At 40.0% G+C, this 277,507-nt stretch overlaps 10 protein-coding genes, 1 long non-coding RNA gene and 1 other non-coding gene across 15 annotated transcripts; 8 read left to right on the plus strand and 4 right to left on the minus strand.

The window, feature by feature from the left end:
• Positions 1-704: 704 nt before the first annotated feature.
• LOC141912936 (uncharacterized) lies at positions 705-13,546 on the plus strand. Its single transcript, XM_074804370.1, has 19 exons — positions 705-863; positions 1,365-1,490; positions 1,804-1,995; positions 2,085-2,251; positions 2,831-3,086; positions 3,412-3,651; positions 3,802-3,826; positions 3,911-4,019; positions 4,443-4,666; positions 5,236-5,463; positions 5,543-5,710; positions 6,029-6,147; positions 6,227-9,388; positions 9,494-9,640; positions 10,203-10,346; positions 10,432-10,580; positions 10,663-10,842; positions 11,496-11,690; positions 11,776-13,546. The coding sequence occupies exons 1-19, from the start codon at positions 705-707 to the stop codon at positions 12,053-12,055; spliced, it is 6,270 nt and encodes a 2,089-aa protein (XP_074660471.1). The 3' UTR covers positions 12,056-13,546.
• A 1,060-nt stretch (positions 13,547-14,606) lies between these two features.
• LOC141913220 (signal peptide peptidase-like 2B) lies at positions 14,607-25,768 on the minus strand. Its single transcript, XM_074804694.1, has 16 exons — positions 25,750-25,768; positions 20,399-20,511; positions 20,063-20,176; positions 19,783-19,965; positions 19,244-19,333; positions 19,025-19,164; positions 18,364-18,542; positions 18,164-18,260; positions 17,970-18,083; positions 17,309-17,390; positions 17,154-17,228; positions 16,796-16,855; positions 16,604-16,703; positions 16,123-16,200; positions 15,884-16,038; positions 14,607-15,262 (listed from the first exon to the last, which is right to left on the minus strand). The coding sequence occupies exons 2-16, from the start codon at positions 20,471-20,473 to the stop codon at positions 15,065-15,067; spliced, it is 1,740 nt and encodes a 579-aa protein (XP_074660795.1). The 5' UTR covers positions 20,474-20,511; positions 25,750-25,768; the 3' UTR covers positions 14,607-15,064.
• On the plus strand, positions 20,833-106,816 carry LOC141913221 (liprin-alpha-1-like). The gene is made up of 28 exons (XM_074804695.1): positions 20,833-21,193; positions 21,739-22,286; positions 65,016-65,117; positions 67,298-67,462; positions 77,736-77,810; positions 79,016-79,141; positions 79,517-79,738; positions 80,217-80,363; positions 81,036-81,170; positions 82,035-82,118; positions 82,207-82,401; positions 82,833-82,906; positions 83,467-83,581; positions 86,261-86,478; positions 87,000-87,240; positions 88,023-88,052; positions 89,627-89,716; positions 90,773-90,912; positions 94,014-94,106; positions 96,655-96,854; positions 97,949-98,030; positions 98,115-98,196; positions 98,469-98,669; positions 98,902-99,077; positions 99,167-99,264; positions 99,667-99,842; positions 100,309-100,377; positions 103,677-106,816. The coding sequence occupies exons 2-28, from the start codon at positions 22,047-22,049 to the stop codon at positions 103,851-103,853; spliced, it is 3,753 nt and encodes a 1,250-aa protein (XP_074660796.1). The 5' UTR covers positions 20,833-21,193; positions 21,739-22,046; the 3' UTR covers positions 103,854-106,816.
• Positions 106,817-111,830: 5,014 nt separating this feature from the next.
• On the plus strand, positions 111,831-131,320 carry LOC141912473 (low-density lipoprotein receptor-related protein 6-like). Its single transcript, XM_074803690.1, has 15 exons — positions 111,831-112,162; positions 113,253-113,474; positions 113,925-114,096; positions 114,575-114,981; positions 115,177-115,308; positions 115,980-116,180; positions 119,460-119,655; positions 120,125-120,375; positions 120,930-121,070; positions 121,382-121,677; positions 122,062-122,479; positions 124,145-124,489; positions 125,603-125,802; positions 126,695-126,894; positions 127,688-131,320. Exons 1-15 carry the CDS (start codon positions 112,108-112,110, stop codon positions 129,459-129,461), a joined length of 5,010 nt encoding a protein of 1,669 aa, XP_074659791.1. The 5' UTR covers positions 111,831-112,107; the 3' UTR covers positions 129,462-131,320.
• A 2,135-nt stretch (positions 131,321-133,455) lies between these two features.
• LOC141912684 (BBSome complex member BBS2-like) lies at positions 133,456-140,318 on the minus strand. The gene is made up of 18 exons (XM_074804015.1): positions 140,216-140,318; positions 139,903-140,129; positions 139,598-139,819; positions 138,758-138,946; positions 138,533-138,610; positions 138,250-138,441; positions 137,579-137,714; positions 136,959-137,056; positions 136,546-136,653; positions 136,411-136,467; positions 135,795-135,892; positions 135,604-135,711; positions 135,236-135,362; positions 135,019-135,147; positions 134,539-134,676; positions 133,991-134,103; positions 133,743-133,891; positions 133,456-133,665 (listed from the first exon to the last, which is right to left on the minus strand). Exons 2-18 carry the CDS (start codon positions 140,020-140,022, stop codon positions 133,565-133,567), a joined length of 2,163 nt encoding a protein of 720 aa, XP_074660116.1. The 5' UTR covers positions 140,023-140,129; positions 140,216-140,318; the 3' UTR covers positions 133,456-133,564.
• A 9,037-nt stretch (positions 140,319-149,355) lies between these two features.
• Positions 149,356-154,547, plus strand: LOC141912637 (peptide chain release factor 1-like, mitochondrial). Its single transcript, XM_074803950.1, has 6 exons — positions 149,356-150,378; positions 150,906-150,997; positions 151,473-151,656; positions 152,022-152,185; positions 152,258-152,375; positions 152,896-154,547. Exons 1-6 carry the CDS (start codon positions 149,907-149,909, stop codon positions 153,252-153,254), a joined length of 1,389 nt encoding a protein of 462 aa, XP_074660051.1. The 5' UTR covers positions 149,356-149,906; the 3' UTR covers positions 153,255-154,547.
• A 152-nt stretch (positions 154,548-154,699) lies between these two features.
• On the plus strand, positions 154,700-168,255 carry LOC141913143 (solute carrier organic anion transporter family member 5A1-like). Of its 2 annotated transcripts, none has more exons than XM_074804603.1 (9): positions 154,700-154,850; positions 159,368-160,243; positions 160,598-160,906; positions 163,068-163,232; positions 163,615-163,819; positions 164,097-164,247; positions 165,126-165,286; positions 165,376-165,440; positions 166,223-168,255. In XM_074804603.1, the coding sequence occupies exons 1-9, from the start codon at positions 154,757-154,759 to the stop codon at positions 166,744-166,746; spliced, it is 2,550 nt and encodes an 849-aa protein (XP_074660704.1). In that variant the 5' UTR covers positions 154,700-154,756; the 3' UTR covers positions 166,747-168,255. The 2 variants fall into 2 exon arrangements, with proteins under 2 accessions (XP_074660704.1, XP_074660705.1); XM_074804604.1 differs by lacking the exon at positions 154,700-154,850 and adding an exon at positions 156,442-156,571.
• Positions 168,256-178,161: 9,906 nt separating this feature from the next.
• On the plus strand, positions 178,162-182,571 carry LOC141912940 (aqualysin-1-like). The gene is made up of 10 exons (XM_074804374.1): positions 178,162-178,210; positions 178,374-178,454; positions 178,629-178,731; positions 179,204-179,300; positions 179,382-179,442; positions 179,954-179,990; positions 180,197-180,257; positions 180,410-180,470; positions 181,524-181,701; positions 182,400-182,571. Exons 1-10 carry the CDS (start codon positions 178,162-178,164, stop codon positions 182,569-182,571), a joined length of 900 nt encoding a protein of 299 aa, XP_074660475.1.
• A 64-nt stretch (positions 182,572-182,635) lies between these two features.
• LOC141912797 (uncharacterized) lies at positions 182,636-183,029 on the plus strand. Its single transcript, XR_012620198.1, has 3 exons — positions 182,636-182,657; positions 182,763-182,842; positions 182,933-183,029. It is a non-coding gene; the product is annotated as an uncharacterized LOC141912797 (long non-coding RNA).
• A 1,706-nt stretch (positions 183,030-184,735) lies between these two features.
• On the minus strand, positions 184,736-197,778 carry LOC141912796 (deubiquitinating protein VCPIP1-like). Of its 3 annotated transcripts, none has more exons than XM_074804192.1 (17): positions 197,671-197,778; positions 195,123-195,993; positions 194,312-194,440; positions 194,010-194,140; positions 193,710-193,821; positions 193,379-193,588; positions 193,199-193,286; positions 192,687-192,830; positions 192,359-192,492; positions 191,521-191,681; positions 189,148-189,294; positions 188,622-188,723; positions 187,940-188,192; positions 187,640-187,771; positions 186,962-187,155; positions 186,264-186,887; positions 184,736-185,774 (listed from the first exon to the last, which is right to left on the minus strand). In XM_074804192.1, exons 2-17 carry the CDS (start codon positions 195,967-195,969, stop codon positions 185,517-185,519), a joined length of 3,666 nt encoding a protein of 1,221 aa, XP_074660293.1. In that variant the 5' UTR covers positions 195,970-195,993; positions 197,671-197,778; the 3' UTR covers positions 184,736-185,516. The 3 variants fall into 3 exon arrangements, with proteins under 3 accessions (XP_074660293.1, XP_074660296.1, XP_074660294.1); XM_074804195.1 differs by having other exon boundaries at positions 195,123-195,988; positions 197,671-197,763; XM_074804193.1 differs by lacking the exon at positions 197,671-197,778 and adding an exon at positions 196,247-196,276.
• Positions 197,779-198,054: 276 nt separating this feature from the next.
• Positions 198,055-198,127, plus strand: Trnar-acg (transfer RNA arginine (anticodon ACG)). Its single transcript has one exon. It is a non-coding gene; the product is annotated as a tRNA-Arg (tRNA).
• A 179-nt stretch (positions 198,128-198,306) lies between these two features.
• Positions 198,307-236,045, minus strand: LOC141912498 (low-density lipoprotein receptor-related protein 4-like). The gene is made up of 26 exons (XM_074803733.1): positions 235,864-236,045; positions 226,376-226,531; positions 219,204-219,320; positions 218,636-218,749; positions 215,767-215,886; positions 215,146-215,271; positions 214,704-214,823; positions 214,276-214,392; positions 213,697-213,834; positions 213,231-213,356; positions 213,001-213,126; positions 211,964-212,351; positions 211,228-211,445; positions 210,480-210,779; positions 209,872-210,080; positions 209,141-209,328; positions 208,204-208,595; positions 207,806-207,937; positions 207,590-207,727; positions 206,755-207,176; positions 205,886-206,471; positions 205,208-205,474; positions 204,222-204,629; positions 203,411-203,549; positions 201,035-201,368; positions 198,307-200,726 (listed from the first exon to the last, which is right to left on the minus strand). The coding sequence occupies exons 1-26, from the start codon at positions 235,922-235,924 to the stop codon at positions 200,511-200,513; spliced, it is 5,658 nt and encodes a 1,885-aa protein (XP_074659834.1). The 5' UTR covers positions 235,925-236,045; the 3' UTR covers positions 198,307-200,510.
• Between the last annotated feature and the right edge of the window lie 41,462 nt (positions 236,046-277,507).

Below are 277,507 nucleotides of genomic sequence, written 5' to 3' on the forward strand. Positions count from 1 at the left end.
TCTGTCGCTGATGGTAAATTTAGCCGTCGATTTTTCTTTTGATGTTTCGGTTTTTAGCCGCTTTATATTTTCGCGAAAACTTCTTTCGTAACTGAATTTTTATGTGTGACCGCACTAAGATGCACTCGCGGTGTTTTTACTGTGGGAATTCGTAAATTCGCTATTTTGTGGTTTTTCGACGACAACCCTTCGGTTAATTGGACAATACGTATGCGCAAAGGTATTAAATTATCAAAACGTTTTAAGTAGGCCCGGTATGTGGGAACTAGATAGTGTTCGTGGTCAACAGTTCTGGCAGTGTTTCTTATTAAAATGACTTCAAGCTAGCGACTTATATATGTCCAGTGTATTTGCATTAGAAGTCTTTAAGTGAGATTGAGAAGAAGAGATAGGATTAGTCTTGGCCGATTCTATACCCCTTAGTAGGTTATATGAATTGGAAAAAACTGTGAAAAGGCATTTGTATCTCCTTTGCTGCGTTTTTCTGAATTCTAGCCAGAGATATCGAACGTCCAATATTTCGAATCTAATTCAGTTTTTTCTTATGTTTGTTTTTCGGCAGGTTTTTGACCGGGAGTTGATTAGTTAGATACACAAGCCCGCAAACAGCGTCGACAACGATGAACGATAATGAAAACCGTTCGAATGAAGAAAAAATAGTCGACGATTAACGTAGAAAAGGAAACTATCGAAAAGAAACGACGATGCCTGAAAACACCGAAACCAATAAACAATCGTCGTCGAGTCCCGATCGGTTGTCACGACGACCGAGCGTTCTTACGGCCTATCACGACATCGCCGCAGCCGTTTTTAGTCTCGGCCGCACGATGGATGTCGACGAGTTATTTCTCTCAGCTGCCAGAGTAAGTTTCCGTCACCTGGGTTTCACTTGCGTGTTGAATCTACTTAGTGAGAAATTGCGGCTATTTAACGTCAATCGTGTATAATTGACATTGCTAAACAGTACAGCCATCACCTTGAACTTTAGGTTTACTAGTTGGCCTAGTAGTAATATTTCAGTCTCAGTCTCACCATGTACATTGGCGAGTCTTTCCCATCAACTGCCAGAGTAAGTCTCTGTAGATTTACATTGGGGAGTCTTTACCCTTAACTGGCAGAATAAGTTTCCTCAGATGTACATTGGATGAGTCTTTCCCCTCAACTGCCAGAGTAAGTTTCTATCAGTATCGCGGTTTAGATTTGAATCTATAGGACAAGTTGTTTTGGTTCTTAGATTTGAAGTTACCAGTAGTTGGTTAGTTATTCGAGCCAGGACTGATGGAATTCATGTTTCCCCTAGAAGACGTCCGTGTTCAATTCTAGAATTAATCGTTGTGAGTTTGTTTGTTCATTTGTTTTTGCAGGATGGAGAGTTGGAGAAAATGCAGAATTTTCTGCAAAGAAGAGACACGATTGTTAACGTCGATATCAAAGATAAGCGTACAGGAAATACTCCATTAATATGGGCTGCGAAGAGAGGACATCCAAAAGTAAGTCTTCAGATACAAAATGTTTGCACTATATATCCTACCTCACTGCGGGGATCTGACCCTGATGGCATCATGAGACTCTCTGTCATGTTCCTCCCTTGCAGGGATTTGAACCTGATGGCATCATGAGACTCTGCCATGTTCCTTCCTCACAGGGATTTGCCCCTGATGGCATCGTGAGACTCTGCCACGTTCCTTCGGGATTCCAACCTGATCGCCTCATGAAACTCTGCCACATTCCTTCCTCACAGGGATTTGAACCTGAGGGCCTCATAAAACTCTTTGTGAAGTAATCAGAATTTTTATGTTTCAGATTGTGCATTTACTGCTGAAACACGGTGCTGACCCGACGTTACGTAATTACGATCTAAAAACAGCTATCCAGGTGGCGTCACCGGTAATCAAATCGATACTGTTGAATTCGGTGGAGAACCCCGGATCGTCCCATCGTCATTTACTACAAGCCGCGTGGCAAGGAAACGCAGATATCGTTCGCAAAATTCTGGTATGGTCAAATTTCATGAAAACCCGCTTCACTTTCTTTTTCGATCGTAATATTTCACATAATTTCACAATATCCGTGTGATATTACAGAAAGAAGGTCGCATGTTGGATATAAACTGCAAGAATGCGGACGGATTGACGCCGTTGCTGTTGGTTACTCGAGACGCCGACATGTTCGAGCGACTGTCTCATCAACAGAAGGGACGCTCTGAATACAACCCGGTCAGCGTCGTGCTCGAACTTATCAAATGTCGCGGGTAAGAATATTTCTGCACATATTTCAACGTAAATGTTTATGTTCACATGCTCTAAAGTACTACGGTTAATAAGATCAAAATACACTGTATACAAAGGTTGGAAATGGAATTTATTAATCGAGTATCGAAATCATACGTTAAAAGACGTAATATCATCGCGAGTCCAAAACTCCAGAAGGTTATCCGCTGCGCCACTTAAATCAAAATCAATCCTAAATACTGAACTGTGAATGAATCATATTTTCAAATCACTCAATTTCCAAATTGATCTTAATGATCTTATTGATGATAATGATGAAATAATATTAAAAGTAATGAAAATAAAATTTGTCTTGTATAGCGCTAAATCAACGCTCAGGAGTCATTTATCACGCCAGGTACCCATTTACTCTGGGGTGGAGAGAGGCAATGAGGATAAGTGTCTTGCCCGGGGAGACTACGGTAATGAAAGGGGTTCGAACCCACGACCTGGCTTCCCACAGTTGAACGCTCTAATCACCTGGCCACACCGCTCCGATTGATGTACATCGGGAAAGATTTGTGTCTGTTTTTTCGAAGATTACCGATAATTCGTTACAGCGACATCGACTCGACGGACAACGAAGGAAAGACGCCGCTGCATTACGCCTCCAGTTCTAAATCGGCCGTATCGAGTCAACTAGTGAAAATACTGCTGCAGGAAAAAGCGAAAACGGAAGCGCGCGATAAACGCTGTTTCACTCCGATTCACTGCGCGTCGGAAACGGGTAATATCGACATCGTTCAGGTTCTCATCGACGGAGGATCGGATGTGAACGCTCGCGGGTTCGCCGGCGCTACACCTCTACACATATCGGTACGTCGTTTATCGATTCATTCGTGCGGTAGACTCCGTATTATCGTACGCCCTGTGCAAATAAGTAAATGTTCGAGATATCTCTACCTTCATTCGTGTCACCGATGACCCCCTCGATGCTCCCTAGAAATTCGGATTATCTCGAGGATAGATGTTAGAGATTTTCCTACCCCGATTTATAATGATAACAACGTATCATCGATCTGACTGCCCCGGAAAAATTTATTGGTCCCATAAAATCCGAAGCAAGCTCGAAGTCTACTGTAATTTGATCGGGTCAGATTATAGAATTTCTTTTACACCAATATTGATTGTACGATTCCAGGCGTATAAAGGACACGATCGCGTGGCGTCGGTGTTGTTATCGAACGGAGCCGATGTAACCGTCGTCAACGACAGCGGCCTGACCGCCGTCGACGTCGCCAAATCGAAGAAAATCAAAACGACGCTGAGAGAAGCGTGGGTCGACGCGACGCAGAATAAAGTCGAGAAGGCTCTGCTGAATCCAGTGCGACCGCCGACTAGAGAAGGATCGAAACTGTCTATCGATGACATACGACTCGAGGTGAGAAATGATTTGAATAATAACGTTCCTTTGCTAATTACACTTTCTAGAAAACCTGTCTCTAATCAGACACCAAAAATCCAGAAATAATTCTATTTATTGAAAACCACCATTTCTAAACAATCGCTCTGTTTCATATCTCTATTACAGGGTAGCACTCCTCGCACTCCTAAAAGTAAGTGGAATTCTTAAAGATTTGTGCGCCGTTTTTATGTACGTAGCTAAATTTATCTAATGATAGCGTCGTGTATTCGTTTAGGGCCGTTTTCGCGTCAGTTAACAAACGCGGAGAAAGCCATGTTGGCCGAAGAGAATATGATGAAAGATTTAGAATCGGGACGATACGCTACGCCTACCCCTACACCACTGTAAGTAACCGATCAATTCGGTTACTGGAGCCAGTTTTATAGATTAGTACTTTAACACGGGGGCTCACTCAATTCATTTTCAACTAGATAAGCCCCAGGGTTATAGGCAATACCAGTCTATAAAACGAGCCCCAGGGCCCAGTTGCACAGTCGTGACTTAAGTCCAAAAGTGGTCTTTAGTCTTAAGACTTGTCTTTAGTTGTTTGATTGGCTATAGAATCAAGTTGGTCTAAGGCTAGTCTTAAATCTAATTCATGACTGTGCAACAGACCCCAGGGGAATTACTCGATTGAAAATGAATCAAGTTGGCCGCCCCCGCCCCCCCCCCCCCCCGGTTAAAGATAATGCGAGTCTATGAAGCCAACTCCTGCACTCAGTCATTCATTTCAATCAGATGTATTTAATCTCTCGTCTGTTTCGTAGGGACAGTAGTCGTCGAATCGGTGCGTCCGGACCGTTACGTACGTTCCCTGCCGCCCGCAACGATCGTACGCCGAGAATCGACGTGTCCGGAAATCCGGTGAAAACGCCCGAACAACTGCTACGACGAACGCAGAGTCAACGCGCGACGGGTAGCGCGAGAAAAAACTCCGACCCCGGAGTGAGCGGCAGGCGTCCTACCCTACCTGATATCAATTTACGATCTTGTAAGTTTTTAATAATGAATATAGTGTAAATCCGTCGGCCTACTGTCACATCCTTCGTTGCAGTGGTTTTATTAAGCTGCAGTTTGTTTGAATAGGCCCTAGCTCTATCAGAAAGTAGACCCATGCTCCCTCGACAGGGATTCACACTTGTTGCATCACATTTACATGAAACAGTACATATTGTAATGATATAAATTATGATAAAATATGTTATGCTATCAAATCCTCGCAGTGATTTGAATAAGACTCAGCAGTAGTATGAACCAGTAGAAAAATTCTCTTCGACGTTTTGAAACTGATAGGATTGTGAGAATCCAAGCCCTTGTTCTAACAGAAAGTAGACCGATCCTCCCTCAACAGGGATTTACACTTGTAAAACTACATAAAACTATTGGAATAAAACAAAACTTCATGTTAACTTGATATTATCAGACTATGAAAAAAAATGATATTTTCATTGAAATCCATGATATTTTCAATGAAATCCATGATATTTCCAATGAAATCTATGATATTCTCTGGTAACTGAGAACTGGTCTTTATTGATTGTTTTGTATCTGTTGTTGTAGCTATAACTAGTATGACTGATGAAGAATCATCACCGGCCTATAACACTAAAGTTCCACCAGCCGTCGTCATCAGTTTAGACAATGACGACGTCGTCGAGGATCTGATGTCGTCGAGTGGCGCCACCAGCAGTCAGACAGCTTTTCAAAAACGTCGCCGCCATTCGGACGAGCTTCGATCTCCGAGTCTCAACGATTTGGCCTCGTCTTGCGATGACTTCATATTCAAAGGTACGATAATTTACAACGCGTATCTCAAACCCTGCGGGTAAATTCAGGTACCTTTACTGAGACTATTGACTATTTACAGGTCGTTCGTCTACGAAAACGTATCTAGAAGACATCGAGGATGTTTTCAGTCCGCCGCCTCGGTTGACGCCGATTCGAACGCCGGTTCCGTCTGCTAATGATCGCTCGCGATTACGCAATCTTGACACGATCAATGAAACCACAAGTGAATCTCTGAAACTAGATCTGAGTAGGTTTATCAATATTATTCAATATTATATCCATTTCCAACACAGGCTTAAGTCCCATTCAATTGAAACTAATCGCAGTTTATCAAGTGTATACAGAAAACCCATGATTTAACGATTAAATTCTGTTAACCAGTCCTGACATTTTGGAAAGATTTCTTCTTTCCATCTTCAGAGATTTAAAGAAATTAAGAATCTTTCTTTTGTGGGTTTTTGATATACACCTCATTCAAAATTTTACCAATTTTCAAAACATAGCAGGTCCAATAGTGGTCATAATACAGTAAACTGAGTGTTAGTAAATTCATTTCATTTTACAGGCGCTCTACAGACGTCAATAGATGAAGGTGTGACGTTCGATCAACTCAAAAATCTGCCACAACCGACACAAACATTTATTACACAATTAGGTCTTTCTGAAGTCACTTCTGCTAATAAGGTGTGTATGACTAACAGACGAGAACTGTCTGTCAGAATCGTGGTTAAAGCGTGATAACTTAAGATTTATTTTCTTACAGGAAAATCAGCCCAAATCAGGACCGGACGCCGTTAAACTAGCGTGCGATAACGTGATCGAATTGGTGCGCGGAAAATCGATTCTCAAATCGGAGTTCAACATCGAGGAATCTCGCGGCAAAAAAGCGAAAAAACCCGACGAAAACTCACCGCAGAGCAGTAATAACTATTCGTCGTGCGTGAGTACGTTGTCGACGCCGTCGCCCCCGCCTGGACGGGACGATCGCGTCGTCGACCCGGCGATCAGGATTAACACGACCGCGAAATTACCGGGTAAAATCGTGAACAACAACTACCAGACTACGGCGGTGAAAAATCCGACCGTTCGAGACGACAGCGATAAACGATCGTCGGGCAGTTCGTCGGTCGCGAGTAGTTCGACTTTGACTCAACACAGCAGCCGTCCGGGTAGCGAGATACGCGTCGAAATCGGCGGTAAGGATAGTCCGAAAAGTAGTAAAGACAGTCCGAAAGTTAAGAAGCCGTCGGCGAGCGCGTCTCCGAAAGAGAATTTGGCAGCCGAAGCATCCGCGAAGCTTCGCGCCGCCGCAAAGGATAACGCTATCAGTCGAAAACCGGATGAAAGTAATTCAGTTACTAATCGCGGCGCGCCGGAGATGGATAATAAAATTCGATCTCCGGTCACGATGCAACAAATACCGGAAGTTTCGCAAATAGAGGAAATATCTCCGGCTGTCGAGAATAAAACGTCTGCGCCGGTGAAGGGTGTTATTTTCGATAAAAATGGCATTAAAACGGTGCCTACGTATTCCATAGAGAACACGACGAATCAGCAGAAGTCCGAGATGGGAGCGATTACAGGGCAGCTTAAAACTAAAAGTGTTTTACCTCGGCAAGAGTCGGGATCTAATGAACCGGCGTCGAAAAATAACAAAGCACCACCACCGAGTAGAACGGAATCTTCAGTCGTACCGAATTCTGTAGTCAAGAAACCTGCACCCGCGAGTGCCTCGAATAGCGCATCGGCGAAATCAGTTACCGCTGCACCATCTGGTGACCAAAACAAGAACAATTCGCCTTCCGCTGCCGCTGCTGCTGCTGCTGCTAAACCGGTTTCAAATTCTTCTCAAGTGCCAAAAACTGTTAATGAAAAAGTCGCGACGAGTTCGCAATCCGTTCGTACAAGTGTTACGCTGATCAGTTACCGCGATGATAAAACTAAACAAAATCCAATTGCATCCGCTAAATCTGGAAGCGTTTTGGCGAAGTCGTCAGTGCCCGCGACTGGAGCCCCTGCAGCTTCTAATAAAACAGGAGGAACGATTACAGTATCTTCATCATCAAATAAGATACCTGTATCAACAACAAGTTCATCTGCTACATCAAATTCTGCAAATGAAATAAAAATGGCACCTGCGGACAATGAAAAACCAGCTGGCAGCCGATTACAACAGTTAAAATCAGTGGCTAGTCGTAATATGGGTAAAACAGAAGAAACATCGAACGCAGCAGCAGCGACAGCTGCGATGAAGACAGCCAGTAAAACGGTAGCTCAAAGCCTCGAAAAAGCCATAGCTCAAACGGCTAAATCGAGTCCAAAGCTCGTAAAGAAATCACCGCTGCTCAGCGAGGAGAAAGTCACCGATCATATCAAACTCGGATTCTCCGGTTTGAAAGCTTTGTTCAATGACCGTCCGAAGAAAGAGCTGTCGACGAAGGAACCGGCGAAAGTTGAGAGAGATATGCCGCAACAAACGCCACTCGTTTCGGAGATGTTTACGGATATAAAAACGAACGAGCAGAAAGAAGCAGCAGGCGGCGGCCAGTTGACGGTTAAACGCACGAATACGTCAATGTCGAAGACGAATAAAAGCGCCGTCGGACAACGTAACGCTCCAAGTTCCGCGAAACCTAAAACAGCGTCGCAAAAAACGAATAACACGACGTCGAATTCCACGGGGAATATCGGTAAAAAGAATTCTGGCGCCGTGACGACGACGACGAAGAAAAAAGTAACGGCAGACGTGAAAGTGTTCGTAACCACGCAATCGAGAGCGCCGGCGCCGAAATCGAGTAAAACATCAGCGAAAACGAAAAAAGGCTCGAGCGGCTCGAAACGAAAGGGAAAGAAAAACTCGTCGAATAAAGACGCCACGCGTATGAGCTACGGAGGACGCGATCCGTCGAAAACGGCGTTCGTCTCCGGGATCGGTTGGCACGTCGCGACCGATTGTAATGAGAACGTCGACGTCGCCGCCGTCAAAATATTACCCGATTCGTCGGACGAAGAATCGGGCGACGACGACGACGAGATTCCGGAGGTGATTGAAGCGGAGCCGGTGGCGCCGCCTTTGCTTAACATCCGCGGTTCATTCTCGCAGTTCCCGTGCACGGGCGAGGATCGTCCGGAGGTGATCATCGTGTTACCGGAGGAACGATCTCGGGCTACGGTCGCTGTGCGCGTCGCGTCGCCGTACGAAGCGCTCGAAGAACTCGCCGAACGAGTTCACGACAAAATCCATTTCCGTACGCCGTCCCCGCAGCCGCCCGTCGTCCTACCGCAAACCGTGAAAACGATTCGCGAGTTCTCCGACACGGCGTCGGCGACTTCCTCGACGAAAACGTCTGAGTATATCAAACCGATTAAGATGTCGAACGAGGCTCGGGGCGATTCGGCGGAAAAAGCCGTCGGAAATAAAAACGAAGAAATAAACGACGAGAACATCGACGAGATAATCGACGAAATATTGACGATCAAATCGGACGCGGCGACTTTGAACGACTCGATGACGAACGCGATGAGACGCAACATCGATTTACAGAAACAGATCAGCGACAATTCCGAGGACGGCAGCTCGATTCTGACGCCGTCGAATTCGTATCAAACGCTGCCGGAAGCGATGGCCGTTTTGCACGCCGATAATTTCGATCAGATGCGAATGAAAATCCGAACGGCGACGAGGCCGGAGCTTTCGATAAAAGAAGAGGCCGGCGGGAAACCCGACGCCGAATCGGTGGACGGGAAACTCGACGCCGAATCGGCAGACCGTGCTGCGGCTTCCGGAGAAGATAACGTCGCCGTAAAGCCGCCGACCGGACGGCCGAAATCGGCGGCTGGAAAGGGTCACGCGACGAAAGGAAAAACGCCACGCAGCGTCGGGCTGTATAAAGAAATCAAATCATCGCAGCAAGAATTCCCAGAGGTAAAAATATTGATCCTTTATATCCGATTACATGTACCTTTATATGTACGATTACCAGCTTTATAAGCTGAATATTAGGTTTCACATTTCGACTTAAAATTTCAGGACGGCGGAAATCTTTCTCGTTCGGACTTCGGCTCAGACAGGTTAAGCTTAGCGAGCGACAGCGTCGGAGATTTAGCGCAATCTCCAATAGACGGCGTTCCGATCGATGAAGTTACGAAGGAGATTCTCAATTCAACCGACAACAGAGTAAGTAAACTACAGTTCGTTAGATACAAATAATGAGTTTCGTAATTTGCCAACCGGGAGAGTGTTCGAGACACCTGCTTAACTACTTCAGTGGGCGGTACCTTGCTTATAAGATTCTCAGAAGGATCCTGCTTGGTGGAAGCTGGTTTCGACTTGATAATTGATTGATTTTATCGAATGGAGATAATTTGAAAATAAAAAAAATTTCCCCCATTTTGTTGTATAACGGGCATACCGCTCTAGTGCGTCTACACTGCGGTGCGGTGTATCGTTAGTCACTAATATTTCACTTTCCTTGACAGATGCCGCTATCTTTCAATATATATGAAACTAATTACGTGGATACACCTTGATGCGGTGTAATAGCGCAGTCCATCACCGATTTATACACCACAATGCGGTGTAGACGCACTGAAAGGGTTAAAGAAAACTCTTCAGACTCCATCTTTCTCATTTTATTCGTGTGGGACCCTCTGTATATCATCGCACAACACGACCATAGTGTTTCATCAACGGTTATCGATGAACTCGTATTCAATGTTGCTATTGTTTGGTTTTTCAGACGTATATGAGTCGCATCGGGCGTCGCAGTCGTCAGTCGACGCGTCCTTCGAGCGCGATGAGTGATTTAAGCAGCGTTGGCGATAAAGAAGAACTCATCGGCTGGAAGAAAGGAACCAGGATCGGTCGCGGAGCTTACGGAACCGTAAGTAATCGACACTGTTTCATCTCTTTCTCTGAATGGGCTCTGAATGGGCAATGAATTTATAACTATTATTCATATTCGCCAGGTTTGGCTCGGTTTGACGGACAGCGGAAATCTGATCGCCGTCAAGCAAATCGAACTCAATACGCAAGACAACAAAGCTAAACGCGAATACGAGAAAATTGAAGACGAACTGGAATTATTGAAAACATTGAAACATAGGAATATCGTCGAGTGAGTAATTTGCGTTTAATCGAGGTCTGTGGTTAGAATTGAAACGTTGAAGTCATTGTTGTCCGCTGCGTCGTGATTTCAGATTTTACGGCACGAGTCTCGAGGACGGCGTCGTCAGTATTTTTATGGAGTACATTCCCGGCGGTTCTATCGCTGATTTACTCGCGCGATTCGGAGCGTTGGAAGAAGCCGTTTTCTCTATCTACACCAAACAGATTTTAGAAGGTCTCGAACACATACACAGTAAAGGCGTAATTCATCGGTAAGTTTAAGTTTTAACAGTGAACAACCGAATAAATTACGATGAATTAATCTAAATGACATTACCTCTCAGACTAGCATCATACAATGTCTACAGTTGAGCGAGCGGTGTCGGCGAGTCTTAAGAGCGTTTGACTGTGGGAAGCCAGGTCGTGGGTTTTAACCCCAACGTTACCGTAGTGTTCCCACTTATCCTCATAACATCTCTTCACCCAGGAGTATATGGGTACCTGCCCTGATAGATAACTCCTGAGTGCCTAGTTGTTGCTCGGATGTTACTTCTCCCCAGGAGGAGGTGACTGATACATGAATAACATAATAAATATGAGTTATAGGCTAGGGGTAATAATACCGAATTTGGAGCACATTTGAACTGACAGTAGTGTCTTACACCTTGACTAATTTGCCTGAAAAAGCTACAACTTGCGACCGCTTGTAGTTATGATGAAATCTAGTTAACCTTCAAAGTACTGAAAACAATCTGTTTTCACAATTCCTGTCATACACCTGACCAATAAATTCAAATTTTGATATGAATTCTCGAAAAAATGTTCGGTTTTCTTAGTTTATGATTCAGTATATCATACGTAAACTTGATTTTGTTATCGAATTCTCTCCAATTCATTGAAACTTTCATTTGTCTTTTTAATATAGAGATATAAAGGGTGGAAATGTGATGTTAACTCAAGATGGAGTGATTAAACTCATCGATTTCGGTTGCGCCAAACGACTCAGTTTGAATCATAGCGCCAGTAATAAACAGATGCTTAAATCGATGCACGGAACGCCGTATTGGATGGCACCGGAGGTCGTCATGGAGACTGGACACGGACAGAAGTCCGATATCTGGTAAGTTGATATTTTGATTTAAGTCTCGACGATCAAACGCCGTTGTACCTAAACGAGAATCTTTCATCTATCTTTCATATTTCAGGAGCGTCGGTTGTACGGTGTTCGAGATGGCCACGCGACGACCGCCGTGGGCCGAAATGACTCCGATGGCGGCCATCTTCGCTATCGGATCCGATAAACCGATTCCGCAACTTCCCGACAAGTTTTCGGCGGAGGCGCGATCGTTCGTCGAGAACTGTTTGACTCGCGATCAAGACAAACGCGCGACGGCCACGCAGCTGCTCAGACACGCATTTATTTGCCGTCACGTGCGACAAAAGCACAAACGATCGAACAGTTTCGCTCAACTAACGAATACTTGAACAAACTTCACGATTGTTACGGATACTGAGAGTCGTTTCATGAATATGTGATAGATAATTGTGCTCTTAACTTATCACTTCAGGACATTGCGAAGCGTGTTCGAGGATTCATTTACCTGTTGATCGGGGAGAGGAACGACCAAGTCCGTGGAATCTATGATTCTAACCTGTCAATTTCGGATTGACAAGACAAGTATGTGCAAGACCGATGGCTTGCACTGTTTCCTCAGTTCTGGTCATCTCAAAAAGATTACACATTATATACTATGCTAATTAGACATTATATACTATGCTAATTAGACGTTATATACTATGCTAATGTCGATATATTTTGCTGTTCTATAAAGTTAACTCCGTCCTCGTTTACAAACTTATCTAAATGATATGTATTTTAATATCTTTTTACGTATGGAATTTCATGCAAGAATCATCCGTCCAATGCTGTAGAAAATGTCGGTCCAGTTCCGCAGTTCTCGTCTGACAATTTACCTCACGACTGAGGAGCTCGGTCTCGTCTATAAACGCAGTTAATGTAAGATTTTTAATGCAGTTGAACTGAGAGCTGAATTGTTTCGAATACAACTCCGTGAGATGTTTCGTTTTTGTTTTTGTATTCATTTTACAAAGAGATTTTTTTTTACTTCAAACTTGTATGTATTTTTCATCGCAGTAAACGTGTACACAAATCTAGAATGTAGAAAATGAATATAATGTTTTATACCGAAGTAGTTAAACATGTATCGACAGTGATTTATTATTAAACGTTATTCTATGATGCCAAAAGCTGAAGTATAAGCGACGATGCTAATGTATTTATGTATGTCAGACTATGGTCAGTACAACAGTATGTACCGTCCTGTAGATTTTATTTTATATGTAGTTTACATTAGAATGAATAGAGAGTTATTCATATATGAACATAGATGCAATGTTAGACCGTTGAAATACTTCAAAAGATCAACCCTCCAGTTACCAATTTGCGAATCATTATTTTTAGCCTCGATCACACAAGCGTTTTTAGCTCTAGACAACTGTTCACACGTGTGCCAAATAGGCCCGAGCCTGTTTGGCCCGACCAAAAACGTCAAACCAGGCCCGAGACGAATGATTGCGTTTGAATTGCAACTGGTACCGGAAATGATCCCACTTCCCTTTGTTTGAGCATTGTTTAGTATCGGGTGAGTGGTTTGCATGTGAGCGCACTCTTTAATTAGGCACAGGCCAAATTTTGCTGGAGCCTGATCCGTGGCAATTTTGCCCGGGCCAAATCGTCTCCGTGTGATCGCGGCTTAATTTTACTTGTTCGTTTTCCAGATCTGCATCATAAACCTGAATTGTTTAATCTATTCTATAGATTGTTTTGATAGTCTATTGGTAATATTGAATGGTATTATTTTGTTATAACACTAATGATGGTCTAGTCTGCTCTGCTACTAACAAAATGTCTTCCAGTAGAATGAAGAAAATGGATAATAAACATAGTGTAGATGATTCTCCTCTTTTACTTTTTTCTGCCTCTCCCAAGAAACCCATTGAGTAAAGTGAGGATTGCTATGGTTTAATGATGAAGGCATCTTGAGACTCGGCCATAACCAGGAATTCTTAAGGGCAGTTCTTTTGTCCAGAAGTTTTTCCAAGGGATATTCTAGACAAAATGACCCATAAAGAACCCTAGTTCTCCCACGACATGAACCTGGGTCTCCCAAGATTCAAGTCCCATGCGCTAACAACTGCATCACTTACTTGTATAATCAGACAAAGTTTGGAAGTTTTTGTTGAATGAGACCAGTGGCTGCTGTGGTAGTGACCAGTCGGGTGTGGTTACCTGTCACGCTTGTGATTGGCTGAGATAGCAGTTCATGGTCAAGACCTCTGTGGCTATGGGTTTATAGATTTAGGCAGTCTAGATCTTCATGTAGCTATGGCAGTGATAGAACAAACTTGTGGTTTATTGATGAAGGCAGTCTGGATCTCTAGAGGGCTTTGGCAAAGATTAGAAGAAACTTTCTAGATGGTCATGGTTTATTTAGTGAAGGTAGTTGAAGATTGGAATGCTCTATGTGGCTGTGGCAAAAAAACACTGATTCTCTAGAACAGACTCATTGTTTATAGGTGAAGGCAACTGAAGATGAGATTGCTTAATGACTGTAGTAAGAGGGCAGTCACTAGAACAGAATTGTATTGGATCGTATCACATGCAATTCAAAGAAGGCTTATTGAAACCTATAGCTCAGTTGTCTCAGTATGCGTTTTACTTTAAGGGAAAACGGTGTAAACCTTTGTAGTTCACATGGACTTGGTAACTCTAACTCATATTGTTTAATCACCCTATGTTTGTTGAGACACTACTTGAACTGGTTTATGCCTGTTGCAGATTGTCTATTGACGATGGTTGTGGTTTATCGAAGGCTGGATCATAGGATGGTACAAACAGGGTAAGACATCATTTCTTCTGAATCGCATGATGGTTCATACCTGGATGGATACGCTTTCCACAAACAAAAAATACCACATGAACTGAATTCATTAATGTCGCTTTTTACAAAGCATTTATTAATTCAAAACATTCCATTACGTTCGATAAGATACATTCATTCAATTTATATACATTCAATTCAGACAATAAATACATTTTGTATATATTTCACTTACACATTTTGATCCTTTGTGAGCACTGACACATTAGAGTATAAATAACATTCCTACAAGGTTTTACAACAAGCACAGAACGAATTTGAGTCCATATTCATTTTATTCCCTAAAATCATCATTATTATATTTCCAAAATACCCCAAGGTCGGTTTAAGTACGATATGTAAACTTCAAGTTAATAAACCCTTCTGGACTGCACTGTTTCATTCCCGAAATTCCCTGCTGAATGAACTGTGATTTTACTATCAACTACTTATAGGTTTGTATTATCTATAAAACATGCATTTCAAACATTACAATCAAGATGCAGCCCGTTAAATATCCATCACTGATGACAACCGCTTATTTACAATTTCTTCATTTATTTGTGATCAAGCATTCGTTTTCGCTGTCAACTTCTCGATTTCCGTTGCGACGGTTGTTTATCGACGCTGTGTTTCCGTTCGCGCTTATAACGCCGACTGCGCCATCGTTGGCAGGTGGCACCACCTGTGTCGGCATGTTTCCGGATGCTGTCGTGTCTTCGTCGCTCGTCGACCCCTTCACATCTGATTTCTACGAATATTTGAAGCAGACACGAAAATATATCAAATATTTCTCACAGAGGATATCACAAAATCGTTTTAACACTGTCGCTTAACACCTCTACTACTGCTGCGATAATAAGGTGCTGCCCCTAATTACCACTACAAATATACTCGTAGGTTGGCACTGAAGCTAGCTGCTATATTGTCAGCCTTTATTTGAAATTGACCAACGAGCATTGAGAATGAAGCTGAGTTCGTTCACATTGCCAGACAAACAGGATCTGTGTCCCAGCGCAAATATCAAACAGTGAATAAGAAGAATCAGCTACGAATTTATTTGTAGCCGGCACAGGGCCCAGTTTCACGAAAAAGTCTAAGCCTAAAACGGTTAAGTTTGAATTGTTATCCTCATCGAAAACATGAAGAAAACCAATAGCAATTACACCAAAAATTAGAGTTTAACTTTTTTGTGAAACTGAGCCCTGGTGACAGAACCGGGAGTACGAGTATAATCGTAGTGGCACCGATGACAGACCCGAAAGTACAATTACAGTCATCAAAGTACGGCTTCACAACAATATCTTTCACTAACTTATGATTTTGAGACAATTTCACTCGTAGCGTAAAAGGAGATGTCTTGTATACATACCTTATCCCCGGACCACAATAGAGGCAATTCCCGTCTTAAAGCACCGATAGCCAGAGTCGTCAGGAGGGTGCATGGTACGAGATAGAGTAACGCGGGCTGTCCCGTTTCCATCATTGCTAGGGCGATAAATGTTATCAACAATCCGATTCCATACCCTGTAATTATCAAAATTCTTCAGCGTCACATCTGATCTTAGTAATGAAATCTAATCGAATATTTCTATGATTTCGCTCACGTACCTAACGAACAGCCTATGAAGTATATCTTTTTACTCTGAACTCGAAGGTCTATACCGTGACAATACGCGACCAGTAAACCTTGAAGAGAAAATACGTTTTAATCACAACCAAAGAGTATGTAGATCGAAGGATTGGCCAGGGCAGCCACTTTCATTTGGATTGCTTTTTCCCTGACTATTCCCTGACATGCACATTGTTTTCACTGACTTGATCTGCTAAGAATCCAATCAATTATCAAAGTCAAATATAGAAGACATATAGACAGAAACTGTTTTATTTTACCCGCGTTCTAGCAACTTCAAAACAAATTTCCTCGACTTTTCCCTCATTTTTAGCTCTTATCACAAAATTCCCTGACTTCGTTTAAAGAAAAGAAAATTCCCAGACTTTTCCCCGATTTCCAGGTATGCGGCCACCCGGTTTGTCCTTCATAAAATATTTTGTGGACATTCCACACACAACTTGACGCATGCTGCCTTACCGGGGACAATTATATCTCCAAATCCTAGCAACGAATAAGGCAAACTGCATATCGACAATGATGATACCGCCAATCGAGGCACTTTCAATACCAGCGGTAGCTGTTAATGAAAAATAGATCGCATTAAAAACACTGGGTCTTCCGAAAAATTACCGAATAGCGCAACTAACGACACGCTCTGCAGTGTTTTACCTCTTCTCCAGAATGGCTGCTTCCACCGGTTACTACATCAACCATTACGCTATCATGATTCTACACAACAATGGCAGAAAGTATTATTAATATTATCAGGGTCCGATCTAAGGAATGAAAGCCTCTTGCCCGGGGTTGAGCATATCTGAAATTAAATTTCGCTAGCCCCCCTCAATCTACTAGCCCTACACTGGCAGTCATCCATTTTATCGCTTTGAGACATAAAATACACGCCCTTATGAGAATATAATTGTCCCCGGAAATCGGACACAAGTGCTTAGATCAGACCCTCCTTATTCATATATAACATTCATTTGAGGGGAAAGCATTGAAAATCCAGTGATTCATTATAAATTACCTTAGTGAAAAGTGGAGTGATGAATACAAAAAATATATCATAGAAGAACAATAACACCAGTAGTATAGCGCAAGCCTACAATTAATACATTCCATTAGAATATTTCTACATTCGAGTATGTTATGATAAAAAGGTTTAGTTGTAGTTTAACTTACTTTTAGACTCGGTAAACGAAGAGTCTTCAACAAATGAACGCAAAATACGACTCCTAAGAAATCTTGCAGCACCCACGCGTAACTGTAAGGAAAATGTACACAATGAAGTTACGAGTCATCTAAATACCTTCGAATCAAACTCTAATGACTATTTCAACTTGACTTGAGACGACATTGGGTGTTCCTAGCTCAAGTCAGTTTTATTGGAACATACCTGATAAAAGTCATAATGGCACCAGAATGGAGTGGCAGTTAAACGAAAACACCATTTTTTTAATCCATTCAACGCTGTATTGAAAGGATTAGAAAAAAGTCTTCATTGAAAGGGGTTGAATTGAGAAAAGTGACTCCATGATTTGAATGTTTAACAATGCGTTTCCATGCCTATATGCCATAATTTTTCATAATTTGAAAAAAACTTCAGTTGGTGGGCATGGAGACATATCGGTAAACTTTATTTAGACAAGAAAATGTTGTCTCTTCTATCATGCAACCCCCGTCAATGAAGACTGGTTTGCTATCCTTCAATACAATGTTTTAGTCCTATAAAGACTTTTATCAGGTATGTTCTAACAAAACTGGCTGAGCTAGGCCCACCTGATGTCCTTTCAAGAAAAGCTGAAATAGCCGTTAGCAATATCAAAGTTATCTCTATGCTGACCTCGCGTGACGTTCTATAGCCCACCATATAACTATAGCACCTGCAACTATGAGCAGAGCTATACTTCTGTATTCCGGACGCTGAGATAACAGTGGAATCGGATTAGCCGGTATCCTACAATACAAAATAGTATAATTACACTCTTAATCCTATAATCCTCTTTAATCCGTTAATTCTTCTTGAATAGTTTTCACCTCTGAGCACCGCACGGTAGTCTATCAACTAGCGGTTTAAACGACGCATGCAAAGACGCCCACGTGCCGATACAAAACAGACCAATCACAACATACACTGAAATACAGAAATCAGATCAAGGAAATAGTCAATATTACTCAGTTATTTGTAACAGATATAGATAGATAATTGGGAGGGGGGATTGGGGGGCAGCACATACCTAAATAGTCGTAGAAGAAATAAAGCGAAACAAGCATCGCTATCATCATGATCACTAATACAATCACTATTTTCGGCCCGATGTCCAACGTGTTTTCGGGCTCTTCATCGGAGCCACGAGATATCGGAGCCGTTTCTGAACCCGGCCGATGCTGTCGCGCTAACTGCTTACGAACATACCTGAAAGATTAAGTCATTCGTTCAAAGATCAAACAGAGTTCAAGTTCTAAGTCATGAATAAAGCGGAGGAGATAATAAGCTGCAATCCTTTGGAAAGTAGATTGTACTGAGACGTAAACTAAACTTGTTTTGACGCCTATCATAGGGTAGTTAAAGACCAACTTTATAAACTTTGGCCCATCTCATCCAGGACCCAGTTCTACGGTTGTTATATAGGCCTATGATTCTAGAGTCCAAATGTTGGAAATTAACTCATGTCAAGAGTAAAACTAAATAGTAACAATTTATCATTCTTAGGTGCTTTACATTTAAACAATCTCTAAGCTCTTTACAAAATATGATTTTTTTCCTAATCATAAAATTCTTTGAATCAACTTCGTAACTGAGAACAGTAAAATTTTGATGAAAGACCAAACAACACTCTTAGAAGGGATCAAAGTGTTTTCTAGTAACTAGACAGATTCAGGGTTCGCTGTACGTACTGTTTGTGTTTAACGTGTCCAGACCAGTATCCACCGACGACCACAGTACCCACCGCCAGCAACCAGATCAGTAACAGATTATAATCAACCCGAGGCGTCTCCGGTGCGAACATGCGTACGATGACATCGTTACCAAATGACTACATTAAAAAACACCAGTTAAACAGAATCGTAAAATAATGAACAGAGGCTATTATCAAATACCGGGGTCAGCGTTACCTGTATAGTGGTGTAATCAGTGTACGCGATTAAACCTACAGTTATGTTGACATCCGCGTAATGTGACGATGTATTAGCGCGTGGTTCACCCTTAAAATACACAAAAATGTATTTCATTAATTTGAAACACATTTAATGAGGATACAGATTTCTGTTTTGTTGACTGAGGAATCTAATAAAAGACTGTTATCACTAAGAGAACAGCCACAGGCCCACAAATTCCAGGTTCAGTTGCCCAGTTATGATTTAAGCCGAAAAGTGGTCTGAAATCTTATGAAGATTGGCTATAGAACTAAGACGATCTTGGACTGGTCTTAAATCCAAGGCATGCAACTAGTCTGGGGCCGGTTCCATGGTCAAGACTCATAAGATAGGTCTTAAGTTGTTAAATTAGCTTCAGAACTCAGGTGGTCTTAGACTGGTCTTAAGTCTAAGCCCTGACGTTGGAACTGGCCCCTGTAGACTAAGATTGATAGGACCTGTAACTTATCAGTGCAAAACATTATGGATTTAGGGATTTGGCATTTCAGAAACCTTACCATATCTGTTTTACTGACGATCAGCACACCGGCGCCCCCTGCTGTCTGTATCACATCGGCTTTCTCCGAAAACGTGCAGTTTCCTCGGGCGACGAACACAACATTGTTGCGTATTTTTTTCGAATCCGGAGGGTCATCGTTGCAGGCGTACCCCGGGTAGATACTCCTCGTGCTGTAGTTCACCTGTTTGAATTAAGGCAATAAATTAATTCAACGATGAAATCTGATTATTTTTCTAAAATTGGATTAGACCTTTTTTAGCCTAAAAAAGTAGGCCTACCGCTGCAGATTGCGATGATGGCAAATCCTTGAATTTTGCATTGTACAGAATACAGAATTGACCCTGTTTAGATGGATTGGCTTTACTCCATGCATTCAGAACTCCAAACTCAGCCTACAATTAAACGACGAAAGCCAATTACAACTGACCAAACGATGAAAAGTTCGAAAATGAAATTGAAAACAAAAAAGTTGATAGTGGCAGCAGGCCGATGATGATGAGAATGCGGTTTCTTTTTGGGGTGACGGTGGAAATGATCGGGGATTAATGGGTCGCATTCAAAATGGATCAGACGAATTAACTCAATGTTTAGTTTTGAATTGTAGAATAATTTACCTCAGAAAGCGTCATGAATGACGCCAAAAAGACGATTATCACACCGTAGTAAACATGTTTACAGCTAGCTGTCATTTTGTAGTAAATAAACTAGCGCCGTCTTGTGCTGCCACCTAGAAATTAGTCAATTATCATTTGCATGGTAAGACATCACATAATTGCAAAATAATATTAGCAATATGAGGAAAGCTATGAAAACGTGTCATAACCAACAAAGCTGTTCAAATTGCTTTGACTTGAGATATCTCATTATTTGTACAATAAATTTAAATTGATTTCGGAGCATTCCTCACCGAAAGTCGCAAGATTGTGTCGCGTAAAAATCTGAATTACGGAATCGACTAATAAACTATATCAGCGTATCTAAAATATTAGATTGGAAACTACAAAACCTAAATAAAATGTATGGAAATATTCTTTAGATAACTATTATTGATAATTATTGTTTTTTATAGATCGAATTAAGGATTAATCGATTTATCCTATCGTAGGCTGATTTCTGCGCGACAGGATCGCGATGCTCTGACCTAATTCGGGGCGGAGAAAATGGCTTCCTGAAGAAGAACAGCAAAAACTGCGGTCGAAATGACGTCCAAATCGTCGCGTTAAACGAATACCGACAACTCCAACCGATATCCGAACTGACCGAGGATAAGCCAGGTTATTTGTGTAAATGAAAATGTCGATTCTATGACGGCAGCTGATCGAATTTAGAGCCGTTTTCCAGGCGAAATATAAGAGACAATTTTGAACTGTCAAATTTTGTGGCCCGACAGTCCAGTGAGTTTTTGGGAGGTATATTTACACAAAGTCCAGGCTTTTATCATATGAGGTTAATAATCAGTTTATAACCTTCATCTCATGCGTCCATTCGTTATATAGATTGCACTGATTTTAATATTTTCAGGGTTTAGTCTGAGGAGGTAGGGTTGGTTGGGTTGGTTTGGTTAAGGGTTTTGAATTTGATTTTAGGATACACAACAGTTATTTTACTGGTTGGGGAGGATAAAAGTGCGTCTAAGGGAAGGTTATGGGTGTGAGTTTGAAGATAAATAGAGAGGGTTTGGGATACATTAAGCATTTATATGTAAGCATTAGGGGTAAGTCTCAAAAAAAGGGTTCAGATTATGGGTTTAAAAGGTAGGGGGAAGGGCATAGATATCCAGGTTTAAGATAAGTAAGGCATACTAAGGGTAGGGGTAAGATAAGACTAGTATAGGGCAAGGAGCATAGGTATCCGGGTTAAAGAGGGGTTACTAAGGGTAGCGGTAAGACTAGTTTAGGATAAGGGTGGTAAAGTTAAGATTTAGATTATACGCGTTTGTATTTTATGATTTTAGCGCGCAGAGGAAAATTGACCGAACAACGTTGTGTATCGAAAACAGTCGATCCGTCTGGTGGAGACCTCTAGAGGCGGCGAGTGAAATGAGGCCCGGTCGTCGATACGTGGATCAATTTTAAAATCGAACGACTGTTTGAGTTTTGTTTTTTTTCGGATATCGGCGCAATCGGATGCGGAAATTAAAACGCTCGCGTGTGGATTAAAAAACGAATTGGATATTATTCGCGTTTCCTATTTTTGGAAACTTACGCGTTTCGAGTGCGAAAATTATACAGAAATCGCGGTTTTTAAGTCTCCGGCCCGAAAATGATGTGCGACGTGATGCCGACGATCTCAGAGGACGGATCGAACGATCGCGACTCGACGCTCTCCGGCGACGACGCCAACTTCGAACAGCTGATGGTGAACATGCTCGACGAACGAGACAAACTGATGGAGACGTTACGCGAGACGCAGGAACAGCTGGCGTATCAGACGACGCGCGCCGACGACGCCGAGAAAGAACGTGACGCCGTACAGAATCAATTACGCGCGACGACGCCACAGGTGAGAATAAGTGACTAGTCTACGATGAGAATCTGTTAAACAGGGTTCTTACTGGGTCTAGTTTCACGACAAAGTTTAACTCAAGTTTTTGGTGTAATTGCCATTGGTTTCTTCATGTTTTCAATGAGGACAACAATTCAGATTTAACCGATTTAAGCTTTAACTTTTTCATGAAACTGAACCCAGATCAGGGAATTATGACTCGTCTCCAAAATTCGGGAATGAATTTGCATTTTCTTGGTCTTGTTGTTCACGCTTGTGACGAGTGGCGAAAGGAACCTTTTGGTAATTAACATTTCCCGCTGAGGATAACTTGTGATTTAATCAGGGGAATTTGAGTCGAGGGTCTGCTCGGAAATTGTTTGGAACCCTGGTTACAGGTTTGTATTGTTTGGATAGACTTTCGCCATTAGTCTCATAAAAATTGTTGACACCTTGTCAAAAATTAGTAGAAATCCTGATAATACTAACCTGCATCGCGGAAATTAATAGTATATGATAATGATAAACACAAATTTCAGCTTTAATATTTTGCATAAAGAATTTGAATTTTGTGTGTCTAGTTGTTCTTGCTGGTGACGAGTGGCATAAGGAACCTCTTGTTCAGAAAGAATCCCATTTGAGGATATCTTGTGATTTAATCAAGGAATTTTTTGTCGAGGGAATAGTTTGGATCCCTGGTTATAGGTTCGTAATGGTTAGTGTAGGACTTTCGCGTTTAGTCTCATAAACAATTAATGATAGTCGACAGCGTAGAAATCCTGATAATACATACCTGTATCCTGGTAATGAATAATGATAATGATAAATACGAATTTGGGCTTTAATATTTTATATAAAGACCTGAACCTGTGCAAGTGTCCGATCTTTTCTTGTTCAAACGCGTTTTATTTCCTTTCATCTGTTCGTTTGAATCTTTAACAAGTCCTCGATGTATAAAATACCTTTGAAAATATCAAACGAATCAGTGGTTTTAAAGACGTTTTAAAAACTCGGCTTTCCTTTAAAATCTTGTTAAAAACGATCCGTACGATGTGCACACGTAGTCTAGTCTAGTCTAAACGTGGATGTACAGTTTTTGAAGACTTTTAAATTCTGTTCTAGATTGATGATGTCTTCATCTGATCTTCTTTTTGTCGCATTATAGAAAATTCCAACGATGTGTAAAACCGTCATTTCTGGTTCATTGATTCTGGATTTCTGGCCATTTTTTGTATAAAGAACTTTGTTTAAGTGCAATATTGTTATCGATATTGGTAATGGCCCCGCTCCTACGACACTAGAGGTGTATCGGTTTACGGATTTGAGTTTTTAAAATGCGGACAATTATTTGTTAGAAGACGCTCGAATTTGTGTGACTCAAATTTTCGTGCGTTGTGCTAGTATCGGGTTCGAGGTCAAGTGAACTTCATTCTTTTTTTCGAGTCTTTTCATTGGTCGATTTAAAGTGCGTTTAGTACAAGTCGCTAAAGAGCTGTTGCTGATTTTGAGTGCTAGTCGAACTAAAAAATGGTCACTGGTTTGAATTTGAATAATTGTTAAACATTTAGTGATGCCGCTCTATCTTTTCATGCTTTATATAAGTTTATGGGGTCCAATTTCTTGAAATTAATTCAGTCTCTCGCATGGAGGGGTAGAATTCAGCCTCTTGCTCGCAAGGAGGGGTAGAATTCAGCCTCTCGCGTGGAGCGGTAGAATTCAGCCTCTCGCGTGGAGCAGTAGAATTCAGTCTCTCACGGAGGGGTAGAATTCATCCTCTCGCACGGAGGGGTAGAATTCATCCTCTCGCACGGAGGGGTAGAATTCAGCCTCTCGCACGGAGCGGTAGAATTCAGCCTCTGGCACGGAGGGGTAGAATTCAGCCTCTCGCAAGGAGGGGTAGAATTCAGCCTCTCGCGTGGAGCGGTAGAATTCAGCCTCTCGCGTGGAGCGGTAGAATTCAGTCTCTCACGGAGGGGTAGAATTCATCCTCTCGCACGGAGGGGTAGAATTCAGCCTCTCGCACGGAGGGGTAGAATTCAGCCTCTCGCACGGAGGGGTAGAATTCATCCTTTCGCACGGAGGGGTAGAATTCAGCCTCTCGCACGGAGGGGTAGAATTCATCCTTTCGCACGGAGGGGTAGAATTCAGCCTCTCGCAAGGAGGGGTAGAATTCAGCCTCTCGCACGGAGGGGTAGAATTCATCCTTTCGCACGGAGGGGTAGAATTCAGCCTCTCGCACGGAGGGGTAGAATTCTGTCGCGTGGAGCGGTAAAATTCAGCCTCTCGCACGGAGGGGTAGAATTCAGCCTCTCGCGTGGAGCGGTAAAATTCAGCTTCTCGCATGGAGTGGTAGAATTCATCTTATGTTGAATGAATTGATGTTATTAAGGTTATGATAACTAAGAGAGATCAGACGATCTTAACTCTTTCATATAGAGTTCAACAAAAACTGGGCTATTGGTGTTTATTCGATAATATAGGCCTACCGGTTGTTAGAGGTTGCTGTAAGATTTGCTTCAAATCAAACCGACTTTTTAGTTCCCGGTAGGAGCGATGGGTTTGTAAGGGACACTAAATCAAAACGAATCAAACCAAATCTACCTATCAAATGAATAGCAGGGTCAATCCCTATTTTAAGATAAGAAAAAAAAATATTTGCCTGATCAGGCATGTGTTTAACTGCCAGTGAGGTTATGTGCACCTCTTTCAGGGAGGTCGATATACACAGTTGTTGGTCAAACTGTCTCTACCGTTGAAATAGAGAGTTTCAACATGTGACATTCACTCATTAGAATATATTCCAAATATACCTTTTCGTTATTGCTCCATGTACCCTCCAATGTTTTGAATCAGAGCTGTCAACTGTTCAGAGTATTTGTTACTATTTTGTAACGACAAAATACTGATTTGATTTGTTTGAGGCATACAGAAATATTAAAGATGTTACTGAGGATCTTACCCCCTTGATTACTGATTAATTTCAACAGAAATATGAAAGATGTTACTGAGGGCCTTACCCCCTTGATTACTGATTAATTTGAACAGAAATATGAAAGATGTTACTGAGGGCCTTACCTCCTTGATTACTGATTAATTTGAACAGAAATATGAAAGATGTTACTGAGGGCCTTACCTCCTTGATTACTGATTAATTTGAACAGAAATATGAAAGATGTTACTGAGGGCCTTACCTTCTTGATTACTTAGTAATTTGTACAGAAATATGAAAGATGTTACTGAGGATCTTACCCCCTTGATTACTGATTAATTTCAACAGAAATATGAAAGATGTTACTGAGGATCTTACCCCCTTGATTACTGATTAATTTCAACAGAAATATGAAAGATGTTACTGAGGATCTTACCCCCTTGATTACTGATTAATTTCAACAGAAATATGAAAGGTGTTACTGAGGGTCTTACCCCCTTGATTACTTAGTAATTTGTACAGAAATATGAAAGGTGTTTCTGAGGCTCTTACTGTTGAATACTGATTAATTTAACATTTTCCTTCATATATTTCAATGAATTGTTACAGAAAACAATTCTCATCTGTTACTGACAGCACTTTTCAGAGATTGGCAGCCCTGTACGTCGAATATTGGCACTCAATGAATCGCGATTCACCCGCCCGCGCACCTGAACATTGATTCATCTATCATACTAGTCGACTTTTACCTTTTTAAACGTAAGGGGAGACATTATATTCATTCTATACGTTTTTACTCCCACTCAGTTCAATAAATACGACTTCCAGGAACCGTACGTACGTTTATCCCTCCAGTGATCCGTCCGTCCGTCCACGTGCGCAGCGCCGTTGTGCGAGGAATAGTCTATTAAACCGGTTTATATTTAGGTGCGTTTCGTATCGTCGATTCCTCGTATCAATAACGCTATTAACTTTTCTCTGATGAATAATAGAAAACAGCGAGAAATCTGACCTTTTTCTCGACTAGTTTTAGAAACTTGTTTTTCGAAATCGGAATTTTTGAATCGTCGAAATACAAGGGGCGAAACGCGAAATGAGGGCGGTATTTTATTTTAGGTGTCACTCCTTTCCGGGAACGCGTGAAATGAAAAGCAGCCAGAAAATGAAAAGTGGGAGGATGTGTCGTTCGTACGTTTATTATTAGTTAAAAGGATTGAAAGAGAATGTCAAACGGATAGGTCGTTACTGAAAAAGACGATGCTAAGATATTTGATTTGATAGTCGCTCGTACACCCCCGTTCCTTGTGACCACGTGTCGTTACGGTGATGAAATCGAACGGAAACGTCAAGGATATCGCGATTAGTTTAAGGTGTTTGGGCGGGTGGGTCGAGGAAGCGTAGGAACGGTAAAAATGACCGAACGATAAGGATAAGATGAAATAATAACGAATCCTAGTCGGGACTCGGTCGGTTATTGATTAAGGATACGGAGAGACACTATAAGCATCGATCACACGTATATTTCAGTACCGTGCGTGGATCATCAATGACTAAACTGTTCTACGAATACGAGAGCGCGGACTAATTTCGTGCTCCTCTCTCTCTCTCTCTAACCCCACTCACTCGCTCACCGTACTTCTTACTCAATCGTGACACATGCAATCATTTTATAGATTGAACTGTGTATTATAGTATGATAGGCTCCTATCATTAAACACCGTGGGTTAGGTATTATGATGCATTCTTATTAAAAACCCTAGGCTAGGAACTGATATATCGATTTCCAGTTCCGTGTTAAACTAAAGTCATGATTCGCCGGGTCTTTTAACCCGATTGGTTGATGACTTAACTCAACTCCATTTTGCTCTATAGCCGACGGTTCAATAATTTTGGGGTTAAGGCCCAACACAACAGTGCCCCAGATATCTGTGTACCTTTACTACGTTAAGACTTTGTGAAGACTGTGGGAGCTCGGAGGAGATGGGGGAGCAAGCTATAGTCGTGTTGGGTCAGCTGTGCCCTCCCAGTGTCACTGTCTTCAATGTGTCCTGTCTTATTCACACTGATTCATCATACTGTCTCTCTTCTCTCTCTCACTGCTCTCACTGAGTACAGAGCAGCAGCGTATGCTGTCATGGCTGGAGAGATTTAAGTGTGTTGTCTGCAGCTTGTGATTCATCATTCTACGCTTAATAGTTGCAGGGTACGAAAACAGTATCCAGAGCTCGAGCTGCCTCTCCCCACTCCCTCCTCTCCACACCCTGTCCTCCACTACCCTATCCTCCAATCCCTCTCATCCACTCCCTCTTTTCCACTCGCTTTACTCTTCCCCACTCCCTCTTCTCTCCCTCTCCACTCTCTATCCTCTCCTTGACCCCCTCTTCCCCACTCCCTCATCCCCGCTCCCTTTCAACTGCTCCACCGCTTCCTCTTCTCCACTCCTCCTCTCCCTCTCCTCTTCTCCCTTGCCTCCCTCTTGTCTTCTCAGTTCCCCACATCCCTCTAAGAACCCTCTCATTCCCTCAGTTTTCGAGTCAAACGAGACTAATCCTAGTTAAATTGAAATTCAGTCCATTGGGACCGACCCGATAGTTGAAACAGAAAGCGATATTACCGTGAGCTATGAAGACTATTTTCGTTTTACAGTCGGAAGATTTAGCTTTTACAATCGCTGATTTTAGATATTTCATTCACATGTGAATATTTGGTTTTGTCACCCTGTACTGTGTACGACACTACAATATAGAAACACTGGTCAGACGGATGAATTATATTGTTAATTGTAGTTTACTCTCTCTAGGGACGATTAATTGAATTAAGATATATCTAAATAGCAAAGGCAACGTGAACGCACCAATCAGCGGTTTAACATCCGATCAGCGCTGAAAACTGTGTCATCTATTTCAACTAGAGCTGCAGGCCCTGAATGCTACTGCAGGCCCTTGTGCCCTGAATGCTATTGCAGGCCCACGTGCCTGACTGCTACTGTAGGCCCACATGCCCTGACTCGTACTACGGGCATATGTGCCCCTACTCTATATGAATGCCCACATGCCTGGATTCTTATCTGCAAGAACCTTAAGTTCTATGAGTGTAACTGCAGACCTACGTGCCCTAACTCTTAACTGCAGGCCCTCGAGCCCCAGTCACAAACACTGCCCAGTTTTAGTTCGCTAGAAAACTGAACATTCTACAGGCCGGCGGCGCAAACAGGCTGCCGGCAAACTGAGCGGCATTCATACCGACAGTGATCTTGTATCGGAAAGATGTAACTGTTCACACAAATCATGCATGCAACCATCCTGCAATCAGGTTAACCCTTTGAAGTCAGACCGATACAGTTTTAACTTCTATTCAGGTATAGGTGGCCTTCAGCGTACCACAGTATCTGCTGTGCAATGTAAATTAACAGATTTGGGTACGTGTATTTCCACGCTAAAGGCTTAGACAAGACAGTTGCTCAGTACTGGATTAGAGACGCTGGTTGCTCAGGAAAGGATTAAGACTAATTATGCCCTCAATTCTTTCTATATAGTTGTTTAAAGGCTTAATATAAGTATCTGCTGCCATTGGGTTTAATTTGATAATATTACTGATATTTCTATTATCTGCTTTAGCTCTTTGATATTTTCTAATTGTCTGAATTTTGTATTGTATTATTAAGTATCAAAGAACAATGTTTTTAAAGCGGTTTGCGCAAGACAAGACAGTGATTCGGTTTAATTTTATTATATCACTGATATTCATATTTCTATTAGGCTACCTACAAAAACTCTTGAATACTTTCATGTATTTTCCAATTGTCTGAATTCTGTATTGTATGAGCTAACCCACTAAGCATCATGAGGCGTTGGCCAAGCAGCTTAAGCCGCCTGTCACCCGTCTCGTCAATCCAGGGTTTATGCGTTTGAACCCTGGTGGCGACAGAGTTCCTCGGTTGAAGGTTCTTCTCCGGTCTCTCCCCCATTGGGAATTTTAAAGAAACATTGAACCCGCCTGGCGCTCAACGGGTTGACGGAATTTAAAAGAATGAAAAAAAAAACAATAATTCATTGGATAATTCATTATATGTACATAACACGAAGGCAGTATATTATATACTGCCTGGCAAAATACTGAACCCCGCAGACGGTTGTTTTCAAAATGGCATCGTCGTCTTCATCGATTCTTGACCGCGACGAAGACAAACAAACATCCTCCTCCTTTTGTCTTTTATCATCCGAGTTTAAAAACGACTCTCGCGCGAAACACATGTCGTTTTCTCTCAGAACGGCTCGTCGTAGTATACCGTGCTGCCATCTGCGTTCGACTCGTCGAACTATCGAAAATGAACTCTACAAACTGAACTGAATGAATCGTTAGTTAGCGATAACGCCGATAGATGGCGAACCGCGTACGACTATCACTTCGGAATAACTGAACGACGCGTATAGAACTCTTACGCGCAATTAGTCGTATGTACAACAGCGCGGCGATACTCGACTCATAAAACCGGGCAGTTTTTAAAAAGTATTTCCTCGCCGGCAATTAAAGGGTTAAAACGTAATGTAATTATCGAGTCAATATTATTATCGCTTGTCATATATTACCATTATGCGCGTAGAACGTAGCAATTATCACGGTCGTGCCGGAGTCACAGAGCCGGGCGGTCGTCGGGTCTGCATTTTTAACGAATATCGCGATGATGATGATGATGATGACGACGATGTAATTTTCGAGTATATAATAATACCGCAGCCGTCATCATCTCAATCATCGTATTGTGAAGGCTAGGTCATATATGAGTGAATGTGTGTACATACACGGCGTTAATGATAGCGGGATTGTTGCGTTTCCGCTACAACAGTACCGAATGAATGTGACCACGTCCTCTCTACGAGATTTAAAACTTCGCTCCGAGAAAAACCCCAGTTAATTTATGTGTCAAATATTGTTTCGTAATTTTCGTTACACCGACCCGGACCTGTTTGTTTTATTCTGTCGGTAGATAATTGTTGTTTGAAGCGAATAACGATATAAAAAAAAAAGCTTTTTACTAAGTGCTGGAATGTTTAACGATGTCCAGCGGGCCGGCGGCGGTTAAATGGATTAGCGATAAGCGAGGATAAGCGCGCTGTCAAGGTTTATCAGTGTAACTAGTGACAGTACGATGGATTATCCTATACGCATTTGCAACATCGCATACATGTAAATACTTATCAACGCTTAATCGAATGGATTATCATATACACCTAATGGATTATCATATATATATCTAATGGATTATCGTATTTATCTCGTGGATTATCAAGTATAGTTTAACAATGTTATGATGATGCTTCAGGTAAAATGATGTTTAATGATTTTGTGTTTTTTTCTTGGCTGGTTAATTTTACTTGTAAGAGGGATACATTGTGTAGTACTGTCCCATACAGTGCATTGGTTGCTGTATCATATAGTGCGACATGCAGTCCCATACAGTGCATTGGTTGCTGTCCCATACAGTGTTATATGCTGTCCCATACAGTGCATTGGTTGCTGTCCCATACAGTGTTATATGCTGTCCCATACAGTGCATTGGTTGCTGTCCCATATAGTGTGATATGCTGTCCCATACAGTGCGTTGGTTGCTGTCCCATACAGTGCGTCGGTTGCTGTCCCATACAGTGCATTTGTGCTGTTCCATCGTCATGCTGTCCCCTACAGTGCGTTGTGCTGTCCTGCAAAGCGCTGTCCGATGTCGCTGGAAAAACTCGGCCGTTTCCACAATTTGTGATCGCTGAAAAATCATTCAGCGTCGAATAATGACTCGTCAGACTGCGTTATTACGCGCTAAACAAATACCACATTTGCATGCAGCCTTCGTCAGTCTGTCAGTCGGTCGGTCGGGGTGGTGTGGTTGTCGTGCAGAAATACAGGACAGCCTGTTTCCTGCGTTCTTACAAACATCAATTAGCACACGTAAGCATTTATCGATGAGAAGGGGGCACACGATGCGTGCGCACGACGGTGTGCTACGGTGTGACTATAGTCACCATCGTCGATGTTAAGTGCTGTCAAACATTTCGATGGTTCGTTCGTTTGAATTAATTGAATTTCCGATGGTAATCGACTGTTTATTCCACGCCGACCGTTTTATAGTTTATAGCCCGGCGACGATGTATGTTTAAATAATCGTCTCTAAGCGTCTGTGTTTGTCTTTTTCTCACCGGTCGCAGCCGCTGTGATCGCAAGATGCAGCTGTATTAGGATGCAGCGGCGCTCGGACTCGACCGGGATTCAGTGATTTCATTTGAAAAATTTTATGTCACATGAAAAATCACATGGAAAACTTTTTTTCAGTTTTCAAGTGATTTTGGTCAGTTAGATACAACCGGCGGCCAGTGGATATGTGATGCTTGTCAGTTTACCCGTTTCGCTCAAGAACTCACTATAGAAGATTAAAAATTATTCCACTTTTCAAGTGATTACTCAACTGACTTTTCAGCTGATTCCAATCGGTCAGTCTAGAGCCGCGATAACACAGGCCCAATTTGACTCGGGCCAAATCATCTCCGTGTCATCATCTCCGCTTACATCTTGACTTAATCGGTTGCTTAACAGGTGAAGGCTAGATGACCGAAACCAACTGGTCAAGTTATGCACATCATCGAGGTCGACTGGTCAGTTTGTGCGTACATCCTGTTAGATTGATTGGTCAGTGTGTAAGGTAGATCGATCGCCACGCAGTTTGTGCTGAGGTGACACTTTTAACAAATAAGTTACTCATAAACCACTGTCTACAAGAACGCGATAACTGCTATTGTAACGAAGGCTATTATTAAGGCTTTATGTTGAATTACGGAGTGCAGGACGACAGCAGGCGGAAGGAGTTGTGCGGTGATGGATCGCGGTACAAGCCAGGAGGGGGTGAATGGATGGATCCCGGTACGAGCCGGGGGAGGGGCAGAAGCGGGACTGAACGGATGATAGTTCCGTCTGGCGAAAATAAATGACAGTTGCGTTACTACGGAGACACGCGATATTTACACCTGTACAGTGACGTGATACATTCTCACAACTGACGTCATATCTGTTGATCTTAATGTCGCGGCCACGCAGTACAGTTCATATCCGTCAGGATTTTCTTAAGATTTCAGACAGGGAAGACGTACACCTTCCTCGTTGCATCACCTATTTTACTGTAACGTATTTTTTTCAATCCGTTTATGAACTTGTCATTTGTTTGTTCTGATCTGATCAGAATTAAGTTCATAAGCCGTGGTCACATGGGGACGATTTGGCTATGGATCAGACTCGAGCCAAATTTGGCGCGTGCCTAATTAGAGAGCGTGTTCACACGTAAACCACTAACTCAACACTAAACATTGCATAAACAAAGCGAAGCAAGTCATTTCCGGAACCAGTTGCGATTCTAACGCGAGCATTTGTGCCGTGCTAGAATTTAGCTCGGACTTGTCCGAGGTTATCGTTGGGCCAAGTTTGGCCAAACAGGTTTGGGTCCTGTTGGCACCGGTGTGAACGGTTGTTCCAGGCCAAATTTGTCTTAATCCTTGATGTTTGTCGTTAATTATTAGATTGGTTGTTAAAACAGTTTTATGAAAATAGTCGAGTCTTGACAGTGTAAACGGCCGCACAGTTCTGAATTACATTTGAAATTAGGTTCAAAGTTACGACTGTCGAAGTGGAACTAGGTCTATAGGGCTCGGTTTAATGAAGTAGGCTTTTTTACTAAATCTTATTATTCCGATTTGGAGAAGACATTTAAAAGAATCGCGCAAGGTTAATTACGTCGATCGAATGTCGCGAAGACATTAAACAATATTACCGGTACTAGATTGAATAGACGTCGAACTCTGCTCGATGCTGGGTGTAAATTTTCATTAAGCCGCCCGACGTAAAAGTACAAAATGACAATTATTATCAGTCGCCTCGTGCGACGATGAGGCCGTCGTTTCTCGTTCGGTCGTGACGCGACGGCGCAGGTGAATTCGACGCCGATTTATTGCGACGTCGTTTCGAACGTCGTCGCCGAAGAAAAATCGTAAATCACGCTCGATAGTTCGCCGCGTCGTCACGACGATCATTCGCTTATCGCGTTATAGTCTTTTAAGGTTTTGTTTTTATTTTTTTCAAGATTTTTTTCGTATTTGCGAAAAATTTATTTCTTCGTAATCTGCGAGTGAAATTGTAATCGAATCGAATACAGCTCCCCGTGACCTCCTCCCTGAAAAATGATATGTAGGAATAAGATGCCTTGCTCCGTCTGACTGGTAGGCCTACCGTATCAGATATACATGCGTATAGGCATAGGCCTACTAGGTTAAGCTATGTTCCCTGTAAATATGGGTGCTGTTAACCCTTTGATCGCTATGTGCGATGAAAACTTCACAGAGAACATGTTTTGCCACAAAACAAAACCTTACAAATTTAAGGTTTATCTAGTTGCGCCGTCAAACGAGTCATTGTCGTAGGAGAAAATATTGTTCGCGCTAGATGGAAAAAACATCCACATTTGAATACGGAGAACCTTGTTGAAATGTTTTTTGGTTTCCAATAACAGACGAGTGGGTGTCTATCTTCACAGACTGGAAACCCACGTTCGAATACCGTAAAAGCGGCTTCGACTCTTTTTATAGAGAAAACTATGAAAGTTATTTCAACGATTCAATTCAATAGCTATCAGACGTTTTCAAAGCCCAATGTATCGTAACAACAATAGTCGATCGTTTAAGGTAATGTCTGGTTATTCACTTCTCGTTGGAAATAGTTTTTTAAAGTTTTATTGTTTTATATTTGCCGAAAACATGCAGCCACCATTTACAACTTTGAATAGAACCTCTAAATGAAAGCAGCCTCTCCCCACTACCCCGGGAAAAACAAATGGTGCTTAGATGTTTTTCAGGGTTCTTCAGATTAAGTTCTGCGCGGAATAAGTGAATGTTTATGGCGGTTATTAACGATTTTCATCTCGGCGACCGACCGACGACCGGCGGCGAGCGGTAGAGAGAGAGAGAGAGAAATCAATCGATCGAACTGAAAACAAGTGTCCATATTCTATCTGTACGTATAGTTCAGTGACTAGGAGAAGGAGAATGATGAGGAGGATGAGGAATTATCCGACCAGAAATCCGATTCGTATCATCGGTCTGATCTACGAACGTCGATCGTTTCCGCTGCTTATGATGTCAGATTTGGAATTATAGTCGCGGACTAAATCCGTTTGTGAATAGTTTCTATAAATCTCCCCCCTCTCTTATCCGCTCCCTATCTCTCATCTCCCCCTCTCTCCCACTCCGCTACTTCCCCGTCTCTTTTTATACACCAGCGCTCTCTATCTCTCCCTGTCTATCTATTCCTTTCTCTGCTCTCACCTCTCCACCCTTTCCCTAGTTCTTCTCTGGTTCTCTCCACTCTCCCCTCCTCTCCTCTCCTTCCTCCCCTCTCTCCCCCACGAAGACGATTTTTGCTTAATTTTCCAATTTCATTTGCTTGAGTTGCAATGATATGAAATATCACACCCCGCTACCCCCTAGCTGCACACGTCCCCCTACCCCCACTTACCCCCTACTGCTCTATCCCTCACCCTAGCCTCTTTGTAGTGTCTATTCCACTTTCCCTTCTCTGCTCTCACCTCTACCCTATCACTGTTTTTCTCCGTAGCTCTCTTGTCTTCTCTCTTCTCTCACCCTTTCGTCTGACCCTCTCCCCGTATTTCTTCCCCCTCACCCGTTCTTCTCTCCCCTCCGCCTCCTCCCCTCTCTCCGCTCTCTTCTCTTTCGAAGACGATCGAGCTAAATTTTCCGATTTCATTCGCTCGAGTTTCACCGATGCGACGCATCATAACCGGCGACCCCCTAGCTGTAACCCTCCCCTGACCACACCCCCCCTCCAGCGTCATTACAGAATTTGAGGATATGTTTGTATTGGAATGATAATTTATGAATGAATTACACGATTGTTCGATGTACCGCGCGTTCATCCATCGATGCAGAATTATCGAACAGTTTGCGAATAAATATGTACACGACGATAAGACGATTTATATGGTTCGTTTCGACGTGGCTAGTCGTATAGCGGCCGTATTGAATTATGCATTTAAACGGCCGCTTCATTCCGGCTTCATTCGAAACGAAGGTGCGAAATTTATTAACGCCGGTGCGCCGCCGAGTGATTTACACGTCGTTTCAGTTGTAAAGCGGCCGCGTTGAATTATAAATGGAGACACGCGGACACTTCGTTACAATTAGTCTCGTGAAGATCGGTGTTATTAATGCGCGATAGTTAGCTGTATTAATGAACGCGGATCTGATATCATCCGCTCTCAATCCCTCCTCTCTCTCTACTGCCTCTCAATCGCATCCCCTGTCGCTGTACCTTTTGATCCCCTATGTCTACCCACTCCCGCCTGCCTACTTTCACGATCCGCTGTTCATTTAGTCCTTCCTACAAAATTGTCTATGTTATGTTTCATTATGATTCAAATGTTTGATCTCTCGTGCGGATATTTTTTTTTCAAATCTTGCGCGCGAGGAGAGACTGGTACAGACAGACTGTAGAGCCCAGGTATATTCCGATAATAGCTACAGAGTTCAATGCGTGATTTATGTGATTCTAATTACCTTCAATTACTCGCATGAGTCAAGTTATAAAAACCATGAGAGGGAGAGAGAGAGAGAGGGAGCAGAGATGGGGAGAGAGAGCAGAGAGAAGGAGGGAGAGAGAAGAGCCATGTAGGGTATGTACACCTGGATGGTTTTTCATCCTCAACAGTTCTTAGTTTGATATATAACTAGTTAACTGCATCGTCATCATCATCGTCATCACTGCTGCAGCATCATCATCGTCACTGCCGCAGCAGCAGCAGCAGCATCATCTTTCCTCGACACCACCGACGATCATAGACGGCAACAACAACTACCTCTCGTCGTCGACGGCAACGGTGTGTGTGCGTGTGGAAGCGATTCATTCATTCATCGGTTAACCGTTGGTTCGTTAGCACCGGCGGAGTACCGACCGGAGTAGCGCCGGAGCAGAGAGTGGTTCTCCTGGAAAAAAGAGACGACATTTCTAATTGATCGGCGTGTTTTAATTGACATGCGTTGATTAATCATCGCGTCGATTTTAACGAACGAAATTGAATTTTTGGCGCTTATTCCCGTGTTGAGTGGAAAACTCGTCATTAAAAGTTCACCGAAATATATCGAGGATCGAAAATCAGGTTTTTCGCGGATCGGAACGAACGAAATTCAACTCAGTTTTGTTCACTTTTTCCGCTGCTAGTGGTTTTAATCATGTGTTTTTAGTGAATATTTATACGACGAACTGCGTGGTCATAAACGCGCGATCGTTTCAGCGGTTTCGAGCGTCTGCTATATACAATAAATGCCCGTACTCGTATCGGGGTCCGACGCGAAAAATAGCGCGAACAATTTTCCGAACAATCGTTGGATATATCGCTGAAGAAATCGTCGCGACCGAATAAGAAATATAAAGAATTATCGGCGTTCTCTCTCGAAGAAGCTGAAGATAAACGGCGGGTGGTCTCTATAAGTCTCGGCAAGAGATAATCATCGTAAAATATGAACAAATCTAATTTCAGGAGCAGAATTCTACCGTCGATTCTGCGTTCGTATCTTTACTACGGGATAACCTGATATATAGTCGATGATTTACCGACTCGAGACTCGCGCGCGCGAAGAAACAAATAGTTGTCATTTTGTTCGTTGCGAATTTCTTGCATGCGCGTTTTTTTTTTTTAGCCCGACCGTATTTCTTGGAATCGAGAAATTATTGAATAAGGTATCGTTGAAATACGGAGTCAATGTTATTGAATCCGCGCTGTTGAAATAACGAGTCATCCATCGTTTGACGGACATTTTATCTGGGATGCCACGAGACGTACCGGGTTGTCTGTGACAGAACTAAAATCCATCGTCTCGGTTTTGTCGTTGAATTCCGTCCAATCGTAACGCGAGTCGTCGTCGTTTGTCGCATCAATTAACGCCGACGTTTTATCGTAATTAGATTAAAATCGTCTGCCGTCGATGAATTTAAACGGTTTTGAACTCGCGTAAAACGGCGTTTCTAGCGTTTGCAAACTTGTCGGCTTAATTAACTTTAGTGGAGTGCGAAGAACTGATTTTTACCGGGAGATCAATTTGTCGGAATGTTTTTGTATAGTCGGGAAATATTTTCACTGGAATAAACGTACGAGCGACAAAACTGAATAAAACGTCGCGTCGGCGTCAACAGAAAATTGGTCCGTTTACCGGAAGTTTTTTACAGCGAGAATCAGAATCGCTAATTTGGAATTACGTCTGATGGGAAACTAGACGGCATATCGTCGTAACTAGTCAGTCGTAGTCTTTATTCGTAAGGTCGTATATGAAAATCGGCGGCGATCGTTGATTCGTTTTTTGCGTTCGTCAAAAGCGACGGTTAAAATGCCGGCGTCGTCGGTCAGGATGACCGGCTCTTCGAATCGAATGTCGTCGAAAAACGGCTTCAATTTGGATTTACATTTACGCGACGTCGAAACGGTGAAGTCGTTCGTACGGAATCACAGCGATGAGTATATTAAACGTTTTCTCTATGTACGTATTTTACTACTTAGACTCTTGTATTAGACTTTAATAGACTTAAGTATATAGAAAATTTACTACATCTCCTATTTGAGGAATTTAGGGCACATTCAGACTCGTGCGAGATTCTAAATTGTACCTATTTCACTCTTGATACTCATGTTCTATAGTGTAGACCTAAGTGCATAGACCATTACTATACGTTCCTTGTTTGATGATTTGAGGAATTTAGGGCACATTCAAATTCGCAAGATTCAAATTGTAACTCTTCACTGTGGAGACATGAGCCGCGATCACACGGAGACGATTTTTGACCCGCGCCGGATAAGGCAAATTTGGCCCATATTTAATTAGCGTGTTCATGTACGTAAACCACTCACTAGATACTAAACAATGCTTAAACGAAGTGAGTCATTTCTGGAACCAGTTGCAATTCAAACGCAATTATTTGTCTTATGGTAAAATTTGGTTTGGTACAGTTCGACGTTTTTGGTCGGGCCGAATTTGGCTCGTGCAATCGCGGCTACGGTGCGGGGCTTCAACCTACGGATCGGCTCGGATAAACCCTGTTGATGCGCACCTGCGATCAGTTCGGCCTGTGTTTAAACCGGGCTGTGCGTTGAGGTGCCTTTAGGTTTTTCGGGGGGTTTGAGTTTAAACTAGTGTAAATTAATCTATGAAAAAATCCCCATTTAGGAAGTATAACTAGTAGAAGAGCTGCTTATATGCTATGGGGCGTTTTCAAAATTCAAAATGTTTGGAAAATGGCTCATAACAATCGTTCATTAGTCTAAAGAACTCGCCTCAGTTCGAGTCGCCCGCCGTGCAAAAGTTGAAACTGAAATAACGAAGAAAGAGGCTTTGCCTAGAATGGCAGATGGGCGTTCATGCCATCTGAATGTTATCGAACAGAAATTAGAATATAATCAGTTGAAATATCAGCGGCGATGGTGGTACTGACTGACTGTGTGTAAGTTGTTGCGGTGGTGGTATGTATCTTGTGTTATGATCGCTGCCGCAACAACCTCAACAACCTCAACGATGAGATCGGAATTTTGAAAAGCTTTATCGCGTTGTCATTCTAGACACCGCTGCCGCCTCCGCCGACGATGAAGATTCATGCCGCTGATATCGTCGCCAGTTTCGTGGTGGTTATAAATATTTGTCTTGAATTAAACGATTACGATATTGTTTTTCGTTCGGTGACTTCGAGGTGCCGTAGAGAAAGCCGGTCTGAGGAGCAGGGCTGCGTAGATCTCGATCTGGACCAGTAATTCGAGCGTCGGGTTAAACATGAGTCGCAGGGTAGGTCGACCTGTGACAACACGATCGCTTGCAACTGGTCGCTAATGTAGGTCGACCGCTATGTCAGTGATGTTGTGCGACTAGTCTCAGGAGCAGCGTATATTGATAGTGACCGGAGAGCCGGTTGTGTTATGTTTGTTTGAATGTTTTGGCTTTACGTCGCTTGGATCTCGGTTTCCCGAGACTAACCCTATTGGATTATGTTGGAACAAAGTGCGACTTGTGCGACCGGTATTGCTAGACGTTGCAGCCAGGGCCACCTTCGGTTATCGGAGTTAGTCGACTATAGTCGAACTAAATGAAACCGAATCTCCGTTAGTCGGATCTATAGTCCGGAAATGGTCGACCACGCAATTGAGCATGGTCGCTATAGTTCGGACCTAGGTTCAAGATGTGAAATACGTTACGACCGAAGTATATTGTGTTCGGTTATTAGTTCCGACCACTAGTCAACTAGCTACGAAAACCGAAGTTGGCCCTGTGCGTAGGTTGACGGGTTGCAACACGTCACTGGCTGCGCCTAGCTTTACTCTAACTGTCACTAATATGCTTTGTTTCTACGGTATTTTTTTCTCGTGTCTGGATGAAATGTTCGTAGTTATTCGCACAAATCTCAACCAGTCCGGCGCTCATGTGTTCTCGGGGTTAGTTAATTAGTTGACGCTTCTGATGATAATAATAGGACTGTGGAACTCGGAAACGGTCGCTAGATCAGACGGAATTCTGATTAGGCGTTAATTACTCTCTGACATCGACAACAACGATGGTAGCTGTTAGAAAGTAGACGCTAGTCGACACCGGTCAACTCCGGTCGACGCCGGTCAACCGGTGCGTGTCAATATAACTTCAATTAACTTCGGCTAATCGTTGTCAATACTTCATTAAAATTGCTCACTTCACCGGAGCACCGTTTGGCCGCGACAGCCTCGTCGATTGCGGACGCAACTCGGATTTGTCATGTCATCCGTGCTGCAGATCAGCGCTCGTACTCCGATCTATCAATTCTGAAATCAATCAAACCAGGACGTTTAAAAGATGGCCACTTCCTAAATCCTCCTTTGACGTCATCAAGTCGTCTGCCAACGATTTCATCATCTGATCCTCCACTAAGCATCAAATCGTTAAACAATTCACTTTGATGAAGTAGTAAGGGGATGTATATAGTGGAACCTCGTTACAATGAACTTCACGGGACCAGAAAATCTGTTCGTTATAACCGATAGTTCGTTATATCCAGTATGAAAATAATTAGATTTTTATTTCATCCGATGAATCATTGTATCTGCGAGTTCGTTGCGACGTGATTCCACTGTATTGGGTTTTACTGTATCACATATTCTTTCCTTGTTGTAAAGCTCGACTGAAATTTCAGTAATCAGTATTATCCGGATGTTGAATCTATGAGAGAAGCTATTTTCAAATTGCGTGTGCGTGTGATTTTTTTTGCTTACAATAGAGAACGTTTGAATCGATTGTGCACCGCCAGGTTCCTGATTGCGCGTTGGGTTCCCCCTTTAGTGAAGTTTCCTGTTTTAACAATAGTTTTATTATATCACGGCTAAATCTATATTTTCAACTCTCTCTGTTGCTGCTGCTGCTGGTTTCATGCATTACAGGAATTGATATCCGGTGTTTTATAATTTTTAAAGTTCGCCTACATCGCATAGATCGTGAGATGAAAGTTCATTCGGGGAAATATCACCGTTTTCGAAAAGGTTTCCGTAGAGAAAGGAAGAGAGGCCTGAAAAGTGGAAAATATTTCGTTGCTTTTGAAGATCGGTTGACGTTTCCACGAAAGACGGATTCGTAGTGTTTCAGGTCCCTTAAAAATAGAGTATATTTGCAAATTGTTAGAACTTCAAACAAACTTTGCATGAAGGGAAAAGTTGGGAAAAGGGAGCCCAATTCGGTAGGGGGGCTAGAAAGAGTGAAGTCTAGAATTGTAGTATTCAATATAAATGCAGGATTTCTAGAACTTCAGACTTAAAAAAGAATCGAAAAAAAAATATTGGGCGTTGGAAAATTTGAATTTCAGACTCTTTGAAAGAGCTAGAACGTTTATATTAGAATTTTCCGATTTTATGCTATTGGTTTATTGGCAACGACATGAAAAACGATGATACGCAAATTTCTATATATATATGTGTTTTGAGGTTTGGAAATAAGTTCAGACATTTCGACTATTATCGGTTTTGTCGCGAAACTAATTTCGAAAAAAGTGACGAAAATATAGCGCGGCGTATCGGGGAGTATTCAGATGTATCGGGGCGTATTGGGACGCCGCCCGTTATTGTCAGGCGTCGGGCGTTTTAAATATTCATACGTTTTCGAAATGAAACGTCATTAAAACGCGTCGTATTCGACGACGACGACGAAATATCATCCATTAATATTTACACTCGGTCGCGAGTGGCATCGATAACTAATTAGCCCGAATGCTGGCGTCGTTTCGATCGGGTATTTTTGTGCGCGGTGTTTTTCGTATTTTTGTCGAAAGTATCGGAATTTTTTGAAATGCAATCCGGCTCCCCTTTCCCCGGCCTCGGCTCGTGCGGGTGATTTGATGGTTATGCTTTTTTTTATGCGTTATTTATAGAATTTTTTGCTCGTCTATTTCAGAATCAGTCGGATGAGAAGAAATGGCCGACATACGAGGTAAGTTTCTCCAAACTCACTCCTATTCCCTGTTAGATTATTCTATAGAGTTATAAGTAGATGTTATAACTTGAATATGGAACCGAGTCTGGGCTTACTGTATCTTAGTTTCCAAACTTGGTACTCATTTGTTTTGCCTCGGAGAAATACTGATTTGACTTGTACGGATGGAAGGTGTAAGGATCAGAGGATTTGCGCCCATTGGCCGCGATCACACGGAGACGATTTGGCCCGGGTCAAATTAGCACGGATCAGACCCGAGCCAAATTTGGCTAATTAGAGAGCGCGGCTCGCAAACCGCTCATTCGATACTAAACAATGCTCAAACAAAGCGAAGTGAATCATTACGGAACCAGTTGCAATTCAAATTGAATCATTTGTCCTGTGTTAAAAATTGGACTCGGTCTTTGTCCGACGTTTTTGGTCGGGCTAAACAGGCACGGGTCAATTCGGCATCCATATGAACAGTTGTTCCTGGCCAAATTTGGCACGGGCCTAAAACGCTTGTGTGATCGCGGCTTTAGTTTCCATGTATGGTACACTTTGCGTTTCGCCCCAGAGAAATACTGATACGACCCGCACAAATGGAACGTGTTGGGACCAAAGGTTTTGTACACATCAATAATTAATGCGCATGTTTTCGTTCATTGTTAACATTTAGGCTTGTATGTAATCCCTCTTGATATCTACGTTCATTTTCAAGAGCGAAAAAAAAAGAAGTCAGGAATGAATGATTGCAATGAGTAATCGTGTGGATTTTAATCATTGAAACGACTGAAGTGTTTCCACTTGACCTTTCTGCACTCGTACAGTATTTATGTATTGTTTCCTGGGTCTATCGATAAACTGAATACTTCGCCGGAGCGGAGATCGATTCGATTTTGGATTTTTTTTAATATGAAAGTTCAAATTTTTCAAAGTCGAGTGAACAAGAATGTAATGGGACATGTGTATTCACGCCCCCGTATTTCAAAACAACTGCGGGTGAATTGGCATTTTAAATCGATAAATGCACACCGAATGATATCATACGAAACTCTGAAGAATAAAAATGCGATGCCTTTCGGCGTAAATTTCACCCCCAATTTCGACGAATTATTTTGACGATCAAACATTGTTTTAGTACGCCGGTGTAGGAAACATTTTTTCGCAAAAACGAAATGGATAACCCGACACGAAATCAATAGGCATCGTGTGTGTTCAGTTCAATAGTAATATCTAGTACTCTTTTGTTCGGGGTTATTGCGGACCTATAAAACCAGCTCCCGGGGGTTTACTGATTTTGTGTTTTGTATCATCTATGAATTGAATAATAATTCGAACAGTTCATTCGACAAGTTTGACTGGGATATCTAATTCCATGAGTTACGATTTCGAACCCTCGAGCGCAAGCAGTGTTAAGTGAAGTATAAAGTCACAGTTCATCGCCGGATGCTAAGACGCGCTGTGATATCAGCGATGTATCCACTAATCACCACAATTTACAATGAATTTTTTGGGCTTGTGGAACAATACGCTCGCCTTCGACTCTTGGAAGCCAGGTTGTGTCGGTTCGAACCCGTACATTCCCGTAGTGTTCCCCGACAAGACACTTATCTATCCTCATCGCCTCTCTTCACCTGGGAGTAAATAGGTACCTGCTCTGATAGATGACTCCTGAGCGCCTCTAGCAGCTGCTCGGATGTTACTTCTCCCCAGGAAGAGGTGACTGATACATGGTTAGAGTTATAGGCTGAGGGTAATAATACCAGTTCAATGGAAAGCGCCGTTGAACATTGTATCACCGTGAAAAGGGGGTTTTGAAATTAAATTACCATTACTATTACTATTACTATTACATATTCGAGCCCTAAACCTTTATTGTCAGAAAACAAACCAAAAAAAAACACTGCTGTTAAAAATGTTCAGTAAACATTTGAATGATTAAATCTCGGGTGGTATTTTTGCAGCTGCGTGTTGAAGTTAAGCAACGTGTTGTGGATAAACAACATCGAATTATTATTAAAATATCATTGAACTAGTAATGCATGTATCAGGTTTTAAAATTTAGCTGGAAAGAAACCTAATTTCATTGAGTGGAATTGCCGCCCGCCGCCGCCGCTGCTGGCCAGATTCAGTTTCAACGTAGATCAGCTATTTATATAGAAAACTATCTGATATAATTTTCACCTGATGACGACTATTAGAAATGTATGGAATATATCAATTTCAATAATTTGACGTTTTAGACTTGACTTAAAAATTTCAGTTTTATATCACCAGACTTGCAGTGCAGACACATATCCTAGTTTCAACGAGTAACACTTCGAAACACCAGCGTCGAGTATGCTGTTTTTCAAGTTTTGCCGATTCTAGGTTTTACTGAGAGCCTTAAACATGTAACGCCTTGAAAAACAGGATGTATTCAAAATTCGTGTTTTCGTTGAGAGTTTTTAACAAGTAACACCTTGAAAAACAGGATGTATTCCGAGAGTTTTCATTGAGAGTTTTTAACAAGTAACACTTCGAAAAACTGGTGTAAAGTAGGTCATTTTACCGATTCTAGTTTACAGCAAGAGATTTTAACGAGTAACACCTCGAAAAACAGGATGTATTCGCAATTCTAATTTTCGGGAGTTTAATTTTTGAGAGTTTTCGAAAAACGGCGTTAAGTACGACGATCATTTTACCGATTTTTCAGTTGTCACCTGGATAAGACCGACAACGATTAACGTAGCTTCGTAACGCGTCGTCGGGTTCGGCAGCGACTTCATCAACGTCACCAGTTGTTATTATTATATGATTGTATATTGAAACTGTTGAGATATTATGAATATTAACGACGTATTAATGATATTCGCAGTGATTTATAATACTATAGACCATCGAGAGAGGTTTAATAGCTGCTGCTGCTGCTCGACTCGAGTCGTATTAATATCTATTATCCAGTTATTTGATCATCTTGAACGGGAATCGGGAGGTTTCGCCCATTATTGAAATCCGAAATGATTCGTATTTCGAGACCGAAGTTTTATTCGGGAAGCAAATGAAGATGGCCATTGATAAAACGAGCTATATCCGCGTCGCGACGATAATATGTAGGGAATCCCACAAAGATAACGAAAAAAGAAATAATATAACTTTTGAAATGTTTCCACGAGCTAGTAGTCTATTTTACGCTTCGACTATATTCAATCATCTTCAGGAATAGTTAATTCAGGAATATACTGTTTTCCTGAAGATGACTTTTAAAATAAAGTTGATACGTTGACTATACCACTAGCTCTCGGAAACTTTTCAGACTAATATTATATTTTCGTTATTATTGTAGGATTCTCCTTATTAACAAAATTCATAAAGACTCTATTAAAGACTATAGTCTTTATGAATTTTTGATATTAACCGATGAAGATTTTTTTTCATCCCCATTTATCGCACAGAAACATTTTCGCCTGGCGATTTTTCTGTCATTCGTCATAGAAAACTTTTTCGATTTACAAAAAGATTTTTCCCCAATAAATCCCAGAAATTAGTTGGAAAACCTGCCCGTGATACGAGCGAACGTACGACGAGTTGATGATAACAGCCGGCGTTATACGGATGAGATTAATGAACGGACATCAATTACTAATTAAATTATAGTGCGGAACGGATGTCACGAGCGAGTAGACATCGTTTATAAAACCCGGTCGATATATCACACCGCTCTCGTTGTAGAAAGACGACCTGACTATCGAATGATACTCATTACATCTCGAAATCCATTTGTTTGTTTTATTAATGTCGGAACCGACGACGAACGGCGCCGATTGTTGTTCATTTGAAGAAAAAAAAAGCGATTATGGAAAATCCAGTTGTTGCACGAAGCGGTATTTCATCTTCATATGGTTTTTGGGAAATCGGGAATTTTGGAATATTTGGGAATTTGATAGATTTTCCTCTAATTTGGAAAATTGTTTGAGATCGATTGTACACTTCAAGTATAGCATTTGCCGAGGGCAACTCTTTTTGAGCGATTCCTCTTGGAAACGGCACGTTTATCGAAAAGTCACCTCTGAAATATCCCGGTATCACGATCTGTCTGAAGTAAAATCCAACATTGTGAAGAAAAACGAAACGAGAATTGTACGTTTCGACCCAATTCTTGTAGGCCATTTTCAAAAACAGTTTTTGTAAATGGCCGACAAGAATTGGGTCGAAAGGTAGAAATCTTATTTGAATTCATGTAACTGTGGAAACGATCCGGGTCTTTGATTGATAACTAAAACTTTATGTCAGTTAAATCTCAGATATTCAACAGATTGCGAGCACTCGATGTATTTTATATATATATATATATATATATATATATATATATATACACACACACACACACACACACACACACACACATACACACACATACACACACATACACACACATACACACACATACACACACATACACACACACACACACACACATACACACACATACACACACATACACACATACACACACATACACACACATACACACACATACACACACATACACACACATACACACATACACACACATACACACACATACACACACATACACACACATACACACACACATACACACACACATACACACACATACACACACATACACACACATACACACACATACACACACATACACACACATACATATAGGTAATTGCTGTATCCATTTTTTCTGACACCGTTGCTAACAACAACAAAACAACCAATTACAAAGATATTTTTTTTAGTTTTATGGATGATGATGATGGCAGTGGTTGCACGAGATGCTAATCGACAGTATTTTCAAAGCCGTTCTGAACGGCGGTGGTCGCGGGGAAAATGTTTATTCGCCGGCCTTATTAATTTGAATCTATTTATAATATCAGAGGTTTGCAGCCCTTCGGGTCCGACGTCTGATGATACATTTTAAGGATATCAATTGAAATAAAAATCGTCGCGGTGGAGAGCTATTTTTCGAAATGGCTACCGGGATAAACGAAAATAGATATGAAAATATTGCCCTCTCCTAATTAGACGTTTTCAAAGGTTGTATGCTCCTGATCTGATAGTTAGAGTTAGAGGAGGCTGAAATTCGATGAATTCTAACGAAAAATTATTTGATGCAGACTTTTCGAATACTAGTTTTGATCTAGCCTACCAATTTACGAAATTTGGTGCCTTATTTAGAATCCTAGACGCTGGCTTCTGTACGGAGCTTCATATATTGATAGAAATTGAATGCAAGGTTAATGATCAATCCAAACTTAAATTACGCCATCATCTCGAATGAGAAGATAAGTTTCAAGCGCTGTTCCTACGAAATGATTTGGCGGGAAATGTTCTCGAAAGTTTTCAACCACCAAGTCGATGATCAATGATCTATGATCTATGCTCTATACAACATCTATGTATCGCCTAGGTACGACCGGAAAAACGTTGAAATCTGTCTCAAATCTGGAAACCGAAATCACGAAGTTTTTCTCCATCGGAAACTTTTTTAAAAGTTAAAGAAGCGCGAAAATAGCGATAACGAGAGTGTAGAGAGGTGTAATATCAGCGGTATCGGTCTGTCGGGTTTTCAGCGTTGACTGATGAATCGCGGTTCGACGATGTTACCGCAGTAACAACACGCTGACGGCCGCAGCCGCGGGAATTGTCGTACATTACTTTCCGCTAAATCGAGTAAATGGTCGTCGGAGATAACGCGCGTCGTGTAACGGTCGTTCGGTCGAACTGCCGTCCGTTCTATCTATCAGAAATCACGACGTCGCTCGTGTATCGGCGACTTCTACGAATCGACCGAGTTTCAAAATTACGCCCGACGCCGGACACGTATTGCCGCGCGGCGATCCGTAGAAATTTTTTTATCATGTAGCCTAGTCTAGGTCGATCGATAAGTCGTCATTATCGGATTTATCTCGTCCTCCCTCGGCAGGGATTCAAACCTGATGGCGTCGCTACACTCAGCCACACTCGGAAACCCCGCTGCATTGGACCGAGTGCGCGGGTACACGTGGAGCTTTGTCGCACGAAAACTTGCGGTACCGATCAGATCGCTCGTTGTACAATCGCCGAGGTTAATTTCAAGAGAACTATAAGTGGGAAAACCCGGGCTAAATAAAACTGGATATCTGGTTGGCTAATAATGACATCAGCTAACCTGCGCACTCTGTTTAGTGTGGCAAGGTTTCATACCGTGGCAATCAACCTATAGAATGAGTTTAGATGGTGTTTAGAATACTAGCGCGCCCAAGAGGGAATGACAATAAAAACGTTTTAATTTCGATATTTCTCTAGGGTAGAAACAGGAAGTAGAGCCTGTGCTAATGCGGAGATAATTTGGGTAATTTTTGTGGTTTGATATGTTACGCGTATATACATGACAACCAGAATTGAAGACTGCGGCAAGTTTTAGCTCGAAGGTTGAATATTATTTATTCGAAAATGATAATGAAAAGATGAATCTGCCTACTTGACTTACTGGCACCTTTTTTGATGCCACCATATCTGACGTGGGCATAAAAGCCACTCCTTTCAAGAAGTTTCGTGTATCAGATCCTTGTCGGTTGTCGTAGATTTGGAGAACTACTGCTCGATGTTGCTGTTTTCAAATTGTCAAAATTGTATGTAATCTTGTAGATAATCTCGTCATCTGTCATCAGGACCTTAGATTTTTCAATTGATCTTGTCTTGCTTCTCGTTTCTGGGTTGAGTAAACTCCTCCGTCTAATGTCCATTAGGCTGCAGATAATTTAATGTTTAATTCTTTCTTTTTGTACCGGGGCAATTTTACAAATACCGGTAATTGTCATACTTCACTGGACTTTCGTGTAAGTGAATTGCTTAGCATTGGTTCCACTCGATGGAAACTTCTCAAAATGGTCATAGCTCTTTGACTTTAAAACTGTGTTATCTGTGCTATCTTGATAATTATAGTTTAACCATTTCATGCATTAACTGTGGAATTTATATACAAAACTCCCAATATAAAAACAAATTTATTTTCACTGAAATGCCCACTTCTAATTAATTCTTGTATCATGAGGGATTTTGAGCAATGTTACGAACAGTTTTTTGGGTGAAATTTTACAAACAGATTTATTGAAGCGACGTGAAAATGAACAAACAGATAGAATTGTGATTTGATGAAATATTAATTTTTGTTGAAAATTTTTTTTAATTTCTTGTGGATTTCCATCCAAGTGTGTTATCGAATTTAGAAAATAGTTGCCAGCATTCGATTTGTCGATGTTTATTCATATAAATTTGGATGCAATGTTTCAGTAGAAAAGTGCTCTAGCAGAATTCTAATAGTTGTGTAAAATACCATGAGAGTTTAGTTCACGCGACGGCCCCGCCGCGCTCAAAACTGATGACTATTCAAGTCAATAACAGATATGTTTCGCGAGATGATAAGAGAGGATGAAGACTGCAAGAGCGCGTGCGCACATTGGAGTCGACTGTCAGGGGAGTCTTCACTAAAACAAACATACCTTATATCCGTTAACAAAGTCTTATTTCCCAATAGTCTGATTGTAACTGGTTATTCATGCGCGACGTTCAGTTTCATCTCTTTAAATATGGCTTCAAGACTCGGAGAAATATTTGAATTCGGAATATTGTTCTTTATTGCGGTTTTGTTTCGGAGTCTTTGAATTTAAGCTTTTAAACGTGTTCGCATTTTTCGCCCTTTATTGAGAGTTGATTCGAAGTCCTCGAATGAATTTAGAAGATGTTTTAGTCAAATATGGACGTGTAAACACGCTTTCTAATTAGCCACGGGCCACATTTGATCTATGCCAATTTGGCCCGGGCCGAATTGTCTCCGCGTGATCGCGGCTTATTACAGCGCTGAGGGACCCGACTGAATAGCACGGGTTCACCAGTTTTAAACCCGCTATCTTCTGGTTGAGTCGAACACCAGGTTTGAACCCACTACCTGCTGGTTGAGTCGAACACCGGGTTCACCAGGTTTTAACCCTCTACCTGCAGGTTGAGTCGAACACCGGGTTCACCAGGTTTGAACCCTCTACCTGCAGGTTGAGTCGAACACCGGGTTCACCAGGTTTGAACCCTCTACCTGCAGGTTGAGTCGAACACCGGGTTCACCAGGTCGGGTCGAACACCCACCAAGACATAAAAGTGCTAAATATAAAAGTTGCTGCGTTTTCTAGTCGACTCGTCGTACGCCGAAGCAAGATCCAGGCCTCGGAGGAAACTCGGCGGCGAGTGCGTTGTACGAGTTGTCAATATCACCTGTGTCTAGTGACACGAACCCAATCACTAAACGCAGAAATTCAACACCCCTGAAGCCTCGTGCTGGTATTCTCCGGTCTGTCGCCTCTAGGGTTTTTTTTATTCGAGATTTCATTCAACGTCTGCGACAGATATTCGTCGAAATATCACAAACCAATCATTAGTCGATTTTTGCGTCGGTCCATTTTACATTTATTCGCATCGACGTGTATTTAATTGAAAACTAGAATCGATAGCGGTGGAGTTCAAATTCGCTGATTTAAGTAACGAACAGACAAATTTAGACCGACCGAGACGACTGATCCGGGTTCAGGGACAATTTGCTCGCACAATTTGCTAGGTTGTGAATAGAAATTTTGCTATGATCGTCAATCATTGCATTGCATCTCGCTGGACCAGTGAAAACAGCTGATTTAAAAATGTTTTGGACGCACAGTTTCGATTTGGTCCGTTCTTGAACTGTTCCATTCGCATGGGCCAAATTAGAATGGACTATCCATTGATGGTATGAATGTGGTTTTAATTGTGGAAGATGAGCAAAACATTGCGATAAACAATGTAGTCAAGTTATCTGGTGTTTTTACAGTGTGTGCGTTAGGACAGATTTTTTGTTTAAGTCATCACATTTTTCCAATAGAAATCGCCATCTACTTCTTTTCGCCTCTGATATTCCGTTCGCTGTTGGCGGACAGACGGCTACATGTAATCAATAAGTTTGTTCGATAAATCTGATGATCTACGCGCGTCGGGGATTAGCTTTTCATTTGAAAAAAACGGGAGTCATCCGCCGGTGGTGGTCGTCCGTCTGCCCGAGAAATCATTATTTGATGATGAGATGCTCACCTCTTCTTTAACGCGACGACAATGTCGATATATCAGATTTCACCTGCTACATGCAGTAGATAGATCAGTCAACAGCGGTACTGGATCCACAGTCAAACGAAACCCACACAACTGTGGAACTGGATCCATATTCAAATGAAAACCCTCACAACTGTGGAACTGGATCCAGTCAAATTAAATCAACAATACTGTGGAACTGGATCCACAGTCAAATTAAACCCACACAACTGTGGAACTGGCTTCAGAGTCACATTATACCCATACAACTGTGGGACTGGATCCACAGTCAAATTAGGCAACTGTGTCATTGGCTTCATAGTCAAAATGAACTCACACAACTGTGGATCCACAGTCATGTTAGGCAAGTGTGAGATGAAATTGAATCCACAACTGGATTAAGGGGCTAATCAGGCAACTTTAGAAGTGGATCCCCAGTCAAACTCCCACCTCCCAGGTCAAATTAACCACATACAGTAAAAACGAAGTGTGAAACCCTCATTATTATTGTGCTTCTCGGTTCATATCAGATTCAAAAAGTCAAATAGTTGTAGTAGTCGTATAGAGATGTACATTCCAGCCATCGGGTGGACTGGTGTAGTGCCCGGACACTGTGTCATGTGTCCAGACACTCTCAGCGTGTGTCTACTCGGTCAACCATACACGGTTGTTATTTTATCGACTCTATTCCACGCATCATTTCACTGATATCGTATGGAACTGCGTGTGCCGCGCTGCGCTGTCCGATGATGAGAATATCTCGGTATAGTTCAGTTGTCATTGTCTTCGTATTCAGCATACGCTGCAATATTGGCATTTCATTCTAGCGTTTCTCCGCGCAGAATCCGCTCGGCTATACGTCGTCTATGTACTTTACCATTCTGAAAACTTTCGAAGCAACTTTTTCATCGGCTATTTTCCGGATGTCAAATTGCTTTTACCCACAGACCCCAGGTTGGAACGTTAGTGGTGACCAGTTACTTCACCTTAATCATTCTCGAATCATTCTCAAAAATCTTTTCTTTTTCGATTCCGAATTTCCCTGTATAATACTTAACGCTTATTATCTCGATTTCCTCTTACCTTTACGACTTTTTGACGAGCTTAATTTCTAAATGTTCGCAATCGATCCCGGTTTATCGACTGTTAAAATCAGTTCAATAAGTGACGAGCGACCCGGTCAGTTTTATGTTGAACGTCATTTGTCGAAGCGATTATTTTTCGAGTTTGCGGCGCATTCGTTTCGCTAATGAAAAATACAAAACGCAGATCGTTATCATCTATCGTTATCTCTCTTACCTTTTGTGGCCGGTTCGTATTTCCGCGTAGCGAGAATACCGACGACGGCTCAACTGAATTCGTAAAAAAAAAAACCGCTCGGCGTCCCAGGGGCCGATGCTATAACCATGGTAACTGTAACCAACAATACCCCTGGTGTGTATGCGCGAGGTATGCTTATCCAATGATAAGCTAAGGATTATGTTTCTTATCCTTATCTTATTCAATCAAGGGAATGTTTGATATGACGATTCTGCGCGTGGACGTACAAACATACAGACGGATGGATGTAAGGTGTAAACGAATGATTATCGATGATATTTAGTTTATCATGAAATTCATGAATTCAGCTGCGACCAAATGACGGTGACATATTATATGATAAAACTGTCTAATCTGGTCATTCAGGTAAGGGCAAAGCTTATCAGTTTCTATAGCCACCTATGAGACATCTTATCAGGTGGATAGCTGCAACATTTCAGCTGCTCCTTTCATCGGGTGGATGGTCTAGACGTCCAGCTACACTTTTCATGGGATGGATGACGCTAACGTTCAGCTACCCCTCACATCGAGTGGATGATCTCGGTGTTTCAGCTACACCTCACATGGGATGGATGACTATAACATTCAGCTACACCTTTCATGGGGTGGATGACTCTAACGTTTCAGCTACCCCACACATGGAGTGGATGATCTAAATGTTACAGCTACCCCTTACATGGGATGGATGACTGTAACATACAGCTACCCCTCACATGGGGTGGATGATCTAAATGTTTCAGCTACCCTTTACGTGGAGTGGATGATCTCAATGTTTCAGCTACCCCACACATGGAGTGGATGATCTAAATGTTACAGCTACCCCTTACATGGGGTGGATGACTGTAACATACAGCTACCCCTCACATGGGGTGGATGATCTAAATGTTTCAGCTACCCTTTACGTGGAGTGGATGATCTCAATGTTTCAGCTACCCCTCACATGGGGTGGATGATCTAAATGTTTCAGCTACCCTTTACGTGGAGTGGATGATCTCAATGTTTCAGCTACCCCTCACATGGAGTGGATGATCTAAATGTTACAGTTACCCCTTACATGGGATGGATGACTGTAACATTCAGCTACACCTTTCATGGGGTGGATGACTGTAACATTCAGCTACCCCACACATGGAGTGGATGATCTAAATGTTACAGTTACCCCTTACATGGGGTGGATGACTGTAACATACAGCTACCCCTCACATGGGGTGGATGATCTAAATGTTTCAGCTACCCTTTACGAGGAGTGGATGATCTAAATGTTTCAGCTACCCTTTACGAGGAGTGGATGATCTCAATGTTTCAGCTACCCTTTACGAGGAGTGGATGATCTCAATGTTTCAGCTACCCCTCACATGGAGTGGATGATCTAAATGTTACAGTTACCCCTTACATGGGGTGGATGACTGTAACATACAGCTACCCCTCACATGGGGTGGATGATCTAAATGTTTCAGCTACCCTTTACGAGGAGTGGATGATCTAAATGTTTCAGCTACCCTTTACGAGGAGTGGATGATCTCAATGTTTCAGCTACCCCTCACATCGAGTGGATGATCTCAATGTTTCAGCTACACCTCACATGGGCTGGATGATCTCAATGTTCAAGCTACCCTGTACATGGAGTGGATGATCCTAACGTTTCAGCTACCCCTCACATGGAGTAGATGATCTCAATATTTAACACTCCTCCCTCTCCGCCCCATGTCTGTTTGTCAACTCGTCAACATTGCAAAGTCTACGGCGATGAGCTTGTCGGTATAATTATAAACTCGTTAGGAATTGATTAGAACGTGTTCGCACGTTCGCACGTAAAACAAATATCAGTACAAGCGATTTCATGAAATATGCATCGCGAATTTCATTTCTTCATATTTGAAGTCAGCGTCAGTGTTTTATCAAACCCGCCTTAATACTATATGCCGTAACAGCATGTGAACATAGCCGTATACAGGACTGAGAAACAAAAGATTATTTAGTTACCATTTGGTAGATGTCCTGGTAATGACTTAGAAAATGCAATGGTAGATGGAAAGCTGATATATATTAAAGTCCGAATAAAAATGTTTCCGAAAATGCTTCCTCGAACTAGTAGTTTATTCCTAGTGTTCCTGAAGATGACTATAAGAATACCGTAGAAATGTCGAATGAACTACACTAGGTCAAGGGAAAATTTTCAGACTTCATGATATTTTTCGTTATGATTGTGGGATTCTCCATAGATTATTGTCGCAACGCGGATATAGCGTTTTATCAATGGTTAACGAAATAATAGTGTGACAGTAGAATCGTGAAAGTGGATTGGGAGGTGGGGGTGTCATGTTTAAAGATGTGTTGATTATGTAGAATGACCTAATGTATAATCAAAAATATCTAAATTGCCGATGAAAACGGCGAGATTTTAGATTCGATAATCGAGATTTCAGGGCGAGAAAGTCGACTTATTCGGTAGTAAGGAATTATTGTCGCGTTCGTTTAATTCGCCAGCTATCAGCATTCTACAAGAGCCATTTCTAGCGAGCACTTCATCAATTATTTATCGGCCTGAGCCGATATTTCTGCCGACTAATTGAACACTTGCGGTAGATATCCATCTGTACAGCAACCTGTCTCTCTAATATCTCTCTCTCTCTGTCTCTCTCTCTTTAATTTTCTATCATTGAAATGTTCATGTCGCTCTATGCTTCTTCGCTTTGCTTCCCTTGATACATAGACATGTACTGTGCTCACTTGTGTTTAGCTATGGTAATCAAGGGGTTAAAGTAGATCTCCGTTTGTGGCTAACCCCGAATAGAATATGTACATCATGAGTTTCATTTAGATACAGTATATTCAAACCAGTTCCGCAGTTAGCGGGCTAATTCGACCGAATGCATTAAAACTATTATTTGATTTTCAATGTGTTAACTGTAGACACTATTGTGGATCTGTCAGTGGCGTTTAATTAAAGTTATTCCGCTCGCATCAGTTCGACTCGATTGTTTCATTCAGCCTCAGTCAGTCGTCCGTTTTATCTTCGAACCGAAACTCCGGCCGGTTTCCCGTGAAGGAAATTAGAATTTCTTTTTTACGGTTGACTTTGCGACGTCGCGTTCTCCGTGACAGGTATATCACAGGCCGTACGGCACGGCTTGACACTTGAGCATGATATATGTCCTTTTAGCGTTTAAAAATCGATACCACCCGAGAGATGGTTTTTGAAACGGAATGAAACGGCTCTCAGCGAGGGTAACACCTTACGTACACACAGACACTAAGTATCTGCGTAATGATGATTTCGATGAACCTGCTTGGATTTGAGTCTAAAACGGTCTTAAAGTTCTATACCAGCAAGTAGAAGTAAATGCTCTCGGACTGGTCTGGTCTTAAGTTGTTGGATTGGCTATGGAACTAAAATGATATAAAACTGTTCTTAAGTTGTTAGATAGGCTAAAGAAGTGAAATGCTCTTAACTGGTCATAAGTTGTTAGATTCGCTAAAAAAAAGTGAAATGGTCTGAGACTGGTCTTGTTGTTAGATTGGTTATAGAACTCAAATGATCTAAGACTGGTCTAAGATGTAGAATTGGCTGTAGAACCAAAATGCACTTAGACTGGTCTCAATTTGTTAGAGCAGCTAACTGTACACTCTAAATGCCCTTACACTAATCTTACACATTGAGTATTGAGCGTAGAATTGGCCATCAAGTGTTGAAGTTTATGTTGAGTTGCTGATGGTGTGTTTACGAGGGTTATCAAGTGTTTGTTTAATGCCATTCAATTTAGCCGATGTAATAAACTCTCAAGGTCGTTTCAACAACGTTTTTTCGCCTCCCCCTCTGTGGCTATCAACTCGAAATAGAAAAACTATGTTCCGCTATATTTAGGAATACGGCACGATCCGGGGTTTAGCTTTATTACCATTTGTCAGCTGCGTTTACGCTTATGACACCCTAAACTGCGTATAACGGCACAAATGACGGCAAACTCTCGACGGGAGAAGATTCATTTTCTATCGAAACCCCATTCGTACAAATTAGGTTAATGAGTCACTCGGGTAGATGGCGTGGAACGTAATGTTTTAGCTACATGACACATTTTGTCATTCCACCATATGGTGATCACTTTCCAGGCATTTTATTCAATAAATGGCTAAAATTTCATTAGCTTAAAACATTGTGAATCACTTTCGTCTTTCAGAATAGATTTGAGTGTTATGTTTACAGTGTTCTGTAATACGTGGACCAATCATAATTGCAGATCTGTTCTGTTAACCAATCGTCATTCTCCAAGTGACAACCATTCATATATCGATCAATCATCTTCGTCCTAGCCATATGGTGGTTATCACAGATCTGTTCTGTCAACCAATCATCATTCTCCTAGAAATGGCCATTCATGTGTCAACCAATCATCTCTGTCCTAGCCATACAGTGGTTATCACAGATCTGTTCTGTTATCCAATTTTCACTGTCCTAGAGTCAAACGATCCAAGTGTTGTTTCAACCAATCATAACTGGTTTAGCCGTACAGTAACCGATCAATCGGAATCACTGATCTGTTCCGTTAACCAATCATCACTGTCTTAGAACTAGAATATTCTTATCTTCCATATTCATGTTTAAGTAAGTGTAGCATATCTATTGTTATAGAAAGTGAACAAAACATACGTTCGATTATCCCACGAGAAATTGACTTAAATAAATGAATATCTTCTATGCATTTTTGACCCTCGAGTGCTAATTTTACTGCATCGTTTTTCGTCTGAAACTTCACGTTGGTCAGGTTACGAGTTGTCGTCTTCGCCGCCGTTTGAGACGAGACGTAATGATTTTGTCACTGGTTCTCGGTGTGATCGGTGTAATCAGTAGATCAGTGATTGGTGGCACTCACAATCGCTGGCTATTTGTCTCAATAAGCGTCAGTGAGGAACCGGGCCTGAATCAGTCCCAGTAAATCTCGTCGATGTCACATTCGATATCGTTTAGCACCAATCATTTCACCAGTCGTCAGGAAACGTAAAATCGTGCCGTGTATATCTCAATTCTACCTCGTTTGGAAATTGCTTTTGGTCTCACTCAGTCTCATTGTGCTCAAAAGCTGTTTTCGACCATGCTGTACTGGTTGATCATACCATAGCCGAGTCTCATGATGCCATCAGGTTCTAATCTATGCATGGGAGGAACATGGCAGAGTCTCATAATGCCATTTGGTTCACATCCCTGTGAGGAAGGAATGTGGCAGAGTCCCGCAATGCGATCAGGTTCAAATCCCTGTGCCAGAGGAATGTGGCAGTCGCGTGATGCCATCAGGTTCGAATCCTTGTGAGGGAGGAATGTAACACAATGCCATCAGGATTCCCCTGTGGTGGAGCAACATGGCAGAGTCTCACGATGCCATTATGTTCAAATCCCTTTGAGGGAGGAACATAGCCGAGTCTCATGATGCCATAAGGTTCAAATCCCAGTCTCGCAATCTGAGATTTGTGGATCTACAACATACAGGTCGTTTAGTATACCATAAAGTTCAGATCCCAGCTAAGGATGCTATGAATCTTAGCTAGGCGTCGAGTGGCTTTGTACTGTTTATTTGAATTGAAGCAGACTTGTAATTGCTTGATTCATGAAGCAGCACTACATGAGCCTTTTTACGTTCCCTTAGACAAAAAGACGGAAAGAAAGCTGAAAGGTTGGTGGTTCAAATCATTAGTGTCATTAGTGCAATAGTTTTGCATTCGCTGTGCAAACAGTGAGCAGACATGAGGATGATGGGTTTACAGTTGACTGGATGAATACAATAGTGTCATCTCGAGAGGATCTTCAGCAGAGGAAGAGAACGGCAGAAGTTGTTACGGTAGAAAGTGGGGCTTCACTCTGATAGACATTACGGTACAGTTGATTATGCTTTTATTCTGCGCATTGAGCCCGAGATGTTGTCTTTTCTTTCAGTAAAATTTCAGCCTGACTTTCCCCGTGATTCTATGTCCCGCGGCAGTCGTATTTGTATGAGTTTTTTTAAGAACGGAAAACGAAGCCTATACAAGTCATGTTCAGTTTATCAAACGCGATTCGAATTTCCGAATCGGCTTAAAACATATCGCAGATAATGAAAATCCCAATTGGGAATTTTACGCCGAAGTTTATTTTAGTTCACAGATGCTACAATCTTATGGCCACCATCAGATGAAGTGTTAACTTTTTTCAGCTGATAAGTATTTCTTTATTCTCGACTGTACAAATAAACTCTGACCCTGAAACGGAAACATCGGTAATTCGATGGTATATTCAGTCGAATAGCGGCTAGTTTTGCCCGTAAATCCTTCTCGTTATCTTCACTACTCTGTACAACGTCGTTTTTACAGTTTAGTGCTCGTAACCAACCTTTACGGCGCTTATATATCCCCTGTATATCCTGATCGCTTACGGTAACGATAAAACACTGATAAATCCAAGGTTATTGAATGTTATTATATTTACATAACGAGCCGATTTAAAATTACACCTTGAGACGACAGTATTAATTGTCGGGTATCTGGGCGTTCGTCGTTGCGGGCGTTAATTAATCAGTAGCATTTTTCAACCACGTTCTTCAATGCCGCGCTAGTTTCCGGGGTGTTTCTGATACGGTATTTCCCGTATCGGAAAACGTGTGTTCGAGAATATTGAAGTGCCCTATATGTCTACCATACTGAGAAAACCATTACGTAGTATATTGAAGACAGCTCGACCTAACAAATTTTTTTCCAAATACTACTTGAAAAGCCCCGAATACTTTTAGTTGCTTTGTGACAGAGATGTTTTGAAACGGATTTCCGGTTTTCTAATTTACTGACATAGGCGAGTTTTCCAATTGATGCAATCAAAAGAAGCACTCTCGCTCCGGTGCGAGCAGCCATCAGCCTTCGTTTCTTTGGGGCCTCGCCATTTTCAGGTTATTTTGGGTTTTGCCACTTACATCTCTGTTGCGAGCTCATAATTTGGCTGCGCTATATATGGTTATCCTATTAACCTGATAGATGCCCCTGCTGTTTAGTCGCAATGTCAATCTCTTCAACGTCATGTCCTTGATGCCCCTCTCTTCTCAAGTGGCTCTACCAACTGGGACAGCCATCCGCAGTAATCCAGCCTAAAATTTGTTTATGAGGTTGGATGAATTCTTTTTAGTAAATCACAGTATTTCTTGTGGATTTTAATGAGGGCTTGACCGTGTGTGACTGCGTTCAATATCAATTAACCCAATTAACCGGGTTCAGTAAATAAGGAAGGCATTACCGAGTTGGTTGTTGTTAACAAGAAAAGTTGTGTTGGGTAAGTGTTACGGTTACGCTTTTCGAATGGAGGTATCCGATGAAACAGGTGAATAGTGTACAGGGGGTTAGTTCTAATGAGTGGTTACTCACTCTGTTGTTGTAAGAATACACCTGGATAATTGAATCTCTTCAGTAGTGTGATCAAGGCACCTGCGCTATATGAATCATCAGTGAGAATCGAACTATTTGAAGCGAACTGAGTTTTTTCAACTTCAAAAGTATAAATGGAATCATTAGGAAGCCTCCGGGAGGCTTTCCACAGTACACGGAACTATGCAAATTATCTGCCCGAGTCTTTTTAAAGCAAGCACTAGTCGCCCCTCTGCCTTGTGGTCTGCCTGTGCAGAGCTCATGAAAAGACCCATGCCTCGTTACTATGACTGGAAGCAATTGGCTAAACTACCTAGAGAGTCATGTTTCTTCTAGTCCGAGTCATTTTGCACGGGCAGTTTGTCTTACGGCGAGCCTTGGGAAGATACATAGATGATCAAAGAATCATGTCTACAGTACGGTTACTGTATGGTTCTGTAATCAGTAGTTTGAATCTATAATTCATCAATGATGTCTCCTCTCCTCACTCCGTACAAGTCTTTCTGTATGTGTTCTAATGAACAAAGCTCATGTTTTTTTACACTACATCTGAATACATAATCATCCCTAACTAACTAACTAACTAGCTCTTCTCAGCAGTAGAGGTTGAGATGTTGAATTCACTACAAAGACCATAGAAGTATCTGTTCATTTATGATATGATATAAAAGGCGACTCGTTTCACATTGATAAGTAGTTTTATATGGTTAGTAGTTTAACCGGTCTCGATTGACTGCGTTTATGATATGCGTTACTTATATTTCGCATTAATTAGTTAACGATGATAGCGCGCACGCTTGATATCGCCGTGGCATTAATATGGTTGAATATATCGAATCAATTATGCATGCAGCGCTACGGACATGACAACAACGATGATGACTAGTCACTTGTGGCGATTGTGTTAATTATTATACAAGCATCGCTAATAAGATTATACACTTGTACCGACTATATTATATCAATGACTCTCTCCTCTCATATATACACTCCCTCCCTCTTCCGCTCCACTCCATCCTACCCTCTCCAATCTCCCACCTGCATTCTGCTTACCCACTCCTACTGCCCCTCTCTCCTCTCTACTCTCCTATGCTCTACCATTCCCTTCATCCATCCTCTACATCTAATCCCATTTTATCGCCATTCTCCTCTTCTCTCTCTCCTTCCCTTTCCTCCTTGAATATTCATTGATTGTACTTATATCTATTAGACGGTATGTTAACTATGTATGGCGGCTTTGTTTGAACAATGGACTTGTCGTTTGGTGATTTTCTGCTGTTCAGGTTTCATACAGGTCACATTAATACATGGATCAGTGAACTATTCTGTGTTAGTTATAAAAGACTTAAGGGTTTTATTGTGATTACATCAGCAGTGGCGATACAGCCTGTCAACATAGCGGTGAGGCTGACTAGGATTTCTCTGTCTAATCCATGCTCACCTGAAGAGATTCCCAGGAATGGGCATTGTGCTTCTGTCCTACATCATGGCATGAAGTAGTTTTACCGTGGCATGAAGTAGTTTTACTGTGGCATGAAGTAGTTTTTCCATGGCATAAAGCAGTGTTTCCATGGCATAAAGTAGTTTTACTATGGCATAAAGTAGTTCTACCATGGCATCAAGAAGTTTGACTATAGCATCAAGTAGTTTTACCATGGCAACATGTATTTTGGCCTTAGCCAAGCCATTTTACCGTGGCATCGAGTAGTTATACCAAGGCATCACGAAGTTTTACCAAAGCATCAAGTATTTTTACCATGGCATCAAGTAGTTTTACGGTGGCATCAAATCATTTTACCATGGCATCAAGTAGTTTTACCATGGCATCAAATAGCTTTACTGTGTCTTCAAATATTTTTACCGTAGCATCAAGTATTTTTCCATGGTATTAAGTAGCTTTGCCGTAGCATCAAGTATTGTCATCGTGGTATCAAGTATTTTTACCATAGCATCAAGTATATTCACCATGGCATCAAGTAGTTTTGCCGTGGCATCAAATAGTTTTACTGTGTCATCAGATAGTTTACCCGTGGCATCAAGTATTTTTACGGTGGCATCAAGTAGTTTTGCCATGGCATCAAGAATTTTGACCGTAACATCAAGTATTTTTCCATGGCATTAAGTAGCTTTGCCGTAGCATCAAGTATTGTTATCATGGCATCAAGTATTTATACCATAGCATTAATATTTTGATTGTGGTGTAAGTATTTTTGCTGTGATATCGATATATTGCTGACTATTTTGTAATAATGCAATGATTAACGCTTGCGTAGTTTTTCACAGCATCTCTGCTGTATTTCTGCGGCAGACTCTTTAAGTAAGGGTGGGGCTGCGTGGATGTTTGATTGTTCAATTGCAAAATATTCGCGAAAGTAAACATAAAAAACGCGTGCGCAGCGTTATAGTTGGGCGTCGATCGTGTGTTAAAGGTCATATACATCATCGGCGTTTAACGGTCTTAACGAACGAACAACGTTTTCAAAAGCGACGATTCAGAGTTACTACCGGTAACCCCTGCTGACCAAATTAATAAACGTGTCAATTGTTGTCCTGGATATTAATGATTATGGCAGCCGTTACCACGGTAACATCGATCAGTCCCAGGTGATAACAGTAGTTCCTGTTGACTTATCGATGGAACTTTTTTACGGCGTCGGAACGAAGGGGTGGAAAAAATAAGCCGAAGTTAACGGTAACGTCACTGGACGTCTGGTCGCAGCGGTCGATGGCAACATCTGACCTGAATTGACATTCGGCACCCAGTTCGATAGTTCTTCTTTATAACGGTTACAGTTAACAGTCATATTCAGTTCACTTGTGTTTACGTTTCTACAGCTCTTCATCGAGTTTGATTCAATAGAGATGAAATATATTTATTTCCAATGTTTCAAGTCTGGAGTTGAATATAACCTAAGAAGTGTAAAACATTGGCTCCTAGATTGTGCCTTCGTCCCGTCGTTCCTACCGGGAAAGTTTTCCCAAATGCTTCAAAAAGTTGCCGCATGGTTCTGAGAAGATTGTCTAAAGATCCATTTCCAAAGTTTTCCTTATTGAACTTGTCTCTGCGGTAAAGACATTGGAACAAGTTCTATAGAGTCAAAAACTGTGAAAGAGAGTCCTGTGTCTTTAGATGCCCTGAGAAGTTGCTTTGCTTTCCGAAAAATTTATATTCATATTGTCAGTTCCGCTTGGCGCCACGAAGCCTCGATAGGCGTTCATAGAATTAATAGAATTCGTATTTTTTTCTTTCGCTTCATTACAAAACAAAAGAATATTATATTTATACCCGCACCTTGTTTCGTGACAACATCACTCGAGAGGATTAACTTCGTACGTTGTTACTATGACGATTCTAATAATAACAACTTTGTCGACATTTACGCTGGTTTTAAATTGAATATTCCTCCCATTTGTAATTGAAGCACTTGCCGTTTACTTCTGTCATCCACTGTCTGATGTTAAAAAAAAAATCAGATTTAATTGTAAACACGAAATAGAAGCCAAATTTAGAAGCTAAATTTAAAACCCTTCTCTTTTGTTTTCGTTGTCTGCTTGTATTTTAGCATTTAATTATTGTTTTTGTGTTGAATTTCCCTGAAGATGCGTCTTATGGAAGTGAAGACTTGAAATGTCACGTCTGCATAAACAATTCATAACGTAATTAAGTGTTTTATCAATATAGGAAAGCTAGACTCGCGAAGAGTCCTCCTTTTTAGCGCTTTAGTTAGGAAGGGGGTGTTCTTGTGATTTACTACTAGAACCATATCGGCCTGTTGGAGGACACTTGAAACGTTTTACCTAAGAATTTAAAAACACAACTGTTTTCTAGCTTCAACTGCTCTTTCTTCTTCCAAAATTGGCAAAAATGTGATAGATTTCACATACACGCATTTTCCATTTTGGGAGGTGATGATTGGATTTCGATATATGTGTAACAATCGTCTGTTCTCGTTCTGTTGGATGTTGTACTCGCTCATATGCGACTGCCATCGCGGCCACCGATTATTGCTCATAATTCAAGCGCAGATACGATAAGAAGTGATAAAACGTAACACTTATAGAATAATGATTAAGAGAGAGTGAGCGAGGAACGGTAGCGGTTAGTCAGTCAGTCAGCCGAAGTCGTATCGGATCAGATCAGGAATCTGTATATAGATGTTCATATCGGCGCAATAGCAATAGCTGGCTCGCTCGGCCCGCGCTCATTTATCATCGCGGAATTTGACGTGAAGTATTCATCTTTTGTAACTATTTTTTTCCTAATAAATCCTTCTTTACGAAGCGTAGAGAATGTCGCTTTGTGTAAACGTCATATATCACGAGGTCGCGCGCGTCGGGTCGGTTACGATTCTCGCGCCTCCCGGATTAACGCGCAACACCGCCCAACTATTGTCATAGATTAATGAAGAATTTTCATTTCGCGTCGGCGACGTCAGGAAAAAAATGACGATGGGGGTCAAGTAGCAAGGTTTTCATCATGTATGTACATGAGAGAAATTTGATTAGTTCTAGACCCTACTGAATAGAATGTACTTATTTTATATTCCTCCATAGCTTTAAGCATAATGAATAGCCCCCTCCAGGCCCTCCGCTGTGGGGTATGCAATAACTGCACTTTTACTGATGAATCGATATTCAGTTTTTGATAATGTTGTTTTTGTTGGATGATGTGTGTCGGGTGCGGTTGCGCAAGTCTGTAATGATCATGTCAGTACATATACAAGTTCACCTGAGTACACGACGAGCTAAAACTCGTTTTATATGTAACCATTTCATTATCAAAGTACTTATGCTCGTTAATGTGTTAAAGAGTTACGGTTACCTGGTCGCTAATTGGATCCCGGGTACGGGTAACCTGCGAATAGTGTTACGTGCGTCCGTTCAACGTTTTACTTTCTCTATAACAGATTCATATGTCAAGTGTCTCTGCGACTCCGATCTTCGTCTCTTAAAACATGTATGAGTAAAAAACAGTTCCAATGAGTACGATTTCAACCCACATCTGTTGAACTAACTACGTATGTCCCCATTCAACTTAAACCCGAGCACAGTTTTGAGAACGTTGCATTAGAAATCCTATTTTACCATCATAGATTTGTCCAAAGGTCGGGTGGCCAGGACCCGGTTCTAGTGTTGTGAGTTACAGTTAACTCTGAGTTAAAGTTAGTTCATTTTCGATGCTTCTACTCTGAGTCAAATATTAACTCAGAACTGTGGGACTGGATCCAGTTGCTCAAACGTTGGTTAGCGTTAACTAGTGGATAGTTGTCGATTAGACGTTCATTGTTACTATGGTATTTATCCGCTGGTTATCTTTTACCAACTTTTGAGCAACTACTGGACTGTAGAACTGGTTCCAAAACTGAAGCACTGGATCCAGTAACTGTGAAACTGGATCCCTGTTAGTTATGAAATTTATATCATATGCATTGTTGTATTACACGTTTTCAACAAGAAAGATGTCAATAAGTTTCACACTGGAGAATTAAAAATCTATTATTTGTATTTCAGGAATTTGCGTCGATTACGAAAGAGTTGAATCAGTGTCGAGATTCGTTACTAGAACGAGAGGAAGAGATTTCTGAACTGAAAGCAGAACGCAATAATACACGGGTAAGTGACTGTTCACTGTGATACCCAAACCCTATTGAAACATCGGGCAATGTGAGAGACATTCTTATTCTTATTCTTAAACTTAGGTCCAGTGTATGACCCACCCTGCAGAACCCTTATACTGAAACACGGTTTAGTGTGACACCCTTAGTGTGACACCCATCCTACAAAACCCTTATTCTGAAACATGAGTTAGTGTGTGACGCATGCTACAAAACCCTTATACTGAAATATGAGTAAAGGGCAAGACCGACCCTAAGATCCTTACTTTGACATGCCATCGAACAAAGCTTACCGGAATTTTGTCCCTTCCCCATGCTAAAAAAATAAGAAAACTCAAAAAGGATTGAAATGGGAATTTGATTGGAATTTGCTACTAATGTTAAGAATCTTTGTCAGTTAGTACCGAGTTCCGAAAGTCCACAGTCGAAATCTAAAACAAACTGCTTTTTAACTCGTTTTCAAGCTCGTCAATCAATAAATGATACCGAATTAGAGAATCAATTCGTGAAGCCATAACCCGCACCACGGAAATAATCGAGATATGATTTGAAGATGCAGCGTTTTCGGTTGAATTAATGATAGAAGCTTTTATCCGTCTGAATGTGGAGTAATTGAAACTGTAGCTTTTTCGATCAGGCTTCATATAAACTCGCATTATCTCATCATCGTCATCATCATCATCGTTGTCTCGGCTACTTCCGATTATATATCAACCACCCGGACGGTTGATTCCTCTTCGACATCCGTGGCGCGCGAGCGCGTCAATGCCGATTCACGATTCCGTCGATTCGTAATTACAACGATCGTGTGTTTACCTGCGACGAATCTCGACGAATTCTCCGCCGATTCAAGAGTCCGTCTGCCGGCACCGTCGTCGTCGTCGCGGCGATCGATCTCCCGCGGTGACGGATTCGTTCGTTGTTTGATGTGAAGTTATAAAATGGGATTTCGTTGTTTGAATAACGTCGATGTTCCCCGAAGACGCGCGGCTCCGCCCGCGGCTTAGCGCGCACAAGATGATATACGCGTAATATATTTAACCCTTTCGAGCCGACGAAAAAAAAGAGAAGAAAATTGAACACCGCGAAATGCGCAGCAGCGAAAATGATCCGACGCGTTCCCTCTAGGTTTCGACGGATTCAGTCGTCACGCGATCGAAAATAGTTTTCGGTCGATCGTCGAAAGTTTTCCGGAGTTGGTACTGATTAGCCAAAAACTGCGGCCCCCGAAGATCCGTGCGGACGACGACGACTTTTTCATCGCGAACACCTGACTGAAACGCCCGCGGCGGTTTCTATTCGCGATGATGATTTTCCGCGTTATCATTTTTTTTTTTGTTTTGTTCATCGATCGATCATCAGTTTCGGTGAATTGCGCAACGCTTCGTTTGAAATGAAACAAATCTCGGCACGTCGGGCGGCTCGGGTTTTTTTTTTTTTACGGATTCCGATCGATACAGATTCATGCTAGCGGCGTTTTAATAGCCGCGTCGCTGATTGATTTTAATACGTTAACGGCAGCTTATCGTCACCTGTTTCTTGTTTCCGGCTCAACAATTATTGCCATAGAAACCTTGAATCTTAAAGCGTCGCGCTGTATTATTATATAGTTTGCGCTGAAGGATTATGCGTATGTATGTCACAAAGAGTATGTATGCACGCCTGATCGATTGTGTATTGTCGTATATAAAAAGACAAAATTTTCTCGCGATATTTCACGCGAATATCTCGAATCCTATCAACACCAATTATACCGAATATCGTGTTTTAGTTTATATCAGTTTATACAAAAAAGCCAAGTTTGCAGAGTTTCCAGCAGCAGGGTCATGTCTACTTTGTTTGTATCACCTATCAAACAACTAAATAAAGGATAATGAATAAACTTTCATTTTCCGTTTTAGACATGGAAGAGCTCCCAGGTCCCCATGCCCCTGCTGTCCGTCACCCCAGTTTGATCCGATTCCCACTTATGTGTTAAACATTGCTGTGATACATTTGAAGTTATGATTTATTGTATTTTGCATATATATTGTATTTTGTATATTGCTGGAACATTTGGAATGTGAAGAGCTCCCAGGTCCCCATGTCTTGTCCCTTAACCCAGTTTGTTCCAAGTCCCACGTATGTGTCACACATTGCTATGATGCATGTGAAGTTATAATTTATTGTATTTTGCAGTTATTGCTGGAACATTTGGAATGTTTAGTGTCTCGTCACGAGCGTTCGTTACGAATGACCGTTGTAAAGAGGCAAGCGTCGTCACCGGCCGGCGTGTCCAGTGAGGTCGAAGTGTTGAAGGCTCTCAAATCACTGTTCGAGCATCATAAAGCGTTAGACGAGAAGGTAAGAACGATTACATCAGTTTCTCCGTCGACTCTCCGTCTTAATCCGGCCATGTCTCACCATCTCTCCATTACGTTCACTCCCTACAGGGACAACATTTTCCCTGAAATATGGAGGAATCGGGGAAATTTCTTCACTTTATGAAAGGGAATGAGGAATTTTGTAAAAAAGAGATGAAAATCCGAGAAGAGTTAGGGAAATATGTTGACATACCTAGATCATGCGTAAAATCAAACAGTTTGCATTTATGTCTCAGGTAGTTGACCATGTTAATTGATTGGATTATTTTCAGATCAAGTCAGGGAAATAAACGTGCTTGTCAAGGAATAGTCAGGCAAAAGTCAGGGGAAAAGCAAGTCGAATAAAAGTGGCCACCCTGTCCTATTGCCCTTGACCTCTTCCCTTGCTCCCTCCCGGTCTGCCTTTCAAGACTGCTTCAGGTATTCAACCCCAACATCCAGCAGGACGTTTTCAAGACCTCCTGAGGTGTTCGACCCCCACATCCACTAGGACGTGGTCAACAATACCCAACTACCTTATTGAGACGAATCGTTGCAGTTGTTGCGCAGTGAAGGTATATCCCAGTCAGTTGCGTAGACAGGTTGTACGTGTTTAAGGTCATTGGTCGACTACACCGCGTGCTGCCTTAATAGCTTCATCGAATTACGGTTGGATTACGGTAATCCTATTGGTAATCCTATCAGCACCAGGGAGTTCGTGTATGCGATGAAATTGCACTAAGTGGTCTTAATCCCGTGTGTTCGTCGTGAAGATGTTTTTACCTTGATCAAGATTGAGAAGCTACTGAACTCGGACGAACAACCTATTTGCGGTTCAACTTCATTGTCAAGTCGTTAAGGAGAACTGGTTGGCTCCTCTACACAGTTGAAAATGTGGCTGTTAAAGAATTAGGAAAAATTGGAAATGGCCTAGGCCTAATCACGATTGATAAAACACTATATCCGTGTTGAAGCGATGTAGAGAGAATCCCACATTAATAACGAAAAGTCCGAATATGTAACTGAAGCTAGTAGCTTATTCAACGCTTCGACTATATCCTAATAGTCATCTTCAGGAATAATTCTTGAATAATGTAGTATTCCTGAAGATGACTATTAGGATATAGTCGAAACGTTGAATAAACTGCTAGCTTCAGTTACATTTTCGGATTTTTCGTTATTATTGTGGGATTCTCTCTACATGACCTAGGCCTAATAGACTACACCCTCTAGTCAAATTTAACCCCATTGAGACTGATGAGCTGTTAAGTCTAGTCTATCCATTAGTGTTCTTTCAATTTGCCACGTTTGATCCGTCTTCTAAACAAAGCTGAAGTCTTTGTAAAACAAATATGTTGTCGTTTTTCGAAAGTAATTAGACACCTTATCGGAACTAATGGTTGATTTGGGTTCATCGAATGGACAACGGTAGACTGAACATCTATTCTTTACTATGAAGAACGTAAAGTCGACGTCACTGGAGTTAGAAAGAGTTACATCAAACGACTCAGAGATTGACGTCTGCTGACACGACAACGAGATCGCTCGTGCGAGAAGATTTCCTCGTCGCGGTGTTAACTAAAATACCGGTTTCATATTGACATCACTGACATTAAAGTCGTGATTGTCAGAGAGCTCTCTCTCTTTCTCTCTCTCTCGCGCGCTCTTGCTCTATAATATCCATCAGGTAGAGAATCAAAGTGATGCATAAACGTTAAAAAAAAGAATTGTTTTCGCGTTGTGTCACGTCGAGTTTGTTGTGGTTCATAGAGACTATTAGTGGTTAACATTTGTGCCATTTTTTTGTTTTGATTCGCTGGCTACAATTACAGAGTGAACAGACTCCAGCGTGATTCAAAAACTGTCCGTCTTGGCATGTTTCGAACCAGATGACACCGTGTGACTGTGACAACTAGTAAACAGTGATTTGAACCTGATGGCTTTGTGAGAAACTGACAGTACAAACTCGCGTCCTGATAGACCTTCTTGCTCGCAGTAATTTGAACCCGGTGGCCGTGTGTCAACTCGGTAACAGGATGCTGCTCTTGTTCACCCATCCTCCCTCTCAGGGATTCGAACTTGATGGTATTGTGTTACCCTCTCACGTTACCTTTCTCTACTAGGCTGGGTCCACGATGGCAGGATTTGCTTATGTGGCTCAGTCCCGCAATTCCGCCGGGTTCAAATCCCCGCAAAAGAGAATGGGTCTATATACTATGGCATGCAGGGACACATTTTAACATAAATATATATATATATATATATATATATATATATATATATATATATATATACATTAATATTTCTTGATATATTCGCCATTCTGCAGAAATCTCGATACATCAAGTATTAAAAAAACTAGACATTGAGTTGCTTAGTTTTGAGGCAATTTCGAGTATCTGGTCTGATAGTGCAGTGGTTTATTTGTTTGTAATGATTAATCGCAACAGTTTGATGCTGATCGACTGTTATTGTGAAAAAATGGAATTACGCGACAAAATATGAAAATCGTTTTCGTTTAAACGATGACAATTCATATATTTTTTTTCTGAAATCAACACTAACCGAAGCTGGTTTGATCCATTAGAAATATTTCCCTCGGGTGTCTGCGCCGGGGAAACATGTACTCTAAATTATAATTATGAAAGCAGATATATTAGAATTTTTAATGCAATCAGGCCCGAGTTAATTATCTATTGAGGCAAATGTAAATTTTCATCGTAAAGTATCAAAAGTCCAGGGGCTGAAGGGAGGGGTACCAGGTTGAAATGTCTGTTTAAAAAAATGTGATTCTTTTTAACCCGAGTACACTTACTCAAATGAAACAAAATAGCAAACTCCGGCCTCCCTCCAGCCTCGCTATAGCCTTACTGATGAATTTATTCAAGTTTAGCATTCGCAGAGATTAACAAATATAGATGACTCTGACGCCACCTATCCACTACAGACGGAATTACGCTCTTCATCGTTAATTGATTTATTTCCGTGTGTAGAGTGAATCTACCCTGAATTCATTCATTCAGAGACAAATAATAAAACATTTAGGGGATTTGTCAGTGGCCCTGTTGTTTATGTATGTATATTCGTGTTTACCTGGTCGTGTTAGAATGTCTCTTATCGCAGGGTCTTAGATACAAGTGTTTGAACCTAAACGCACTTATACTGGTCTTAGATATATACGTAAGAACCCACATGCACTTAGTCTGATCTTGGATTCACGTGTTAGAACCAAAATGCACTTAGACTGATCTTAGATATATGCATTAGAACCAAAATGCACTTAAACTGGCTTAAACCTCAATTCTTGTCCAAAAGAGTAGTAAATATTTATGGTTCGTATCCATTGATTAGTCATTAATGATATGCCCACTGACTACTAGCTCCTAACATTGAATATGTAATGTTGTTCTGTTGTCGGTGTCTCGGTCAAGTGTCAACGTTTACCATGAATGGTTAATTATTTTCATCAAGGGAGTGCCACTTCTACTGTGTATGTGTATTGATTACACGCTATCTTACTATTCCTTACCTCTCACTTCCTCTTCCCACCCTCTCTCCAAATCTCCCTTACCTCATCATCCCTTCTATGTCTATTACTCCATTCTCTTTCATTTCCATTCTCTATCCACCCTCTCACAATCTCACGTACTTCCATCCCATCTATGTCTATTGCTCCATTTTCTTTCCTAGCTCTCAGCTCCTCTTTCCACCCACTCTCCCCAAATAACCCTTACCTCATCAACCCTTCTATGTCTATTACTCCATTCTCTTCCATTTCCTCCCTTTCCCTCTATCCGCCCTCTCTCCCAATCTCCAACCTCCATCCTGCTTATGTCCATTACCCCATTTTCTTCCCTACCTCTCACTTCCTCTTTGCACCATCTCTTTCCAAATCTCTCTCATCTTCACATCCCTTCTATATCTATTACCCCATTCTCTTCCATTTCCTCCCTCTATCCAACCTCTCCCAATGTCTTACTTTCATCCCTTCTATGCCTATTACTCAATTCTCTTCTTGTTCTCACTTTCTCTCCCTACCCCTTCCTTTTGCTTTCTCTCCCTATTGCCCACTTGCTCGTTACCATGTTACGTATAGTCTGACGTTTAATTCCACTAATCCACGTCTAATAGATAACCTCGTAGCCGATGACGACGCAAATGGACAATTCTGAGCAGACGTTGTTCATTGTTACAAATGCGTCTAATTCGAAAACGTTTTACTGCATCTTCGCGCAAATGCACACATAAATATAACATCGAGCAGCAGCAGCAGCGACCGGCGACTGCCGCTACGATGGGATGACGTTAATTTGATTATCAGACTGATGAGTGCTGCCTCTCCGAGAGACTGTCATCTATCTATTGAAAAACTCGTCCGTCTGGTGCAATCTCTCGATGTTCTTAATCAAACTGTCCGATCGCGATTAATCATCATAAATAACGATACGACAATTGAAACATACAACGACCGCCGAAGTACGATTTTTGTCATCATCTGCGCAATAGTTAGCGTCTGACTGAATCAATGTGCCTCGCACTGCACCAGTCACCATCAGCCCATACCAGTGCCTCAGTCTTCATCAGCCCATATCAGTGACTCAGTCTTCATCAGCCCATATCAGTGCCTCAGTCTGCATCAGCCCATATCAGTGCCTCAGTCTGCATCAGCCCATATCGGTGCCTCAGTCTTCATCAGCCCATATCGGTGCCTCAGTCTTCATCAGCCCATATCAGTGACTCGGTCTTCATCAGCCCATATCAGTGCATCAGTCTGTATCCTTAGGCATCAGCCCATACCAGTGCCTCGGTCTGCATCAGCCCATATCAGTGCCTCAGTCTGTATCCTTAGTAGTATGCCTCAGACTGCATCAGCCCACATCAGTGTGTGTGGTGTCTTGTAGATAAATTAGCATTATCACAAACACATATATGAATCAATGACCTTGCAATAAGTAGATCTCAATCGGGTATGGAATGTTTCAGCAGCCTCAGCTGCGTACTGGCATTTCGTTGCATTGTTTAAGAATCAGTCTCCGAAACCAATCTTAGGGTACACAAGATTATTACCTCATAAAAAAGGCTTGTATACCAACATTTGGTCCAAATATCCAAAGAGTGAAATTTTTGAATTTGACGTTTAGGATTTAATCTATCTCAATTATATCTATAGAACTCTATCTTACAGTTAAACAGTATACGTTGATTCTCTGTGTCTCTATGCGAAGTGAAGCCAAAATTTCATTTAAAAATCACCATGAGAAATATATATCCTCGGTATCTGTATAGATTATAGATTAAAATCTACTGTTGAGTGAAATTCTCAACTAAAAGCTGAAACTTGTAAATAATAGATATTTAAGTCATTGATAATGAAGTTAGCGTGCGCGTCTGCCAGCCCCGGTTGAGTTATACCCTCATGCGTTATCACGATACTGAATACATCTCATTAATACTTATACCATATTTGAGTCAGCTGGAAGTAAGAAAATGTATCGAAAAATTATCGCGATAGTGATCGGGACCCATGATTTGACCCTGTCAAAACGATGATTGGATCATCGGTGGTGATTGTCGAGTTTGTTGGGTTCGCCGGCCTCTCAACCAGATGTTGAGAACCCTCGAACCATTTTGAGGGCTACTTACTGATGCTTCTTCTCGGTGACCGGGTAGAAATGCCATATCTGTTATGACCTTTTGAATAAGTCGTCACTCTAGGGAGCTCGTGGTTGGGCGGTAAAGATGCGATGTTTTGATAGATGGCAATGCAGTGAATTCATTATTACGGAGACTGTATCGCTGTGTCGTTCAGCGCTGCTGTACTGCCGTCAGTCGACTAGACACCGGATTAGACCGTTCAAACTGATGATCAGTTCGTCTTATCCATGCGAAGCAGGGAAAAAAAACACCGACAAAACAATCACGCACGCCGTTACTGAAGGAACTGAACGCTCGATCGACCGATAGGAGATTCGAGCCTACGACTTTAAGAATCGTCTCAAAATCTCGCTCGTCTCTTCGTTTTCGGCGATTCGCGCGCCCAAATTTCCGACCCACTCACGAATCGATCGGATCGCAGCTCACTGGAAACCGGGTTTTATAGATACCGATTCCGCTTTGTCGTCACTTGACCGCGAAATGGCGCGTGTAGAAGGTTCGTTTCTGGTTTGGAGATCGAATGTGTCGCCGATTACTGCGTGTTCGCGTGCATAAAGGTGTGTCGAATTTATCTGTGCGCGTTTCGCAAAAACGAAAAACCGCAACGATATTGATAAAGCAATCTGGTGCATCAACGGCAGCAGCAGCAGCAGAGTCATGCGACTATCCATCACTCGGCTCAACTACCCGTAGAAAATGCCGGGCGAATGATAATAATAATAATAATAATAATAAAAACGATGATAAAAATGACGATATGACAACGGTTGATGATACTGAATAATTTACACGCATCAGATATGTTCGTCGCTCGTCAGCACGTGGAGAGACATCGGTATCGCGTTATACAGTACGAGGGATAGATACTGGCAGATCAACCCGACGAAACGCGTGATTAATATCAGGAATTATCTCTACGGTTATATCACGGCGACGATGACGATGATGATAAAATATTATCGGCTGGAAGTATTCGAACGTGCCTCGGAATCTGAAACGAATTAATTTTTCTCGCGTTTGCAAGAAACGCAAGAAGTTTCTATCGTCGTCGTACTTGTTTTCGCGTCTGGTCTTACGGGAAATTCCGGGAAATACCGACTCGACCAATCGAACGACGTCTTTTACGAGCGAAATCGTCCGTCGTCGCCGTAGCTAAGTAACGCGCGCGATCACGACGATGGCTGCGTTGTTGACAGTCGTCGCTACGGAGTTGAGATTTTAACGGATTAACGAGGGAACCGACGCCGACGATACGCGAGATCACGTGTGTATCCGGTATTTTAAACGACGATGCTGATATGTCTGTACTGTTTGGTTGGTTGGGAATCGTATTCGGGGGTAATAAGGTTAGTGAGGATGAGGTTAGTATAGATGAACCGCCAACCAGGTAGGCCCGATTCTTCTGTTTAACGCAAGAACGAGTAAACCAACCGTACGCTTTCGTTTAGGCCGGCCCGCATTTCATGATGAAACGCACGAACATCAAATACGTTTTTCAGTCAGTCAATCGTTCGTTGTTCCCCGGATTTCGGCACTGTCCAGATTCTTACAGAACAACTGCTGGCCATTCTTCGAGCTATAGCAGTTGAGGAATTCATATTGTTATATCGAACTTAATGCTATAATTATAGACATTGAAATGCCACCGTAAGACTATACATGAAAAAGAAGGTTAAAGAATCGTTCGTTCACTCCCCCGAAACCAGAACCACACCCATTCATGACGCCTTCGATGATATCTGTGAATGTTTTATTCTGTGATGCGGTAGAACCGGTTGTTTAATTGTTGCGTCGGCTTACATCGCGATCGCTCATTTGGGAAAACGAGGGGATTGGCGTGACGCTTAACTATCCCAGTTTCCAATGGCAACAGTACATTGTTAATATGTTCTTGTTGGCAAGTTAATCTGGTAAACATATTTACTTGTATATTCATTGTTATGAATGTTTGCAGTTCATTTCGATTGGCAAACTTTTCATATATTTCTGAAAACCTGCGCTGTTAGGTCTGTACATTTGGAACTCTTTTTTTCTTCGCGATGACCATGAATTTGGCAACAAGTTGATATTATAAATAGTGATCATTCACAGTCCAAAATCAACAAAAGAAAAAGCAACGCTTAAATTTTCCAGGGGCAAATCCAGGGGTACTTGTGAAACTTATTTTTAAGTGCTCTTTTTCATTTTGTCAATGTGACAAGTTCTTCAAAACTGGCCCCTCAGTGCGGGAGTATGGAGGAGTACACCTAATATTGCCTTTGTGGACATTAGAGTGCACATTTGGGTTGTGATAAGTTCTTCAAAACTGGCCCCTCAGAGCAGGAGTATGGAGGAGTAGTGTACACCTTTTTGGATATCAAAGTGCACTTTTGGGATGCGACAAGTCCTTCAAAACTTGCCTGTGGATCTGCACCTGTTGTCTCTCTTCCTTTACATCCTTAGTGTATAACAGTTGTATATCGCGGTATAATGATTTGACGAGGGAAAGAACAATCTCCCTCCCTTTGCTCTCTCTCAGCCCTGCTTAATTCATCGTTTGCATAATAAAACATATAAGCGTATGGTAGTGAACGGGTACAGAGATGTGGCAGCAGACCGGTCTCATGAGGCGAATTTAACCGCTGTGAAGTGTGCAGCTTGCTTGGCCGATGGTTAATATTATCCATGCCCGCCGTGCGAGTATATATATACATATATATATATGTATAATATATGTATATGTATTGCGATATTCCCATACACGTCTATCCGAGGTCTGTTTCTAACTCAACCGCACGACGCACGGTCAAATCTGACACATCTCTCGTCCTTATCTCGTCACCGTCTTAATCGAATATAGACATAAAACAACATCAGTTGGAAATTGTTAATATCTCGAGAGTCGAGTAATCTTGGCCTGTAGAGAGTATTATGACTCTTTAAGTCCCAGGGCTACCCTGAAGCCACCCCGGAGGCACCCTGGGTTGAGTTGTTGACAAAAAAGTATTGTTCATTATTCATGATCTGGGACTAGATGCACTGTAGGTCCTCTTCTATGGGCAAGTCGCCTGGTCATCTTCCACCTTTTCTAGATTCAGTGGTAAAGTCTCTTATAAAGTAGCCTGAACTGTGAGGGTTTGTTATATAAACTGGAATATAGCGATTCCCGTGTTTTATTAAGGGTAGAATATACGGTATGCTCACAGTACCAGGGGTAAGTGGTCTGTAAACAGATTTTATGAGTGTGCTGCCGTCGTCAGAGACCGAATGCGTTCACAGAGGATCGGTTATTAATGGCAAAGCGCAAGTTTACTTCGAAAAAAAATGTCCACAGGTACCATCCGTATACGCAGGTACTGTACATGTGTCCGCATGTACTGTACATGTGTTTACAAAGGTACCATAAGTATGTACATGTAGGCCCTGTATGTATGTACATGTGTCTGCAGGTACTTTACATAGATGTTTTCACAGGTACCATATGTACATACATGTATCTGCAGGTACTGTACATATGTACATGTGTCTGTGGGTACTGTGCATATGTGTTTACACAGGTAGCATATGTATGTACATGTGTCTGTAGGTACTGTACATATGTGTTTACACAGATACCATAAGTACTTACATGTGTCTGAAGGCACTGTATATATGTTCATGTGTCTGTAGGTATTGTACATATATGTTTTCACAGGTTCCATATGTACGTACATGTATCTGCAGGCACTGTATATATGTACGTGTGTCTGCAGGTACTCTGCATATGTACATTTATATGTATGCTGGTACTGTGTATATGTATGTGTTAACAGGTACCATATATTCGCTCATATGTTAACAAGTACCATATGTACGTATATTTATTTGCAGGTACTGCATACATGTACATACATACATACATACGCAGCTACCGTATATGAGTATTTGTATCAACAGGTACCGTATATACATATATGTGTCTGCAGGTACTGTATATATGTAGGTGCAGGTGCTGTGTGTGCTGGTGCTTCAAATTTGCAGTAAAAATCGTACATTTCGGAAATATGACACCCGAGTCTCCATTAGTCATGAGTTGCATTTCGAGAGTCATTCGCGCAAATGTCGTCGTTTCCGAGAGCTATTTCAGCGTTTTTCGTTTAGTTGGTCAAAAGGTTTTTTTGTCGATGTAATAAAAGCACTCGACGTAGGTAGAATACCTGCGCCGTGGAGTGAGTTTAGATATCAACAAATCGAGCCCCTGTCGGTGTCAACGTCCTCCATTTTATTGTCACTATAAAATATATAATGCAATAATCTCACAATTTTTTAATTGCCGCCATTAGTCTGGAGAAGTGTGCTTCATTGGCTATGATGATGAGATTTAGATGCGAAATCCTGAAAACCTGTTAAGAAATAAACAAGAGATTTCATTCTAATTGGGATTCTTATTTTATCATCTGCAAACTAAGCGTCAGTCTATCGGTGATAACGTATTTAACATCTTTACCAAATTGAGATTCATTAACTGAAATTTCAATGGTATATTTTATTACAGACATACCTGCCCAACATGTTTTCAACTATTTTTCATTTTCTTAAAGGGTTAGCGTGTATGATTATGTGGCCATGTTGATTAGTTTCTTCAATATTGTATCTTACAGGTACGAGAACGATTACGGGTAGCATTAGAACGGGTCGCACAACTCGAAGAGGAGCTTCAAAATGCAAACCAAGAGGTGAGTAAACCAACAAATCAGTAATGTCCGATAAAAGATTCGAGCCCAGTTTAGTAGTTCGTTGTTGATATTTCACTGGTTAAAATAACTGAAGTGAACTACCTAATTGGGTAGCTGTGGAATTGGGTCTTCCGGAAAAAATGGCCACAAAGATCATGTCAAAGAGGAGTAGAAAAATGACTAAACCATCATATGAAAAATCCCACACTCAGAAAAAACAAGGTTTCACTAAGTTAATGCTTTATTTTCGACATTCTGACTATACCCTAATAGTCATCTTACCGCAATACTAAGGTTACTGACTAAAAGGATATAGTGGATATTTGAAAGATTAAGCATTAACTTGAGGAAACCTTTTATAACTCGGTATATTATCACTGCAATATGGACTGAGTGTTTCATCGATGGTTAACTGATAAACCATGTTTGAGATTATGCATGGATCAGGTTCTCACCTATAAACAGATCAATTGTACTTCGCGTCTGAAATGAACAGTTGTTGAACGCGCGCAGTGGCGAATTAAGGTTGTCAAATGGCAGAGTTAGAAGCGCGGCGGGGTGAGAAGCGCGCGAGTCGGTTACGTTTGATAGATGAGTCCTGAGAGACGTCCTGCTTCGTTCAACGCACGCCGTCTGCTCCATTCTATTACAATATTAAACAAAACGTCAGACGTTCAAAAATCATTATTTATTCTGTATAAATAATACGTCTGTCTTGTTTGTCATAGAGAGTCACGTTGACTGATTGTAGCGCTAGAATTATCACATTCGAATAGAAAACCAACTGCTGGTATACGTTGAGGGGGTATAGAGTAATGAAGCATAACATTAATCAGGGTCGTTTTACACACACGTATCAACTTGAAACCGGTTGTTAACTCAATTGAAAATGAATTGAGTTAGCTAAAGATGATACCTGTCTATAAAACCGGTCCTTATAAAACCGGTTGCATAATCAGGGTTAAGACCAGTCTAAGTTCTATAGCCAATTAAACATCTTACCAGTCTTTAGATTTAAGACCACTTTTGGACTTAAGTCATGACTGTGCAACTACTATCTACTATTTGGTTACTGGCTATATGCGCAGCGTAACACTGTCATCGTGATCCTCAGGGTTCCTCGAGAAATCCCTCCTTTCATTTTTGCTTCGACTGAACTCGAAGCTGCGTTAATGCTATGAATTTATTCTCTCTCTTGATTTTAGTTATTTACACTTCGTGAACAGCAGACGAAATCTCGACATTCCAGCGGCGAAGACGGCAAACTGGCAAAAGTGACAGAATCATCTACGCAAGAAAACTCCGATAACAAAGATCAGTCGTATCCGAAGGTGAGGATCGTCGTTCGAATTATAATCCAAGAAGAACAACATTTAATTTTGAAAATTTGAATTAGTCGAATATGAACGGTGTTACTGAGAGTCATATCCCCCCTTGATTACTGATTTATTTGGACAGAAATGTGAAATCTGTTACTGAGGGTCTTACCCCCTTGATTACTGATTTATCTTAAGGGAAATATGAAGGGGGGTCATATCTCCCCTTGATTACTGACTCAGTTGAACAGGGTGTTACTGATTAATTTGTACAGCGGTATGTAAGGTGTTACTGAGGCTCTTATCTGATTAATTTTAGGCATACGTATACATGTATTTGTTATATATTTCAATGAAACGTCTCTTAAAACAGAGTTTTTCACTTTTCAGAGATTATCGAATGGTTCGATCGACCCCGACTCGGAGGTAAATCGCGTTATCGAGTATCAGGAAACAATCGAAAAACAGAACGCCGAGTTGACAAACTGTCGAAAACAAATCAACGAAATTACGTCAAAATTCAAAGAGACGGAAGAATCGTTGGCTCAAGCTCAAAAAGATCTGGTCAAATCGCAAGAGCAAATCGTTAAATTACAGCGAGATCTTCGCGAGGTAATGTCTCATTGACTTGATACTCGAATTAGGCTTCCTCAGGGTCCTTACAACTCCTTGACTCCTTAAAAACATCTTGTAATCCATAAATACTATTAAAGGTGCTTGAAATACCTTTAATTGGAGTAAAATGCCCAGAACCCTCTTCAATTTTGAGAAATTGGCTGTTAAGAAATGTTAGTAGTTGTACAGTAGACTATGCCTAAATTGTTAAAGTTTGCACCTCGATTGTTTTTACCCTAAATAGGCGGTTACAGAATTATAAACCGAGTTTAGTAGTGTATAGGATAAAAGTTTGCCACTGAATAACTGTATTAGCGAGATACCCAGTACCGATTTAGGAGGAGTAATTGGCATATGGACGCAATACAGACATTTCCTTGGAAACTCCTTTAATCCAGGAATGACTGCTACGAAGGGATCGTGTTCGTTCTCTGGTTGTTACTATTTTTCTGATTGTTCTCGTTCATCGTTTCAGTCGAATGCGCAAAAAGAAGATCAAGAAGAACGAATAGCGACTTTAGAAAAACGATATCTGAACGCTCAACGTGAATCGACGTCACTACACGACCTCAACGATAAACTAGAGTCAGATCTAGCGATGAAGGAAGCTAATCTGAAAACAGTACGTAACTATTCCTCCCCTTCGCAGGCATCGTGACGATCGTGAGACTCTGCGACGTTGCTTCCACGCAGGGTTTCAAACTCGATGGCATCGTGAGACTGTCACGTTCTTCCCTGGCAGAGAATTGAACCTGATGGCATTGTAAGAGGAGCTTCCTTCACAAATTTAATCCTGATCGCATTGTGAGACTCTGCCATGTTCCTCCTCATAGGGATTTGAACTTGATGGCATTGTGAGACTCTGCCATGTTCCTCCTCGCAGGGATTTGAACCTGATGGCATTGTGAGACTCGGCCATGATCTTCCCTCACAGGGTTTTTTAAACCTGATGGCATCATGAGACTCTGCCACATTGCTTCCTCGCGGGGTTTCAAACCTAATGGCATTGTAAGACTCTGCCACGTTCCTTCCTATTAGGGATGTAAACCTGGTGAGACTGCAATGATCCTTCCTTACAGGGTTTGAAACTGATGGCATCATGCGACTCTGCCACATTCCTTCCTTAGAAGAATTCAAACCTGATCGCATTGTCAGTCATGTTTCTCCCAGGCTGATGTTGCAGCCCAAAGGCCCCTAATCAATACCATCATATTGGATGCCATTAAACCTGACAAAATGGCAACTTTTAAAAGACCATTCATTTAAAAACTGTTGTTGTTAACATTCGTTATAGACTGAAGAAAAAATGAGAAGCACGCAAGAAAAACTTGAAATTGCCGAGCAAAAAGTGCAACAATTCGTCCGAAAGGCGGAAGCTCTTCCGACGGTGGAAGCAGAACTAGCTCAGCGAGTGGAAGCATTATCGCAGGTCAGTAGCTTCACACCACGGAATCCACTGTATTCTAAACAGCAGCAGCGGTTTACTCCTCGTTTTCAAAAACGCGTGGCACGATTAGTTCATCCATGCAGCTTCGGCGCTCGCTCTCACACTTAACACACACGTCATGTGTTTTCTGTTATCATTAACGTCGCGTTGTGTTTTTTATTAACAGTGTTCTTACCAAGGCGCCAAGGTATCGTTCATTCGTTCGCTGTGCATGATCGATATAACATTGTTTTTTTAATTGTTCTGTTATTCGTATGTTCTCCTCGTACTGTATTTCTTTCGTTTTCTTCGGGGGAATATCTTTGGATCGAGAATTGATTATAGAAAGACAAATACCGTTGATAATAATTCCATGATAATGCGAATTTTGTGATTTTGTAGATTCGTTAAAATGAAAACAATGAGCCTTATGTTGTAATTATAGATGTGGATATCATTTAGTGTATGTTTAAATGTCTTATTGCGGCTTAGAATATTCATACTCTTGTTAGATCTGTCATCTCGATAAATGCAACTTTCTGGCTTAAGGATAAATCCTTCCTGGTAGAGGGATTCGAACCTGATGATATCGTGAGACTCTGCCACCTTCCTCCCCTGCAGGGATTCGAACCTGATGACATCCGGAGACTATGCCACATTCCCTTGCAAGGATTTGAACCTGATGCTAGACTACTACATTCCCCCGCGACAGACGGATTCGAACCTGATGACATCGCGAAACTCTGCCACATTCCCCTTGCAGGGATTTGAACCTGATGGCATCCTGAGTTGCAGCCACGTTCCAAGTTTCTTCCAACTGTTATTGACATAAGACTGTTATTGAGTGCTATGTATGGATATTTTCAGGCTCAAGAGCGAAGTGGCTCGGCTGAAGAGAAAATACAAGAATTAGAAACTTCTTTAGAGGATAAACAAGCTGAATTAACTAGGGTAAGTTGTTATGTTTGAGTTGATGTTAATGTTGCTAACCTCGCAGTGCTAACTACATCCAAAAAAAACTCGAACAACTTCATTTCAGGCTCGACAACGAGAAAAAATGAACGAAGAACACAATACGCGCTTGTCGGCGACAGTGGATAAACTGCTATCAGAGTCTAACGAACGATTACAACTTCACCTTAAAGAACGGATGCAAGCTCTCGACGAGAAGAATCAACTAACTCAGGAACTCGATCGTATACGCAAATTATTAGACGATACGCAAAATGAAAAGGTATGTTACGTAGCAGGGATAATATCTCAGACTGTGTTCATTGCTTGCATGCGCCGGAAAATGAGAAATCCATTTAGGCCTGAATCTGAATGTAGTACGCCGCCAGGAACCGATTCTGGCATGAAGTTGGCACGTGACTGACTGTACAAGGTTGGTAAATGTGGAGCCTTGCTTGGAAGGCTTCCACTGAAGGTGCTGCGACCCAAAGTTTTCAAGTTATTCCCAACACTACTTGCAATAGCATTGGAACTTGTGAAATCAGCGTGTTTCTAAGGCTTAATTTGTCCTCGTTTGGTGATAGGTATTCTGACCTGTCTATGTCTGGTGTCGATAGGTCTTCATTATGCCGATGTATTAACTGGATATTTGTTGTCTGGTTCATTGAATGAATTATACTTATGTTAACATTTCGGTGGTCTTCTTCGTTGTAGGAACAACTTTTAGAAGAATTAGAAATAACCAGACAACATCTACTGCAACTAGAGGAACAATTAGATCAACTTAGGTAAATAGCAAAACTTTTGCCCATTCCTCTCGCAAATTCCTAATTTATGTACAGTACCGTACCACGAACTGTGGAACTGTGTATTCTGATGACCTTCCTGAGGTCTAGAGCTGGAACTGTACATATTGATTGATGAAGCCGCAACAAAATCACAACAGTAACAAATTTCATCATTGAAAATAGTATATTTCAACATGTTCAATTTTGCTGAGTCACGTCAGCCTTATCAGGTAGAATATATGAAATAAACTATGTACAGAAGGGCGTATAAGCCTACAGCAGATATAAACAACTATTTAGGATATGAATACAAGATTTACACATTCTAAATGGTTGTTTATTTCTTCTGTGGGCTTATACGTCCTTCTGTACATAGTTTATTTCGTTTATTTCATATCATACCTGATGAGAAATAAGTGACTCACGGAAATTGATCTTGTTAGGAATTGATCATGAATTTTGTTGAGATTTTGTTGTGGCTTTTATCGATCATTCGACTCGGAAGGTCTACCATCGGTTGGTTTGATAATAACCGACCATTTGTTTACTATTTTATCTAGGACATTAGCATTATCTAATAATAATCCAGGACGTCTGCTGGAGAACAGCGACACCGGTGAATTGTTACGATTACAACGCGGTCGCGAATTAGCTCTAATGGAAGATCCAACGAAGGTAAGGTTTCCAGTAAACGAACGACGCCACGTCCTCTCGATCGTAAGATACCGTGGAAAACAGTCGTCTGAAATTTCCCGCCGGAGTCGGCTGTCATTCTCTGTACTTTCTTCCGTTTCAAGGTTTTGTCTGGGAACGAGTATTATGATGATGAAGAACAGGTGAAGTTTCTATCAAATCTGACTACCAGGGGGCGCCACTTTCACTACTAACCAAACGTATACGGACGCGTTTAATTCGACTCCAGATTCGTAATCAGTACCGTGACTGTTTTTCGAACTGAGCCTGTGCTGTCGCCCAGTCGTACAGTCACCTCTTGAATCTTAAGACAATCTTCAGAAATTTTTCGTCGCACAGAAAGTGGTCGCCCTCTCCTGAGATGATGCCATATTTTAACTTTTTAACAATCTTTTTACTGTCCTAAAATATACATGACCGATAGAGTGTGCGTGTGTGTGATTCCTTATATATATATATAGACCGGCTAAGGATGAACAAAATGGCAGCCAGTATTTCTAAAAATCTTCTGGTTTCGGCTCATCAACGCTTTGAATACTTTTTTTCGCATCCGGCAGCCATTTCTATCGATTCCAATCGTCTACTTTCAAGCATGCGTAAATTTTACATGTGACGTCTGCCGAGAATGATTGGATGCATTTTACACGTTTTCTTTTTTTTTAATCGTTTTTTACTTTCGTATCGTAGAAAAACAGATGAACTTTCATGGACAACCTCCAATCCACGACATTAATACTTTTGACTTAATATTTGTTTATTACGGGAAGAGAACGAATTAAATTTTTGGAAATGTTTTGAGATGTTTCATAGCATCATGACAGACCGTGTTTTTAGTTTGTTTCGATGGCTATAGATGTCACTGTTAGCCACATGTTTTGCGTGTGTTTTCCTTTTTGAAAAATATCATATATATTAATATATTTATACATATATATATATATTAATAATCGTATCTTATTAATGTGTAATGTTTTGGCTGTTTAAACCCGACACAGCATCTTCAGTTCTTACAACAAAATTCCTTCAGGTTCCCCTCCAATCTTTTTGAACATGTTGAACCTGATGGCATCGTGAGACTCTGCCACATTCCTCCCTCGCAGCAAATCGAACCTGCTGGCACCGAGACTCTACATCGTGTCTCACTTCCAGACAGAGTTTTGAACTCGATGGATCCCCTCATCATGGAATCCTCGCATAGTGGACAAATTTTGCCATATACTGTTCTTTTCTGTTTCATCATATTTCTTCGAGGGAATGCGGTCTGATGTTCTATAACTTCAGTGTATTTTTTTCAGTGTACACCTACAAATGAATCTACAACTACCTCTCAATTTTCTATTCCTTACTTTACCAACTCCTTTCTCCGTATAAGTAACACCATTGCTCAACACTTCGACGTCGACATTTTAAAAATGCATGAATCAACGAATCATCGATATTTACCATTATTCCTTATTGTGAAATGTGTGCGATTTGGATCGTTTGTTGTGTTTTCATAGTTTACTCTATATATTCGGATTTTCACTCCTACGCTCTGTAGATGAGTTATTCCCCCCCACTGCAATGTTACCGGTACTTATAGAATTAGTGTCTGTGAGTAGATGTATCAATAGATCAGTACTCAAAACAGTATACCTCACATGAAAGAGAAATTACAAATAGATTTCAGGCATCCAAACTACACATTACTTGCCATCTTTGGTATCAGAAATGTGGTTTCAACTATGGAAAAAAAACAAAATTCTTCTAGTCGCGCAACTTCTTCATTTTTAACATCAATACAAGAAAAAATTAGTGGTCTCAAAAGAAAGCGTTTACAAACTTCTAATTCTAATCTTTGTAGTTTTACGATTGAAATGTTGACACAGATTTGTTCTTTTGTTTCTTTCTATTTCGCAAGCATATCCTAAATGATGAATGAAACATCCCCATCAGTTGACTATTCAAAGCATGGTCTCATGATTGAAACGTTGGCTTCATCTACGTGTGCATGAATCTTTTTTGTGTGCAAGATAAAACTCGGGACATCTAAAAAGACGAACGAACCTTAAACTGTTCTATTGGCTCGATCAAGATGAGGGACCATTCTCGTACGGTTAACTCACCGTTTAGAATGTGTCTCTCATATTGTATGAATTCATTAACTCTGACACCGCTTTGCTTTGTAACAGAATCACATGGGAGCTGAAATAACGCCTAAATTTACACTGGGGCTGAAATAACGCCTAATTTTACACTGGAGCTGAAGTAACGCCTAAATTTACACTGGAGCTGAAGTAATGCCTAACGTAACACATGGGAACATAATAATGCCTAAATTTGCTCTGAAGCTGAAATAACACCTAAATTTACACAAGGGGCTGAAATAACGCCTAAATATACACTAGGGCTGAAATAAGGCTTAAAATTACTTTTAGAAAAAATATCATACTTTAGTAGACACTGGTAGAATTTTAAACATCATACCTCGCCATCAAAGATAATGATTTCAGAAACTTGACCAAATTATTCTGTACAAGTAGCTACCTTTTCTAGAACGGTCTATATCAAATGTTTATTCAGACAGTTATGAAATATAAACTCATCAAATCCGTCACTGGTAGGAGACTGGGCTGTCAATCATTACGCAATAATTAACTCCAGCTCCGCCTTGTTTTACAGATAAACACGTTGAACGAACAGGAATGGGAGAAACTTCAACAAGCTCACGTTTTGGCGAACGTCCAGCAAGCGTTTGACGTGAGCGACACTGAAGTGAATGAAGATCACGAGAGCATATTCGGCGCTGTTGATTTACTGTCGCCCACCGGGCACACGGACGCACAGACGCTAGCGTTGATGTTACAGGAACAACTAGATGCAATTAATAACGAAATTAGGTCAGTATCGTTTCGTGACGAAATCAGCCGATCAGTACCTATGAGCCTGTTATGTTTCAGCCATTATTTTAAGTGAAATCGAAGAGAGTTTGAAAGTCGTCATTCGTTCCCAGTTTGTATCGATGTGAATATTCTTCGGACCTGAGTTCATCATAGATGGTTAAAATAAGTTGTGTTTGAAGTTCTAAGTTGCAGAATATCATTGATTTAATTGTCAGTTCAAAATCAATCCTAGCGTAAAAAGGCATGCTTGAAGTGAAATTAAAGAGTGTTTGGAAGTTTTCACTTTTTTGTCGCAGTTTGTATCGATGTGAATATTATATAGACCCGAGTTCATCGTAGAGGGTTAAAATCAGTTGTGTTTGGTAAACAAAAAAGTTTTGCAGTATCATCAGTTCAAAATCAGTCGTTTCGTGAAGACGTCATGTTTTGGTTTAAACTGCTGCGAGTGGAATTGGTTTTTTGCCTCTTCTGGTTTCACTTGGTCGTGCGGAATTATAAATTTTGGCGCTATTTTTCAGGTTAATACAAGAAGAAAAGGAGACGACGGAACAAAGAGCCGAAGAATTAGAAAGTCGCGTTAGCAGTAGCAATATCGACCTAGTCGGGCAACAACAACAGCAACAGCAACAACAACAAAGATGGCGCCAGGGTACAAACAATAATAACGCGTACGATAGAGGATCGCCTCCCGTGAGCGGTCGGTCGACTCCGACTCCGAGATCGCAGAGCAGTCGAGAATTATTACAAAAATACCACACGGTACGTATTTACGACTTAGACAATAGAGGGCGTTATTTCTTACTCCCTCCCCTTCTCTCTCTCTCTCTCATTCTCGGTTGTGAGCGAATGATACTTTTACGATCTCGATATTGTTGCTTGTGAAATTTTGCGTCGAGTCTCGCGCTGGAAATGCATACATGGTTACATTTCGTATCTAGATTCGTAAACCATAGATCGATATACTAGCCAATACTAGGCAGTTTGCACAGCAAGGCTTCAATAACCAATCTAACAACTGGTCTAAGCTCATTATGGATCTATAAGTAATCTAATAACAAAAGACCAGTCTAAGCTCATTTTGGTTTGATAGCCAATCTAACAACTTCAGTCAAAGCTCATCTTGGTTCTACAGCAAGTCTAACAACTTCAGTCAAAGCTCATCTTGGTTCTATAGCCAATCTAACAACTTAAGATCAGTCTAAGCTCATTTTGGTTCTACAGCAAATCTAACAACTTGAGACCAGTTCAAGCCTATCTTGATTCTATAAGTGATTTGACAACTGAATCTAATTTCGAGACGACTTATGAATGGAGTCTGAACCCGGTTGTGCAATCATGACTTAAGGTCTTATGAGTGTGCCACTGGTCGTTGAGATTAACGAGTCATCCTATTGGACTGTTAGTTATCTATCGTGGGACTCGATGGCAGCGTTTATTATTTTCATTGACGCAGCGGTTGTGTTTTCTGTATATATATGTATATTTCTTTGAAATTTATCTGATTCTACGTTTTGCGATTGTTTTTCCGCCGCATGCTACAGCTACAGGAATGCAATAGACTGAATACTACGGTAACTGCTTAAAAAACAATCTGTCTTCAAAAATGATAAGACACTTCGCTCTCTTTCTCTCTATTTGTCTGTTGTACATATGTACCGACACCAACATTCACTTATTTATAAGCTACACTGCCATTCAAACCAAAGATTGGCATTTTAGAACACAGCACATTTGACAGCGGAATTCCGCTCGTCCTATCAGCCATTTTATTTTGCAAATTTTTAATTGGTCTAAGTTCAATATGTAGCACTCTGCAACCAAGAATTGTTAAACCTAAAACAGGTCTTTAAAACTCGGCTTCTTTTACATAAGTCTTATATCAATCTTACAATTTCATGTTACGATACATGTTACACTCGGCTCAGTTCTCCGCAAATATTTCTTGCAAAAATATTAATCTTAATTGCAGAACACCGTATTATACCAATTTCTGAATGAAATTAGAGTATTTGTCACGAAGGACACGCTATCGTCCTGTTGCACTGCGATATGAATAATTCCGGTTTTCACCTCGTTTGCTCTCAATTGAGAGACCTCCTCGCACCTAACGGAACTGTTATGCACATTGCTTACTTCACTCTCTTGAATGTGGCGGATGAAAATCTCGAGCTTTTCAACCTTAGAGCACCTCGCATACTTAAACGCATTGGCAAAAAGCTTTTTTAGAATAGCGGCATCACAGGCATACATGTATTCACATTCATTTCTACCAACTCACCAGTCTCACGAAGCGACGCTTTTTTCGGCGCAAGATTTTGTAATGTACACACATTCAGATCGTTGTGATCTCCGACAGTCAGTGAGATATTTCAGTAAATTGTGATATTTATTGTAAGCCGTGGTCACATTACGCTCAGGATGAACGTAAAACCAGTTCCGTCATCGAAGAGTTAGAATTTGGCACTCCATTCCTTAACTCGCAACTGCAGAAATAGCTTCCTGGTCCTGGCTTCCTGTGTTGGATTTCGAGTATGGTATCGAGTATGACTGGTTCCAGTGTAATTCGGTATCGAGTATGACTGGTTCCAGTGTAATTCGGTATCGAGTATGACTGGTTCCAGTGTAATTCGGTATCGAGTATGACTGGTTCCAGTGTAATTCGGTATCGAGTATGACTGGTTCCAGTGTAATTCGGTATCGAGTATGACTGGTTCCAGTGTAATTAGGTATAGAGAGTATGACTGGTTCTATAGTGTAATTCGGTATCGAGTATGACTGGTTCCAGTGTGATTCGGTATCGAGTATGACTGGTTCCAGTGTGATTCGGTATCGAGTATGACTGGTTCCAGTGTGATTGGGTATCGAGTAATGTGACTGCGGCACTAGTTTGTATCGTTTTGTTATCTTGTTCATAGAGAGATAGAGTTTATATCAATTATAAAGAATGGTCGAAGATATTAAACAAAATAAATCTATGGAAAAACCAACCAGTTACACGCATATTGAATGATCTGTTGTTAGGAGGCGTAGATTTGATATTTCTCTATCTATTGTTATTAACATTGCTGCTAGTGGTATCTCTTTCTAGTAACGATATAGTGGTGGCTTTCTTTAGATGTTAGAATTAAATGCTTTTCATCTTCAGGCTCCGGCTGGTATGTCTGCGCAATCAATGTATGCATACTCAACGTCCAGTCCTCATTTGGCCCTTACATCACCCGAGCTTGACCCACAGGTAAGAGAGACAAAATCGATTTATTCGTTCGGTCAAACTGACCGCCCTAGCAGACTATCTTCTCCCGGCAGGGATTTGAACCTGATCACCAGACTCTGCCACGCCACAAAACCCCGCCTCACCGGACTGAGTGTGCAGGTTTAGCGCACGAAAACTTGCGGTACCAATCAGATTGCTCGTATAATCGCTGAGGGGAATTTCACTGATATAGAGTTAATGGAAAAACCCGGGCTAAAGTAAAACAGGATATCTGATTGGCTAATAATGACATCATCAAAGCTGCGCACTCGGTCAAGCGTGGCAGGGTTCTGTACCGTGGCGAGTCTCGATGCCATCAGGTTCGAATCCCTGCCGGGGAGGAGGTAACTGACACGCTCTGGTAGATATCTCGTGCGTGTGATGTCACGGAGTACAGTATTTGTGGCATCACGTGCAACTCATCGATACTAAAACTGAAATTCTGACCCGGTCTTTGCCTCGACGCAACAACAACAACCATTTTACTTCATCTGCTGCTGTCTTTAGTAAACGTTGTAATCGCAGTTTCATGGTTGTGTCTGGGATCACTATCATTACCACTATTTCTCTACGGTGTATATCATTATCGAAAGGCATTTTTTCTCATCTTGTAAAACGATCGCATGTAGAATCTTTCGTAGATGTGCATGTTCTGCATCCGTGGAGTGCGGGCCAGTAGAAATAGAGTCTAATTCAGATTATGTTTTATGTAATTCGGAATGCCTTGTTTTATCAGTCTCTTACGATATCCTATAGTTTGAGCCGTAATGCGGCATTAATCAGTAAAAAAGACCTTTTTTCTTGATAATTTTCTTATCTTCGGTTGACTTCATCTTCTCGCAAGTCAAAATCACTATTCTTCATTGCTAGGCATAGATTGATTTCTTGAGGTAACGGATAAGTTCTGAACTGTTAAAGGTCATCGATTGCAACCATTTTTATGAATGAATCTCGACTCGCTGAAGCTTTTTCAGAAGCGAAAAAAAGAATCGACCGAATATAAAATGAGCTCGCTCGAATATTTGCGTTCTGTTGTAGATTCAAGCGCGATGCATCGACGAATCGAAAGACGACGGTCGATCACATATCAAATGCGAGTCTAGTCCACCGACGCCGCGATCGTTACGCCTCGAGCGAATGGCGCAGGCGTTGGCGCAAAGTACCGAAGAATTACGCAGGTAAGCACGACAAAGCACCACCGGCGCCACCTGTCTCATATAAAACGTGTATTAACAACGAGCATCACGATGATTCATGTGCGCGATTCACAGCCTGCGATTCATTGATGAATATGACGACGGTTAGGTTGCGGTTTACTCTGAATCTGTTTACGGACACAAAATGAAAGATTGTAGTTTAGATTATTCTGAATTTAACGGTTACAGTACGTCCGCTATGATTTCCCGCCTCTTCCAGAATTTTCATGGACACGAAATGTAACTTTTCAGGTTTGAATTTGGACGATCATGTAATCATCATAAACACATGCTTCCGTACTGTAACTACATAATTGGACACTGGCATTAATGTCTGATTCAAAGCTGTAACCTTTTCAAATATGAGCAATTTGAAAAAAAATCTGCCCTGTTTGTCTGGTTTACATGTTATTATCGGTCATAATCAATGCAGATATGAAGAATATACAGATTCAGTGTATGTAACCACAGCCTTACCTCTAATCATGTCATTTAGGAGAATGATTCATTATATTAACATGAGCTTCTCTTGTTTTACTAATATTCATCGCTCATCAATCTCGCTCAGAGCCTTCATTAGAGTCTTGCGTCATCATCATTATCATCATCATCATTCGTTCGCTGAAGAGGTTTTTGGAAAATTTCGCATGAATGAAGGCTCGCGAGATGAGATCGCGGTAAAAGGGTCATCGATTCACGTGTATTAAACCGTCGTGCCTCCCGTCGTAGGGATTTCAACCTGATTTCCTCACTAGACGCTACCTACAGTAGTAAACCAGGATGTGTGCATTGATGGTTTCAAAATATTCCAACCAAGATGGAAATTTTTGTTCATTGACAGCGCTGACCAATTTAAAATCAATGATAAAACGGGGCTAGTTGGTCAAAAGTTGGTTAGAGTTAACCAGTGGATAGTTGACATAGTGACATTTAAAACTTCATTGTTACTATGGTATTCATCCGCCAGTTATCTTTAACCAACTTTTGAGCAACCGGGGCCCCTGGTTGTTTTGCGAGTCTTTCGAAGAGGAATTGCTTTGGTCATAGATGGAAAGGAAATTACTCAAATCATCGTCATTCGCATTAACTTCACATTACTTAGTTACTCGGAAATATGCACCTGGTTTATAATGGTCGAGTTGGCTGAATTTAAGTGGTCGGGCTCGAATCCCTACTGGCGACGAGGCGGCTGTGTCATTCATTGTCGCATCTAACATCACATATTTTACAGTTTTCATACGGGACTCATCTCAATCATCGAAACCTGATCATCCTTAATCCATCCGGTCGTACGAACGAATGAACGAACGCCCATCCGAGACAACGCGCGCAAATCTCATCTAATTTTGCGGATATTTTTTTTTTTTTGCTTTGTAGCCAGCCCTCCGCACTACAGATCCGGCCGTGCCGGCATGGCTATTCAGGATCTAGTTTATGTCCGATGTGCTGTGCTTCTGCGTGTTCCAGGTAAAAACGAAAACAACAGCAATCCTATCAGCATCCATTTTCGAGAATTCGGAAACTCCAGATGCTCGCTATCGGCCAAAATCAATCGAAATTCTCCGGCGTATTGTTTTCATATATCCGCTATGTTTTATCGGCGTGATGATTATGAATATTCGAATATTTATGGCTCATTAGTTGGATAAACTGACAACAACTCTGAATCAAAATTCTTCTGCTAATCGTTCGCACTTCTGCTGTGTCTTCGTAGTGCGACGATACTGACTATCTGAATATCAGTGGCTTAAAAGTCGGATGAAGTTGAAATGACAAATAACATAGTGACGATTAAATCTGTGATTCGTCCTAGTTTTGAGCAACTTGAGAGTGATTTTGGTCGGTAGTATTGCGCGTTTGGTTTGAGAGAATTCATTCTACACTTGCCTTTAGTAAAGCGCGTGATTTGTAAAGCACGGATCTATAGTGTCGATGTGTCTGGTTCTTCATTACAAACACCTCCGACATCATCTTTCATCCATCTTTATTATAATACACCTATAGAGGGCGCTGATAGTATGATCAGGTTGACGAACTCGACGGACAGATGACGTATTGATCTAAAAATGCGTTTAAACGGCTGCTTTCGCACTTAGCATAAAAAGGTGTTACTAATTATGTAGTTTTAAAACTTGTCCGCTTGGCTGTATTTAGGAAACCTATAAGTTCAAGGTCAGAGCAAATGTCTGATCATAGCTACGCGGTACCCTTTCAAGGCGGCCATTCATTCATTCATTCAGTCATTTGCTTCATACATTATTTCACAGCTCGAGACAATTTTAAAATCGATACGGAAAATGTCAGTGAATGGACACCTTGTTTTTTGATTATTGTAGTAAACATGTTGTCGCCAGTTTCGATCTCCGACGTTCACCGATTGATAGTCTCCGCACTAGGGGGCGATGGTGTGCATGTGTTAATTGTCCAGTGACGCGCGCACCATGTATCGTACTTATATATATATATATATATACGTAGTCAATTGATTTGTCGATGAGTTTGAATTAGGTTTAAGCATGGAGGAAGATAGTTTTATATAATGTTGTCGTCGTCATGTCCACCCGACCCCGTCACATTTCTGTCTTCGATATCGTCGTCATTCTACATTTCGTCATTTTATTCATTTCATCGCTAATGTCAAGGCCACCACAGCCAGTATTCTGTATATTATTAAAACGTGTAAATATTTGAGTTTCAGATATTTCGAGCCGACGCCCGTCTGCCCGCTCGCCTGTCTGCCTGCCTGCCTGCTTCCTCTTATATTTTCATTTTATCCGCTTTATTTTTCAGCAGTGCCGTTTTACTTTTTACAATACGTAATAGAACAATGCCGCTATCTTTACGTTTTACGAAGCAATAATTTGCTGTCTGTTGATTTCGTCTTTTCAAAACTTCTTGCGTATATTTTTTTGATGCCGAGGAATTTTTTCTTCAGAACACCGAAGCCGAGCGCTCTGATGTCCGTTGATTCTGACCTTTCTTCTTTCTTATGTGTATATTCGATGTCATTATTTTGCCTTACATTTTTGAATGAATGCTTGATGAACATCTATTATAAACGAGACCCTTATGTGTATTTTCAGTAAGAGCAACATAGACACTCGTAGTCTGAGTAACCCGGGTTTGAGTAGCTTGGTTAACCGCGAGTTACCTACCCCTATTCCGCGATATATACGGTATATACAAAATACTGCTCTGTTTTTATTTCATCATTATTTTTATATGACGCTATACATTATTGATTTTGAATGAGGATTATGAATTATGTCCTTTGATGAAGAGACATTCGGAGCTGTTCCTCAAATTACGCAGAGCAATCACGGCCATTCCCCATTGTTCTTCCACGACTGTGTGCTAAGGTATGGTTTTGATAGGTTAAGCCAATGGTGAAACATGGTGAGTGAGCCATGGCATAACTTGCGTCTGAACCATTAGTTAACCGCATCAGAACCAATGGCGAGCCATTGATGAGACATGGCTGATGAATGGCTGATTTCTTGATCCCCTCATGATTGGGCTGATGACTGTATAGCAATGGCAAAACCATGGCAAAACCCATCTTCAAATAAGGCTAATGAGCACGTGAACCATGGCATAAAACTGACTGGACCACGTCCAAATGCATCAGCCATGGTCGAACCGATAAGTCATCTATCCTAATATCAGAAAACATTAAGCATCGATATTCAGGCTAATTGATGATTCTCATTTGATGATAATTTATCGTTATATAATAAATATTAATCAATAATGGGACGTTTGTTTCTAAGTAATGAATATTTAGTCATCAGTGTGTTTAGTCGATTATTGCGAGTATTATTTATTTATCATATCGTATCAATAATTACTTCCCTTCCTCTATTTTTGTATATTTCATATCTGTATAGTTTTTCCCCCTTTCATGGCGTTCAGCGATTCCTGGCATTGATTTTCGAACAAAACGTTATTTCCTGGGGGGAAAAGCCATATTGTATATATTATTTCTACTGTAATTAATTTCCAACTCCAGATGTTAAATTAGTGTTTTCTATTTAACAGCACCACCTATTTTCGATATCAGTTTAGGGCGTTTTTTTCAACAAGGATTATGTTCATTATTAGTCCTCCCTATTTCTATGTCGCATGCCACACAGGTCACTTCTCATTCAGACTCAAGAGAAATTAACCTATATTATCCTTGAGATTGAAATAATTTCATATTCGTCTTAACTTTTCTCTATGTTCTTCTTATGCATATTACAACATTTATTATATATGTCTATATAACTTAAATTTGATTTTATGATATGTGTTTAGAGTTAAGCGTTACAATTGACTAAGACCCCCTATTGGTCCGCTTTAGCCTTTTCAGGTATTTTCAATACGGTATTTTTCCAATGAAACATTTCACCGACCCTAGCCTCTAAGAAGTTTTCTCAGTTGAAATGTGTTGCTAAGGCATTGCAATTAATAGATAATTCATTGTGCGGTGCATAGAAATATGTTCCTTGACAATAGTCTGCCAGGAAGTGGTGGCAATTCCAGAAAAGTTTGCAAAGCCAAAACTGCCTTCCAACACTAAACTAAGCAAGCTTTCATGAATTCGTCCCTTGTTGACGATAAGCGTTGAAGATTCTCTTAGCATGTGTGTATAGCATGTACGATCGATGTTTTCATTTTTAATGTGATATCATTTCATTTTTCCTCCGCAATCCGTCAGTATTTTCCACGAGTTGCAAATGTGTTTGTCTCGTGTGAGTAAAAAAAAAACAATGGTTAATCATCGGTCTTAGTATGAAAGAGTTCGTTGTGACGTGTCGGTTCTTATTTCATCAATCGGGATCCGCTGCGAGGTGTCCTCATTTCACCGGATCAAATCACGAACGACCGCCTAGGGGATGCTCGATGCTCAATCGATACAGCAGTATCGCCAGGTCCAGATTCTATATGATACATTCTTTATATAAAGTCCCATGATTTTCCATGTTATTTTTTACTTTGTGTACCTTGTACAACTCGGACCCGATGTAACATAATGTCTTACTCGCTTGATCGGTCGTTCGTCAACAAAATGAATGAATTTCCGGAAATGAAACTCGTTGCACGCGATACAAGTCTATATGAAGTGTTGATAATTCGTTTGCTGGATTACTAGGGCTTAGTGTTCTTAGGAACTGGACAAATTGACTTGTACTGGATGAACTGATATGAAGATTGCCGTTTGACCATCTTGCGACATCTTGTTCCATCTCGTTCAAGTTGTCTATCATTTGAAGTTGTTGTCGAATTAAGTGTTGCTTGAATTTGTGTCTCCTTTTCACTATCGTATTTACATGTAACATTAACATTCTTCAGTCATATCCAACAATGTTCATTTTCATTATGATTATGATTATGATTATTCTTATCATTATTAGTATTATTATTAATAGTATACATGTACCTGTTTATTCGTTTAACCAGAACTATATTAGTGATAATGTTAAGCAACTTATGAATTGAGCATCTTGACTTCCTGATGATCTACTACCAACTGTTGGAACGAAGAGCAATCCAAAAAGAAATTTGGAAATAAATGCTTCTTAATTTTCTGCATGGGTTAACCTCTTGATTTCGTACATCATTTTTGGTAGAATTTTGCTGGTACTTCATGAAATCTGGCCGGAACGATTTTTACCTCGATGTTCAAGATTTTGTTTTTTGTGATGTTTTTCAACTTCCAACACCGGATTTGGTTCGTTTCAGAAGTTCGGGTGAAAGTCACAGTACACCTAGTCCTCTGAGCAGTACGAGTAACAGTCAAGATTCGTTGCATAAACAAACGAAAAAGAAGGGCATTAAATCGTCGCTGGGTCGGTTCTTCAGTAAAAAAGACAAAGTGAAAGTCGGCTTGAAAGACCACGGTTCACCTCGTGATATGATGCTTATGCAGGCAGTTGCTAGTAGTAAGTTGAGAAATCTGATGATATAACATAACTATTGCTATATTATACAGCTAATAGCAAATATATCTATTTTAGCATACACTGCATCCACTGTACTTTAGGCTATATCCACAGTACTCTAGGCTAAATAGGCTATATCCACAGTACTCTAGGCTAAATTGGCTATATCCACAGTACTCTAGGTTATATCTACAGTACTCTAGGCTATATAGCCTATATCCACAGTACTCTATGCTATATCCACAGTACTCTAGGCTATATAGCCTATATCCACAGTACTCTAGGCAATATCCACAGTACTCTAGGTTATATCTACAGTACTCTAGGCTATATAGCCTATATCCACAGTACTCTAGGCAATATCCACAGTACTCTAGGTTATATCTACAGTACTCTAGGCTATATAGCCTATATCCACAGTACTCTATGCTATATCCACAGTACTCTATGCTATATCCACAGTACTCTAGGCTATATCCACAGTACTCTAGGCAATATCCACAGTACTCTAGGTTATAGGTTATATCCACAATATAGCATGCGCGCGTGTGTCCATGGTTATAGTATAACCTGTAGTGTTGTGGATCCATACAGTGAAATATATTTTTACAATATTCTGTAACTGGTGGTCACACTGTGGGTCCACGTATGATGCCCTAGTCTCAGCAGTGACTTCTCAGTTTTAACATATTTTACATTATTCTGTTGATCAATTAGAGGTCCGCATTCGATGTCCTAGACACAGCAGTAACTTTGCTGTTTTAACATATTTTACATTATTCTGTTACTGGTGGTCAAATGTGTAGGTCCTCATTCGATGTCCTACACGCAGCAGTGACTTGGCAGTTTAACATATTTTATATTATTCTGCAACTGGTCCCACTGCATGATGCCCTAATAATATAAGTCTTGTGGCAGTGACGTGGTATTTTTGATATATTTTAAACTTATTTTTACGTTATTCTGTAAATGGTCACGTAAAATGGGTCCATATTTGAAGCCATGCTTTCGGAATTCTAGTCTCAGCGAAGACTTCGTTCTATGTTCGATGAAATTATCGTTGCGTTTTTCAGGTTCTAATTATGTTGATTTAGATATCAGCGCGTCGGGTGATACGATGTTACTTAGCGGAACTTTAGGAAAACAATCGGAATTCGATCGACGGAAAAAGAAAAAGTAAGTCGCACTTCGGGCGATTAGCCGCTCTATTTTGTCTATTGCATTTGATTTTACCGATTCGGTTTGATGATTCTTTTCAAGAAGTGAATTACTGGAGGAAGCCATGAAAGCGGGTACACCTTTCGCATTATGGAATGGTCCAACGGTAGTCGCCTGGTTAGAGGTAAGTCCAACTGTGAGGTTTAGCAGTACAGTAATAGTCCTTGATAATGCCACTATTGGGACCGATGAAAAACACGGCGTTAAAACGAATTTAGCGTTATATACAGCAGGGTATTTTCATGAATTTACGTTAGATTGTGCAAATTTGTACACTGATTAATGTTGGCGTTTTGTGAGCAGTGGCATAAAAATAACTTTGACTATACAGCTGATAGAGTATGCTGCTGCGATACCCGTATAGAGTAAATGTGTTGAATATTCTTACAATTGTAGTTATGGGTAGGAATGCCGGCGTGGTACGTGGCGGCGTGTAGAGCCAACGTGAAAAGCGGTGCTATAATGTCCGCGTTGTCCGACCAGGAAATTCAACGCGAGATCGGTATTAGCAATCCTCTACATAGATTAAAACTACGCCTAGCTATACAAGAAATGGTCAGCCTTACGAGTCCTTCTGCACCAAAAACTTCCAGAACTGTAAGTAACTTGTGTGAAATGCGATTAGAGCTTAGTCGCGTCATGAGACTTGGCCATGCTTTTATGATTTGAAACCGATTGCGAAATGTTCGTACTGATTCTTTGCGAGGTAGGGACAGAGTGTTGTTAAATTCCCGTGAGGGAGGAATGTGGCAGAGTGTCATGACGCCCTTCAGTTTCAAATCCCAGCTTGCGTTCTTTAAACTATTCGCTATTGTTCATTCATTTGTAGACTTTAGCATTTGGTGAAATGAATCACGAATGGATCGGTAACGATTGGTTACCGAGTCTCGGTCTACCTCAGTATCGTAGCACGTTCATGGAATGTCTGGTCGACGCGCGCATGCTCGATCATTTAACGAAGAAAGATCTACGCGGACAACTTAAAATGGTGGATAGTTTTCACAGGTTCGTATTCATTCTCGACTGAAGGGTGAGATTAGTTAAGAGTCGCGCCACTGGAGTCGTTACATCGATTTTGATATGTGTATTTTCAGGACTAGTTTACAGTATGGTATTAATTGTCTAAAGAGATTGAATTATGATAGGAAAGAATTAGAATGTAGACGAGAGGACAGTAGTAATGAAATGAAAGGTAGGTTCATCGCATCTGTTGATAGCTTTTGATTTTATAAAGCTGAACGATCCTATATTTCCTGTATTGTGCAGGCCCGTGCCGAGCTTTTTCGAGGTGCAGTTGTATTTCAAGAAAAAGGGCTCATTTTACTGTGAAAAAGGGACACATCTAAAATACGAAGCAATCCATTCTCAAATGATTTGTTCAGGTACCCAGAACAAATCATTTGAGAATGGATTGCTATTCATTTTCCAAAAAAAAAACATGAAGATTGTAACCAAATTTTGCAAAATCTTGATCAATATCTTTTGACACTGACTGTGAAGGGCACTCTTTGAAAATTTTCATTCCCTACCCCTGAACCCCGACGGGTCTTGCGATTGAGCCTGGTATATGAACAATGTTATTCTGTTTTCGTAGATGTTCTTGTGTGGACGAACGAACGCGTGATAAAATGGGTGCATAACGTAGGGCTGAAAGAGTTCGCGAATAATCTAGTTGAATCCGGTGTACACGGTGCGCTAATAGCCCTCGACGAGAGCTTCGATCATAACAGTATGGCATTAGCTTTACAAATACCTACGCAGAATACTCAGGTACGTGAAACACTCAGACTTCTAGACTGCATGGATTCCAGTTCTGGTTACAATTTCACATAGTTAAAACTTTCATTTATCAATTGTTACTTCGTGTTTTCAATAAGTCCCAACGATTCAAACTTAACCGATTGAAGTTTGAATTTCTATTTGAAACAACGCAGATGAGCCAGTTTCATAGTTCCCCAAACTTTTAATCTACTAAAGCTTGAGCTCATTTCAGTTAAGTGACCGCGGAGTAAAATTTGAAACCCACACTTTCGAACTAGGTCTCGGGGCCAAGTTCCATGAAAAATTAATTCTGATTTATCGAAAACATGAAGTACCCAACTATATTTTATGAATAAAAAATTTGAAAATGTGTGAAACTGAATCCACTCCTGTGATTTTCAAAGCATTATTTCATCCTATTGAAATTTCTTATCCAGTGTGTAGACGACTAATTGTATTTTCTATTGTTTATCAGGCTCGACAGGCATTAGATCGCGAATTTAACAATTTGTTAGCGATGGGTACAGATCGTCGTTTAGACGAGGTGGGTACGTTTATCATTTCAACTAATCAGCACGCAACTATTTATCAATGTTCTGTTTATAATTTCTGGTAACATTGTTGATTTATTTTCTGATTCAACAATCTGATTTTGATCAAAATCGGAAGTTTTCTCAGCGTAGCGTAATTTGCCCGTGAACTAGATACCCAATGGGTGGTCTCATAGTCAACTAAACTCACAATTAACTTGACTAAAATGAAATTAACTATTAATTCAAAAATTACACTATGCGAAAGCTGGTATTGAGATTCTCCGACCCTTGTGGACGTCCGGGGGGTAAATCTGCAAGGTTTACAAGAAATCATCCCCCGTAATAATTACTGATCATCCTCAATCATATTCAATGTAATGAAATCTATACAGGTTACCTCATCGAACACCTGTATGTGGGCCTCGCCTCAAAAACGCCGCCGGCATAAGTTCAGATTTCGCTGTAAAAAGTTGCCGAATTGTAAGTGAACTTAAGTTCCGCGCTGGTGACGCGCGAACCTGTGATTCGTTCTCCGTTTCGTCGGAGTACTTTCATTCTGCGCTAGTGACCTGTCATCCGGTTAGTTGGAGCACTTTCATTCTGCGCTGGTGATGTGTAACCCTCTGATATCTCTCCGGTTCGTTGGAGTACTTTCATTCCGCTGGTGACCTGTCATCCGGTTAGTTGGAGTAATCAGCCTCAATTATTCCCCCCACCCTCCCGATCTTGGATTTGGGTTTTACTGTCAGTAGAGAGGAATATATCCAATCTAGAATATGCATGATTATAGATATTTCTATATATAAAACTGCTGAATGATATCAATAGAAAAAGGTTGTTTTCGCTACGTATCAAACTGTTGTTTTGTGTTATTTTACAAATACAGTAGACTCTTCCTTTTTCAGTAACTTTAGGACCAAATCTTTCATTTGGCCACATATTGATAACGGAATCAGTTCTTTATTGGAAAAAAAACTGTTTCTCTGGCTGAGTTGTTTGTCCAGTTTGCGCAGTGCTGTGTGAGAGGTGGAGTCTACTGTTAATATCAATTGTTTATCTTGTTGTTTTTGATGGATTCTGATGTGAAAATCTAAATCTCACATGATTGATTGCATAGAAATAATAATGTCTACTTAACAGTTGCTTTTCATAGATAAACCTGAAAAGTTCTCCGGATGCGCTAACATTTTACTGCATAATGAGTGAAAAATTTCACGAAATGAATTTCAACTTTTTGAATAGTAACTCCATTAATAGCTGATCAATTGCATTTTCTGCTTATCTTAGGTGAACTTACGTCAATAGTAATCTTTGCTGGTTCCAGGTTTCATGAAAAAAAGTTCCAGTTACTTGGAAAAATGGATGAACCGTTAGCGGAAATGTTGAATTAAAATTTTTCATGAAATTTGGGACCTGATCTGTTTTTATCCGCTAACATTGCTCGGTTTTCAGCTCCAAAACTGCATTCGACCGAATCCAAAATCAATCAAACTAGAAAAAAAAATTAGAAAAACCATCAAACAATTGTTTAAAACCCTTTCAGTGCTGACTAATTAATTCCCGAAAGGGCTGGGTATAATTTTCAAATTTTTGTAAAATTCTACCCAGTATGTTGAATAACAGGCATACGCCTTAGTTCATCTACTCTGTAGTGCGGTGTATCATTAGTTACTATAATTTCACTGTTTGACAGGTACTGCCATAATAGAGATAAAAGCTGATAACTAATAACATCAATACACCAAGATGTGGTGTACTAGCAAATTTATATTCGCTGATTTATACACTGCACTGCAGTGTGAATGCACTGAAAGGGTTAATAATAACATAACTTTCGATGAAATGGCATGGCTACAGTTGTTTGGAATTCCGCTCTTGAGTTCGGTCAAACGGTTAACATATCTTCCATTCACTACCACCAGGTGGCGGGACATCCTCACCGAGACTACTATACTCACGGCCAAATGCAACATATGACATAGGAATAGAGCCACCTGACTTCTGTGAGTGGCGTTAATAAAAAAAAACTATCTGGATGTCCTGTATTACTGTATGTTGTGAATATGTGCACGTGAAATATAGTACTAATTAATAGCACCTTCCTGTTTGATCTATTCGTTTGTTACGATAGTTTTTAGCTCCTTCGAAATAAATTCCTGAAGCTGCCTGTTTTCAAAGCATGCGTTTAGCATTTATCCCAATGATCTTCAAAGCATGCGTTTAGCATTTATCCCAATGATCTCACCTAGAATTTACAAATAACAGCATTTATTCATTCTAAGATACTTTCCCGGTATTTCATGTACATTATATATTTGCTTTGAAAAATGCTGCACTCCTAAAGAACCTACCGGTATAGAATTTTCTTGTTTCTGTACATGTACTACACTTTTTTGACTTTCGAATGTTACTCACTTTTTGTCGATATAGCGAAATGTAATGTTGTGCATCATCTGTAAAGCATGTGAAATACGTCTGTGATAAAATTCTGAATATCAGTTGATTATATGGTTTTGAATTTCCACGCATGTTCATTAGTCATTCGCGAATGCACGCGTATTTCAGGCAGGTTTCGATTGGACTCTCAAATGATTCTTAGATGATCGTCAGTGACTCGAATCGAAAAGTGGTCTTAATAAGACCAGTCTTAAGTTGATGATCGGCTGTAGAATCAAGTTGGTCTGAAGTTGCTAGATTGGTTATAGAATGAAAATGAGTTTAGACTTGTCTTGAGTTGTTAGATTGCCTACAGAATCAAGGTGGTCTTAGACTGGTCTTAAATCTAAGCCATGACTGTGCAACTGGCCCCTGATGCGTTCGTTTGCACCAGGGCCTGGTTTTATAGACCGGTATTACCTTTAACCCGGGGGCTAACTCAATTCACTATCAATTGAGTTAGCCCCCGGGTTAAAGGTAATACCGGTCTATAAAACCGGGCCCTGAATACTTCCTACACATTCTGTAAAGGCGTTTTCTATGAATTCTATCCGTAAGCTAAGATAGCCCATGGACTCTTTGTTTCACCTTGGAGTAATTCAGTCTGATTACTCCAAGGTTTCGTGTACCTTCGTTTTAGAGTCCATGGATAGCCCTAATTGTGTTCATACTGATCCATATTGATAAACAATAACTTTACCAGGCCAGTAGAGTACACTCGTAATTCAGATTTCTCAAACCAGATTATGCTGTTCCTTCGAAACCTGCTTTGGTGTTTTATCGAACATACATACATATGTATATCTGTTCTTTCTTTTTTCTGTGCTCGGCAACATGAATATAATCGGTTAACTTCTTCAATTTTTTTCCGCAGGGTGAAGGCAGCAAACTATCTCGAACGCCCTCGTGGAGAAAGAAATTAAAACGTAACGATTCTCATCGCGAACCGAACAACGTGAATCTGACGGGACCAGGTGATAGTCTACAACGAAAACATTCCCCGCATCCCATCACCAAGATCGGTGTCAACAATACGTCGCCGTCGTCGTAGCGACAACTACCACAATGATGACATCTACGGGCGTCGTCGTCATATCGAATCGAAAAAATGAAAATAAACGCTCTCTCGCGACGATATTCGATTTTCTCGGTAGTTCGTCCGTAGCGACTACACGTATTGTTATCATTGACACCGGATGACGATTATTGTAGCATTTAATAAGCGCCACCTATGGAGGGCATTGGCTGGCCGGCATAAATAAGCGGTGATCATTCTCTATTATCGTAGCTATGCTATCGCTGGTAGCCACTGCACCTAGTCTATCAGTGATGTATAGAAGAAATACTTGTTGTCTATCATTCAATCACTCAAAACATTCACCACACGTTCATCATATTGTTGTAAAAATCATCACAATCCATTTGTCCGTGTTCGTTCTATCGATATCTATCTCTCTATCTCTCTCTCTCTCTCGCTCTATCTAAACATGCTACACATACCGGCGCCATCTGACTGAACCCTCGGGAATTAAACTCTCATGTTTATTACGACAATTAAAAAATACATGCACGTGATATATAAATATCTTCATATAAATTTATATATTATATATAATATATATGTCCAGTGGTTGCCTTAGATAAAAGTTTGACCGTTTCGATTTCGTATGCTACTGTGGCTAGGTCGATGAGCGCGGGCCGCAGTTCAACAGTTGTCAGTTCGAATGGACTCGATAGCTCGGGCCCATGTCCACTTTTCTATGGGTAACATCTTAAACAATTTGAATGATTTAGACTTGTGAATTGAACCGTGGAACCGGTGGCAGAGTCGACCATCGACTGCCGAACTTGGTCCAGACGTTTCAGACGTTATTTCGAGTATAGCCCGTTCAACATCTGCTGATAGTTTCTTACAAAACAGGACCGTGACCGTGACGGTAGCGTACGGAATTGAAAGGGTTAAACGTAAAACGAGATATAACTGGTATCCGACGAGGCCAAACAATTTCTCTTCTCTCGAAACTAATTACGTAGTTCATGTTTGTACGCATACCTTATTACACTATACACTGATAATACATGATAACGATTAAAACGATGATGATACGAAATTGAAGTTGTTTTCGTGTTTTTTCATACGATGTTTAAAAATTAAACGGCGGTGTGGGTTTGGTTTGAATGCGATAGTAGTATATACGTGTTTATAGTTTTTACTCGAGAGGTCGTGTTGTTGATGCCTCGATTACTGAAAAAATGTTTATATCATAGATTAATATTTATCATAGACTGTGAACGTACGTACGGCCCGCTTTTGGTTTACCCCTCTAATTCCTTTTTGAAAACCGGAAGTTTTGAACAAGATTGAAGTTTGAACAGAAGTTGTGAAAAGCGTGGCTGTATCATCGCATTCCTGTCCTTTGGGCGGTTTGTACATAGAATTCTCTGTTGAATGTGATTTATCTTTTCATTGTTTATAAAACGCACCCTGCAGTTATGATAGATAAGTCTCCTCTGTAGAATCACTGCCCATCCCAACCAAATTTGTCAACGGTATTTGTAATCCCTTCATTCCGTTTACTGTACCAATAGCTTTATATTGGTTGCTTTAGTCTTCATCCTGTGAAGGGATCATTCATTTATTATGTATGCATAAAATTTGAATTTTTTAAAAATCAGCCATTTTTTCATATGCATTAAGCATTACTGTATCCAATTGCACTGACCCCTCCCCTAATGCGTACGTAATAAATGAATGACCCCAAAGTTTGTGTGGGCTTAAAATAAACCCCAAAACACTTAAAAATTCACTTTGAATGAAGGGCTAATAACAACCAAGTTGACGTATTTGTTACTTTGTCACAGATGTAAATATCTATCAGATCAGTCGATAGGATCAACGCTCTAGGCTGGTATCAACTCTCTAGGCTGCAGTCTTCGTGGACGAATATCATTAGCGGTTAGGCCGTGGTAGCATCAACATGGACTAAAATATCAATGGATTGAAATGTATTATCAATGAGTGTACCGTACAACATAGGGCTGTGTTTTTCCTTTAACTATAGAAAAGGTATATTTCTTTTTGTATAGTCTGAATTCTACAAATCGCTGTTAGACGCTTCTATTTCCCCCGACTTAAGAATTTATGAACACAATTAATTTCAGGTCTGCCATTCAATTTGATCATTCTGAAATTATTCTTGTTCGCCAAATTTGACATTTTTTTGCTGATCAGGCCGTATTATCGTGGATTTTCTAGGTATTTCAACATGCGTATGCATCACTGGTATAAGCGCTAACATTGCTTTGAACAAAGCAGATTTTTGCATGAAAATATTCGCACGTTTTGCGGGGGTTTTTTTCCACAGATATCATCGTCACAATGATGAAACAACTCTGATCTGAGGTCTGTGTAATGTTTTTATGTATTATATATACACTTTATATTTATCGTCGGTTTACGTTTGACTTCGGAGAAGCTGTTTCTTAAAATGACACGGAACGCCACCTATGAATACCGATAACTTGCGTCTTCGTCTAATCTTTTCTAAGTTCGAAAATGGGGGGGGGATAGATTTAAGATTCGAGATTTTCATCGTGGGCCCATTTCCTGTTAGATTAGACTCACAGAATCGAAATCAGATTATTTTCGATTCATTTTAAGCGTGTATCTCGTATGAGCTCCGCGTAGATACGTTATTTTAGCGAGATTTTCCGAGCAGAAAAAGCGAAGACATAACGCGAATACTCATCGGCCGACGTCTAGTCCTAACTGTTGCTTTGTTACGGCTTCTCAGACGCAAACGGAACCACGAAAAAATGGAAATTAGCTGAAAATGTAGATTACTATTGATAATGATTAGCTGTGTAATTAATGACTGTTTAGCGACTCGATAGATGAGTGTTTAGAGACATGTATTATGAATAAGATATCCTCTATATCTCTCTCTCTTTTCTCTCTCCAACTCCGGTGTTTGCATGTCCGAAACGCGGGGAAAAAAGATGGCCGTTTTTATTACCGTAATAATATATTATTATTATTACCATTATTATTATTATTATTATTATTATCGCAAAACAAACCTTGTATATTACTATGTATTATTTATTATTGACAGAGATCCCGAAATTAAGGGGCCATGGTGCCTGCATTGTTGAAGTATTAGATATTGGCATGAATGTTTAATCAATATAGAGGAGTGCGTGCGTGTGCGTGTATGTATATGTGTGTATCATGTTTCACAGGTGTGCCATGACGTGTTGTTGTTTATTGACACTAGGGGGAGCTTCCATATCTGTAATGGTCATCCTACTGTCGCGCGGGAACACTTAACGGATCATGAACTGATTTTTGACTGCGAGCTCCCAGTTCTGCGGTTACGGGTTAGATTTTCGACTTTGAAAATTGTTTCTTTAAAATACTTGGCATACATTTCACGGGGACAATCGTTAGTTCAAAGACTCCGATGTTGATTTAAAAATGGGATCCGGCAGCCGTGGAAGCTCCCAATTATAGTCAGGTGTGTACGTGTGAGTTAACACTAAATTCACCACCCACAAGTCAAACATACTTATATTCTCACTGAACGCATTCAAAGATAGTTTATTGTAGAAAGTTGATATGAAAATGATGATGTGGTTTTTACCGATTAAATGAAAATACGATATAATGAAATAATGAAAATAACGTTTGACACGCGAGAGTGTTTTTTTTTTGGTTTGTGTACGATGTAGATATAATTGCGGATATTATAGAAATCGACGGTTTGTACTGATTTCAAATGATAATAATGACAAGAATTAATGGAATGGAATCGTGAAATGTTATCGGAAAGAAAAAACAATCATTGTGGATAATTCTTATTGTAATGAAATCATGATAATTTATTCTTGCTGTGTGTAATTATTTCCGATCGATGATCAGTTCGTACGTCGTGCTCGCTACATCTCCCCTGTGATTTACCCCTACTAGTAACGATGTTGAATTATTTAGACGCGGTGACTGCTTGGTTCTGTAAGATCAAATTCAGATGCTTGTTACCAGCGAGTGCTCACTAAATTCAACGTAACTGAAGCCGAGAATGATCTGGGGCCGGTTGCTCCAAAGTTGGTTATAGTTTACCAATGGATGGTTGACAAGTGACAATTAAAAGTTCAACGTTACTATGGTATCTATCCGCCAGTTATCTTAAACCAGCCTTTGAGCAACTGGCACCTGGCTTTTATTCTCGTTTTCCTAGTTCTAATTCTTTAGAAACGTGCGGGTTTTTAGATTTTAGAGGTGGATGTAGCCGGCACCACGTCGGAAAAACTTCATCGGTTTTATTTTTTGTGTGTATAGTTGTGCGTGACCCACCGAACATCAGTATATTTCATTTCAAACTAGAAATAAGTACCAGTTCAGTCAATTCAATTGTTCTATTCTTGTGATTGGTCGATCAGCTGATATACATTGTATTTCAACCAATCACAGATCGTTTAACTTACACGACACAAACTATAGTCGCTACTTTCTAGCTAAAATCGATGTTATGATTTCTTGAATTGCGTTGATTTGAATTTTTAATTAACGATTTAATTGCTAATTGGTGAAAAAAAACAAATGATTTTATAAATGAGTTTTGTGTTATGATTTGGTGCATGTTTATTTTATAAAAAAAAGGGTACTACTTACAAAAAACGGGTGCCTCATTCCGGCACTTCTTATGTCAACTTATATATGTTTTCCACATTGTTGAAATAGTGAAGACACAGGAAATATAAATAGTTAACTGAATCTAGTCCAATGCTGTTTTGTACCCTAAAAGAATCTCAGTCCTTTAATCGAGTCTAAAAGATTATTCCAGTCTAAAAGAGTTCCATTATTTCTATCAGGCATCCCCTTTTCGAGCAAAAAATTGATATACCGTATGTAAACAAACTATAAATCGGTTTAACCCTTTCAGTGCTGACTAATTAATACCCTATAGTGCTGGAGATAATTGGAATATTTTAAAAAATTCCACCCTAGTGTGTTGAATAATGGGAATACCACTATAGTGCGTTGACACCGCGATGCAGTGTATCGTTAGTTACTAGTATTTCACTATGTTTGACAGGAGCTGCCATTTTTCAAGAGAGATAATTACTAATTACATCAATACACCAAAGTGCGGTGTACTGGCAAAATCCATCACTGATTTATACACCGCACTGTGGTGTAGACGCACTGAAAGGGTTAATGAGAACAGATGTTCTGGTTCCCTTAAGTTTTTCGCAACCAAGTTTTAACTTATCGGTACCAGATATAACGAAGTAGATCTTCTGTAGTTGGCTGTAATGAAGTTGCACTCCGGTTTCGTTAGCGCGACTATAGGGATGCTTGATGTTAATGTCGAAGGACATCGTTCGAAAATTGGTCTACCTCCATTCTTAAATATAGCGGTCAACTTTGGAAGAATTGTACAACACATTTTACCATTTAGCATAATAGTTTATAATACGACACTAACTCTGGTATATTGTGTATATAGTTAGAAACATAAGTTTTTTATGTGCAATTTATTGATTATTTTGATTAAATCTGCGATTCCATTTTTCCTTTCCGGAATATTCTGTACTTAATTCATAAATGGCTACCTAGGACTCGTCATTTCATCATCGGACGTTCATTCAGTAATAAAAACAAACAAACAGACAAATCGTGTAAAAAGTTAAGATATTATTATTATTATTATTATTATTATTATTATTATTATTATTATTATTATTATTATTACGTTTATTGTGTACATTGATTGTAAAGTTCGTAGTTGATTGGTGGTATTTCATCACCTGACCTATCGTCATCGCCGCGCCAACCGACTCGGCTCGGGATGATGACGTCACGGCGATAGAACAGCAGCGGGCCTACGACACGGTGTTGACGTAATATGCAATGTCGGCCTCTCATTCGTATATAATAAATAATAGTATATCCATGGAAATTCTGTGTATAGCAAAATAAACAAAGGAAGAGATGAAATATTTGTAAATACGTAGTATAAATCAGTTTAGCTTCCTGGATACATCGTCATACACATCAAAAAAGCAAAATGTGTTCAATAAATGATAATTGATTTTATTCAATGACAATATATTCCGATGTTCATGTTACTTTATTTGTCGGATTTCGGTGACTTTCGTGAAAGGGTGCTAGTGTCGAGGATTTGTTTTTTTTTAAATACTTTCTGCGAAAAGTTCCACTCCAACCATAGTTAGTTACGTAAATAGTTGGGTATAAGCATTTGTGAAAAATGATTCTGAAACTAAACCACAGACAGGTTACTGACTAGGTCCCACCCATGATTATTGATTAGTTATTGATAAAGTAGATTATATAAACTGGACTATTTACTTCATAGTCAAAAAGTAGTCGTCTCTATATACACTGCTACCATCTATCCATCTCTACCTGAACTAAAAGAAAATGAGTTCATTTCGAATGGATCGCCTTTTTTCGACTTTAATGCACAACACAGTTGCCATCTATTCATACGTAGTGTAACTAAAAAGAACGAGCCAGATAAAACCCCGTTACTGATTCTTCTAAAAAATGTCCCAGAAACAATTGTCGAATAAGACATAAAAACGATGTTATTAGAAAAGTCCCGTAAATGGATTTGTTCTAAGAATTTGCATAAAACATTATACTTTTTAAATGTTTAGAAAGTGTTTCTTTGCCTTAAAAAAAAGAAAGCTGAGATCAATCCTGTGTTTGATGAACCACTTGTAAGAATGTGTACCCGGAGGTGTAATCAGATGTAAACTCGCCTTCGTTTCACTGTTTCTGCATCATTATAAATCAGAAGAAAATTCCGACAAGAACCTGCATATACATCACGCTGCTACGCGCCGCTTACCCTTTCATCTTTGATCTTAACTTGTACCAGAAGAACTTCGATGTATAGATAATTATATTTTACAAAATTTGATACGCAGAAAAAAACACCTCCGACTCAATACATCTAGTCAAGTTTATAGTGAATGGTTCAAGTGGGATGCGAATTTGGATATTTTGTATTTTGTGTAAACTCCCATGAATTTATAATTTATATGTAACAAGTGACATTTAATGTATTTGCATTTATGGTTTCTCAAAGTATATTATGCACCCGTTGACTGCACATAACCTACACAAATTCTAAATGTTTAAGGTAGGAATTGTCTGCATTTATGATATTTCAAAAACAAATGGAATAGACGCGTAAAACTTTTCGGGATAAATACAAGACTTTATAAAACCCGAGACGTATTCTTTAAAAAACAACATTTAAGGGACCAAAGCGTCAGTACTCATCACGGCGTTATCAGAACTTACTGATTGGTGAGTGAAACTTTAATCCATTTCATTAATACATAATCGTGTTTTGTTAATTTCTCGGCCTTATCATAAACCGTTAATCCCTATATTCTTTCAAGTTTCGTTTTAATTGCGATTAATGGTTGTTGTTGTTGTAAGGATTAAGATTACCGGATCTAGTGGATCCTCAGATATCCGATATAACGGTATTGATAGTGAACGTTTTGAATAAGGAAGTTTAACAGTGGTCAGGTGTCCCAGTCATCTGTGATTTATGTAATGCTCTGAATTAATTAATTAAGAAATTCGAGAATTCCTGATCAATCAGACTGGTCGGTTTTAATTGATTATCTTCAGTCAGTCATTATAAAAACTCCGGGGGGAAATTCCGCAGTGTTTAATATTCAAAGCTGTGCTCTAGATAATCCTAATCGGGTATCGTTCGCTAATCCCTTATTGACCTATCTATTATTTAAAAGCGGATTAGTACGGTTATAGTTAACTCATTGTTGATTGTCGATTCAGTATCAGAGTTTCTGCATTGACTTTCTATGTAAGCTACAGTACCGTGTGCAATAAGTCCAAACGTTCTAGAACGCGAATCAGTACTTCGTTAAGCCTACACTACTAAAGCATTCGGACACCTGGTGCACGGAGAGCCGATTCTTTTACGTCGATCTTTTAATTTTTTTCAGATAAACTTTTAAGCTTTCTCACGCATTTTAAATCTCGGATATATCAGAAATGATAGTGTGGAGTTGGATTTTTGCTAATAATCTGCCATCGAATTGGGGGACTTTATTTGACCGAACTACTGTCAGCAGTCATAGCGCGTACTGATACGTACAAAATGGCGGCTTCCGTGTGAAGAAAAATAAAGATGAACAACTTTTCTCGGCGGAAATTTCATGGATTTAAAGGCTTTTCGAAGTCGTATGCGTCGTTTAAATGTGTGAAAATTTGATCGGCAACTGTTGGAATAAGAAGGATGCGCTATTGCGGTCGGATAGTTTGCTTGTTAGCGATTTTACACGCAGTTTTAGGTAAGAACTGGAAAAGCAGGAAACGCGAAAAAGTCGATTCGTGAAGTCAGTCGTGAGAAGTTTTTTTGGGTTTCGTTCTTTATCTTATTCAGCAAAAACATTCATTTAAATTTATACATAATCAGTCGATTATGGTGCGTTCATGCTACTGCTAAGGAACTCGAATCCTACTCAGAGTTTAGTTGGGATACTATGCATCTCGGCCAGGAACTGTGGTCTTAAAAAAGAGCCAGTCCAGGGGTTTTTTTTAGGTTTCAGCTTGAACATTTTTTTTAAGTGACCTGATATGATAATGTGTTCGAATTGCCTAAAAATGAAAGATGACGGTGGGAAAAATTTTACAGAATCAAAATTGGTCAAACCAATGGTTTATAAGTTATAAGCAATTAGGCCTACTAGCAGCACTCGCTCTATCGGGGTCTGGGTGGGTTTGACCGCTATACTTTTTTGATAATGATCTTGAGTAAGGGTAAGGGTATCTATCAGATTGGCTCCGCTGGCCGGTTCTGCCATACTTGGAATAAACAGGGTCATTCATTTATGGAAGTGGTTATTTTGGCAGATCCGGTTACGAAGGATATTTTGCCGGATATCGTCTCTTATTGGCTGATTTACTCCGAGCATGCGCAGAGGACGCAACTTAGAAAATTCGAAGGAAGTGTGGAGAACAGAGTTTGAGAAAATAGAACGGATAGAGCGAGACTCGAACCCGGGCCAGTAAATTACTAGCGTAGCGTCATACCACTAGACCACCAAGCTTGCTGAAAACCAATCAAATGTTTTAACTACATATAGCCTCACCTTACCCTTACCCTATCCCTAATTGTGAAACGGAACCCTCTGGACCCTCTTGACACTAACCCTATTGAAACCCTAACCCTAAACCCAATAAAATGATTTTATCGTTATATGATATATGGATCTGGCAAAATATCTTTTATAAGTCGCTAACCAAATCCAGCAAAATAACCACGTCCCTCATTTAATATCGAAAAAAATTCATAAAGTCTGAATTTTATTGTAGATTATAACGATTTCCATTTTAACGATGATTTTCACTTAGACACGGAGTGCCATCTTTGTTTTTTAGGGTCGCCACTGTTGCTGTTCGCCAATCGTAAAGATGTACGTTTGGTCGACGCGACGAATCCTCGCAATAATTCAACGATCGTCATGGATGAACTGGAGGATGCTGCGGCAGTCGACTTCTGTTATAAACAGCACTCGGTGTTTCTGACAGACGTTAGCACTGAAGTGATCAAACGCATTTATTTGAATGGATCAACTGTCAGTCAAGATGTGATCACTACAGGTTAGTAGCGTAAGCTGTTAGTTAAAAGGAAAACTGTAGGCCTGTAAATTCTTATTTTATTAGGCCTATTGTTGAAAAGGTGTCAAAAGGCTTCGACCATGTTCTAATCAGTTCGAACGAAAGCATGAAATTATTTTTTATCTTACCTCCGCCCTATTTATTTCAGTAAAAAGGTGAATAATATTGAATTTTTTTAAATTCACTTCTTGGATGACTTTCTTAGTAACAGCTTGAATTTTTTTCTGCCTACCCAGCTAGTTGAAGTCCATCAAATCTGTAATCCTACTTAAAAAATGGCCTTAGGCAGAACTTCTAGTGTAAATTGTACCAGTTCAGTCTAATCTTTATTTTGAAAAATTTCCCCAAAGCATTAAAATGAGCTCAGGCAGTTCAAAACTTATTTTGGCCACAAATTGGAAACGAGCGTTGATGGTTTGATGTATATTTCAGGTTTAGTGTCACCGGACGGTCTCGCCTGTGACTGGATCGGTAATAAACTATACTGGACCGATTCGGAGACCAATCGAATTGAAGTGAGTAATTTCGACGGCTCGTATCGTAAAGTGCTTTATTGGCAGAATCTCGATCAGCCGAGGGCGATCGCTCTCGATCCACGACACGGGTAAGTCTTTACATCTTCAGATTTTAAACTGCCACGAAGTTTGTTTATCTGCCTTATCGGTTGCATGTCCGGGGTCCCTACGAGTCCTTTATTTCGTAAAAATGTTTTTAAAGGTGCTTGAAAGGTGCACTTTCAATTTGAACAAAATGCCCAAAATTACTTTAGTAATCCTTCAATTTTGAAAAATAGGCGATTAGAATTAATGTCTAGTTGCTGTACGGCAGACTACCCCTAGATTGGTACATTGTGGACCAGGACTTTTACAGCGTAATTAGGCAGTTACCAAATTAGAATCCAAGTTTAGGTAGTTAAGGATTTGAATTTGCTTACAAAACCACTGAATTAACAGTTTACCAAGAAAGTATCGATTTAGGAGGTCAGGAGTCCACTTTACTGGGGATATGAAATTGATGCAAGTTTGACTGATCTGTAGGGACCATGATAGAGAATTAACTAAATTTTTGTCTCATCACATCAGGTATATATATTGGACGGACTGGGGCGAGGTGCCGAAGATCGAACGCGCCGCGATGGACGGAGACAATACTCACCGAGCCGTCATCGTCAACGAGAACATCCACTGGCCGAATGGATTAACCCTCGATTACGCGGAATCGCGCATTTACTGGGCCGACGCGAAACTGTTCTACATTCATAGCGTGAAATTCGACGGCACCGGCCGCAAGGCGATCGTCGAGGGAAAAGTGGCGCTGCCGCACCCGTACGCGTTGTCGTTACACGCCGATACGTTGTATTGGACGGATTGGCAGACGCGTTCGATACACTCGTGTAATAAAGCGACCGGCGAAGATCGGAAGGATATTCACACTAATATCTACTCGCCGATGGATATACATGTTTACTCGGCCGATAGACAAATACAACGTGAGTTCACTTCCGATTTTATTTCGACGATCTTAGGTCCTTTTTAAAAATTGAAAATTTTCATCGAACGTATTCCCTTTTAGGAAAAGCAATTCCGGATGACCGACTCGGTCGTTTCTGACCAAAAGAAACCTACCGACCTCTCTACCATGAAATGATGTGTACATGAAATTTATTGTTTGATGTTTTATGTAGGAACGAATCCTTGTGGCAGTAATAATGGAGGATGTTCTCATCTATGTCTGATGGCTCCTGTACCCCCTTATTACTCGTGTGCCTGTCCTACTGGTGTAAGATTACTGAAAGACAAGAAAAAATGCGCTGATGGTAAGTAATATTTAAAAGAAAAGAAACTCTTTTTCCACAGATAATTTTTAGCCAAATGAATGGAATTTCTTATATAAGGTCTAGGCTAATTGTATGTAAAAAGGCAGTTTGCATAAGAAAATAAGAAATTTGTAAATTTTACCGAACTTTGATGTATCATGTTTACAGTATAGTACTGCTTGCCATGAAGCCAGTTGTCTCATAATGTCTCATTTTCTACTAGATAAAAGAAATTAGCCATTTCTACTACATTTTTAAATGCAGCCGATCCATCAACCCTCTTGGGCCAGTTGCTGAAAATTTGGTTAGATAACCATCAGATAAATACCATAGTAACAACGAACCTTTAATTGTCTCTATGTCAACTATCCAACTCCAACGGTTCGCTATAACCAACTTTTGAGCAATCGACCCCAGGGCCCAGTTTCACGAAAAAGTTTTCGGTTCAATCGCTGTTGGCAACTTCACGTTTTCAATGAGGACAACAATTAAAACTTAACTGATTTAAGCTTCAACTATTTCATGAAATTGAACCCCGGACTGCCTCGGACTACTGATCGGTCTCGCGATACACGAGGCAAGAAGAGTCTGCCGGAAGTCTAAAAGATTAGTCGAACTGAAAGTTTAATTCATTAATTGATTAGTAATGTATTGTGTTTTGTTTGTTCTAGGCGCTGAACAGTTATTATTATTAGCTCGTCGCACGGATCTCAGACGGATATCACTGGATACGTCGGATTTCACCGACGTCGTGCTACAGTTGAACGATATTAAACACGCGATCGCCATCGACTACGACGCGATCGATCGGATGGTTTACTGGACCGACGACGAGGTGCAGCTGATCCGTCGCGCCAAACTAGACGGCTCAGGTCAGTTCTCATTTTAATATACCGGTAACGAGTCGCGATCGAACTCGGCGGTTACTGTATCTTCGTATACCGATGATTTGAAAGAACCGAAACTTTCGGCGCCGATCAGATTGCTTATTGAGTAATCGCTGAGGAAAATTATAGAACTATAAATGGGAGAACAGGGACTAAGGTAAAACAGGATTTGAAAGAACCGCGCGCTGATTTTGTGTACACCGATATTTTCTAGCTATCTGCGTGAACTGGTCAAGTCGAACCCTGTTAGTTGAAAATAATTACGTGGCCGTCTCCCCTGGAAAACATATTTCAGGCATCTGCGGCAATAGTGATTTCTGGGATGAATCAAATGGTTTGAAATCCTCAGATAAAAAAAAACATTCCTGGGGTGTTTGACTAGTTTCTGCGCATAGTTAGGGATTGATTTGAATCCGACTTGCGCTTTAGTAGTCTACTCTGTCGTTAACCCTTAACACGAGTAGCGCCTGTCTCTCTGAAACCATCTTTTCGAGTTTGGTTAAGATTTTTAAATGATCGTTCCGATTGGAATATTATTCTGGCTCGATTATTAATACAAGTCGGGATCTCTGTTAATCGTCCGGGTTGAAATAATTCTAATAATTTCATACCTATTTGCTGCGCAATAGTGTACAGGACCTGATCGAACCCTGGGCGTTTTGCATAGCGTCTCAACCAGGGTCTGTCCAGAACGCGAAACCACCCTGGTTTCTACTATTATGCGCTCGATCGAATTGTTTTCATTCGTTCGTTTTCAAATTTCGTAAACAAAATAGTTTCTGGTCGAGCTTTGAATTATTATCTAAAGAGTAATAAATCTTATAAAGATGACATTGTTTACTCGCTGGTCGTTATAGGGGTTAATACGCTATACAGACCGCCTACCTGCCTGATTTTATTGCGCGCGTTCAATTAGGGTCAGCGTGTTAAAGTTATTGACAGTTGAATCGTTTTCTTTGAATTCTTCATCCGTAAATGTCCATCCGGTTGGAAATAAAGGAATTCGAAGTTTTTCGGGGGGGGGGGGGTGGAGGCGATGAGGGGTTTCTACCTTCCGTGCGCGTTTGAGTATTTCGCGGAACGAAACGAATGAAAGCATCAGGTGAAAGAAAGTAGTACCTATACCTTTTACGGTCATCTTTTATATACGAGTATTGTGATTCATTTACCGATTGTATTCAAGATCCTTCAGATTTATGGGGTTTCGTGTCCTCTTTGCGAACCAAGAATTCTTCGAGAAATTGTAAAATCTCTCTGAGAAATTTGTTCATTGCTGTTATTTCCTATCATCCCATCAATCTATGAGACGTAAACTGGTCCCTTTCACTGACGAATTTGTTTGTAAGTTTGAATAGTGGTAGAGTTTAAATTTTTTGGCTTCTGCTCAATGAAGAAAGTGTCTCCTGCTCTAAACTCTATCATCCAGGAGAGGCGCCGTAAATGTTGGAATAGTCTTCGCTCAATTCGAATATTTTGGCACCGTAGAAGTGTGTCCAACTCGAGTGATATCCAAGTTGGATATTTTATTTCATATATAGTTTCACAAAAAATGTTTCAAAAAACATCCGAGTTGAGAACGGTTATCCAACTCGAGCAGAGTCTACTGTATCCAATCTTTGAGATGTTAACTGGTCCCTTTCACCTAGGAATTGATTTGTATAGTTGTAGTTTCTCTGCTCAATAATAAGCCGATTGTCCCTTTCGATTAACTGTACGGATAATGCCAAAGAATTCTTGAAATATTAATTTGTTCAACCTCAGAGAGAAAAAAAATGTTAAAAGAACTTATATTGTTAATAATTCCGACAAAATTATCGGCCTCTGCATTCAGGAATAAACCTGTATTTTGAATACGGGTAAAATGATTTTTTATCTGTTCAGTAAGAGATATTGGAGAGGATGGAAAATTCAGATCTTCACCGGTTTCCTGTATAGCGCTGGTAAAAGAGTTGTGTATGTACAGTAGTACACACTAGCAACATCTTCACCACGAATTCCACTAACTACATTAAACCCCCCAACATTTTATAATTTATACGTCTTTTTGATGTGCGCCTACATCAAAGGCTTCTCGGGCGAAGGTCGGCACCGTTTAGCCTTTCAAACGGGTTCAGCCGATCTCAAGAATTCACTTTATTTTACTTTCAACCGAGCGTAGATAAAGTCAGTACACACGCCGAACAAAAAAACAATTTGAAGACATTAAAATTTAGTAGCGCGCCGTAAATACATAAAATCGTTATCTGTACGTTATTGTAATAATGATAACACAAGTGTACCGCCCTAAAATTAAACCCGTACTGACCTAGTTATCTTCCGTATATCGGAAGTTTTCTTCGATAGGCCTATAATCTGTAGTGTACTCGTTTTACTGGACTATTTATTCGTGAACTTAATTGTGATACCAGACAAATGAATAAGAGAATAATGTTTCTGATGGTCGTTTTCTGTGCTAACGGGACCCTGTTTCTGTGCTAACGGGACTCTGTGTCATAATCATAGACTGGGTAACGTAGTTACACCTAAGGGCAATGCCTCTGCCTGGGAGATAAGCATCATAGTGATAATAAGAAACCATGGTTATATCTGGCAAATTTCAAATTGTGTCCTGGGAGTATTTTGCCCCCCCCCCCTCCGATGAAAAAAGGAAAAGTGTGAAGGGGAGAAAGGATCAGAGGTCCCCTTAGACTATCCCCTTCGATGAGGAGAGAATCCCACAATGATAATAAAAAGTCCGAAAATGAAACTTCGAGATAGTAGTTTATTCAACGTTTCGACTATATCCTAATAGTCATCTTCAGGAATAATGGAATAAGGAATCATTATTCCTGAAGATGACTATTAGGATATAGTCGAAACGTTGAATAAACTACTATCTCGAAGTTTCATTTTCGGACTTTTTATTATCATTGTGGGATTCTCTCCTCATCGCGTCAACACGGATATTGTGTTTTACCTATCGTGACTATCCCCTTCATTTTATTGATAGCTAATTAATGTAATGAATGAAAATTTAGAATTTTCAAGTTTGATTTAATCATTCATCAACAGATACAAACTGATCTCTTGTATGCTGTAGATATAGAAAAAAAAAACAAAGATTATTCCATCTCGCATAAATACCCCACTTCTATCTACGCCGATGATCTCTGTCTGTTCGGTTCAAATCAGTAAATTATATTTGTCTGACGCGTGAAACGAGGTTAGCACAGTTCGATCGGATATAACCGCTTACGGATAATGTAATAACGTTGCATTTTACAGATCAAGAGGTGATCGTAAGCACGGAAGTCGAACATCCCGACGGAATCGCCGTCGATTGGATCGCTCGTAATCTCTACTGGACAGACACGGGCACCGATCGTATCGAAGTCGCTCGTTTGAACGGAACGTCGCGTAAAGTCCTGATTTCCGACGATTTGAAAGAGCCGCGCGCGATCACGTTAGATCCGGTTGCAGGGTACGTATTTTAGTGAAACCCGTCAGTTCCGGTAACCGCACGATTAGTTACACGCCCGAGGCTTAGGACCAGTTTAAACCCCCTATTTCATCCTCTAACTAATCTAAAATTTAGGACCAGTCCGGTGAATGTTTTTTCGGTCAATGACCCGGTTCTTAGGTTGTCAGCTAAGTTTGACCTCACAGTTGAAAACGTTTTATTCCCAATGTTTCGACCCGGAGTCAAATTCTGCCTGAGAATTGTGAAACTGGATACAATTGTTTTCAGGGCTTTTTCCCTATCAATTCGGAAAGAGAAAATTCTATTTTACTTTGAGTGGCCGGGTGTTGTGTACTCACTGGGTTAAGAGATTAGAAAATACCCAGTACAGCACTGTCTAAAAGTAAAAAATCTAATACATGAAGCGTTGAGAAGCTTAGAAAGTAATTTGAATCCGTTTTGAACATTTTTTGTTGGTATCATTTTGTAGATTGATGTATTGGACCGATTGGGGCGATGCGCCGAAAATCGAACGCGCGAATCTCGACGGCTCGAATCGACAGATGTTGGTGAACACGTCACTCGGCTGGCCGAACGGTCTCGCTATCGATTTCGACTTGCGACGTATTTACTGGGGCGACGCGAAAGAGGACAAAATCGAAATGTCGAACATGGACGGCACCGGTAGAAACGTACTCGTCAATAAGCAGCTACCTCATATATTTGGCTTTAGTTTACTCGGTATGTCGGACAGAAATTTACAGACCTTTAAAATGTTTTGCTTGACTAGAGGCATCTATCTGTTCAATTGCGTGTTAAGGGTGAAACAGAGTTTGAAAATTGTCACTCGGTCACAGTTTGTATCAACAATGCGAACATTCTTCAGACCGAGCATCCTCCTTCGGCTGGCATTCCAACCTGATGGTATCGCTACACTCAGCCACGGCACGAACCCCTGCCACACTAGACCGGGTGCGCAGCTACATGCGCAGGTTGGCCGCACGAAAACTCACGCCATCAAACAGATTGCTCGTTGTATAATCGCTGAGGTACATTTCATGGAAAAACAATGAATGGGAAAACCGGGCTAGAAAAAACGGAATATCTGATTGGCTGATAATGACATCAGCTAAGCTGCACACTCGGTCTAATGTGGCAGGGTTTTTTACAGTGGCGGGTATCGATGACATCAGGTTTGAATCAGTTATGTTTAAACGAGAAAGTTAAACGCAGTATATTTTGAGAATGGCTCTTTCAAACGAAATGATTAATGATTCACCGCCGTTGTATTTCAGGTAATTATATCTACTGGACCGACTGGCAGCGCCGCTCTATTGAGCGCGTGAATAAACTAACCGGCGTAGGTCGCGAGGTGATTATCGACCAGCTGCCCGATCTGATGGGTCTGAAAGCAGTCACCGTCAATAAGGCTGTAGGTGAGTAGGATTACGTCTGAATAGTTAGTTATTGAATTTAGGTGCGTTAATTCTCGCACTCATAGATTTGAGTAAAATTTTGCATAATTTGTTTATTACTGTTGAGAGTTTAAGGTAAAATATGACTAAAGTTCAGACATTTACAATAACTAATTTTTACTGTCGACAAGCTTTTTATCCTGGCCTTACCACTGGAAATCCCTGGTAGAAGCGCATTTGATCTGTGCTCACAGTGAATATTGTCAGACCGACTACTGCGGAGTCGGGATGTATTGAAACACATTCTAATCCGTTTGTATTCTAAATTACAGGAACGAACAAATGCGCGTCTGAAAACGGAGGCTGCAGTCACCTGTGTTTGAACCGCGCCGATCCGAGCGGCCCGGTCTGCGCGTGTCCGATGGGTCTCGAGTTGTTAGCCAATCAGAAGACGTGCATCGTGCCGGAGGCGTTTTTGTTGTTCTCTCAACGGTCGGACATTCGTCGAATCTCGTTAGAAACGAATCACAACGACGTCGTCATTCCGCTCGCTCGCGTTAAAGACGCGATGGCGCTCGATTTCGATATCGACGATAATCGAATTTACTGGACGGATTTACAGTTGAAGGTTCGTTTTGAATTTTAAAACGTCGCAACGAATGCGATCATCGACTATAACCCCTAATGTTTACAGTAAAAAAAAGTATAACTTATTTCTCCTTATTTCTCCGAATTATTCCAAAATTTCGAAATAATGATAACAATAGGCACTTATAGACTGCACTACACTACGTTTCAGTGCGGTTTACGATAAAAATTTCGCTTTAAAACACATTTAAACTACTAGTAAAAGTTTTCTTTAAAACGAAAATAATTTTAAGATGTAATTTAACATCATCAATGTCATTACAGTTCCGAAGTTTAAGGGGTAGATTATTCCATAAAATTGGTGCTGCATGTGAAAAAGATCTGCCATATCATTTCCAAGTTTATTTTGTCGTGTATTTTGTAGAGTATCAGTCGAGCATTTATAAATGGCAGCGCCTTGGAGACGGTGATACAGTTCGGTTTGGAGTTTCCGGAGGGAATGGCCGTTGACTGGGTCGCGCACAACCTCTACTGGGCCGACATGAGCACCAAACGCATCGAAGTCGCGCGACTTGACGGTTCGTCGCGTCGCGTGATCATCTGGCGCGATCTCGAGGATCCGCGCTCGCTCGCGTTGGATCCGCCGCAGGGTCACATGTACTGGACGGATTGGTGCGACGATAAATCGAAGATCGAACGCGCCGCGCTGGACGGGTCGCATCGCGTCGTACTCATCGAGATCATCGGCGGTAAAGCGATCGGTTTGACGATCGATTACTCGGAGCGAAGGATTTACTGGGCCGACCTCGACGCTAAAGTCATCGAATCTTCAGATATGAACGGTAGGTTCACCGTTTACTGTCGATCGGTCGGAGATAATTCAATATGAATGAATTAAAAAAAGGCCATCGGTACAAATTTTCTGAGCTAACAACAATAGTAGCGTCTCGGTATACCGGGCTTGAATTCCTATGAGGGAGAATTCTATCAGGGTAAAGGGAGTGAGGATTCTATTAGGCACGGATGAAAATCTATGAGATCATTCTTGAGATCGATGTGGATTCGTTGAGAAAATGATAGGGGAGGGGGGGTTAGGGTCTTAGGGAAAAGTTGATGTTAGATCTTAGCGTACAAAGAACAGACCGTTATAAAGCGTCTCATAAAGCCGGTGCTACGATCTCTGAAATCATTTTTTACAACATCATTGCGAAACACCACTGTTATCTAGAACCACTGTGTAGGTCAATAATATATATACATGCAATAGCGCTGCGCTGGAAATCTATATTTAGAATCAGCGGTCGCGCACTTCAATTCATCCAACATAGCCTACGTGCTCAATAAAAGTAGTCATTGTTTTAATTCAGGCGCAATACCCTTGGCTTGAGTGATAGATTGGAAAGTTATAGATAGGGGCTCCTCTTGCGACTCATATTTATTAACAAGTTCATTTAAGTATTATGAACAGTGATTTGGATATCGTCGGAGCCATGCTTTTCATGTAGGCCTACTCAAGACATGAACAACGAACGCGTAGCAGCAGTCTTATTTTGTCATTAGAAAATGGGCCTCAGATGTGCCAAAAACTCCTTGAAATTTCAAAATTTTAGACCCCCCATTAGGGGCTTCGCCTCTAGTACTTAATTTCAAATTTTCCGCGTTTTTCAAACGCCACTGTTTTCATCCCTGATTAGGGAAAGGGTGATGCATCCCACTTCTCCGGAATTCCGGATTTAAAAAAAATCCAATTTCATTTCCGGATTTTCGGGAGAAGTCAAAAACCACAAAAGAAAACATAAAAAATAATAAAATCAATTCGGGATTCGACCCTTAACATCAAAACGTGACGGCTCCGTAGAGGGTTCGAAAAAGCCGTATTGTGCTGCCATGTAGTGGCAACAACCCTGCAGTACACGATTAAACCAAGATGACGCAACGATCGAAATCGACTGACGTTTCGTTTGTTTTTGGCTCTGGTTTATATATGAGGTGTATTTGACGGAACCAATCGCTATTTGAAAAAATGATCTATAGTCGGTAATGAAAGTGAGGCCTATAACGCGTATTGTGCCAGAACGCATCTCCTGGCGTTCTTATTTCAAAAATTTTCCCAGACCCCCGACTTATTTTCCGGATTTTTAGCTTCACATAAGTGGCAACTCTGGCATCCACCTTTGAATCTTTGTGAGGGAGGGACATGGCTGAGTCTCACGATGCCGTCGGGTTCAAATCCCTGATGAGGGAGGAATGTGGCAGAGTCCCACGAGTTCGAATCCCTGTTGAAGGAGGATATGAAATCAATTGGTAATTGTGGGACTCGTACATTTTGGAACTACATTAAGAGATATACTGATGATGGCTTACAGTTGTTAGCCGAAACGTCGCTCCTCCAATACAATCAGATATAGAATTTTTCAATTTTGGCTTCGTTATTGTGGGATTTCTCTCGTCATCATCATACACGGATATCGTGTATCTTCTCGTCTAATTAAGAATCGATATTTCAGGTGGCGATCGTAAACGCGTGATACCCGGCGAACTGTTATCACCGCGCGGTCTCACGCAATACGACGATTACATATTCTGGACGGATTGGGAGTCGAAAACGATCGAACGAGCGAACAAAACGACCGGTTTGAACCGGACGACGATACAAACCGGCGTGGAATACGTGATGGATATACTAGTGTTTCACGCGTCTCGTCAATATGGCTGGAACACGTGCGTCATTAATAACGGAGGATGTTCTCATTTGTGCGTCGCGCATTCCGTCGATTATAACTCTACTTACACGCACCACTGCACCTGTCCTACGCATTATAAACTACATCCTGATAATCGCACCTGCATCGGTAAGTTATCATTGTATTCCTTACTCGGTGGAACTTTGTTCGAACAATTTGCAAACAAACTTAGAATTTCATCCGCAATTGCACAATTTTAAAGATTTTACACTGGATATATCAAACGATTGTTTATAACAAACAGATTTTCTAGTTCCCTGAAGTTTGTTGTTACAAGGTTCCACTGTATCAGTTATAAAGAAAAGATTTTCTGATCTCCTGAAGTTCGTTGTAAAGAGGTTCTGCTGTATCAGTTATAACGAACAGATTTTCTGATCTGCTGAAGTTCGTTGTAACTAGGTTTCATTGTATCACTTATAACAATGAGGTTTTCTGGTCTCCTGAAGTTCATTGTTACAAGGTTTCGCTGTATCAGTTATAACGAACAGATTTTTAGGTCTCCTGAAGTTCGTGGTAACGTGGTTCCAATGTATCAGTCATAACGAACAGATTTTCGGGTCTCCTGAAGTTCATAATAATGAGGTTCCACTGTGTCAGTTATAACAGCAGATGTTCTGGTTAGGGCATGTTATACCATGTGACCAGCTCTGACCTATCAGAAGCTAGGGTTAGGGTTAAACATGTGGTCGATCTGGGTACCGGGTGACTAGGTCAGACCTATCAGAAGCTAGAGATAGGGTTAAGCATGTGGTTTGTTTATTTACATTTAGGAACCTCTTGTTAACATTTGTGAGGTTCATTTAGAATATGAGGATCACTGATTCTTTGATTAACTAGAGAAACAGCTCTATTATAATCTAATCAGGGAATATTTGGTCAAAGAATAGTGAATTGGGATTTTTGGTGTTTATCTGTTGTTCTTGCTGGGGTGGCTAAGATATCTATGATTTAACAGGGAAATCTTGGTCGAGGTCAGGGAAATATCAGGACCCAGTTCATCAGTTCTGAGTTACAGTTAACTTTGAGTCAAAATTAGTTCATCTTTGATTAGTTAACTCCGAACCAAATCTTAATCCACAACTGTGGAACCGGGATCCGGGGAATTACAGATTCCTGATCTGATTTGTAAGAACTCAGTTGTTGTTCTTTACGACAAGTATCCAGCACTGTTGAGCTTACGATGTTGGAATTTAACGTCGCTGTATTATATTGTATTTCCAGCTCCCGGATCGTTTCTATTGTTCAGCCAGAAGAATATGATTAACAGAATGTTACAGGACAACGATTCGCCGGATATCGTCCTGCCGATTCAGAGTCTACGAAATATCAAAGCTATCGACTTCGATCCGTCGGAGCGGTTCGTTTACTGGGTCGACGGCCGTACGAAAACAATCAAACGAGCTAAAGACGACGGCTCCGAGGTGAGAGATTCAAACGCTTCACGGGCCAATTTATTTATAAATTCTGTGGTCGAGTTGCGATAGTCTGTTAAACTGCCTCTTAGAGTTCAGTATGATAAGCATGAAGGTATTAACAGACCCGACTACGATTATTATAGGCCTATGCGAGTAGTTTAGAATTGTTTGCCAACATTCCCATGTGGGAACCAAGTCAAGTTCAGAGTTCATTGAAAATGAACCAATTTTCATTGCGTATATCTGAGCGTATTGTTACGCCATCTGGTGTGCACGGGTACCCCTAATTACCGGGTAAACTACTATTTTTGAAGTCAAATTGCTCTCTCAATTTTGGTGCAAACTACTATAGTTAAAATGGTCCGCACACTAGCAACAAAGCTGCCGCAACAACTGCCCCGTGGCAATTTATCGGCGACTTTGACGCCAAAAAATTTTTCGCGCACAGTAGCAATAATGACGCAGCTTCAAGTGCTGCATCCGTCACTATTGTAGGTCAAGTGGTCAATCTATTATAAGTATGATCTCGATGCATGCGCGTTGAAACTAAATCCGGCTAAATCCTGCGGCACAGACTCAGAATTAGGCGCACACTCAGGCGTACTTGCTGCGCTGTGTGAAATATATCAAACATGTTTAGATATCGGCGTCAAAGCTGCAAGCTGCAAAAATGCCTGAAAATTGCCCACGCACACTAGGTAATTTTGACGAGCAGCGTACTTGTTGCGCAGCTTTGACGCTAGTGCGTGGCCCGCTTAAAGATGAAAGGTCTGAAAAAAGAAATACTATCAGAAACATAAAGAACAAATTTTCAGGTTAAATTTGTAGAGACGTTTATTTTTTAACACTGTAACACTGTATGTTAACACTGTATGAAATTTTCTTGTGATATTTCCAGGCGTCTACGGTAGTTCCGAATCCGTCTGACATGCATCAGCCGTACGATATCGCGGTCGATCCGTATTCTAAACATATATTCTGGTCGTGCAGTCAAAACGACGCTATAAACGTGACGCGGTTCGATATGACCGGCGTCGGGGTGATCATGGCCGGAACGCATCAGAAACCTCGTTCCATCGTGTTACACACGCAGAAAGGGTAAGTCTGAATATACTAAAAATATCATTTTCAAGTTTTGCATGTATTGATTTGACACTTATACTGCATGGGGCCAGATCAGTTTTATAGACCAGTTTTGACTCACTAAGGTTATTTTAATTAGTTTGGCTTTCAATCAGCGTTGAAGTCAAAACCTTGGATTCAAAACCTGTTTTGACCATACTAATAATTAAAGCTATAGAACATGGGCAACTGGCTGGAACTGGAGATAGATGGACGCTAACCAGTCGTAAGCTAGCTCACATTGACACGTTCGAACAACTGATTGTATCCAGCCAGTTGTTCTCATACGCCGAAAACTGCCCGGCAACTAGTTGTCTCCAATCGTAGTGTCGATGTAGGCTAGGCCTTAGACATTCAGACATGACTGTTACATTGATCTCAGTATTTCATCATTGATAAGCAAAACTTAAGTCATCAGCGAAACGAAGACGAATGGGTTTCTTTTTATTCTTTCATTTCTCTGATGAAGTTTGGTCAAAACTTAGGAACTGTCAGAATAAATAGTTAAACCATCAACAGCGGGTTTTGCTCATTGATTCAGAAATGTAATTAGTAGGCCTAATGCAGTACCTGTCTATAAAACTGGCCTCGGGACTCATTTGTTTGAATTCTTAAATGCCCGAATAGGGTTTCTAAATATTGAATGAGTTGATTTTATTTGCAATTGGATTAATTTTTCGCACAATGTTGAGAGGGCCCGAGTACAGTAAAGTAGAGGTGATAATTGGTTAAACATCCAATGAACGTTTTCTGCTTGTTTCTATTGAAGGTGGATTTATTGGACGAATCTGATGATTCCTCCGACGATCGAACGCGCGAATCTCGACGGCTCGAATCACCTGACCATAATCAAAGGAGACCTCGGCGAGCCATCCGCGCTGGCCGTCGATACGGAGACCGGCCGATTGTACTGGGCTGATAAACAATCACGACGCATCGAATTCTCGGGACTCGACGGCGAAAATCGCGGGGACTTCGTCGCGCAGGTCTCGAATCCGACCAGTTTAACCGTCTACGGCGAGTACCTTTACTGGATCGACCGCGATAAACACCTGATCGAACGCGCGAACAAACGAACGTCTCGCGATCGTCTGATCGTTCAGAGTCGTCTGTCGCATCTGAGCGACGTTCACGCGGTGAACGGCGGCGCCGACGCGTTCATGAAAGAACACCCGTGCACATACGAGAACGGACGCTGTTCGCACATCTGCCTGGCGACGCCGACGAAAACCGGGCCGGTCGTCGAGTGCGCGTGTCCCGTCAATTTAGTTCTGTCGACGGACGGCCGCACGTGCACGGAGCCGCCGACCTGCGCGCCCGATAATTTCCGTTGTTTGAGCGGTTCGATCGATTGTATCCCGTCCGTTTGGCGTTGCGACGGTTTACCGGAGTGCGAGGACATGTCCGACGAGAGTAACTGCCCGAAGTGCTCGGCTCAGCAGTTCAGCTGTAAAACCGGTCAATGCATCGACCGGCAGCAACACTGCGACGGTATCAAAGACTGCGTCGACGGTTCCGACGAGGACAACTGCTGCGCGCCGAATCAGTATCAATGTCTGAACTATCAGTGTATCTCGATACATCGATACTGCGACGGTCGTTACGATTGTAAAGATCGCTCGGACGAGAACAGCTGCTGTAAAAGCGACCAGTTTCGCTGCAAGAACTTTCAGTGCATCCCGAAGCTGGCGCATTGCGACGGATTTCAAAACTGTCTGGACGGCTCGGACGAGATGATGTGTTCGGCGATCGAGGCCGGCGCCAACACGTACCACACGAGTCGCACGGGCTCGGCGCCGTACACCGTCGCCATCGTCGTCGTCATAGTCGTCGTATTGTTGGTCGTCGCGATATTTTTGTTCAACTATCGTCGCAAAGGAAGTTCGTACGAAGAAACGCAGGATATAATCATGACGAAGCCGTTAAATCCGCTCTCGCAGACGACGCAATCGGGCGCCAAATCGGCGGCGCCGCCGCCGCATACGCTGACGGTATCGATGACGTCGCGCGGCAAATCGCAAACGACTCGTTTATCGGTGAGCACCGGGTCGTACGATCGTAACCACGTGACGGGCGCGTCGTCGAGCAGCTCGAGCGCCACGCACTACCCGAAAGAGACGCTGAACCCGCCGCCGAGTCCGGTCACCGATCGGTCGCAGTGCAACGGCGATTTATACTGTTCGTCGAACTGCGTCGCGTCGACGATTCGTTCGTCGGCGTACCCGCCGCCGCCGCTCGGCCGGCATTATAAACGAGCGATCGCGCCGCCGCCCACTACGCCGTGCAGCACGGACGCGTGCGACGACTCGGAGCCGTACCATCGCGCGCTGCCGCCGTCGTCGCATCATCACAGACACTCGAAACAACGCCATTATCGATTAGTGGTCGATTACTCCGACTCGGATCCGTACCCTCCACCTCCGACTCCGCGTAGTCACTATCTCTCCGACGAGATGAGCTGTCCGCCCTCGCCTTCCACTGAACGCAGCTTTTTTAATCCGTACCCTCCACCCCCGTCGCCAGTAGGCTTGTCCGACTGTTAATAGGTAGCGCTCCACATTATTTACGCGCCCGAGCTCGAACTCGGGTCTTTTTGAGATTGTTGATGCCAGTGGCATGATGATGATGACGCAATAAGTAGTGAGTTCAAGCGACTGGTATTTTTTCGTTCTATCCGCATTTATTATTATTTTGAAGTGTTCTTTTTTTATTCGTACGAATAAAATCTTTTTCTTTCATCGTTGCTTCGCGTAAACTGAGTTTGTAACGCAAAAGTGCCGCGGCTTTCCTGAATATTGCTTGCTGTGTCATAGATATTTTTATAGTGAGCTTGTGTAATTGCTGATGGGAGTCAGTTGTGCAGTCTAGGCTTTAATTCAAGGCCAGTTCAAGTCTATTTATTGTCAGCTAATCTAACATTTCAAATTTTCAAATTCAGTCTAAACTGCTGTCGCCGGGCTCAGTCACTCAAGGCCAGTCACAGTCTCGAGTTTTGTTCACAAATTTAAAACCAAATTTAAGAGCTACCGAACCAATGTCACAAGGTTGCAACTCGGTCCAGCATCTGATTTGACTTTGAAATCAAAATAAGTTTTTATCTAGTTATTATTAGAACCCCCTCGCCCGACTGTGGTGTTCTAAAACCCATCGAAGCAGGGAGTTTCAATGACAGTTGAATTGATAGAAAAGGTAGCAATTTTGTACTACGTATGATATTAGGTCAGTGTCTTATTAAACTCGTCCAGTTCGATTAAAAGTAGTTTCTCAGATGGATGAAACTGTTTCACTTCGTAGCCAGTACTGTTAGTATGTTATGAAGCAATATAGGTTCATGTTTAAGAGAATTAATGATGTATGATAATTTGCGTCCCGTGTCCAAATAGATTGTTAATCGAGAGATGGCTTAGGAGAAAAATAAAATAAAACTCGGAACTGGTTTCGAATCGGGTTTGAGTAGAAGATTTGATTGTTATATTTGTTTTACGAAACACCGGGCGGCGTTTTTGATTTACGCCTTAAATTGTATATATTTACAGATTCTATAAACAACCAGTTCTTGTAATGAATGTATTGTTATGTTATGTATTAGTTATACTTGCCAGATTCGTGCAGGTAAATCACTCTGCAGCTGGAACCTGCTGCTGTGCCCCTTCGGACAGATAACACTGTAGTGTGAAGTGCAGATGATCATGGTCCGATTATATATAGCGTCTTATGTATAATGTTTGTGGTTCATTTTCGAATAGAAATGTCTCGGATGAATTTCAGAATATGTGGACAATCAGTTTTTGAAAGTGTGCTGATAAAATATGTAATGTCCGTTTAAGTAGTTCATTTTCAATTAGAAATGTCTCGGCTGAAGTTCTAACACGCGTGAAATGTAGGTGATCAATTTTTGAAAGTGTGCTGTTGAAATATCTAATGTCTGGTGTTTGTAGTTCATTTTTCGAGTAAAAATGAACACAATCAAAGATCAAAGATGTGTGATCAAGTGCGGAAACAGTTGAGATGGTTCTGGCTGCAGATTGATGACGTCAACTTGTTACTATTAGACAATACTTTAGTACTATTAACGCAGTGATGTTTAAATTGAATGGTCACAACTCGATTTATTTCCCAGTACAATAAAATGGACATCAACGATTATGTTTAAAACCCGAATAGGAAAGACGTGCTTTGAATTTTTACCACCAATTGAAATTTTAAATGAAAAATTGACGGATTTTTACATGAATATCTTTAGATGAATATATGGTGTATGAAATGTGGATAATAGAATAGCATTGATTTTAGAAAGTTTTCATGAATTGATGTTATTAATGTATTAATAATTATACGACAATGTTAAAAGGTGCTGATATATTTTTGTGCTGTAGATAATTCTGTAGTTTTATACGAGACTCTGTGTGTATAATAGATTATTATTATTATTATTATTATTATGGATTGTATTGATATTATCGATATTAATATTTTACGTTAATCGTGTAGAAGATTTATATACAACAATCGACTGTAATTCGAATGAGATTGTTTTTTAACACCAGGGAGGGAGGGGTGGGGGGACGTTGTTTGCGTTATTGATGAAATTGTCAGTATCCTTGATTTGAAAATAACGGAATTGCTATTGGCAAACTGTTGAATTTGTTTGTTCTGAAATATTGAAATTGTTGTACTTAACCAAGATCTTATCACGATAATCGATACCAATAGTGTCTTGCAGTCTTGGCCTATTATTGTGAAGTTACACTTACTAATGACAGTGCTATAGGCCTGCTATTGAATTGGATTGTTAATGGTTTAAACACAATAATAATCCTAGATTTGGTACTATCCCCATTGGTATATAAGTTCATGACAGACCTGGACCAACCGGGTATTCTTGGTTTGATAATTCACTGATTATTTCTAGCATCTCCCAAATTTGGTTTTTGGGGCGGCTGTGTTGTCATTTTTCCCGGAAGCTTGGCCAGGCCGTTTTATATCAGATTTCTTGAGTAATATGAATATCGAGCTGTTTTAGAAAACGTTGCGGCCCTAGTTATCATTTTATTTCATCAGAATTCTCTTGTTTCAGATGCTACAGTGTCGTTCGTACGTAGGTTATCAAAACATTGGTAGTTTCTCAAAGGCATTAGAAAAAAACACTCCGCGATTTAAGTTCTGTAACTCCTCGGTCTATTGGACAGTCGATCGGTTGTGAGATATTCCTTCGATCAACTACGTCGCGTTCAATTATGGCATAATAACGAAACAATCGGTTCAAATGAGCGAAAATAATGACAAATATATAAATATATATATATATATATATACATATATTATATACCCGACTACCTCACTGTCAAAACGCTATCATTAAAGCACGCAGTACTTAGCGTTTTGCTATTTAAAAAAAGAATTTGAAAATAATGTTATCGGTTTTTACGCACATGGCAATAAAAGAATAGATAATCACGTATCTCAAAGCAATACTCTATACGCGAAATATGTTTTCTGTTTTTTTTTTTTATGTGGGGTTGAATCGCGTATTATTGTAATTAAAAACAAAACTACGAGATTATTATTATTATTATTACGGAAGTAATATCGACGCTTAGATGCAAAAACGAAAAAAACTTGCTTCATCGAAAAAATAGTTGAAATAAATAATTGAATAAATAGTGGAATTTTGTGTTTGTCTTATTGATGTCTTCTTGGATGCAAATTCGCGTCCTAGCATAGTTTTAAGTTTTCAGCTTGGAGATGACTACCACCTCCCTGAGATAACTAACCTACAGGGTGGAAGTCGCACGATTTCAGAAAAACGTTTTAAGTTTAATTCTCAATTTTATGTTTGCATTAAGATTCTTGTATTTGATGTTTTTAAATGCTTCCGAAGGTTTTCAACTATACATTTAAATCGTAGATGCCTACATCACACGACTGACTTGCAGATAGTTGTTATAAGTAGAATTCATTTTATGCTTATCACGGGCAACCTGACATTTTTTGAGTTATCAATATCTCAGCGTAGACTGATGCCAAGAATTGTCATGGTTTGTAGTTGTAAGGCTTAAGCATAAGTAAGCACTTTTAGTACGGAAAAAGTGGTGTCACCCTTGATAGGCATTGTAACATTTTTATGGAAAGTAGGCACAAATAACGGCCTTAACCAATTATTCCCAAAAAGTAGCATTTAGTTGACTTGTCATGATGGACGAGTGTTAGAGCGTTCAAGTCTCTCAACTGCACAGGTTTCATGATTTCAAATAGGGTTTCATTTACTCTCTTGAGAATCCCTGAATAATACAACCCTGTAAGTATCGACAGCAATCTGTGATTGGTATCTGTCCTCGGCTGCTAATTTCCGACCGGTCTGATCTTCGGTATCCTTCAACACGTTCTGTTGTGTCTTCATCTCCTCTAGCCTCTTGAGGCAAGTGAGTCAAATTAGCCGAGACATCCTTTTTAGATTAAGCCCAAAATTCAAAACAAAAAACAGTACAGAATGTATATTTAACATATTGATAATATTTATTACACAAAAATGGACGGAATCCACGACAAAACGAGCGGAACAGCAAAATCTATAAATATCAATGACTGACATGATGTGCACAATATAAATGTTTTATTTGAGATAAACGCGCGGGTGTAATTTCACTCATGACGTCCCAGTTTTGATGATTTTGAACAAAGCGGCGATGTTGCTAGATTTGATGGCCGTCCGACACGCGTTGATCACTTGCGTTTTGTATTTACCGACTGAAACAAAAACAGCCGTCAGATTTAAAATTGCACAAATACTGTCGTCGATAGAAAGGCGAAGTTTTGATTGATACCTCTGAGACGTCCGGCCTTTTGAATCATTTGATTGACTTGTTTTAAACAGCTGAGCAGTTCCGTGTGATTATTCGATCGTATCTTATATCCGTTGATCAAATCGCGATTCAAATCGTACAACTCCATGTAACCTTTCTTCATGTTCTTCCTGAAAAATGGAAAGAAATCGCGGACAATATTCAAATTTGTTCGTACCGAATTTTTCAAACCCTTTTTGCAATTCGCTGTTCAGTGATATACTACATACATGTCATCCATAAGTCTGGCGTCTTCCGCGCGTACGACTAACGACCTGATGAGATTCGAATGGTCGGCCATTTCAGCTGTTAATTTCTGACGCACCGCGTGGTATTCATCGACCTGTCGCAACGAAAATAACGCTTACATGAAGTTTACACAAATCATTGTTGAAGTATTCAGCCCAGGGGATGCAGTTGATCATCAGGACACAGTTCCGAGTTAACTCATCGAAAATGAACTAATCTTAATTCGGAGTTTAATCTAACTCACAACTGGGGAACTGGATCCTGAGTGCAGAGTTAACTCTAACTCACAACTGTTGAACCGGGTCCTGTTGATTAGAGTTAACCAGTCGTAGTTGACATGGTGATGATTGAAAGTTTTATCTAACGTTAATCTTTAACCAACTGGCTCCAGAACCATTCTTTGCTTCAACTATCGATATATCACTGCATTTACTCTAATACAATGTCTTTCCCTGAAGTCGCTTAAAGCCTTTTTACAGATTCAGACTATAATCCTGTCATTGAGGCCGAGGAATTATGATTCATTCACCTTGACTAGAATTTCACGTAATTTCTCCATCTCAGTCGGGAATTCGGCAGTCACTTGTAATTCGTCGATGTGCAGAAAAACGCATAAAGCCTGCACGACGTCGCCGGCTAAATCCATATCATCGGTCATTATTATCACCTAGAAATAATATATCTCTTTTCCTCTGAACAGTTTAAAATACAGACAACCCCCGATATACCGCCCACATCGGTGCAGAACGATTTTTGGGGCATAGAGAGTATGGCGGTATATCGGAAGTGTTTTTCTATGTATTTGTATAGAGGTGTACATTGAGAAAACCTGGCGGTAAATGGGAGGGTAGTATATCGGGGCTTGACTGTAAATCGAATGTTGTAATTCGGGCAGAAGCCTTTGCATCGATTAATACATCTCCATTTTAGTATTTTTGTGAGAAGGATCTGCTACTGTTGCCATTTTTGGATTTTCATCGATTAACTTAAATAAGTATGCTAGTCTTACCTGTCCGTTAGTTTCCATTTTGATTACCAGAGGGCCGCTGCCGCGTAGAGACATGAACGATGCATTAAGCGAACCTTCGCATGTTAGGTCCTCTTGCAGCAAGAAATTCTGATTGATCCACATCAGAACCTGACACAAAGATAATACGATTAAAACACCCGAGGTTTGACATGATAATTTCAGCGTCGAGGTCCATTTCTATTTTCAAAATACGTACGCGATTTATGCGTTCGTTAATTTGAAACGTCACGTGACTGCTCGGCTCGGCGACTGGCTGCGTACATAGCGCGTACATCGAAAACCTCTGCAACTGACGCATCAACTCGAACACGTGGAACTGAGTACTGAAATAACATCATAACATCGACAACTTGAAATTCAATGATTTCAAACAATTTTCATCACATAATTCTCAACTGGTACTTCATTCAAACAGCTTCTCGAATTCAAAATAGACCAATCTTATATTGACGAATCTAACGACTCGAGACCAATCTTATATTGCGAGATAACTAGGCCGCGCGATCCTGGGTTAAAATTCAAGCCTCACTAAACGATAAGTTCGACTGCGACGATCGTAGATACCTGTTTCTCGAACCGACGAAAGCTTTAATGTGTAAATCGACGGGTACATCTTTAGGAGGTACGATCGGCACGACTACATTACTGGAGAGATTCGCCGAGCTCGGGTGCCTGAAAAACGACAACGTCAACCGTAAAATATGTAGAAAAACACCAATTCTTGAAATTCGAACGCGATCGAACGATGTATTTACACGACGTGGCTCTCGCCCTCGAATATCCCTTCAGCGAAAATCAACACGGCTCGAATTATCGTTTCATTCGTCGTCGAAACGACCAGTTCAACGTGAGGCTGAAAAATATCATCATCGTCATCATCATCATTTTATTCCTATTTCAAGCAGGATTTCACAGCTGCCAACTGTTCCTGATTTTCAGTATTTGTTACTATCTTATAATGAGAAATACTGATTTGATTCGTTCAATGCATACAGAAATATGAAAGCTGTTACTGAGGCTCTTACTGTTGAGTACTGATTAATTTGACTATTCTAGCACCCTGGGATTCTTCTGTGATCAAATCGAATACCAGGGTTTGTAGTGTCCATGACCAATCTCATTTAATGACTTTTTTGACCCAGATTTCAGGACTTATATATAACTGTCATGCTTAAGCCAGCTCTAATAATCAGTTTTAAGAGCAATAACAGTTAACTTGTATCTAAGATCTGCAGCCTAATGACAACATATAACTGATACCATTCAACCATCTAAGAATTTTATGATACTTAAGGCCTTGAATTGACCCATTCCAATTCATAACTTTTTAGGACCTTCAAGGACTGCTATGAGCCCTGATAGAATACTAACTCTAGTTGTGTCTGAACCGGTATTCACTCTTAAAGTCGTCTGCAATTGAGTGTTCGCCTGAAATGACAACAAAGACAACATAAATTGACGACATCACTGATTTTCACACGAGTATCGTTGATGTTTTACACTCACGGGTATGATTCCCATTTGTACAGAATCGAGATCACCGAGTCCGGACGGACGTTCTGAACTCGACACCCGCGCATTCTCTTCATAGTTGTGTAATTCGAGCAGCAAATTCTAAAAACACGGACAAAACATTGTTATGCAACTCGGCCTGTAAATAACTCTGTCAATTCAGACTCTGATCTGAAGATGATGATGATTTCACTGATCAGTTTTGGAGAATTTTCAACATTTTATCCAATTGACTCAGGAAAACTTCTCTCAGTTCTCTCAGTCAAGACATTCAACTTCCCTTCATTCATTCTCAATCTGTGTGAAATATAACACACTATCCTGTACTGGACGGACAGTGTTTACCATTTCATTTTATTATCAGTTTTCTGAACAGTTTTTTGTCAATCTGTAATTTAGTTAGGTACCTGTTTACGTTGACTCAATTCTCTAATTGTATCTTGTTCGATGTTTGTATCCATGAGGTTACCGCGTAATTCAGCAGGAGCTTGTTGGAATCCACGCACTTTATGAGATAAAATAAGATTTGAACGGTTTACGCTACCAGTACCCCTAATGAAATCCTTCGAACATATTCACGGAACCCCTCGCAGTCATATCCAAGGTCGCTATGACTCCTCAATTCCTTAAAATCCCCTGGCGAACGAAAAATGATCTTAAAGGTGCTTGAAACTCCTTTAATGCGAGCAAAATAACTGAAAATCCTTTCAAACTCCTTCAATTTCGAGAAAAAGGCTATTAGAAAATTGTGTCTAGTTTTGAAGTTGTACAGTAAACTATACTTGAATCAGTACAATTGGAATTCTTTAACCCAGGAGGTTATCGCATTAGAAAGCATTAGTTTATGTAAAATTAAGGAAGAAAATCACTGAATTAACAGTTTAGCAAAATAAACAGTACCAATTTAGGAGGAGTCTACAGTTATTGTGACATGAAAGTGACGCAGACACTTCCCCAAAATTTTCTCCTCGAAAACTGCTTATATCCAGGAATGACTGATCTGTGAGTACCCCGATATCGTTCATACCTTCTCCGTCAACGGAACAGCAGATCAACTGTGATTGTCCGTCCATACGATAATCACCGACTACAATACCGGCAACAGCTGAACTGAAGTGATCTTTGAATATAACTTCACCGGTTCGGTCGTTACGAGCGTCAATCTACAGAAAACAAAATAAAAAATACATCGACCTAATCTCCTTAGTTTCCATGAAAAGTTACTGTCAATCCTCCATTTCAACGGTTCAATGAGTTTGTTCTCATAATTAATGCATTAGCAATCGTTAGGAGTCAAATTTATGAAAGCCTATCATTTTTAAATGTAGTAGATTCATACATTTTACATATTTCAAAAATACAAGTAATGATAATGATAAATGGAATTTATATAGTGCAAATATCCATGCAAGCAAAGTTCAAATGCACTTCTCCAGGGTATCGAACTACATAGTAAGCAGGGGACAGTTTTGTTTTAATGAACACTTTGAATTAAGGCAATGTCGTTAAGAGTGTAGTTTTCCAGAGAGTCGATGTACTGATTCCAAAGTCTGGGAGTTATTCGCTAAAAAGCTCTACTGCTGAAATTAGAAAGGCTAATATCTTCGATATTTCACACATTGCTTTTCTCTCTTAAGAGCCAGTGGTCCCATACTAGAAAATTCACCACAAAACGATGTCTGATAATTGAGTGACAACCTTTCCATTGCTCCAGCCGGTGATCAGTTCGGGAACTCCGTCTGAATCCAGGTCGAAGCTCTGTATCGAGACGGCTTGATTTTTCGATTTGATTCTCCAGTATCTGGCTGTGCGGTCGTACACTCCCACTGTTCCGTTCGCAAGTGCGTAACCAAACCGACTATTCTGCATCGCGCATAGAGCCGTTATACTCTGAATTCATTAAAATACACAGATTGTTTCAACATTTAAGGTAAGATTTTGACGATTAATTCACTTATACTTTCAAAACCACGCGTCATACCTCCGTCTCTGACATTTCAGCCATGATTTCGTCCTCTTTGAAAACACGTATATCAAAATCTTCCGAACCAACGATCAACTTGAAAACATGAAAATAAAACAGATAGTACCCTGGGGCTTCATGAGACGACTAAATTTTGAGTTAAATCCTGAGAACTTGTAGCAGATTCAGTGACAATTTGGAGAAAAATTTTTTCAAAACAGTTCAACTGGTTTTAGGGCCTACCTCGTTTTGTCCGTTCCCGTTGAAGTCTAAAAGTGCAAGGGAACAAACGTTGTCACCGGTTACCGTCCAGAATGAGTCGTTACCGCTATAATCGAAACCTAGCAACGAACAGTTACCGCCGACGATCGCGAGCGGAGACTCGATCTCGCCGAGCCGACCGATCGCGATGGCATTCGCGCCATCTGGTGTCTGGAAAATTTAAAAGTTTCGATACAACGATGAAAATGATTCGTCTAATTCCAAAAGCGCATCTCTAAGGATAATCGCTGCACTTAGCAATAATTACAATCAAGGCATTGTTCATGATAAAATATCTAAAATACAAGATACGAGATTGCAATTACTTACAAGTTTAGGGTAAAATCTTCGATAAGCGATCAAGTATATGTAGCACTAGTCAGTTACCTAATCGTAGGTGGTAAGCTTTTATAATCGGATGGAGAAAATATCCGATCGTGAAACTAAACCACAGACAGGTTATTGACTAATGTATCAACAATAAGATTCCCAAAGTTGGATCACAAACATCTGATTCCTTTTCTGAATATCTGGGGCTGGTTGGTTAGGCCTAATAGTTAACCAGCGGATAGTTGACATAGTGACAATTAAAGGAGTTTCAAGCACCTTTAAAAGCATTTTCCGCGGAAAAGGTTTTTAAGGAATTGAGGAGTCATAGGGACCCTGTGGATATGAGAAGACTGACAGGGATTCCATGAATAATGTAATCAATGACCTGTCTGTAGTTAAGTTTCACAATCGGATATTTTCATGTCGGAATAAGCCCATCCAATTATGAAAGTGATAAGGTAAATAATTAGCTGGTGCCGGTACTTTACTTACATCTCTGTAAAACAGATCGGTATTATTAGCGACGTCGTAGGCCAGTAAATTCGTCTGCGTTCCGACCATCAGGATATCGTTATCGGATTTCGGATCGAGCGGGCCGGCGTTTATAGCGCTGACCGCCTGATTGATATTCAACAGACTGATGTCATTATCGCTGTTTGATTCGATTCGACCTCCCGATGACTGATTACGCGTGTGCGGGTTGTGAATGAAAACCTGAGAAAGTAGAAAACGAATTTATAGAAAACCGTACGATTCATTTTGAAGATGAAACTGAGCTTTTATTGGATGTTAAATACCTTTCCAGCAGTCGTAGCACAGGTTAGACACGGGTGGACTCCATCATACTTTCCTATTGTGACCATACGTTGATTTATTTTATGATTGAGTTTTAACGTGAAGATCGGAACCAGCGGCATGGTGATCAAAATAGGTGATGAGGGACGCCGATTGCCCTAGCGAGCAAATAAGTAGGACCGACGTGAGACAGACAGGGGATGGATTTGTTCTGTTACTTTTTTGGCTCCTGGCGACAAATGAAACTTTCGATCATTAATCATTTCGGTTTGAATTTAAAGATCAAATAAAACTGCATCTTCTGATTATACCTACCGACTATTTCTATCCTTGATTCGATCAAAATTCGACGAAATAAACAACTTTTCTGTTTCAGAGGAATTTGCAATTTGAACTGTCAAATGTCGACCGTCCAGTGCTGCCCCTATATAGATCGTTAGCGGTAAAAGTTTGAACTAACATGTTCGTTTCCGGGCCACACAGAATTGCTACTGTGGCATGCGAGCAATGGTTCGCGCTGTCATTAATGATAATTGTATCATTCAATATAAAGATAAAATTAAGGGCATTTTCTAAATAATATTTGTCAGCTATTTCTACCGTCAAAGTAGAGGAATTTCCCATCTAAATCTTATATATCATAACCCGTTAAGTGCTGCCACTTTACAGATCGTTAGCGGTGAAAGTGTGAACTATTCTGTACCTGAAAGAACATACTGTGGCATGCGAGTAATAGATTAGTTCAGACTTTTGCCGCCATCGATTTATAAAGGGGCAGCACTTGACGGTGAAGACCCTCGCTTATCAGGGTTTGATTGCCCCCCTTGGGGCGTGGTGATGATTTAGAAATTACGACGACAAAATCTATTTGAAATAGCCCACAATTCTAAGAAGTCATTTTCGGCCAAACGTCTCGAGGATCTTTTAATAAGTCAACCAAAATGCTGGGTCTCTTACCCGACTTTACTCGCGACGGCTCCCACGTGCTTCAAACTTCCCGCCCCGTAAACTAAAGCCCTTCCTGTTGCCCTTCCCTCGACAGAACCGAAACCATTGACCAATGATATGGCCAGTGTATAGTAATACCTTTAGAAATCATTGGAGCTTATTTTGTTATTGGTGATGCAGCCAATCATCGAGTATAGAATTTAAGAGGTCATTTAAAAACTGGTGGGCGCTCGTATAAGCCATCATTACACTTGAAAACCCTACAAGGTGCTGAACTCTGTCGCCGGATAAACACAGATAGGACACGTTTTAAAAGAAGCGATTTTTATCGAATTTTTGGCCCAAAACGCAACGAACTGATGATACAACTCGACTTTTAACTCAGGATACGGAATTTGAAGACTTCAATAATCAACTCTTATAAGAATTAATTGAATAAACTTTTCAATCTGGTTCATCGCGATACAAGGTTGCTGTAAGGTAGGTGGAACATTTATTCAATAGCGGCAGAAATTTATGTTTGGCTTATATTTAGGAAATATAGTTTGGTACGTTTAGGTCAGGTCAGGTCAGGTTAGGTCAAGTTACATTAGGTTAAGTCAGCTCAATCAGGTCCCTGAGGAATGAGTTAGGAGAGGTTATTTCAAAAAGTTTGTGGGTTAGGTCATGGACTATTCGGTTTATAGTCCATGGTTAGGTGTAACATTGACTTTGACGTTGTGACTTAGACTTGGACTCAACTTCTTGCAAAATACAAGCTTCACTATGGCGAGTAGAGCTAGTTTCGGACTTAAGACCCAACATCAAATAGCGCGGGCCAGATGACACCTCAAAAACATCTCGACATACTTTACAGATACAACAGATAGCGACAGAAACAAAACAATGTACAACACTGTTACACGTTGAAATTATTAAACTCCGTTTTTCACAGGTCACAGCTAGAATAACACCACTTATCTATAAACTAACAACACTAATCTAAACGCGTCAAATATCGCGCAAATTATTCTAAATATCAAGCCATTTTTAGGTTGAAGTCATCTCACGCTGTTTTATCTTTAGGTGGTCTCGCACCGTTTTTTTTTAGAAGTCATCTCGCGCCGTTTTATTTTGAAGTCATTTCGTGCCGTTTCATTATGAATTCATCTCACGCAGTTTTTTTTAGAAGTCATCTCGCGCTCGCGCTGTTTTATTTTGAAGTCATTTCGCGCTGTTTTACTTTGACGTCTGACGTTTGACGGGTTAATCTCGGTGAAATTGTTCAAAATTCTAACTTGTTTTTCAATTTCAGGATGATCAAACAAGCAATGATTCTAAATATCGAGCCATTTAATTTGAAGTCATATCGCGCCGTTTTATGTTGAAGTCATCTCGTACCGTTTTATGTTGAGGTCGTCTCGCGCTGTTTTATTTTGAAGTCATCTCGCGCTGTTTTATTTTGAAGTCATCTCGCGCTGTTTTATTTTGAAGTCATCTCGCGGTGTTTTATTTTGAAGTCATCTCGCGCTGTTTTATTTTGACGTCATCTCGCGCTGTTTTATTTTGAAGTCATCTCGCGCTGTTTTATTTTGAAGTCATCTCGCGCTGTTTTATTTTGAAGTCATCTCGCGGTGTTTTATTTTGAAGTCATCTCGCGCTGTTTTATTTTGACGTCATCTCGCGCTGTTTTATTTTGAGGTCATCTTGCGCTGTTTTATTTTGAAGTCATCTCGCGGGGTTTTTTTTGGAGCTAATCTCGGTGAAAATTGTTACGAATTCTAACTCGCTCGATTCGAGCGATTTGTTTTTCAATTTCAGGATGGACTTTTAACACATTACCCGAACTGACCTACCAGAACTGACTACCGACCTTAACTGAGACTTCACCTAGAAGTTAATGATTGGTAAGTTCAATTCGGGTCCAGTTGCGCAGGTAAGAATTAGCATTGGGACTGTTTGGGAGTTTAATCATTGAACACGATAACATACATGGGAACAAAAACTTAACTAATTATCATAAAGAATTGTTGCTAAATGCTCATCTTCACTTCAGCATTTTAAGAGACATCACAGATGACTGCAACGTCACTCCAGCATCTTAGATTACTGCGTCTTCACTCCAACTCCCAGACACAACACAGTTGATCGCATCAGTCACAGACATCACAACTGACCGCATCTTCTTTAATCGCTATAAGCGGCTGTTTGGTGTAAAATAAATTGTATCAATTTTGATTCTTGTGTTCTATGTCTATATTCCTGATTCGGACCATGTCGCACCTTTTTGGACACTGTAGAAGATTAGAGGATTCAGACCATTACAGGCCCAATTCTCTTGGACGGTGAAATTTAGGACGGTGAAAATTAGGATTCGAACCCTAGCCCATTCTCTTATGGACGCCGAGAAAAACCAGAGGATAAACCTTGCACGCCGTTATATCTTTAGACTTTAAAATTCGAATCCTTGCAGGTGACTTGGACTTAAGGCAAGACTTGCAATACTTCAGGAATCGAACTTCTGGCAGCCAGTTGCTCAAAAGTTAGTTAAAGATAACCGACGATCTATACGTGACGATGTCCTTTTGCCAACTATCCCCTGATCGGTTAACCTATCTAACCAACTTTTAAGTAACTGCAACCCTTGAATATTGGGATTTTCTACGCGGAAGTTGGACTACACCGTGAGTCAAGAAGATACGCCGAGTCTACGGGTGTCTGGAATTAGTCATTTTTGGGTGGAAACACTCAAAAATATCATTGTTACTTCGAGGAGATACAAAACTAATTGATGACTTGGTAATTCGAATCACACGATACTAAACGCAGGCGAAGGCCCGCTTATGAATGAAATTGACCGTCAAGTGCTGTCGCTATATAGACCGTGGGTGGTAAAAATATGAACTCGCTCGCGCTGTAGCATGTTACTGTGGCATGCGAGTAATATGTTAGTTCACCCTTATACCGTCAATGCTTTATATAGAGGCAGCACTGGACGGCATAAGTTTATTTTATTCTTACTGTGGAATGCGAGTAAATTCAATCTACATTTTACTCGGTAGATTGCCAATGAAATAGCATAATTCACATGAAACGTCCTTTCAATTTGGTTACTAATTTAGTTGATTTAACCTATGAGATATCAAGGCTACTCGAATCTTAACTGATTTATCAGTAAATAGAATCCGATGATTCATTAGCGGTTCTTCCGAGGTTAAACTGCAGCAATGCAGCATGTCCCGTGTTAGTCGGTAACCTGTCTGTGGTTTAGTTTCACGATCGGATATTTTCACAAACCCATCCGATTATAAAAAGCTTACCACCAACGATTAGGTAACTAACTAGTCCCGTGTGAGGACCTGGGGCCTGTGACGGGACATCCTTGTCCCGTTACAGGTCCCGAAAAGTGAATGTATCTTGACAAGTTTGGTGCCAATGGTATTAGTTACCGTTTGTTAAGCGTTACACTGCAAACAAAAGTAAAACTGAAGGGGGCAACTTAATGGCCCTAGATCAATTATCGTGAGAGAATTCCAAGTGAGAGCACCCGATTCAACACACTGTCCCGTGAGAGGACCAGACTCAACACACTGTCCTGTGAGAGGACCCGATTTTAAATACTGTCCCGTGAGAGGACCCGATTCAACTTACTGTCCCGTGAGAGGGCCCGGTTTCAAATCTGTCGCGTGAGAGGGCCCGATTCAACACACTGTCCCGTGAGAGGACCCATTTTAAATACTGTCCCGTGAGAGGGCCACTGTTTCAAATCTGTTTCGAGTTAACTAGTGTTTTAAACGTTTTTGAACCTTTTTTGCCAAGGTTAAGACAGGGGGCATAGAACTTTAAATGGATCAATAATGATTAAACCTAGGGCCCGGTTTTATAAACCGGTATTCCTTTAACCATGGGGCTGATCCAATTGAGTTAACCCCCGGATTAAAGGTGATACTAGTCTATAAAACCGGGCCTAGATGTTTTAGAAATAATCGTTTTTAGCAGTTGCATGAAACCATTGTAATTAGAAATTGGCCGACGCAGAATTGTTTGATTTTGTGTGTCAACAAATTATATATTTTTCAGTTCAGAAGTATGCAAGTCGCATTTGATCAATGCCTTAGCGTCGCGTACGATTAACTTAACCACGACCGTGACGACCAGGACGTGACCAGATATACATTGTTAACTTGAATCAGTTGGAAATATATGCTGTCATACGGAAGACGTATAGCCTTACGGTTTAGTTTTTGAGATTTCGGAATATTTCCTCAAAGGAGCTGCAACTAAAAAATATGGAATTTCTTTGGAATACGCGTTCATCTGAACTATCAACTTATCGTTCACAGCTGGATAAACTGCAACGATCAGTCCGAACTCTTACCTTAGAATAATCGGCGAATGAATGCTCAATTTCGGTGAAGATGGTGACGCTTAGAAATCTGTAAGGAATAATACCCTTGTGCAATATCGGAACATAATAATCAGATGGTGTATCGAACAATGCGCGTGTTCATTTGAATAATAATCAAACGCGATCGCTTTGAGATGAAACAATGACGTACGTTACATTACGAGCGAGATTGATAATTTATTTTCAAACCGCGGTTGTAAAGTGGATTCTTGTTTGTTGTTTGTAAAATGATTGCGCAATTAGGAAATGCTCTATTCCCCTGGCATTAACTCGAACGTCAAAATCCCATCGATCACATCTTGATAAAACTGCAGCAATCAGTGTATGAATTGATGATATGACATAAACTTGTGTAATATCGGGATATAATAAGATACTCAGTGATTGGAATAATTATCAAGTGTAGTAATTAAAAACGTTAATGAGATATTGTATATTTTCATTAATTCAATTGTTTAGCGTTGATAAAGACTGATTTATTCTATGATATCGAGGTGAGTCGGATTCATGTTTATTCTTCTTTAATTCATTCATTCGCGATTGACCATAAAAAAACAAATATATCATAATCAATATTTTGTATTAGTATTTCGTTGTCGTTATTGTTCTATTCACTTGCCAGTTCAAAATCGAGCCGAAGCCACCCCTTCTCCAGGGCGGGCACGGAGAGCAGCCTAGACGCGAGAACGGACCGATACTCGCTTGCCAGGGCAAAAAGGGGTCAAGAAAGGCCAAAAAACGCGGGACCGGACCAATACTCACTTGCCAGGGCAAAAAGGAGCCAAAAAGGCCATTTTCACCCTAGGAAAGGCAGCCAATATGCGGGACCGGACCTATACTCGCTTGCCAGGGCAAAAAGGAGCCAAAAAGGCCATTTTCACCCTAGGAAAGGCAGCCAATATGCGGGACCGGACCTATTCTCGCTTGCCAGAGCAAAAAGGAGCCAAAAAGGCCATTTTCCCCCTAGGAAAGGCAGCCAATATGCGGGACCGGACCTATACTCACTTGCCAGGGCAAAAAGGAGCCAAAAAGGCCATTTTCACCCTAGGAAAGGCAGCCAATATGCGGGACCGGACCTATACTCGCTTGCCAGGGCAAAAAGGAGCCAAAAAGGCCATTTTCACCCTAGGAAAGGCAGCCAATATGCGGGACCGGACCTATTCTCGCTTGCCAGAGCAAAAAGGAGCCAAAAAGGCCATTTTCCCCCTGGGAAAGGCAGCCAATATGCGGGACCGGACCTATACTCACTTGCCAGGGCAAAAAAGAGCCAAAAAGGCCATTTTCACCCTAGGAAAGGCAGCCAATATGCGGGACCGGACCTATACTCGCTTGCCAGGGCAAAAAGGAGCCAAAAAGGCCATTTTCACCCTAGGAAAGGCAGCCAATATGCGGGACCGGACCTATACTCGCTTGCCAGGGCAAAAAGGAGCCAAAAAGGCCATTTTCACCCTAGGAAAGGCAGCCAATATGCGGGACCGGACCTATACTCGCTTGCCAGGGCAAAAAGGAGCCAAAAAGGCCATTTTCACCCTAGGAAAGGCAGCCAATATGCGGGACCGGACCTATACTCGCTTGCCAGGGCAAAAAGGAGCCAAAAAGGTCATTTTCCCCCTAGGAAAGGCAGCCAATATGCGGGACCGGACCTATACTCACTTGCCAGGGCAAAAAAGAGCCAAAAAGGCCATTTTCACCCTAGGAAAGGCAGCCAATATGCGGGACGGACCTATACTCGCTTGCCAGGGCAAAAAGGAGCCAAGAAAGGCCAAAAAAGGCGGATCCGGACCTCTAGAATGCGGCACCGGACCAATATTCGCTTGCCAGGGACAAAAGGAGCCAAAAAGGCCAATTTCCCCCAAGAAAAGCAGCCATGACGCGGGACCATCAGAAAGGAATGAATAAAACAATCATATCAATCTTTATGAAATACTAATTATTATTCTTTTGTTTATTTTGCATCATACAGGAATTAATTCAGAAAGAAGAAACATGAATCCGACATAACGTCAAGTTTGAAAGAATTCATTAAATAAACCTTACGAAAAATGTCTCACCAAAGGTTTATTAATTAGCGATCACGTCATTGTACGATACACTGATTAACAGCTTATTGTATCCTGATATTAGAACAAGTTTATATTTCTTGCAGTTATTCCAAATCGAACATCTATTATCATAAGTTTTTGAAATTCATGTTTATCCAGATGTGAACGGTGAGTTTGAATGGACGACAAATAGGAATTCAGCTTACCCCCAAGTCTGAAAACAGATTGATTCTAATTAACCTGGAATCATAAGGCTCACTAATCGCCTCACAAACATTTTATCAATAAGCGATCACACTTGATTATCCGATGATCATTGTTCAATACACAGACTATCAGCGTATTACATCCCGATTTTAGAACAAGTTTATTCTTTTAAGACTTCTTAAGCGTCACCGAAATCGAGAATCCAATCTACGATATCATCAGCTCTAACACTGATCGGTGCGGTTTATCCAGGTGTAAACGATGAATTCCAATTTGTCTTGTTGAGTCGCGAATTCCCGTTCCAGAAACCTACGTACGCATTTTCTTGCAGCTCCGGAGTCAATGTCTTTATTCTCCGCACATACATACTGATAGTGCAGCATACAGATACGAACGACAGTTTTTTTAAGTCTGATTTAGTGAGTTCCAAAAAATTTGATCCAATGTATTTTCTCGCAGAGTCGATATCCTAAATCTATACAAAACTGTACGTGTGTCTCGAATGACAGCCGATATATCTCTAACTGATGTACAGAATGTATATATAGGCTAATCACGTCCCGGTCACGGTCATGGTTCCAGTTAGTCGTGCGCAACAGGACACTGTTCAGAAATTGCATAAATGAAAAATGTTTTTATTATGTCAAAAAGTGTTTCAGAAAGAAATCATCATTCCGAAATAGCGTTCCGCATCAGTAATTAGGGTTAGGGATATGAACCCCACCCGTCATTCGGTAATAGCAGAGCAAAACATGAGATGAATAGAAGAAAAAAGCTTTCCATTTCATTCGGTTTTCCAATGGACATGGGTGGTTCAAATTCATACGATCATTTATAGCAGAAATCTCTCCATTCTTGACAAACATTCACAATCCAGAAATGAATGTTAGAGTTATTTTTTGCCTTAACAACGAATTCATTCCACACCATATCTAAAAGTCGACAAACCATATGATGGTCTTCATGAACTGCGTATGAATGCACAAGGAGAGCAATCCTGTTAGAATCAAATCTGGCCTAATATAATTCACAAAGTGACATTATCATCATTTATTTACTTTTCATTTTCGTTCTTTATTATAAAAAATATATAATGGTATTTTTGTTTTTTATGCAACAGTATATACGTACGATCACAGTGGAAAAACACACATAAATCAGAGTTTTGCTTAAAGCCGTTATCTTAAAATCTGAGTTAGAGTTAACTCTGAACTTACAATTCAGGATCCAGTTCCACAGTTGTGAGTTAAGTTAAAATCAGTTCATTTTCAATGAGTCAAATCTTAACTCTGAACTGTGGAACTGGGTCCAGCTCTACAGTCCCGAGTTAGAGTTAACTGCGAAGTGATCGAACTCATGCGTCAAATTGCATCCCAATGAAACGATATTCTCTCGACGACTAATTCCTATGTTTAGAAATCGCTGTATCGTCATAGATACGTAATAGTCGTCGAGTTTGATGCTATCGAATTCCAACTCGAAATGATTTTCAAGTCATTCGCGTCGAAGCCACAGTCCGGAAATGAAACATCGGTTTCTGTCACCGACCGAGGGAGACGAGGGGTGTTGAAAGCCCGGTGCTGACCGGTCGGGTCGCTGTATCGTTTTTGAACGTTCGCGTCTCCGTTCGATATCGAATATATTCCGTCCTCCGATGGCTCGATGAAGACTTTCCCGGTGATACTGCTGCCACCCCGATACCACTGATACCAGTGATACTATGGTTCTATGGATGCTTTCGGCCCGTGTTGTATGCGGTCGTAGTGTTCTGTTCTCATTGTATTGTCCCATGACGCCCTCTACATAGCCGCCATCTTGAAACGGTGTTCTGGTACACCATCGAACAACCGGAATTTCCTTGCAGACATATCCAATATGGCTGCGCCCATGGATCATGGATAAGTTTTTCAAGTGTCGATTCAAAGATTCACGTGGTGTTTTCAGCTGTAAATAGCTGTTGAAACACCTTGAACTGATAGATTCAGATAATATCAGTGTGTATCACACGTCTTATGAATTGTAGCAGTGTTGTCACCTCATAACACTCGATAACGAAGCGTTCAAACTGAATATCGAAATCTTCCCGTCTTCCCGACCCGGCCCATACTCACACTGTCACTACTACACCGCCACTGGTGATCGTGCACCTGCTACTACACCAATATTAATTATTTTTACCCAGACGACTACTGCTATGCTACAATAGTCTATGTGCAGCGTATCACCCCTTCATTGTCCTGTTTGTTTGAAAGTAAATCGTTGAAGCCCCATTTTAACCCCTTGCCAGGTGAATCTGCAAAAATAAACCATATGGATTACTCTAATTTGACAGCCTGCCATACTTAAGATAATAAAACATACTGAAAACAGTAGTCAGTGTACTGTGTATTTACATGAGAATCGTATAATTGCCTAGTGAAAAATGTTGACTGTTAAATCACGCATTCTCAGTCGACTGGTCAGCTGTAGACCTGTGGTCAGGGGTGGACCAAATGAACATAGATTTATCAGTCAATCTACAGTCGGTTGTAAGTTTACGTCGCGTCAAACCAGGATTCTTAATAGCGAATGCTCGTACTTTTCTTCGGTGTCTATTCATAATCACCGGTTCATCGTTAAAGCTAGCTGTATTGATTTGAGCCGGCAGCCCGCGCGTTATTACTCGATCGCCGAGCGATTTTCGTTCGATAGAAATCCTCTAAAAACGTACGTTCGTCGTTTGATGGACGAATACTCGGCGTTGACGCGTAAAATGAAGCGGTTAGATTCGTACGGCGATCGCGAGCAGACGGAATTGTGCGAACGCCACGCCGACGTTCACCCGATAGCCGAACGCGTTATAGCTCTCGAGAAAAGACGATCGGATATTCAGGAAATATCGAAAATGATGGAAGGTTAGAATTGGATAAATGATGATTATATCTAATATTTGATTAGGATTTTGTATTTTGATTTAGGCTATACAACTCTCCGTCTCCTTGATGACTCTATATTTCTGTAGTTGTGAGTGAAATATGACTTAAATTTTAGGATTGATAAAGAAGGTTCGTTGAGTAAACATGTTAAGCGGGTTTAGAATAAATAACGAGACAATGTAAGTTAACTATTTTTTTGACGCACAAGCTTTCACTACTTATGTATAGACTAATGTATAGAAGCTTCATCAGGTTCATTCACCTGATGAAGCTTCTATACATTAGTCTATACATTATTGGCAAAAGCTCGTGCACCAAATTAATAGTTAACCTATATAGGATTGATTAAGTTAGAATTTCATAGATATTGCTTCATTGTCAATGTTTAAATGCTTAAGTCAAATTTCAATTGATGACTGTCGAATTGGGTTCAGTTTAATAGAACTTCAACTTTGCTGTTTACTGGAACTATTAATTGAGTTATAACTAATGATTTTCTTTCATAGATTTGACTTCTCCTGAAGATGATGAAATGATGGAAAGTGCTCGAGAAGAAATTGATCAGTTAGAAAAACAATGCGACCAACTGAAACATGAGGTACAGTGAGAAAATTAAAAACCTGTCGAACTTCAATGAGGACTCCGTGCCACCAGCTATCCCGCTAAATGGCGTGCGTATCAGTGCGACAACCCTGTCCAAATCTAGTTCATTTTCAATAAACTTACATCTAGATTTTTAGCCTTCCTCATCAGAAATAAGGCAAATCACTCCACTTGATAAACTCAGATGATCTTAAGGTTCATATATAGGGTGAATTTTACTAATCACCATTCAAAGAATTTTGGAAATTATGGATAGATTTTAAATTGAATCTGAGAAGAAATCCGGGAGTTGTTGTCTGAAAGCACACTAGCGAACTTGGTGGATCCTCGCTTGCCACAAGTGGAATCCTTGATTGCCACAGTCGAAAGTCCTCATTGATTCTAGCTTTGTAGCTTGAAAATCTAATTTCACACCAGGAAACTGTGAAAATTTAAAACCGCTAAAATATCAATATGTTTTCTGATGTTAGGTGTTGTTAATGCTAGTGCCGCCATCTAGATTGGATGAAAGCGACATTGTTTTGGAAGTTTCCGCCGGAGTCGGAGGTAAAGAAGCGATGATATTCACCGGAGAGTTGTTCGAAATGTATCAACAGTTGGCGGCGTGGAGAAAGTGGGCCGTCGATGTCATCGACTACGATAGAACAGAATTAGGTAGGTCAGTAGTGATGTTTTAAGGGTATTATTCATCAAAGCGGATGCATCAGAAAAAAGAATACACCCCTTGAAGATGCACCTTTCATTCTAGTAACACAAGGTTACCACTAATCTGGAAGTCAGAATTTTCTTTTCTTTAGTCAGGGACTTTTGTAAAAAAGATAAAAATCAGGAAGTCGGGGAAATAAGTTGAGATTGCTAGGTCATGCATAAAATCAAGAAGTTTCCGTCTATACCTTAATTGATTGGATTCTTAGCGAATCAAGTCAGAGAAAACAACATGCATATCGGACAATAGTCAGGGAAAAAGTAAGTCAAATGAAAATGGCGCCACCCTTTAACAGTGTAGTGTGTAATTGCAGGAGGTGTCAGGAAAGCGAGTTGCGTGATTCGCGGACGCGGAGTTTATAAATATTTGAAATACGAGAGCGGAATCCATCGCGTACAGAGAGTTCCTGTAACCGAACGCACCAGTCGACTACATACGAGTACAGCTGCGGTAGCTGTTTTACCTACGCCTACTGAGGTGAGTTACGGCCGGAGCGTTACCGCGCAGATATTCGCGGCGTGAACTCAACGAGGCATCGATTCATTTCAGATTGATGTAGTATTGAATCCTCGTGATTTGAAGATCGATACGTTCCGCGCGAGCGGTAAGGGAGGTCAGCATATTAATACTACAGACAGCGCTGTACGCATTACACATGTTCCTACTAGTGAGTAGTCTTTCAATTTCTCCCCCCCCCCCCCTGATTGATAGGGAGGAGATGTCTGGAACCTGCTAATAATACAGGGATGAAAATCTTCCGACCATAGACGGATTTCCGACCTTTTCTAACATTTTCTTTATTCCTGAGAACAGTGTAAATCACCTCAATCGCTTTAATCACCTAAATCGCGGGCGTCACATCGGAGCGCTCCGTAGTTAGGAGTGCTCCTTAAGACGGTTTTCGGCAGTTATTAGCACAACTGTGGAGTCGGAGAAACCAATATGGCGTCTCATTCAAAAAGCGGCTCTAATTCAGGTCCAAACTATTAACATTTTGACCAAAAGGAAGTAAGTTTTTTGGCTAAAAGTTACTGATTTTTGTTCCCCAAAAAAATTCTTTTTTTTTTGAAAATATTTTCCGACTTTTTCAATATTTTCAATGTTTTCATCCCTGTAATAATACCTGATGTGATGGTTTGATAGTTGTATAAAGAAAAAACTGCCGCAATTTTCTTTTTTTGTCGTAGATACCGTCGTCGAGTGCCAAACGGAACGTTCGCAGATAAAAAACCGCGCGACCGCGATGAACGTGTTGCGTTCACGGATCTATCGAACTCAGTTAGAACGCGCCGAGCGCGAACGCCGGTCGCAGCGCAAACTGCAAATAGGTTCGGTCGATCGGTCGGATAAGATACGCACGTACAACTATCCGCAAGATCGGATCACCGATCATCGAATCGGCGAAACGGTCTATAACGTTCGCGAGTTCTTGAACGGCGGCGAATCGTTGAACGCGATGATCGACGTTCTGCACGAAGAATCGAAGGCGGAAGTTTTACTCGAACGTTTAGAAGACATCGTCGAAGAGAACGAAACTAAATCGTGACGCCGCGTGATTTTTTAAAGCCCTATGTTATGATTGTTTAGGAAGAATTTAGAGGTTAATCTGAAAGATTGTTTCGTTAAGTTTGAAGTTTCTAGGATCTTTTGAAAGTTCTTGCGTCGTGGTTTCGAGATTTATGAAAAGATCAAGTTATTTCCATCAAAGTTATGCTTGGAAAGTCTTCAAACCTGATCCCTTCATTATTTTTCATTGACGGTTCAGTGGAACCAGAATTCTTGTTACGAACATTTCAGAATTATTTTGTTTGAAAAGAAATTTTAATGAATTTAATACTGGATAATGTGTGCAGACGTTTATTGTAATGATATTCCACTGTAGGCTGTTGTTGGAGTGACAAGAATTTTAAAAACAGAGCTGCCAACTCAATTCAACTGCCTGATTTTGTTGCTATTCTGCCCCTAGAAACAGAGCTAATTTGTTTAATGCATACAGAAATGCGAAAGTTGTTACTGAGGGTCTTACCCCCTTGATTGATTACTGGTTAATTTGAACAGAAATGTGAAAGATGTTACTAAGGGTTTTACCATTGATTTGAACATTAATTTCATATTTTTCCCGGGGAAAAATTCAACTTGTTACTGATAGCACTTTTCAGAGATTGGTAAAAAATGATTACCCGGTAAATGTTTTTCATGGCGACTAAAATCAGAGAGCCCGGTATGTAATGTTCAACTGGTCTAGATTAAAAACAATCTGGAATTACCCATTTTCTTTGTATAGGTTAAAATTATTTCTTGAGATTGACTCATTACGAAAAGGAAATTCTATTTGATTAATTTCGGATTTCTCTGCGCGGCATAATGAGTTTCGCTTGTTAAACGCTTATAACGCGATTTCACTAAAATACCTACTGTCCATGCAACAATTGATTAGAATTTGATTGACGCGTCAGACGTATAATGATTGTTTATGCCGTCTGAATGACGGGTTGGCTTTTCGAAAAAAGCGCCGTTTCTTTAAGAAAGTGACTCAGACTGGAATAACTGGTCTACCACTTCGTACAATAGCGGGGGAGTGCGCCACACATTTGTGCGCATTCATTTCTATAGATGAATTTCTCATAGTAAATACGCATTACTTCAGCGCGACAACTCGACGGTTCAGAACGTAATCCATCATTCGTAGGACACAACGATTCTGTCTGAAGTGCCTTAGTAATAGCGTCCATAGCAACGGTTTGCTGCGCGAGGCACTCATTATTAGTCGCGCGGTTGATGACATTTTTTCAGCGGCTAACTGTGGATTTTTTTTAATATCCCGTACGGTGAGCGTAATGAGTGCATACAATAAAACCTTTTATAATGCAATAACAAGTTTTTTCGTGGAATTCTTATGACTTATTATTCGTGAATAGGGTTTCTCGACGATGATTACACTGCGCTTCCCGTGCGCTATTTTATTTTCGTCCAGAGCGAAGATTTCTTCAACTTGGACATCGTCAAGATTTTAGAAAGTGGAAAACGGACGTTACTACGAATCAGAAAATGGCTTTCGCCGTAGCCGTACAGATGAGAAGATACTCATCAAAAGTCGGGCCCGTCACAGAACCGTCGTCTGCAGCGGCGGCAGCGGCGAACCGTAAGTACATGATTATGGTTTTATCGTCGTTTCGCGTGTTTTCTTAAAGTAGATTAGAATACTTTAAACACCGGCTCAATAATCGCTGGTTATTTACGACGGAATGAAAGGAATTGCTCGGCCGTTAAACAATTTTATAAAAAAATACAAAATATTATCACTATTTAAATACGCGATAAGAAAATTAAGGACTTATAGAATAGAATTTTTAATTCATATATATTTGGATGTGTATTTTCATTTTAAATTCGGATTGGTTTTTATTTGATAGTTTATTTTATTCAGTCTAATGAAAATGGATTTTCGACTAGAATATAATTAGAAATTCAGCGCTTTTTTACTTCTTAACTTTGGACTTTTTAAACATTCCTTTGATCAGGTTGATAACTGTTTTTTTTTTAATCTAAAAATAAGGATTGACCCAATTGGTATTCATTTGATCAGTGGTAGATTTTGTTTATTTATGTTTTGGTCTCCCTTACTCACCCACCACATCTGCCGGTATCGAAACAGGGGGTTAATCAATCAATCATGATGATGGAAATCGATTTCTTCTTGTCTGTCCTTTTGCCTGTAATTGGACGCAGTCCAATAATTTCGATATTTAAGCTGTTAAGAATTATTGAAAATTGACACACTTATATTTAAATAGGGTCAAGGGCTAGTTCAGTGCAGTAATGTTGAATACTGAAGTGGGAAAAATCGTTTTCAATGTTTTTGAATCGTTATTGGGTATATCAACTAACACCTTTCTGTCCGTACATCACGATCGAGTGAGTCTTTAACCAGGGGTTATAGTTTTACGAAGTCAATCATCATCATTTTACTAAATCGTGAACTTATCATAAGAATGAGCAGGTTGTAATTTCGCTGAATCGTTGAAGTCATCGCGAATGAGAAGGTCGTCATCGTGATTTTACCGAATTGTTGAAATCATTTGAAAATGAGGTCGTCGACTAGTAAATAATGTAAACATAATTTTGCTATGTTTTTCGTACCTCGATATACCGCTAAACTAAAACCGCCGTGACATTTGGATCTTAAAAAATTGGCTCCTTGCTGATTTTACATCATAGACACATATATTTCGGTCGAAAAATGAAATATGTTTCGGTTTATATATTTGCTAGTCGGATATTTTTCCGGTAATAATTACCGCGCGACAGCTGTGGATGGGGTTTAATATGAAGGATGTCGTATTTATTCATGATATATCAGTTTCACTAATGTTCGTTGAAATTTGCGTTGTTGCGTACACGGCGTATCGGTTACCATCGATTTGAATACGAAAAAAAACCGTTTGATTTCGTAAGTAACTGCGTGGATCTGCGAGTTTTTGAGCCCTTGCTTATTTCGAGATACGGTAGCAGCTCTGAAATTTTCAAGAATAGCGCAACTACAATTTCGTTCGTACGAGCGGCGACTATGTCGTAGGTAAAGATACTCTTTTTCGATTTTCTAATTCCGAATGCTGACGAGTAGGAGACTTATATCATATCGATGATATCGTATGAATATGTGCACACATGTGCACTTTAAAGAACTCTCAGGTCAGCGTCGCCTGGCACACCGGCACACTGCTGATAAACTGTGACAACAATGTTTAATGATAATATACGTCAGACGGTGTCTGCGCGACTATCGAATCGAATCGGGACTATGTCTACGTGCGCTAGATAGGATTTCATAGATTTCAAAATTGACGCTAACTTAAACAAAAGGTATGTTTGATAGGGTTTAATTTCGTGATATTTACCTAAGTCTGGCAGCATGTGTGAAATTGAATATGTATTTTAGTTATCGTCGAAGATCTTTTGGAGAAAAAAAAATTGTTTGCGCAATAAAAAGATATTTTTTCTTGTGTCTATAAAAGTGAGGTTGTACGTCACGTGATTTCACGGTGTTTAGTTCGTAATCTAAACCGTTCTATAGACAGTTTTAAAACTTTTATAAAGACTGTCGTCAATGCTTATGGAACACGCCTTCAATTGAATTCTAAAAACGATGTATTGAATAGCTGTTGGTTAAGTACATGAGTACATGCACTTCAGTGTTTAATGAGTTCTATCTAGATTTGATTAGAATTCCAACAAAGAGATCAGATTTTATAAACCCAGATCTATTCAGTCACTTCATCGTGGAGAGTTTTACTAGAATTACTCAGAAATTGACTTAAATCAGTTTATCAGTGATTAGAATTATTTCCTGGAACAGGCTCATGCCGAGTGACGAACCCCCTAAAATTTTGCCCTTTCAAAAAGTCAGTGTCCAAAAATTTGGATCAAGATCTTTCGAAATTTGGGGACAATTTTCATGTTGTTTTTTTTTTTTCAAAATGAAAAGCAATCCATTCTCAAATGATTTATTCAGGTACCCGGGCACTTCATATTTTAGATCTGCCTTTTTTCAGTTTTTCAATAGAACGCACCCCTTTTCACGAAATTGAACTGCCCCTCAAAAGAACTCGGCATGGCCCTGTATGTTATTCGCAGTAATGACCCAGAAAACGATACCGACTTATCGCGCCTCTTACTTCTAATTCGGACGGTATAAATTATGATTCATAAATGTTATCTATTGCGCATGAATCACGGCTATTTATATTTGGTTCGGAACGGCGTCGGCACGAAAATGAAATTCCCATCCACCCACGAGTTAAAGCAAATACAGTCTCGGTGTTTATGCCGGTCAGTTTATGATTAATGATGAAATTCAAACAAATGGTTGATAAACGTTTCATCATGCGGCGATTGCATCGAACGTTCAGCGCAGATTATTTCAGACCGTACTCAATTTGTTTGAATGGATGTAATTACGAAGCGTGGACATCCGTTCACGCCAGATGTTTGGCCACGTACAGCTACGCATAATTCGCTTGATTCGGTTTCCGTAGTAACACGGCGACGATTGTTGACACTATTCGGGCGCTGTTATATTTTTGAATTGTGACAGTTGATGATCTAGCGCTATTCGGTTGGGTGAACATTGTTGCGATCACAGGGGCTCGTATCATAGTTGCAGGTAATGTAAAAATGATAATCTGTTAATCCAATGTATATAGTATATATAAAATAACGTTATTTTATATATACTATATACATTGGATTAACAGATTATCGTTTTTACATTACCTACAACTATGATACGAGCCCCTGTGGTTGCGATGATCGCTTAGCTGCCTAACGCACCATCTCATAACCCTGAATATACCTCAGAACCACAATCTATAGGGCCTAGCATACATTGACACTGCGATTGGAGACAACTAGTTGCCAGGCAGTTTTCGGCGCATGGGAGGAACTAGCTGAATACAAGTTGCTCCAATTTGTGAGCAAGCTTTACGACTGGTTAGCGTCCATCTAGCCAGTTGCCCATGTTCTACTTTTGAGCGACCAGTTACTGTCATATGCGTCGATGTGAGCGCTCCATAATCAACAACACGTGGTTGCAATTGACTAAAACAAAGCAATTTGACACGTGACATCAGATGCCCCCAAGAATATTTGCTAGATAACACATCTCAGTTGCGGTTGATGTACGCGCTATGGACCTAGAGACTGGCATGAGCCATGCAGTTGCTGGTTTTTACTAGATTTTCGATGTGGATATGATCAGTTGCTAGTCCGATGTACGCTAGGCTTAAGAATACTCTCTTATTTTACTACTAGGATAGATCAGTTTTGATTATCGTTAAACAGATGAAATCGTTGTCCGAACGACTGCAGCGATTTCGGTAGCAAAAACCAGGACATTTGCGAATCTCCCTTATCAAGTATAATATTCTTCATCTGTCTATAATTTCATGTAACGTAATTTCATCGGATTATGTCCAGTAGGATTTCTTTCGTGTACTCAAACTTTTCGAATGGAAATATTTTTTTCTTATTGACTTGTACTTTGTAGTCAAAGATAATGTTTGTCACTACGTAGCCACCCGTTGATTGATTACCTTGTATCGCTCACTCAGTAATCCAGTTTCTTACCCGACAGATTCGATAAACCCGTTTCAATGTTTTATCTAGACGTAAAACATTATTATTCCTTTGTATAAGCGCCGTTTGTTATCTCGACTTGTTGAGATTAACTTACACATCACTCGCACCCGATATCTGTTGACATCCACTTTAACCGTCCCAGCCCCTGCCTTAAACAAACACACTTATACTTTATTAAAAAAAGTAGTCATATCACGTAATCTATTTCGGGACGAGAATTCCTTGACAATGACAATTGAATATCATCTGAGCCAACCATTTTTTATCTTATCTTAATGAAGTCTCATAAATCATCGTATGACCCTGGCCAACGACTGCCATTTTCTTGATTAGAAATGTTCTAAGTTAGAATTCGATTCTTTCGTTGAAAAGTTAGGTGCTCAAACTATTCGCAGTGTTCTTATCACGCGTCGATAGAACGTATCTGATAAATTAACGTTGAAACCCAGCTCCGTTATCGAAGTTAATATTTACACACGACGCGTTGTCACTTAGCGGGTTTTTTTTTCCTACTCATTGCAGTTATCGACGCGACAGATGGTATAATTCGTTGCCACGACGACGATGACCGGGCAGACGTCCTCCGAGGTCGGATTCTAACAATGGCAGACGCGGAACGGACGACGACGACGAATGTCGGTCCGATTATCCACGTTCACGAAGACTCGTTATACTCCGATTGTGAACAGAAGGAGAACGGCGGTTTTACGAACGAAGCGTTTACCGACGACAGTGGCTCGGCCGGAGCGTCGCGTGAACCGGGAGTTACCGCGACGGCTTCACCCGTCAAAAACCCGCCGACAAAATGTGATAAGATTAATACTCGGTGCGGCTGCGGAAGCTGCACGCCGGATTGCATGCAGAAATGCGCGCATCCGATGTTATTCCTGGTGGCGGTAAGCGCGGTCGTGTTCGTGCAGTCGTTCCTCGCGTCCGGCTATCAGAACAGCGTCAACACGAGCGTCGAACGGCGCTTCGACTTATGGAGTAAAGAATGGGGACTCGTGTTGAGTAGTTACGACTTCACGGCGATGCCGGCGTCGATTCTCGTCAGTTTCTTTGCGGCGAAACGCAATCGCAGCCACTGGATCGGCTACGGCGTCGTGACGCTCGCCGTCGGTTCCATCACGTTCGCGTTGCCTCATTTCATCGCTGGTCCGTACCGAGTCTCGACTGAGGCTGCGTCCGGCGTCGCGGCGAGAAACTCGTCGAATTTAGTCTGCGACGCGTCGTCTAAACGCGACACGAGCTGCGGAGAGAAATCGCCGGAGACCTGGGCATTGGCCATGTTGTGTTTGGGACAACTAATCCTCGGACTCGGCGTCGGACCGCTTTACACGCTGGGACCGACTTATATATACGACAGCGTCAAACGCAAAGTCTATGGACTTTATATTGGTAAGATCTACTTATCCTGACAAGGTGGCGCTACTGACCTGGAAACCTGGGAAATTCGGGGAATCAGAGATATCTAGAAAAATATTAGGGACAAACTCTGGGAATTTGACAAATTTTGAAAAGAAAACCTGGAATTTGGATATGCTATTAACTATGCTTTTCTTTATCAATACATGATTCATTGATAAATGAATGAATTGCAACATTTTAAACCCAGAAATTTCGTTTGTTTGATCACATGGAAAATCAGGGAAAACTCAGGATTGTAAATAGGCAGAAAGTAGTCATCCTGTACAAGCTAATCCAGGTTAAAACAGTTTTACTATGTATTTAACCAATCCCTGATATTTGTAGGTATATTCTACTCGATGGTTGCTGTAGGACCGGCGTGCGGGTTTCTGGTTGGGGCAGCGTTGCTTTCATTCTACGTCGATCCCGGATTGAAGCCGGTTGGAATGACGGAGAGCGACCCGCGTTGGGTCGGCGCCTGGTGGGTCGGCTACGTCATCGTGTCCGCTTTATTGTTGCTGACGTCGATTCCGTTGTTTCTGTTTCCGAAGAAGTTACCGCCGCGACATTCGAAACGCCGATGGAAGGAAGTGTTCCCCGACGAGGATGGGGATGACGGCGCCATTTTCGCTAATTTCGGCGACGATTGTAAAGGTAAGAAAATATAACACAAATGCAGCGTACGGTTTCATTTTGAAAACTTGGGCCATAAGTACCCCGGTAGTAGATTTTCGATTTTTTCTTTTTCCCTTGATGCAAAGTTTAACCCATTAATCACTAACTGCAAACTTTAACCCATTAATCACTAACTCATGCTCTCTCCTCTCCATTATTTGAACCTGGTGACATTGTCAGGCTCTACCACAGCCTTACCCAGCAGACCAGGGACGAGCTGCACAGTCGTAATCTAAGTCCAACAGTGGTCTCACAGAATTGTTAGATTGACTATAGTACTATTTGATCTTCGACTGGTCTTATTTCTTAGCTTCAGGTGTGCAGGGCAGGCAGCTAATTGCAATAGTATTGGGGTTTAAATACCATCGAAGGACAAACGTCTCATGTTGTCATATTTTGGTCATATTAACATAATAACTCGCACCTGTTGCTTTTAACTGTAACTTTTTTCTAACGTTTTCTAAACATTTTGCAGGCTTTCCGCGAAGAGCCAGTCATCCTGTCATACGACAGGAGACTTGCTTACAAAAACAAGATTTTCGGAAAAGTATGGAAAATAACATTTCTGCTGCTTGCGCGATCATCTCTTCATTATCTATTTCCAGAAAAGATCGGGATTCAGTTTCACAGTTCCGCAGTTTAGCGGTTAAATCATTTACCTATATGTAACTGTAGGGACAAATCCTGATCCATAACTGTGGAACTGGTTTCTATTTCCAGTTCCACAGATGTTACATATTTTAAATTTCTGTGTTCTGATTGTAGTTTTAGATTGTTGTGAAACTCCGTAATTAGTTGACCTGAACTGCTCCATTTACATGACGCTTTATTCTTGGTGAAAGACATAACTTCGGGGTTTATTGGCAAAGCCATCTTTACTGGAAATAGTTTAACTCTGCAGCTTATTTGTTCGCAGCGATGAGATATTTTTGCTATCATAGCAAAGCAAAACATTTCACCTGGTTCGATAGTTAAAGATTTAAAGGGTATGCTTCTATAAATCTGATTAAGAACTCTTGCTTGCTTGTATCGTTATATCGTCGGGCCTGCTGGAAAAATATCTAGCGTGTTCTTTCATCTCTTGCTTTGTTCATTACGCCAAGTATCGCGATTCATAGAGTAAAACGATATCCTTCAAAGTAGTGTTGGTTTTATAGACTAAGCCATGAAATTTATTTCTTGTATTTGGGTATAGTTAGCAATAAGTACCATGTGATTTTCATTTGTGTCATGAAAAAGTTTGAGAAGCTTTCTTGTGTAAAAGCAGTTAGGGTCGATGGAGAAGTATTGCTTGAATTTGGTTTGACTGCGGCTTAGAGTTTTGAATTATTGTGCATGAAATACTGGGGCTAAGGGATGAACTAGAACCGGTATTCTGTCTATAAAACCAGTCACGTATGTGATAGATTTTGCCTTAATAACTGGTATTAATGCTTGTTATTGTGCTTATTAGCTTATTAACATGTATGAATACTGCGCGCTGTACAATTGTGAAGAATTGTATTTAAATACAACCAGTGGAAAATGTTACAAGTGCCCCAGCTGTGACATTATATACTAAAGTATCAAAAAAATATATTTCTAGTTTTGTAATCGGCTTTTCCATTCATGACCTTATTATGAGTGTCACATGAAAAAATGTCTGTGACATTGTTTATCTGTTTATCATTAGCATATTTCCTCTGATTTTGGCTGATGTTTTGATACTTCGGTTGTTTCCTAGTACTGTTATATTCCATAGACCGCCAATTTTTTCCATAGACCGCCAATTTTTTGCCCTTTTTTCATGGAAAAGTCTGATCCAAATTTCGTATTCACTGTGGCCTGGGATTGAACTATTGTGGTGTTAAGACTGAAAAAAAATCAATCGGACAGTCAAGGCAGGACCAGCCTGCAAATATCCTGGTTCTAGCGTCAATCTATGGACCAGTCTTATGATTTAAAACAACTTAGGTGATGACTGCAATAGGGTCCATGTCTCTAGTTAGGTTCCACTAAAATTGGTGGTCTGGTAGTCAGCAAAACCTTCCGAGCGTGCCCAGTCTGGTCCAGAATTTTCTGATACAGTGGCGCTGTTATGGGTTCAATTGTTCAAAACAGAAGTTGACCTAAACAAATTTCTTATCATTTCTACTTTCAGATTTTCCTCGCGGTATAAAAGCGTTATTCACGAACCCCGTCTGGCTGTGTATAACGTTAGCGGCGGTGATGGAACGCAGTATAGTGTCGGGATTCGTCGCGTATGTCAGTAAATATCTTCAGGTCGAATTCCACGTTCCCAGCTCACAGGCTAACATCATGACAGGTAAATGTCCGATCGATTTCAGATGCAAAGTGACACACATGAAATGCCCAATGCTTTCTAGACTTAGTAAAGACTTAGGACTTCTACCATTCCCTTCTCCGCTGCTAGCAAATCAGACAATCTTGGCTGCAAAGCAGAAGGATCAGCTATAATTGAACTCTATGAAACCAGATTGGTATTAACCATTGTTATGGTTATGATTTCTCGCTTAAAACTCTTTCTGTTTGAAAAACACTATGAATTTGTTGATCAACTCATACGCCATCTAACGTGATTCACCAAAAACGATCCTAACTCTCTATCAAACGAAGATACACAATAATATCGCCAATGTTACGGTCGGTCGTATCATATCTTAGATTTTTTACGGATTTTCTTGCAGGTTTAGTGTTGATACCGAGCGCTTGTTTCGGTATAATAATCGGCGGTATAATACTCAAACGACACCCGATGAGCAATTCGGCAATTTTCAAATTCATCTTGATTTTTGCGACGATATCGATGTTGATTGTGGTGGGTGCGTTTTTCGTCAAATGCGACGAGTTGCCGTTTGCCGGAATAACAATCAATCACAATGGATCGGGCAGGTCAGTTCTCGAGTTAACCTGACTTCTTCTAAGATTGATACAATCTGTACCAGAACAGAGGGGGTATTTTTTAATTCACCATCTATCGTTTGAGTTAAGAAACTAGCCAACCGTACCAGTACGGTTTTGGCAGCCAAGTGATGGGAAATATCGAACGTACCAGTACGTGTTTGGCAGGCAATGAGTTAACGATATCAGGTTATAGCGTGGGCTCGTAGGACGTCGTAATATTTAACTATCGTAAAATGCTCGTAACATTTTATTCGTATTTCCACAGCATCGAAGCGTCTTCCATCAATGTCTCGTCGAGTTGTAACATCAACTGTAAATGTAACACCCGTCATTATAATCCGGTTTGCGGTTACGATCAAATCACGTATTTCAGTTCGTGTCACGCCGGCTGTACCGATATAAATACAACCGGACACGTAAGTATCGTACAACGACCTTCGTAGCCTTGCGTCAAAAGCTTCGACATCAGCGAAATAATCCTGTATGCTGATATTGTAGAGTTATAAGGTATATTATCTAGTAGATCAATTGGATTTGAAATTGTATTGAAATGATCTTTAAATATAATGTTTTAGTATTTCACATTTAATTATCAACATTTTTATAGTTATATGTACAGGATGTATATACACCCAGCATTTGTATTTAGTCAACTAATCTTTTTATCGACTTTCTTGTTGTCTAATTAACTGGTTAGCATCTGCTAATTATACACTAGTCTCATAAACACATGTCATCATCAACTTATTGAATAATTATCTGCAAATAGTTTTCATAAAAACCATTGGTTATAACTATAGATTTTCCTGCAGACAACAGCTACAGACTCTGGTTCTATAATCTACTTGATAAAATACCCTATAATATATTCAAATCCAATCTCTATAATCTACTTGATGATAAACCCTATGATACTAGTCAGATTAAAACCCACTATACGTGTGTGTACGCAATTCAAAAGATTAGAAAGGAAATTCATTTGTCATTGGAATCAGGAGAAATCAGATGATTAGACGTATTGGACTCGGATCGGTCTTATTAACTTTTCTCCACGTCTGACAGTGGCTATTCTACTACAATGCTCTTAGGCTCTTCTCATAGTCTATACAATAAACATTTACATTATAGAACGCTTCTAAAAGAAACTTGTTTCTTCTATTTCAATTGTGTTGAAACGTGACAATAACTTTCATATTTTATCTATCAATTATGGGTTTTTCTTTGATATAAAGATGGTGGATAGACAGACAGTCAGTAAATACTCAACTAATTTCGGGTTATCTGTTTATTTCAGAGTTTTCTATCTTGTGGCTGCGTTCATACTACTATGGCTACTGCTGTTACCGGTAAATGCCCGAGTTCTTGTCAGATGTTGTATCCATTTCTAGTCATACTGTTCTGTATGGGTTTCGTAGCGTCTTTGTGCCAAAATCCTGCCTTGATCATTACTTTATCGTACGTATTTTTCTGTATAAGATGTATCAGCATTTACAGTGTTTACAGGTGATGTTGATGTAGATATATGATTTTGTTTGATTTTGTAGGTGTGTTAAAAAGAAGGATCGCTCGTTTTCGCTAGGAATGCAAGATTCTGTCGTGAGATTACTCGGTAAGTATTTTACACTTCTATGACCATTAATAACAGTGTGAATAAAATCGAATTACTCTCAATCTGGAATAAGAAACCCCTTGAAGGTTCGAGAAATTTATTTACTTCTAGTACTGCCTCATTTGTTACTTGATAAGGAAACTTATAAATTATATCTTGGATTCTTTGAAGGAGTTAGACCTGAAATTTGAAATGGGCAAATTTGGCAATGCAAGGGAAGCAAGTGCCAAACATTGGTGGGGGTTCTGGCAGCCCTCCAACAGGATATTTAGGAAAAAAGGGGGCATTTAGTATCTTTATCAGAGCCTATTTAGATTTATTTTTCATCTTTTTCAAATTTTCTTTGCAAAAATGATTTGACCGGACTTTTTGGAGGGTGTATTCGAATTTTGAAGGGGTGGACCAGTCCACTCTTGTTCACCCCCTAAATCTGTCTAGTGATGTCATTATTCCAATTCGCTGCGAGCAAGGTTGATTGCATTGAATTACTAGATAAACTGTATGAATCCCTGTTCAATTTAAGCACCTTTGGCGCCATAGAGCATTTTCCTGTAATGCACCTGCGCTTATGGAGCTCATATAGTTTCTCCGATTTTGATTAATTTTCTCTGGAACAAAACACATCTAAAGAAACTTCTATTCAGACAACACTTACTAGAGGAGCACATCTGAACTGTTTTAATAGGATACCTGCACTATATAAAACTTATTCATTATTATTATAACAATTCTTCATATGACGTGTCTTCTTGATACTAAAAATTTGCTCGTATTATTTTCAGCGTATATACCATCACCGATCTATTTCGGTTATCTATTCGACGGTCAGTGTTTACTGCGCGAGGAGATCTGCGACGGCAGCGGTTCGTGTTGGGAATACGATACTAAACGTTTGCCGTACGCGATATTCGGCACGGTGATCGCGCTGAAATGCGTCGGTATCGTTTTCATCGCGTTGGGATGGATGTTCTGTCAACGTGAAGACCGACAGAACGCCGAACAAAAACAGTCCGCCGCCAACAGCGACAAGTCGGAACCGAGTGCCGTACCTACGCGAAACGGGAAAGTTTTCATCGAGCCATCGGAGGACGGAATATACTCGATATCGAACGGAGACGTAAACGTTCAAAAACGATACAGCGACCCGACGGGTCGGCACCGGGCTTTCAACACCCCTCGTCTCCCTCGGTCGGTGACAGAAACCGATGTTTCATCTCCGGACTGCGGCTTCGACGCGAATGATTTGAAAATCACTCCGAGTTGGAATTCGATAGCGTCAAACTCGACGACTATTACGTATCTATGACGCTACAGCGATTTCTATACATAGGAATTAGTCGTCGAGAGAATATCGTTTCATCAGGATCCAATTTGACGCATGAGTTCGATCACTTCGCAGTTAACTCTAACTCAGGACTGTAGAGCTGGACCCAGTTCCACAGTTCAGAGTTAAGATTTGACTCAGAGTTGACTCATTGAAAATGAACTGATTTTAACTTAACTCACAACTGTGGAACTGGATCCTGAATTGTAAGTTCAGATTTAACTCTAACTCAGATTTTAGAACGGCTTTAAGCAAAACTCTGGGCTGGTGCTAACTTAAACCCAGTGGTTAATGTACTCGTATTCATAGTCAATTTAAGTTAAACACAAGTCTAAATACTGAACCGTGGGGTTGATTCAACTATTAACCATTCGGGTTTAAGTATTTAACTTAAAACAAATGTATTTGATAACTAACTTCATTTTAGACCAAGTTAGGGGGTTGTTTTTTTTTAAAGAAAATCAAAAGCTTTAGAAACGGTTCTGTAAATGTAAATGTTACTCCAATCCAGTTTGTTGTCAATATTTTAAAGTTAGCAAAATTATTGTATCTCACTCAAAGACTGGAATTGAGAACTGGATCCAGGGTTATTGAAAATCGAAATGATTTCATCTGAAAACCGTATTATGTTCCAACAGAATACAATCATTTATGATAGAGAATAGCTTTAATGCTCTGTATAAAAATGCGCATTTATCATATTCAGTTTTATAATCGTGTTTCGTAAATGAGCCAACAGATAATGATAGCTATAGACGAACACCAAATGTTAGTCATTTCATTGTTGTCGAACTTGCTAGCTAATAAGGGGGTCGAAGGATACCACTATGTCCCCTGTCCGAGGTGATCCAAAAATTTGAGCAGATGTGGGTTTAGCGTATTAAGCGTTTTCCGAGATATAATGATAAGTCCGGAAAGTACAATATAAGTCTGGAATGTTGCTGAAAGTTCAATATCCTGTATCCACGACGTGAAGCTTGTTATTTTTACTTGCGCGTGAATTTCAATCTATTTTTAGCGACGTGAACAATGTGTGAAAGACGAATCATTGAATGAAATTTCTTCGGGAAAAAGAATTTAATTCATAAAAATCTGTGCATTACGTACAGTAGTTTCTCGCAGACGCCGAAACAGCGATCGATAAATATTTGAATTGTGGTTGATTTATATGATGGATATCACTATCAGAATAGTTTCAAACACAAAGCGGGAGGGTCGAGACCCTATTAACCCCCCCCTTGGAACCACCCCTGTCAGTATGCATATCTGTTGGTACTAGAATGATATATGTTTGTTCAGTAGTACATGTATAAGAATACAATTATGAATGTGATGCCCAGTGTTAATGATGATTGTTGCAGTTGTTTTCTAAACGGAAAATTATTTTTGATCAAATTGTTATTGATTTATGTGTGTTTTTCCACTGTGATCGTACGTATACACTGTTGCATAAAAAACAAAAATACCATTATATATTTTTTATAATAAAGAACGAAAATGAAAAGTAAATGAATGATGATAATGTCACTTTGTGATTTATATTAGGCCAGATTTGATTCTAACAGGATTGCACTCCTTGTGCATTCATACGCAGTTCATGAAGATCATCATATGGTTTGTCGACTTTTAGATATGGTGTGGAATGAATTCGTTGTTAAGGCAAAAAATAACTCTAACATTCATTTCTGGATTGTGAATGTTTGTCAAGAATGGAGAGCTTTCTGCTATAAATGATCGTATGAATTTGAACCACCCATGTCCATTGGAAAACCGAATGAAATGGAAAGCTTTTTTCTTCTATTCATCTCATGTTTTGCTCTGCTATTACCGAATGACGGGTGGGGTTCATATCCCTAACCCTAATTACTGATGCGGAACGCTATTTCGGAATGATGATTTCTTTCTGAAACACTTTTTGACATAATAAAAACATTTTTCATTTATGCAATTTCTGAACAATGTCCTGTTGCGCACGACTAACTGGAACCATGACCGTGACCGGGACGTGATTAGCCTATATATACATTCTGTACATCAGTTAGAGATATATCGGCTGTCATTCGAGACACACGTACAGTTTTGTATAGATTTAGGATATCGACTCTGCGAGAAAATACATTGGATCAAATTTTTTGGAACTCACTAATTCAGACTTAAAAATACTGTCGTTCGTATCTGTATGCTGCACTATCAGTATGTATGTGCGGAGAATAAAGACATTGACTCCGGAGCTGCAAGAAAATGCGTACGTAGGTTTCTGGAACGGGAATTCGCGACTCAACAAGACAAATTGGAATTCATCGTTTACTCTTGGATAAACCGCACCGATCAGTGTTAGAGCTGATGATATCGTAGATTGGATTCTCGATTTCGGTGACGCTTAAGAAGTCTTAAAAGAATAAACTTGTTCTAAAATCGGGATGTAATACGCTGATAGTCTGTGTATTGAACAATGATCATCGGATAATCAAGTGTGATCGCTTATTGATAAAATGTTTGTGAGGCGATTAGTGAGCCTTATGATTCCAGGTTAATTAGAATCAATCTATTTTCAGACTTGGGGGTAAGCTGAATTCCTATTTGTCGTCCATTCAAACTCACCGTTCACATCTGGATAAACATGAATTTCAAAAACTTATGATAATATATGTTCGATTTGGAATAACTGCAAGAAATATAAACTTGTTCTAATATCAGGATACAATAAGCTGTTAATCAGTGTATCGTACAATGACGTGATCGCTAATTAATAAACCTTTGGTGAGACATTTTTCGTAAGGTTTATTTAATGAATTCTTTCAAACTTGACGTTATGTCGGATTCATGTTTGTTCTTTCTGAATTAATTCCTGTATGATGCAAAATAAACAAAAGAATAATAAGTAATATTTCATAAAGATTGATATGATTGTTTTATTCATTCCTTTCTGACGGTCCCGCGTCATGGCTGCTTTTCTTGGGGGAAATTGGCCTTTTTGGCTCCTTTTGTCCCTGGCAAGCGAATATTGGTCCGGTCCCGCATTCTAGAGGTCCGGATCCGCCCTGGCAAGCGAGTACAGGTCCGGTCCCGCATATTGGCTGTCTTTCCTAGGGTGAAAATGGCCTTTTTGGCTCCTTTTTGCCCTGGCAAGCGAGCACAGGTCCGGTCCCGCATATTGGCTGCCTTTCCTAGGGTGAAAATGGCCTTTTTGGCTCTTTTTTGCCCTGGCAAGTGAGTATAGGTCCGGTCCCGCATACTGGCTGCCTTTCCTAGGGTGAAAATGGCCTTTTTTGGCTCTTTTTTGCCCTGGCAAGCGAGTATAGGACCGGTCCCGCATACTGGCTGCCTTTCCTAGGGTGAAAATGGCCTTTTTGGCTCTTTTTTGCCCTGGCAAGCGAGTATAGGTCCGGTCCCGCATATTGGCTGCCTTTCCTAGGGTGAAAATGGCTTGTTTGGCTCTTTTTTGCCCTGGCAAGCGAGTACAGGTCCGGTCCCGCATATTGGCTGCCTTTCCTAGGGTGAAAATGGCCTTTTTTGGCTCTTTTTTGCCCTGGCAAGCGAGTATAGGACCGGTCCCGCATACTGGCTGCCTTTCCTAGGGTGAAAATGGCCTTTTTGGCTCTTTTTTGCCCTGGCAAGCGAGTATAGGTCCGGTCCCACATATTGGCTGCCTTTCCTAGGGTGAAAATGGCCTTTTTGGCTCTTTTTTGCCCTGGCAAGCGAGTATAGGTCCGGTCCCGCATATTGGCTGCCTTTCCTAGGGTGAAAATGGCTTGTTTGGCTCTTTTTTGCCCTGGCAAGCGAGTATAGGTCCGGTCCCGCATATTGGCTGCCTTTCCTAGGGTGAAAATGGCTTGTTTGGCTCTTTTTTGCCCTGGCAAGCGAGTACAGGTCCGGTCCCGCATATTGGCTGCCTTTCCTAGGGTGAAAATGGCCTTTTTTGGCTCTTTTTTGCCCTGGCAAGCGAGTATAGGACCGGTCCCGTATATTGGCTGCCTTTCCTAGGGTGAAAATGGCCTTTTTGGCTCTTTTTTGCCCTGGCAAGCGAGTATAGGACCGGTCCCGCATACTGGCTGCCTTTCCTAGGGTGAAAATGGCCTTTTTGGCTCTTTTTTGCCCTGGCAAGCGAGTATAGGTCCGGTCCCGCATATTGGCTGCCTTTCCTAGGGTGAAAATGGCTTGTTTGGCTCTTTTTTGCCCTGGCAAGCGAGTTCAGGTCCGGTCCCGCATATTGGCTGCCTTTCCTAGGGTGAAAATGGCCTTTTTTGGCTCTTTTTTGCCCTGGCAAGCGAGTACAGGTCCGGTCCCGCATACTGGCTGCCTTTCCTAGGGGGAAAATGGACTTTTTGGCTTCTTTTGCCCCTTTTTGGCTCCTTTTTGCCCTGGCATGCGAGTATAGGTCCGGTCCCGCATACTGGCTGCCTTTCCTAGAGGGAAAATGGCCTTTTTTACTCCTTTTTGCTCTGGCAAGCGAGTATCGGCCCGTTCTCGCGTCTAGGCTGCTGTCCGTGCCCGCCCTGGTGAAGGTGTGGCTCCGGCTCGATTTTGCAAGTGAATAGAACAATAACGACAACAAAATACTAATACAAAATATTAATTATGATATATTTGTTTATTTATGGTCAATCGCAAATGAATGAATTAAAGAAGAACAAACAGGAATCCGACTCACCTCGATATCATAAAATAAATCAATCTTTATCAACGCTAAACAATTGAATTAATGAAAATATACAATATCTCATTGACGTTTTTAATTATTACACTTGTTATTATTCCAATCACTGAGTATCAGCTTATTATATCCCGATATTACACAAGTTCATATCATCGATTCTTGCACTGATTGCTGCAGTTTTATCCAGATGTGATCGATGGGATTTTGACGTTCGAGTTAATGCCAGGGGAATAGAGCATTTCCTAATAGCGTAATCATTTTACAAACAACAAACAGGAATCCACTTAACAACCGCATTTTGAAAATAAATGATATCTTATCAATCTCGCTCGTAATGTAACATAAAGTCATTGTTTCACCTCAAAGCGATCGCGTTTGATAACTATTCCAATGAACACGCGCATTGTCCGATACACTATCTGATCATTATGTTCCGATATTGCACGAGTTTATTCCTTACATATTTCTAAGCGTCACCATCTTCACCGAAATCGAGCATCATTCGTCAATTATTCTACGATAAGAGTTCGGACTGATCGTTGCAGTTTATCCAGCTGTAAACGATGAGTTGATAGTTCAGATGAACGCGTATTCCAAAGAAATTCCATACATTTTAGTTGCAGCTCCTTTGAGGAAATATTCCGAAATCTCAAAAACTAAACCGTAAGGCTATACGTCTTCCGTATGACAGCATATATTTCCAACTGATTCAAGTTAACAATGTATATCTGGTCACGTCCCGGTCGTCACGGTCGTGGTTAAGTTAATCGTACGCGACGCTAAGGCATTGATCAAATGCGAGTTGTATACTTTTGATCTGAAAAATATGATATAATTTGTTGACACATAAAATCAAACAATTCTGCGTAGGCCAATTTCTAATTACAATGGTTTCATGCAACTGCTAAAAACGATCAATTCTAAAACATCTAGGCCCGGTTTTATAGACTAGTATCACCTTTAATCCGGGGGTTAACTCAATTGAATCAGCCCCATGGTTAAAGGAAAAGCGGTCTATAAAACCGGGCCCTAGGTTTAATCATTCTTGATCCATTTAAAGTTCGATGCCCCCTGTCTTAACCTTGGCAAAAAAGGTTCAAAAACGTTTAAAACACGATTTAACTCGAAACGCCCTCTATCGATTCTGTTCAAATTAAGAGAAACCCGTTAGATTGCAACACACCATCAAAAACTCTTTTTCACAACATAGAGAATATCAAATCTCCCAAAATGTCATGGCCTTAAAATGCATGAATTCAAAACCTATTCGAAATTATTAGAAAAATATCACGGAAGAGTTGACATGGAACAGATAGTGGCGGGGTAGAAGCCCGTATAGCCTGACGGCAGGTCCGTGCCGAGGGGGTTCGGGGGTAGCGAACGAACCCCCTAAAAAGCGTCCTTTTTCTTGAAATAGAACTGCCCCTCAAAAAAGCTCGGCACGGGCCTAGACGAATATACCGCTGTGGGTTTGTCATTGATTCAGGTGGAACTAAACGCGATTTATGAGGGGATATAACTCTAAATAAATGCACACTTTTGTATCATTTCGTAGTTGTGTAATAAGTTCAATTAGCTGAACCCTCTTTAATCAAGGGTATAGCGCAACTAAGTTTTTTTTGTTCGCTCGAACCGTCCGAACCTCCGGACCACAGCGACGTTGGCGAATCGCAAAAACTAAGATAGGGAAGGCATTTGATAAAACGGACGTCGCATTCACAAATACGGAAACAATTCAACGAACGAGTCTTATCTGAATACGGAATCTATCGAAAAAAGAAACTAATCTCAAGTCCAGAGAACATCACGAGGTTACAATGGAAGATTGCTAGTTCATGTTATTGATAGACACGTGCATTTTGTGCGCCATTATGCGTCATCAGGAAATTGATAAATCTTTTTCTTTCTTTATGCCTACGAATTTCTGCTGTCATTCAACGATACCCATCTTTAACTATCATCCCATCAACCGCTGCTGCCTATGACGTATTTTTAACGTGTATAAATCGGCAGTCAATTTCGACCACTCGTTCACAAACTGTTTCATCATGATGAGGGCTGTAACATATTTCTCGTTATTTCTGACGATATGCCTCGAAGGTACGTATATATAAACGGTACTCCGAAATCCGAAATGAATAGAATCTTGAATGGAATACAAAATCTATCAGACTTATAATTGCATCTAACACATTTCATACCGCCGCCATTAGGCTATCAACGTTGATTTTATTATTCTTCATTTTCAAACTCATTCAAACAACTAAACTAAGGGGAAAATGAAATCCAGGTGATAATGCGTGTAGCGGCAAGAATGAGACGGCTAAACCTATAATTTGAAAGTAAACTCTTATCTTAACTAATTGTAGTTATTGTTTCTATAGTTGAGTTGATTCTAGCTGCACCCAATAAAGACTTCATTGTCCAACTAGAAGATGGAGATGAGAGTATTGGTAAGAGTTTAGAAATAAGTTTTCTGCGGGAAATAGATTTTCAAAAAAACTTTTTAGACGCATTCTATTATATAACATGCAGGTATATATAGGGAAAAAATAACTGTTTCTACTTGAAATATAAACGAAATAAGTATAATTAAAACTAATGCTTACAGAAACGACGATTTCCTTTTTAGATTGACTTTATAATCTATTTATTTTGAAAATTATTCTAAATGTCTTTAGCCGATAGTGAGATGGCCAGCATAGAGTCGGATCCTATGTGTTCTGGTAATAAGTGTTCGGCATCCAAAGTGAAAATTGGCGACATGAACGTTCTTTCACTATCCGCTCCACAAGCGTAAGTGTAAGTTTAATTGGTATAACCCTAGGATTCGGTTTCCTGGATATATCTAATTAAATCTGTAATAAATCGAAATCAACGTTTCGTGTATAAAACCTTATAGCAGCGCATTTTATCAACACCAAAAGGTTGGCTAACAAACTGATGGCTGATAATTATGTAGTCGAACCGGACCAGGTTTATCTGCCGGCCCAGACTGCCCCGCCTTGTAACGTTCAAACAGGAGCTCCTTGGGTACGTTCGTAAAACTGCTTGGAATTACGGTTTTTAAGCGATAAAACTTCGTTAATTTTGACACGATTTATTGCGTATACAATGTCTATAACTTTAAGGGAATCGAAAGAACATCAGAACGGGATCTGGATATTGACGGGGTATACGAATACTCAGACGGTAAGATGATCCCTACTCCTATAATCGTTCGTTTATTTTTACCTATAAATCATTTTTCATTGATCCTAATAAATAACTTAATATTTACCCTTACAAACAACAATCTATGGTTATTATATAGTTATCATCCTAGTTAACCTTAACCTATAATCACCTCTTATTTCGGGTAGGACTCTGACATAGTAAAACTAAGCCATCACAGTCGTTGTCTACTATCCCCGGTGCCCTTCGTCCTGGCTTTGATTCCACTATGTTTAGACCCACTTCTCGATATCCATTCGTTATTCATCTTGATCTATAGCAAATACATAGAAAAATCATGTTTACGTTTGTTACACTCAGATCTCGGGGAAGGTGTCGATGTCTACGTTATCGACTCGTAAGTATAAATTGGAAATTCTTTCAAGAAATATTGTAAAATTTTATCGTAACTAGAACTGCAGGAAAATTTTCTGATTCTTCAGCGGAATTTTGACGACCCACGTTGACTTCCAGGATCCAGTAACGGGGATGAGTAGAGTTCGTTGGGTAAGAAAAACACGACGTATTAATAGAAAATATCATTAAAAACCTATTATCAAAGTATGTACATATTTTATCACTATATTCGATCTATTTTGTAATTCGCAGCAATGATGGTTCAATCTTATTTTAGGGTACAGATTTCGTCGACAAAAAGAATTCGCAAGAAACAGATTTTTTCGGACATGGCACCGGCATAGCAAGTAAGTTTTGTCTTGTATCACACTTATTTTCAAAAGCATTCTCAGTCGAAAAAAAACTGCAAATTTTTGCAAACCGATTATTCGTGTATATCGCTGTGCTTTGAAGTAGTAGCGTCGAGGGTGAAATCTTTGAATTGTTTGCTTCCTAAAAAGGTATCGCTATGGGAACGCAGTTCGGTTTAGCGAAGAGAGCTAACGCGGTTGCCGTACGTGTGTCAGACGAGAATGGCGTTGCCTTATCGTCATCGTTATTACGAGGTATCGGTTGGGTTATAGACGATCACGAGTCGAAACCCGATCCCAAAAAATCGGTTATCAAGTGAGTACGGGCAATTATAACTACTAACCGCTATCTATCTAACTATCTTTTTACGGGACAAACTGACCAAGAATTTGCGCGCGTTTTTGTGACATTAACATAGCGAATTTGTCACCTAATTTTTTACTTCTGATTTGAAATGTCTTCTGAAATACAGTGTGTCGTTGGGTGGACCGAGGTCGAATGTATTGAACAGGGCCGTACAGAAAGCGATTGATGCCGGTATTCTGTTCGTCGCGTCGGCAGGAAATAACGAAGCTGACGCCTGTGATTTCTCACCGGCCGGTGCGGTCAATAGGTATCGAGCAAAGTTATTTCATCACTTATTCACATCTCCACTTGAAATTGTATAAGATGTGCTATGTGCACGACGCATTGGTCATATCGATATTACGAATGGTTTCCGAGGGCGTAAATCTGCCAACCTGTCTAATCTCTGAATTATTGTAGCATTACGACTGGATGCACGAAAATTGATGATGGTTTCTGCAATATTACAAATTTTGGCGAATGCGTGAGGATTATGGCCCCAGGACGAGATATACCACTGGCGTTTATTCGTTCTGATACCGACACGGTTGAATTATCTGGTTTGTAGGCGCTTGAATTAAAACCCTTAGAATACGGCAATATCCCCTCAATGTACCGGAGTACTTTTGATGTAAAATGAGGGTTCCTCATTTGATGTTCATGTGCAGCCCTTTAAGTAACTAGGTCACGAAAATGTGCAAAAATAGCATTCTCAAAGTATAGTTCCAGACTGAAATCTATAATGTAATAATAATCATTTGAGATATTTGAGAGAACTCCTTGAAAGAAAGCGGCTTCGAATATTGTGGAAAACTCATTACCAAAACCATTTTAAGTACCCATGGCTTGTTGGTTATTATTTAGATTAATTTTCGGTTACGGCTTTTACAGGAACGTCGTTTTCAGCGGCACATGTCGTGAGTATAGAATGTGTATAAAGCATTTGATTTTGAGAAAAATGCTGCAACACGTTATGTTTTGGTGAGATTAAATTTTGCTTCGTTATAGTCGGGAATGCTGGCGAAATACATCGGCGCGCAGTCGGAACCAGTGAGCCAATGTAGAGCCATCCAGTGGCTCCAGAACACGTAAGCGATTCATTCACGAAAAACCTCTGGAAAAAACATTTTTGGCACAAATTTGTGACATGCCCATCAGTTCGATACGTATAATGGTGGTTATTCTGATATTTTCACAATATTTTCTGCTAACTGTTGGTTTTCCATTAATTAGTATTTTGGAGACTATTTTTGTATATTCATATAAAAATTAGACTTTAAATCTGTTCTATTTTGTCTTCGTGCAGCCTTATCCAGTTGCCTAGAAGATTCTACTTTTTTACGTGAACTACACGTTGTAAACACATAGATATAAATCTATCTTACGAACGAAAAGCTTTTTTGTTTCTACTTGTTTCAGTGCTACGGTGGACAAGGTCAACGATCTTCCAGCCGAAACTCCGAATCTACTTCTTTACAATGATTGCACCGGCGACGGCTGTCATTGAACATATCCATCAAAGTCGTGATGTATTCTCGTTACAACACCATGTTGACGGGCATATTTCTACAAAACTATACTCTGTATAGGAGCAAAGCCTGAAGCTGGCCTAGCAAAAACTATAACAGAAACAAATCAAATTCGCAAAATACATGATTAAAAATCAAGGACATCTTGATAGCATCTACAAGAGAACTGTATAACACGCGGAGCATGCAAAATTGTACAGGTAGTCACACGTACAGGCAACTTCTAATAATTGGATCACAAATTAGCTTTTAAATCGAATTAATCTTACGGCGAAATTTTGTCGTTTTGCATTAACGACGAGATATATAAGATAGGATTATGCCCGTTAACATGGCCGACCGATGACGTCACGTATACGATTTATCCCGATCCGATCGTTTTACAAAGATCGTTTAATGGGATTGATTATCAATAAAATCATGGCTTCAAAAAGAAATCGAGTTAAATTGTTGAATTTGAATACAAATCCAGGAATCTTGTTTTACGATTCAGAGAAATAGGCAAAACCCGCAATCTTACCTTTCACTTGAGGCATTGGTTTCAAGGAAAAGTTCGCTCAATTTTCTCCAATCAGGGCCACGAGTGACGAGCGATCCTTCGAGACTGACCTTCACCTTCCACTGACGTCATCACTCCCGCGGCTAAAAGAGGTATAACATGCAATCTATTCAACTGATCTCATTGATATTTGACTGCGGGGATTTCGAAATGAAATAAGATTCTCAAACAGCCGTTGTTTTTCAAATTTTTATAAGATAATAGAAATAATAACAACGTTGCTTCGTGTCACGAATTTTCGATTATTCGGACGTCAAATGAGCCATTTGCATAAACTACGCTGCTGGCCGTTTCCTTATCTTCGCTGTTTAATTGTTTCGTGATAATGTAGTTTCTATAAAAGCCCGGCTCCTTTTTTTATTCAATCTTACTCAAAACTGGCAATCATGAACAACTCCCTGTTGATCGTAGCTTTAGTAGCATGTTTATTTACGGGTAAGTAACTCGAAAGACAGTTCGCTTCGAAAGCAGATATTTTAGTTTTAAGTGTATTTATCAGTAAATCACGCCGACACATTTACCTACTCCTTGTTGTATACTATTGTTTATGACTTCGCATTAAATGATTTCCTAAGAAATGTTTCCTACCGTTTTGAAGTCGGTCTGGTCTTCGGTAAGAATGATAAGGGCATTGGCCATTTTATTGTTGAAATCGACGACGGTCTTCCAGATGACGCAGGTAAGTTATTCGAAATAGATAAAGTATCTCCGTGATGTTTTTATCCAGAAACCTGCTGAAAATAAGCACGAACACTCGAATTATTCTTCCTATTCATCGATAGAATGAATGTTATCTGAATTAATTCGACTAGAAATAATTTCGCCTTGTCTTCCTTTCCGATCATCACGAAAGGGGATGAAATAAAAAATGACGAGTCGTGCCGAGGGAACAAATGTGAAACGCGTAAATTGGATATTGATGATATGAAAGTATTTGAGGTGAAGGGGCCAAAATCGTAAGTACCTATGCGTCCAAATTTGCTCGTGATTGCTTAGCTCTCAGGCCCGTTCGCAGAGTCTACTTTAGGTGGCTGTATATTCAGATATGACGAAACTTATTTGACGGCAGAGCCGGCAATAGCGAGCGCTATAGCAGGCGCCAAGCTCCCTGCGGGGGGGCCTCCCCATGAAACTTTTGCAAATTTGAAGCGTTTTAGAGACAGTTCCAGCAAATATTAGTAAATATTTCATATGATAAAGTCGCTGAAACACTATAGTGTTTCAGTGACTTTCAATTTATTGGATTACGCATTATAATGCGTAATCCAATAAGTTTTCTTTGACAGTGGAACTCAGGATCTTGTGGGGAGGTGTGTTTGCACCAAACGCAGCCCCTATGGGGTACGGGCCTGCAATCCTCGAAAAAAACAAAGTTATTTTCGATCGTGCCTTAATATTCACACTTGTACTGACTTAAATTTAATGAAGGTTAAAAAACAAAAATCGTAAGGATTTCTACGTTGAAGAAGTTCAGGAATTCAAGGCGACTGGATTTTCTTGCAAAACACAGTCAAACGCGCCGTGGGTACGTGCAATCTTGTAAACGTTCTGTTACTCTTTATAAACGTTTAAAGTAAAATTCGCAAACTGCTTTGAAAATTTCCAGGGGTTGGAAAGGATATCGAAACGGGATCTGGATATACAAGGATACTACAATTATTCAGAAAGTACGTTACATGCGCTTTATTACAAAAATGTTATGAAAATCACAGTAACCGTATCACAGGGTTCGTTCCCTCTTGAGCATGTTATTGAAATGATAGCCGCGATCACACGAGCGTCGGACCAGGCTCGAGCCAAATTCTAACACGAGACAAATGATTGCTTTCATTTGCGACTGGTACCGGAATTGATCCCGCTTCGCTTTGTTTGAGCATTTTTTAGTATCGAGTGAGTGGTTTGCGTGTGAGCGCACTCTCTAATTAGGCACGAGCCAAATGTGACCGCGGCTATCATCTAAACACGAGCTGCAGTTGCTGAAAAGTTGGTTAAAGATAACCGGTGGATAAATACCATAACGAACTTTCTATGTCAACTATCAACTGCTTAACTCACACTAACTTCTCAGCAACAGACCCAATATCAAAACCGGTGATATGAATGGGACGATACATTTATGCAAGTAGTAAATCAATAAATTTCTTTTTTTCAATTGAGTTTATTACTTTTTGTCTACAGATATCGGAACAGATGTTGATATTTACATCATCGATTCGTAAGTTGAAATGTATTAGTCGGCAATAATTCCAAACAGAAAGGATGAATGAGTCCGAGAGACCACTCCCCCTTATGTACATCTGCTTGATTATCTCCTTTATACGATTAAAAATCATATCGAATATTATTCGCGAACACGCTTTCGTAGTTATCTATGCTAATGTTTGTGTATAGAGATTTAGTTTTTTCTAATAATATTTTAAGAGGGATTCGTGCCAGCCACGACGAGTTCAAGGGACAAGATGGTGTCACTCGGATACAACAGGTAGGGATTTCTCAAAATAGATGTTTGTTCGAGCACGGTCCACATATTTACAATTTGACTCCACGTTCAAATATATTGAAGTTCAGGCTCAGTTTCTAATATCTTTCTATTTCTATTATGTTTCTAATATCTAAAGATATCGTGTTTTAAAGGGAAGAAACTATGCCGATGATTCTCCTGATGACTATTTCGGACACGGAACCGCTTTGGCAGGTAAACAACTTGTCAAACAACTTGTTTCATTGATCGAAACCTCTATCATGCAGGCATGAGTCGATACACAATATCCGTGTATGATGAATAAACGCGAGAAATCCCGCGATAATTCAGCAAAAAAAAACATATACATTTGAGCGACGATTCGGCTAAAAACTATTAGCCATCATCAAAGAACTTTGGCTGAATCATTATCATTACTAGCATAACGAGGAACGTGAGGAATTTTAAAAAAATACAAAGCGTTCCGAAACGCCAAAGTTTTCTGATCTGAGTTTCTCAGTATCTACACTGGTTTACGTACAATCCGTTTCCAGCTTGCTTTTCCAGCTGTTGCAGGAAACCGCTCGTCAAAACGCCTAAACATTGGGCCCCGAGCAGGAAATTACTGGCTGGAAAGGCGGTCGTGAAAATGTTTGCCGCGGCGGTTTCCAGCTCTGCCCCCAAAAACGCTCGCGAAAGCCAGCCTTAAGAACGACGAAAATACCTCTTTCGCAAGAATCATTTCCTACGCACTTGAGTCACGTTGTCACCTATCTTGTTTACAATTACTTTTGATGAAAAACTATTTCGAAAACTTATCATATGTTTGATATTTCACACATTTCAGGTTCATAATCAATAAATAATCCAATTAACTAATACAACTAAATTAAAAATATAATTTCAATTACTTTCTCTGTGCTTTACTACTATTGTTTTCCGGTCTTCGTTTTTAATAACTTTAATCTGTGTATTCAACTTTTAATCATTCACTTAGTTCCTTTGTTACATTTCTGTATAAATATCTTGTCAATCCATTCTGATTCAGTACGCCTGATGATGATGGCTAAAAGCTTTTAGCCGAAACGTCGCTCAAATATATATATACATTTCTATTCAAGAACTTGCATTTTTTTGCTTAAATATTGCGGGATTCCTCGCCTTTTTCTGCATACCCCCGTAACGCTTGCTTATTTCATACATATTATAGGCCTATTTTGTGAAATAAGTAGCTTATTTCTTGCACGAATCATTTTTCTGATTGATTTCCGATCGTTCATTTATCAGGTATAGCTTTGGGTAGATTTTTCGGTGTCGCGAAAAACGCGAACGGGATTGCTGTGAAAGTGCTGGCCGCCGATGGTATCGGTTCAACGATATCGGTTGTATCCGGTATAGGATGGGCGATCAGAAACCACAGAGAAAAACAGCGAAACAACCCAAACGTACAGAAGTCAATTATTAAGTAATATACGCGGAAAGGATTTCCTATTATCAAATTTTACTATTTCTTCATCCTTCTCTTAAGCCTAAAACGGTTTGAATTGCTGTCCTCATTGAAAACATGTAGTAACCAATAGCAATTACACCAAATATTTTAGTTAAACTTTTTCGTGAAACTGGGCTCCAGAACCCGGTATATCACCGATGGTCCAAATTGGCCGGCGAAGCTAACTGACAAAATCTTAGTTTAAATAGAAAGTGTTTATGATCCACCATTCTTGGTCAGGATATTTTTTTCTTTCGTTTTATCTCAGTTTATCAGTGGGAGGCCCGCAATCTAAGATTTTAGATAATTCGGTAAGAAAAGCGATTAATGCCGGCATCGTTGTCGTAGGAGCGGCTGGAAACGAGAAGATGGACGCTTGTTCATATTCACCGGCGAGCGCCCCGGATATGTACGTACATTCTCTGAAAATCCGAAATATATCAAACCAACTATACCGGAGTATAGGCAGTGTATAATAGAATGTCCTAAAAATGTCAAGTTGCCCTGAGACCTTGTGCAAAAATAAAAAATATCAAACTGATACCCAAAAACTAAAAAGTTTAAATCAATAACCACCTGGCATCAAGTTTTAGAAAATCCCAATTTAACAAAATGTGACTGTTGGGAACGAGAAACAACTAAAACGATGAATCATACGGAGCTCTTCTTTCTAGAATAAGCGTCGGTTGCAGCGATATTAACGATACTCTATGCCGTTTCACCAACTATGGATCGTGCGTTACAATACTGGCTCCCGGATTAGACATCCCTTCAGCATCCAATGTTGCTGACGACCATTCTAGCTTTTGGGACGGTATGTATGTAAAATTTCTCGGGGAGGAATAGAACCGAGATGAAATAACACTCAAATTACTGTTGTTGATTGTCTTATTGTCGTTGTTTTAGGAACATCCATGTCTTCGCCGCATGTCGTAAGTATTATACCCGTCAACCTAATCGTTTTCACGACGAGTATTGTCTGATGTTTTTTCAGAATATTCACTTAAAATTGACGCTACAAAAATGCTTCCTCACAGGTGGGTATACTCGCAAAATACATGGGAGCGATTTCGGGATCGGTTTCACAGGACGACGCGAAAGAATGGCTGAAAACCACGTAAATATCAACTATCTTAGCCAAATTTTATCAATTTCATCGCTTTTCCTATTTTCCATTTTTTTCAAATTCTAAATCTTTAAATTTCAGCGCCACAACTCTCGAATCCATACCGGCAGATAAACCGAATTTATTGGCATTCAACGACTGCGAGTCAGCCTGAAGAGAATTTGCTGAAGTTTGCTGAAATTTGCTGAAGTTAAAGATTGCGGCAATTCCAAAATAAAAGATTTTCTCTAAATAAAACCGTGTTTGAATATGTTGCTCTTCACGACAGTCCCTGGATCCTTCCTCACAACACCCCTTTACCCGTGATCGTCCAACTGGCTAAAATAAAATGATACCTTGTTTCTCCTAATCGGCTGCTCATTTCGTAAACTATAAAAATTTGTAATCTGAGTTCATTTTCTACAACTGTTACGGTTAGCTCGGGGTCCGGTCGAATCAACTTTCATTAGCGCAGCAGAAAAAAGAAGCAAGGTATGAATTTTCTAGCCTTACAAGAATAAGGATTGAAAAACTTACTTATCAGCAGAGGAATTACAACAGTCTTTCGTTCGTCCTGGTCCTACGTACCTTCTCTTCATAACCATGAATTTACATGAATACAGAAATCCGCTAGGCGTCAAGCTTTCTATCATTCTGGGGCCAGTTGCTCAAAGGTTGGTTAGAGTTAACCCGTGGAAAGTTGAGATAGTGACAATTAAAAGTTCATCGTTACTATGGTAATTATCCACTTTCGAGCAACTGGGTCCAGATGAACCACAGCCTTGTGTTTTCTATTGTGAATACTTCATGTATAGCCAGACGGGAAGCTAAACTTCAACAGTAGGAGAATACCTTCTGTTATTCCACTGATGCTGGTAAAGAATGAACTCAATTCTCTTTCCATACAGTCGTGTTCGTCACTTACAAATAACACGACAATGCGAGTTGAAGCTTATAGTTTGTTGCAGCAATATATTATCATATATTCAGTTCATTATCGTGACATCATACAAAATAAAGTAATCCAGCTCTAAATTCTTAACAGTCAAAAATAAAACACAGCTATCAACATCATTTCAATCAACTGACTTACATGAACTCAATAGTTCCGACTCGAAAAGTTGGGGCTCATTTGAAAAATATCTATGATGCCAAGTGATGATTTTACGTCATTTCGAACATGAACTGAACGATGAAAGTATTTCTTTATGAAGGTACTTAATGTTCAGTCAATTTACCCCACGTTACGTATTTCAGGGTGAAATAATCTAAGAACCTCGTTATAACGAACTCGCATACAACAATTGATCGATTATTACAAACCTAGAATTTTGTCCCAAATAGAAAAATTTCAATCATTTCATACTGGATAAAATGAAATATCGGTTATGACGAACATATTTTCTGGTCCGCCGAAGTTTGTCGTAACGAGGTTCCACTGTAGTTTTTCATCATCGAAATGCAGGCAACAGAACACATTCTTACAGTTCTGCTACCATTACCATAATGAGTAGTCAACTAAAATGAGATAATTCGGTAGTAGCAACTGGTGAGAATGATAGCAGGAGCCAGTTGCTCAAAAGTTGGTTTAAATCGTCAGTCAACTATCCACTGGTTAACTCTAACCAATTCGCGAGCAACAGCAGCCCCTGCTGTTTAATCATGTGTTCAATTTACAAGTGTGGTTGATTTTTCCGAGTATTTCGTTCTGGCGTTTTTCGTAGAAACAAACAAACAAACTAACAAACAAACAAATATGCTTTAGAAGCATATATATATATATATATATATATATATATATATATATATATATATATATATATATATATATATATATATATATATATATATATATATATATATATATATATATATATATATATATATATATATATAATACACATTGAGTAATGTCACATTTTTTTCCAACAAAGAATTAAACTACGCAAAGAAAAAACATGTTTCAGACTGCAAATACGAAATACAGTAGAACTTGTTTAATCCAGATGGCTAGGGACTGTGCAGATTTCTCTGAATTAAGTCAAATCTTAATTACGAATTCAATAATGATAGTTCACGTGGTTCCAGGTTAAATGGACCAGATACTTCATCTGAATTAAGCGAGCTCTACCGTATTACAACAGTTTTATACTTTTCAGAAAAAACGAATGAATTCTGAATCGAATTCCATTGATTTAGAATGTATGCCACACACTTCTGTTATTTAGCGAGCATTACCACCTCAGACTCCCAGATTCAATATATACCTAACACTTCGACGTTTTACGTGCAATCTGTACAAACAATACATTTTCATTTTCAACTGAAATTTCTCTTATATTCAACATAAAGTTTCTAGCACTGGAATACTCGCACATTGGAAACGTTCAATGCATAAATCTCAATTATATAGCATCGTCATGTATTATAAATTGCATACAAAGTATACAGACAAAATTGTTCTGGATTGCGACCAGTTCCACAGTTATGAGTTGAAAATCAACGTTGAAGGTAAATCTAACACTAGAGTGTCAATTCGAATTCACAACTGTAAAACTTAGCTCAAACTTGACTTGTAGTCAAGGCATCGTACGTGGGGAAAAAACGGTTAAGTCAGGATTGAGGAAAACAAACACCGAGTGGCGAGAAGAGTTATCGAAACACTGTCCAGTGTTCGTACGTATTGCTACGTACAATCCATTTGTTGTTTCGTTACGATCGTTTCATCGCTGCTCGCACGACCGGCGGTGGCGCCTTCTGTCGTACTGATTTGCGAATCAACGACGTTGTCCTGTTCTGCTTCGTCATCGTCGATCGGTGGCTCCGACGCCGTCGGTGATGTGATCACAATTTGAACGGGAGATTCGCGAGACGGCATGTTCGCGGCTACAGCAGCAGCAGTGTCTAGTGTATTGTTATTGATCTGATCAGACTGACTGTCCATCTAGAAAACATAAGCATCAACATCAATCAATTGTATTACAACATAATTTCTCATAGTCTCTGAATTCTTGTTATTCATTAGCTATTCGCTATTTCCGCGGACCCAGTTGTTTTCAGTGGCATTGGAAGTGCACCGACTGCAGCGGCGAGCGGCAATAATTTACTGAATGACGTTTTTTTTTCCTTGGATACCACGTTTTTGAAGAAATTAAGTCTATTCGCCGCGGCAATATTAAGAATCTGTCCAAAATCGGCATTTCGCCGCAGCAATAAAACATTGCTTCCAACGCGCCTGGTTTTCATTCCCACTGTTTTGAGCCTCAAATACAAACTCACAACGCGAAGAAAATTGATCTGACACTATCGCTACTAAGGATTTCTAACTATCCGAACTCCCTACCCATGATCTAATCTTAATTAGTAATAAGTAGCAGTGGCCGCGACTCAGTGGTTGTAATAATTAGTCTCATGAAACCGGAGCCCGAAATACCTGATCTTGTTCCTCTTCCTCTTCCTGTATAGTCTCGTCGATACTCTGAGCGAACAGCTTTAACATCTCCGCGTGGCTGTTAGTCGTATTCGCCGCAGTCGCCGCAGATGAGCTGTCCTCGTCTAGTACTGTATAACCGGGACCGACGCGTTTAAACGCGCCGTGACGCGTCGTAGACTTATCCACGTGACTCGTGCGTACTTCCTCTAACGTGCGATCGTGCGTCGCCGGTTCCACGTCCATCACTTCCTCCGGATCCTCAACAATCGCGTCCGGGTGGAATTGATGCGCCAGCTCGTGGAATCGACCGGCCACACCCGCGCCGCCGCCGCGAGATTTCAACTCGTTACGCGGCAGCAAATCCTGCGGCATTCGAGTATCCTCGGTCATCGAATGACCTTGACCCGAGAACGGAACGTGGTGATGTTGCGACACGCCGGAGCTGCCACTGGCGAGCGTATGAATATGTTCGTCGCTGTGACTCGCTGTAATATATCTCTGAGCAGCTTCCGTCAATAAACGGCCTTTTAACACTTTATCCTCGATGCCGGGTTCGACCGGGAAATGTCCGTGCGGCTCGAGACACAGCTCCAATCTCTCATCCGTTTTATTAAATCGGAAAACCTGTGCGATATCGAACAAAGAACATGTGAACGCAAATTCGAAAATTAAATCGAAATTTCTGGTAGCATATTCACCTTTCCAGGTAGAGTAGGGAGGGTACAGTGTTTGCCGTCTGCTAGTCCGAGGTCGCGTTCGACTTGTTGGTAAAACGGTCCACCGACTGAGAACAGATGCGGCATGCCTTGTACGTGAGTCCACAGATCGCGTCCAGCGAGAGTCGATAACAATTCTAATGATTTGATACTCATATCAATACTGTCTGTAGTTCCTTATGAAATACAAAAAAACATTCACATCTTTTACGAAAACTACAATTTGTCTCTAAGGCTACCTGCCAACTTCTATAAAGTACAATAGTACAATGAAATGCTTTTAGTAACATTCCGTTCAAAATTGAATGAAAATATTCTTCAAAATAGACAGTAATCAAAGGGGAAAAGACCCTCAGTAACATCTTTCATAATTCTACTCAAAACAGTCAGTAGTCGAGTGGGTAAGACACAACTTTCAAATTTCTGTTCAAAGCAAGCAGTAACCAAGGGGGAGGGAACCTCAGTAACATCTTTCAAATTTTTGTTCAAATCAATGAGTAATCAAAGAGGGTAAGACCCTCAGTAACAACTTTCATATTTTGTGCAAAACTCAATCAGTAATCAATGGGGTATTTCTCAGGGAAAGTGAACATTATAGGATTTCTATAAGCGATAGAAGACTGGTGGTATGAGACAGACGGGTTTAACAAATATACAAACCTCGCACATTAGCCAACCGATCGAGGCCATCTAATAGTTGGTCGGCTGTATGACTGTGGGCGTCCGGTTCGAACATACCCCACGAGTGACGCGCAGGAGCGATCGGTTTCCGCAGAGTCGACGGGTTTAAACCTAAACAACAAATACACACTAACCGGTATATACACGTACAGCAGGGAACATCGCAAACTATGACATCTAAATAACATCTAATAATATCATAAACAGTCAGTAAGCAGAAACATCGATTCATAAAGCACGTTACAGGTATTCAAGGATTTATCATTAGCTACAGCTCACCGGTATCTACGGCTAAATCTTGTTCCATTTTCAAGCTACGCGTCGGTGCCGGCACTTTTTTTATCTCGACGAGAATCTTATCGCCGTGTTTCAACGCAAGTGGTTTGCTTTCGTCGTCCGACGTCGGCGGCGTCAGATCCTGTGGCGGAAATCCGTAACGAACTCGCTGATTCTCGGCCGGAATGTTCAATTCTTTAGTAATTCGTTCTTGAAGCATCGAATACGTTAAATCAACGTCTAATGACAACATTACCTGAAAACGACAAGATAGAAAATACATCGAAACTTGGAATAGAAAACATGAAGGAACTGATATAAGCAATTTAGGGTAAAAAAATTGATACCTTGTTTCTCATTTCTGCTGAGCCTATAAGTTGTACATCACTTTTTTTTAAATCATGATTTAACAAACCATTACAAACCTGACAGCTATAGAAAGGAACTGATTAGTAATTCTATTGCAGTTTACAAAATGACCAGCCGATTAGGAGAAACAAGGTATCATCATTTCCTTTTAGCCTTAAACCATTATTTCCAATTCATTCTTCCATGAAAACTCAACCCAGGCCAAAATTACGGTAGATGCTAATTATAGAGGTGCAACGACTGAACGATCTGAAACCATCAGGTGCCAGCCTCTTCCGTTTGAATTCTAGCCACACTCGAGTTTGTCGAGTCTCACCTGTCGACCGTCTGATGTTTGAATACGAATGCGTTTTTCACTTGGATCTCTGACAATAGGTGTCACTTTAGTCGGCGGCTGAGATATCGTCCCTTCCTTCATCTGTGTGAGAACATAAACAGTTAAAATCAATGCGAATCATTTATGAAATCATTCGAAAATATACCAGAAAATATGAATTCTAACTCAACGACCCAGTTCCATAGTTTTGTATCAAATCTGATCTGACCCAAACTGCTAAGTTTCAATTGCAGATGAACTTATATTTCCACAACTCTAGTAGATCTAGACTCATTTATGAACTCGTCTAGAAAGTATAACAGAACCGCCCACCCTGGTTCCATCCTGGTTTGAGTTTTGAGTCAAGACTGACTCTTACTGCTAGGTATCAATTGCTGATGAACTAATTTCCACTTCCAGTCAAATCTAGCAAACAACTCAGGTCTAACAAATCTGACGATGTGGGTGGGTACAAATTAAGAACTAGAGCCAAAACTGGCTAATGGGTGCAAGACTAGAGCTTTACCTTCGGTGAAGTTGGTCGAATTTTATCTTGTTTCGCGAGTTCTGCAGTTTTACGTTTTTGATTCAACGTCGCGTGAACTTCGACTTTACGTTTGACTAATCTTTCCGCATCGCTCATCGATAGTTCTTCTTTATGCAACGTTTTCTTCTACGAGAGAATGAAAAAAAAAAAATCTTAATTTTCTCTCATCCACAGACAACCTGATGGCATTTCAACACTAACATGATTAAAAACCCTCGCGGTGGGCAAGAATATAATCATTCTCAAAATTAGAAATCTTCTTTAATTATCCGTACTTTTAATGATAATTCATGAAAATATCTCAGGTAGTGTCTGCAGCAGATCGCTGTTACTTTCCTGTCAACAACAACTATTCAACAATCTAATCATCTTTCCAGTCACAACAATCAGACCCGCCAACGATAATATGATTTGTAACCATGGTTACAACGAATGCCGGCTCTCGTGGAGGTGATAATGAATTGTGAATAGCTTCATTACGCAGTTAATGAAACCGAACGCAAACAAGTCACGAATGTTATTAGTATTTCCTTGGAAAACAGAATTTCATCAATGACTTAAAGATACGTTAATACGATTTGATGTGCGTAAACAGCTATTCAAATGGCAGACGGATTTATTGCATTCAGACATTTGCAGAATTCGATTTAAACTATATCAACACATTTGAGTTGAACGTATATCCAAACCTTATGTAAAAGTAAAATCCCACAATAAATAAATTGATAGCTAAAAAGTTTATTGAAATATTAGAAATATTTCGTGTGGTTGCTACCACCCTTCTTCAGTCTAAAATGAAGGGTTTTTAGATTGAAGAAGGGTGGTAGCAACCACATGAAATGACAAGAGAAATCCCACAATAATGAAGCCAAGATTGAAAAATTCTATATCAGAATGATTATATTTGAGGAGCGATGTTTCGGCTAACTGTTAGCCATCATCAGGCGTACTGAGAATTTTTCAATCTTGGCTTCGTTATTGTGGGATTTCTCTCGTCATCATCATACACGGATATTGTGTATCTTCTCGTCTGACCACACGAAATATTTCTTTAATTTTATAATAAAACTTTTAGCCGTCAATTCATTGATTCTGGGATTCTACTCTTATCGTTTTATCACGGATATTGTGATCCACAACTGATTCACTTTATATAACCATTATTAAGACGGTCCCAGAAGGTTTTAATCACAAAATCCTCGGTTATCAATACATATTGAATACGAAACATTCAGAAGAGACTGAAAAAATATTGACATGCCTCTTCCTCAACAAGACAGAAATTATTTATCAATTTGTTTGCGAAGGCAATAATCTTACTAATGAGTCTTATCAATATCCTCAACGAGTGGATAAAGTGACACTATTATCGCCTAGTAACAGTAACAACTATATCTGTTTATTGAAAGAAGAAACTTTCAATCTGATAACAATGATTTTAGCATGTCAATTGTCAATATCCGCAATGAAGTGACGTTCTATCTATTTCTACACCTAATATCATTCATTTCATTTATTCCCCTATCCTAATATCATTGGTTTTATGTATACCTTGTATTTAATGCATGGTATGCGTAAGCATCTGCAACTCCGTACGTCCAGAACCTGTGAGCGTGATGTAATCCGAAGATGATGTGTGTTTACTATGACTTTCCGTCAAAGATCGTTAATCATTTAAGAAGAAAATAACGCCTACACACGGCTTACATGATCACCGGTAAAAAACATGAAAACATCACCACCCATCCCCCCCACCACCATACTAATATTGACACGCTTCTTCATTAATCTAATTAAATGATGAAAAGGTCAGATGACACCTGCGTGTCCATGAACGCAGACTCGTCAACAATTCCCATGCAGAAGGCATGGATGAGTGGATGGCATGAAACTAATCATGATAATCAATATAGTTTGGAAACAATCCAGAACGTTTGGTGACCATTCATTACGAAAAAGCTACAAACATAGCCACCTCCTAAATCTCCCGACGACATCAAATGATCAAAAATGTTTACAACAGATCAAATACCATTCAATGAATGAAAGAGTTTTTACCCATAAATATTACAAGTTATCGCACTACAGGTGAATCTGTAGAGTAGATTTGTGATAGTGATAGTAATCAAATTTCTATAGCGCCCTTTCCACTGATACAATGTTCAACAGCGTTTTCCATTAAATTGGTATTAAAGAGTAAATTTATAACTATGACTTTAAAATTAAAACAGATTCCAACGAAAGTCCTCTTATCTGATCAAAATTCTATTTTTTCACGCTTTCTTTTAATGGTTTTGCATCATGCACTAGTGATCGATATGTTCAGAAATAAAACACGTATTCATTACATACCTTGGCACCGGTGAGAATAGTTTTCATGGCTTCATCTTTTTTCCAGTCATCGTTCGGTAACGGATGAGACACTCGTCGATTTGTACCGTCATCTTTAGACGCCGTTTTCAACAATAAGATATCGACCACTTTCTGTACGAGTCGTTCACTACCGAATTCACCTTTTTAAGCATATAGAAGGAAAACAATATAGAAAAATTTCAAGCTCGTCACCGTAATCAAAACAACTGAAATTGCAGTCTTCAGAGACAGATGGAATGATATCTCCTATGTTTGTTTACTATAGACCTAGACGATGCTGTTATAAAATGCCAATAATATTATGTACACATTAATCAAAGCAATGAAGAAAGAGACTCACTGACATGATGTAAAAATTTTTTTATGAAAGGCATTTTCACAATTCGAGGGGTATTTGAGGGGCCAAGGGCTAAAACTTTGGGCCGGTTTATAGACTATTATCATCTTAGACTATCATATAGACAGACTATCATTATTAACCCAGAGGCTTACTCAAATCATTTTCAATTGAGTTAACCCCGGGGTAATAAAGATAATACCAGTCTTTAAAACCAGCCTCAGGGGCCAGTTGCATAGTCATGGCTTAGACTTAAGACCAGTCTAAGACCAACTTTGTTCTATAGCCAATCTAACAATCTAAGACCAGTCTCAACATTTAAGACCACTTTTGGACTTAAGTCACTGCTGTGCAACTAGCCCCTGAATTTGAGGGTTTTTGTACCCTCAAAATCGAATTTTGTAATTTGAAGTTTTTTTTTGGGGATTTGAAGGGTTGTACAGAATTTACTCTGATGATTTTTTCGAGAGAGAATTTTACCTGGAAAATGTTTCTGTACGAGTTTCTGAGCGATATCGAACACGTTGCTATTCAATGACGGATTCGATTCAAACTGCCACCAATAAACTGTCTCTTCTACTTTCTCTCCGTTCCATTCTAAACTCACTTGATGCCTACAAATTCAATTATACATTTTTTGGATGAAATATCTATTATTCATTTCGAAATTATAAATCTTAATTCATAGATGCAGCATTACAGGAAATTTACTGACCCACTCACTGGGTACCTCCTTATACGACCTATACCAATTCAAACATTTTCAAAAAACTTTGCAATGAAAATACATGGACTTTTTAATACCTACTTTTCAGGTAGATTGTCATACTCATTTCCATCCCAGAAATGTTTGAATCCACACTGACATTTAGTGTCAACCGCCGGGGTGGACGTATAATCACCATTAATATACTGTACACTACCATCGTGTTTTACCAGACGAACTTCTTGGCTATAACCAAAATACCAACAAGAAATATTTATTATAGGGGCGAATATTATCTCAACCTCGGTGCTTGATTGACTAGAATTGACTTGACCCTTTTTTATAGACATACTTAAGCGGTATGCCGGTTATTCAACACAATGGGTGGAATTTTTTAAAATTTTCAAATATTATCCAGGGGCCAGTTGCTCAAAAGTTGGTTAGAGTTAACCAGTGGATAGTTGACATAGTGACAATTGAAAAATCATTGTTTCTATGGTATTTATCCGCCGGTTATCTTTAACCAACTTTTGAGCAACTGGCCCCAGCACTTTTGGGTATTGATTAATCAGCACTGAAAGGGTTAAAATTTTGAGTTTAAGTATTGCACTTACCCGTGGCACCATCCACATCGAGTCAATTTACACCTCGATAATTCAGGCTCCAAACAATCGGTATCCGGGTTATAGTTACAAACCAAACCTTAAAACGGAGCAATTGATGAACACATGCGCGACTTCATGCGAAAATAGCATATCGATGATTCACGCAAAGCTTTTGAATCGTGAACGTACCTTGAACGGGAAACGTGTAGACTTTATTCACGTCGAGTTTAGTGAAAGTTTTCACCGCCGTTTGGTAAAGATGGCCGTCGCGAACGAGCCAACTTTTGTCGATTTGAAATTCGGTGATGGCGCCGCACGTCAAACACCGGTATAAACGACCTTCGGACACTGACCTTTGCGTCGCGTCCAATACATCTTCGGGACTAGCGAAAACTATTCCTAAAATATGTAAATTTCCAATCAAATTCAATCACAGGCAGATGATTTTGAGGATTTAATTTTTCTATTCTAATATCAGCTACCGGTATTTCGTTATTGTTGTATTTTATAAACAACAAACCTGAACTCTTGAATAGATATTGATGCACGTCTGCGACTAGAGTTGGATGAACTTTATGCGTTTCCATGAAAACATCTTCCATCGCTCGAACTAACTTCTGTATATACCTATCCTGTTAAAATAAATATTCAGATCATCGAATCCTGCAATTTCATTCATAAATATAGGCCTACCATAAAAATTCACTTTTTGCAAATGATTTTTATAATGGTATTTGGTACATATTTAAATCAGTAACGAATTGAAATATTTTCAGACACATTTTATGTGAAATACGTATAAATGAAAAACTGTTTCAACCTGTAAACTCTTTTCACCAGCTATCACGCAATTATTGTCACCGTCAAATTGTACGTATCTTGTAAGCTGGTCGCCGGACAAACCCCAAACTTGCGGTAACATCCATTGCGGAAGTTTTGGAGGAGGCCGGCCTGAAAAAAAATTTCCGAAACAAATTATCGGATGGTCATACAAAAGAGCTTTGTCAAAACCCAAGACCAGTTTGAAAAAGTTGAATAGTTTGAGCTTGAACTTTTTACATTAAACCTGGAACTCAATTTGATTTACTGAAACGAAATTGATTCCCGTATCATGCCATTTACCTTTGACTCCGACCAGGGGAATATAATGATTACGACCAGGACTACTCCACGCTATACACAGCGGTTTATTCAATACACCGTCTTTATCCTGACACTCGGTCGGCTCAACGAGACCCGGTAGAAATAAACCTAAAGCAGAAAACTGAATTGACAACATCTGCATTACGTGATTCTGTTAGTCCTGTTTCTTGTATGTAGAATTCAACACATTTTATTCTAAACACCTTGTCCTTTTCTCAAATAAAGATAAGCAAATAGACAGAATTAACCTATGTTTTTTTTATCTTAAAATAGGGATTGTCCCTGTTATTTATTTGGTTGGTAATTTTCGTTTGATTTTTTGATTGAGTGTCCCTTACAGACCAACCACATCTGCCGGGAGTGAAACAGGGGGTTTGGTTTTGAAATCTGATATCGAAGTACAGATATAGTTGTGTGATCGGCGGTCGAGTTAACAAAAGTTTTTTGTTTAAATCGAAGTACATAATTGGGTAATTCGGTTCCGGTTCATTCAAACATTCTTCCATTCTTTTTTTATGTATCAGTATGTTTATCATTTATTCATTACTAGCCTATCATGTAAATCCATTAAGAATTCATTGTTCTTCGATAAACTGTTTCGAATATTTGTTTTAAAAGACCAACTAAAACAGTTTACTCAAATTGATTCTTTGAAAAAGACAAACTGCTACTTCTAAATCGCGAGTCAGACTAGCCACGAGTTTTTTCTAATCTATCTCTTCATAAAATAACGTTTAAACAAAGTTAAAAATTCTAAACTGAACGGTAAATTTGAAAAATCAGCACCTACCCGAATAATCGCCGAAGTTGCGCAAACCTTGCAACGAATCCAACAGAATAATCGGTCGTTTCAGTACATTCGCCAGTCCGAATATATGAATATTACGCAATCCCAACGGTTCGCCGTCCAACGGCAGGAAATCTGGTTTACACTCGTTAATAATCGTCTTCCACTCGTCGACGTCGATGAAATCGCGGAACAATTCGCGGTAGTCGCGAATCCTCGCGTTGAAGTGGAAGAAGAGATTCTCGCGCAGCGGGTGCCAGAACAACTCGCGACCGACGAGCGCGCGCGATATCGCGTGCACGAGACAGTGTCCGTCGCTGTCCGCGTGGATCGGTATCAGCCGATCGTCGTCGTCGTTGTATTTACGAATCTCGTTGAGGATGTCGTTCAGGTACGCGTTCGCCGTGACGTCGCGCCCGAACCCGACCGTCGACACGTGCTCGGCGTCGATCTGGAACGCCCGGTTGCCGAGAACGGCGCAATCGAACATCTCGCCCTGACCCATCTCGCGGAGTAATCGCGCTGTGCCCGTCTGTTTGTCGACGCCGTACGTCGTGAAGAACGGAGACAGAAGTTTACACTGATAATTCGACAATCCGAGAACTTTCACCGATTCGACGCCTTTCTTCGGTTTGGTATTACTGAGTAGGATATTACGTAACATGCTACCGAGAGCCACTTCTGGATTGGTTATTTGTTCAATGTTTCTAATCGCTGATTGGTCGTGTCTCTGACCGCAACTCGTGCACACTATACTCTGTTCCCATACGGGGAAATATAGTCGTGTTTTGCAGTGTTCATCCGGACACAACCCGTACATGATTTTTGAGTTATCTTTAGTGCGACCCATCTCGATGTCAATCACCAATCTGCTCTACAAAGACAATCAAAAATTAGTTTGTACCGTATATCAATTAATGTCTATTAAATCCTTCCCTTTAGACTGTTCCTGGCCTCACACTTGCTCACAGGCATAGGCCTACTCATTCCGGAATTCAGAGCTGGACTAGCGGTCGGAGTTAACGGATGAAGTAACTTTTCAATTCTCTTTTGTCCGCCAGTTGGGAATGGTTGACTAGTTTTAAGGGGTATTTGAATTCGATTAAACAGATTTTAAGATTGTCTACTTTTTTCTCCTTTTTTGACAGTGACCAGCCTTGGGCCTAATCAGTGTGAAGTAAGTGTTTTGATGGTTGGAGGTGCATTACTCTCCTGCTGCAACAGCATTCCTGACTGACTCTAGTCGGTGCCAATCATCATCATCTAGTCAAGACTAAGTTGTCCCCCGTCCTCATCGCCATCGCATTGCTAGGCCATTGCCACAGGCACTTGAACATGAGCTTTGATAATGGAGAAATATCTAATGAATCACTAGTGACCAGTGACATGTTATTCCTACTTCGATCATCTGCCGTGTTTTATAATAAATTTCTCCATGATGCAACGCATGCCACTCGTCTACCTATACTTTAATACAGAAAACGTTCCTATCTCTGTAATGCTTAAATCTAACTGCAAGTAGTATCCGCACAGCCGAACACTGCCGACGATTTTCAAAGTTGGTTCCGAGGTGTGAATTTTCATCCTGAAATACGGCGCCCGTAATTTCAATCTTAGATGATTTTTAGAAAACATTGACAATGTTTTAGCACCGTTTAAGATTAAAGCTGGCAACAAGATTGATTTTTTTAAAAATTTGCCGTAAGTATGACCACCAGATGGCGTGGCATGCACCCTCTGCCATCGATACTTGTATGCAGACTTAAGCATTATGGAGATATAACAGCGTTTCCTGCCTTTCTGTATGGAGTCAGATAAACGAGGGGCGCACATCGGATCTGGGTGGGTAAAACTGATGCATAATTATTACGAAGTGGCTACTCATACGGACCCGTACGAATAATTCCGTAGGCTATTCGTACGCACCCGTCGGATAACTCTGGAATTATGTGTACGGGAAGGTATAGGGTTAGGGTAAGGTGAGGCTATATGTAGTTAAAACATTCGACCGACTGTCAGCGAGCTCGGTGGTCTAGTGGAATGATGCTGCGCTAGTAATTTACTAGCCCGGGTTCGAGTCTCGCTCGATCCGCTATTTTTCTCTAACTCTATTCTCCACACTTTTCTTGAATTTTCTAAGTCGTGCACCTCTGTACGCATGCGCGGAGTTAATCGGCCAATCAGCGACAGTTATTAGCGTACAGATCCTAGTTCCGTACGAATAGCCTCCAGAGTAATCCGTACGGGTCCGTACGAGTAGCCACAGCGTAGGCCCTAATTATTAAGTTGGCGAACCTGGCTGGTGGTGATTTTTTACCGTAGATTACGGTAAATTCAATCATTTTCAACACAACAACAAGGTCAAAGCCTGTCATATTCAATTCAAGTGCCTGTGCCATTGCTCTCTCTCTGCTGCTCGCTCCCCTCCACCGTCTCCACTCCAGCTCATCCTCCTTTTCATTCAGCTCAAAAACAGTGCTACTGTAGTACTACTGGGACTATTTGCATTTATTTGCTATTGACACCAAATAACATAGGTTTTCACCCATACCTTTAAAAAAACTGTTTCGAAATTGGTAGAAAATTATTGTTTCAAAAGCTTCCAAATGACATTTCTTCTCTCAGGTTTCAGAATTTCTTCATGGGTTTTTCGCAATATTTTTACTTCCGCATTTGGCCCGTTGTAACGCGGCCAGTGATTGGCTGAATATCAACTTGTAAACAATCCAACTCAATTCAATTTACACATATATTGCTTCACTGAAATGAAAATATTACGCATGAATCTGAGATCCAAAAACTACTCTGTTCACAATTACAACCAAAAAATAATCCATGAACTCAAATTTATTTGAATACAATATGAATGTACGGGTATGCGATAGTGACATCTAGGATTAGGTTAATACACAAAATGGCGGCTGCCTATCAGCACGGTCCTGTGGCCCAATGGATAAGGCATCTGACTACGAATCAGGGGATTCCAGGTTCGAGTCCTGGCAGGATCGAAATATTTTTCATTTTTTCCCACTCGAATAAATCTAATTTCGTGACTAACAACTACACGTACAATAATCATAACTTAAACCTCTGAAATAGTCCATTCTGACTAATAAAAAAGAAACTAAGAAAATACCACTTTGTTATAACATACAATTATAGATTTATTTTCTTGTAAATCTTTTGATTCTTTATCAACAATATATATTTCTGTACATTATCGTTTTTACAAACTAATATGATAAGTAACTTAATCTCAGGGTATTTAATTCATTGCTTTGTTAAGTGTTACATACATGATCCTACTTTTTAATTTATGAGATTGTTATGTGCAAATACATTATCTTCAAAGTATCAAGGCACTACCACAGGACCATTACTTCACAGACTGTTGAGTTAAAATAAGTGGCTTACAAGTGATGTGAGAATATGACACTCAAACTTGAACGTCATTAATTAGGGTAAAACTAAATTGTTGAACTCGACCAGTAGTTCAAATAAGTCTCTGACCGATGATCCATTTCCTCCAAGTTTTTAAACACATTGAATCTAAACTTTGATTTCATATGGCATTTTACATTGTACCGGTAGCGAAATTAACAAACTTGATATAAATTTTCTAAATAGACTAAAAACATTTACAAAACCGAATAATTGGGAAAACAGAATATATAGAACATTAAAACATGATTGGCTTTTAAAAGAGCAGTCCAGAGGGAGTTAGAAAGTTTGTTACCAGTCAGCACCAAAAACTCCAGATCCACATTACAAATATTAAGCATAATAATTCTAATCTCAGCGTTGCATTAAAAAACAAATATATTCAGTTATTTACATTTTTATAATAGAAACTCAAATTTTTCAATCGACCAAGTTGAATTATATTCAGTTGCTTTCAAAGTGAAATAATCAAGAAAACATCGTATGATCTAGATTGATGTAAAGTTTGTGGATCTCAGGCAAAGAAGTTCGATTCATTTAATTCATAGCGCAACAAGGAATGTTTTTTTGCACAGTTGGTCAAAATTCACATTATACCCATTGTTGTCCAATAATCATCGTAATAATGAAACTAAATAAATGCAATTCAATAAAGAAACACCTATATCTATATTTTGGCAAGGCTTTTTATAAAGTACGTATGCTGAATTACCATCGATTTTTCAAACGGCCCCTACTACTGAAACACGAAATACGTCGATAAATTCTTCAGGGAGACGAAAATGGCGGCTGATTTTATCGTTTTCTCAGGTTTGCTTACATACTTTATAGATAGCGCACGCACATGCATTCAATCTGATCTCAGTTACCCGTCAGATAAAGAAAAAAACCCGTAAAATAAATTGTGCTTTTTCTGGCTGGCAGTAGTCAACGCGTCAATGAAATCGCAGCCATCAGTCACGGCCATTTCGACGACACGTCAGCTTGAGAAATGAAATGAAAACTTTCTTTTTTCAGAAATTCAACTAAATTCAGTCAACCGCACAGGAAGAATAATGAGCAGAAAATCTCGGACAACAAGTATAGTACACATATACCGTACTCTAGCAAGAATTCGCGCAGATTGAGCAAAAACACTGACCGACAAAAAATGTCTACTCTATTATAAAGAGATTATGTACATGTACACGTAATATAAAACATTATAATAACGAGTCAATACAGAAAAATACACTTCTCTAACATCACTATATAATGATAACAATGATTCACAGGACACTTTACGCACTACTATTAGAAACAAGTAAGCTCTTTGACGTGTGTAAAAATGGATATCAAAAATTCTCATAAAACTATCAGTTCTTTTGGGGGTACTCATCATTCATCGATTACAATATCTTAAGTTCCTCCTGAATCCTAAAATAAGTCTTTTCGAGGACAATTCTTCTGATTTCGTTTTTCAAAAACCTTCCATTTTATTTAAAAAAAAAACACCTCAATTGAGCCGTTCTTTTATGCATGTATTCTAAATCCGAATTTCAAATGTTAAAATCATCCTAGCGAATGAGCTGCCATTAATAAGACGTGTGCCGAAACTCGCAGTGGGCACACGCTCACGCGCACACATCATTTACGGTAATTAGCACACAAATTTACAAAGCACCAAATCAATAATGAAGTAACTATACATGAATTTACAGTAATTGCCCTAATTTTCAATACCTCCGTACAAAATCACATCTATTTACAGCTAGTACGATTAATTCAGGGTTATTTCATTTTTTTAATGATACATCTTTGGTGGGATAATGAACAGGTAATCCACGATAGTTTGCTGCTGTGCATATTGAATGCAAAAGTTGAAACTGTGTGTCTGGGAAAATTCCCCGAATGATAAATGCGTTAGTTAATAAACATGTAAGATGCTAGGAAGGGGGAGGGGGTAATATACTATAAGGGCGTCTCAATCGGATTAAAATCAGTTGTCGGTCGGTCGTGTAATTTTTTGGATGGATTATTCACGAATATATTTTTGCTGTCGTGACGGACAGGCGGTGGGGGCGGAGTCTCGACGTTATTCTGTTTCGCGAGCGCTGCGGTCGCCGCTGCTGCCACTTCGAAATTATTCAACTTTTCCTCGGTTCCCGCCAACATCGACACACTCTCCTGTAAAAACACGGATAAACATATTTCAACGACGTTTCATCAATCAAAATAAAAATGAAGAGGGTGCTACTTTCTGCCCATTTACAAATCCGCAGTTTTCCTGATATTTTCTATGTGATTACAACAAAATTTCAACCAAAGTGAATATGAGGATTTTCTAGATTTAGAATCTTACATTCTTATCATTCTTTATCAAATCACGTAATGATTAAGAAACGCATTGATTTTATTCTCTGATTTTTCCAGGTTTTTTGTAAAATTTGTCAAATTTCCAGTTTTCCCTGATTTTTCAGAAGCAGTTTACCTACCTCGTTTTTATGATATTTGAAGAGTCGCGATTTCCACGGTTTCGTTTTTTTCGCTTGTTTCTCGAGTCCGAGATCGATTGTTTCCGAGCTCGTTTTCGCGTACGTCGGATTCGAAAACGTCAACGTCGTCGCGTCGTTATCGTACGGCACCGACGCCCCCTGGTGGTGGTGGTGGCACTTCCGTTTCCACAACACGATGCCGATTACGGAGACGATGAGAACGGAGAATAAAACGACTCCGAGGATTATATACGGAATGTGCACTTTATCGGAGAGTTCACCGACAGCATCGACCGGTTCACATAAACCAGACTCGCGCATCTCTTTACTACATCTGAAAAAACAAACACAAAATACACAATATTTCTATTATATAAATCAATTAATTCTACAGGATGGCCACTTTTATTTGACTCCCTTTTTCCCTGACCTTAACCTGACATGCACAGGTCAGTGTTGCTCAAAAGTTGGTTAGAGTTAACCAATGGTTAGTTGACATATTGACAGAGTGATAATCAAAAGATCATTATTACTACGCTATTTTTCTACCAGTTATGTTTAACCAACTTTTGAGCAACTGACCCCATGTTGTTGATGTGCTAAGAACCCAATCAATTAACACAGTCAAATAGGTAAGACATGGACGGAAACTGTTTGATTATACGCGCGATCTAGCGATCTCAACAAATTTCCCTGACTTTCCCTGATTTGAGCTATTTCATAAAATTCCTGACTTTTCTAAAGAAAATAAATTTCTCACAAAACAGGTACCGGGTTAAGGGGGTTATGAAGACCTTTCTAGATATGGCTAAAAGTAATATTTTGATCATATATTGTTCAGATATTTTCTCTGGGTTTTATCCAGGAAGAAAGACACTCTAATTATTTGGATGGATATATGAAAGCTGTGGGTACTGGAGTGTGTAATGGGTAGTGTAGTGTGATCTGTGTGCATTTGTGGCCAGCACACAGATCACATTGTTCAATGGGGTTTGGTCCAGGACTCGCGAGATTTTCAACAACACGGAAGTAACGTGTAATAAATGATGACTTGAATTGCATGACTACCTACCACCCCTCATTATTGTTGGAAAACTAAACGTTTGGCACTGACTAAAAATTAGTAATAACATTTTAGAAATGGCCAGAATTTTAACTTAGGTTCTATCTCATTTTTATTTTACAATTGCGATTGGTATAATTTTATTTTAAACGGCCGTTAAGGCTTCATGTTTCGTCTGCAATTCACTGCAAATAGTTACGCAACTACGCACATTTCAGTGTTTTTGGCAGCTGTACACTCAATCGGCACGGTTCGTGACTAGCTTCACTGCTGAATTATGATTAATTAACATCGCCATATCACATCAGCAACTTATATTGTGCCTTAAAACCCTAACAGCTGAAATAATTGAAACGCACACACGATTTCTATCACTGAAAATTGAGAGAGTGGCCATGTTTGTGTTTGCTGCTTCGCGTAAATCCCGCACGGTGGCGCAACCGCGCGGAGTGGGGCAGATACGTCCAGTACTGGACCATAAGAGCGTACTGAATCCGTAAACTTGTGTAGTATCCCGGCCTAGCCTGTGCCATCCCGTGTGATACTAGTAGTATGTGCTGCATACATAGCCAGCCAGCAGTATGTTGTATACACTAGCTTTTGAGTAGGTCACACGCCAGTACGCTCAGCGAAAAGTGCGTATCTCTTACTTATAGATATTGCATTCGTGGAAATAGCGTCATTTGGAAGAGCAAAAGGCTGTCAGATAATAGAAAACATACATTTTGTGTATCCAAGTTTAAATGCTGTCATATGTCGAGGCTGTTTTTACACATAGGCTGGATGTTGAGTTTAGGTTCAGGCTTGCGGTCCGATCTTTGGGCCATGTCTGTTGTTTTGGCAACTAAAATTTTTTGTTACCTCTGCGGCAACAGTTCACGGCTACACGCAGCCAAGGCATTTCAAAAGACGGTAAAATTAGCACGTTCTTCAACAAAAATGAACATTGTTTTATAACGCCTCCGAGTGTACTGCGATGTCTTCTAAAATTAACATCATCAATATCAGCGCGCAACCGCATGTGTCCCATTAGAACTAGGGCCGTTGCTACGGGCTTTTCTCGCATTTGGATAATGATATTTGAAATTTTTTTCACTTAACTACTATAGACACACATGGTAAACGTTTTATACAAAGCTAATTTGATTTAAAAATTTTTTTCCCAAAGTCTTCATAACCCCTTTTAAGAGTTTATACTTATGAATTGTGCTGATGCGCATCTTTATACCGGTATATCTCACTCAGTAATGCTGCTGCTATTGTCCTGTGACAACTCATTGGAATTCACTGTCACCAACCACTGAATAACTTACCTATTATCATTGTACCGGCCTCGAACGTTCACTTTATTGATCATTTTTCCGTTCCAATCGACGTTGTTACTCGAGTAATCGTAATCTGAATCATCGATGGAATTATCGTGCACGCGACCGCCACCGCCGGATCCGTGACCTGTAAATGTACGGAAATATTTCATTGAAAATCTTTAGTAATAGTTCGGAGCTTTTCTCATTCATGAAGCCAAAGAGATAAGCTGAGGTCCAAGATTGAATTGTTCTAAGTTATGGGTCGAACTGAATTCAAGCATTGAAATTTTCAAGATTCGACTGCAGCAAAAGTTGCTCTTTGATCATTCTTCTTGATTAATTCATATTCAACAAATATTAGATCATGATATTTCAACAATAACATGATTTTTACACAATATCATTTTCGAGCGAACTGAATAGAATACGCTAGGAATTTATACCGGCGGTAATATTTTACAATGCTTTACGCAAGCAATACTTTACGAGTTAACCCTTTCAGTGCGTCTACACCGCAGTGCGGTGTATGAATCAGTGATAGATTTTGCTAGTACACCACACTGCGGTGTTTTGATGTAATTAGTAATTATCTTTCTTGAAAGATGGCAGCAACTGTCAAACATAGTGAAATACTAGTTACTAACGATACACTGCTCCGCGGTGTAGACACACTATAGTGCTATTCCCATAATTAACACACTAGGGTGGAATTTTCTTAAATTTTCAAATTATCTCTAGCACTATAGGGTAGTAACTAGTCAGCGCTGAAAGGGTTAAACGTTCAGAGATTCACTTGCTATTAAAGAGTTCTACTTACGAGCGGTGCATTTATGAGGATCGGGGTAATTAGGACAGGCGCACGTATATCCATCCGGTCGAGCTAAACATAAATGAGAACAGCCGCCGTTGCGGACGGCGCACGGATTCGTGCCCGTTTGCCGTAACGGCGAAACCACGTGTATATCCATCAATCCGTTCAGATGTCCTTGCATCGAAATGTGATTTTTGCCGGATTTCTTATCGGCGCGATCGATTGAACGCGTGTGCCAGTCAGTCCAGTATACGTACTCGCCCCAGACGGCGACGCCGAACGGATGATTGATGTGATCTACGAGAACGATGCGATTGCGACCGTGCATGTCGGACGTTTCGATTCGATCGAGTTGAGCGTCGACCCAGTACAGACGCTTGTCTTCGAAATCGATCGTTAAACCGTTCGGCCAACCTGAAATTAAAACGATTGAACAATCGACACGGCAGAAAATCGAAATGATCTGATTTCGACGAGAAATAAAAACGTTTTCCAATCGTTTCTTAATGACCTATCCCATTCACCATGTTGGTTGTACCCAATCATTTAATGAGAAATAACTGTTGAAAACGTATCAGTTAAACGACCCATACAGATAGATTCTTTTTGAGTTTTTTAGTTGAGGTAGAGTCGACTCTTATTCGATAAGTCTCGAGTAAAAGCATCTAATGAAGAACATCAATTCCCATGGTAGTCAAATCAGTGAAATATTTCAAACACATTAAAGAGGATCATCACCCATCCCACGCCATGCTATTCATCGTACCTAATCAATTGGTGTAGAATGTAAAGAAATTTTGAAAAGGTATCGGTTAAACTACAGATCAATTCTTATTGCATAACGTTCTCTAACGATTATGTACAGTATATTGCTACTACTCCTTAAGTCTTAAGTCAAGACATTTTAATTCCCCTGATTCTCAACAAACTGAAATATTTACATTCCACACACACTGATTAAGAGTTTAACCGAGACAATCGGAAACGCGTACCTAAATCATCGTGAACGAGTACTTTTCTGTTAGTTCCGTCCATAAACGCGCGTTCTATTTTCGGAGGGCTACCCCAGTCAGTCCAGTAAATCAACCCTTTCTTCGGATGTAGAGCTAACGCTCGAGGCTGATCGAGATTATGAGTGAGTAGCGTTTTCCGCGACGATCCGTCCAATCGGGACACTTCGATAACGTTACGTCCCGTGTCGGTCCAGTACAGATTACGAGCGATCCAATCAACGGCTATACCATCGGCAGTCGTCAAACCTGGAATTTCGATAATAACCATCGAGTACAGAAGATGTTGACAATGACTCACTGACTCACTGACCCACTGATGGGGAGCAACTTTCTGCCAATTTACAAATCTGCCCACTTTCTGCCCAGTTCCGTATTTTTAAACAAAATTCCCGCAGTGAATCACGAGAAATTTCTAGATCTAGAATGTTACAATGAGTTCATTTTTTATTGAATCATGTACCGATAAAGAAACATGTGGTAAATAGCATTATGCAATTCCCTGAGTATTCCAGGTTTTTGGTAAAATTTATCAAATTTTCTGAGCTTTCCCTGATTTTTTTCTACATTTTTCTGACTATCTGAGTTTTCCCGGTCAGTGGCCACCCCAACTGACCTTTAGTCAAATCGGAGCTAATGAGACTAAATAAATGGAAATACCTTTACTGACAATCGTCTCCATCTCAGTGCCGTCGAGATTTGCCCGTCTGATCACGTCCAGATAAACATCCGTATAATAGATCTTATTCTCTTTCAAATCGTAGTCGAGAGCGATAGCGTTGTGCAGATCGGGCAGGGGTAGGTGCACGTCGATATTACCGGGCGTATCCATCGATATACGTCGGATACTGCCGCGACTGGCGAACAGTAAATACGTGCTGGGAATATTATAACACGTGCGTCGATCCGGTTTCAGCAGTAAACCGGTCGGACAGGCGCACGTATAACCGTTCGGTCGCGCCAGACAAAAATGGCTGCAGCTACTCTTCTTTCCGGTCGGACAGCGGCGTTTAATCGACGTCCGAACGCGGTTCGTCTGCACGGCGCGGATATCCATCAGACGGATCAAATTCGATCGAATCGTTTTCACGTCGGAGCCGTCGTTTTTGTTGGCGCGTTCGATTTTTTTCGTCACCCAGTCCGTCCAGTAAATGTACTCGCCCGCCACGGTTATTCCGTACGGATGAGGAGCTTTCGCGATTAATACGTGTCGCTTGTGACCGCTGAAATCGGACATCTCTATCGACTACAAAATCAGAAAGATATTTTCTTTACGAAATAAAACGAATTTCAAATTGTCAGAATCAGATTCGAGGAAAAACTACATCGAAACGCAAGAAATCCCACAATAATTAAGCTAAAAATGAAAAGTTCTTGAATAGGAATGTATACATATTTGAGCGACATTTAGGCTAATAACTATTAGCCATTATAAGACGTGATAATGGCTAGTCATTTTTTTAGCTTAATTATTTTGCGATTTCTCGAGTTTATTCATCATACACGGATCTTATCGACTGAAAACTTACTTCTTTTCGCGCGTCGACCCAGATAATGCGTTTAGCGATCTTATCGATAGTCAGTCCGTTCGGCCAGCCGAGTTTTTCGGTGATGATCGATTTACGCGCCGAACCGTCCATATTGGCTCGTTCTATTCGCGGCTCGGCGCCCCAGTCGACCCAGAACATCAGACCTTCCTCGTAGAACAGAGCGATCGCTCGCGGGCTGTCTAGGTGTTCCCAGAATAGAACTTTACGCGAGTGCCCGTTGTATGTGGAGACTTCGATGCGTTTTTTCATCGTGTCCGTCCAGTAGATATATTTACCGATCGGATCAATGGCGATTCCGTCCGTCGTGTCTAATCCGTCTTTAATAACGACTTCTACCTGCGAACCGTCGAGATTAGACCGGAATATTCCGTCCTGTACGCTATCGGCCCAGTACACTTTACCTGCAAACAATATACAGATTATCAAATTCTCTCATCGCATGTCAAACAGATATAACAGGGTCGGCCACTTTCTGCCCATTTACAAAGTTTTCACTGATTTTTCCATGTGAATACACAAAACTCATCAGAGATGAATCAGAGATATTTCTAGTTTTAAAATGTAACAATTCATTCATTTTTCATTGAACTAGGTACTGATAAAGAAACACACAGTCAGTAGCATTATCCAATTCCATGAATTTTCCAGGTTTTCTACAAAATTTGTCAAATTCCCGAGTTTGCCCTAGTTTTTCTGATTCGCAGACTTTTCCAGGTAAGTGGTCACCCGTGATAACATGATTCACGATTGTCGACCTTCAGGTTTAAATCCCCGTGAGGAAGGAAGGCCCTTAGGGTAAAGTTAGAAATCATACCTTCGTAAGGGTCGATATCCAAGGCGATAGCGTTTCGCAATTCTCCGACCGGTAAAACGACATCGGCGTAATAATCCATATCTAAAGAGATCGCTCGAATGTCCGTTCGGCGAGCAAATATGAGGAAATTCTTCATTCCTGAAATAATATAACACAGATATCGTTAACTAGGCAACACTTAGACATTTCAATCTGTTTCTCGAAAATTGAACGCACCTATTTCACAGTGTCGGCCATCTTCCTTCAGTCGGACACCGGTAGGACAAGCGCACCGATGACCTCTTGGTTGAGAAGCCAATAAACACAAATGACTGCAGCCACCATTATCAATTTGACAAGCATTTGGAACTGTAAAACACATCATAAAACATTCTGATCTAAGCAATAATCAACATTTTCACAAAATGAGGACAAAGCTATGATTTTCGTTGAAGAATCACTGGGTTGTAGAGATAAAATCAGATCCCACTACGGAGTATTTGAGAAAATGACAAAGGATGTCGAAAAAACGAAGACAAATTTGGGCTTTCCAATCAAACTATGATAAAACTATCGGTTTTTCATTGAAGAAGCTGACTGATTCTAACCGTAAAATCAGAGATGTTTAAACTCACCGGATTGTCGATATCGATGAAACATTCTAATATCCATTAAACTGTCTAAATCACAGCGTACGATCTCTCGAGCGTGTCCGAGTAGTTTATCAGCTCGATGAACGCATTTCGATTCCCAGTCCGTCCAGTAGATTTTGTTATCGTATAACGTCAAACCGAATGGATGCGGCAACTCGTCGCTGATCAACGTCTGCCGATTTCGTCCGTCCAAATCGGAGAACTCAATCGTTTTCATTCCGCCGTCCGCCCAATACAGTCGACTGAGTTCGTAGTCGATGGCGAGTCCGTTCGGCCACGTGAGATTCGTTTGGATTAGAATCGTACGTTTCGTTCCGTCCATACTCGCTCGTTCGATCTTCGGTTGTTTACCCCAATCGGTCCAATACATAAACCTTACAAAATACAAATACCAAATACAAAATACAGTTGAAGCCGATTTATTGACCTAAGTATTCAGAGCAAATGAGCAAAACTCACTGGTTGATGATTTAACAATTTATTTTCTGACAGTTCCAAAGTTTTGACTGAACTTGATTTTCATTTATGTGATCATGAAGTTTAGTCTTGAAACCGTCAGAATGAACTGTTATATCATCAACTGTGGGTTTTGCTCATTAACAGCTGAACCTCATTACAATGAACTTCACAAAAACAGGAGCAAGATCCATAGTTCTCAGATGTAATTTGACATCATGTACTAATTTTGAGTCAAACTGAGCCGCTAACTGTCTGTAATAATCCTAACTGATTCAGTGTAACAATCAAAATCTGTAAATCATTACCACAGGGGCTCATATCTAAAGTGTGGCGGAGAATAGTAGCTTCAATCATCCAAAATCCCAGGTACTATCCGGGATACTAAATGCTCCAAGCTATCATTCAAACTACAAATACAAGCAAGCGCCTGTGGTTATAACTGATAGCTAGTTGTACGTACCCTGCAATAGGATCGACTATAATATCCCTCGGTTTATCCAGGTTCTCGTAGATGAGTACCGTACGCATGCTGCCGTCTAGATTCGCTACCTCGATACGATCGGTGTTAGCGTCGGTCCAGTAGAGTTTACGTCCGACCCAATCGATCGCTAAACCGGCTGGACTTTCTAAACTCGAGTTTAACACCACCTGAAAACACATAAACATACTGTATATGGCAAGCTAACTTCTATAATGCACTGGAAATTTTTTCAGGATATATGCCTCGAATTAATCGGTAATCAAATCGAAGGTATGACCCTCACCAAGAGACCATCAATAGCTTAACACCTTTTACCAGTACATATTAACTAAATGACTACGTTAAGCCGCTGTCAGCGAGCGAAAGCCGCCGAGAGCGGCTTTCATGACGACACAAATGTAAACACTGCCTACGTTCAAACTACACGTGATTTTAACCAATCAGAATGCAAGTAAACAATATCATCATCAATTATGTGAGGGAATTCCATGGAATCCCCTACGCAACGCATCATAGACACTATTGATCATGGGAAGTACCAGAGGGGGAATCCCTTATTAACCAAAATGGCAGAAATTCCGTCTGCTGCAAACGATTTTGAATTTGGGTATTCTGGAGTGAATGAGTTAAACGAATCAAGAATTTAGAAAAGCTTAAAACGATCAATGAACCTGACAAACACTAAACACTGAGACTGTTACAATACGAACCTCTTGACGTTCGCCGTCCCAGTGAGATCTACTGATTGTATTGGTTGTAACGTCTGACCAGTAAAGCATGTCAGTAGCTGAGTCCCAGTCCAATGCTACGGCACCGCTGAGCGCTTTGAGAGGAATCACTACATCAGTTCGATCGCTCGTATCAAACGATATCCGACGTATATCCTTCAGTCGCGTGAACACCAGGAAATTGTTCAAATCTGCAAACAAAATATTCAATTTTATACATGACATCAACCACAATATGAGTTCGAATACTGGGGCTGGCAGAGTTCCTAGTCAAAGGTTCTTCTCAGGATCCTCAGAATCCTAGAACTCATCAATTTGAAATATATCTCTGAAGATGAGTGGAAGTATTCCACCCGAAACATCAGGACAAAACAATAACTATTGTTTCTTGAATCTGCATTGGTGGGTGTTCACGCAATAATCCTAGAACCCACTGATATGGCGCTCAGGATCCAGTTCCACAGTTGTGAGTTAGAGTTAACTCTGAGTTAAAATTAGTCCATTTTCAATGAGTTAACTCAGGGTCAAATTTTAAATCCGAACTGTGGAACTGAACCCAGCAGCTCAAGGGATATCCAAGTAATACATACTTTTAGCACAGATTTTTCCGTCGTGAAGTTTGAATCCAGTCGGACACGCGCACGTGTAAGTTTTACCAGCCGGTAAACACAAATGACTGCATCCACCGTTATTTAAACCGCAGACGTTTTCACCGGCCGGCTGCCTCTGAGGATGTAGAGTATGAATATCCATCGGATAGTGCAGCTTATTCTTCACCGCTTCGACGCCGTGACCGTCGAATTTATTCGCTTTATAAATACTCTTAGTTTTCCAGTCCGTCCAAAACAGGTCGTCCTCGAATATTGTGATGGCAAATGGATGAGGCAGGCCTAGAAATCAATATCAAATTCTAATGACAATGGCACATGATTGGAGTCACATATCTACCGTATTCGTAACAATTTCAATATCTAATTCTCATGACAATTACAACGGGCACATACTTGGAGTCACATATCTATTCATAACAATTTCAATGTTCAAAATTCATTCTCTTATTGCTAAACTGTGCATCAGCCATCTCTCCCCGGGAAATTGTTACCCTGAGCCCAGTTTCAAGAAAAAGTTTAAGCCTAAAATGGTTGAGTTTGTTGACCTCATTGAAAACATGAAGTAACCAATAGCAATTACACCAAAAATTTGAGTTAACTTTTTGCAAAACTGGGCCCAATACTCAGGAAGGTAAGATAATCCCAAGAATATCGAAAACTGTAACCCTGTGACGAACGCCTTACCACATGCCCACACCGCTCGTCTGAATAAAGACCGCTCACTTACCGTGACTGAGAATCGTTTTCCGGCGAGTTCCATTCAGATGTGCGCATTCTATAACGTGATGTTTCGCGTCTGCCCAGTAAATACGTTTACTAGTGTAATCCAGCGTTAATCCGTTCGGCCACAGCAGCGATTTACGAACGATGATCTCACGTCCCTCGCCGTTCATATACGCTCGTTCGATCCGCGGCGTTTTACCCCAATCAGTCCAGTATATATACCTGTCATAATAAATTGTTTCACAATGCAATGCAATGCAGTCATAATTTGGCTTGATAAGCTTTGAGATAATAGTTAACTGTATTATAAGATCAGTTCTGCGGTAAGAATAATATTATAGCAGGGTGGCCACAGTCTGCCCATTTACAATTCCCCAGAGTTTTCCATGTGATTACACAAAATTCCCTGAGAGAATCAGAGAAATTTCTACGTTAAACATTTTACAATTCATTCATTTTTCAGTGAATCACGCACTGATAAGAAACAAATGATCGATAGCATTACCCAAATTCCCTGATTTTTCCAGGTTTTTGGTGAAATTTGTCAAATTCCCCGAGTTGTCCTTGATTTCTTCTAGGTCTTTCTGATTCCCTGAGTTTTCCAGATTGGTGGCTGCCCTGAATATCCCACTGATATTCTATTGTAATATAGTAAGTCAGTTTGACTTGAAAGGAATCTAGTTTAAGAGTTTAAGTATATCTGTTTTTCAGTAAGAATGATATATTGTTACGTAACGTACCCCTCGAGCGGGTCGGCAGCTATCGCTCTCGGTTTCATCAAATCCTTCCAGATGATCACACGGCGCTGCGAACCATCGAGATTCGCGACTTCGATTCGCGACGTTCCCGAATCGGTCCAGAACAACTTGTCGTGAATCCAATCGACGGCGATTCCGCCGGGACTCTCGAGACCCGTTCCAACGATCTCGTCGACGTTGCTGCCGTTAATGTTCGCGCGTTTGATTTTATCGAGTGTCACGTCCGACCAGTAGACGAGGTTTTTCTCGTGATGGAAGTCGACGGCGATCGCGTTCTCTAAACCTTCGAGTATCGACGTGTATTCAGCGCGATTCGGAAGAACTTTACGAATATCGACTCGATTCGCGAATATCAGATATGCTTCACCACCTGTATAGACAGAGAGAGACATAAACTAAACTTCACAACAGAACAGAAAATGGAGAACAGCTGATGGAGAAAGGGACGGTTTTAAGGGACACTGATTCATTTTCAATATCATACATTGAAGATAGTGACTTCAAATGATTTTCAGAGATAGTAGCACTGATCTTATACAGGGTCCACGGTAGTAAGGCTCAGGTTCAAATAAGCACCACTTTAAAACCAAAGATAAGAACTTTCAAGTGCAATCCTGTAGATTTGACAGTGCGTGATATATGCGCATGCGCGGTTATGTGGAATACGAAACGGACATGAAAACTGTGATAATGACGATATGCTTTTGACAAAATTGGGCTCGAGAAGATGATCGGGATTTAAAATTTGAATGAAACGACTACAGAAGTGATGAACCTGACGATGCTGAAAGATGCGTACTCAGAAAATACTGACGATTAAGCACTTTTTAGAGATTTCTAAAAAATAAGTACTGTTAATGGCCCTCATTTTTATTTTTCCAAAATAAGCGCTTATACTGATTGATAAGGACTGCTACGGATCCTGTTATATCTCTTGGATGATGATAATCGGATTTAAGACACGATGAAGTTGACTGAAATCGAACTGAGAAGAAGGGTAAGGTAGAAGATCTACTCACCTAATGCTTTACAGCTTCGGCGATCGTTACGAAGTTGATATCCTCGAATACACGAACAGATATACGAACCGGGAGTATTAGTGCAAGACTGACTACACGCACCATCGATTTCACATTCATTAAAATCTGAAACAAACCGAAACCGCATTCCAATAAACAGCCGCGATCATTAACGCATGGCGTTGATTCACATTAAACGACCGATCAGGGACTTATTGTTCGTATATTACCTTGACAGTCTTTAGCATTCGCAGCCAGACTGTAACCGCTTCTACAGGAACATTGAACTCCGTAATCTCCATCGAAACATTTCTGCGCACAACCACCATTGTTAACACTACACGAAGCCAACGCATCTATAAAATTCAAATTCGAATTACACCTTCATATATGAGAAAATCCGTAGAAAAGCCGTGTTAACCGAGTTTAGAATAAATAACGAGAAGAGTAGTACTGTATAGGTTAACTATTTATTTGATGCACGAGCTTTCGCTACTAATATATCGAAGGTTCATCAGGTGAATGAGTCTTGAATGAGCATACCATTGGTTTATACAGTAATAAAGTTTAGGACAGAACAAATACTATTATATAATGTTTTAGGACATTTTTATACCTATAAGGATACAAAAATATAAAGATCATCGATCCTCCAGATTTCATTATTGTCTGTATAATTCCAAAGAGGGTACTTACTGGCACACATGTGAGGATTCTCATCGCTGCGGTCTCCGCACTCATCACGTCCGTTGCAAACTTTATTCGATCCGATGCACACGTTATTGTGACATTTAAACTGATGTGGACCGCAACCGACCAGCTCTTCTAATTGTGCTACAATTCAACAATTGATAAAAGTAGGTTCTATATATATATATTAGATCCATTTCTACAGTACTGAGTTACGATTCAATTAAAACTCGTTGAAAATGAACTAATTTTTATTCAGAGTTAACTGTGGAACTGGATCCAGTACCACAGTTGTCAGAGTTAACTCTGAATCAAATCTTAACTGTGGAACTGGGTCTTGGATTCTGGTCAGCTAGTAACGACTCCAACGACTCGTGAGGTCAATGGGTTCAGAGAACGGCTTTAGATTGGTAAGTTCAAATCCCTAGGCGGGTGAAGATGTGTGGATCAGGGGTCCTGGTATATAGAACTGAAATATGCTTCGACCAGCCAAAAGCTGTCTTTAATCATCGCACTGATCTCTTAATCTAAGGCTACACAATGCATACATGAACATATGACGTATATGACTTTCGATAAACTTACGACAATGAGCTTCATCTGATTTATCGGCGCAGTCATCTTCGCCGTCGCAGCGCCAGTTTTTACGAATACATCTTCCGGATTGGCAACGAAATTCATCGTCTTTACAAACGGTGATCGCTACGAAAAAACAATATCGAAATCACTAGAGATTTCAGAGATCAAATTAACAAAACGATGAATATATTAGACTGGTTGTATGAACATGGTATTATTGTAGACACTTTTGAGCTCGAGGCGAAATTATTATTTAATATCGATTTTAAGGTTGTAGATAGTTGAGGCTATTCTCAAGTCCTGACGAATATCATACTACAGTATCGATTCAAACGACTCTTATTGTGTTTTTACGAGTGGAATCCTTCCACTTTTTTTTCAGATTTTATTCGAAGGGGTATTTTCTTGACTACGAGATTATTTGAAACACTTACGACAGTCGAGTTCATCTGTTTTATCGTCGCAGTCCGATTCTCCGTCGCATTTCCACGCGCCGTTTATACACATTCCGTTTTCACACTGGAATTCACCCGATTGACAGGCGGGGCGTTTCTCTGAAACACACATCATTAAATACAACAAATATTTACAGAAAACTAGCTCTCATTGGGTTATAAGGTGTGATGCTGTTGCCTTCACTATCAATGCTCATGAGTACCAGACGGGTTCGATTCCGGCTGGCTGTTTACAGTGTGAGGGCAACATTTCAAACGACGTGTCCAATCGTGAGGTAAAATGAATAATACAATTCGGTTGGTCTCGAGATCTGACCCACCTTACGTTAAGCAACACAAACTCACACAATTATCAATTTAACACGAATTATAGATTAAATTCAATACACTAGCAGCAATGATTGAATTAAACCTCACTAACCACAGACTCTTTCTTCACTCCAGTCTCCGCAGTCATTATCACCGTCGCAGACGTACTCGCGACTGATACACTTTTTCCCGTCGTCGCACTGGAATTGTTCCGGGCTGCACGTCGCGGCTACATTCGCTGTAACAACGGAAAAAAATTTAAACATAGTTATTTCGAAGAATGGTCGACATCAGAAATCCGGAAAAGATCGAACGAATAACGCTTGAACTATCAGCTCGAAATACCAAAATTGGAGTAACTTTATTTTACGCGCAAACTTTTCATATACATCGGAAACAAGACGGGTAGAAACAAGGGAATTGACGTATACAAGCAAAGGTGAAAAACTATCTCAAGGAACAAAGAGTAATTATATGACATTTCAAGATTAAAGATAGGCCTACATGAAATCTAGATTGAATAATGTACAAAGATTATATTTGAAATTAAGCTTTGCAAAACAAAACGGATGCGTGTTTGGGACTTTTCCACCAATCATGTGAAATTCCCTACCCCGCCGAGGAGGTATTGACACTCTCCCAGCATTTCGAACAACAGTTACAATACAAATATAAATTCGTTGTAATGCTTTCCTATCCTAGTAAGACATTTGATTAAAGATTATATACTAACGATGACAGGATTCCTCGTCGGAGCCGTCTGAGCAGTCGACGTCTTTATCGCACCACCACGATTTAGAGATACAGGTTCCGTCCCGACACGCTACTTCATCAGCAGTACACGATCGAATAGCTTTAAATAGAAAACAAACCAAAAAAATTTATACCTAATACGTTCTCAACAGTTCAGCGTTGATTTACAGTCACCTGTTTTTGACTTCTTGAATCAACATAGAAATCAATTGATTTAAGAGTTTAACCGTTTGGCGAATCTGTACTAAGCTCGATTATAGCTTTTTATCACTCGACAGGCCGTGCGCGCCTCAGGTGTTACGCGGCTAAGCAAATTTTCTTAACGATATGGGACCTACAATTTCGGGTCTAAAATTGACTTCATACGGTTAACTCGTCGGAAATCAATGCGGAAGCTCCCCGCACCGGCAACTAGTGTATAACAGGGCCCCCGACGACGCGAGCTCGCCGCTCGAATATTCAAATTTACGAATACATGAATAATTCATGCGAAGTAAAACCGGCGGCGTAGACCGTGAACGTGGACTGATTTATTTGATCAAAACCCCGAGCACTTAACCTCTTCTACAACCAGCGAACGAACGGTGAAAAAAAATCGATGCAGGTGGTTTTTTCTTACCGGCGGATGAAATAAATCTATTCGCAACGGCAGCGATAGTAAACCACTCGGTGATTATACCCGGGGTAAAGCGACATTTTGTCTTATCGCAGTCGCAGCAACACCGTAAATCTTACGAGAAGAATTACACTAACAACTCTATCAATTTTCAATGCCTGAAAAACTTCCCGGCAATTTTAGTCGTAATCAATTCAACATCATTTCAGAGTTTTGAATTTGTTTCGGGGTTCAATTACCCCGCGAATGAAATAAGACTTGACCATCTACAATATCGAATCAGGGTGGCCAATTTTATTTGCCTAGCTTTTTCCCAACCGTTCCCTGATTAATAAGTAAAGTTGTTTTCCCCGACTTGTTTTGCCAAGAATCAAATCAATTAACACAGTCAAATACATAAGATGTAGATGGCAAATGTTTGATTTTACGCTCTATCTAGCAATCTCAACAAATTTCCCTGACTTTTCCCTGATCTTTTATAAAGCTAACAAGAAAATTCCCCAACTTTTCCCTGATTTCCAGGTAAGTGGCCGACTCGCAAAATCTAAATTTTATTTTCGTTCCGGGCGCCCCGGACGAAGAGGTCAATCAGTTGCGAGACGTACATTACATATATATTGCCACTTTCATCGTGCCGAATTACCCACACAACACCCGGTAATTCATCGCAATAATAATCGGATAAAGGAAGAAGCCTCATAACTTTCACTACAATGATAATAACGCTATATCGCGTTACATCAAATTCTTCCTCGCAGCAAGAAAAAATAATGTTATATCAACGCATTACTGACTGAGTAAACTGCGCTTGAAGTTAGGGGTACATGATAATTTAGCAATGATTTCGAAATCGTTGTCTTTATATCCAATCAGTACTTGAAAATACTCTTAGTTCGACTCAAAACGTGGCTTCAACAATAACTGATCATACAGACTTTGTCTGTGAAAGATGTTAAGTGTACAAAATTTATCTCAATTTTTAAAAAAATCTTTGGGTATTTTTCAAGTAACTGGTCCCATTTCCTGGGTATAAGTAAACTATATAATATGTAGATAATATAACGAGAATCCCAGAATAATGACGAGAAAATGATAAAGTACGAAAATGTTTCCTCGAGCTGGTAGTTTATTCAAAGTTTCAACTATAATAAACATTCAACGTTTCAGCTTTAGTCATCATCATTACTGAAGATGACCATTATTAGTTTATAGTCGAAACATTGAATATATTACCGGCGCTCAAGGAAACATTTTCGCAATTAATTATTTTCTCGTATCTATTGCGGGATTCTCTATAAAGATTCTCTATATATCATCGTCTCAACATGGAGATTATCAACGGTGAAAATCTTTAGAGTTAACCCATTAGCACTCAGGAATTGCACTATGTAGTGTCGATTACTCCTCAGAAAATTAAAGGTAAAATCTGAATTCATCATGCTACCGAATAGCTCATTTGCTATTTATTTCCATGCATTACAAGTTAGTGTTATTTTGTAGTAAATAGTCAAGGCTTTCATAAGATATAAGATTTGATGAGGTGGGCCACCAAAATCATGTCCTTTTGGTCCCCCAAAATTCATCCAAACTTAATTGGATTTGAAGTGAGCGCTCAGATGTATCATGTTCAAACTCAAAATACTGGAGATATTGAAATAGAAGGATGCTGGTTTCTGTTTGGTATTTCAAGGACTTAAGAGTGTAGTTTATCATAACATGGTTCACACAGTTATATGTATTCAAAATTCACATGTTTTCCCAAGTATTTCGTGGGCGATTTTTCAATCTTTCCAAATGGAAATGAAAAGACATTATCATGCTTCAGTCAACATTTTAGTGGTGACTGGCTGATTAAGGTGATTCTCAAGTGAAATCACTGAAGAAAGCCGATCTGGCAAATGCAATATGTGAAATCTAATGAATTTCCCAAATATTTCCCTGATTTGTGGAAAATTTCTCAAATTCCCAAATATTTCCAGACCAGGAATTATTATTTCCAAACTCCCAAGTTTTTCCCAATTTCCCTGTTCTTTGGGAACCATGTCATAAGCTATTGGGTTCGAATCCCACTATAACCATTTTCGTGCAGTATACGAAAAAAGTTCCAGGGCAGATTGGTGCGACTTGAGGAGTAATAGGCAGGGCGGATACGGGCGGCTTGAGTGCTAATGGGTTAAGTTAGCTCATTTTAAACCATCTAACTCTAAGGGACGTCGTGTGCGAAAATACTTACGGCAATTTTCATCAGATCCATCCCCGCAATCATCGTCATCATCACACTGCCACCGTTTATGTATACAGTTACCATTCTTACATTTATATTCCTCAGCAGTACAATTTCTTTGAGCTTTAGAAAAATAACGAACAGACGAAAAATTTAGACACAATCGCGAATGCGAACTCGAAATAATTTGACTGAAAAAAATGTCGAGAACGAACTGGGAATCGCTTCTTTAACAGGGAACATTAAACAAGAAAGTTCATCACGTTACTACTAATATATGAGGGGGTGGGGTGATACAACGCTATCGATTGACACAAGGGAACTCAGTCTCATCTTTCTAGAAGAGATTGCAACAATTTGATAGATAATATCAAAAATACATAAACAGGATATTCTTTTTTTTAAATGTATTTTTGATGATATCTGTGACATTGTTTACTGTTGCTAATCCCACATCCAGACAAATATTTGTCCGCCCGTCCGTCTGTTTCCGCTACTCCTTGTTTGTCTAGATATTAGTTATTTTTCCCTCTACACCACCGACTGATGATAGTTATATCAGGAATTAGAAACTTACGACAATCGAGTTCGTCACTGTCATCTCCGCAGTCATTATCAGCGTCACATCTCCAAGCTTTCTCTATACACATACCATTAGCACACGTATACTGCTCAGATCCACACGTAGGACTTGCTGTAAAAATACAATAAACATCATATGAATGATAATATCGGTAAAGCGCCTATATCTTAGAGAATGTTCACCAGCGCTTTTAGTTAATGCTAACTGCATTTTACAGACCAGTAAGCTTTACAGAAAAGCAGATGTTTCAGACTATGTGTAAAAGCGTTCAGATCATCAATGTTCCGAACCTCTGAATAGTCGTATTCTAAAGAATACTTTCGATATTTCAAACCTAGCCTATATTATCTGTATCGGTCATGTCTCCCCGCGAGAGGAGAACCTTCCATCGATGACCCCAGACAGGTTCCCCGATATCTTCTAGGTACAGAAAGTCAATGAGGATAAGGGTCTCGTTTCGGGCGCTCGACGCAAGGTGATAAAACGTAACCTCAATAATATACAGCGCGTAAAATTGTCACACGAATAGAAAAGCAGAGATTCGACTACTTGTTACTACCTTTAACAGCGGTGAAATATCCATGGTAACTCAGTACAACTGATACGCTTAGAATAACAGTAAACGTTGAGTAATCCATTAGGACTGATTCGATGTCCACCGAACTAAACCCGCTCCTCGCTAATAGATTTATCACAAACACACAAGTTGTTGCTGTCACGTGCGTGCGTCTGCTTTATCCACTTTCCTCTAAGTGGTAAGTGATTCTCAGGTTCTTCTCCGATAAGTTGGATTATCTGTCAATGGTCTACTTCATTCCGAATATATGCGAGCGTATTTAAGCAATACATTTAACGCCTTCGCGACAAATCATATTCCATTATCGCGAAGCTGAGTTTCATCACAAATATGGAAAACAGTTACCGGTAACCACAGAAATCCACTTATTCAGTAATTCACAATCTGAACGCGGTTATACATATCTAGGAAGATCAAGATGAAAATATCCAGTTTATATCTCAGAAATCCCGCACACAGTTTAAAGTCTGCAGTTAAATCTATGATTCTTTAATCGGAATTATCATAGCTCATCCTTAACCTCTGGAATCGGATCCTATCCCCGGTTATCAGCGTGGATTGCGCAGAATCCTGCGCCGTGTATTAACAGTAAATCTCAGAAAATCCCACCTCCGCACGGGAGCGATTCACTCGCAGTAATCCTCGTAATTCTTTGTTTCGTAAAATCGGTGTCCTCACCTCGTCTTCCCTGACAGGACGAGAGCGTTGTTAGTTATTCAGACTGACAGCAGCAGAGGCAGCGGCAGCATGCGGGCAGAAGATCTGTTTGTATGCGTAAAATATTATGATGAATCTCAGTAAGATTTCAAACATATCTGTAGGCAGACAACACGACTCCCACTGAGAACCAGTTTTTTTTTTACAAAACATGTGTTCACAGATAAGCCTATGCTCCTCCTATACAACCCAACGGCGTAACGCTCACCGTTACATGAAAAATACTTTCCAAGATTTGACGATTAGGAAACTCGCGAATTCTTACTCAATAGTCTCCTCAGATTTCCGAAGGTATTTAGGGATATATGAGAAGTTTAAGTGCCTTATAAAATGTCTGGCGGACGGCCTATAGTTCATGGCGTCCCTCGGGTGAAAAGCTGAACATATGTGAATCCGGCCGTTCAAGACGGAATAGTTTTTGAAGAAGAGTTGGGCCCCGGGAAGCAGATTGATATTTGCGTAACTGCACACTCGGCGAGTTGATGAGAATTAGATTCCAGTTGTTGAAGCAGACACAACGTCTTTCCCCTTCTCTCTTGTTACATCTTCATCAATCTGTATTATAAATGCATTTACAGTAATCAGTAACTGGTTTCTGTTGAGGAGACGAAGCTTCTTCTATTGTTTCCTTGTTTGCTGCTCGTGTAGCGTCTATTAGTCTTCATTATATGTGTTCTCAATTGCTTTTGTCATGTCATCATCTTCTGCCTAAGGATTTCATGTTGTCAGTTGAAGTGAGGACTGGTACAGTCATCCACACTTAATACGTGCTCCAGCACATTGTCAATAACTGATTGTTCAGAACTTCACCCGAGATATTTGTAATTGGTTATGAACTATAAATACCAGACATTAGATATTTTACCAGCAAACTTTCGAAAACTGATCGTCCACACTTCACATATGTTAAGTAGTTCACCTGAGACATTTCTAGTTGAAAATGAACTACAAACACCAAATATTAGACATTTTATCAGCACACTTTCAAAATCTGATCATCCACAACTTCACATGTGTTCAGAACTTCACCTGAAACATTTTTGATTAAAAATAAACTACAAACATCAGATATTAGATATTTCATTAGCAAACTTTCAAAAACTGATCGTCCACACTTCACATATGTTCAGAAATTGACACCGGGATATAATGAACCACAAACACCAGACATTAGACATTTGATCAGTCTTACAAACACTAATCGCCCAAGACATCATATAACAAAAGTGATTGCCTGAAAGGGGTATAAGCTGCAGATATACCTGATGGCAGGGTTGAGCATATCGAATACGCGGCGTACTCATGACTATTTCGGAGAAAAATCTTAAATCACCCACGATTTCTTAGAATGACAATGGATGTTAAAACAGCCTTGAACGTCTGCGAAGTATTTATTCCGGGGAAGATTCCGAACTATGAAATCGTACCCTGCATCCTACAAGATAGTAGCGGGCGAGGAAATTATTCCCCATTTCAAACTTAACGTCGATTTCAGCTTATCCCTAAGTGACATAATTCGATTTGAGGCAGAAAAGGGTGGAGGGGAGGTGGAGGTCTGAGGGGTTCAAGCGGTAGGCGTCAAATTTGAATAAATGATAAATATTCTGAATTCTAAACTGACAATGGATGAAAATCGGCGAGTGCGTCGTGCTTTACCGATCACACAATCGAAAGCCTCTTTATTTCACTTGATCGGATCGTGATTTAAAGATTTGTTTCTCGGTGTTGACGCGAGCAACAGACGTTAGAGTTGGCGATAATGATGAAATAATGACGATGATTAGCACTGATTGAGATGTACGGCACTCGCGGCATAACTGGCAGAACTGTCTGTCTAAACTAACTATAATTCATTTAACATGATTCATATAGCGAAGAATGATATAACAGAAACAATGCGGTTCATTAGACTATGCACAATATACGAATTAGAATAAAGGTCTAACTGAACGGAGGCCGATCCGAATGACTTAGGGAAAGGCACCAAAGTGTATCCATAGTAAGGAACTTAGCAGGAAACTCTTCCTCGTCGAGCAGAGATTTGAACGTGATGGCATCGAGACTTGAAAACCTGCCACAGACCGAGTGCGCCGCTTAGATGATGTTATTATCAACTGATCAAATATTCCTTTTTATTTTGGACGGGGGTTTTCCATTTACAGTATCCGTTGCCTAAAGCTATAATATGCCATAGTTACATTAGCGGGCAATCTGTTTGGTGCTGCAAATCTTCATATAGCGAACCTGCGCAACTCGTCTGGTGTGGCAGGGTTTCATGCCGTGGCTGAGTCTAGGGTGGGGTCCGGGAGTCTCGATACCATCAGGTTCGAATTCCTGTCGGGGTAGGATGCCAGAAACTATGATTATAGCCGCTACCGCTAGTTCTACCAGCCGGATGGGAAACCACGACTGACAAACACAAATGACGAGTTTTCGAACTGCTCGAGTGAATTCATTCGTTTATGAATTCATATTTTTCTACTTGAGGGAAATTCTTCGCGCGGACGCAGCTCCATCAATCATTAAAACAATATCCCCCCTCTTCTCCCCCCCTCCGCGGCGATGACGGTTGGTTTGAGTTATTATACCCGACGGTATTCCCCGAAGAAACGTTCGTTCGTTCGTAACGAACTTTCACGAAATTTCATTAAAATTCGTCGTTCAATTGGCGTCTGGTGCTCGGTGGCGATCAATCATTGAAGCGACGACGACGACGACGACGTATACCTGCTTCCTTTCTCCCCTTGTTAGTCGAATTCTCTCAAATTACTGAAATTCACTTCTATTCGTTCTATAGATGACAGATAACAACAATTCTCATTTATCAGCCGCCACGTCGATCGTCTATTCGTATGACGCTCTCTCACGGGATTCATTTTCGCGAGATCAATTTTCTACGATATTCGCGATGACGATGAAGAAATCCGTAAGATTTCCAGTTTTATCGAACGTCGAAAATTTCTATTTCTGGAATGAATTTGGGAGTAACGGTGCATTTTATAAAAAACCGGAGAAATCATCCAAATTCAACTTATCATTAGAAATGCAATGTTCTCCTCTTTCACCCCCCTGAGAATCGGACAACCCGGACCCTTATTTCTGTGCTTTGGGGGATCGAAAGCCTTACTACTTCAGCCTTACCACCATGATGTCATAGCCTAAAGCAGCCCTAAAGGGCAGATTCAGGGGATCCAGTCCCCTGTACATTTTTTGATGTGGTGCCCTCATAATTCTTATCAAGAAATGCAGCATATTGAGATTGGTAGAAGGACCCATTCTCACCAGTTTTTGGTTGATCTCAGCTTAATTAGCTTGGGAGAGTTTGTGGAAGAGCTTTAGCAGAGCTATGAAAAATCTTGAATGTTAGAACTGAGTTCAGAAAATGCTCTCTGGTGGAGAATTTTGTAAGCTCCAAAAAAGATTAAAAAAACATGTCGAAAGATTAAAAAGCTATAGGCCTACTCTAAATGCTGACTTTTCCTTGGATTGCTTTACTGCTTCATTTGATTCCATGGAAAAACATCAAAGGAGCAATGTTACAGTAATCAACCACATCAAAATGAAGGGTCGAAATCAAACCCCCGGAGTACGCGCATGCATGACTCGGTGAATATCAACTAGACGACTTTCCAAATAACCAGGATAGTTAAATGGTATCCGATATAACCATCCCGAATACGGTTTTACCAGTTCCTATCAATAAACGAATGAATAGCCATCAACACCCGAGTTCAGCTAGACCAGGAATTCTACCAGATAGCATCATCAATTGAAATGTATGTTTCTAGGTGACCTTTCAATAACTGGAATGTCATGAAATGATAATAGACAAACGGTAAATTAGAAACTAACACTTAATCGAATCGTGCAGTATGATATAGAAAACAAACGCTATTCTAATCCGTTGACTACAAAACAGGGAGGTAGCAAGATTTGGCAACCTGCAGGAGCCGCTTTTATAAACCTAACCCGGGCACGTCAACTCAATTGACTGACAGTTGAATTAGGACTGAATAAAACTGGTCTCAGTTTTAACGAGTCTGTAGGGGGAGGTATGAAATTAGTGTCCACTTCTACAACAATTGAGGGCGACACCAGCGGTGTTCAGTGGATATACCCTCAATTTTTGATTGGACAGAGTCTACAGTTCTTACATTCTCGTGATCTATCACACTGCACTGGTCTCAGTTTTAACGAGGCTGGGGATATAAGGTTTCACATCTACAACAGAGGGCGACACCAGCGATGTTCGGTGGTGGATATACCGTCATTTTTTGATCGTACCGAGTCTACAGTTTTACCGACGCATTCCGAGTGTTTTTCGTGAGAATAAATCACGATTCCGCGCACAACGGAAACATGAAAATAAATCATGCGTAGAATAATGAGAGACAACACGAAGAACAGCAGCGGCGGCGACGATAGTTTCCACCGATCCCCGGATCGTTTCAGCACCGCTGCGCCGTCAGGACAATTGCTACATTTCTATTTGTCACATCTACGTAACGATCTTTTCACGCCGAGCAGCGAGAAAAATACTAATTTCAGAAAGAGCGCCGGTCGGGCGGTCAATCGGACCGTGCTGAGTTTCACACGGAATCTAATCAACGCATCTAGGAAGTACTGAATCAATTGTACCGGGATGTATGGACGCATCTAGGAAGTACTGAATCAATTGTACCGGGATGTATGGACGGGTAAGCGTAGCGCAGTGCAGTCCGACGAACAGATGGAACTGGAGATAAAACGAATATTACTAGTACTATACAATGAAGATAACACACAGTCATAGTCACAGTCGAGCAGAGAGAGGAGAGCATTGTCTGCTCCGAATTAATTGTTTGTCACTCTCGCCTGACTGATAAGAAAGCAATTAGATTTATCAGAAAATCACCGCATGAGAACAGCAAAATGGGATGACACATCGCATGAATTCATCAGCCACCCGCTCGGTATTCTACATACTCTATCATCCACCCTCCCCCCCCCCCCCCCCCGACGCGCTCAATCATAGTAAACAGTTCAGTAGACCCTCATGTTGTACAATCATCAATCTTTAGTTCGTAATAATTTGTAAACTTCTCGATTGAAAATATGATCAGAGAATGATAACATTTCCACATGCCAGGTCTCGGACAAATAGACGACCAGCACCAGGCTATTAAATAGCAGTTAGTGTCACGAGTGTACCCAGTGTACTATAGTAGGGCGTGTTTCATGATACCAGCAGGTTCAAAGTCCTGCGAAGGAGGAACGTAGCCGAGTCACAATGTCATCAGGTTCGAATCCCTGTGAGGGAAGAACATGGCAGAGTCTCACAATGCCATCAGGTTCGAATCCCTGTGAACGAGTTTGGTGATGCAGTTGGCTTCAAATCCCTGCGAGGGACGAATGTGACAGAGTTGCATGATGTCATTAGGTTCAAATCCCTGTGAGGGAGGAATGTGGCAGTCTCATGATGTCATTATGTTCGAACCCCTGCGAGGAATGAATGTGGCAGTCTTACAACGCCATCAGGTTCGAATCCCTGTGAAGGAGGAATGTGGCAGTCTTACAACGCCATCAGGTTCGAATCCCTGTGAGGGAAGAATGTGGCAGAGTCTCATGATGTCATTATGTTCGAACCCCTGCGAGGAAGGAATGTGGCAGTCTTACAACGCCATCAGGTTCGAATCCCTGTGAAGGAGGAATGTGGCAGTCTTACAACGCCATCAGGTTCGAATCCCTGTGAGGGAGGAATGTGGCAGAGTCTCTTGTTAATATCAAACTTCAATCCCTGCGAGGGAGGAACGAGGTCGAGCCTCAGGTTCTGGGAGGCGGAGGATGGGTCTTCTGTACTATACGCACAGGTCAGTTTAATCCAACAACTTACCGCAACGTTCTTCATCTGTACCGCCGGGGCAGTCTATATCTCCGTCGCAGACCCAATGTTTCGGAAAACACGTACAATCGCGTGACGTTTTCGACTGACAACGGAACAAGTGACCGGGACAGATACACGAGTGTTGACGAGCAGCTGTAGCGAACACTGTAAATATATATCACAAACAACAATTAACATTCAGTGATCATGTGAAGGTAAAAGACATTAAAGTGAATAAGTGGAGGTGGTGGCATCCTCCCTTGGCTGGGGTTCGAACCTGATGGCATCGCTACACTCAGCTATATACGGCACGAACCCCTGCCACACAAGACCCGATGCGCAGCTTTGCCGCACGAAAAATTGCGGCACCAATCAGATTGCTTGTTGTATAATCCCTGAGTTCAATTTCATGGAAGAACTATACATGGGAAAAATAAAATAAAACCGGATATCTGATTGGCTAATAACGATATCTTCTAAGCTGCGCACTCTGTCTAGTGTAGCAGGGTTTCGTACCATGGCAATTTCGACGCCATCAGGTTCGAATCCCTGCCGCAGGAGGGTGAGGTTATGGAGAAGTGATGTCAGAATGTGGTCAAACCATTCCTCTGATCAGTGAGGTTAAAAACCTAGCATATGACAGGGAGGCCGATTTATCCCCCTTTGCCCTCATTTCCACAACAACGCGTGGTCTATATAGCGCATCCCAATTCTCTGATTTGTTCTAGATTTTTCTTATTTCCTAAGTTTCGCAGGGTCAGCAACCACAGCATCCACCCTGTAAAACTTTGCGGCTCCAACCTCCCCAACAAATAGCGTACTACCTGTACACGCCTATAGTTGCACATGTAGGATAGATGACACCAAGTGCTGATTAGCAGTTTAAATACCACCTCCTCTCCCCCGCTAAGTGATCTGTTAGATGACTTCTGAAATTATTCGCATTAAATCAACTAATTCTGATTTAGCAATTTCATGAAAAGTATTTTCGATATGAAATGAAAGTGTTGCGGCAGAGCATTGAACGATATACAACATTCACATGTATTTCTACCACAGACGCTGGAGCAACGGTGACGGAGCAATGGGCACGGAGCACCGGTTTATCAATTGAATGCTCATTTATTTTATCGGTTTCGCTGCAGGTTATCCGTGCTCCCCCCGCGGTGCTGACGACGGAATATCAGTTATTGCATTTTCAATAAAACCGTTATTGATCGGTGTTCGCGGTCGATCGATACACGAATACCTGAACGTCATCAGCGATCAATCAATCGCTACTGCTGCTGCTGCCGCGAAATTAAACTTTCATAAAAATAAACCTCCTTCGCGAATAGCAGCAGCAGCAGCAGCAGCAGCGAAGGGCAGGGCAGCTGTAACCCGCGCACCGCGCGTGTCGCCATCTCGTTACCGTGACGACGCTAATTGCAAACGTAAACAATAATCGAGCGACGGAAAAACAACAAACAACGAGAAAAAAAAACATGAAACATGAATTCAATTGAAGGGAGGGACGATGAATGCGTGTCATTCAATAGACCTTCACTCTTCAAATCGCTAAGACCCAACAGAGCAAAGAATCTTAGTTATAAAACCAATCTAACAAGTTCAGATCAATGATATGAATTAACAGCTGCGCGTTGGAAGCAATTTTTGATCGCCGCGGCCAATTGCCGATTTTTGACAGGTTCTCATATTGCCTCGGCGAAATTTACTTCAATCTCGTCGAAAACATTGTTTAGAAAAAAAAACCATCATTCAGTAAAAATTATTGCTGTGGCTTTCGGTTCCAATGCTACTGATTGAGACCATTTCAACCATGACTGCGCAACCATACGCTAAAAACATGTTCTGCACAAATGTGGCTACGCTGCCAGAAGCTCTGACTCTCGTTGGTTGGATAACGGTTCCAAGCGACGGATCATTGCGTCTTAACGGAGTCGTCCCTGGATGGTTCACCACTACTCAAACGATGACGAAACCCTGAGGCATAAACTCACACAGTTAACAGTTAATACAGCCGCGAACGATCGCTAGGATTACTCGTCAACTATTCGTAAGAAGTCGGTTTATCGACGGGTTCGATGGGGTTTATTTGTAATAACGCGGCGATAATCAGACTGCCGACGCCGAGACGGTGACATCGCCGAGCCCGCGGGGCGTCGACGGGGGGGAACCCGATTGATTCCCGTGACTCAGTACCAATGCATTCCAATCAACAGCAGTCAGTCGACTACGAGAGTCGCCGTCTTAAGGACTCTCACGATGACTCACTGCGTGGCTAAATCTTCAGATACCTGTCGGATTATTGTTCGCGTGCGGTGAAACCGATGAAGAAAAAATGTCCCGATATTTCGTTACACTCAAAGACGACTGATAATAATCAACATCATCAGCAGCCGCAGTCGGTCGTCGCACGATCAAATGACTCATCATTTTTTACGCGGGACTTCTCTGATTATATAAGTCATTTACCACAAGAATTAAGGATCCGGTGATCTGTAACTATGCGCCGTCTGAAAGCGCAACAATTTTCTATGAACAATAAATGACGGGATGAAGAGATGAATGAGTCAGAGATTTCCTCGCAATCTGATATCGCATAAAAAGTTAACTGTTGCTGCGGAATGGGGGAAAAAACGTGTCCGCAAAGAGAGCGAGGGAGAATCTTAACCCTAAGTCTAGGCCAGAGTGGGATTCGAACTTGGTCCTCTCGCTTGCCAGTCATGCGTGTGACCCACTAGAGCACTAAGTTCTGGCGACCTATATTGGGTATGCCAAGTTTGTCTAGTCAGTGAGGACAAGTCTAATGTGCTGTGATGACAACTCAGATGTGTTGACTGATGACCAGTAAGGTGGGGTGACTGGTGACTAGTCAGATGCGGTGCGGTGACTTGTCAGATGCCGTGGTGAGGTGTGGTGACTGGTGACTCTATTCACTAAGAAGAGCGTTAACATTCTCCGAGCTAATTACAACAGTTTCTTAGAAGTAATATTTGAAGAAGGAAATGAAATGAGACAGGGACAACCGGGCTGGGAGAGGGGAGGAACTGAAAGAAGGTTGAGAGGAGTGGAAGGAGACCGGATTTGCGGAGAAAGACGAGGGAACTTAGAAACAAAAAGAGGAATCTCATGGCAGTTTCTCAAGTTTCGAGGCGCGTATCTTGTTACACACGAAGAGGATTCCGCAGCATTCATCGGGAATGAGTCATATTAAAGACATGTCTCAGCTTATAAAACACAGGTAACAAGATCATCGAGCAAATGTTGTTTCAACAGGCAACGCTAAAATATCAACAAGGCTTTGACTAGAAAAATAAATGATGCAGCATCATCATCGCCAGACCGCGATTATACGCTAGATCAAAATCATTATACTGAAGAAAGACGAACGAATATTGGCTTTGTCAATTTCATATGTAAAACTCTACATCACGATAATTGGCTTCGTATATGCGGCAGGAAGTAAGAACCTGTTGTTGTTAGGATTGGCTGAAGGAAACTAACGATTGCAAATGTCAAAACAAAATCGCTCCATTAAAACGTTAATGAATTACCAAGAAAAACAAAACATACACAAAATCATTACTTATAAACTGTGTTGTTATTGGGTGCAGAATCAGTTGGCCAGGCCCATCCCTCGCTGAATCCGAACTCCCTCTCAGACCCATACACCTACCCCTCTATCAGCACCATCCACCCAACTCCCTCTCAGACCAATACACCTACCCCTCTATCAGCACCATCCACCCAACTCCCTCTCAGACCCATACACCTACCCCTCTATCAGCACCATCCACCCAACTCCCTCTCAGACCCATACACCTACCCCTCTATCAGCACCATCCACCCAACTCCCTCTCAGACCCATACACCTAACCCCCTCTCAGACCCATACACCAAACTCTCTCTAATGCCGAATCCCCCTCTCAGGCCCATCAACCCGGCAACCCCCCATCCTCTCAGCTAATCTCAGTTGATAACTGAATAAACCATGGCCCCCCATGTTTCTTAACATTTATTGTAAAATGATTCTTCTGACCACCTTTCTCTCCTACTTACTTGCCAGCAGCCCGCACACAAATGTTTAAACCCTACCTCATAGCGGGGAGTCCATTATACTAAAAGCATTTTACAGCATCACACTGTAAATATACAGTGCATGTACCCAGTAGTATTTTTCATTGATGTAACCATACACGCTATGTTTGAGACCAAACCATTGAACATCCCTTCCTCTCACTCACAAAATATCAAACATCAACCAATAATAATATGTTCAATCAAACTGCGCTGACCGTAAGGGCTTCAGTTACTCAGAACATGATAAAATGACACTGTGACAATTGCATTTTTACATTTCATCGATTTCAACAATTTTTCTTAGTCTGATGAGCGAGTAAGGAGATATCCGTAGATGTACATGTATACGACTCTGAGTTGATTCTATCATCAATGATAAACGTTTAGAAAATTAAGGCGTGTAACTTCATCAAAGAAGCGTCGATGTTGTAATATATGACGTGTATCTCTCGTAATACGAGAAATAATCAATTTGTTTGAAAGCTACCAATTAAAACTAAATATCATTACCTTAATACACCGTATAATACCCGGAGGAAAGCGCGTTGACATTCGAAAACGACAAAATAAACTCCCTGAAGCAGGTAGTTAAACGTATATAACCTCTATTTTTCAAACGAGTCGGGATCAAGGCGATGAAAATCGAACTGGTGGCATCACGAACAGTTTGAGACGACTCCACCACGTTCCTGACCTACAGGCATTTGAATCTGATATTATCGCGAGACTCGGCCCATATTCCCATACGGAGATATTGGAACCCTGCTCTCTATCTTCAGATTGAAGATTATTACAATTCGATCACAATTCAACCTTTATTCAGTTAAAACGCGTAAAACGCTTGTGTCCGACGTAAGATTTATACCAAAGGTTAAATAAAACAGAGAAAGAATAAAACGTTTGAAGATAGAATTCAGAATGGATGTCTAGGATTTCGACAAGTTCTCAGAAGATCAGATTTCTGAATAGTGATTTTGTAATTACAGACAGTAGTAATTATAACGGCCTGATCGATGCGATGGGCAATGTAACACAAGAGCTCAGCAATCATTAGACAATCACTGAAATATACAGCCGGACTGACGGAGACCGGTACTGGTCGCAGCGCAGTGGAATCCATTCCAACAGGAAATTACGTGAGTGAAACAGTGGACAGGGACGACAGGATATTGAACATAAACATCAGTAATTACGACGACATCGTACAGCGAACATGTCCCCCCATAAACCCGCGATCCACCGTATTAACCCTTTTCAACGAACAAATGCGGTAAACCGGCGAGAGTCTGTAATTGTTTAAATAACCGCTTTAACAAATATACGAGGCAATCATAAACCTCGCATTCGGTAAACATCGTTAAACCATAAACCCGAAGGGAAACAACATGGCACCAAAATATACACATAGACAAAGTTAGTCGAAGATGAAAGACGGAAAAGATCAAAGAATTGAATTATCTGTCTACGCTGCCGAATCGTTGTACAGTTTCTTCTATACGGGCCTAAAAATTGTGAGGAGATTCTGGGGACTGGTTTGATATGATAGAACCCGCATCAGGTGTATGTGTGTGTGTATTAACACTACTCTCCTGCTGTAACCACAAGATATCGAAAAACGACAACTACGAAAAAATGATATCCTCCACACCGAACAGAACACGCAATATTGTCGAGAGAGAGAGAGAGATCGATGCACTTAGAGCTGGTAATTGAGCGAGTATATTGATTACGGACGGACGGATGGAGAGACAGAGAGGGAGGGTTACCGATGATTCTTCTCCGGTATCAGAACTACCGCTGCATCTTTTTCATCGTGATTGAAAAGAGAGAGAGAGAGACAAGATGAAATACACGGCGTCCGCCGAGACCGGGAACGATATCCTATCCTTCACGCGTTGGTGACAGTTGTTTTTCTTGAGAAACCGATGATGATAAAAATGTTCGCCGTGGCGCCGCGATAAAAACACGTATCGCGAATTGTGTGTTCATCGATTTAACACAAGGGTACTCCTCACTGTCATCTCGCTCTGCAACTAAACTGTTAGCCCTAATTCGAAATGATTTCCATAACATTCCATTAATGAATTTGGAAAGAAAATGTTCTCCAACTAATCAGTAATCATTAGAAGTATATGATACCCCAGAAATACTGCACTGAGCCTTGTACGTTTTTTTTTCATAACGGTATTCCAGATTAGGTTTTCCATTTTGTTTTGATTTATTGGCTATTAATTGATGAAATTCATTTTCAAATTTTCAAACCTTTTAACTGATGAAATTTTGGCGCAGTCCTATAGAGCGAATAGGGTTGTCCAGGTAGAAATGATAAACAAATAAAGCTGAGCGAACTAATCAATTTTTCCGCAGACAGACAGCACTGCCTGTCTCCTCTTAATATCTGATTGACGCCAACAGAATGGTTTTCTATTCGCGAATGATGGCGGACTGGGAATATAAAATCGTGTTCAACCGCATAGGAAAAAAATAATATGGAGACGAGAACGCTGAGAGACGAGCACAAGCACGCGGTGAATCTGACAATATTGCAGGAAATGAAGCGTTCAGATGAAACACGTCACCCGCAGACATCAAAACCGATACAAACAGTCAATATCAGTTGATAATCAATCGAAAAACTGACCATCCATTGCATATATACACAGCAGTCGGGAGAAAGTGACAGAATCATTCATTAACGTGTAAAAGGCATTGTGCAGTGCGTTATATCGGTAGCCTAAACGCAGCGGCACGAGAAAGACAGAATATAACAGAATATTCATTAACATGTTTTCGTGTTTTGCGATGCTAATGCAGCCGAGTTATAGGCCTACACTTATAACTGTAGATCTAAACCGGCGACTTCATAGGATTCAACTATCTACAATATAGCTGTCTCATTCTCTACTCAGGGCCCTGAATTCAACCCCTATGGTGATAACATCTTTTTGATGGACGTTTTAGGCTATTGTAGCCGTTGTTGTTGCTGCGGGATGAAATCGGTCTATTCTTCCGCCTGAGTGGTCCTCGAGTGGAACACAACCGGCCCCGATGAAAAGCTCGCGTCCGAATGAAAAGATTACGCCTGGTTTTCTTAGCCCGGGAAAGAGGCGTAGTCGTCGAGATGATTAAAAAGATTTGAAGAGTCCTTACAGCTAATATAAACGACCTATAAAGCAGCTGGCTTCAGACTTGAGCACGATTCTATATCAAACAGATGCTAAACATGATTGTAATCGTGTCCCAGTTCCGCAGTTTGGGTTGAATTTCTCACCCTTTGAAAATTGAAACCGGGGCCCTAGCTTCACTGATTAGTAGACTGAGCTTACTAAATGACAATTATTCGAGCCATCTAAAATGCCACAGTACATCAGGTCACGATATTGGCCTGCAATGTCCATTTAATTCATGTGGAAATAATTTCGAGAAAAAGTCATCGTTTCCAGTCACATGGTTTCTGAAACATGGTTTCAAATCACCGTAAATCGAGGATTATTGACCAATATAATGATACTGATTCATCCGTGGATGACATGGATATGGTGTTAACATTGATAAGGAATTAGGCCTATCGACTATTAACGATAATGAATCTGCCATGGAGGAAGTTGACACTAATGAATTATTCTGCGATGAAGTAAATGATGACCAAGTGATATTGATGTTATGATGACCAAGTGATATTGATGCTGTAAACGAAATTTTTCAAGTTTCTCTGATTAAAATGAGCCTACTAAAAAGCAAAATTACTCGATATCACAAACCATCCCCAGAAAATTCTGACCACGCTTCTCGGGTAACGTAACTTATTGTCTCTGAATACAAAATTTTCATTTTGTTTAGCAACAAATGCGTAGAAAACTTTCAATATGGAAAAAAGGAACGCAAGGCTTAGAAATGAGTGAAAAACAGCCAGATCGTAGCGCTAACGCAGCTGAGCTTTCACCTACAACAAATATGAATGCCAATGTTTACTAATGAATTTTCAGCTATATACACTAGTAAGCCAAGTGTTTACATTTAGACAATAGTAGCATTAAATAGTTCGACAATAAAATCTTCACTTGTTGACCCGATACAAGTCAATCGAATTATCTACTTCACACAGGGTCATAAAAATCCCTGGATGAATAACACGCTAGGACCTCTCATTATAACGAACATCAGGGGACCAGAAAATCTGTTAGTTAAATGAAATACCGCAATCAAATGGGCCTACCAGGTATGTAATAAGCCCAAGACTCTTGTAGACCTATCTTAAGTAATAAATTTGGTCTAAGCTCGAAAAAGGTGTCCTATGTTTAAAACAGTTCAGATGCGCTCCTCTAGTAAGTGTTGTCTGATTAGAACGGTCTTTAGATGAGTCTTAAACTGTTAGAAAATCAATTGAAATTGCTGAAACAATATTCAGGTACGTTAAATGTACGTCTAAAATATAACGTCACATTTTGAAATTGTATATTGAAATATGAAGTGGTAGATTAGCATATGTAAACCATATATGAGATAGCAGTGAAGGGTTGGAGCCATCAGGTCTACAATCTAATAGTTTAAATATCTCCTCATATCCCGGCCAATAAGCCTATACTATACTAACTATATGCAATATTTATGACCATATAACCATTAACTATATACAGCTTATCTAAATTATCATTTAGTGATGAAAATATCTGCCAGGCGCCGTGCACAGGGTGGCCGGGTCCATCAACAACTCATCTATAGTCAAATAGGCCTATATATTCCTTCTCTCTTCTGTCTAATAGCTTCCCCAATTCGTTGCGAGACCACTCTAATTGCAGGACTAGAAGGAGGCGTGATGAGAGCTTGGAGTAATCTGACTCCCAAGAACAAGAACCAGTACCTGTCTACTTACATTAGGGACTACATTTTGTAACTGCGTTTTTTATTGTGATTTCCTGTAAATTCTGTAGGCTATTTTATCCTTTTTTCATCTTAATTGTTACAAAACCTGACTTGTATTTTATATTAAGGACAATAAAGATATTACGGTATATATTACTCAGCCAGGTATACTACTATTCATTTAAATACTCCAGCACACTCGCATTCGCGATTATTTTTTGGAGCGTGCGAGTCTGTGTTAGAGGAGAAAGAAAAAGAGTGTGCATGGAAAATCCGATTAATAATAATAATAAAAGAGATAACGTACATTTTAAAAACACTTAATAGGATTACTAGTACTGGCTTCGACCTAAGCCCTACCCAGGGCCCTTAACCAGCCCTAAAAAAACCTGCTCGGCCTACCTCATCATTAATACATACACATTATCTTTACCTGAATCAATTCATACACGACCCGGCTGCAACTTTAAAACAAGTAGCAAGATAAATAAAATCTAAATTTAAATTGACAGTTGAATCGCTCGAGAGAGGGAAAAAATCGTTTTTCTTACCAGTAAAAACAGCAGCAGTGATAACAAATGAACAAACTCCGAACTTCCAATAACTTATCATCCTACTAGTCTTATCATCGGCGGCTGCATTGATAATCCATATAGATATAAACTGACACTGGCGTTAAGTGTTTATTAAATCAGTTTTTTTTCCAAGCGAACTGATTTGACACTCATCGCAGTTTTCATCATGTTTACATATGATCGACGGGAACAGTATACGGATTGAAGAACGGACGATGAATTTACACGGATTACTGCTCGGACTGGTGAGGAACTTCATGGACTAGCGACCGGACGACAACATCAATACAATTCAATCGACGCTTTATTCATAAAATTTTTACCTGGCCCGCCAAATGGGGTACCCGCAGTGCTACTGTGGCAATCGAGGATTCCACGTATGGCAGGCGAGGATCCGCCAGGTGTCGCTAGTAGATAGTTGGTCGTCCAGGTTCGATTTCGTCTACATTTCAATTAAACCTAAATTAACTTTTCTCTTAAATGAATGAATCATTTTTGGAAACTTTACCGATATCCGATTAGAAGAATGAAAGTATTGTATATTGGTAGGTGCTGTGATAGTATATAGATTGAGGAGTTCAAAAATCCAGTTCAAATGTCATTGAAAATGAACTAATTTTGACAACGAACGACCTACTGCTTGTCGCGCCATCTGGTGGTATAGCTGGTTTCGCGGGTACCCCATTGAAATACAGCTTGATACCACTTCTGGTACTACGTGATAATATTATTTCGCGCGTTAATAAGCACACGATAGTTTTGATGTGAACTAAATGTTAATTTCACATCATAACAACACCAGAGAACAAAAACTTGGTAATACATTTTAATTACAACTTTAACATTTGATAACTAATAATGGCTCTTCTTTGATTTAATTATCTGTATTATAACTCTGAAATCTTCTTTAATTTGACATATTAATTTTTCAAAGTAACTTGTGCATTCAATTTATAGCTTTTCATAATTCTTTCCATTGATATGAAATATAGAAACAGTCCAATTGTAAAATCTTCTTAAATTTGAAGTATTTCTCAATAGACAAAATTAATTATATGCCAAAATTCTAGGCCTATAATTCTAATAGTCATTCAATGAATTCTTTTTTTATGGTTAGTGTGCAATTGACGGTTTGCAATTTAAACAAATAACCAAGTTTGTTCTCTGGCGTTATTTAGATGTGAAGTTTACTAAATTAGTAATGATAGACTGGGACATTTTTTTCTACCTTATGGGACAGTTTTTCCATGGACACTATTTCCTGGGACATTTTAGCTACATTACTAAAATAAACATCATTATAGAATCCGTTGAATGCAAAATTCAACAGACAAACTCTTGCGTGGCTAGAATTAAATGGCTCATAAGGCTATTCATTCAAATAATTGCGATTGATGAAATACTTGATATTAACTGGCATGGAACACTTGTCATTCAATAACTCTTAATGTTAATTGAATTTGTACGATTCACATGTGATCCTAAAGTACTTGTGCCAAATGGATAGTCTATACTCGAGGTAGAAAATAAAATACATGTCCAGTCTAAACTCATGGTCATCTTCATCGTCAACAGTTGATGCAGCAGTGGTGGAAGGATCCTTTCTCAATTGAAGATTGCAGTGGTCAGAGAAGGTGGCAGTCATAATGAAAAGTTGCCATCGAAGAGTACACAGGGTGTTCAAGGTTTATAAAATTGAACAAAAGAAAAAATAAATGACAAAACAGGTGTGGGCTAAGATTTGCCACATTAAATGGTCCAGGTTTTGAGTAAAATAAGCAAGACCGCCGGATAGGTGAACAACGACCAGTATGTATGGTGACTAAGTAAACTTTATTTATTTCTCTACTCGATACAGCATAAGTTCATGCGGGGCTTACAGAGGCGGGGTTACATGAACTGAGGGGAGTGCGTTACTGGTAACTGACATATAACAATTCCCGACAACAGGACAAAAATTCTACAAGAATGGACAAGGTTTATTGATACAAATAGACTACAAACTGAATCAAACTATAAGTGTTACCGCCTGATCCTCCAAATCAAATGCAAGCGCCTGTGCTCTGTGAGACGAGAGAATGCTCCCCCCAAACAAGTACTGTGCACAAACCACTCGAACCTCTTGATTTACAGTGACAGCGCTTCGTCCAGTGCCATGGATGTGCACGACTATAGGTGCGGAGACCATAACCAACCACCTCCAGTTTAATTCACTTTCCTACCATTTTATGTTGGTTGGAGTGCCGGTCTTACAGTGTGTTTCGCCAGTCTGTTAAGAAAACACGGAGCCTATAGGCTAAATAGTGCTCCGCTGTGTGATTTGAAGAAATGTAAGTGCCATACCCAGGGGCTCCCTCTGGTGGCCAAATCAGAAAAACTAGGGGTCCAGGGATGCCATGCCCACATGGGAAGTGGTTTCAAATGCTCAAAATCTAACAATTTCAATATTCAACTCCCCCTGGTGACCATATACAAAAACCAACATCCTTGAAACTCACCACAATCATAGAACATGTCTGCAGCTACGATTTTGTAATTGATTGTGATAACAAAATAGCCTCATTACCAATTTAATATAGAAATTAAGTTATTTTACTATTCAACGCCCCCAGGTGACCGTATGCAAAACCCAATGACCTTGAAACTCACCACAATTATAGAACATGTCATGAGCTACAACTTTGCAATTGATCATGGTAAAAAAATATGCAAGGTACATATATAATATAGAAATTCTAAAGTCATTGTATTATTCAATGCCCTCTGGTAGCCATATACAAAAGGCAATGACCTTGAAACTCAGTATCATAGAACACGTTATGCCCTACAACTTTCCAATTTATGGTGCTGACAAAATATACTTAGGAATCAATATAATATGGAAAAACTTTTTTCCGCCTACAAATGAGTACTGATGACATCGAGATGGCCGCCAATTGCGTCATAATTGGCTGATCAAAAATACCTGTTTCAGGTATAAAGGATACCTTTCCAAAGAATACCCATCAAAAATTGCAATGAGAAGTGCAAACCAGTAGGAAGATACCGGACTCAGAATTCGGGCCATATTGACATCTTTGGGCTCAAAAAAGTCATAGGACCTTCATCTTGAGTCTGATCGACCGAATTTTTCTTAGGCTGATAGACCCTTGGAAGAATCAAATATATACGAAAGGTCAAGATAATTAATCAATGCGTCTTCAAAATTTCCCTTAAAAAGTTCAAAAATGTGTAAAAAGTGCTTATTTTGGTGAACAACAATGGCTGCCAGTCGCCATCTTGATTCTGACAGAGCCTGGTTTTGGGATGAAAATGTGTCTAGGGTAGATACATGTGTAACCCAAATATCAAGATATTGAAGCGTCTTAAAAACTTCCCAAAATAACTGGATTCCATCTAGAGACGGATGAACGGACGACGGACGAAAAGTGAACGCAAAAGCCCGCTGGGACTAAAGTCCCAAGTGAGCTAAAACGGTTCGTACTTGGTGGGTATTGGTCCATAGAACATTCATACCAAATTTTGATTGATCTGAAAACTGTACGACTAACCAATTTGAAGAAATAGAAGCCACACTCCTAGGGACAAATCCCAGAAAGGGCTCCATAACTTTGTAGAACATTCATACAAAATTTGGAATTGCTGTAGATTTAGTAGCAATTTGAAGAAATAGAAACTTTTAATCAAGTGGTGATCAGCTATCATATCGATTTTCTTCTTCAATTTGTCTTGAACGGAGTCATTTTAATCGTTCTTCTTTTTCTTAATTCCGCAATAAGTAAAACTAGAAAATAATGACATGATGAGAGGTTGCTCGCAAATAATGCAAGGCAAAGAGCAGATTTCAGAACCCCACACGACATATAAAATTTGATGAGGACATTTTGCTTACTTAAAATCGGGACATCACTCAATCAGCTTCTGGTGACGGATTGGATAACTCTCACTACCATCGTTAAATCATCATACATCGGGTCCTAAAATAAAAGATATCAAAAAGATTAATCAGATGAACAAAAATTCAACAAGGCAATTTGATATGACTTATCTACATCCCCCAAACCCCGTTAAGACTCTTGGTATCCAAAAATCAATAGTGCAACCAGGGGTACCACATAATGCAATATCATTGTCCTCTTATCAATGGTTCTTTATGAATCACGTTAACAAGGTTTCGTGTAAAAGTGTTCAGGACCATATGTAGTCCCAAAATTGGACAATTGGAAATCAGTGGAGTACGTCCCTACCCATCTATTACAATTAAAAACATCATCTTCTGGCCCATGTTTAGCTCAGAAATTCCGAATCTTTCGACCCATCTATTGCAAATTAGTTCAATACACCCTACCCATATATGACAATTGAATTCAGCATCTTCAGGACCGTATGAAGCCTCAAAAATCTAGATCTTTCAACCAATCAACTGAAAATTAGTTCAGTACACCCAACCCTTATATGACAACTGAATACAGCATCTTCAGGACGATATGGAGCCACAAAAGTCTGGATCATTCGATCTATGTATTGAAAATCAGTTCAATACACCCTACCCATATAGGACAATTGAATTCAGCATCTTCAGGACGATATGAAGCCTCAAAAATCTAGATCTTTCGACCAATCTACTGAAAATCAGTTCAGTACACCGAACCCTTATATGTCAATTCAATACAGCATCTTCAGGACGATATGATGCCCCAAAATCCTGGATCTTTCGACCAATCTATTGAAAATCAGTTCAGTACACCCAACCCTTATATGACAAATGAATACAGCATCTTCAGGACGATATGGAGCCACAAAATTCTGGATCATTCGACCAATGTATTGAAAATCAGTTCAATACACCCAACCCATATAGGACAATTGAATTCAGCATCTTCAGGACAATATGAAGCCTCAAAAATCTAGATCTTTTGACCAATCTATGAAAATCAGTTCAGTACAGCCTACCCTTATCCGACAATTGAATATAGCATCTTCAGGACAATATGGAGTCACAAAATTCTGGATCTTTCGACCAATCTATTGTAAATTAGTTCAGTACACCCTACCCTTATATGACAATTGAATACAGCATCTTCAGGGCGATATGGAGCCACAAAATTCTGGTTCTTTCGACCAATGTATTGAAAATCAGTTCAATACACACTACCCAGATAGGACAATTGAATTCAGCATCTTCAGGATGATATGAAGCCTCAAAAATCTAGATCTTTTAACCAATCTACTGAAAATCACTTCAGTACACCCAACCCTTATATGACAATTCAATACAGCATCTTCAGGACGATATGATGCCCCAAAATCCTGGATCTTTCAACCAATCTACTGAAAAACAGTTCAGTACACCCAACCCTTATATGACAATTGAATACAGCATCTTCAGGACGATATGAAGCCTCAAAAATCTAGATCTTTCGACCAATCTACTGAAAATCAGTTCAGTACACCCAACCCTTATATGTCAATTCAATACAGCATCTTCAGGACGATATGATGCCCCAAAATCCTGGATCTTTCGACCAATCTATTGAAAATCAGTTCAGTACACCCAACCCTTATATGACAAATGAATACAGCATCTTCAGGACGATATGGAGCCACAAAATTCTGGATCATTCGACCAATGTATTGAAAATCAGTTCAATACACCCAACCCATATAAGACAATTGAATTCAGCATCTTCAGGACGATATGAAGCCTCAAAAATCTAGATCTTTTGAACAATCTATGAAAATCAGTTCAGTACAGCCTACCCTTATCCGACAATTGAATATAGCATCTTCAGGACAATATGGAGTCACAAAATTCTGGATTTTTCGACCAATCTATTGTAAATTAGTTCAGTACACCCTACCCATATAGGACAATTGAATTCAGCATCTTCAGGACGATATGAAGCCCCAAAAATCTAGATCTTTCAACCAATCTACTGACAATCAGTCCAGTACAGCCAACCCTTATATGTCAATTCAATACAGCATCTTCAGGACGATATGATGCCCCAAAATCTAGGATCTTTCGACCAATCTATTGAAAATCAGTTCAGTACACCAAACCCTTATATGACAAATGAATACAGCATCTTCAGGACGATATGAAGCCACAAAGCGCTGGATCATTCAACTAATGTATTGAAAATCAGTTCAGTAAACACTTACCCGATCTGTTGCAATCGAATACGACATCTTCTAGGCTGTATGTAGCCACAAAATTCTACATCATCCAACCGTTCTCTTGATACACAGTTCAATACAAAACGCATAGCATCTATAAAGATCAAATACATTATTTTCAGGACCATAGTAGTGAGAAAATCCAGTTCTAACAGCCCATCTATTGAAAATTAGTTCAATACACCCTACCCATATAGGATAATTGAATTCAGCATCTTCAGGACGATATGAAGCCTAAAAAATATAGAACTTTCAACCAATCTACTGAAAATCAGTACAGTACACCCAACCCTTATATGACAATTCAATACAGCATCTTCAGGACGATATGATGCCTCAAAATCCTGGATCCTTTGACCAAATTATTGAAGAACAGTTCATTACACCCTACCCATATATGACAATTGAATACAGCATCTTCAGGACGATATGAAGCCTCAAAAATCTAGATCTTTCAACCACTCTACTTAAAATCAGTTCAGTACACCCAACCCTTACATGACAACTGAATACAGCATCTTCAGGACGATATGGAGCCACAAAATTCTGGATCTTTCGACCAATCTATTGAAAATTAGTTCAGTACACCCAACCCTTATATGACAACTGAATACAGCATCTTCAGGACGATATGGAGCCACAAAATTCTGGATCTTTCGACCAATGTATTAAAAATCAGTTCAATACACCTTACCCTTATAGGACAATCGAATTCAGCATCTTCAGGACGATATGAAGCCTCAAAAATCTAGATCTTTCAACCAATCTACTGAAAATCACTTCAGTACACCCAACCCTTATATGACAATTCAATACAGCATCTTCAGGATGATATGATGCCCCAAAATCCTGGATCTTTCAACCAATCTACTGAAAAACAGTTCAGTACACCCAACCCTTATATGACAAATGAATACAGCATCTTCAGGACGATATGGAGCCACAAAATTCTGGATCATTCGACCAACATATTGAAAATCAGTTCAATACACCCAAGCCATATAGGACAATTGAATTCAGCATCTTCAGGACGATATGAAGCCACAAAGCGCTGGATCTTTCAACTAATGTATTGAAAATCAGTTCAGTAAACACCTACCCGATCTGTTGCAATCGAATACGACATCTTCTAGGCTGTATGTAGCCACAGAATTCTACATCATCCAACCGTTCTCTTGATACACAGTTCAATACAAAACCCATAGCATCTATAAAGATCAAATACATATTTTCAGGACCAGAGTAGTGAGAAAATCCAGTTCTAACAGCCCATCTATTGAAAATTAGTTCAATACACCCTACCCATATAGGATAATTGAATTCAGCATCTTCAGGACCATATGAAGCCTCAAAAATATAGACCTTTCAACCAATCTACTGAAAATCAGTTCAGTACACCCAACCCTTATATGACAATTCAATACAGCATCTTCAGGACGATATGAAGCCTCAAAAATCTAGATCTTTCAACCACTCTACTTAAAATCAGTTCAGTATAGCCTACCCTTATATGACAACTGAACACAGCATCTTCAGGACGATATGGAGCGACAAAATTCTGGATCTTTCGACCAATCTATTGAAAATTAGTTCAGTACACCCAACCCTTATATGACAACTGAATACAGCATCTTCAGGACGATATGGAGCCACAAAATTCTGGATCTTTCGACCAATGTATTGAAAATCAGTTCATTACACCCTACCCATATATGACAATTGAATACAGCATCTTCAGGACGATATGAAGCCTATAAAATCTAGATCTTTCAACCAATCTACTGAAAATCAGTTCAGTACACCCAACCCTTATATGACAATTCAATACAGTATCTTCAGGACGATAAGGAGCCCCAAAATTCTGGATCTTTCGACCAATCTATTGAAAATTAGTTCAATACACCCAACCCTTATATGACAATTGAATACAGCATCTTCAGGACAATATGGAGCCAAAAATTCTGGATCATTCGACCAATGTATTGAAAATCAGTTCAATACATCCTACCCATATAGGACAATTGAATTCAGCATCTTCAGGACGATATGAAGCCTCAAAGATCTAGATCTTTTGACCAATCTACTGAAAATCAGTTCAGTACACCCAACCTTTGTATGTCAATTCAATACAGCATCTTCAGGACAATATGATTCCCCAAAATCCTGGATCTTTCGACCAATCTATTGAAAATCAGTTCCTTACACTCTACCCTTATATGACAATTCAATACAGCATCATCAGGACGATATGATGCCCCAAAATCTTGGATCTTTTGACCAATCTACTGAAAATCAGTGCAGTACATCCAACCCTTATATGACAATTGAATACAGCATCTTCAGGATGATATGGAGCCACGAAATTCTGGATCTTTCAACCAATTTATTGAAAATTAGTTCAGTACACCTTACCCTTATATAACAATTGAATACAGCATCTTCAGGGCGATATGGAGCCACAAAATTCTGGATCTTTCGACCAATGTATTGAATATCTGTTCAATACACCCTACCCATATATGACAATTGAATACAGCATCTTCAGGGCGATATGAAGCCTATAAAATCTAGATCTTTCAACCAATCTACTGAAAATCAGTGCAGTACACCCAACCCTTATACGACAATTGAAAAAAGCATCTTCAGGACGATATGGAGCCACAAAATTCTGGATCTTTCGACAAATCTATTGAAAATTAGTTCAGTACACCCAACCCTTACATGACAACTGAATACAGCATCTTCAGGACGATATGATGCCCCAAAATCCTGGATCTTTCAACCAATCTACTGAAAAACAGTTCAGTACACCCAACCCTTATATGACAACTGAATACAGCATCTTCAGGACGATATGGAGCCACAAAATTCTGGATCTTTCGACCAATGTATTGAAAATCAGTTCATTACACCCTACCCATATATGACAATTGAATACAGCATCTTCAGGACGATATGAAGCCTATAAAATCTAGATCTTTCAACCAATCTACTGAAAATCAGTGCAGTACACCCAACCCTTATACGACAATTGAAAAAAGCATCTTCAGGACGATATGGAGCCACAAAATTCTGGATCTTTCGACCAATGTATTAAAAATCAGTTCAAAACAACCTACCCAAATAGGACAATTGAATTCAGCATCTTCAGGATGATATGAAGCCTCAAAAATCTAAATCTTTCAACCAATCTGCTGAAAATCAGTTCAGTACACCCAACCCTTATATGACAATTCAATACAGCATCTTCAGGACGTTATGGAGCCACAAAATTCTGGTTCTTTCGACCAATCTATTGAAAATCAGTTCAATACACCCTACCAATATAGGACAATTGAATTCAGCATCTTCAGGACAATATGAAGCCTCAAAATCCTGGATCTTTCAACCAATCTACTGAAAATCATTTCAGTACACCCAACCCTTATATGACAATTCAATACAGCATCTTCAGGACGATATGATGCCCCAAAATCCTGGATCTTTCAACCAATCTACTGAAAAACAGTTCAGTACACCCAACCCTTATATGACAACTGAATACAGCATCTTCAGGACGATATGGAGCCACAAAATTCTGGAACTTTCGACCAATGTATTGAAAATCAGTTCATTACACCCTACCCATATATGACAATTGAATACAGCATCTTCAGGCCGATATGAAGCCTATAAAATCTAGATCTTTCAACCAATCTACTGAAAATCAGTGCAGTACACCCAACCATTATATGAAAATTGAAAACAGCATCTTCAGGACGATATGGAGCCACAAAATCCTGGATCTTTTGACCAATCTATTGAAAATCAGTTCATTACCCCCTACCCTTATATGACAATTCAATACAGCATCCTCAGGACGATATGGAGCCACAAAATTCTGGATCTTTCGACCAATCTATTGAAAATCAGTTCATTACCCCCTACCCGTATATGACAATTGAATACAGCATCTTCAGGACGATATGAAGCCCATAAAATCTAGATCTTTCAACCAATCTACTGAAAATCAGTGCAGTACACCCAACCCTTATATAACAATTGAATACAGCATCTTCAGGACGATATGGAGCCATAAAATTCTGGATCTTTCGACCAATTTATTGTAAATTAGTTCAGTACACCCTACCCTTAAATAACAATTGAATACAGCATCTTCAGGACGATATGGAGCCACAAAATCCTGGATCTTTTGACCAATCTATTGAAAATCAGTTCATTACACCCTACCCATATATGACAATTGAATACAGCATCTTCAGGACGATATGAAGCCCCAAAAATCTAGATCTTTCAACCAATCTGCTGAAAATCAGTTCAGTACACCCAACCCTTACATGACAACTGAATACAGCATCTTCAGGACGATATGGAGCCACAAAATTCTGGATCTTTCGACCAATGTATTAAAAATCAGTTCAATACAACCTACCCAAATAGGACAATAGAATTCAGCATCTTCAGGACGATATGAAGCCACAAAGCGCTGCATCTTTCAACCAATCTGCTGAAAATCAGTTCAGTACACCCAACCTTTGTATGTCAATTCAATACAGCATCTTCAGGACAATATGATTCCCCAAAATCCTGGATCTTTCGACCAATCTATTGAAAATCAGTTCCTTACACTCTACCCTTATATGACAATTCAATACAGCATCATCAGGACGATATGATGCCCCAAAATCTTGGATCTTTTGACCAATCTACTGAAAATCAGTGCAGTACATCCAACCCTTATATGACAATTGAATACAGCATCTTCAGGATGATATGGAGCCACAAAATTCTGGATCTTTCGACCAATTTATTGAAAATTAGTTCAGTACACCTTACCCTTATATAACAATTGAATACAGCATCTTCAGGGCGATATGGAGCCACAAAATTCTGGATCTTTCGACCAATGTATTAAAAATCAGTTCAAAACAACCTACCCAAATAGGACAATTGAATTCAGCATCTTCAGGATGATATGAAGCCTCAAAAATCTAAATCTTTCAACCAATCTGCTGAAAATCAGTTCAGTACACCCAACCCTTATATGACAATTCAATACAGCATCTTCAGGACGTTATGGAGCCACAAAATTCTGGTTCTTTCGACCAATCTATTGAAAATCAGTTCAGTACACCCTACCCACATAGGACAATTGAATTCAGCATCTTCAGGACAATATGAAGCCTCAAAATCCTGGATCTTTCAACCAATCTACTGAAAATCATTTCAGTACACCCAACCCTTATATGACAATTCAATACGGCATCTTCAGGACGATATGATGCCCCAAAATCCTGGATCTTTCAACCAATCTACTGAAAAACAGTTCAGTACACCCAACCCTTATATGACAACTGAATACAGCATCTTCAGGACGATATGGAGCCACAAAATTCTGGAACTTTCGACCAATGTATTGAAAATCAGTTCATTACACCCTACCCATATATGACAATTGAATACAGCATCTTCAGGCCGATATGAAGCCTATAAAATCTAGATCTTTCAACCAATCTACTGAAAATCAGTGCAGTACACCCAACCATTATATGAAAATTGAAAACAGCATCTTCAGGACGATATGGAGCCACAAAATTCTGGATCTTTTGACCAATCTATTGAAAATCAGTTCATTACCCCCTACCCTTATATGACAATTCAATACAGCATCCTCAGGACGTTATGGAGCTACAAAATCCTGGATCTTTTGACCAATCTATTGAAAATCAGTTCATTACCCCCTACCCATATATGACAATTGAATACAGCATCTTCAGGACGATATGAAGCCTATAAAATCTAGATCTTTCAGCCAATCTACTGAAAAACAGTTCAGTACACCCAACCCTTATATGACAACTGAATACAGCATCTTCAGGACGATATGGAGCCACAAAATCCTGGATCTTTTGACCAATCTATTGAAAATCAGTTCATTACCCCCTACCCTTATATGACAATTCAATACAGCATCCTCAGGACGATATGGAGCCACAAAATTCTGGATCTTTCGACCAATCTATTGAAAATCAGTTCATTACCCCCTACCCATATATGACAATTGAATACAGCATCTTCAGGACGATATGAAGCCCATAAAATCTAGATCTTTCAACCAATCTACTGAAAATCAGTGCAGTACACCCAACCCTTATATAACAATTGAATACAGCATCTTCAGGACGATATGGAGCCATAAAATTCTGGATCTTTCGACCAATTTATTGTAAATTAGTTCAGTACACCCTACCCTTAAATAACAATTGAATACAGCATCTTCAGGACGATATGGAGCCACAAAATCCTGGATCTTTTGACCAATCTATTGAAAATCAGTTCATTACACCCTACCCATATATGACAATTGAATACAGCATCTTCAGGACGATATGAAGCCCCAAAAATCTAGATCTTTCAACCAATCTGCTGAAAATCAGTTCAGTACACCCAACCCTTACATGACAACTGAATACAGCATCTTCAGGACGATATGGAGCCACAAAATTCTGGATCTTTCGACCAATGTATTAAAAATCAGTTCAATACAACCTACCCAAATAGGACAATAGAATTCAGCATCTTCAGGACGATATGAAGCCACAAAGCGCTGCATCTTTCAACCAATCTGCTGAAAATCAGTTCAGTACACCCAACCTTTGTATGTAAATTCAATACAGCATCTTCAGGACAATATGATTCCCCAAAATCCTGGATCTTTCGACCAATCTATTGAAAATCAGTTCCTTACACTCTACCCTTATATGACAATTCAATACAGCATCATCAGGACGATATGATGCCCCAAAATCTTGGATCTTTTGACCAATCTACTGAAAATCAGTGCAGTACATCCAACCCTTATATGACAATTGAATACAGCATCTTCAGGATGATATGGAGCCACAAAATTCTGGATCTTTCGACCAATTTATTGAAAATTAGTTCAGTACACCTTACCCTTATATAACAATTGAATACAGCATCTTCAGGGCGATATGGAGCCACAAAATTCTGGATCTTTCGACCAATGTATTAAAAATCAGTTCAAAACAACCTACCCAAATAGTACAATTGAATTCAGCATCTTCAGGATGATATGAAGCGTCAAAAATCTAAATCTTTCAACCAATCTGCTGAAAATCAGTTCAGTACACCCAACCCTTATATGACAATTCAATACAGCATCTTCAGGACGTTATGGAGCCACAAAATTCTGGTTCTTTCGACCAATCTATTGAAAATCAGTTCAATACACCCTACCCATATAGGGCAATTGAATTCAGCATCTTCAGGACAATATGAAGCCTCAAAATCCTGGATCTTTCAACCAATCTACTGAAAATCATTTCAGTACACCCAACCCTTATATGACAATTCAATACGGCATCTTCAGGACGATATGATGCCCCAAAATCCTGGATCTTTCAACCAATCTACTGAAAAACAGTTCAGTACACCCAACCCTTATATGACAACTGAATACAGCATCTTCAGGACGATATGGAGCCACAAAATTCTGGAACTTTCGACCAATGTATTGAAAATCAGTTCATTACACCCTACCCATATATGACAATTGAATACAGCATCTTCAGGCCGATATGAAGCCTATAAAATCTAGATCTTTCAACCAATCTACTGAAAATCAGTGCAGTACACCCAACCATTATATGAAAATTGAAAACAGCATCTTCAGGACGATATGGAGCCACAAAATTCTGGATCTTTTGACCAATCTATTGAAAATCAGTTCATTACCCCCTACCCTTATATGACAATTCAATACAGCATCCTCAGGACGATATGGAGCTACAAAATCCTGGATCTTTTGACCAATCTATTGAAAATCAGTTCATTACCCCCTACCCATATATGACAATTGAATACAGCATCTTCAGGACGATATGAAGCCTATAAAATCTAGATCTTTCAGCCAATCTACTGAAAAACAGTTCAGTACACCCAACCCTTATATGACAACTGAATACAGCATCTTCACGACGATATGGAGCCACAAAATCCTGGATCTTTTGACCAATCTATTGAAAATCAGTTCATTACCCCCTACCCTTATATGACAATTCAATACAGCATCCTCAGGACGATATGGAGCCACAAAATTCTGGATCTTTCGACCAATCTATTGAAAATCAGTTCATTACCCCCTACCCATATATGAAAATTGAATACAGCATCTTCAGGACGATATGAAGCCCATAAAATCTAGATCTTTCAACCAATCTACTGAAAATCAGTGCAGTACACCCAACCCTTATATAACAATTGAATACAGCATCTTCAGGACGATATGGAGCCATAAAATTCTGGATCTTTCGACCAATTTATTGTAAATTAGTTCAGTACACCCTACCCTTAAATAACAATTGAATACAGCATCTTCAGGACGATATGGAGCCACAAAATCCAGGATCTTTTGACCAATCTATTGAAAATCAGTTCATTACACCCTACCCATATATGACAATTGAATACAGCATCTTCAGGACGATATGAAGCCCCAAAAATCTAGATCTTTCAACCAATCTGCTGAAAATCAGTTCAGTACACCCAACCCTTACATGACAACTGAATACAGCATCTTCAGGACGATATGGAGCCACAAAATTCTGGATCTTTCGACCAATGTATTAAAAATCAGTTCAATACAACCTACCCAAATAGGACAATAGAATTCAGCATCTTCAGGACGATATGAAGCCACAAAGCGCTGCATCTTTCAACCAATCTGCTGAAAATCAGTTCAGTACACCCAACCTTTGTATGTCAATTCAATACAGCATCTTCAGGACAATATGATTCCCCAAAATCCTGGATCTTTCGACCAATCTATTGAAAATCAGTTCCTTACACTCTACCCTTATATGACAATTCAATACAGCATCATCAGGACGATATGATGCCCCAAAATCTTGGATCTTTTGACCAATCTACTGAAAATCAGTGCAGTACATCCAACCCTTATATGACAATTGAATACAGCATCTTCAGGATGATATGGAGCCACAAAATTCTGGATCTTTCGACCAATTTATTGAAAATTAGTTCAGTACACCTTACCCTTATATAACAATTGAATACAGCATCTTCAGGGCGATATGGAGCCACAAAATTCTGGATCTTTCGACCAATGTATTAAAAATCAGTTCAAAACAACCTACCCAAATAGGACAATTGAATTCTGCATCTTCAGGATGATATGAAGCCTCAAAAATCTAAATCTTTCAACCAATCTGCTGAAAATCAGTTCAGTACACCCAACCCTTATATGACAACTGAATACAGCATCTTCAGGACAATATGGAGCCACAAAATTCTGGATCATTCGACCAATCTATTCAAAATCAGTTCAATACATCCTACCCATATAGGACAATTGAATTCAGCATCTTCAGGACGATATGAAGCCTCAAAGATCTAGATCTTTTGACCAATCTACTGAAAATCAGTTCAGTACACCCAAACCTTGTATGTCAATTCAATACAGCATCTTCAGGACGATATGATTCCCCAAAATCCTGGATCTTTCGACCAATCTATTGAAAATCAGTTCCTTACACTCTACCCTTATATGACAATTCAATACAGCATCTTCAGGACGATATGATGCCCCAAAATCTAGGATCTTTTGACCAATCTACTGAAAAACAGTGCAGAACATCCAACCCTTATATGACAATTGAATACAGCATCTTCAGGACGATATGGAGCCACAAAATTCTGGATCTTTCGACCAATGTATTGAAAATCTGTTCAATACACCCTACCCATATATGACAATTGAATACAGCATCTTCAGGGCGATATGAAGCCTATAAAATCTAGATCATTCAACCAATCTACTGAAAATCAGTGCAGTACACCCAACCCTTATATGAAAATTGAAAAAAGGATCTTCAGGACGATGTGGAGCCACAAAATTCTGGATCTTTCGACCAATCTATTGAAAATTAGTTCAGTACACCCAACCCTTATATGACAACTGAATACAGCATCTTCAGGACGATATGATGCCCCAAAATCCTTGATCTTTCAACCAATCTACTGAAAAACAGTTCAGTACACCCAACCCTTATATGACAACTGAATACAGCATCTTCAGGACGATATGGAGCCACAAAATTCTGGATCTTTCGACCAATGTATTGAAAATCAGTTCATTACACCCTACCCATATTTGACAATTGAATACAGCATCTTCAGGACGATATGAAGCCTATAAAATCTAGATCTTTGAACCAATCTACTGAAAATCGGTGAAGTACACCCAACCCTTATATGACAATTGAAAACAGCATCTTCAGGACGATATGGAGCCTCGAAATTCTGGATCTTTCGACCAATCTATTGAAAATTAGTTCAGTACACCCAACCCTTATATGACATTGAATACAGCATCTTCAGGACGATATGGAGCCACAAAATTCTGGATCATTCGACCAATGTATTGAAAATCACTTCAATACACCCTACCCATATAGGACAATTGAATTCAGCATCTTCAGGACGATATGAAGCCACAAAGCGCTGGATCTTTCAACCAATCTGCTGAAAATCAGTTCAGTACACCCAACCCTTATATGACAATTCAATACAGCATCTTCAGGACGATATGATGCCCCAAAATCCTGGATCTTTTGACCAATCTATTGAAAATCAGTTCATTACACCCTACCCTTATATGACAACTGAATACAGCATCATCAGGACGATATTAGGCCTATAAAATCTAGATCTTTGAACCAATCTACTGAAAATCAGCGCAGTACACCCAACCCTTATGTGACAATTGAAAACAGCATCTTCAGGACGATATGGAGCCACAAAATTCTGGATCTTTCGACCAATCTATTGAAAATTAGTTCAGTACACCCAACCCTTACATGACACCTGAATACAGCATCTTCAGGACGATATGGAGCCACAAAATTCTGGATCTTTCGACCAATGTATTTAAAATCAGTTCAATACAACCTACCCAAATAGGACAATTGAATTCAGCATCTTCAGGACGATATGAAGCCACAAAGCGCTGGATCTTTCAACCAATCTGCTGAAAATCAGTTCAGTACACCCAACCCTTATATGACAATTCAATACAGCATCTTCAGGACGATATGGAGCGACAAAATTCTGGATCTTTCGACCAATCTACTGAAAATCACTTCAGTACACCCAACCCTTATATGACAATTCAATACAGCATCTTCAGGACGATATGATGCCCCAAAATCCTGGATCTTTCAACCAATCTACTGAAAAACAGTTCAGTACACCCAACCCTTATATGACGACTGAATACAGCATCTTCAGGACGATATGGAGCCAAAAAATTCTGGAACTTTCGACCAATGTATTGAAAATCAGTTCATTACACCCTACCCATATATGACAATTGAATACAGCATCTTCAGGCCGATATGAAGCCTTTAAAATCTAGATCTTTCAACCAATCTACTGAAAATCAGTGCAGTACACCCAACCATTATATGAAAATTGAAAACAGCATCTTCAGGACGATATGGAGCCACAAAATTCTGGATCTTTTGACCAATCTATTGAAAATCAGTTCATTACCCCCTACCTTTATATGACAATTCAATACAGCATCCTCAGGACGATATGGAGCCACAAAATCCTGGATCTTTTGACCAATCTATTGAAAATCAGTTCATTACCCCCTACCCATATATGACAATTGAATACAGCATCTTCAGGACGATACGAAGCCTATAAAATCTAGATCTTTCAGCCAATCTACTGAAAAACAGTTCAGTACACCCAACCCTTATATGACAACTGATTACAGCATCTTCAGGACGATATGGAGCCACAAAATCCTGGATCTTTTGACCAATCTATTGAAAATCAGTTCATTACCCCCTACCCTTATATGACAATTCAATACAGCATCCTCAGGACGATATGGAGCCACAAAATTCTGGATCTTTCGACCAATCTATTGAAAATCAGTTCATTACCCCCTACCCATATATGACAATTGAATACAGCATCTTCAGGACGATATGAAGCCCATAAAATCTAGATCTTTCAACCAATCTACTGAAAATCAGTGCAGTACACCCAACCCTTATATGACAATTCAATACAGCATCTTCAGGACGATATGGAGCGACAAAATTCTGGATCTTTATCAATCTATTGAAAATTAGTTCAGTACACCCAACCCTTATATGACAATTGAATACAGCATCTTCAGGACGATATGGAGCCACAAAATTCTGGATCATTCGACCAATGTATTGAAAATCACTTCAATACACCCTACCCATATAAGACAATTGAATTCAGCATCTTCAGGACGATATGAAGCCTAAAAAATATAGATCTTTCAACCAATCTACTGAAAATCAGTTCAGTACACCCAACCCTTATATGACAATTCAATACAGTATCTTCAGGACGATAAGGAGCCCCAAAATTCTGGATCTTTCGACCAATCTATTGAAAATTAGTTCAGTACACCCAACCCTTATATGACAACTGAATACAGCATCTTCAGGACAATATGGAGCCACAAAATTCTGGATCATTCGACCAATGTATTCAAAATCAGTTCAATACATCCTACCCATATAGGACAATTGAATTAAGCATCTTCAGGACGATATGAAGCCTCAAAGATCTAGATCTTTTGACCAATCTACTGAAAATCAGTTCAGTACACCCAAACCTTGTATGTCAATTCAATACAGCATCTTCAGGACGATATGATTCCCCAAAATCCTGGATCTTTCGACCAATCTATTGAAAATCAGTTCCTTACACTCTACCCTTATATGACAATTCAATACAGCATCTTCAGGACGATATGATGCCCCAAAATCTAGGATCTTTTGACCAATCTACTGAAAAACAGTGCAGAACATCCAACCCTTATATGACAATTGAATACAGCATCTTCAGGACGATATGGAGCCACAAAATTCTGGATCTTTCGACCAATGTATTGAAAATCTGTTCAATACACCCTACCCATATATGACAATTGAATACAGCATCTTCAGGGCGATATGAAGCCTATAAAATCTAGATCATTCAACCAATCTACTGAAAATCAGTGCAGTACACCCAACCCTTATATGACAATTGAAAAAAGCATCTTCAGGACGATGTGGAGCCACAAAATTCTGGATCTTTCGACCAATCTATTGAAAATTAGTTCAGTACACCCAACCCTTATATGACAACTGAATACAGCATCTTCAGGACGATATGATGCCCCAAAATCCTGGATCTTTCAACCAATCTACTGAAAAACAGTTCAGTACACCCAACCCTTATATGACAACTGAATACAGCATCTTCAGGACGATATGGAGCCACAAAATTCTGGATCTTTCGACCAATGTTTTGAAAATCAGTTCATTACACCCTACCCATATTTGACAATTGAATACAGCATCTTCAGGACGATATGAAGCCTATAAAATCTAGATCTTTGAACCAATCTACTGAAAATCGGTGAAGTACACCCAACCCTTATATGACAATTGAAAACAGCATCTTCAGGACGATATGGAGCCTCAAAATTCTGGATCTTTCGACCAATCTATTGAAAATTAGTTCAGTACACCCAACCCTTATATGACATTGAATACAGCATCTTCAGGACGATATGGAGCCACAAAATTCTGGATCATTCGACCAATGTATTGAAAATCACTTCAATACACCCTACCCATATAGGACAATTGAATTCAGCATCTTCAGGACGATATGAAGCCACAAAGCGCTGGATCTTTCAACCAATCTGCTGAAAATCAGTTCAGTACACCCAACCCTTATATGACAATTCAATACAGCATCTTCAGGACGATATGATGCCCCAAAATCCTGGATCTTTTGACCAATCTATTGAAAATCAGTTCATTACACCCTACCCTTATATGACAACTGAAAACAGCATCTTCAGGACGATATTAGGCCTATAAAATCTAGATCTTTCAACCAATCTACTGAAAATCAGCGCAGTACACCCAACCCTTATGTGACAATTGAAAACAGCATCTTCAGGACGATATGGAGCCACAAAATTCTGGATCTTTCGACCAATCTATTGAAAATTAGTTCAGTACACCCAACCCTTACATGACACCTGATTACAGCATCTTCAGGACGATATGGAGCCACAAAATTCTGGATCTTTCGACCAATGTATTTAAAATCAGTTCAATACAACCTACCCAAATAGGACAATTGAATTCAGCATCTTCAGGACGATATGAAGCCTATAAAATATAGATCTTTCAACCAATCTACTGAAAATCAGTCCAGTACACCCAACCCTTATATGACAATTCAATACAGCATCTTCAGGACGATATGGAGCCCCAAAATTCTGGATCTATCGACCAATCTATTGAAAATTAGTTCAACACACCCAACCCTTATATGACAACTGAATACAGCATCTTCAGGACGATATGGAGCCACAAAATTCTGGATCATTCGAACAATGTATTGAAAATCAGTTCATTACACCCTACCCATATATGACAATTGAATACAGCATCTTCAGGCCGATATGAAGCCTATAAAATCTAGATCTTTCAACCAATCTACTTAAATTCAGTGCAGTTCACCCAACCCATATATGAAAATTAAAAACAGCATCTTCAGGACGATATGGAGCGACAAAATTCTGGATCTTTCGACCAATCTATTGAAAATTAGTTCAGTACACCCAACCCTTATATGACAATTGAATACAGCATCTTCAGGACGATATGGAGCCACAAAATTCTGGATCATTCGACCAATATATTGAAAATCACTTCAATACACCCTACCCATATAGGACAATTGAATTCAGCATCTTCAAGACGATATGAAGCCTAAAAAATATAGATCTTTCAACCAATCTACTGAAAATCAGTTCAGTACACCCAACCCTTATATGACAATTCAATACAGTATCTTCAGGACGATAAGGAGCCCCAAAATTCTGGATCTTTCAACCAATCTATTGAAAATTAGTTCAGTACACCCAACCCTTATATGACAACTGAATACAGCATCTTCAGGACAATATGGAGCCACAAAATTCTGGATCATTCGACCAATGTATTGAAAATAAGTTCAATACATCCTACCCATATAGGACAATTGAATTCAGCATCTTCAGGACGATATGAAGCCTAAAAAATCTAAATCTTTCAACCAATGTGCTGAAAATCAGTTCAGTACACCCAACCCTTATATGACAATTCAATACAGCATCTTCAGGACGTTATGGAGCCACAAAATTCTGGTTCTTTCGACCAATCTATTGAAAATCAGTTCAATACACCCTACCCATATAGGACAATTGAATTCAGCATCTTCAGGACGATATGAAGCCTCAAAAACCTAGATCTTTCAACCAATCTACTGAAAATCACTTCAGTACACCCAACCCTTATATGACAATTCAATAAAGCATCTTCAGATATGATGCCCCAAAATCCTGGATCTTTCAACCAATCTACTGAAAAACAGTTCAGTACACCCAACCCTTACATGACAACTGAATACAGCATCTTCAGGACGATATGGAGCCATAAAATTCTGGATCTTTCGACCAATCTATTGTAAATTAGTTCAGTACACCCTACCCTTATATAACAATTGAATACAGCATCTTCAGGACGATATGATGCCCCAAAAGCCTGGATCTTTCGACCAATATATTGAAAATAAGTGCATTACACCCTACCCATATATGACAATTGAATTCAGCATCTTCAGGACGATATGAAGCCTCAAAAATCTAGATCTTTCAACCAATCTGCTGAAAATCAGTTCAGTACACCCAACCCTTATATGACAATTCAATACAGCATCTTCAGGACGATATGATGCCCCAAAATCCTTGATCTTTCAACCAATCTACTGAAAAACAGTTCAGTACACCCAACCCTTACATGACAACTGAATACAGCATCTTCAGGACGATATGGAGCCACAAAATTCTGGATCTTTCGACCAATGTATCAAAAATCAGTTCAATACAACCTACCCAAATAGGACAATAGAATTCAGCATCTTCAGGACGATATGAAGCCACAAAGCGCTGGATCTTTCAACCAATCTGCTGAAAATCAGTTCAGTACACCCAACCCTTATATGACAATTCAATACAGCATCTTCAGGACGATATGATGCCCCAAAATCCTTGATCTTTCAACCAATCTACTGAAAAACAGTTCAGTACACCCAACCCTTACATGACAACTGAATACAGCATCTTCAGGACGATATGGAGCCACAAAATTCTGGATCATTCGACCAATGTATTGAAAATCACTTCGATACACCCTACCCATATAGGACAATTGAATTCAGCATCTTCAGGACGATATGAAGCCTAAAAAATATAGATCTTTCAACCAATCTACTGAAAATCAGTTCAGTACACCCAACCCTTACATGACAACTGAATACAGCATCTTCAGGACGATATGGAGCCACAAAATTCTGGATCTTTCGACCAATGTATTAAAAATCAGTTCAATACAACCTACCCAAATAGGACAATAGAATTCAGCATCTTCAGGACGATATGGAGCCATAAAATTCTGGATCTTTCGACCAATCTATTGTAAATTAGTTCAGTACACCCTACCCTTATATGACAATTCAATACAGCATCTTCAGGACGATATGGAGCGACAAAATTCTGGATCTTTCGACCAATCTATGGAAAATTAGTTCAGTACACCCAACCCTTACATGACAACTGAATACAGCATCTTCAGGACGATATGGAGCCACAAAATTCTGGATCGTTCGACCAATGTATTAAAAATCAGTTCAAAACAACCTACCCAAATAGGACAATTGAATTCAACATCTTCAGGACGATATGAAGCCTAAAAAATCTAAATCTTTCAACCAATGTGTTGAAAATCAGTTCAGTACACCCAACCCTTATATGACAATTCAATACAGCATCTTCAGGACGTTATGGAGCCACAAAATTCTGGTTCTTTCGACCAATCTATTGAAAATAAGTTCAATACACCCTACCCATATAGGACAATTGAATTCAGCATCTTCAGGACGATATGAAGCCACAAAGCGCTGGATCTTTCAACTAATGTATTGAAAATCAGTTCAGTAAACACCTACCCGATCTGTTGCAATCGAATACGACATCTTCTAGGCTGTATGTAGCCACAAAATTCTACATCATCCAACCGTTCTCTTGATACACAGTTCAATACAAAACCCATAGCATCTATAAAGATCAAATACATCATTTTCAGGACCATAGTAGTGAGAAAATCCAGTTCTAACAGCCCATCTATTGAAAATTAGTTCAATACACCCTACCCATATAGGACAAATGAATACAGCATCTTCAGGACAATATGAAGCCTAAAAAATATAGATCTTTCAACCAATCTACTGAAAATCAGTTCAGTACACCCAACCCTTATATGACAATTCAATACAGTATCTTCAGGACGATAAGGAGCCCCAAAATTCTGGATCTTTCGACCAATCTATTGAAAATTAGTTCAGTACACCCAACCCTTATATGTCAACTGAATACAGCATCTTCAGGACAATATGGAGTCACAAAATTCTGGATCATTCGACCAATGTATTGAAAATCAGTTCAATACATCCTACTCATATAGGACAATTGAATTCAGCATCTTCAGGACGATATGAAGCCTCAAAGATCTAGATCTTTTGACCAATCTACTGAAAATCAGTTCAGTACACCCAAACCTTGTATGTCAATTCAATACAGCATCTTCAGGACGACATGATTCCCCAAAATCCTGGATCTTTCGACCAATCTATTGAAAATCAGTTCCTTACACTCTACCCTTATATGACAATTCAATACAGCATCTTCAGGACGATATGATGCCCCAAAATCTAGGATCTTTTGACCAATCTACTGAAAATCAGTGCAGTACATCCAACCCTTATATGACAATTGAATACAGCATCTTCAGGGCGATATGGAGCCACAAAATTCTGGATCTTTCGACCAATTTATTGAAAATTAGTTCAGTACACCTTACTCTTATATAACAATTGAATACAGCATCTTCAGGGCGATATGGAGCCACAAAATTCTGGATCTTTCGACCAATGTATTGAAAATCTGTTCAATACACCCTACCCATATATGACAATTGAATACAGCATCTTCAGGACGATATGAAGCCTAAAAAATATAGATCTTTCAACCAATCTACTGAAAATCAGTTCAGTACACCCAACCCTTATATGACAATTCAATAGAGTATCTTCAGGACGATATGGAGCCACAAAATTCTGGATCTTTCGACCAATGTATTGAAAATAAGTTCATTATACCCTAGCCATATATGACAATTGAATACAGCATCTTCAGGACGATATGAAGCCTATAAAATCTAGATCTTTCAACCAATCTACTGAAAATCAGTGCAGTACACCCAACCCTTATATGACAATTGAAAACAGCATCTTCAGGACGATATGGAGCCACAAAATTCTGGATTTTTCGACCAATGTATTGAAAATCACTTCAATACACCCTACCCATATAGGACAATTGAATTCAGCATCTTCAGGACGATATGAAGCCTAAAAAATATAGATCTTTCAACCAATCTACTGAAAATCAGTTCAGTACACCCAACCCTTATATGTCAATTCAATACAGTATCTTCAGAACGATAAGGAGCCCCAAAATTCTGGATCTTTCGACCAATCTATTGAAAATTAGTTCAATACACCCAACCCTTATATGACAATTGAATACAGCATCTTCAGGACAATATGGAGCCACAAAATTCTGGATCATTCGACCAATGTATTGAAAATCAGTTCAATACATCCTACCCATATAGGACAATTGAATTCAGCATCTTCAGGACGATATGAAGCCTCAAAGATCTAGATCTTTTGACCAATCTACTGAAAATCAGTTCAGTACACCCAAACCTTGTATGTCAATTCAATACAGCATCTTCAGGACGATATGATTCCCCAAAATCCTGGATCTTTCGACCAATCTATTGAAAATCAGTTCCTTACACTCTACCCTTATATGCCAATTCAATACAGCATCATCAGGACGATATGATGCCCCAAAATCTTGGATCTTTTGACCAATCTACTGAAAATCAGTGCAGTACATCCAACCCTTATATGACAATTGAATACAGCATCTTCAGGATGATATGGAGCCTCAAAATTCTGGATCTTTCGACCAATTTATTGAAAATTAGTTCAGTACACCTTACCCTTATATAACAATTGAATACAGCATCTTCAGGGCGATATGAAGCCTATAAAATCTAGATCTTTCAACCAATCTACTGAAAATCAGTGCAGTACACCCAACCCTTATACGACAATTGAAAAAAGCATCTTCAGGACGATATGGAGCCACAAAATTCTGGATCTTTCGACCAATCTATTGAAAATCAGTTCAGTACACCCTACCCTTATATGACAATTCAATACAGCATCCTCAGGACGATATGATGCCCCAAAATTCTGGATCATTCAACCAATGTATTGAAAATCAGTTCAATACACCCTACCCATATAGGACAATTGAATACAGCATCTTCAGGACGATATGAAGTCTCAAAAATCTAGATCTTTCAACCAATCTACTGAAAATCAGTGCAGTACAGCCAACCCTTATAGGACAATTGAAAACAGCATCTTCAGGACGATATGGAGCCATAAAATTCTGGATCTTTCGACCAATCTATTGTAAATTAGTTCAGTACACCCTACCCTTATATAACAATTGAATACAGCATCTTCAGACGATATGGAGCCACAAAATCCTGGATCTTTTGACCAATCTATTGAAAATCAGTTCATTACCTCCTACCCATATATGACAATTGAATACAGCATCTTCAGGACGATATGAAGCCTCAAAAATCTAGATCTTTCAACCGATCTGCTGAAAATCAGTTCAGTACACCCAACCCTTATATGACAATTCAATACAGCATCTTCAGGACGATATGATGCCCCAAAATCCTTGATCTTTCAACCAATCTACTGAAAAACAGTTCAGTACACCCAACCCATATATGACAACTGAATACAGCATCTTCAGGACGATATGGAGCCACAAAATTCTGGATTTTTCGACCAATGTATTGAAAATCACTTCAATACACCCTACCCATATAGGACAATTGAATTCAGCATCTTCAGGACGATATGAAGCCTAAAAAATATAGATCTTTCAACCAATCTACTGAAAATCAGTTCAGTACACCCAACCCTTATATGTCAATTCAATACAGTATCTTCAGAACGATAAGGAGCCCCAAAATTCTGGATCTTTCGACCAATCTATTGAAAATTAGTTCAATACACCCAACCCTTATATGACAATTGAATACAGCATCTTCAGGACAATATGGAGCCACAAAATTCTGGATCATTCGACCAATGTATTGAAAATCAGTTCAATACATCCTACCCATATAGGACAATTGAATTCAGCATCTTCAGGACGATATGAAGCCTCAAAGATCTAGATCTTTTGACCAATCTACTGAAAATCAGTTCAGTACACCCAAACCTTGTATGTCAATTCAATACAGCATCTTCAGGACGATATGATTCCCCAAAATCCTGGATCTTTCGACCAATCTATTGAAAATCAGTTCCTTACACTCTACCCTTATATGCCAATTCAATACAGCATCATCAGGACGATATGATGCCCCAAAATCTTGGATCTTTTGACCAATCTACTGAAAATCAGTGCAGTACATCCAACCCTTATATGACAATTGAATACAGCATCTTCAGGATGATATGGAGCCTCAAAATTCTGGATCTTTCGACCAATTTATTGAAAATTAGTTCAGTACACCTTACCCTTATATAACAATTGAATACAGCATCTTCAGGGCGATATGAAGCCTATAAAATCTAGATCTTTCAACCAATCTACTGAAAATCAGTGCAGTACACCCAACCCTTATACGACAATTGAAAAAAGCATCTTCAAACGATATGGAGCCACAAAATTCTGGATCTTTCGACCAATCTATTGAAAATCAGTTCAGTACACCCTACCCTTATATGACAATTCAATACAGCATCCTCAGGACGATATGATGCCCCAAAATTCTGGATCATTCAACCAATGTATTGAAAATCAGTTCAATACACCCTACCCATATAGGACAATTGAATACAGCATCTTCAGGACGATATGAAGCCTCAAAAATCTAGATCTTTCAACCAATCTACTGAAAATCAGTGCAGTACAGCCAACCCTTATAGGACAATTGAAAACAGCATCTTCAGGACGATATGGAGCCATAAAATTCTGGATCTTTCGACCAATCTATTGTAAATTAGTTCAGTACACCCTACCCTTATATAACAATTGAATACAGCATCTTCAGACGATATGGAGCCACAAAATCCTGGATCTTTTGACCAATCTATTGAAAATCAGTTCATTACCTCCTACCCATATATGACAATTGAATACAGCATCTTCAGGACAATATGGAGCCACAAAAATCTAGATCTTTCAACCGATCTGCTGAAAATCAGTTCAGTACACCCAACCTTTATATGACAATTCAATACAGCATCTTCAGGACGATATGATGCCCCAAAATCCTTGATCTTTCAACCAATCTACTGAAAAAAAGTTCAGTACACCCAACCCATATATGACAACTGAATACAGCATCTTCAGGACGATATGGAGCCACAAAATTCTGGATCTTTCGACCAATGCATTGAAAATCAGTTCATTACACCCTACCCATATATGACAATTGAATACAGCATCTTCAGGGTGATATTAGGCCTATAAAATCTAGATCTTTCAACCAATCTGCTGAAAATCAGTTCAGTACACCCAACCCTTATATGACAATTCAATACAGAGTCTTCAGGACGATATGGAGCGACAAAATTCTGGATCTTTCGACCAATCTATTGAAAATTAGTTCAGTACACCCAACCCTTAATGACAAATGAATACAGCATCTTCAGGACGATATGGAGCCACAAAATTCTGGATCTTTCGACCAATGTATTGAAAATTAGTTCAGTACACCCAACCCTTATATGACAATTCAATACAGCATCTTCAGGACGATATGATGCCCCAAAATCCTGGATCTTTTGACCAATCTATTGAAAATCAGTTCAATACACCCTACCCATATATGACAATTGAATACAGCATCTTCAGGACGATATGAAGCCTCAAAAATCTAGATCTTTCAACCAATCTACTGAAAATCACTTCAGTACACCCAACCCTTATATGACAATTCAATACAGCATCTTCAGGACAATATGATGCCCCAAAATCCTGGATCTTTCAACCAATCTACTGAAAAACAGTTCAGTACACCCAACCCTTATATGACAACTGAAAACAGCATCTTCAGGACGATATGGAGCCTCAAAATTCTGGATCTTTCGACCAATGTATTGAAAATCAGTTCATTACACCCTACCCATATATGACAATTGAATACAGCATCTTCAGGGCCATATGAAGCCTCAAAAATCTAGATCTTTCAACCAATCTGCTGAAAATCACTTCAGTACACCCAACCCTTATATGACAATTCAATACAGCATCTTCAGGACGATATGGAGCGACAAAATTATGGATCTTTCGACCAATCTATTGAAAATTAGTTCAGTACACCCAACCCTTATATGACAATTGAATACAGCATCTTCAGGACGATATGGAGCCACAAAATTCTGGATCATTCGACCAATGTATTGAAAATCACTTCAATACACCCTACCCATATAGGACAATTGAATTCAGCATCTTCAGGACGATATGAAGCCTTAAAAATATAGATCTTTCAACCAATCTACTGAAAATCAGTTCAGTACACCCAACCCTTATATGACAATTCAATACAGCATCTTCAGGACGAATTGATGCCCCAAAATTCTGGATCTTTCGACCAATCTATTGAAAATTAGTTAAGTACACCCAACCCTTATATGACAACTGAATACAGCATCTTCAGGACGATATGGAGCCACAAAATTCTGGATCATTCGACCAATGTATTGAAAATCAGTTCAATACATCCTACCCATATATAGGACAATTGAATTCAGCATCTTCAGAACAATATGAAGCCTCAAAGATCTAGATCTTTTGACCAATCTACTGAAAATCAGTTCAGTACACCCAACCCTTGTATGTCAATTCAATACAGCATCTTCAGGATGATTTGATTCCCCAAAATCCTGGATCTTTCGACCAATCTATTGAAAATCAGTTCCTTACACTCTACCCATATATGACAATTCAATACAGCATCTTCAGGACGATATGATGCCCCAAAATCCTGGATCTTTTGACCAATCTATTGAAAATCAGTTCATTACACCCTACCCATATATGACAATTGAATACAGCATCTTCAGGACGATATGAAGCCTAAAAAATCTAAATCTTTCAACCAATCTACTGAAAATCAGTTCAGTACACCCAACCCTTATATGACAATTCAATACAGCATCTTCAGGACGATATGATGCCCCAAAATTCTGGATGTTTCGACCAATCTATTGAAAATTAGTTAAGTACACCCAACCCTTATATGACAACTGAATACAGCATCTTCAGGACGATATGGAGCCACAAAATTCTGGATCATTCGACCAATGTATTGAAAATCAGTTCAATACATCCTACCCATATATAGGACAATAGAATTCAGCATCTTCAGAACGATATGAAGCCTCAAAGATCTAGATCTTTTGACCAATCTACTGAAAATCAGTTCAGTACACCCAACCCTTGTATGTCAATTCAATACAGCATCTTCAGGATGATATGATTCCCCAAAATCCTGGATCTTTCGACCAATCTATTGAAAATCAGTTCCTTACACTCTACCCTTATATGACAATTCAATACAGCATCTTCAGGACGATATGATGCCCCAAAATCCTGGATCTTTTGACCAATCTATTGAAAATCAGTTCATTACACCCTACCCATATATGACAATTGAATACAGCATCTTCAGGATGATATGAAGCCTCAAAAATCTAGATCTTTCAACCAATGTACTGAAAATCAGTGCAGTACATCCAACCCTTATATGACAATTGAATACAGCATCTTCAGGACGATATGGAGCCACAAAATTCTGGATCTTTCGACCAATTTATTGAAAATTAGTTCAGTACACCCAAACCTTATATGACAAGTGAACACAGCATCTTCAGGACGATATGGAGCCACAAAATTCTGGATCATTCGACCAATGTATCGAAAATCAGTTCAATACACCCTACCCATATAGGACAATTGAATACAGCATCTTCAGGACGATATGGAGCCACAAAATTCTGAATCATTCGACCAATCTATTGAAAATCAGTTCAATACACCCTACCCATATAGGACAATTGAATTCAGCATCTTCAGGACGATATGAAGCATCAAAAATCTAGATCTTTCAACCAATCTACTGAAAATCACTTCAGTACACCCAACCCTTATATGACAATTCAATACAGCATCTTCAGGACAATATGATGCCCCAAAATCCTGGATCTTTCAACCAATCTACTGAAAAACAGTTCAGTACACCCAACCCTTATATGACAACTGAAAACAGCATCTTCAGGACGATATGGAGCCTCAAAATTCTGGATCTTTCGACCAATGTATTGAAAATCAGTTCATTACACCCTACCCATATATGACAATTGAATACAGCATCTTCAGGGCCATATGAAGCCTCAAAAATCTAGATCTTTCAACCAATCTGCTGAAAATCACTTCAGTACACCCAACCCTTATATGACAATTCAATACAGCATCTTCAGGACGATATGGAGCGACAAAATTATGGATCTTTCGACCAATCTATTGAAAATTAGTTCAGTACACCCATCCCTTATATGACAATTGAATACAGCATCTTCAGGACGATATGGAGCCACAAAATTCTGGATCATTCGACCAATGTATTGAAAATCACTTCAATACACCCTACCCATATAGGACAATTGAATTCAGCATCTTCAGGACGATATGAAGCCTAAAAAATATAGATCTTTCAACCAATCTACTGAAAATCAGTTCAGTACACCCAACCCTTATATGACAATTCAATACAGCATCTTCAGGACGATATGATGCCCCAAAATTCTGGATCTTTCGACCAATCTATTGAAAATTAGTTAAGTACACCCAACCCTTATATGACAACTGAATACAGCATCTTCAGGACGATATGGAGCCACAAAATTCTGGATCATTCGACCAATGTATTGAAAATCAGTTCAATACATCCTACCCATATATAGGACAATTGAATTCAGCATCTTCAGAACGATATGAAGCCTCAAAGATCTAGATCTTTTGACCAATCTACTGAAAATCAGTTCAGTACACCCAACCCTTGTATGTCAATTCAATACAGCATCTTCAGGATGATTTGATTCCCCAAAATCCTGGATCTTTCGACCAATCTATTGAAAATCAGTTCCTTACACTCTACACATATATGACAATTCAATACAGCATCTTCAGGACGATATAATGCCCCAAAATCCTGGATCTTTTGACCAATCTATTGAAAATCAGTTCATTACACCCTACCCATATATGACAATTGAATACAGCATCTTCAGGACGATATGAAGCCTCAAAAATCTAGATCTTTCAACCAATCTACTGAAAATCAGTGCAGTACATCCAACCCTTATATGACAATTGAATACAGCATCTTCAGGACAATATGGAGCCACAAAATTCTGGATCTTTCGACCAATTTATTGAAAATTAGTTCAGTACACCCAAACCTTATATGACAAGTGAACACAGCATCTTCAGGACGATAGGGAGCCACAAAATTCTGGATCATTCGACCAATGTATCGAAAATCAGTTCAATACACCCTACCCATATAGGACAATTGAATACAGCATCTTCAGGACGATATGAAGCCTGAAAAATCTAGATCTTTCAACCAATCTACTGAAAATCAGGCTACCCTTAAATGACAACTGAATACAGCATCTTCAGGACGATATGGAGCCATAAAATTCTGGATCTTTCGACCAATGTATTGTAAATCAGTTCAATACACCCTACCCATATAGGAATATTGAATACAGCATCTTCAGGACGATATGAAGCCTAAAAATATATAGATCTTTCAACCAATCTACTGAAAATAAGTTCAGTACACCCAACCCTTATATGACAAATGAATACACCATCTTCAGGAGGATATGGAGCCACAAAATTCTGGATCATTCAACCAATGTATTGAAAATCAGTTCAATACACCCAACCCATATAGGACAATTGAATTCAGCATCTTCAGGACGATATGAAGCCTCAAAAATCTAGATCTTTCAACCAATCTACTGAAAATCACTTCAGTACACCCAATCCTTATATGACAATTCAATTCAGCATCTTCAGGACGATATGATGCCCCAAAATTCTGGATGTTTCGACCAATCTATTGAAAATTAGTTAAGTACACCCAACCCTTATATGACAACTGAATACAGCATCTTCAGGACGATATGGAGCCACAAAATTCTGGATCATTCGACCAATGTATTGAAAATCAGTTCAATACATCCTACCCATATATAGGACAATTGAATTCAGCATCTTCAGAACGATATGAAGCCTCAAAGATCTAGATCTTTTGACCAATCTACTGAAAATCAGTTCAGTACACCCAACCCTTGTATGTCAATTCAATACAGCATCTTCAGGATGATATGATTCCCCAAAATCCTGGATCTTTCGACCAATCTATTGAAAATCAGTTCCTTACACTCTACCCTTATATGACAATTCAATACAGCATCTTCAGGACGATATGATGCCCCAAAATCCTGGATCTTTTGACCAATCTATTGAAAATCAGTTCATTACACCCTACCCATATATGACAATTGAATACAGCATCTTCAGGACGATATGAAGCCTCAAAAATCTAGATCTTTCAACCAATCTACTGAAAATCAGTGCAGTACATCCAACCCTAATATGACAATTGAATACAGCATCTTCAGGGCGATATGGAGCCACAAAATTCTGGATCTTTCGACCAATTTATTGAAAATTAGTTCAGTACACCCAAACCTTATATGACAATTGAATACAGCATCTTCAGGACGATATGGAGCCACAAAATTCTGAATCATTCGACCAATCTATTGAAAATCAGTTCAATACACCCTACCCATATAGGACAATTGAATTCAGCATCTTCAGGACGATATGAAGCATCAAAAATCTAGATCTTTCAACCAATCTACTGAAAATCACTTCAGTACACCCAACCCTTATATGACAATTCAATACAGCATCTTCAGGACAATATGATGCCCCAAGATCCTGGATCTTTCAACCAATCTATTGAAAATCAGTTCAATACACCCTACCCATATAGGACAATTGAATTCAGCATCTTCAGGACGATATGAAGCATCAAAAATCTAGATCTTTCAACCAATCTACTGAAAATCACTTCAGTACACCCAACCCTTATATGACAATTCAATACAGCATCTTCAGGACGATATGATGCCCCAAAATCCTGGATGTTTCAACCAATCTACTGAAAATCAGTTCAGTACACCCAACCTTTATATGAAAATTCAATACAGCATCTTCAGGACGATATGATGCCCCAAAATTCTGGATGTTTCGACCAATCTATTGAAAATTAGTTAAGTACACCCAACCCTTATATGACAACTGAATACAGCATCTTCAGGACGATATGGAGCCACAAAATTCTGGATCATTCGACCAATGTATTAAAAATCAGTTCAATACATCCTACCCATATATAGGACAATTGAATTCAGCATCTTCAGAACGATATGAAGCCTCAAAGATCTAGATCTTTTGACCAATCTACTGAAAATCAGTTCAGTACACCCAACCCTTGTATGTCAATTCAATACAGCATCTTGAGGATGATATGATTCCCCAAAATCCTGGATCTTTCGACCAATCTATTGAAAATCAGTTCATTACACCCTACCCATATATGACAATTGAATACAGAATCTTCAGGACAATATGAAGCCTCAAAAATCTAGATCTTTCAACCAATCTACTGAAAATCAGTGCAGTACACCCAACCCATAGAGGAAAATTGAATTCAGCATCTTCAGGACGATATGAAGCCTAAAAAATATAGATCTTTCAACCAATCTACTGAAAATCAGTTCAGTACACCCAATCCTTATATGACAATTCAATACAGCATCTTCAGGACGATATGATGCCCCAAAATCCTGGATCTTTCAACCAATCTACTGAAAAACAGTTCAGTACACCCAACCCTTATATGACAATTCAATACAGCGTCTTCAGGACGATATGATGCCCCAAAATCCTGGATCTTTTGACCAATCTATTGAAAATCAGTTCATTACACCCTACCCATATATGACAATTGAATACAGCATCTTCAGGACGATATGAAGCCTCAAAAATCTAGATCTTTCAACCAATCTACTGAAAATCAGTGCAGTACATCCAACCCTAATATGACAATTGAATACAGCATCTTCAGGGCGATATGGAGCCACAAAATTCTGGATCTTTCGACCAATTTATTGAAAATTAGTTCAGTACACCCAAACCTTATATGACAATTGAATACAGCATCTTCAGGACGATATGGAGCCACAAAATTCTGAATCATTCGACCAATCTATTGAAAATCAGTTCAATACACCCTACCCATATAGGACAATTGAATTCAGCATCTTCAGGACGATATGAAGCATCAAAAATCTAGATCTTTCAACCAATCTACTGAAAATCACTTCAGTACACCCAACCCTTATATGACAATTCAATACAGCATCTTCAGGACAATATGATGCCCCAAGATCCTGGATCTTTCAACCAATCTATTGAAAATCAGTTCAATACACCCTACCCATATAGGACAATTGAATTCAGCATCTTCAGGACGATATGAAGCATCAAAAATCTAGATCTTTCAACCAATCTACTGAAAATCACTTCAGTACACCCAACCCTTATATGACAATTCAATACAGCATCTTCAGGACGATATGATGCCCCAAAATCCTGGATGTTTCAACCAATCTACTGAAAATCAGTTCAGTACACCCAACCTTTATATGAAAATTCAATACAGCATCTTCAGGACGATATGATGCCCCAAAATTCTGGATGTTTCGACCAATCTATTGAAAATTAGTTAAGTACACCCAACCCTTATATGACAACTGAATACAGCATCTTCAGGACGATATGGAGCCACAAAATTCTGGATCATTCGACCAATGTATTAAAAATCAGTTCAATACATCCTACCCATATATAGGACAATTGAATTCAGCATCTTCAGAACGATATGAAGCCTCAAAGATCTAGATCTTTTGACCAATCTACTGAAAATCAGTTCAGTACACCCAACCCTTGTATGTCAATTCAATACAGCATCTTGAGGATGATATGATTCCCCAAAATCCTGGATCTTTCGACCAATCTATTGAAAATCAGTTCAATACACCCAACCCATATAGGACAATTGAATTCAGCATCTTCAGGACGATATGAAGCCTCAAAAATCTAGATCTTTCAACCAATCTACTGAAAATCACTTCAGTACACCCAATCCTTATATGACAATTCAATTCAGCATCTTCAGGACGATATGATGCCCCAAAATCCTGGATCTTTCAACCAATCTATTGAAAATCAGTTCATTACCCTCTACCCTTATATGACAATTCAATACAGCATCCTCAGGACGATATGATGCCCCAAAATCCTGGATCTTTCGACCAATCTATTGAAAATCAGTTCATTACACCCTACCCTTATATGACAACTGAATACAGCATCTTCAGGGCGATATGGAGCCACAAAATTCTGGATCTTTCAACCAATCTATTGAAAATTAGTTCAGTACACCCAACCCTTATATGACAACTGAATACAGCATCTTCAGGGCGATATGGAGCCACAAAATTCTGGATCTTTCGACCAACATATTGAAAATCAGTTCAATACACCCTACCCATATAGGAAAATTGAATTCAGCATCTACAGGGCGATATGGAGCCACAAAATTCTGGATCTTTCGACCAACGTATTGAAAATCAGTTCATTACATCCTACCCATATATGACAATTGACAACAGCATCTTCAGGACGATATGGGGCCACAAAATTCTGGATCATTCGACCAATCTACTGAAAATTAGTTCAGTACACCCAACCCTTATATGACAACTGAATACAGCATCTTCAGGACGATATGGAGCCACAAAATTCTGGATCTTTCGACCAATCTATTGAAAATCAGTTCATTACACCCTACCCATATATGACAATAGAATACAGCATCTTCAGGACGATATGAAGCCTCAAAAATCTAGATCTTTCAACCAATCTACTGAAAATCAGTGCAGTACACCCAACCCATATAGGAAAATTGAATTCAGCATCTTCAGGACGATATGAAGCCTCAAAAATCTAGACCTTTTGACCAATCTACTGAAAATCAGTTCAGTACAGCCTACCCTTATCTGACAATTGAATATAGCATCTTCAGGACAATATGGAGTCACAAAATTCTGGATCTTTCAACCAATCTATTGTAAATCAGTTCATTCACCCTACCCTTATATGACAATTCAATACAGCATCATCTGGACGAGATGGAGCCCCAAAATCCTGGATCTTTTGACCAATCTATTGAAAATCAGTTCATTACACCCTACCCATATATGACAATTGAATACAGCATCTTCAGGACGATATGAAGCCTCAAAAATCTAGATCTTTCAACCAATCTACTGAAAATCACTTCAGTACACCCAATCCTTATATGACAATTGAAAACAGCATCTTCAGGACGATATGGAGCCCCAAAATCCTGGATCTTTCGACCAATGTATTGAAAATCAGTTCAATACACCCTACCCATATAGGACAATTGAATTCAGCATCTTCAGGACAATATGAAGCCTAAAAAATCTAGATCTTTCAACCAATCTACTGAAAATCACTTCAGTACACCCAATCCTTATATGACAATTCAATACAGCATCTTCAGGACGATATGATGCCCCAAAATCCTGGATCTTTCAACCAATCTACTGAAAAACAGTTCAGTACACCCAACCCTTATATGACAACTGAATACAGCATCTTCAGGACGATATGGAGCCACAAAATTCTGGATCTTTCGACCAATGTATTGAAAATCAGTTCAATACACCCTACCCATAAAGGACAATTGAATACAGCATCTTCAGGACGATATGAAGCCTAAAAAATATAGATCTTTCAACCAATCTACTGAAAATCAGTTCAGTACACCCAATCCTTATATGACAATTCAATACAGCATCTTCAGGACGATATGATGCCCCAAAATCCTGGATCTTTCAACCAATCTACTGAAAAACAGTTCAGTACACCCAACCCTTATATGACAATTCAATACAGCGTCTTCAGGACGATATGATGCCCCAAAAGCCTGGATCTTTCCACCAATCTAATGAAAATCACTTCATTACACCCTACCCATATATGACAATTGAATACAGAATCTTCAGGACAATATGAAGCCTCAAAAATCTAGATCTTTCAACCAATCTACTGAAAATCAGTGCAGTACACCCAACCCATAGAGGAAAATTGAATTCAGCATCTTCAGGACGATATGAAGCCTAAAAAATCTAGATCTTTTGACCAATCTACTAAAAATCAGTTCAGTACAGCCTACCCTTATCTGACAATTGAATATAGCATCTTCAGGACAATATGGAGTCACAAAATTCTGGATCTTTCAACCAATCTATTGTAAATCAGTTCATTCACCCTACCCTCATATGACAATTCAATACAGCATCATCTGGACGATATGGAGCCACAAAATTCTGGATCATTCTACCAATGTATTGAAAATCAGTTCAACCCACCCTACCCATATATAGGACAATTGAATTCAGCATCTTCAGGACAATATGAAGCCTAAAAAATCTAGATCTTTCAACCAATCTACTGAAAATCACTTCAGTACACCCAATCCTTATATGACAATTCAATACAGCATCTTCAGGACGATATGATGCCCCAAAATCCTGGATCTTTCAACCAATCTACTGAAAAACAGTTCAGTACACCCAACCCTTATATGACATCTGAATACAGCATCTTCAGGACGATATGGAGCCACCAAATTATGGATCTTTCGACCAATGTATTGAAAATCAGTTCAATACACCCTACCCATATAGGATAATTGAATACAGCATCTTCAGGACGATATGAAGCCTAAAAAATATAGATCTTCCAACCAATCTACTGAAAATCAGTTCAGTACACCCAACCCTTATATGACAATTCAATACAGCATCTTCAGGACGATATGATGCCCCAAAATCCTGGATCTTTTGACCAATCTATTGAAAATCAGTTCATTACACCCTACCCTTATATGACAATTCAATACCGCATCCTCAGGACGATATGATACCCCAAAAGCCTGGATCTTTCGACCAATCTATTGAAAATAAGTGCATTACACCCTACCCATATATGACAATTGAATACAGCATCTTCAGGACGATATGAAGCCTAAAAAATCTAGATCTTTCAACCAATCTACTGAAAATCAGTGCAGTACACCCAACCCATATAGTAAAATTGAATTCAGCATCTTCAGGACGATATGAAGCCTTAAAAATCTAGATCTTTTGACCAATCTACTGAAAATCAGTTCAGTACAGCCTACCCTTATCTGACAATTGAATATAGCATCTTCAGGACAATATGGAGCCACAAAATTCTGGATCATTCGACCAATGTATTGAAAATCAGTTCAATACACCCTACCCATATAGGACAATTGAATTCAGCATCTTCAGGACGATATGAAGCCTCAAAATCTAGATCTTTTGACCAATCTACTGAAAATCAGTTCAGTTCAGCCTACCCTTATCTGACAATTGAATATGCATCTTCAGGACAATATGGAGTCACAAAATTCTGGATCTTTTGACCAATCTATTGTAAATTAGTTCAGTACACCCTACCCTTATATGAAAATTAAATACAGCATCTTCAGGGCCATATGGAGCCACAAAATTTTGGTTCTTTCGACCAATGTATTGAAAATCAGTTCAATACACACTACCCAGATAGGACAATTGAATTCAGCATCTTCAGGATGATATGAAGCCTCAAAAATCTAGATCTTTTAACCAATCTACTGAAAATCACTTCAGTACACCCAACCCTTATATGACAATTCAATACAGCATCTTCAGGACGATATGATGCCCCAAAATCCTGGATCTTTCAACCAATCTACTGAAAAACAGTTCAGTACACCCAACCCTTATATGACAATTGAATACAGCATCTTCAGGATGATATGGAGCCACCAAATTCTCGAACTTTCGACCAATGTATTGAAAATCAGTTCATTACACCCTACCCATATATGACAATTGAATACAGCATCTTCAGGGCGATATGAAGCCTAAAAAATATAGATCTTTCAACCAATCTACTGAAAATCAGTTCAGTACACCCAACCCTTATATGATTATTCAATACAGCATCTTCAGGACGATATGATGCCCCACAATCCTGGATCTTTTGACCAATCTATTGAAAATCAGTTCATTACACCCTACCCTTATGTGAATATTCAATACAGCATCCTCAGGACGATATGATGCCCCAAAATCCTGGATCTTTTGACCAATCTATTGAAAATCAGTTCATTACACCCTACCCATATATGTCAATTGAATACAGCATCTTCAGGACGATATGAAGCCTAAAAAATCTAGATCTTTCAACCAATCTACTGAAAATCAGTTCAGTAGACCCAACCCTTATATGACAATTGAATACAGCATCTTCAGGACGATATGAAGCCTAAAAAATCTAGATCTTTCAACCAATCTACTGAAAATCACTTCAGTACACCCAACCCTTATATGACAATTCAATACAACATCTTCAGGACGATATGATGCCCCAAAATCCTGGATCTTTCAACCAATCTACTGAAAAACAGTTCAGTACACCCAACCCTTATATGACAACTGAATACAGCATCTTCAGGACGATATGGAGTCACAAAATTCTGGATCTTTCGACCAATGTATTGAAAATCAGTTCAATACACCCTACCCATATAGGACAAATGAATACAGCATCTTCAGGACAATATGAAGCCTAAAAAATATAGATCTTTCAACCAATCTACGGAAAATCAGTTCAGTACACCCAACCCTTATATGACAATTCAATACAGCATCTTCAGGACGATATGATGCCCCAAAATCCTGGATCTTTTGACCAATCTATTGAAAATCAGTTCATTACACCCTACCCCTATATGACAATTCAATACAGCATCCTCAGGACAATATGATGCCCCAAAATCATGGATCTTTTGACCAATCTATTGGAAATCACTTCATTACACCCTACCCATATATGACAATTGAATACAGCATCTTCAGGGCGATATGAAGCCTCAAAAATCTAGATCTTTCAACCAATCTACTGAAAATCAGTGCAGTACACCCAACCCTTATATGACAATTGAAAACAGCATCTTCAGGACGATATGGAGCCACAAAATTCTGGATCTTTCGACCAATGTATTGAAAATTAGTTCAGTACACCCAACCCTTATATGACAATTGAATACAGCATCTTCAGGACGATATGGAGCCACAAAATTCTGGATCATTCGACCAATGTATTGAAAATCACTTCAATACACCCTACCCAAATAGGACAATTGAATTCAGCATCTTCAAGACGATACGAAGGCTAAAAAATATAGATCTTTCAACCAATCTACTGAAAATCAGTTCAGTACACCCAACCCTTATATGACAATTCAATACAGCATCTTCAGGACGATATGATGCCCCAAAATCCTGGATCTTTTGACCAAACTATTAAAAATCAGTTCATTACACCCTACCCTTATATGACAATTCAATACAGCATCCTCAGGACGATATGATGCCCCACAATCCTGGATCTTTTGACCAATCTATTGAAAATCAGTTCATTACACCCTACCCTTATATGACAATTCAATACAGCATCTTCAGGACGATATGAAGCCTAAAAAATCTAGATCTTTCAACCAATCTACTGAAAATCAGTTCAGTAGACCCAACCCTTATATGACAATTGAATACAGCATCTTCAGGACGATATGAAGCCCCACAAATCTAGATCTTTCAACCACTCTACTTAAAATCAGTCCAGTATAGCCTACCCTTATATGACAACTGAATACAGCATCTTCAGGACGATATGGAGCCATAAAATTCTGGATCATTCGACCAATCTATTGAAAATTAGTTCAGTACACCCAACCCTTATATG

Source organism: Tubulanus polymorphus, chromosome 11, assembly GCF_964204645.1.
Source record: "Tubulanus polymorphus chromosome 11, tnTubPoly1.2, whole genome shotgun sequence".
In the NCBI taxonomy this organism is placed as follows: Eukaryota; Metazoa; Nemertea; class Palaeonemertea; order Tubulaniformes; family Tubulanidae; genus Tubulanus; species Tubulanus polymorphus.

What these genes read in the sequence shown, in the direction of transcription:
- LOC141912936 (XM_074804370.1), top strand. Translation starts at nt 705, where the DNA reads ATGCCTGAAAACACCGAAACCAATAAACAATCGTCGTCGAGTCCCGAT. An exon ending in ATCTCTGAAACTAGATCTGA is followed by an intron (nt 5,711 to 6,028) that starts GTAGGTTTATCA and finishes TTCATTTTACAG; the next exon opens with GCGCTCTACAGACGTCAATA. An exon ending in TCAATTCAACCGACAACAGA is followed by an intron (nt 9,641 to 10,202) that starts GTAAGTAAACTA and finishes TTGGTTTTTCAG; the next exon opens with ACGTATATGAGTCGCATCGG.
- LOC141913220 (XM_074804694.1), bottom strand. Translation starts at nt 20,473, where the DNA reads ATGACAGCTAGCTGTAAACATGTTTACTACGGTGTGATAATCGTCTTT. An exon ending in GGACACGTTAAACACAAACA is followed by an intron (nt 18,543 to 19,024) that starts GTACGTACAGCG and finishes TTAATCTTTCAG; the next exon opens with GTATGTTCGTAAGCAGTTAG. An exon ending in TTTCTTCTACGACTATTTAG is followed by an intron (nt 18,261 to 18,363) that starts GTATGTGCTGCC and finishes TCTGTATTTCAG; the next exon opens with TGTATGTTGTGATTGGTCTG.
- LOC141913221 (XM_074804695.1), top strand. Translation starts at nt 22,047, where the DNA reads ATGATGTGCGACGTGATGCCGACGATCTCAGAGGACGGATCGAACGAT. An exon ending in GAGTGGAAGCATTATCGCAG is followed by an intron (nt 81,171 to 82,034) that starts GTCAGTAGCTTC and finishes GGATATTTTCAG; the next exon opens with GCTCAAGAGCGAAGTGGCTC. An exon ending in GCAATTAATAACGAAATTAG is followed by an intron (nt 86,479 to 86,999) that starts GTCAGTATCGTT and finishes GCTATTTTTCAG; the next exon opens with GTTAATACAAGAAGAAAAGG.
- LOC141912473 (XM_074803690.1), top strand. Translation starts at nt 112,108, where the DNA reads ATGCGCTATTGCGGTCGGATAGTTTGCTTGTTAGCGATTTTACACGCA. An exon ending in CACCGTCAATAAGGCTGTAG is followed by an intron (nt 121,071 to 121,381) that starts GTGAGTAGGATT and finishes TCTAAATTACAG; the next exon opens with GAACGAACAAATGCGCGTCT. An exon ending in CGAATCTTCAGATATGAACG is followed by an intron (nt 122,480 to 124,144) that starts GTAGGTTCACCG and finishes TCGATATTTCAG; the next exon opens with GTGGCGATCGTAAACGCGTG.
- LOC141912684 (XM_074804015.1), bottom strand. Translation starts at nt 140,022, where the DNA reads ATGCCGCTGGTTCCGATCTTCACGTTAAAACTCAATCATAAAATAAAT. An exon ending in ACGGGAACGGACAAAACGAG is followed by an intron (nt 138,611 to 138,757) that starts GTAGGCCCTAAA and finishes CATGTTTTCAAG; the next exon opens with TTGATCGTTGGTTCGGAAGA. An exon ending in CCGGCTGGAGCAATGGAAAG is followed by an intron (nt 137,715 to 138,249) that starts GTTGTCACTCAA and finishes TGTTTTCTGTAG; the next exon opens with ATTGACGCTCGTAACGACCG.
- LOC141912637 (XM_074803950.1), top strand. Translation starts at nt 149,907, where the DNA reads ATGTTGACTGTTAAATCACGCATTCTCAGTCGACTGGTCAGCTGTAGA. An exon ending in CTACGATAGAACAGAATTAG is followed by an intron (nt 151,657 to 152,021) that starts GTAGGTCAGTAG and finishes GTGTAATTGCAG; the next exon opens with GAGGTGTCAGGAAAGCGAGT. An exon ending in CATTACACATGTTCCTACTA is followed by an intron (nt 152,376 to 152,895) that starts GTGAGTAGTCTT and finishes TTTTTGTCGTAG; the next exon opens with ATACCGTCGTCGAGTGCCAA.
- LOC141913143 (XM_074804603.1), top strand. Translation starts at nt 154,757, where the DNA reads ATGGCTTTCGCCGTAGCCGTACAGATGAGAAGATACTCATCAAAAGTC. An exon ending in AGCGGCGGCAGCGGCGAACC is followed by an intron (nt 154,851 to 159,367) that starts GTAAGTACATGA and finishes TACTCATTGCAG; the next exon opens with TTATCGACGCGACAGATGGT. An exon ending in TTCTGTCGTGAGATTACTCG is followed by an intron (nt 165,441 to 166,222) that starts GTAAGTATTTTA and finishes TATTATTTTCAG; the next exon opens with CGTATATACCATCACCGATC.
- LOC141912940 (XM_074804374.1), top strand. Translation starts at nt 178,162, where the DNA reads ATGAACAACTCCCTGTTGATCGTAGCTTTAGTAGCATGTTTATTTACG. An exon ending in GATATTTACATCATCGATTC is followed by an intron (nt 179,991 to 180,196) that starts GTAAGTTGAAAT and finishes TAATATTTTAAG; the next exon opens with AGGGATTCGTGCCAGCCACG. An exon ending in GTGTCACTCGGATACAACAG is followed by an intron (nt 180,258 to 180,409) that starts GTAGGGATTTCT and finishes CGTGTTTTAAAG; the next exon opens with GGAAGAAACTATGCCGATGA.
- LOC141912796 (XM_074804192.1), bottom strand. Translation starts at nt 195,969, where the DNA reads ATGGGTCGCACTAAAGATAACTCAAAAATCATGTACGGGTTGTGTCCG. An exon ending in TTCGACCAACTTCACCGAAG is followed by an intron (nt 188,724 to 189,147) that starts GTAAAGCTCTAG and finishes GTTCTCACACAG; the next exon opens with ATGAAGGAAGGGACGATATC. An exon ending in TCGGTTGGCTAATGTGCGAG is followed by an intron (nt 187,156 to 187,639) that starts GTTTGTATATTT and finishes GTATTTCATAAG; the next exon opens with GAACTACAGACAGTATTGAT.
- LOC141912498 (XM_074803733.1), bottom strand. Translation starts at nt 235,924, where the DNA reads ATGATAAGTTATTGGAAGTTCGGAGTTTGTTCATTTGTTATCACTGCT. An exon ending in GCTGCCGACCCGCTCGAGGG is followed by an intron (nt 211,446 to 211,963) that starts GTACGTTACGTA and finishes TTATTATGACAG; the next exon opens with GTATATATACTGGACTGATT. An exon ending in GGGTCGACGCGCGAAAAGAA is followed by an intron (nt 206,472 to 206,754) that starts GTAAGTTTTCAG and finishes CTGATTTTGTAG; the next exon opens with TCGATAGAGATGTCCGATTT.